Source organism: Nicrophorus vespilloides, unplaced genomic scaffold (assembly GCF_001412225.1).
Source record: "Nicrophorus vespilloides isolate i.1.1-1 unplaced genomic scaffold, Nicve_v1.0, whole genome shotgun sequence".
Lineage (NCBI taxonomy): Eukaryota > Metazoa > Arthropoda > Insecta > Coleoptera > Silphidae > Nicrophorus > Nicrophorus vespilloides.
In genome coordinates this window covers 591,898-810,342 of record NW_017100101.1, presented here as the reverse complement: position 1 = coordinate 810,342, position 218,445 = coordinate 591,898, and the positions used below count along the sequence as shown (strand labels likewise).

Genomic DNA, 218,445 nt, shown 5'->3' with positions numbered 1-218,445 from the left:
CGGGGAACAAAAAGAAATCGAAAATAATAAGAATTTCGAAACAAAAACAAGAAAATAAAAACATCTCGAATTAATTTAATTGTTTGTTTTTTTTTTGCGAAAAGCGAAACAAAAATATCTCTAAATATATGTATAAAAAAAAGAGAGAGAAGGGAACAACACCTCGACGTTAAAACATCTGCCGTTTGCTAGGATACATCTACTTTTGTTTCCGGATCCTTCCGAAACGAAGCGTCGTCGCATAAAACAAAAGGAAACAAACGAAACGAGTGAAATCCGGCAACAGAACGTGAGTGTGTGAATGAGTGAAAGAAGTAGTGTTTAAAACGAAGAAGACAATGAGAAAATAAAAAGCCGTAGATGATTTTTTTTCGTTTCTTTTCCAACAACAAAAAAAAAACGCTTTTCTTTTTCAATAAAATCACATAAATACAACGTGTGCTCACTTGATTTCCTATCGTTTTATAATGTATATATATAAATTTTTTTTTTTCTTCGAACTTTTCGTTTTCTCAATTACCAAATAATATATAGTAGATAGCTATAATAAATTCCGTTTACGTTTCATCCGTTTTCGTTAAATCGTATCTGCTAAATTCTAATAATTAAAATAAAAAAACTCCATATTGTAACTCTACCTACAATAGTAATAATTATTAGCACAAATCGAATAGTTTTTAACGCATTATTCGTGTGTATTGCCAACAAAAAAATATAATAAAATAAAATAATATATATATATATAATATAATAATAATAATTCCTTTCACTTGCTTTTTTTCGGAATATACACAACAATGTAGTGTTTTTCTCTCGTTCGTCGATTCAGTGGCGGTCGAAAGAAGAGGAAAAAAAAGAAAAACGGAAAACGGCGTTGCGATGGTTTTGAGGCATTCACGCGCCGCTACTGCATACATTTTTTTGTTGTTCTTTCTTTTTGAGGTGAAAAATAATCCATACAATAACAACGAAATAATAGAACAAAAAAAAAACTGTAATCAAAGAATATACAGGGTGTCAAATAAGCGCAACGCATGGTTATGCGCCAACAGCATTAATTTTTGTTTTTGATTCTCTTTGAAAATCGAGGCGCGAATCGTGTTAAAAAATGAAACAATATATATCGGGATATATTAATAATATTGAAAGGGGGAGAGCGTAGTCAATGCGGGCATTGGAACGATCGGATTGGCTGATATCAGTTGATGGGCGTCCTTGTGGGTGGATCGAGAGGAAACATTTACGAGAGCATACAAATACATGTTAATTTAGAATAATGATGATTTACAAAAAAAAAAAATCGGAAATAGTCCTCCCGTCCTTATTACGCGCGCAATATAAACGTCAAAGAGCAGGAAAGGTGTCTGAGATAATCGAACTAAAAGAAGAAAAAACACACACACACAAGAGATCCACACCCGGGGTGATGATATTACTAATCGTTAAAAAGATATATATAGAGAATGAGAGACTGATAGAGAGATAGGTAATCGAATGATCGTGTAAAGGGGACTGATTTTTTTTCTCTTCAGAAATAAAATATATAGACTGGCATAATATGACATAATTCTGACACTCCTGGTTACACACTACGTTATATATATATTATATTTTTTTTGTCTCGTAATTGTATCATTTATCATATATCTCGTGTTGTTGCTGTCGCTTTTCCTTTTTTCCATTCTTTTTTTGTTGTTGTTTTTTGATGTTGTTGTTGTTGTATGTTGCTGTTGTATATGTTTATTATTATTTTCCGTGTTTCTTTTTTTGGACTACCTAAACTATGCTCGATGCCGCTGCCTGTTGGGCGGGTGCCGCTGGTGCCTCATTTCCGTCGGCGGTCGCCGCCCCCGATGTTCCCGCCCCATCCTGTGGACTATTCGACGCATCCTGTGATCCCCTCGGTATCAATATCGAATTCAAATTTGATTGAATGTTCAACTCTGCAAAACAAAAATAAAACATTAGCTTTACATCGAAACCATCTACATTTACTCAATTTTATATCATTAATTAATATTGATGACAATATACCAAATCACCGGAGCAACACTGAAAACGTCAAGGGTCACCGAAGAGATTTATAGCTACTGTCTTTATGCCACGTATCATATTTTTGGAACATCAAACTATTATCACTATCAAGGTCAGCAGTGAACAATGGAATAATCACAGTTTTGACATAATATTTGATGTATTCTTGGCAACTAACAACAATGATATTATATTGTAATCTGAAATACTCGGTCACTATTGACAATTGAACCTACTTTCAATAATATCACAATATTACAATTGAAATGAAATATCTTTTGAACAATGTATTTGAATAATTGAATTGTTCCATTCAAAATATTAGAATGCAATATGAGCAAATGTACTTAATAAAATTTAGAAATAATATCATTTTCTGAAAATAGACACTTCATTTAACATTTACAACAGCCGATCGTAATCGGAAATTCAAGTTCATACTTTTTTTTCTCTCTCTTCGACTATTTCAACAAAAGTCGATTTGCTCGTAAAAATAAACGGCGATTGGTCTGAAATATGCCGCACCTGTTAGAATCCAAAATCCATGGTTAAATACATCTTTGCGAGATTTATAAATAACGCGGCGAAATAAAAAAAAATAGGCAAGGAAAATGACGGATTGTTGTCTCGATCTGAACGGGAACGTCCATTTCGAAACGTTCATTTTAAAAATAAATGGAAGATTAATTCAGATTACTTCATCATCGCAACATCTAAATCCGTTCCGAATTCAAACATCAAACTAGATACGTTTTTAAACTTAAATACACATTTTATGATACATGGTAATTTCCTTGTGTATTATCATCTGCACAAGTTACTTGGCAAGAATCACTTATGATTATGTTTATTTGAAAATTCTGATTGATTCTTTATGCGGAAACGATTTTTGAAAAATTGATAGCTATTTAATAGGGATAAAAACTAATTGATGATAAACGAATTTGTCGACGGGTGATCAATCACGGTTTCTGCGTTGTTGCCGAAACGGTGGACCATAAAATCTGCCAGATATAAAATATGACCCATATTCGAAATTGATTTATAAATAACGGCCTTACGAGATGCGAATGCTAAAATAATTATGATCTCAGTTCGATAAAGAATTCAGCATGATGAAAATAATTATGAAAAAAAAGATCATTATACATTTTATCCAATATGCAAATGTAGTGAATTGATCTAATTAAAGAATTGAACATTTCATCACTATTGAATATTATGTATTTCTAATGCTGTTGAGGAAATGTAATTTGTGACCTAGTGAGAAGTTAGCTTATGATTACTATAACCTTGATAATAAACTTCCCGTTCAATTAAGATTCGCATACAATATATACTGAAATCAAAGTGCTGCGCAACCCTTGTTTTGAATGATAACCAAAGTTTCGGTGCTGCTATCAATCCCGTTAATTAGTTAGTAGCATAATAAACCATTCAAGATAAGTTTCAGGTGATTCGATATTTGAAGGGCGTGTCGATGCGCAAGAATCCAAACCTGCGTGAAACCATATCCAAAAAAGTTTTTGCATAAGTTGCGTTTCATTGGGTTAAATCCTGCATCCGGGTGAGACGGCGACGTATTCATCTTTTGCTGTATCTTTCTTACCATGTTCAGTGAAGTTGAAAAGCGGCGGCAGCTCATTGCCGTTGGGTAGACGGGTGTTCCTCTCGCGCAGCTCGCTGAAGAAGGAGTGGGCACATGCCTGCAACGGACTGATCCTGGATGACGGCGTGTACTCCAGGAGTCGTGCCACAAGGTCGATGGCCTCCGGCGGGGTGCGGGCCCTAAACACCTGCAGGACACGTTTCTACTTTCAGCAACAAAAAAGAAGAACAAAACCCAATCACAAAAGACACCACTCAATGAAACTTTTCTCTAACAAAAACAATAAAAAAAATCATCGGCAGCAACGGTTCGCCGCGAAATTGACAAAACGGAAAATATTTCCAAAAATTGTAACAGATATAACAAAAAAAAAATAGTAATCATCGGTACAGAACATAAAAATTGGGACTGTATTAAACAAAAACAGATCAAAATTTTCTCCAAAAAATAATAGAGAATAGAGCAGTAACGTAAAACAAAACAAAAATATTAAACGATATACATGTTCGTCAATTTCTCTCGTGTGTACAAAGGACATCGTTTCTCATCATCTCCAACGACATCTGGGAGACAACGAAGACGTAGCGCGCACAGAACACACAAAATGCGCGTTTTTTTTTCCTGGCGATGATCACGCTTTCTTCTTCTTCGCTTCGATTCAGTTTCGCTTTTAAATTCGTATGAAAGTGTAATGCTGCTAATGCTTGGTTAATCTGGGGGACAAGGACAAGATGAACGAATCAAAGAACACTAAATGTCGCTTCTGCTGCTGCAGTTGTTAGTAAATAGATACAGCTCACGGAGTATGTACAAAAATGCGTTGCTTTTATGTGGTTAAAAAAATAACAATGCGTTCTCTCGCTCGTAAGTAAACTTTCGCACACCAAAAACAAAACGGATCGATTTTCCACCATCAAAAAAATATTTTTTTTTGTACGCAACACAAGAAAAAACAACGGCCATCCTCGACGCACTTACGCGTATCTTTTGATGCTCGGTGGTGCATTTTGGGAGCGACATTCGTTCCAGCAATGACTGCAAAACAGAGGTCCATGTCAATATCGTACAAATCGAATCGCACAAACACACACAGATGGCAAAAACCCACAACAAACTCCTGAAGTTAATAAATGTAATCATCAACAATCAAATATAAGAAAAACCAACGAAACAGTTGTTAGTGGTTTAAACACGCGAAACAATCGAAAAAGAAAACTTCCTTTCAACTGAATATATGATCTTCACACAATTAATCGAAAATTTAGAGTCATCAATATATTTTTTTCTTTCAATTCGATTAAAACATTCTTTCAAATAAACCAAAAACGATATTTATTCTAACAATCGAAGTGGTTTATTGCTCTTGTAAGCATGCAGATATTTGCGAAACAAGGCATGAATACTTTGTATGTAGCCACAATTAATAAACCAAAGTCTGATATATCAGCTACATTGAAATTAACCCTTTCATCTTTAACAAAGCAGTAAGCTTAGAAACACTAAGCAATGAACCTTCGATGCGTATTATTATTGCGAGCAGAAATGTTCGATGAGCAAAATGAATAACCTTAATTTGAATTTGCGCAAAAATGGGGAGATGAACTGTGGAGCATCAGCAGCTTAGCATAATTTGCAGTCCGAGCGCAATTATTTCCACGAAGCGAAGAGATACACCTTTGTACACAATTTTTAAATCGCCAAGTCCCCCAATCATCTATTCATTGCAATTTGCGCAAAATTCACGCAGTCGTAATGCCGTGACCTCATCCTCATCCATTCAGCAGACCAACCAAACGTGGGTGGGCCAAAGTTGAAAATTGCTCAATTGATGATGATGATCATCATCATAATCGTTTGCTCGCTACGCTCTTGAATCTTTTAATTGCTTTTGTTTAAAAATAGTCCAAAAAAAAAAATAATATTATAACATTCTATGTAACACGTCGTACATAGAAACATCGAGAGAAAAAACATAAATACAATACGTCTTTTTCAGTGGTGCGATTGAAAACTGAGAGAAAAATTTGGGCACGCAAATTAACACCGCACGGCCTGTTTCACCGATGGTTGATTTACTTTTTTAATACAGCCTGAATAAAATACGTGTATTGCTCTGCTTAACTTTTGGCTGTGGCGCGCTGAAGCAGCTTGGCGTTAAGCGAGGCATTACCGTATGTACCACACGACCCGGGTCCGGTGTAAGCGGTGAACTGGTGCCGTTCGATGTTAAATGCGTGAAAAGTAAAATAGGTAAGAGATAGAGACAGATGAAAATAATAAATTTGAAATGAAACGAAAAAAAAAATAAAAAAAATAATGCAAGAATATGGTCTGACCTGCTGCCAGGGATGTGATTTGATCTGTGGAAATTTGAATTCGGTGTAGTTTGGATTCATTTCGCGGATCTGCTCCCTGGTTGGTGTGCCGAGTACCTTGATGATTTCGACTAGCTGGTCGACACCTGAGTCGCCTGGGAAGATCGGCTGACCGAGGAGGAGCTCGGCTAGAACGCATCCAGCGCTCCAGACGTCGATCTTAGTGGTGTAGTCGATGGCCCCGAATATCAGCTCTGGGGCTCTGTAGTATCTGCTGCAGATGTACGAGACGTTCGGCTCACCTTTGACCAGGTGCTTGGCGCTTCCGAAGTCGCACAGCTTCAACACGCCGGTGTCCGGGTCCAGAAGAAGGTTCTGCGGCTTGATGTCCCTGTGGCATATGCCTAACGAATGGATGTACGCCAACGAACGGAACAACTGGTACATGTACAACTGGAACATCATCATAAATCATCGTAGTCAGAAGAACAAGCAGAAAAAACGGAAATCAACAGCATAATGTCACCGCATATCGTAAGCTACTACCCGTCACGTACCTTTATAAAGCTGATGGGAATTGTCTGTTTTGATTTACTGTAATATCTTGCCACTTTGTACACCGTTTCCGGTATGTATTCCAATACCAAATTCAGGTATACTTCGTCTTTCTAAAAAAAAAGAGAATAAAAGAACATTATAAAACCAATTAAAATCATACACACTAAAAACTAAATTTTACAAGAAAATCATCTCCGAAACACAAATCCTTTCCATCCACTCTTAACAAAAAATATTTGTATACTTTTTTCGTTCTCAATATTAAATCCATACATAAGTACTTTTTAACTAAAAGAATTAAAAAATAGAATCAGATGAAAAGGATCTTATATAATTTCGGTGATTCTCCTAATTGCTTCTTTCGCAAAATTCCAGGCTTCTATCACCCAAAAATATATAAATATAAAAAATATATAGACTTCCACTAATTAGCGAAAGCGATGCCTGCAGTAGTAATTAAGTAGTAATAGTACAAGTAAACCTAAAATAAACGAAAACCAAACCAAACGAGAACCCAAAGGACTACAACCTCTGAGTTACCTACAAGAGATACAAACCAAATAAAACATAAAAGTAAAATGAACGTAAAGAAGAGAAGAGAAAAAAAGAGAAAAGTATTGTCAGAAAGAATAAAAAACAAAAAATAAAGTGCTTGCATGTTAATCCACAAGAGGGGTGGGATGTGGCCCGTGTCACCTATATATAAATATAACCGATTCATAATTTTCTCCCTTTTTTTACATTCTCTGAGGGATCTAGTTTAGTGCAAAAATTCGTTTCGACTTGTCTATTTCTATTATTCACCGATCGCTCCGAATCGAAATTTTAATATTACGAGCGGATTTCTACGTTACCAGCGTTAACAAATAAAAACAGAACATAAAATAAAGTTATAAAACCAAATTTAATTTAATTAAAAAATACAACAAAACCAAACTATATCGCTTATTGTTACTGCATGTAATAGTTGTGTGTTGGGATCGATACATGTGTGTGTGTATTCAGTTATGTAAGAATGAGAAGAATCTAAAATAAAATTATATATAAAAGGAACGAAAGTGATGAATTCGATAGAGCAAGTAAGAAAAAACGGCGGGGTTTTCGGGAGGTTTGGTAACATAATATTTATTTTGTTTTTTTTTGTTGTTGGCAAAAATCGGGACACAACCATACCTGCGAACTTTGACTCATCAAAATGCTCAAATTGCACGGAATCACCGCCCTCTAAACACACAAACACTTTCGGTGTAACAAAACACCGCTCGGAACAGAAAACAATACTCAAAAAGTAAAGTAGTTATATAAAATGAAAAAAAATCATACTACATATTTCTTTTTAATGATATGAAAAGAGAAAAAACTACTAATCAAAAATAAAACGTCATCCTACAAAACCAAATAATACTTTGTTCTAGAATTAAGAAGAAAGAAGAAAAAAAACAAAGAAGTGATTCGGAGGGACGTAACAACAAAAATTCGTAAGGTAGAAAAAAAAAATAGAACTTATTCGACTCACCTTATCACCACTAGAATAAAAGAAATATTTTAGTTTGACTATGTTACAATGTTCGAGCCTCCTCATGATTTGTAACTCGCGATTCTGAAAAGAAAAAACAAAATAACAATTAGTTTCAACTACACATTATCAACTGATAATTATTAATAGGCTAACCACTTCAATTAATAATACTAATAAATCTATTACATACATAGTATATATTAAGTAACTCCTCAAATACTCGTATCAATATAAGTACATTGTCTAGTACGCTTAGTGAGTATAGGACTTAATAGATGGCGTTGCAGTCAAAGTATGTTTCTTGCATTAAATATATTTTGTACATTACATTTACTATGACCAAAATTTTAAAAATTTATACAAACAACTAAATTTATAAGATTGTAAACATGGTAATAAAATAAATGCACTATGATATTATTTGATACAAGAAACATTAACCATCTGCTAATATTAATTCTGAACTGTTTATTCAAATTAATGTTATTTAATAAGAAAGTAATACCAACAGTCGCTACTAATAACATCAAACAATATTGAACTACATCACATGACGTTTGTATACAAAAATGTTTTTTTAATGCTAATTTAAAATAATATGAACTTGAAAGTCGCTAAATTTCACTGTTAATTATTAATATGCACAATGATTTTTGGAATGAAAACGAAAATAATTAAAGATTGTCATAAAATTATATATGTTGCCGATAGATGTCTTTCCAACCTTATGCATTTTAAGGTAACCTTATCAACAGTGAAGTATGTTTTGAAGTATCTTTACAAAATGGACATCTTATAAATAATTCATGATCATCAATGTATGATCTTTGGAAGTAGCGTATTTTTGTGGTTTGTTGTATAGAATGATATAAGAAAAAAAGTATTTACCTTAAATCTCTTATCTTGAAGTACTTTCTTGATCGCGACCATTTCGCCATTGTCGCAGAGCTTCGCCTGGTAGACGACGCCGAAGCTGCCATTTCCTATCACTTTGGTGTCGGTGTAGGAGACTTCCTGAGGCCTGTCCGGTCCCTGGCCCGGTGTCGCCACCACCGTAGTCACTTTGCCCCCGTCTTTACCTGAATAACCACCAGTAAACAGAAATAGACTCGGTTAAACATATGATATAAACCAAAAAGATAGCAAAATAGTATAAAAATAAATTAATTAAATAGGGTAGAAGGATCATTTGGAATCACACGGAAATATTGTGCATAATTTCACTATAATTAATAATTTACTAAAATTGCGAGTTTTATTACAACATCCAACAATCATTAAACTGCAATAAACGCTTTCCTGAAAATCTCTTTGTTCATTCAGTAGATGAGAATTTTTCAGTATATGAGAATACTTTTTTTTTAATTATTGATAATATATGCAATAAATTTATTATGAATGTCCCGGCCGACACCTAATTTGGCCAAAGCTTCGGATAAATATGTTAATTATTATCGGAGAGAAGTAAACTGCGTTCTTTCCTTAATAGAAATACTCTCTAGATTAATTACCTCCAGCGTCGGGCGACTCCTTAAGAGGAGCGGAGGTAGAAGTAAAAAAAAAACAAAGAACTGCGGTATTGCAATTTCAAGGTGAAGGAGAAATGAAGTGTCCCGAGGAAAATCGATGGTCTCTAATGAAATATCCATTAGAAACAGCGCGAACGAGAGAGTAATTTAATATTGAAAACTTTGAAATTAGCAGAAATTAGCATCGATTATGCAACACTTTTACTATCGAATGCTTTAATGAGCACCAAAAATAGAGGAAAGCTGTCGATATTATTTTTTTTTTGTTTCTTTTCCGATACACTTAACCTGTCACTTGCTTTTCCTCGGTGAGCACGATGTCGTTACTGCGCGGTCCCGGAAACGGCGGCGCGCTGTGCTTCTGCATCGTTTCCGGTTTCGGGGCTCGCACTGCTGAGTCTGGATGATTCAGGTTGCACGGAAGAAATCGACGAAAATACGTGACATTTCCAGACGGACGGACACGACGCACAGACAGCTCCTGTGTCTGACACTAATGGCACGTCGAAAATTGAAAGGGACAAAATTTACTGTTATTATCATCATTTGTTGTTGTTACGGGAGGGTTTAAAACAAAAAACGACCATCCCATCCTTGAGTTTGTTTATGTTGTTCTTCCATGAATCGCAGAACGAAACTATGAAGACGAGGTGTAAAACTGTGTATAGTTAAGTCGGTGTTTAATAAAGATCAGGACCGTCCATTAATCCGCAAAGACATGGAATATTTCGTGCAACATTTTAGTTTTGTTTGCATATTTTCATTTCACCGAAATTACAAACCGAAATGTTACAAATCAATTGATAATACATAGATAACTTGCATATGGTACAAAAATCCAACATGATATAAGTTTTTATCAACAAAGTATTTGTGATTATTGATTCTATATAAATTAATGTGATTATTGATTGATGTAAGTCAACTAAAAACTAAGCAAACCTAGACAATAACAGAAATCAGAAATGAAATTAATAATTTTAGATTTCTTTATTATGTATTCAGATGTTTATTTACTATTATCATGAATGATTAAATAAAAGTTGTCATTAATCGGTAATAGAAGAATGGTAATTTATGTAACTGAAAACACTTTGAACTTGATAATTATAGATTTTGTTTATATGATTTGTGTAATATGTGGGGAAAAGTTTACTATAACTTATTACCAAAAAGTTGCGGGCATCTTAAACGAGTCGTATGAAGAACTTACTGAAAGATCTGCGAATCCGCCTCCAGTAACCCAAAAACTTGGAGCCTTTGGACACGTTCTCGGTCGAACCGCCGCCAGCGTCCCTTTTACTTTTGCCACAGCCGTGATCATCGTCGTTGTTATTATTATTATTATTATTGTGATGTCGATGATGGTTGAGCACATCGCCGAAGGATTTTGATCGCGGTTTGTCCGGTTTATAGGCGACATCCAGCGCGGACATCGAACGCGTATGCGGACGATCTGAGGAGGCGGCGCCGGCTACGTCGAGCGTCCCGACGCCGACGATCGCATTGTTCTTCGCGTTGAACTTCGGCGCCATCTGAGCAGATGCTCGTCGAGTGAGCTGCGCTCTCAAAGAAAACGTCTGCCGCCCCGCAACATCATAATCACAACATCACGTGAATTATTAACACTTTCGTGGATGCAAATGAGCAGAGAGGATCGCATTACGCAAGGCGATCCTCCTCCTTTCATACCGTTTTTATTATTATTTTTTTTTTCAAAAAAAAAACAGAAGTAACAGTATTGTGTCTCCCCGTAAGGTCACCACCGCATGCTACGACGACAACTCATTATTTTGTCTCATCCTCGACAACCGGACACAACATATTTCAGTTCTTCAATCGAAATCAGAACTCGAATGGTTTGCACATCTGCTTCAATTTAGAGCTCTCATGTTTACCGATTCTATTACATCCTTTGCATTAGCTATTAAGACTAGCGTTCAGATTACAAAGTCCAGAAATTTGCAAATTAACCATCATAAATAAAACATTCAAATATTCAATTTCACACCAAACTTTGAAATAATTATCTAAAATTATTTACGAAAAAAAATTAACAAAAACGTTAAAACTAAATATTGAAAATTTTCCACCAAAAAATATTAAAATAAATATATTAAACTCTTGTTTCATTTATTCAGTTTAATTAATTTGGTATTCATTTTTCTTAAATAAATAAAATCATAAGTTTCAATACTGCAAATTCAATAATTATAAATTATATATTAAAACTGAATAGAGAATTGCAACTCTATTTATATATATTTTTAATATATAAAACTAAATTGCATTGAAAAACGCAGAAAGTTGAGAGAGCCCAAGAAGAGGCATTGCGCGCATTTCATCCTTTTTAATCTTACAAAGAGCAGTTGGACGCGGGCCTGACCCGAAGTCCTAAATCTTCCGAGATTAAATTGGCCGAATGCGAGGAGAAGCCGTCATCAAAAACCCGTTGCCAAGTGGAAAAAGGAAACGAACGACGAAAGCAAAACAATGCAGTTCCACGAACAATCGAGACACATAAATTATTGCCAAACGCGGAAAGACGGATCCCTTCCTTCTTTTATTTATTTATTTCTCTCTCATCTGATATCGATTTTGTTAAAGACTTATGTGTATACTTAAAATTTGATAGGGCAGTAGAAGATGTATATTTTAAATCAGATATTGATTCAGTTAACGAAGTTGTATGATTTAATCCCACGGATTAGAAATTTAGGAAGTTCTGACCCTTCAAAGGGTTAATTAAAATCTATTACTTATAATTGTAATACGTTTTTAGTTCAGTACAATTGATTTAAAGTATCATATTTTGCCTAATTATAAATTAGATCAAAATCTCTTAATAAGAATAAACTGACAGAAGAAAATAATCCTTATAGGTCGTTTGAAAGTTATTTCAAAGTTATTGGATGATCACGTTAACAATTAGCAATCTCTTCAATTAATATGCAGATTGTTACAAATTACGACGTATTCGAGCGGTTTTTTTTTTAAATGGGAAATCTGGAGCATTATTGCCACTTTCGATCCAATCCATTCTAATCTTCGTGCATGAATCAATTAATGATCGAGAATATTGAATTCCATCCGCCGTTGGAATGAGATTTGTGGTATGCACGGGATGATGGATTCCCGAAATCTAAATTTAACATCATCGTGTCCACGAGGTAACTAATTTTAGTTTGGCGACTACAGTTTCGGAAAAGTTGAGAGAACCTCGCAATCGATTTCTGATTATCGTACGACACACGTCGTTGTGCACTATGTATATTATAATCATCCAACAATGGGTAAATTATTGAAAAAGAATAATCACAAAGAACGTATTTTTGTTGCAAAGTCCATTATTTTCGACGCTGCACAATTATTTCCTAATCAATAATAATGTCCGTTCTCGTCACTGTCTATATACTAAAGCGCTAGGTGCATCCAGCCAGGATATGACAAATACCTGTAATTGGATATATAAAAAAACCGAAGCGCCGCATAGTAAAAAGAGAGAACTTGAAACCTGAAAATATAATGTAAACCATGACATCCATTTGAAGCTTATTTATAAGAAAGAAGAAAACATCAAAAAAAAACTTGAAACCCAAGATAAGTTGAAGCACTAAATATTTTATATTATCGAAATAAGTACGAAGAAGAAAAGACATAATCAAAAATGCATAGAAATAGTACAAAACGTGAAACCCAAACTAAAAGTTGAAAAAAAAAACTTTAAACAAATTATTGTTAAATATTGATCAATCTTCAAACAGATTAAACTAAATCAAATATGGAAAAGACTAAATGCAATAATGTTAACTTATGAAATAATAAAAGTAACATAATATATAAAAACATTTTGATGTTGAAAACTGAAGTTTAGTTGAAAAATAAATTGAGATTTAATGGAAATCGATCGACATATTCTGACACGTGTTATTTGGATACTAAATAAAAATACAATTAATTGAAAAACGCAATGACGATGAGTACAAAATACCACGTAAAGACGAACATAAGTATATAAACGAGACCATAACTAGAGTGCTCTAAAAATAAGCTCGAGGAAATAATAATAAAAAAAACAATTTCAAACTTATTCAACTTTGGCTAATGGAAACTCGAAATAAAGAAAGAAATAGAATAACACGGTTGTATGGCGATAATAAAGAGAAACACATACAATGGGAATGATCAATAAACTACGTGTTTGCTTATTAAAAATTGAATCAAGTTGCGTGTGCTTACGTAACCTGTTTTTCTTATAGTTAAAAAAAAGGCGTAATTTCTCCATTCTGAAAAATCTAGATTTGATGAGATATGGAATGGAATTATAGTCAAATATGTTCAATGATTAACAGGACAGAGACGTATATTCCGACTAAGTGGCAATAATTGCAAAGGCAAATACCGCACACAATACACGAATGTAAGTTTAGAAAGATAACTCCCAAAAAAAACTATAAATTTTGCATTAATCATCGCACTCTATATATAAATGATATAGAGAGAATCATCAAATTTGATTTAAAAACTAGTGAAAAACTTGATTAATCATTTAAATACTATTGGTTTTAAATTAGTAAATGTTGTGAGTAATATAACAATTGCGTCCAAATGCGACTGAATCACAAACATGTTTCTCGTTTTACCCTTATCTAAAAAAATACACACTAATTTATGTAATCCGTTATTTAAACTACTTCAACTCTATTTAGACGCTGCTGTAAGTCTTGAAATAATCTCGTATCTCTTGTTATTATTATTGCTACACAATAATTAAATCGCATACCAAATTCATCTTAGACAAAGTAGCTGCTTATCTGCTTTAGACTTTATACAAGTTGTTTTTGTATTGAAAGTATCACATTGCACACATTATTACAATTAAAATTACATTTATATGTTTAAATTATTAAAGCGAATCTCTTGTTTCTCAAAACATTACAGAAGACTAATATCAAAGTAAACAAAGATTTTTTTAACACAAAGTTAAATTTCCATTATAAGTACAAGAAGTGGGCATTGTCAGCTTTCTACATTATTACTTACTTACTCAACAACTATCAAATTAGTATTTTAATTAAATTAATTGTATTTTGAACTAAAAGTTAAAAAAAAAATAAACGATGTTCGTTGTTATCGTTACTGCAATTAACGAAACGAGACTTTTATAAATAGATATCGATTATGTAATGAGAACTGTTAATTGCATATATACTTTATAACAGAACCTATCTTCGCTAAAAAAAAATCTATTTTCATATATAATGTATACAACATAAATGGAAAATAAACGAGTCTATTGTGATCAATTAAAACAATGGAAACTTCAAGGTTATTTGCATTTTTAATGAATGCATTTCCATTTAATTCATCAACATAATTGGGTAGAAAATAATAATTACAAAATGTTCAATCACGCATTTTAAAAGATTAATCAATTTTAACACTTATAATTTTTAAGGCTCAAATCGTGTTTAAAAATGCCTTCAATACTTCAAAATGCAGTTTAAAATTATTTTTTAACGCCACAATTGTTATAATTCGTGTCATAAAAAGAGGTAAATAAAAAAAACTATTGCAAATGTCAAAGTTTAACTTCAAGGTAACACACTTATTGTTATTGATTTGTTATTGAAATTAGTAGAATAACTTAATAATCTTCTAATGCATACATATCACATATTATACTGTGTTGTTAAAGTTATGTAATGATTAAAAACAAACCAATTTTATATCCAATGTCGGTCAAATTTTAATTATTTCAGAAACTTACACTAATTCCCTATTTATCAAAAAAAAAACTTTCAAAGTAATAGAAAATACAGGAATTATAACCAATAATAAGAAATAGTTATATTATTTGGAATGATTTCAATAAGAATTGATTAAAAAAATTAAATATTGAAATTAATTGTCGTAATTTCGAAATAACATCGGATTCGTATTTGAATGAATTTTAGCCTATGTTAAGACCCAAAAAAGAACAAATGAACTAAGTGTTCGAGTGCAAATAATGCAAGGAATTTAATAGAATCGCTTTTCTCATATATTTTTGTACGTTCTAAATCCAACAGAACTTTATTTACCGTTTGCATTATGCGTAAAGTAAATGTTTGTCATGGACAAACAGAGGGTTCATTTTCGCCTCCTTTAAAAGAAAATTCAAATTGGCCGAACAACAACGAGATGAATACAAAAATAAGCGAAATCACAATGATGACGCACCAAAACACACACAAAAGGAAACTGTACGAAAACAACAGCGAATTTTACTCCTTAATTTGTATATTGAATAAAGAAACTTGATAATTGATAAAGGCCACGATGATGGTGGACGATGTAAGCAGAGGCGAAGTCGCGCACCGACTGATTAGATGAGAGAAACTTCGAGTACAGAGCATACGCAGGTGTGGGATCGCGACCATAGGCGGAACAAAAATACAATGAGAATCGATCTCGAAGGATGAAAAGAAATTTTCAAGGATAACACCGCGGAGATGCGACGGATAATGCCAAGGGAATAGATGCAATTGAACAACTGGAAGTATCATTCTAGTACATTTCCACCATATTATTTTAAGTTATGTTTTTGTTGTTGTATTGTTTGGATACTAAAATGAAGCCGCATATGTAAATCGCGTTCGATCTATTATTTTTACCCTCGTCAAACCATTCATTTCAAATATCGATCGACCATATTATTCCGCATGAATTAATCAGCATCAACGTCACGCTAAATATTTGTTGTTTGTTTTTCACTTTACAATCTACTTAATTACACTTTTAATCATGAATCAATTCAATATTTGAGTTTTCAATAACTAAAACAGAAATTCCAATCGTGAATTTGGCTAATGTTACGTACTGCAAAATAAGAAAACATCTTAATCCCAACACATATTTCATCCGCACAATAACACATCATAAAATATGTCAAAGTGAATTACGAGCTAAACACTGCGGCCGATAAATTACGCAAGAATGTTCAGTTGTTTCTTTTCACGATTCGGTTATGAAATATGAGCTTTGTTATTATTTATTTCGTATTGTTCAATTTAAATAATGCACGAAACAAACTAAGATTGGTCACAAACAAAGTGACATTGCCATAGCGATAATGTCAATAACTGTGTACAGTAGCAATTGCCATTATATTTATTTTCTTTTACAAAAACGAGACCCGTTTCAGCTTTACTTAAACGTAATTATGAGCTTTTAAAAACCGATAAGCATGGATAAATTACCAAAAAAAAACCTCTTAACTCTTAAGTGCTTTACGCATTTAACGAATTAGATACGCCTATTTTTTCAGAGTATAATTAAGCAATTTTCATTTAAAATTATTGAATTCGATAAATTTATAAGTCAATAAGTTCATATTTGTTGCGAACTTCCGATAGATAGAATGCGTTCGCTTTAGCGGAAATATCATGAATCAAAACCATTTTATCGATGCGGTGACCTCAAGAGAAAATCGTTAAATTCTTTCTGAATCGATGCACACGCTTGTATTACGCAAGTGAAACAAGCAACAACAAAAAATGTATTTAACAAACAAATTCTTGATATGTTCAATGCAAACCATAGTCCAATATCAATTACAACCGAATCGGAATACAAAATCGATTAAAACCTAATAAAAAAAAAACGGTATATACATGAATGAGGAAGGCAAATTTACGTGGAAACTGGTCGAAGTGAATTCAACAATATGGAAAGGAGTTGTTCTAAAGTTATTCGGGAGCAGAGTTCGAAACATGCCTCGGTTGCGGAAAGTTAAACAAAATTCGATGAAAACATCCCAGTTAGTGTTGTGTTATATGTTTAAAACTTGAGAGATAAGTTGACTAAACCTCAATTACCGTAATTTATACTTTGAAAATGCACATGAAAGAGCGTTTTCACGCTCTTATGATTTAAAACAATATTTACAATAATCTAAATGCAACGTGCATATTTTTAATTTAAAAAATAATAAATTTGATGTCTTTACCTACTTAATATAATAAATGATTACTATTAAAAAAATCTGCGATTATATTGTATTTACGTATTCACTATTAAGATTATTAATGTCCAGATAAAATCCTCACATTATCAGAATTACGTCATGCATATATTTCTTTTGCATTATTTTCATAAACTATCAAAAAGCAAGCGTTGCATTTTCATTCGAATAATGTTATTTTTTCTCGTTCACGCTTCGCCAAATCCAGCGAACTTATCATAGCATTAATTCCAACAAAACTTACTTTTTCCATACGTGAAAGTTTTTTTTCCTATTCCGTTCTTCCCCAATTGTTATTCATTAAAACATATTAAATGATTAATATTGATTGCGGGTTTCCAAAAGGAAAAGCTGCTGCTGCTGCTCCTCCGAACGTAACGACGGAGCGCTCTCGATCACCTTAACCTTCAAACCCAATCATACGCAGTAAAAAGCCGTCATTTTTGTTTAAGTGCACTAGAATCAATACTAATTACATTTACACCTAATTGCAGCAATTTTTATTAATAATCCGTATGGATTTTGATGGTCAAATAAAAAGGAAACTCGTCGTATTTTTGTAATATTATTTTCTAGTGCACACTCCGTAATTACAGCTATAATGACATGCAAAGGTGACGTCAGGTGACCCAAACTTGTTGTTAATTGGTCGGATTTACCGTTGGCAGATCTTGGTGATCCAAATCAAAACATGCTGAGCTCAAACCAAGTAGTTCAAATCTCCCGCGTAAATCGATGATGACTATTGGATGTAATGTCTTAATAATTGATCATTGTTTTGATAGGAATTTACTTTTTTTGCAATGATTGCAAGTCGTAAATACCAGTTTCATTATTTATATATACAATGATAAAAATAAAATTTTAATGCAGGTTTCATTAAAGCGAATTAAAATTTAAACGAAATCTCTAATATTTATATGGGCAACTCTTTGTAGAATTTTTTTTAAGTACTTACTTTAGGCTTTCACTGAAACAGTATGTGTGTCATGATTTAAATAGCACGAAGAGAAGGCAAACGTAATTAACTAATGCTCTTAGAAAAAAAAATAAGTGCAGAAGGAAAAAGCAAATAATAAATGACTTTATGACTTATTTCGAGTGGTAACAAAAATTTAAGAGCATTTGCAAATATAATACAATCATTTCTGCTTGACTTCGGATTCGGTGCTATATTTAGGTTAAAAGCTAAAAGCAGATATGAACAAGAAAAGCATGGCGAATATTTAACTGTGTGCAGAGAGCCGAAACAAAGGGAGCTTTGATGATAAAGCCCGGTAAATCCAATAGATCGTATAATGGCTAAATCCCATTTTACTCCACTTTTGTTTCACAGCCTATACAAAAATCAATATCAAATCTGATTATAAATACTTTTGAAGAAGAAATAAGTTTTCTAAATAGAATTAAGAATACAGCAATTTGTATCAATAAAACTAAATCAATTAAAATAATTTTATTTAATTGATTTAGTTTTATCACGTAATGTTAAAAACCACTGAAACGTGGAGAAAGACGGAAAAACTGAAAAGTTGTGATAGTAACACAGAAATTTAGTAATGCGTCATTCGGAGTAACAATGCAAGTGGCCATAGATTTGTACACATTGTGCATTAGTTAGTCAATAGAAGTAAAGCAATGAAAGGACACGTTTCCCCCATCTTCTACATTAACGCTCCAAATACACCACTAATAAAAACGCAAGGAGTACAGGCACAGGAACGCATTCCGTCTAATGCAATTATCCCAATTAAGTGGCGCGGTTTCAGCTTCAACGACGTAAACTGGATGCTAATTGCATTCGAAACGCATGCCTGCGCAAATACACGTACGTACATTGTGTTGCGGATAATTATGAGACAAACGCAACAATTCCAGTAATTTTCCGTCGATTTCTATCCATACGCTTTTCCGAACTTCATTACTATTATTTTAGTTGTATTTTCTTCCAAAACATTTTTTTATTAAGACTCTTTGATGCCTCGCAAGTTGATCCATATTAAACAAAATTAAATAAATTCAAACAAATTTTCTTTATTCAGCTTCGCGTTTAATCTTCGCTCTTTTTTGCGTGCGATAAATGAATGTTAAATGTTTCGTTTTCGTCGCCGTTGGATGTAACACGAAGAGACGTAAAATTATCGAACGAGTCCCGTTACGGAGCCTCAATTAAATTCGCCGTTTCGTATTCAAAGCAAAAACAAACAAAACGAAAACAAATAAGTGTAAACGTGGCAGTCACGAGATGTATACATGCTACAACAATAGGCAACAACAATAACAGCAATTACGAGGCGGTACTTAGAACTTCAAGAATAATATCCAAATAAATAAATGGAACGCAGTAATAGAATTATGTTATTATCCCTCGCGCTCATCTTCAATTATATAAATATTTCGTATAGATTTGGCTATGATGCGCTGCCTTTCCTGTTGCCAAAAAAAGGTAGTCATTGGATTTTTCTTAAAGAGGATTTCGCTCTAAAAATGTTACATTTTATGCGTTCTAACATTCCCACGGTTAAATATAGAAATGAAAATTATAGCTTGTAATCAAGATACACTAATTTTCTTAAAATTACTTGTAATTGTGCAAAAATAGATTATAGAGATTTCGATCGAATAAACGCTGCTAAAATTAATTATATGCATTCCATCTTCCACTAAATCTAACGATTGTCATGAAGTTAGTGTACGAAATGTTCAAATACTAATCATATTTACAAAAAAAATATACTGGCAAGCAAGAACCACATTATTTTAGAAGATTTAATGGTAATTTTAAAGAAACCACCCATATGTTATAGATTTTGAATGTTTTTTAGCAAAGTTTGGAAAGTTCGGAGGAGGTATTCACCGATACGTATACATGTAAAATGGATGAATGAAGAGGTTCGTGCTGTTGAGCTTCAATTTCTTGCGATAAGGACGTTCGATTCTGATGAATTGGTTAGTTATCGTTAAAACAGGAAGTGAATTACGTAATTGATTTATGTTGCATTTAGATCATTCTTAACTGGGATGCAACAAAAATACGTACACTGCTCAGTTAGATGGATCGAACGATGGGTTCGTTGGTCATTGATGGGCGGCGCGTCGGAGGCGGTTGTCAAACGGTTCAATGACAATTATTGAGCAAGTCGGTGGCTCAAGTGAACTCGTTCGAATGATTAATGGATGTTTTGAGAACGGTTGCCACACTGTGTGTAACCACTGTGCGTGACCTTGGCAAGGATTTTCGATTATATATACATGCATATATACACAGAGATACATGATGCTCACTTATATACTCACTCACAAACACATCAGCTGCAAGCGAAGGCAATGTGCGAGTGCACTTTGCGGGAATTACATAACCGGGTTCCACGGAACCCGGGATTATTTTTGACCGTCGAAATCGAACGCGTGGGGAGATAGAGAGAGAGAGGAGGGACCTCCACGCCTTCTCAGCTGATCCCGTATTTTTAGGATGCTCCTTACTTTTTTTTTCTATTCGGAAAAATCATACGTACACCGACCACTACTACGTACCGAAAAATAACCCCAACGGACGTCATTGTGCAATTAGCGAAACAGCTGGACGATTTGACATTTATTCAAAAATTCGGACCAGAAAAGCCAACGAGATGAGAACGCATACTTCAAACGAATACCGGATAAATTGCGTAGAAAGAAAACGATACATTATAATGAAATAATATATTATCATAAATTAATATTTGAGAAAGAAATAGTGAAAATTTCTATGAATAATAATTCGATGAACCCAAGTTAATAATATTTAATAATTTATGTTTTCAATCAAATTGATAACTAATATTAACATCATTAAATCATTAACACAATGCCAATTTCCAATTGTCCTTAATCATAAAGATATTTTTATAAAAACAAACATTTTTTTGACATATCGGTGAAAAAAAAACATACTTTATATCAATTCTACAACTTATCTAAATCATTTGTTTTGTGATTAATAAAACTCAAAGGTTTAATAAATGTCATGCAGTTTAATTTGACATTATTGGCTTTAATCATAAATAAATACTGGAATATTGATATTTATAATTATTAATAATATAAATTTTATATGTAAATGCACTCAGCGAATGATGTCATTAATCATTCCATTTTTCATAAATTAGTCATCGATATCCAACATACACACAAAAGTCTGTATTAATAATTAATTTGCATGGACTGTAGACCACAGGGTTTTTTACACGTGATTCTCAAGTAGTTAATTTTGAATTTGACATTATTTTATCGATCTCAAGAATCTGTGATCGAGAAGGACAAGGAATAAACAAGAGACGATTAATGAACAATTGACTTTTCGATGGTTGCGCAACGGCACTGTTATCCGGGTGCTTGTAAATTAACATTCAGCAAAATTATATAACAGCCGCCGCCGCCTCGAATGCAACGGTGGCGGCGGGTCGTCGGGTCGAACGAAGAGTGGGCCCTTCTCCTACACCACCGCCGCGTGATTGCCAGAGATATTCGGATCGATATTTCCAACGACGGGCTTACGCAACGTCATCGCATCCGACGGATCGGATCAATATTTCCCCAACTATTTTTACGATTATTTTTTTTTTGTGTTTTCACAAATTTACTTATTTCACGCGATTCACGTTTAACTCAATTAGTTGTTCGACCGAAAAACGACAAACTTCGGATGACCCAAATGTCGATCCAAAACGTATTAAACAGGGCTGCACTGGAGAAGTGAACTAATTTCGAGATAGAAATCGGAGATGACTGTGCAAAAAAGACGTAAACAAGAGCAAAACGAAATAGCATCTCCCCATTTCTCATTGGCCTCCTTCTTCATGTTTCGCTCCGGCCCCGAGAGATATATCTAAAGTATTACGCGATAACACGAAATTAATGTAATATTATCAGTGTCAACGTCGCAGTCTTTTTTTTTTTTATCGCGGATGGAAGTTCGAAGGAAGCGCTCCATGAATATTAAATCCGTGTCTGTTCTATAAAAAGAAAACAAAGATCGTGTGCGTGCGTCCTCATGGAGTGAAACTGTACCTACCAGCTTCGCACCAACAACCTTCGTCGCTTCAAGAACCAAAAAAAAAACTGCGTTTTGGACTGCCATCTACCTATCTTCTTTCGCTCTGTAAATGGATGACGTTCATACGCTCGTAAACTTGTAACAAGTCTTAATAACTTAATAACTCAACGGACATTATAACAAGTTATAGCCACAACCTGTCCGCACTTTATACCCTGAATTAATCAACACGCACTGTAGACTCTAGCTTTAAATTAATCGTAATCCTGACAATTCGTTGTCACCTAGTTAACTTTCAAATTAAGTCATTTCTTATTATAACTTATCAACTCAATAGAACTTTAAAATAATAAATGCGTATACATCATTTTTGTCCAATGTTTACTTGCACGGAGAAAACTCCAAACCCGAAACTTTCACCACTTTCTACCTGCGTCTAAATCTCGTGTGCTTTATAACTACAACGCATACAAATATATTGCTAGCACTATCAGAACGTCGCATAAAATTAAATTAATTACGTAATCCCTGCGCAATTTCGGTTTACATTATCTGGATGTGACTAAAGCAATTTCGGGATCTAATCAGCGAAGTGCACTCCCCTGCGAACTGAACACAAGAGCCGAGCGGATGGTTTATCGCATTGCACAAGACCTTGAACATCTTCTGGGTTGAAATGCTGGAAAACTCTTCTGATTCAAATCAGCTGTTACGTAAACTGTAAACCTTGAATCTTCTTTTTCTTGATGCAACGAGCGAAGGAAACGTGATAAATTGATTCACGTGAAAAACGCAATTCTTATACGGTATTCCCATCTCCATTTAATTGTTCGTTAAAAATATTCAATCACCGAGGTTTACGGTTATTTCCATCGGTTTAGCTATGCACGACAAAATAAAAAGTTAAAACCGTGCGCGGAGGTAATGTTACAAATCCGGAAGACCTTGAAACGAAAAGTGTCATATGTCGGTGTAGCAGCAAAACGAATAATGTGTAGTTTACCTATCGAAAATCCACGGAATGAATATACGATTTTGTTGCAGACGTTAAAACACATGAGAAAATCATCAGCAAACTGTTATTTGAAATTTCTGATGAACGTAATTGCAGGATTCAATTACGATATAATTTTAGTTTCACAGAAGTATATTAAAAAGCAAGTGAAATATGTTTCGACTCAATTTTCTATTTTCTGATACGTAACACTTTTGTTTTCTTTTGAGTACCTATTTGTGAAAACAAAAGTGTCATGTATAGAAATCATGAACAGAAATGAGAATTATAATGAAAAAAATAAGTACAATTTCAATAAAGAATGGATATTAAAAGAACCATCGCTTAAAATTATTAGTGCTTAAACACTTTGCCAGCTCATGTGTAATTTATAAATAAATATACGTACAGTAATGCACAAGTCAATTTGCATATTATGGGAATTAGTGTACTTTCTCTAACGCATGAATGATTAGGATCGATACATAAGTTTTTTTTTTAATATATTCATAATCCCAAATTGGAGATACAATTAAGTAAGCACATTTATAAATATGAAAATGTTTGTAAGTGAAAATATGTCTTTGTTAAATTATAAAACTATGTAAACAGAGAAGCTGTTTGAGAATTGAACTAAAGGTCAATGGAAAATTATATTACGCTGTATTTAAGAAGTTGTTAAATTAATTTAAACCGACTCTTTACGGTTAAAACTTTAAATATCCAAAATAATGGTTATTTTTTAAATGCGCATGGTATATGAATACTTTGATTAAAAACGTTAAATTGCTAACGACTTAAGAGTTTGGCTTTTATTACTAAAAATGAAGATTTAGTTTTAAATAAATGTTGAATATCAAATTCCCACATTATAAAGTTATTCAATTATTTTAAATCAAATTTGATATGCAGAGTAAATGAACTTTCTATCGTATTATTTATTATAACGGTTACATTGATAACGTCAAAACGGTTATTCTTTGTGAATTCGATTAAAGGTTGGGGGAAATCATAATTTCGCCTGCATTCTTTTAAGGCGCAGTTTCCTTTATGCTGCAAAAACGATATTAATTGTAAATGGTCGAAAGGGAATTTCAGCTGTAAATAATAAAACGTAATCGCGGTGACCCGCTGCTGCTCCACCATGTGAAACACGAACAGTTTAGAGTGGTTGCCCCGTCGTCGTCGGGGGTATTGATTATGTGTGCTGCGATCATTACGAAATCGGTATCTCTTTTTCCAGAACGAGCAAACAAAATGAAGGAGCGAGCGCACGACGATGATTGGTCTATTTTATTTCATACATTTTTTTGGTCATTCTTTTTAATCATCATTATCAATGCGGAATGTCGTCCGCAACTAAAAATATGTACATAACGAATTTTGGTCGAGGGGCACAAAGCAATGACCTAGTGAGGTGAAAGAAGTGGGCGGGGATGCAGATAGTGACGGAGCACTTGCGTGCGTGTGCGAGGGAAAGAGACGGATGGATGAAGGGAAGGGAGAGAGGAGGTTATGGCGATGATGCGATGGGTTCGATGATGATGTCGAGCATGAGGAATGATGGGTTACGGTGATGATGATGGGGAGGATTTAATGGGTTGGTTGGTTTCGATGGGTGCGAGGGAATGCGGCATGATTTAACGGGATGGCCGTGTGCGTGTGCAATTGTTTCGGGCTCGAATTTGTGGGCGGCCATGTTTGAAGTGGCGAGCTCCGTCAGTTAGGTTGGATGTGTGCGTGCATGTATGTATGTATGCAGGCGTGTATATATATATATATATATGCGTATATGTATGTGTGTCTGTGTTAAAAGGCTAAGGAACGAAGGGGGGCACGGGGTCTAGGATTGGATTGGCTTCTTCGTCGAAGGGGGAACCCGGGGGTCTTGCTTGGCGTTGAAACTTACTGCTGATTTTGATGCCTCCGAGTGGCGGATTCAACGGCTGCTTATTGCCCTCCGCGAAGGACGTCGTTCTCGGCCTTCCGCTCATCTCACTCCACCACACACACACTCAATATCTTCCACCAAAAATCCCACACTCGGTGTGTCGACACACACGAAAAACGCGATGTATATTCTCTCTATTCGTCGTCGGAGAGAGGATGCTAACTGCTACCAGCTAGCTAACTATGCCTAACTCCGGGCGTCTTACACACAGAATATATATTATATAGCGGCTCGCTATATTATCTATCTATCCTATACGCCGTCCGTGTACTACGTATACGTATATATATATAATGTATCTATTATATATATCTCTCTCTCTATTTGCTATGTAGTATTGTTGTATGGCTCTCTAAGTATGTAGTACGTGGGTACTGCTGCACTTCTCTCGGGTGTTGTGGGAGCAGCTTCGCAGGGTTCTGCGTGCGGCGGCGACAACCACGAAGACGACGTTGATGATGATGGTCTCCCTTTTTCTCAATCACATTTCTTTCCTTCGAAATACCCTACACACTACCTACTTCCTACCCAGCAACGGATGATGATGATCGTGTGATGGATGGATTGGCTGTGTCGCACTCTTGTCCTCCTTTTTGCCACACGCACTATATCTCCTCCTGCAGCAGCTCACTCACGCACACTGAATCTAGCAATAGAGAGTATTATGATGATGTATTGCACCGCCACCGACAGATATCTCTCGCCTTTCTTCTTTCCTTCGCTCACTTCGATCTCCGGAATCTGCAATAGAATCTTCCTCCTTCGTCCTTCTTTCCTTCCACCGCGGCAGCAGGGTAGACTCTCGCGTTCACTCGCTTTTTGTTTGCTGCTGCTGTTCTCGATGATGTGCTGATGAATATCGTGCGGACGCTCACGCGATCTGTTTGGTACACCTCATTATTTGCCACCCGGGTCGACTGTTTTACACCATTTTTATCCGTTCCGCAAATCGCAAACGGGTCTCACCTCACCATTAATTTCAGATGCTCAGACATTGACCCGTTCGTGAAATATCGTGACCAATCACGGCGCGCTTCGCTCTGCCGGCCCGACCCGAACTAATCCCTGGACACCACTCGATACCGGTCGCGCACCCCATCTACCGTCGCATCGCGCAAACCATCCGCACCCATCGAGCACCTTTCCCGCTCAAATTCAAACGTCTCTTCTTTTTATTCCAAACACAAAATCAATAAAAAATTTGATTATGTTTCTATTATTTCACATTTATATCATTTCTTATTTGTTTTTTAATTAATTCATTAAAATAAAACAATTTCATGTGAGAAAATTAATTATTTCTCCAAAAAGTAATTTATATAAAGTATACTATAACAATATATGTTTTAAATACATAAATATTAGAAATTATTAATAATTAGCATTAAATTTTAGTAGTAGTAATAATACAATAAAATATTAACGAAATGTTTATTTTTCTAAAAATAAATAATGATTCTAAAACTATAACTACATTTAATTGGCTCATAACATTTTCTTTAATGCTACTGAAATGTATAAGTATGCGCACAATAAGTATTTATTTGTTATTGATAATTTTAATGTTCCCTCCAACTTTAATTTCGGTTTATTTTTGTTTATTTTGAATAATATCTATATCTTAAATCAACTTGCAAACATATTTATATTGTATATCTTGTTGTTATCTTCGATTGTATGGACTACTCGAAGGTCACAATTCCTTCTTTTCGGTTCAGTTCCTTTTATAACAATTTCCATTGTCACCATCATATTTATATTTGTATAATTGAAAAACAGTAAACTAAATCTGCAAATATGTATCGAGAAAATATTTGAGTTTCGGTAATGCAAGAAGATATGGAATTTAAAAATATTTATAAATCTTTTCCATACAAAATTGTATTTAAATTAGTGAATGACTACAAAATCAGACGTTTTGGCGCCCGCAATTGACATTGTGCTAATGATGGACAAATATTGTGAGAATGCTGAACATTTTTCCAGCGTTCCTAAATACATAGTATATACGTGATGCAAATACTGTAACCATTAAATTATCAGCGTTAGTCATTTACCAAAGAACAAGCGATGAATATTACTATTTAGTCAAATATTAAAGTTTATACGTTGCTATGGTTATAAGAAAAGTACGGTAAAAGAGCTCGTGACGAGAATTTTTTAATCTTTTGTTTTGGTTACAATACTGATAGTCATAAATGGAGAGTAGTGTTTTGATCCGTATGAAATTTCTAAAAAAAACTTTATTTATATAATCTCTATATTATATATAACATTCAATTTAATAAAGAAAATGGGTTTTAAAGTGCATTCAAAAGACGCTTTTTAAATTGCATAACAAGTTGATTGAATTCAAGTCAGGTCACTTATGTTCACGAAGTTCCCCCGAAAAAAAAGCTTAAGCGCATACGACAATATTGACTGAAATTTCGAGCAAAATTCCGTAGCTAATGTACGTAGATAAATAATGAGTTATCGAAAAAAAAAAAAGGAGGACGAAACAATACTACAATCAATGCTATCTCTATCTCTAACCGTTCCAAACTTGAATATTCCTGACGCTCCAGATTGATCAAGATTACAAGGTACGAAAGAGAATAAAAAAATGTGTAAAGTTTTCTTTAATTTGTCACGGAAAACGTTGCAGAATGAAATGAAGAAGTAGAAAAAAAAAACGCATCGCGTCATAAATTTTAATCCAATTTCGACTTTCACTTGTCGCGCGCGCTCTTTGCGCAACTGCACTTTTCATTGTTTAAAGTCTGCATTGTGCAATGTAGATTTGCAACCCTCTACTTTTGTTTTTAAATTTATTATGCAGGTTACTTACCGTGGTGATGCAGTTTGCTGTGCTTATCCGAGTTTCCAAAGACCATCTCATAAACATGAAAGAGTTTTCACTTTTTCACAAAATAATAAAAACAACACACTAAAATTGTTTAAAAACAAATAAAAATTGCGTTCTTTGAGTTTAAAACTTTCGTAGAAATACACAACAAACAATATACACTCACAAAACAAAAATGAAAACTACCCACACACAAATATGCACGGACAGATAGAAAAATCACGCTTTTCAACTCGATCACATCTCACGAGCGACTAAAGTTTGTTCGTGATAAAGGCCAGACCCGATGCGGTTCAATTTTATTTAGTTTATTCTGGCTATTTGTTTAATGCTATGTCCTGAGATAAGACAACAAAACGAGATTTAATATATATATTTAAAAAAAACATGAATCAGTCAACGATATGTACGATTCTCTTTATAGTCGCGCACTAATCCAGTGCATGATTCAATTACACACACAATACATCAAGTTTTTGGCGTGTAAAAATAGAACATTAACGGTACAACGATCATAGCAATGCAAATGATCAAGCTGATATCATGTAATAAATTGCTTTCTTTTTTATTTTTTTCGAAAATTAGGAGACGTCTGCAAGAAAAAAATTGTATTTGTAGATGGCAGACTTTATTTATTAAAAATTATTATCTGCGAAGGCTTAAGCGATTATGGTAAGTAATTAAATGGAATTATCGTCGAGAGAGGGAAATTCAAATAGTCGAGTATGCAACTGGAAGCGCGCGCGCTTAACGTCAGCGATCACGCGCTTTGACGATGTTGCATTTTCCTATCCTCATAAATTATCATCTGATCGTTTTCGTCCCATGAGGAATGCCCAAATCGTTTTAAAAACAATCGCCATCCAGATAAGCGCAAGCCGTTATCTAATTTCCCGTCATTTTATTAGATAGCAGCTCGCTAAGGTCTTCCGATTTGCAAAAGAAATATGGCATCCGTGTAAGATGAATTGTTTTTGATTAAAGAGCACACGACTGCTGGCAACAACATTAAAAATTGGAAAATCATCAGAGAAACAGTGAAAATCGAGATGGCTGGAAGACGTCAAATTGAAGGTGAATATTACAGCTGCGGTGCTGTGCAGAGTCCAGAGATTTCCTCTTCCATTCAACGGAGGAGTATAATTCCCACTGGGAGGAAGAGTTACAGGGATTACAGTGATTATGTGGAGATGGCTGATGTCCTGATTGCACACAACAGTACTCAACTTTTGCATCAATTGTTTATTTTATTTAACCTACCCATTCAAGTTTAACAATCAACTGTCACCTAACTCTAATATTATGTTTTCTCTTTTAGATGTATTTGAGAACAAGTTCAGTACAAGACATTCCCTTATTTACCTGGGAGCTATCTTCTGCACATCGCTGTGCATTCTTTTTGCAATTTACAGTAGTTTTCCTAAATTAACAGAGTAAGTAATTTGTATACATAATGATATATTACAAAAATTTTAAATGCATCTATATAGGCAAAGAGTGAACAAAGTTTAATTGCTTAATATTGATAAAAATGCACTTATATATTTTGTCTGCATCCATCTGCAGATAATCAAATTACATTTCATACAACAATTTATATATAAGTGAGTTTAAATAATCTGATTTTAGAGATGAGAAGACACACATCAAAATTCCTTGGAACTTGGATGATGCAAAGATGTTGGGGACAGTTTTGAATAAGTACAAAGAAGACCATTTTTATCAAGTATTTTCCGGCGTTTGCATCACCTACATATTGTATCCTTAATTCATAATATTTAATGCAAATCTATTGGAGAAAACCTGTGTTTTCCTTAATGTTACTACATAGCCTACAGACGTTTGCAATTCCAGGTTCGTTATTTCTATCAGTATTATCGGGATTCTTGTTCCCGTTCTTCATAGCTTTGGTGCTGGTTTGCACGTGTTCGGCGTTGGGAGCTAGCCTTTGTTTCATGATATCCCAATTCGTTGGCAGAAAGCTGATCCAAAAATACTTTCCAGAGAAGGCTAACGCCTGGGCAGTGACAGTGAATAAACACAAAGACAATCTGCTGAACTATGTGATATTCCTGCGAGTCACGCCATTCTTGCCAAATTGGTTCATCAATTTAACAGCGCCTGTGATAGGTGTACCACTCGTGCCATTCGCATTGGGCACCTTCATCGGAGTGGCTCCGCCGTCGTTTATAGCCCTCCAAGCCGGACAAACTCTGCACAACATGTCCGCTTCAGATAGCGCCATGAGTTGGACCTCTATCAGCTTATTGATGCTTTTCGGCGTTCTTTCTCTGATTCCAATCTTGTTCAAAGACAAACTGAAAAAGAAATTCGATTAGCGCGTAAGCGAAATTGTTGTTTATAGTCAGACCTGGTCATTGGAAAGGTTATTTAAAAATTACATTTAAAGTGCGCGGTTTAAGTTATTACTATTTATTTTTTAATTAAAATAAGTTATACACATTTGAATATTATTCAACAATACGAAGTTATGTAGGAGACGGAAACGTTTGTCGAGTTCTGAATCGGCAAGCTGATCGGTCTCCAATACCACCAATTGTACCACACTGAAATATTAATTCGTTAAATTAAATTTGAATGAAAATAATAAATAAATTTCATAATTTTCGACTTACGTGTGTAGTTTTCTTTGAGAATCACAGAAATGCTGCGGCACTTGTGTCCGCATTCTTTGGTAGGTTTTAGGACAACGGTTCGCTCACCAGAACCCTGCGTTACAGACACATAACTGCACTCGAAATTCGGTAGAGTAAAGCCCTCCGATTTGGGTCCATCGATCATCACGTACCTTTCGATACTCTGTCCAGACCATTCGGAAATCATGCGAGGTCTGGGAAAGAGACTTCGAATGATCTGCGCTGGAAGCATGCGATTTATCCTCCAGCTGATGTGCGTATCTGATGATTCAGTCATTTCCAGTTCTAGTAAATTTTCTACGTAGCTTATGTTCTTGTTGGATTTTACGTGGCCCGCATGCTGATCAATTACCATCTTGTTACTATAGTACAAACTTTGAATATCTTTAAAATAAACTGGTCCTTGATTCGACTGAAATGAATACAATTATAGTATATATTATCTTTTTTAGAAAAATAATATTACATTTGTAATAAATGGTGAACCAGAATCAAATATACTTTGGTTTTCCAATTCAGTTGCATTTATAACAGAATAAACGTTTTCACAGGGCCAACATTCCATGTTGTTCACATAGAAGTAAGGGTTTTCCAACAAGCAACTCTCATCATACAACTCTGAAAGTCAATAAATTATTAGATTACATTACATGAAAAATCTAAAATTAAGAAAAATAAAACACACCTGTTAATGAAGAAAAATGTTTAATTATTGGCATGGAGAGAAACCTTACAAATTTCAGGCCAGGATAAATCAATCCCTGAACATTCCTCAAAACAATACTCGAGGTAGGTTGGTGGACTTGCATCAAAACATAAGATCCAACCAGCAAGAATAAAAAAAGAAATATGTATATTTTCAACCAACTTCTATAGCCCTTGGGTGGAGGATCCAGAAGTGCAAAGCACTCTTCAAAGATCTTGTTCATCTCTTTATCAGTCAAATCCTTCTTGTACGATTCCTTCAGCTGCTTCACTTGCTCCACGTAAAATTGCAACAGTTCTTTCTCGTTCATTTTCGTTTCCATCATTTAAATCAATAAATAAATAAAATCTTAATGTTAAAACATTGCATTATTTATGTTTTGATTGACCATTATTGACAAATTCTTCATACCAACCAAATAAAAAGAAAACATTTAATTAGTTCAAATATATCAATAAATATTTAATATAAATAATTCTGACACAATGAAATTTAATGTATTTGATATGTATTTTAATTTTAATTATGCAGATGATAATTATATAGGCATATTAAACTAGAATTTCTTTAATTTCTTGTTGTTGGTATGCGTAGGCATATAACCTAACCTCGCTTTAAACCCATATGCAGTTATGCCCATATGTAGTTTAGACATAACTTGACATAACCTATCTGTTTGTTGATACATGAGGATTTATTATTTATTTAATTAACCATGGTGCATGTCAGTAAGTATTTCTATATTTTATAAATATTTTTAGTTATTAATTTAATTCTTGTGTTTTTAGGCGCGGCTCAGCGGAAAGAGCAATTTAAAGCCAAGCTACGGCTGGAACAGAAAGAGACCAAAGTTAAGTTGCAGGAGAAGAGAGCACGTCTAATTGTTAAGAACATCTCTTTCAAGTCGACAGAGGAGAATCTTAAAAAGCATTTTGAACAGTATGGAGAAGTAAGTGAGGTCAACATCCTGAAGAAAGCTGATGGTAAAATGGTTGGATGCTGTTTCATACAATATGATACAGTGCAGAATGCTCATAAAGCACAGTTTCATACAAATGATAAACCATTTTTGGGCAGACCTGTTAAAGTAGACTTTGCCATGTCAAAGGATTTTTATGAGAACCACAAGAGGAAAATGAACAGAAAAGAGTTTAACAGGGAGTTTGAAAAAAAACATTTCAACAGTGGTAAAGACAATATGGATAGTGTTGCTGAAGATAATAAGGATAATATTGAAATCAAGGAGGAAGAGATGGATGAGGAACCTTGTCAGATCAGTGATGATGAACAAATGGATGATGATGAAAAAGAGGTTGATGAGGATGAAGACGACGATGATGATGAAGACGTTGACGACGATGATGACGATGAAGACAATGATGATGATGAAGCCGACGATGATGATGAAGACGACGATGATGATGATGAAAACGACGATGATGATGATGAAGACAACGATAATGATGATGAAGATATGAAGTCTAAAAAAATTAAAGATGAAAAGAAGCCAAAAATAAAAGTAGAATCAAATGATGTCACAGAGGGTAAAACAGTTTTCATTAAGAATTTGCCTTTTGAAGCTACAAATGAGAACTTGAAGGAATGTATGTCACAATATGGGCCAACTGTCTATGCTGTTATATGCATGGACCCAAAGACGCAACATCCAAAAGGAACGGGATTCGTCAAATTTGATGTAAGTTTCATTTGAATTAATTTAATTTTAACTGTTTATTTTCTGTTTGCTTTTAGAAAAAGGAAGATGCGACGAAATGCTTGCAGGCGGGTACAGAACTGCAATTATTGGGAACGATTCTGGACACGCATCCTGCGTTGAGCAGGAACGATATCCTAGATAAGAAGAACAATAAGAAGGATGTGAAGGACACGAGGAATTTGTATTTGGTTAAGGAAGGAGGTTTGTGCTTTATTCATCTCTGAGAAATATTGGTTAATTGATGTTGGATTTTGCAGTTATCATGGCCGGAACGAAGGCTGCTCAAGGAGTATCAAACAGCGATATGCAGAGGAGGATAAAATTGGAGCAGTTCAAGACGCAGATGCTGAAGAAGTTGACTATGTACGTGTCGCCGAACAGGATAATTGTTTATAATTTACCAACGAACTGGGACGACACGAAGTTGCGTGCACTAATGAAAAAGCACGCCGGGGAAAAGGCTGTGATCAAAGAAGCGCGCGTAATGCGCGATAAGAAGACACTCGACGAGAAAGGTGCAGGCATTTCGAAAGAGTACGGTTTCGTGACTTTCACCACGCACGAGCACGCTCTGAATGCTCTCAGATCCATCAACAACAACCCGAGCATATTCACGTCCAACAAGAGACCAATCGTATGTTTCTCTATAGAGAATAAAGTGATGCTCCAGATTAAGGAAAAGCGTACTAACAAATCGAAGAAGACGAACCCACTCTCCAAGGAGTTCGATCCGAGCGTGAAAAAGAAGGTGGAGATCGTTCAGGGTGGAGACTTTGCTGGTATGACCGCAACGCAGGGCAGCAAGAAGTGGCTCAGCGGAAGGGCCATGCAAGGGCAGGCCAAGATGCACCACGAGAACGTCAAGGTTGCAAAGAAGAATCAGAAAATCGACATGATCAAAAAGACGGCGCGCGCGAGTCGCGTGAACAAAGGTATGGTCCAGAAACCCAAATTCGTGAAGGACGATAAAGTCTCAAAAATGGTAAACAGGTATAAGAAATCGTTCCATGGATCCAAATCCAATAAAGGCAAAGAGGTGAAAAAGAAATGGTATGAGTAATAAAGCGACGATACATAAACACACAAACAATTTTTTCATTTTCATTTAACTCTATCAAACGTATTAACTAATACTTAAGTTAATATAAGAGCAAACTTTTCTATTCCAATAAATATTATCAATTGAAGTAATATCTATTTTATAGTATATTAATTAATTAATATTACGGATTGTACAATAATTTTATTCATCATAATTGTAACATTCTAAATTGATGCTTGTTTACTGGAAAGAATATAAAGTAATAATAATACATTTTTTTTGGCGTAACAAATATTTACAAAACATAAATAATAATAATACAAGCAATTAATCGTTGCGTTTGGTAACTTTGAATTTCAAATCTCCGTCGGGCGCATACATGAACGTAACTTTGTACTCCAGCGGATCGTGGTGAAACTCCAACTTGTAAGATCGAATTAGCTGAAATTGCAATTGTTTATAATATTTCACCACTGAAAAACTTGCATTAAAACTCACTTTGGCCAGGAGAATTTGTATCTCTAAATCGGCGAAACGTCTGCCCAAGCACATCCTCGCTCCGTATCCGTAGGGCAACGAGGCGAACGGATGCAGCTTCTGCTCATTCTCTTTCCTCTTCATCCATCTCTCCGGATTGAAAACGTCTGCCTTGGAAACGTACTCTTCCATGCTTCCGGTAATCAGAGTCGGAAATACAACTTGAACCTGCACAAAGTGAAAGTTAAGTGAACGTGTACACTATGCATAATGCGTTCCTCATCAACTTACTCCTTTCGGTATATGATAACCCTGAATCACCGTGTCATTCTGTAACGTTCTTCCGTTCCCTATAACAGTTGAATAAACCCTGCAAAATATGTAGCTCTTTAGAAGTATAAATGATTCAAAGCGTAATTAATATATATATTTAAATCTCAACAAAAATATTATTTTCATTGTTTCCATAAAAATGTATGACCTTATTGCAAATTTTATAGCACCTGGAAACGGGTCACTAGATATTACAGCTGTTACCTTGGTAACAGTATTATTCAAATGATTCGAAATATCATTTACCTGAACACTTCTTTAACGAAGCACTTTAAGTAGACCATCTCATCCAAGTGCGCGGCGGTCAATTTGACATTTGGATCCGGTAAAACCCGTTTGAGCTCTTCGTACAGCTTCTGCTGCTCCTCCGGCCTCGTTGCTAATTGATACAGGATGGAACAAACGGCCATGGAAATCTGAGGGAATGATTTTTGTAAATGAATGCAGGCGATGCAAATGAAAAGCAGTTGAATTAATTACTGTGTCTATGCCAACGAGGATTAAATCTAAAGCTAAAATTGCGGCCGTCTTCGGATTCGGCTCACTCTTCAGGATTCTTTCGATCAGTGACAAATCCTTCTCGCACGTCGTGTTCTTCGTTTTCAGTCTATCCAAGGCTTCGTTGATATATTTCATACAAATCCTAAAGCAATTACATCTTTAATTAAAAAAAAAACAATTTCTTCAAGAGATCAATTGCAGTACTCGACGAAGTAGTCCATGTTCTTTACGTATTTAGTCCAGATCGTCGTTGGGAAGTACCTCCAGAATGGGAATTTCAATTCGAGGATGGCGATGTTCCTGAGTGCAAACTTTGCCGCGTTAATGATCTTCAGGGGTTCTGAATCGCTACGCAGATTCGGATCCAAGCAGCCAAGCCTCACGTCCAGCGATACTCTTCCGATGCCTTCGTAAAAAAAAGAACATTGCAGAAGACAGCAATTAGCTTAAGCACTCAACTCGATTTCACTCGCTTTAATTATAGCGAATCGGCGTTGCGAAGAAGAGAAAATAAAAGGTAATTACATTCCAGCGACCACTTGTGTATTTCGTTGTCGAAGTCATCGGGCATTTCCTCGTTTCTATCGCGCATCTCCATCATTCTGAAAAAAATAATCATTATCCAATTAAAACTGAAGAATCTTGAAATCTATCTAATGAATATGAAATCCGTTTATTTTATAGATGTGAGACTCAATCAAATACTTTACCTCTGGATGAAGAACTCGGTGACTTCTTCGATTGGCTCGATGTACTTCTTCACGGTCTGCAACTGCAGCAGCGGTTTCTGCACTTTGGTACGGAATTCCCTCCAAGGTTCACCGTGCCTAATGTAAACAAGAGGTAAACCACTTTTATGACTAATTACGCGAGATGAAATTGTAAACAACGGCTTGCGCTTAAACCGGTATACGCTACTATTACTACACGATTTACGCGCGACGCTATTATTCTCTTTCATAAGTTAATTCATTAAAATATCGTAAAAATTGAATACCTGGTAAACTTTTTTTTATTTCGAATGTAATAATGCCAAATTTTAGATTTCGACGCATTGCGTTATGAATTTAATTGCTGTTTAATTGCTAATGAGGTGTGCAATCCGTGGAAAGGAAAAAAAATATAATATACATTTTGAATTAAGAAACAAAATTGTGTCAGAATAATTATCGAATTACATACAACATATTGTCTGCGTTTTGCTCATTGAAATTTTATAGTTCTCCTTGTTGATAATACTAGAAAATGATGCATTATTTAATTTTCTACTTGAATCCATACTAATAACTAATTTAAATTACCATTAAAAATTATATGGAATGAACTTTAATAGTTTTAAATAATCTATAATAACAACAAATTATTATTAAATAAATATTACTTCATCAAATTACACACTAACAAATGAAAAATCATGAATGGAAAGTAAGTTTTAAATAATCAACAATTATTTAATTTACGTTATTTACAGTTTACTTTTAATCTAAATTTATGTTTTTATACATATTGCTTTGAATTAAGAATTTCAATTAAATTCAATTAGAGTTATTCTATGTTATGATTATGAATATATTTATGTATATTTAAACAATAGATACTTAAAGATATTGACAAAATTATCTGTATTCAATAATTAATTAACATTGTTTGACTGATCGAAAAATGTTTCAAGGTAATTGCAGCTTTTTGTGTATCTATGAACTATAAATTGTTCATAAAACATTTTAACTTCTCTTTGTGCAGTGTTTGCGAAGGACGTATACATATTTATAAGATGTATACTCACACTCCGACGACGCCAGGTAAATCACCGAAAAAGTCTTTCCTGACTTCGCCCTTGTACTTGACCAGACACGGCATTGAGGGCCTGAAGGGCGTCGGTCCCTCCTGCCTGTAAACCTTCTCGATTTCATCCGCATCGTAGACGAAGAGCAGATCCGGCCGGCCCACGAGCCCGCTCAATTTCACGATCTTCCCGTATTCCTGATAGAAAATACCTGAAAGCTTTGCCACGTCGGATACCTGATACTGCCCGATAATCGGAAGCAATCTCCAGGTATTCCCTAAGATCGGAATGGGTTTGGGTCCGGGCACTTCGGAGTATGGTTTCGCCTCGGTGATGCTTTCCGCGAAGGCGATCTGCGACCTGTGGCGGTACTGCAGTTGCCGAAGAACGGCCCTGTTGGGCATTCTGACGCACGAAAACGCTACCATTGTAATATCGCTCTGCACATAACGAAGAAGAGCAGCGGAACACGCGGGCTTGATTTAGTTGCACGATCCGTTCGACGTACGAGACTTAACTGTAGAATAATCGAAGCCCCAATTTCACCTGCTCATTTGAAGGCTAGCCACATCATTCTTTCACCTCACCATTTCATCCAGCTCAAATAAACGATATAACTAACTGCTTTATACAAAAAGTCGTATACACTAAACGACCAATTATTACACTTAAAATATAATTAGCACCGACAATTACAAGCAATTGAGAACTGCAATCTCCTCACTATACAAGATAATTTTTAAATTACGAAATTAAAAAAAAAATCAAATATCGTAAAACCTGTTTGATTTTATAAACAAAATTTCTTTCTCATTACTATTAATAAAATAAAGTTTATATCTAGAATTAAAAATTAATAATAATTACAATTGTTTACTATAATGTTTGCATCTAAAACAATGTATGGAATTTGGGTTTGTTTGAAGAGAATAATTCAATTGCAGCGAGAGTAAATATATACATAGAATGCATCTGCAGGTTGGAAATGGTTATTGGCAATGAACATATTTGCATAGGTAATATTTGCACTTGGCTCCTATTGACTCGTTCAATGTCGCAGATATAAAACATTCTAATTACACGGACAAACGAAATTCGTTTCAATTTTTGATGTAAACTATTATGCAACCATTTTGATGATCTTCAAATTATTATACATTCCTCAATTACAATTATTCTCTCGAATTACAGACGAATTGCGTTATTTTTTTTATATATATATACATTCTTCTTCGTTCGCGCAATTTCGTAACGTTTATGTTATGATAGGTAAAATCAAGCACACACCCAGCTTCAAGGATATCCTACGAAAAATGAGGATAAATCTATGTGTTTAGCAATACACATTATGGTTATGTTAATTTCGTTTTCAATATTCTAATTGCCGCTTTTAAAGAAAGAAAAAGTTTCGTAATTTTTCAATTTATGAATAACTTTAATGAAAAACAACTTACGTTTTGTGCAGTACTTACTGGTACTTACATGTGTTAAATTGAATGTCATTCTAGTAAAATAAAACATTAATTAATAGGCTAATAATTTTAATTAAATTATTTATATATATATGTATATATTAATCAAATCTAAAATTAGTAGGTTCCATGATTTTGTGCCTTTAAAAAAATCATTTTATTTATGCTTTTTATTACGTATTCATATTTTTATATTTCAAGTATCTCTTCATGTCGGTGGCAATCGCAAGCCCGACAACCGAAATCCCGATGTTGGAAATCCCAACGTTCAAAATCCCGAGTGTATAGATTGATTTCGATATAGTCGGGATTTCGAACGTCAATAGACGGTCTTTCGGTTGTCCGGCTTGCGATATAGATATTATAATTTGGCACATTTAATTATCATTGATAATATTATAATTATATTGCAATTTTGCAGAAATGAAATTGTAAAGTATTATTTTCATTCAGTTTTAGATAAATAGTAGTAATACGGTTTCTACAAACACTTTCTCTTCAAATTCGCGCGTGTTTAATGTAGATATATTTTACGTGTATTATAATTGAATTTATTAAAACTTTTTCTCATTGCTTCTCAGTTTATGTTTAATTAACTTTATTAAACTAATGATTAAATTGATTGTTAAAGCAGGTCGAAAAAGAATTGCTTTTGTAACAGAGGCAACCAATTACACAAAACTTTTCTTAAAGTTCCATTTGAATATACATTTTAGATTGGCGCTGCTGCAAATTCAAATAAAAAACATAATATTTTTGTCATTTTTTATTATTTTTTTTTTCTATAATACTTTCAGTTAATAAGGTACAATCTACAATAAACATTTAAAGAATACTTTGGTTGATTTTTCATTGATTATGTAATTACGATTACTGTACAATAACTACAAGACGACATCAAATGATCATGTTTGTTAACTTCTTCATCTTTGTTAACGGTTTTAGTTGGAGTACTCTTTTTTCTTGCAGCACGGTAAGAACTGCAGGAAACCGAACATGAATTCGGTTGTGAGCAGAAGAAACATGATCCCGCAAACGATTAATTCGATCTTCAAGACAGGACTCTGCAGGATGAAGATGTAGAGTAGACCAGTTATCGAGACGGATGTGAATAGTATTGCTAGGAAATCGGCCGCTCCTAAAACAGGCCGTAAATTGCATATGGTGAGATTCAGTTTTAATTATCCCATCTTAATACGAGGTATTAAAGTCTGTTATAAACGAACTAATTTTGGAACGCTGATCAATCAGAGATGATGTGTGTAAAAATTCTTGTTGTTTCGTGCAAATATTTGTGCGCGAAAAATGTAAATATTATTTTTGGTATGTTTAATTTAATTTTATATATTCACCTTTTTTCTTCTGCCTGACTTTCTGGAAACTGAGAAGCTTCAGGAGCTCTGCAAAGAGGATGCCACCAACAACACCTCCATCTATGTTGATGTTGGGTGTCGGCAGTGGGCTGTTGAACTTTGCAAAGAAGATGAGCAGTTCGCTTCCGGCGAAGACACCAAAGTAGTAGATGTTTAGGTACAGGAGTACCTCAAACATCAATGGAGCATCCATTTTTATTGCTCACCCGAGTTATGCCACTCATATCCGTATATATTTTAATATATTTATAGTTTATAGTTTTCTTGGCTCATTAATATTGGTGTATTTTTAGGAGACTGTAATTAGAGGAATGCTCCTTTTTGCTGCTTTGGGGGGAGAAATACATTTCATAATCCCTAAATATCGACTGGGTATAAATATAAATTCTGATTTATTAATACACACTTGAATGCATTGGTCATAAACATAAATAAATCACATGCATGGTTTAGTGTTGTGGATACAGAGTGGAGCAGAGCACTTTCTCATTTGTACTCTATCTTCTTGCAGCATGGCAGGCACTGCAAGAGCCCAAAGGCCAGCTCATTGGAAAACAGCACCAGAGTTATTGAGCAAATGATGTATTCCATCTTGATCACATTCTCCTGCTTTAGCAGGATGTACAGGATGCAGCTTAATGAGAGGCAAGTTAGTAACACAGCTACAACTACAGCAAGAACTAAAAGAAGATATCATTTATAAAAAGACAATTAAACCCAGGCCCCCATCCCAGCAAACCTTTTCGCTGTTCCCTGAACTTTTTGTAAAACAGCAGTTTCATCAGGTCTCCAAATATCAGGATTATTACCACTGAGGCATCAACCACAATCCATTGGGGTGTTACATAATTGCTGCTGTAGAACTTTGCTAGGGTCATCAGCGGATGCCCCAATGCAAACAATGGAAAGTAGAAACCATTTATATACATTAGCACATCAAACATCAGCAGGGCATCCATAATATCTCTTCAGAAATATCTTTAAATAATATTCAACTTCTTGTAGTATCACATAAGTGTTCTGCTTCTTTTTTCTCTATTTATTTATATTTAGTTTCTGGATTTATTTTTAGTCGCGTCGCTACTACTCAGATGTCCGTCGAGTTGCGTATTCTCAAGGAGTTCTTCAATACCAAAGAACTAAGAAATTTGAAAATGTTGTTTACATAATATTTATCTAAACAACAAAAGAAAATAAATATTTATATCTTAGTTTATACATAAACTCAGATTACGCCTTTCCATCGCATATATTCTATAATTTTCATTTGCGCATCTTAAAACTAAAGAATATAATCCTACCAAGCTTAAAATTTAGATATATAACGTTACTTAAGAATTCAATAATTTTTTAACGTTAAGTAAATTGCGATTTTATTACTTAGAAGTATGTTGGGTTGTAGAAGTTGCGAATTTTAAAATTCAATTAATCGTTCAAATTGTTATTACTAATAGAATCTAACCTCTTTGAATTTCTAAAGCCTATCGCTCAATTCTAGATAGTGTTATTGCCTTAATCCAATAGGATCAAATCTTTTGAAATTTTATTTGCGTAACTTGTTGCGCGCGCGAATTATCTTCAAAAATTGCAGTAAATGCAGTTGGTATGCTAAACAAATGACATGCAGAAACAAATGCGAAGTTGATGAACAAGATCTCTCATTGTTCTAAAGAGTTCTGTAGAATATAGTCAGTAATTCCATAGTTTTAGCAATGTTTCCTCCTGAGGTTGTTGAGAATATCCTGTTGCACTGTGATGGTAAGACGCTGATGAATGCACAGCATGTGGATTCTGCTTGGAAAGGTTGTGTTGCTTACATATCAAAGGTAAATAGTAGAGCCCCCCTCAGATAATATAAATTTCTGTTGCTGTAATATTGTTTTATCTTTTAGGAAACTGATATATGGAAGAGATGCTGCCACAATGATATACCTAAGTATCAGTTAATGCAGATTCTGACAAAGCATGAGAAGAAGGTGACTGTGAAGATGTGGCGGATGATATTCTATAACTGGTACTATTGGCAGAACATCAGTGACAATATTGATTTTGAAGTAGAGTTTTTTGTTATTACAAGAACACTTTGTTTGAATGTGTTTGGTAATTCATATTTAGGCAACTGGCTAAGATATTTATATAAACCTATTTGTTGTAGGTGAGTACATTTCTGTTGGTTTTGAAAATGGCTTTGTGCATATCTACAAAGCAGATGATATGCTGCGAAGCTTCAAGAGCTTCCGACTTATGCATTTACCAGTTTCCTCCACAGCCATCATTGGAGGTAATAATGCAATTTATATTGTGCAAAGTTTCTGTAAATTTAAAATAGCCAATGTTTATTTTTAGAGGATGATAATTCGGAGCCATGCCAATTGCTTTTGAATTACAACACTGCCCTGTTTGTAACAGATTTCAATAGGAAAACATATCAACCTGGTGTTCTGGATAATTGCTACAAATTTGGGTAGGTAAAGGTATATTCTATATTTATAAATACAAATCCGAAATTCGACGCATTTCGATTTGTTTAAGTATCTAATTCCGGTATTCAATTTATTATTCAGTCATTACCAGAAGTATGTCTGTTGTGTAACAGAGTATGGGAAAGTTACTATAGCCTCCATCAAAACAGACCATATCCACGAGAAGCTGAACTTTTTTCCACTTACTCAAGTCCGTATTTATTCGCCTGCCATAGTCACCGACTGTTTCCTAACAGAATATATGTGCACAATTCTGGTAAACAACAAGATCCAGATCATTAAATACTCGCAGAACTCAGTGCAATCGAGCGTGATCGCAGTTGACCAAGCCACGCTCAAGTTCTCCTGTATGGACGATGCCAATTGGCAAAGAGTGAGATGCACGACGAAATTTGTTTCTAGTCAAGTTCTTATCAACTTAGCCAAAAGTGACTATCAACATTCTGCATGTGCTTTGCTCATTTTTAAATCGCAAACATTCAGTTTCAGATACAAGTATTTTAAGTGAAATGTTCGAATTGTATATAATCGATTCGACCAGCGAGTACAAAAAGAAAATCTTTAATTCCTGGGAAATTTTTAGGGATAGCATCTCGTGTATGTTCCTGTACGGAAACACATTTCTCGTTGGCACTAACTGCGGAGATGTAAGTTTTCTAATCAATGTACACATCAGATTATCTATGTTCATTCTAGTTGTATTTCTATGAAATAAGCGATTGGAAGTTGTTCAATCTGGCGAAGTACAGTCATGTTGAGCACGTTTCCAAGATGTATCCAATATTATCAATCGACGTCTGCGATAGCCTAAATAAAAGAACGTATTATTGCTTGACCATCGGAGGAATTTACCGTGTGATCTGCTATTGCATTCCCCAGATCAAAGAAGATCACAGTACCTGGTGAATGACCATTTACCATCTGTAAACAATATCAAAGATTTGTGTGATCCTTTCCCTTTAAGAAGAAGATAGAAGTAAGAAAAATTAAAATTATTTATATTTATATTTTAATTTCAGTAAATTAAAACAAAAACTACACATATATATACACACATGCGTATGAGTGGACTTGTCAATTACAAAGATACACCCAACACACCATCATATATCTGTAATCAATTTCTTTTATTATCATGAATTTACAGCTCTTTCTTTAAGTTAAGTTGCTTGGCTTGCGCTCTCTTAATGAGATTCGTGTTGGTCCGTGCCAGGGCCACTCTTTTGAACCGCTCCTCGATCATATCCATTTTAGATTTTTCCTTCACGACCAACAAACCTGCAGCAATCAAAAATAATAAGAAACTAGCATTAACTCCGATTCATTAAATCTCTTACTCTTTCCATCCTGCTGATCTTTCACGTGCATGCAGCTGAAGTTGTTCAACGATTCATCCGCATCAACGATATCGGCAAAAAGATTCGCCTGACTACTCAAAGTCTTGTAAAGATCATCATTCGATTTGACCATTTTCGTCTCATCCCAGTAGATCTTAAAACTATCTTTCAAGCAGAAATCCTCGAACCTCAAGTTCCCAAACGAGGAGTTATCGTAATTGTCAAAAGTGCAGCGTTGCTTGGGTCGCGGAATACTGTAGAAATGTTTATCCAGATTTTTACTCGAGTTCGACTGCAACGCATCGCTTTCCAATTGCAAAATCCGCGTGGATTGGATTGGAAGCGCTTCTAAAATCTTCCTTACCCTTCGATTCTCCGATTCGCCGAAATCAAACTTATTGCACATAATTGGAATTCCGTTGCCATCTAATATCTTTAAATCGTTCAGACTCTTGCACGTGATCACGCATTTCCAATCACGTTGGAACAAATTCGTTGTATTGGATTCTGCGTCTCTAACAATATTCAATTCTGCACAATCCTTTTGTATTGCTTTTGAATTCTCGTGTTTCGCTAAGCAATCTTTCTCGTTGACTTCTTTATTTGCTACATTCAGCTCCTGCGAGTTGCGTTCACTTTGTATAGCCTTTTCCATGAATTTATGAATTTCCGAGTCGCTTACTTCTTTGATCAGCAACTCTTGGTTTTCGCTGAAATCAATTTTCTCCTCTGATTTAACATTAGTCACAAGCGGAAAGTACGGATCCTTTTGTTTAGCCTCGTCAATCGTAGTATCCTTGGTGTTATTTTCTTCTGTATTTAGAACGACGCTAGTTTCTGGTTTATATGCTGTAATGCCATTTTCGGTTTCAACAGTATTTGAATTAAGAGTCTCTTTTACTATCGTATAGTTTTCTTCTTTTCTTTCAATCGACTCCAAGATAGGCGAGTAAGTCCAATGCTTCGTGTTTTTTTCAATAGGAGATTTTTTCGTTTGCAAAATCTTGTAATGTTTCCTTCTTTCCTCCAAAGTTTCCAAATTTTTATAATCGTTTATAATATTATTAATTTTATTTAGCTCGGACATACCGCGTGATCCTTTGTGGATAACGTTAACATAGTCTTTTTCCTCTTTGCTCTTTGTATTGCGAATCCTTCTGTCATCCTCGTTGCGATAATTAGAAGATACTTTAATGTTTTTTCTCCTATCCTGTTCTTGCTTAATCAACTTGTACACATTCGACTGTTCTATTCTGTTATTAGGAACTTGCTTCATTTCAGAGGTGGATAGGTATTTTTGCCCGCAGCTGGACATCCCGACTAAAGGTGCGTGCTCATTTATTACGTTTCCACTTAAATCTACAATCTTATTTTTTGAATTACTATTCTGCAATGGTTTTCGATTATCGTTCTTCCTGATGATCTTGACGACTTTCAGATTTTGCTCCAACTCGTCGAACATGCGCTTGTTGATCTCGATCACTTTGCCTGTGTGCTTGATCTCTTCTTGCTTGATTTTGATTCTGCATTCTATGGGGAGTGGGATCAATTCCGACTCCAGTTCTTCGGTTTCGTACTCTTCATCTGGTTCGGTCAGCAGCTTCGAGACCATCTCACGCTTGATTTTGTCGCATTCCTTCTGGCTCATATGCAATACGTGATTGGCGTTTATTATGTTGTACTTGACCTTCTTCAGCTGGATTCGCGCATCGGTCAATGTGAAACATCTCAAATTGTTGTTGAGCAGACTGGAAGCGCATCGCACATCTTCTCGGATCTGATCCAATTTCTTTCTGAAGGTCTCGTCTCCGACAGACTCCTCCAACATCTGAAAACGACCGTAGTTCTCCAGCAGATTGATCCTCTCCTTCTCGACAGCTCCCATTTTCGCCGTCAAATTCATCATCTCTGTTTTATTCATGCTAATTAAATTCTCCTTGGCGCGCTCAGCAGCAACCTCCAGTTTCTTAAATTTGGCGCACAGTTGCTTCTCGAATTGGACGAACTGTTTGGAATTCACCCACAGGATTTTTGTTGCCTCTTTTACTTGCTTATGCATATCATCCAGTTCTACGAAGAAATTTGATGATGACGGTATGGCATTGAAATCATCCGACTTCCGCAGGGGCCTTAATTTAGTTGCAGCACTGTGAATTTCTTCGATATTCGAAGACTTTTCCTCCTCTTTCCTTAAGTAGCTCTCGAACTCCTCCTTGTGCTTATCACCTATAAAGGTCAGGTAAGCCTGCGGATCGAGTCCAACATCCTCGTAGTTGCTGCTGTATAGATCGAGGACGTTGTCGTGGTGCCCGATAACGCGCCACAAATTGTCGTATCGCACAGTCATCTGGTCGTTCAAGACGATGGATTTGCGGTAGACGCCGCGTATGGAGTTCGCCGTTATTTTGGACAGACATTTTCCGGATATGATCAGGCACCTCAGGATGAGATCCATCGTCTTCTGCGTGAAAGGATTGGAGTTCGAAGAGGGAAATTTTAACAGGAATCTGACAAACTCAAAACATCATTTTCTGCACTAGTTCACTTGATTGTCAAGCTAATTAATATATTTATTGATACAAAATAATAATACCAAAAAAACAAAAAATACGAAAATACAAAATAATTACAATGCTTTTAAATACATACTCGCAACAGAAACAAATAAGAGAGAAATAATCACAAAATAAGATCACTAAATTCGCCGATAATATATCAAAAACCATTAACGTTTGCTGATGATAATCTTGTTCTTCTGCCTTGTTACAACCGTTTGTGGAGTGCTGCTGCTGTTCACTTGACTGGGATGCTTGGAATGGTTACCACCGTAACTCGTTATAACACCCCCGTTGTTCGTCTTCGAGCCACCGGGAAACCTCCAAATAACACCACTGCTTGTAGCCCCTTCGCTCGCCAAATGCTTTAAAATTATATGAATGTTCTCTTCATATTGCTGTTGCAAAGACACGACGCGTCGTTCGTACTCCAGACGCACCTGCTGCAGTGTGTGACTCAAGGTCTGCACACGTCCACTTAGATCCTCAATCTGGAAGTCCATGTCGACGACCTGCAGTTCCAATTTTTTGCTGCTACTTCTTAAATCCACAACCTTGTCAAAATATTTATGCAATAGAGTCCTCATCTCGTTTTCGTTCAGTTTCATCAGCCTTTCTAACAGCATCTTATCGGCATGTTCCTGCGGAGTCGCTAATGCTTTCTCGTGTCCGCACATTAACTCGTTCTTGTATTCTATAATGAAATCGATAGCCTCGATAGCCTCCTCATACTGGAACATCTTTCTCTCCTCAAACTCATTATTTAAGGTGCTCAGATGCGAATTGGTATCGATTTTACAGCGTTGCTCCAGAAGTAATTCCCGGGTTCGCCTCAAATTCCTGATCTCATGTCTCAATGCCTCCAACTCATCATCGGGCGTTAACAACGGCCCTCTAATCTCCAGCCAATTCTCTTGCACCACCAACGACTTCTCCACCTTCGGTTCCTCCGACACCGACTTCTCATTCTTCAACTCGTTTTCAAGCACGATCTTACGCTTTTCCTCCTTCCTTTTCAACTTCTTCAATTTCTCCAACTGTTTTTTGCTCGTATGTAAACTGCTCTCCAGCTCCATGACCCTTCTGCTTCCATCTTCTGTTATGTTCTTAATAGAATCTATATCTTTGATCTTCTGATGAATTTCCGCTATTGCAGCTTTACTGTTTTGCAAGTCCAAGTCATTTTCTGCGTTCAGCAACTTACTCTGGGCCTCCTCGAAATTAGATTTAAGCTGGTACCTCTTCATTTCCATCTTATCACGTGCCGTCGACTTCGTCGTCTTGTGTTTCAACAGTTGCTGCATCAACTTCTCCTTCATCGTAATCGTGTTTTCAAGCTCAGCGATTTGTTTCTGATAACCTTGCAGATCTGTACACATCTTTCTCAGCTTCCTCTGTTTGGATCTATAGCTCATTTGGCTTTGTGGCTTAATATCACAAATTTCCGTATCCCTGGATACCTTTTGTACGCTCAGCGATGGTGATGACAACGAGTGTATACTGTTCCTTCTTCCTCTGGCCCCTCTATCATGAAATTCACTGTTTGAACTATTAATACTCTCTTTGTTGGTATTCGAAAGCACATTACTTCCATTTGATTTGGTTACCAGGTTCTCAGTATTTAACCTAAACGTTGCCATGTAATTATTCAACCTATTCAAAATTTCTTCATTTTCTTCATCCCCATTTTCGCTCTCGGACGTATCACAGGATTCCTCGATTTCTTCTTCGATCCTCTCTAAGGACCGTCGCGGCTCGGATGTCTCGCTCAAACATTCCTCGCACTCCTGTTTCAAAGTCAACCACAAAGAAACTTGTTCCATGTCATTCTGAGATAAAGCGTTATTAGCCACTAGTTTCTGGAATAACTCTTCGGCATTAGCGACAAGTTTAAACAATTGATTTGCAGCAAACTGAAGTCCAAACACGTCGAAATTCTCCTGCGCCGTTTCATTTGTAGTATAAGAATTTACAGTCACGATATTTTTAATAAGTTGCGTCCTCAAAGAGAATTGCATTGTGTAGAAAGTTTCAGACAAATCCCTCAGCAATGGTGAAATGCAACTGATTAAAATTGTTTTTGCTCTTCCACCAAATGAATCTTTTAATAATGTTGTCAAAACTGATTGATTATAAGGAATCTGATTATTAAATGGTTCTGTCAAAGCCATAATACATCTTTGCAGTGACAATAAGCCAGAATCTGAAGGGATACTCTGAGTCACTCCATTACCATCCATGATGATCACTTTGTCACTCCCAGCCAGATCTGCAAAACTTGCTGTTGAAATACGGTGTTGGATGTTGTTATCTGCTAACCACTGCTGCTCCAGAGTTATGGTGAATAATGTGTGTGCAAACCTTGGAGCCAAGTTGGACATGCCCAGCTGTATCAATTGGAATGCATCACTAATTGACTTTACCTCAACACTGCCAGCTCCAAGTAAATCCTGCACAGATTCCCCACAAATCTGGGACCAAGTAATGTGCACATTGCAATTCCTAACTCTGTCCTCAGTTATTTTAATGAATAGTTCACGCAGAAACCTGGGAATGATTCCATACTCACTTTCACTTAAAGCACAGTTCACACCAGGCCCAAGTAATGTGTAGGTCTTGCCCATTCCCGATTGACCAGTTGTAACAACTGATACATCGCAGCCCTCTTGCAGGTCATTGAGGAGAGGTGACACCACTGTATTGAATAAAGCACTCTGCGGGCATTCGAAGGGTAATGCATAAGTCACTGGATATGGATGAGAATTGCCCAATTGCACTGTGTTATTGTATGTGTTTGATTGAACACACATAACATCCCCATTTGTGCATGGTATTGGACACACTCGAACAGCAGTCTCAATGTTGTATTCCATTATGATGGCACCGAAACCGCACGGAACTTAACAGTTAAAATCAATGCTTTTGGTAATTCATCTAATTTTAATATTATTGCGTTAGTAAACAATGGTTACACACACCAAACATTTAAGCAAAACACTACCAACATAATGTAAACAAGAACCTCCGTTAATGATTAGCATGAAGTTAGCTGTACAAAATGTAATTTCGCAAAGTCGGCCATCCAATTATTAATTTACTAACTTTGTACGTAGGCAACTTCATTATTTATATTAATATTCATCAATCGGAATTGAAAACTAACGAACTGATTTGACAACATACAGATAACAGAATTTGTAAATAAAAAAAGTCTACGCTGAAACAGCAAAAAGCAGAATTTTAAGTTAAATTATTATAGTTCATTGATATGGCAGACCTGCAACCCACAAACGTCAAGTAAAAGAAGTGCAAAAAAATTGTATGGAGCCGTGTCGAGTAATTAATATTTTCATATATAAGCGACTTTAATAAATGTGGAAGAAATGCCCAAGTTTAAGTACTTTTTGGTGATTTTCTTATTGCAACAATGTCTATTCGACGCCGAGGCACTGCCGGACGAAGGGAAATGGGATTTCAATTTGACTGTGGTAATTAAACAAATAGTTACTTGTTTATATATTTGCATTACTCGCATATTACGCGTTTTTCAGCAACAAAACTATTTGATCCTCTCCAAGAGCCTGTACCAGGGAGCACATGTTTTTATTAGAGGTATATATATATTTATATATAGTTGGCATATTAGTAGAACTAATATGGTGCAATATGCAATTTATTGATTTTAATTTACAGCAAATTGTGAGACTATCACTGAGGACCCAACAAATATTACAGTCACCTGGGTTGTGGTGCATTCAGTCTGTTGGGATTATAGTGATGCTAGCAACAAAGTCCAAGATGTATTGTTGCAAACAAATATATACATACAATCAGACTAATTTAGTTATAATATTATTATTTTTAGAATTTGCAAAAAAGCACTGCATCAAGCAATATGACCAATGGGCATCCATCATCAGAGAAAACTTACAAATGTTGGGATCACATCTCAATTGAGAAGGATATAGAGGTGGCAAAGAATATTCGTATTGGAAAACCCATTCCTGTCTTCATAACACCAAAGGACGGTATTTATGTACTTGGTATAAAGGTTGCAGGAGAGAATTACAATTTAGATGTGCACATTGAGATGAAGAATAGGTATGGTTATTTGTCAGCGGCAGATTGGCCTTTGCTGCCGTTCTATGGGTTCATGTGCATAATCTACGTAATGTTCGGTCTAATGTGGCTGGTCATGTCTTTCCTGCAATGGCGCGATCTTCTTCGAGTGCAGTTCTGGATCGGGGGAGTCATACTGCTGGGCATGTTGGAGAAAGCTACTTTCTACGCCGAGTACCAAAGTATTAACCACACAGGTAGCAGAGTGCAGGGTGCCATGCTCTTTGCCGAATGGGTTTCCTGTGGGAAACGCACATTGGCTAGGATGTTAGTGGTAATTGTGAGTCTGGGATTCGGTATAGTCAAGCCTAGGTTAGGAGCTGCTCTACACCGTGTGGTTGGTGTTGGTATGTTGTATTTCTTCTTGGCTGCAAGCGAGTCTTATCTTAGAGTAACACGGCCTAAGAACGATCAGAATAAGGACGTGTTGGTGGCCTCTGTCCCTCTGGCAGTGCTAGATTCGGCGATCTGCTGGTGGATTTTCAGCGCCTTGGTGAATACGATGCGCACTCTACGTCTTCGCAGAAACGAAGTCAAGCTAACACTGTACAAGCACTTCACGAATACCTTGATCTTCTCAGTCGCAGCTTCGGTTATATTCATGCTGTATTCAATCAAGACCCACAGGATCGTCGCCTGCCTGAAAGTCTGGAAGGATCTGTGGTTGGAGGAGGCCTATTGGCATATACTGTTCTCATCACTGCTGCTGGTAATTATCATCTTGTGGAGGCCAACAAACAACAACCAGAGATACGCTTTCGTGCCGCTGTTGGAGACTGGCGATGATGAGGAGGAGGAGCATCTTGTGAACGACGCCTACGGGGTTAAGGTGCGTATCCATAAGAACAGCGTTGCACCTAAGCAAAAGACCATAGAGGAGGAAATCAAGTGGCTGGAGGAGAACGTTAACATTAACACGCCGTTGCAAATACTGGACTCAGACGATGAACTTGTCAACACCAGGTTCGAAGTATCCAAAATGCAGTGACGTGGCAAGTACCTATATAATTAACTAATCCAAATACGCCATAATTTAATTCTGTTCTGTGCATACCAAAATAGTACTTATGTAACTGAATAGGGTATAAACGAGAAAATGTGATTTTTTTCTCCTCTTGTCACTAAATTATTTTAAGCGTTTTTAATTATATTTAATTGTCTTTCTCAGTGTGTTTTCGTATTAGGCGCAAATGTCCTACCTAGAATATACTTTATTTTTTCTTCTGTTGTAAATAATATATTTAATTGTACGTATTTTATTTGTTACACAACTTTTAATCCACAAATATATTACAAATTATTTAATTACACTCCATATCTAAGCCAACTTCGTAGGCTTCACGAACGTACGCTTCCTCTTCATCTTCTTCCTCGTTACCTCCAGTTTATGAAGTTGCGACTGAATTTCGGCAAATATTTCGTTCTGTTCCTCCTCCGGGATGGTTCCCCTGCAATAACAAAAGTTTGTGTTTAAAGATTTGTATATATGGAATTCTCATTTACAAAAGTGATCTCATTGAAATGTTTTGGACTTACATGTATTGCTTCATCAGGTCGTATTTTTCGTAAGGTTTCGCCAGTTCAGCGGCGCGTTTGAAAAACTTCTCAGGCAAATCTATCTTTTCGACGCCTTTTAAATTCTTTCGCTCCCACCTTTCCAGCCATGGCCTAGGTTTCAGCTGGACTTTGATTGGATTTACGGGTACGGGCGTTCCCTCTGCCAAAATTTCAGCTTCCATATTCGAATCAAAAGTACTAAACTCTGATAAAGAATCCCTCAAATACAGCAGCTCATCATCCAGTCTCTTCTCCAGCCTCAATACCTCGATTTTTTGAATAGTTGGATCGTAAAGCTCGTACATCACCTCAACGCCCTGATGATCGACAACATTCCTCAATATGAATGTTGATCTCAGTCCACAACCCTCCCTCTTAATACAAATACCAACAAATCTTAATGGCTTTCCTGGAGTGTGTTTGTCAGATACTGTCACTGCCATAATAGTACCTGAAAGTACATGTAATTAATTGTAAATACAGCTTTTATTCTCTGAATACAAATTGAGTAACATACCAACATAGAATTCAGGAATATCAATCAATGTTCTCCTTGCAATCATGTCACTTCTTTCAAGCTTCTCCCTAATTGAATTCCTGAATTCAATCTTGGGATCAGGCAGAAATTCAGGATAGATGTGTCTGAATTCAGCATAACTTTTCCTCCCATCCTTCGGTTTATTATTGCTAGAGTTCACTTCTTCTGTAGGCTTCAATGCTTGACTTGATGTTGAATGTCTCAGAACTGCAATTTTCTCAATTAAAGAAATCCAGAATATAAACAAATTAGATCATACTCACAATTCCGTGTATTCGAAGCTATGCTATTTGATTTCTTCGATATAAAAGACAACATTTTTAACTTAACTTAATCAACTTATTTCATGAGAAAAAGCTAGGTTAATAAAATCAGTCTTGCCAATGAACTGGGTTTATTTGAACTACAATTTTAAAAGCATGACATCGAATAAATGAATAGTATTTCTTTGAAATAATTTATATTTATTATTAATAAGGTAAGTATCTATAAATGAAATTATCTTTAGTAATGTTATAGTTTCAAGGTCAACGACCTTGAAGCTGACACATGTCAGTTAAAGGTAGTTCAAAAGTGCTTGCATACACAACACAGTATGTGTGAAAACCTGTTTACAATGTAATTTATTAATATATTAGAAATGTGCAATCCGTCCATGCTGGTAACGAATACGAGGAGCAATGTTGTCCCTGCACAGTGAGATTCGCTTCTGGAGCCTACAGGATGACATCAACATAAGACCTTCAGATTATGGCGCCTTCAAGTAACTTTAACTTTTTAACTTCACTTTAGTATAGTTAATTAAATTTGTTCTGCTTTAAGGTACAATATAAGGAAAGACCCTTCTGTTTTGATTTACCAGAATGTGAAGCACACTTATGCTGAGCAGAGGGGCTTGAAGTATGTCATCATCAATAAGAGGCCCCATAAGCTGAGAGATAAAATTAAGGATCTTGAGGAGGCTTTAGTGCAAAATAAGATTATATTTCAGACATGGCAAGAAGATACATTGAAGCTGCTTCTATCAAGGGGATTGATAGTTACAATTAAGACACATTCCACTGACATAGCTTCAATTACTTTTGATAGGAATCTGTTGAACAGGATTCAGAATGAGATTATTTCTGATGGGATAATAGTGGGTAATCAAGTGGTATGCATTTGCAAGGATGGGAAGGTTTATGGTCAAGGTGGATTATGGAAAGAATGGGTGCTGGAGAGTGGATCCAGACGGAATTTGAGCATGCATGGCGAGTTTTTGGCAGTTTGGGGCAAGATTGGTACTGAGCATCCTCAGCCCTGGAGTCCAATGGCAAAAGACCATCAGAGAGCAAATCTGCATTTGTATTGGATTGGCGCCAGAGGTCCAGATCTCGTAGCGTATAGAAAAACCGATGGGGAACCAATCAAAATTATTGTGAGCAAAGTTTGCAATAAGAATATAATCGTAGTCGAGCAGAAGGTTTCGCAAAGAGGTGCCGTTTCTATTGAAGTGTGCACCTTTGAATTGATTGGGACAAGTCTGAAGAGGATCTGCGTTACTTCTGTTCCTTTGCAGACGCAAGTTAGTTGCGTTAGTTTGAGTGGAAAGGAGAATTATTTAATTTTGGGTTGCATCGATGGGTCTTTGGCGTTGTTGGATCGGAATCGAGGGTCGAGCAGGATCATCAAAGCCGCGTTCATACCGACAAACGTAGCTTGGCACAAGTCCGAGGCTTTAGCCACCATAGCCAACGAGAGAGGACAACTTCAATACTATGATACCGCCTTGAACTGCATCCCAACACAGACAATAAGTGAAGATCCATGCGCATCGAACGTGTTTGATATCTCCAGCTACTTTACTACTCAGAACAGTGTGGAGATGCTATTTTGGGGATCTAGGAATATGCTGGTGGCGTTAGAGCAAGGACCTCTTATTGTTGTAAGTCATAACAAGATGAATTTCTTGAACCTCATACAGATCTATTTGAACGAGAACAATATCGATAAAGCAATACGTTTGCTGCTGAGCAAAAATTTCAACGAGGAGGCTTTTGGAGCTTTGCAGAGAATTGTCGCGCATCTGTTGAGGAAGCCTTTGAATGAAACCACGGCAAAGCAGCTGCAGGACGCTTTGGGCAGTTACCATTGTCCTCCGGTACCATTAAATGCCGATGCAAGACATCACTTTGGACCACAAGTAAGTCGTTGTCTACAAACTATTATTATTATTTCATCTCGTATTATTATATATAATTAGGTGAAATCAATGACGAGGCGATTCTTCCATCAATTGGTTAGATCGAAAATGTTCGAGACAGCTTTCTTATTGGCCGTCGATTTGGGATATCATGACTTGTTCATGGACCTTCACTATATAGCCGTTAGAACAGGAGAAACGGAGATGGCAGCCGCCGCAAGAGCACAAGCTTCCGCACTTTTGAGTCACTGCTCGAGTGAAGGTAATTTAATGATTGTATAATTAAATGTAATAAATTAACATTCGATTGTTTTAGATTCAAATTGCTCAAGATCTTCATGCTCGCAGTGTTCGGACTCATGTAGCGAGACCAGCGAAGAGTCTGAGAATAATGATGAGAACAGACACATGTCTCAGGAGAATTATCTGAGCACGAATTTTAACAATCCCATACCGAAGACTTACCGTCCGGCCAGCTATGTGCCGCCAATACCGAACGTAGATTTACCTAAAATAAGGTTGATGAACAAACAAAGTATGCCTCCTCCCCCGACGATACAAGTTCCGCCACTTCCATTGACGCCTGCCCTGTTACCGTACGGCGAGCACTCCACCTTGGGCATTCCGTACACGCCTCGACTAATCAATCCCTATATCCAACATAAATTCACGCCCATCAAACCACCGATGGTGCCACCGCCGCCGATAAAGCCAGCAATGGTGCCACCGCCGCCCATAAAGCCACCAATGGTACCTCCACCGCTTATGAAACAATCGATGGTGCCCCCACCGACTATAAAACCGCCCATGGCTCCGCCTCCACTTCGACCGCCTCCTCCGCTACCCGTGACTCCTCCCATCAATGTATCGACGACTGCTCAGAATCCAAAGAAGCCACAAGCTAAGGTGAAATTCTCGGATACCGTCACTGCCTTCATTGTACCGGAAGTAAAGAGGCCGGTGCGGGTGCCGCCTCCAGCACACGTCATGAATCCACAGAAAGAACTGGCCGATAGTCTCCCACTCTGCCATCCCAACGAGGATTATCTCAAAGACTTTACCCCAATACAACGGGAGAGCAGCGAAAGCCCCCCCATGCAACAGCCCAAAATCAAGGTGGTCCACTTCGGCGTGGTTTGACGGATTTCAACTGTAAACTTGCAATACTCCATTTTTTAACATGAGACAGATTTATTTACACAGATTTAATTTTTTTAATTATTTTTTATATATATTTATTTTTTAAATACAGTATTTTTGCATACTTATCGCACTTTTCTTGGCCCTCCCATTTCATCCAATTCTTGTTTTAATTCGAGTAACTCCTTGTCAGGGATGTATCGCACCTCTTCATGGTAATCTTCATGATTTACTACAGCAATTGAAACACCCATTGGAGTGGATGCTTCTAAAGCTCTTAATAAAATTGGTAACTGCAAATACCATTTAATTCAAATACTATTTTATATAATAGAGCACAAACATATATGATTACTAAAAATATATACTTGGGAAAAATAGTTGTATAACTATAAATTACCTTTAAACTGCTAACATCTGTAATTTGTACTGAACGCTCATAAGTTTTCAAGCTATATTGAGAATTAATGACTTCACTGTTTTCTTTGTAAGTGGTGATCTGCATATCTTGGGCTGGGACGGCCCAGGCGTCCTCTACATCAATGTCCATATTCTTGGCCATGTTATGAACAAGCTTCTGATAGTTCTCCAAGATCGCATAATCGTGACCCCTCATCTGTATATTGATGGTGTCGTATAAAGGCACTTTGGATTTCAGTAACTGAAAACCATTTTACTAAAATTGCAGATCTATTGAGGTTACGTTTATGTAACTTACATGCAAATAATCTGGTTCGTATATGTTGTTCGTCGTAGATGAAAGCCGACAAAAGGGCCTTACTTTTGAAATTATATGTCTCAACTTAATTAAACTATTCATTTTGATTTGCAAAAATCTTTGGATTTAACTTGTAGGTTATGGTAATAATAATTGTCAACAATGAATTTATAAGAAAAATATATACAACCAAGTGAACTTTAAAGAATTCAAAATTAAAATTATTTATTGTGATCAAATAAATGAATAGATTAATTACTTATATGAGAGGCATATGTGTATCTTTGATATTGGTATGAGTTTCAAATTAAAATTTATTATTTTTAATTAATAAGTTGTGTATTTTAAGGATTGTTTACTAATCATAAAGTTTAAATGTTTATTTCATAAATTAATTTCGGTTGGGAAATTGTTTCATTTGTGACGTTTATGTGGTGTATGTTTTATTTGAATTATAGAATCTAGGTGGTCTGTGGAAGAAAAAAAAAACGATAAACAGTATTTTCGGAATTGTAAATTTTCAGTCAAATTTACCTGAGGAAGAACAGCGGAATGGCTGCGTTGTCGGAGGCGACGTGCAAAGAGTTGGAGGATCTTTTTGAGAACCTGAAGAAGACGTCGCAGAAGCCGGAGGTGCTGAAACATGATGCGGGCGACAAGACGCAGCAGAATCTGTTGCAAGAGATGTTTGTTAGTCTGCAGACGCGCCTGGACGAGATCTTCGCAACGGTGAAGGAGACGGAGGGACAGACAAAGGTGCTGGCCATGAAGTCATCACTGTTCTACGAGAACGCAAAAATTAAGCTCACGGTAGACGATTTCGCCGCAAGCAAAGAGAACTTAGACAAGGCACTTGAAATCATCAAGGACTACATCACTGATCCATTCATGGTGTATCTGCATTTGCGTATCATCAACCATCTGGCATTTACTTTGTCCAAGTTGGGAGATTACGAAAAGGCCAAAGAGCTTTTGGAAGAAATAACAACGTTGGAAGCAAAACCGGATGTAATCATCTATAGGTATCTTCAAAATGGATATAGCTTTTTGATCTATTATTAAAAATTGTTAATTTGCAGCACCGAAGAACTATTTGCTGTGGGACCTCTGAAAAATAGCGAGGCTAAAGTTAAAATGCACAGCATTAACATGAATAATTTACAAATGCTCAGTTGGATTTATAGCAAGATGGGACTGGAAAAGGAGTCCGCATATGTGCAGCATCGCATCCTCGAATTGGAACTGGATTATGAGGAGTGCGATCCGGTGGATTGGGCAATGCGATGTACCCGTGTCGCTTCCTTGTACTTAGTTAAAATGCTATTCGTTCCCGCTAGGTATACAACAAAATATGGCAAATCTGAAACATTCCAATATTAACAATACGATTAAGGTATTACTTATCAGCGGCTGGATCGGCTTTGGATCGCGTCGAAGCAGCGCTCATTGATCATCCGGAATTGGGGAAGGCGCAAGCGGAATTGGCAAGAGGTTGGATCTACTATGGTCTAAGATTGTTCGATACCAGCAAATCCCGAGACATCACGAAACTATGCAACAAGATCTTCGACGACGTTCCAACAACTTCTTCTACCGAAGGTAACGACAAATATCCTAAATGTGTTAGGCATTTACTTAATTGTACAGAGGTAGCCCACGAGGTCAAGTTGGATGACGAGGAAGACGCGCTGGATGATAATCTGAAATTTCCGAATTCCGAAGTAAAGATAGCGAAGGTTCCTGCAAAGTTCGTCAACAATACTGTGGAAGCTCACATCTTGTTCCAACACACGCAGATGTGGCTGAAGAGAGCCAGGGTCTACTACACCCTTAGAGATTACCCTTTTATTTACGTGAATTGCGTGCTGGATCTGAGCGAGTTGTACAGGTTTTTGGCGTTCTACGAGCCGGATTTGGATTCGCAATATAACGTGCAGAAGCGTAGAGCTGATGCTCTCGAAACTCTCAGCACAATTTTGAAAGAGGTGAGGCCGCAGTGCTACATCGCTGTCAGCGTCGAGTTGCTCAGAGAGTTGGCCGAGGTGCAGATCGAGCTGATGGGAATCAATTTGAAGAGGATGTACAAAATGCACGGTAATTGGACGTGAAAATTAGCGAGAGTGATTTTGGTAATTTTTATTGGTTTTGAAGATGTTAGCGAGAACCAGGAGTCTCTAAGGCGTCGCATGGAGGGCGTTTACGATATTCAGAGCAAGTTGGAGAAGATTGGCAATATGTTTGGGCATGGAAATTTGGAGGAGACGGAAATGGGCGCTGCGGGAGCGTCGGAGGTGAGCGAGGTGGGAAAGAACGGCGACGAGCCTGGCAATCAAGTAGACGCGTGTTAGGATTATGTTCGAACAGTTGTCAAATTTGATTTGTATGTTTTTATTGTGTGACAACCGACAGTAGTTGCGAACGAGCAGCGAACAAAGTACGAATAAAAAGAAACACATTTTCGCTTCGTTTAGACAAAAAATATAAATTGCAAGGGAATGTTTCTTGTTCCTTTGATCGCCACAATTCTAGTATTAGTGAGAGTCACCCAAGCCTATGTGTTTCCCATATGTCAGGAAACTGGTATGTATAGATTAAGTCTAGTGGAACGAGCAACTTTGTTTTTTTGATTTTAGGGAAAGCTTTAAACGCGGTTCTTTCCTCACTGCGATCTTTGGTAAGTTGAGCCCAGTTACGAAGTTAAGGCAAGTTGATAAACAAGAGTATTCTGCAGATTCCAAATTGTATGAAACTGTTGACCACCAGACCTAAGCCACTTCCGGAACCTACCTATTGGCAGAAAATAGTAAGTTTTAAAAAATGTTCTATATATTAATACGATAAAAAATATTTCAGGGAAAATTGGTGGGATACGAGAAAGTCATAGTCGAAGATTCCAACATTGAACCTTGCTTTTGCAACAATGGTGTCGTCGTTCTAGTCGCCTTGATATTGATGTGTCTATATGTAATTCGAACAAAGAGTTTCATTAATACACGCAGTTATTTATATTTTTAAATTGCAGATTCTTTTTATAAAAAAGTACTTTGTTACTGTGAAGGACCCAAGGCCGCAGTTCATTCCTTTTATGTCTAACGAGGAGGATGGCTTCGACACGGAGGTGGCTTATGAGCAGTCAATCAGAGCCAGACCAACGATGAGTTGCACGAGATGTGGATGTCTCAGCTACGATCGGGGAGATGCTTAGGTCGATTCGTCAAAATAGATGTCAAGGCAATCACGTTTGTACACTATATATATTATTTATTTATTGCCTATTTTACGAATAAATAGCAGAATATATTCCTTAAGGCAAGAAGTAAACTCGTGCTGTCTATGAAGACGTTATTATTTATTCTCGAGGTACGATGCCCTCGTAGCCACAGTTCGAATGGTTCCTTTGATTCAAAGTGTATTCCTGTATGGAAAAAATAGATAAATATTTGTTGATTGAAGTGTATCTACGTGTATATGTACATGTTTATTCTTGATGATGCATTTTGTGTAATGGCGTTTTGTGAAGTTGTTCATAGTGGCTATGTAGCAGGGTAGTGTTAGGTTGTACTGAATCTCTCTGGGGAATTCGTTCACGTTTTTGAAGTGGCTTTCGTACGGACAGCAAGTACCATTCACGACGACCATCATTAGATTCGTGCCTCTAATGTGTTGAGCGATGTAAGCGCTGCAAGAGAAATTATTACAGTTATTTCGATGGACTGAATTTATTGATTAAGTTTTATAGAACCAGCTGCATTCAAGTCTGCTCTTGGTTGGTGTTAGCCTGGAATGATCCTTCCACAGTGAATTATATAACTTTAATTCGATATCGCATGGCGTCGGTATGGTTTTCTGCAGCTGTCGACGCAAATACTCGATGGTCTTGCACTTTATGGGTGTACGACATTTGATGTCTTTGCGAATATCCTGAAATAATAGTTACATATTAACTATATATTCAGTTTTTGACTTTCAGTGTTACCTCAGCTGTGGGCCCGTAGAATTCTTCGATTGAGTAATAGTTTGGATAACAAGTGCCTTGGTAGTCGAAGACTGTTACGTCCTTGTAAACGCCATCCCTCACAAGATAATCTGTGAGGATTGAGTCTACGTCTGCAATTAACTTTCCTACATTGTTGGTGTCGTTATCCAAGACTACGTAACCGTCGTTATCCAGGACGTAACACCTCCAATTGTCATCGCCGCAGCGCATCTTGCAGAATTTACTATTGCACTGAAATAGCATGCGATTAGAGTCGAAAAAAATGTGCAGTAAAATATTTTTATACTTGTAAACTATTCATGAGATTGTTTAAGGTTTTGTGAAGTATCTGCAAACCAACTGCAGCGACCGGAGCCTTCTTGTTGTGCTTCTCTTGGTACACAACGTTGCTCACGGTGATTAAAGTTGAATTTTCATCGAAGTCTATAAAACAATAAATTATAAGTGACCCAAAAATAAAAAAAATTTGTATTTTTACTATCTGGATCGAGAGGAACCGAGAATAGAAACATATCTGGACGATCGTAGTTCAATTCCGCAGCTCTTCTATAATAAACCTCATCTGGTGCTTTATTGTTAGTATTCGCAAAATGACTGAAAACAGGTGATTTAATAAAAGCAATTAATTTTGAAAATTGAAGAACACACGTCTCATCTTCTTCGATATTCATCAAATTTTTCCATCTGGTCAACCCAGCGTGCGTTGCCATGAATGTTAGGACCACTCCACTATGAAATTTAGATCTGCGAAATTATGAGTATTAGCAACAATTGATTGCAAGAGATGTTGATGAGAAATACCTTCGTTTAACTGAAATGTCTTCCTCGTTGAACCATTCCGTCACGTTGACGTCCTTGAGGAGTGCTTCTATTAAACTCGTATCGCCTAAAATAATTGAAAGTTATTTACCTCTAGTAAATTAGTTTCTTAGTTTTACAATTTTTAGGTATCTTTTTACGCTCGAGGAAATACAGCAGTTCCTGTTCAGGATTTTTGTGAGCCCTGTGAGTTTTGCATGTGTATAGCCATTTGGGATGGACCCTCCAGTTCTTGTTGGATGACAGCATCTTTAAAATCATCTTCACCGATGGATCAGATTTGGGATGTCTGATGACCAAAAAACCATAACGATCTGGCAAGGCGATGACCAAACTGAATGGACCGATTTTCGTGTAGAAATAATGTCGGCTGCTTAATATAACTCGTTTCTAACAAAAAAATAATTAAATTGAAATCTTGAAGGCACATCATTTCTCTTGGATAAAAAATTACCATGTCGTCGACGGGAGTGCGGACCCTCAATTCTCGACGTCCTTTCTTTTGCAGCACCACGTTCTCTCTTAGCTGAAAATAATTATTATTTATTATATTTTTGGATTTTATCAGGAACGTTATTACCTCGATGATGGCGTCGTCGAAAATGCGCGGTTTGACTGTGGCGTCGGAAATTTCTACTTCTGTGAAGTCGACACGGTTGAATGTGGGTTTCAAGATTCGATCTTTAAACTGGAATATAGATGGTAATATTTTTATGTATATTTTGTAGTGAGTTTACCTCTCGTCTGTGGTCCGGATGATGAAGGACGTAACCGTTATTCGTGATGATGAACGCGTAACCATTAACGCCGATCTGAAAAAAAAAATGAATGTGTTACTTGTTAATTGAGAACGAATATGTTTGGATGAACTTACTCTGTGCGGTTCGGTGAGCTGCTTAATGTAATCCAGAGGTACATCTACTCCAGCAACACCAAGCAATGTAGTTTTATTTGCTCTTTTATCGTAAACAGGTAGGGATACCGAAGTTAGGTACTTGTATTCGCGCACTTTGCGGTACTTCTCATAGGGCTGAAAAATAGAAAAGCTCTTAATCCGTTGTGAATAATTGAAGTGGAAGAGTAGGTAAGTGTGTGGTTTGTGTGCTCACATGTTCTATTTCCAATGTAAAGTGTCTTTGTGTCGGTTCGAATATTTTTCTCTTCTCCTTAATTTGCTGCTTTTCGTACTTGATGAAAATGTCTCTTTGTCTATTACCTTCGTTTCTCTTCCACAGCCAATTCGAGAGTCTCCTATCGACGAGATGGACGTACAGAGCGCTCCAAGCGGGCTCCATCTCTTCGTCCGCGTTCATATTAATCGGCCTCGACATTACCTCTAAGTATTTTAGAACTCTCTCGCGAACCTCCTCGATCACAGTAATATTCACGTAATAGCCTACAATGAAAGCCGTTACATCTACAGAACGTCGGGTGAAAATAGAGCGCGCGCGTCTGAAAAATGATCAAAGAAAAACCTGAAATGTTTACCCATATTTTCGCAGGCGATCCACTTCATCCGTTGCGCGTCGTTCTCATCGGTTCCCAAAAGATAGGTGAAGAACCTGATGGGTCTATACTTTTCATCTGACGGAATGTGATTGTAGATGTTGAAGAGGACGTCTTTGTACTCGTAATCCAGACCCTCGGTGATCAGCATTATCGCCTGATTGCAAACTATAGCTCCTCGTCGAGCTTCCCTGTATTTCCAAAGAATAGGAAACGCTTTCTCCAAACCGTGCGTTATGTCCCCGTAGAATTCATCTTTGATGACCAGGAGTTGTTCGCGAAGCAAACGCAAGTTCTCCTCGTTGGCCTGAAATTAATAATCGTCATCATCGCCTCTTTACAGAGAAGCAAATTTAGAGAACCTGAACCAAAGTATCGTTGAAGCAATCTACAAGCGATTCTGTTCTGTTCGTAAACGTGTAGATGTTTACGTAATCATTATCCGTGAGTGTATCGAGGATGGCGTTGACGATTTGCGTGGAAATTACTCGTTTATTGCCTTTCATGGAGCCGGATCTGTCCAGCAGAATGATTATGTCTTTAGCTGAAGAGATTCCCTCGATGTACCAGGACCTAATTCGGAAATCGTACGTTTGATCGTATTCCTCTTCAGACCATTTCATTGCTATCGACGAAATTATGCGAAAAGAAGTTAATTGAAAATTAAATAATATTACCGAAATGCGCGCACCTGGATAGAAGCGCATGAACCCATCCGGACTTCCGAAGAACTGCCAAGTCAACGTCGGATCCCTATTATAATTGCATTTGAAAGTCAAATCTAAACCCTCTGACCAACGGATTCCGTTGAGAACTTTCCTCTCTACAAAACAAAAGAATCTATAAAAGTGATTGATGAAAATTGTTTCTACCTCTTGAGTAGACTCCAGGTGAGACGCGAACAATGCTGTAGTTCAAGTTGACTTTGGTATCGAATTGCGGATTGTAGGCGACGTTCATTCTACTGTAATATTTTTTCGGTCGATGAAGGAACATGATGTTGGAGCACCTCTCGCGATTTGTGCTCTCGTACACCTGCTTCTCCATTTTCGGTTTGTAGTTGAAGCTCTCATAGCCATTTACATCTGCTTGGAATTCTTCATCGGCGTGGAAATCTTTGCTAAAGCAGAGTCCGCTCGGGTTAGGAGGAATTCCGCACTCCCACATCTTTTCGCTCTGTGAAATATAGAACCCAATCTATCATCGTCTATAAAATTAAAACAAACTTAACAACAGACCTCATGGATATCCGAGCTGCGATCTTCAACGGGATTTTCGACGTCGACGTCGTTGGCATCGTAAAAATCGTATAGAGAATACATGTTGACATCAGGTTTCCTGTGGAAGGCCAACAGTTCCGCATGATGTTTTATGGCCTGAACAAAAACAAACGAGAATGTAAATATCCTTTGACATCGTCTGCAGGGCTTACTTTGACCGCTTCCACTTTTTCATTCATCATGTCTCGTAAATTCTGCGAGACATTCTCGATAATCAAATCCCAGTTTTCCTCGACAACATCCACGTGAGAAAAACTCTACAAGAAAAAAAAATTAAACAATATCACGGAATTAAAAAAATAAATAAACTCTTTAAATATAGATTACATTTTTCACTTGATTTTTTCTCGTCAACTGCATGAGCACTTGCAGCTCATTTCCGAAATTCTCCACCCAATTCGTTACCCTGCAACAAAAGAAAAACAAAAATTATTTTGAATATAATATTATTTATCTAAACTAATTTCAAGTTATATAATCAACATGTTTATGATATGGAAGTTTACGAGTTGGAGAAAACACATTTGGTTCTTTTTTTGGAAGATGAAAAATCAATAGGGTCGAGACGACTTGGCGCCAAGCGCTCAGCATCCCGCAGTCACTAATTTAATCGAAATCGTGCTGTTTTGTCTACAAATCTCAAGAGTATCTATAAAAAAAAACTTGTTAACAAAATCACGTATGCAAAAAATTAAATATTTGAGAAATTGTTGTAAAACTTAATTACTATATATTTTATCAATTTAATGATATACATAAATGGAAACAATGAGGAAAATATTTAACTATTATTTATAACATTGGCTTTGATTTGTTCGCGCTTTGTTCTTAATTTGATTTTCAATTAAGAAATTGATTGATGATGTTCGTTTTTAATCATTTCTTTTCATTATTTTTTTTCTAAAGGAATACGAATATAAACTATTATTAATAATTAAAATGGAATAATACAAATAATATTTGAAATGATTGTTACTTACGTATCTGTAATTTCGTTGATTTCCAAACGCGTAGTCTGTTCGTGCGAAAACGAACATATTATTAAAAAAAGGAAAAGTTTTAACATTTTGCTTCTTTTTCTTTCGGTTTATTGCATTTAATTTAATGTATGTTAAATTTATATCCGCCCAATGAGTGTTTGCGCATTGAAGTTCGAGGATTTTGCCAAGTATTTTCAATAATGTGTTGTGTTTTTTCTTATTTCTTTGCAATCTGAATGGGATGAAGGAAAGCTTCGAACTAGTTGGGAGAGATCTGTAGGATCATTTCAAACGGAGGATGATCGCATACACAAACATACGCAAGTGCAATGGAGGAAGGCTGTTTCCTTCCTGCGCGCCAACGCCAACTTCCTATTCCTATAGTTTCTGCTATACTACTATTCAATTGATACTAACCCCGTCTTTAAATAAACGCGTTCGTCGCGTGTAAATTTAGATTAAGTGTTGCAATGACACGATTAACGCCCTTTTTCAGATTACCTGGCAAATTAAAATACGAGTAAGTACACTGTTCACATTAACTCTTTCTTCTTTTATAAGGTAAATCATCATATTGCTTGCAAAGAATTTACAAGAAAAAATGAATAACATTGAATTAATTATAATAAATCAATAAAAGCAATATGAAAATGAATATATTCCATAGTAAAAAGTAATTTTCACATCATTCAGTTTATTTAGAACCTTTTCCATTCTACAATTCATCTGTTACAGGTAAAACTAGAGTTTGCTTTGAATAGAGTTTTCTTCGTAAATACCCTGTAGTTGCGGTTCCTCTACAATTTCACCAGCAGGTTTCTCCTATGCTTCAATTTTCATGAAAGAACTTGATTCGTAAGTTCTCAAGAAACTCGTTTTCATAAATTTTATAAATATTATTTTTTAAATAACAGGAAAAGTAACAATCATCAGTAAAATATCATCGTTTATCAAATCTGTTAATTACATTTTGATAAATTTTGTCAAACGCTTGTTTTCGAAGACGTGCTTTCTTTTTAAATTTATTATTAATTTGGATTTATTTATTTTATCTTTATTGGCACTGATAATATTATTGTCTGTGCTAATGTTTTTATCCGTTTTAGTTAGGTATGTTTAAGGATCAGGTCTTTAATTCGGCATAGACATTCACCACACAGTGCGAACTAAGCAGAGCTAAGTTACATACTTCCACTCTCGGTAGAGGGGAAGAAACAGAAGAAGTAATTTGGATTAGAATATATAATCTATGTATCTATATGTACATATTTTTTTATAGTTTATTTCCAAAATAAGTCAAAGTTTGTAAGGAATCTTGGGTATCTAAAATTGGGACATTTAAAGTTTGTCATATTTTGTCAATTTTATTTTAGATAAGTGCGTTTCGTAATTTTTTATTGAATGAAATAGAATATCTCAAAGTGAAATGCATAATTCGATTATTTACAAAAGTGCTTATCGCGCGTAAAGATAAAGTAGCTATTATTCAGAGAAAGTGCTTAAGCTGTATTTGGGGTCGAGTTATTGGCTGAACGTAAGCAGTCCGAATAAACACGAGTAGTAAGTGCATTCAGTCAGACAAAGGTCCGCATCAGTCCGACCTCCGTTCCTCCATCCGTTTAGTGCAGTCAAATGGTGCTCGTAGGAATCCTCTGACCTTGTGTTGAATTTAATGGGACGATAAATATAAAAAGAAGAGTATCCATACACAAACTCGCGCATCGAGCGGACAGGGAATTATCTCCGAAGAAACAAGTATAAATTGGATCGGGATCCGACGATCCGGTCTTTCAACATCTAGTCACTAAACACAAAACAATCGCTCGCAATGGTCCTCTCCGAGATAGTCAAACTAATGAAAGTCGCCGATTGCGTCTGCTTCGATGTGGACTCAACAGTAATCAAGGAGGAATCCATCGACGAGTTGGCAAAAGCTTGCGGCAAAGAGAGCGAAATTGCCGAACTGTGAGTTCAAAAGTTAAATTTAAAGCTCGCTCAATTTAATTAATTTCTTCGATTTTCACCGTAGCACCAAGCAGGCGATGGGCGGAAAAATGCCCTTCGAGGAGGCGATCAGCCGACGTTTGCACATCATGAAACCCAGCTTAGAAATATTGAATGACTTCATCGAAAATAATCCTCCAAATTTAACGCCCGGAATTAAGTTAGTATTGAAGCAGTTATTGTGCTCAAACTTTATCTAAACTAATTTGTCGTGTTTCAGGGAAGTCGTCGATTATTTCCACGCAAATAATATTCCAGTTTATCTTATTTCTGGGGGATTCAAGTCGATAATAGGGCCGGTCGCTGCGAAACTTAACATTCCTTACACGAACATTTACGCCAATCGCCTGAAGTTCTACCACAATGGTAATTACACCGGATGACCTAGTTGGCATTGATTATTAACGCTTTATTTTAGGAGAATTTGCTGGATACGAGGAATCCTCGCCGACCGCCAAAACTGGCGGGAAGGGTTTCATTATCCATGACTTGAAACTGACGAAGAATTACAAGCACGTCGTACTTGTCGGTGATGGAGCTACTGATTTAGAAGCCTGTCCACCAGCTGACGTCTTTGTTGGTAATTAATGAATATGTTTACATTTTATATGACAAACTAATTACTGCAACAAGATTTAATGAAAGTTTTGTTCATTTAAATCAGTTATTAATTGTATTAAAAATGATAATTAGATATCAGAAAATGCAGTTGTCAAATAATAAATTTTGAATTTAAATATATATAACTGCAATTATGACATGCATCTTGAGGTCTGTCACTTATATTGAAACTGCAATTTCATTATAAATTGACAAACTTAAAAAAAAATATTTACAATTATGATTTATAAATATGATTTTTCAGGATTCGGAGGTAACGTTATTAGAGAGAATGTTCGCAACAAGTGCAACTGGTATTGCACGAGTTTCGTGGATCTCGCGGAAGCTCTTACTAAATAGAATTTTATCTCTACCATGTATTTTAACAATAAAAAACGTTAAAGATTATTTTATCTAAAAGAAATATACGTGTTTGTCATTATCGTTTTTGGTCAATCAGTTTTATTTCATTCTTGCATCTAAGATTTATTTACACCTTCTAGTTTATTTCTATTTAACCTAAAATTGAGGAACAAACATTGATAAATTGGAAATCTAATTAAAAATTAATTTATGTTAATAGATTTATTGGTGGAAAGTAAATAATTTGAATCGTCTAAAATACGAATTTCTCCCGCGCTAATACTACTTTTGACAGATCATCTGGGAAACTGTCAATGTCAAAGTCGATGACAGTTATTATGTTATGGATGTTGGTTTGAAATAAATGGAATTATTGTTTTGGTTGCTGACATTCACTGTGACAATGGCTTGGCGTTCGCATGGAAAGACGAACATCGAGCTGGTGAGAAACCTGAGATGTATGATTACTTTTTATAGCGGAATTTCTTCTGTCAAATTAATAATAAATCTTCTTCAGCCAATGGTATTATTAAGAGTGATACAGTTGAGCAAGCAATGATGCAAGTTGACAGAGGTCACTACTCTGTGAGGAATCCTTATATAGATGCTCCACAAGGTATAGGGTATGGGGTGACGATAAGTGCACCCCATATGCATGCACATGCTTTGGAGCTGTTAAAAGAAAAGCTGGTTCCTGGTGAAAAGGCTTTGGATGTGGGCTCTGGGTCTGGTTATTTGACTGCTTGCATGGCCTACATGCTTGGTGAAAATGGGACTGCAGTTGGTATAGATCACATCCCTGAGCTGATTCAGATGGCCACTGAGAACATTCAGAAGGGAAATCAAGAACTCTTGCAGTCTGGTAGGGTGCAGCTGAAGTTGGGTGATGGTAGACTCGGTTTCTCTGATTTGGGTCCTTACAATGCTATACATGTGGGGGCAGCTGCTCCAACACTACCACAGCCATTGATTGACCAATTAAAGGTAAAAATCATTAAATTTAAAGTGATTGCTTAATTTAAATCATTGATTGATTTTAGGTAGGTGGCAGGTTGATTGTACCAGTAGGTCCAGCTGGTGGAGATCAGCAGCTGGAGCAAATTGACAAGATGCCTGATGGCACCATATCCAGAAAAGCTCTGATGGGCGTGATTTACGTTCCGCTCACGGACAAATCCAGCCAATGGCCGCGCAGCTATTGACGCTATTTAATCTTTATGAAAGTGATGTGCACGCTGGTAATAATCTTCTTTATTTTAATAATTTTAAAGAAATTATACTGAACGTCCCTTGCTAGGCTTTCTATTATATACACACACACAATTTATCTGAGATGACTGGTATATTTAAGTCTGTATATATTATATATAACTAAATTATTCTACAATTATAAATATGAAAAGAGCGTATGCACATATATTTTTTTAAGTTTTTGTTTGAATTATATTGTAGGTTACGTTTTTCCTTTTTCTGTACATATTTAGGTAAATATATATATCCATTAAAAAAATACAATATTATCTCAATTATTTGCAACTGACCTAGTCATTAAGATTTGATTCAATTATATTTTTAGTTGAGCACGTATTTGCGTCGCAAATCAGATTTAAAAATAGTTTGATTGCGGGTGGAGTTGTTTGCCAACAGTTTTTTAAGGTGAGTAAAAGGCAAAGAATTTGCGGTGTATCTAATCCTGTTGTTTAAATTAGAAAAATAAAACAATTAGTAATTAATGACTATACGAAAATTAGATTAAAAATTCAATTTTATTTATTGAACATGAATAGTTTGAGTGTTTGTTATTAATAAAATGAACAGTAACTACTATTTTAATACTAGTTGCTTAAAGCTAAGATCTAGGAAAGACGATACAAAAGTACGAAAGTGGATGCGGTGGATACTGTATCAGTTCTTCTGTTCCTCGAGTTTCACTGTAGGCTTTCCGGTCTGAGTGATGGGAATCACTTTATGCTCGATGGAAGTCGTTTCTTGACGCGGAGCGCTTATGGATAACACTCCATCGGAAGAAAGTTGCGAAACGACACCCTCGATGTTGCAGCCTTGTGGAACGATGTACTTCCTCACGAAATGCCTTGAGATGAATCCGTGTTCGTCCTGCTGCTCCTCATGCTTTCCCTCGATCGTAATCTCGTTGTTTCCGGTCACTTTCACCGTGATCTCTTCCGGCTTGAACTGCTTTACGTCTAGATTCACCTGGAACATATCCTTCTCCAAACTGATGGTCGATCCATTATCGATGTTGGCAGCAGTCGTCCTCCACGGTCTGAAGTATCCGGGAAAACGCATCATCGTCCTGAACTCTTCGGGGATGGCCGTCTGATATAGGTCGTCTATTTGCAATGGTACTCCAAAGTGTTGATCCAGGATGCGTGATGAACGTGAGCAGTTGATACGATCACCGAAGAAAAATGGTAACAAAGACATATTTTCGCTTACTACGAATTACGTTTGCTATTTTTTTTCTAGTTGTTCGCAGTGCCAAGATTAGCGCTCGAATGGTTGCGAATGGCAATTGTAACGAGGCTTTTATACTGTTTCAGAATTGTTCGAGAATTATCTGGAATCCTTCTTGAATTCTAGAAAAAAATTGTATATTCTAGAAAATTCTGGAAATGTTGCGCGATTCTGTACACTCAAACAGAGTCGCGAATTTCCAGAATTTTCTAGAATATACAAATATTTTTGTAAACTACACTTAAACAAAAATCTTTAATATATCCAGAATTTTCTATTCAGTATATAATTTTTTTTTTTTAGATTGCGATAAATTATCAAAAAATAACAAAATGCCCGGTGCGTCAAATCTAGTTCAGGGGCATTTTGTAAAAGACATAATTAAAATTATAGTTTAAAGAAAATGAAATAAAAACATATTTATACTTCATATTATAACAATAAGAGATCAAATAGATTTCTTAAAATAAGCATTTGATGATATTTATTAATGAAACAAAAATATTTTGAATAGTAATATTCATTTATTATGATTAAGTTGGTTACATTTTAGTGTAGAAATTATTCTTTTACTAATTACATAGTACTAAGTTCTAGTAAAAGCGATACAAAAGTATGAAAGTGGATGCGTGTGAAATGATTCAGTTCTTCTGGTCGTCTGGTTTGATGGCCGGTTTTCCGGTCTGAGTGATGGGAATCTCTTTGTGATCGGTGGTGGGTGTATCCTCTCTGGGAGCGCTGATGGATAACACTCCATCCGAAGAGAGATGCGAAACGACGCCTTCAATGTTGCAGCCCTGCGGAACGACATACTTCCTCACGAAATGCCTGGAAATGAATCCGTGTTCATCCTGCTGCTCCTCGTGCTTCCCCTCGACAGTGATCTCATTCTTCCCGGTGACTTTGACGGTGATCTCCTCCGGCTTGAACTGCTGCACGTCGAGATTCACCTGGTATTTGTCCTTCTCCCAGCTAACGGTGGATCCGGAATCATCTCCGGCCGCAGCGGATTTCCACGGTCTGTAGTATCCAGGATGTAGCATCATCGTTCTGAACTCCTCGGGGATGGTCATCGGGCTGAAGAGGTCCTCTAGTTGCAGCGGAACACCGAAATGCTGGTTCAAAATACGTGAGGGACGCATCGAGTTGTAGCGATCGCCGAAGAAAATTGGCAGAAGAGACATTTTTTATTGATGCTACGAAGTTTTTTGATGCAGTTTACGTTGCAAAGCTTGGAGATCGAATGAATGGCGAGCGTCGCTTGCAGCGCGGTTTTTATACCAGAGCCGCGTTGCCGTACGAGAATCATCTAGATTCCTTCTAGAATTACAGCCTCGTAGCAATTCTACTGCAAAATGGGATTATTGTTCATGATAGTAGATGTTCGGCATTATCCGGACATTTTCATATTATTTCCATAAGATTCTATGTATTTACCTGCGCATTTTCGAATTGGATATCATCAATCGATAAATCTGCCAGCGTCAAAAGGACATCCGGGCTGATTGGTTTGTTCTTCATTTTATTTTATTTATATTGTATTCAAAATCGATAGCCAGCGGAGTGCATAACAAAATGAACTGTTGCTGGTAGCAACCGGTAACATAGCAACAAACATCGATCATTAAGTGCACGGACCGTGACCACCTCCACATCCCGGTATTTACGATTAAAAAATTTACAGATGATGCAAATCCTCGCATCCTGATTATATAGTATCAATAAACTTTTAAATTAAGTATGATTTTTAATATAATTTGGTTTCAATACAGCTGCAAAGATTATGATTGTAAATTATTAGTTTTGAGCGGCTGAATTAAAAAACATATTATTACATATTGTATAGGGTGTAGAGAATTATAAAAAATGTCTGGCGTTTTTTGTTGCAAAATCTTTAATTAGGTCATGAAAATTAAAAAGTTGGAAAGGATTTATGCAATGAATTGAAATAATTGAAGATATAATTAAATAATATATTTATTGTATTACTAAACCATGTAATCTAATTAAACTACTCTAATTCCAATTAAATAATATCTTAGACAATTGAAAGAAACGTTTACAGTTCAACGGCTGTTGAATCAGCGTGAGCGAAGAAAATCTTTTTCATATCTTCTTCTCGAGGATATCAATGGCCGGTTTTCCGGTCTGAGTGATAGTGATCTCTTTGTTGATGCTGTCTGGTGACTTGTCCTTTGGTGCGGTGATGGACAAGACACCATCAGAGGAGAGCTGCGAAATGACTTCTTCGATATTGCATTCCTGCGGAACGATGTACTTCCTCACGAAATGCCTGGAGATGAATCCGTGTTCGTCCTGCAGCTCATCGTGTTTTCCCTCCACAGTAATCTCACTCTTCCCTGTGATTTTGACAGAAATCTCTTCTGGCTTAAATTGTTGCACATCCAGATTCACCTGAAACTTATCTTTGTCCATGTTAATCGAGGATTCGTCGTCGACGTCGGTCGCAGAATGCCGATAATTTCCGGACCGTTGCATCATAGCTCGCCACTCTGCAGGCGAGGTAAACGGCGCGAAATAATCCTCCTCCTCCTGAAGGGAGAATCCGAACTGTTGGTTCAACAGGCGCGCTGAATTGTACGGGTTGGGCAGAATCAACGGTAGGAAGGACATCTTCGGTCTGCAGCTTTCGGAATATTAACAGCTTCGAATGGAAGCGAGCTGCAGCAGCAGCGCGGCTTTTATACGGAAGCCGCGTTGCCGTCACGAATCTTCTAGAATCCTCTTACATCTTTCGCAAAGAAATTGAAACAAACAAGAGTGTAGTAGAAATATTGAAAACAAAATCCTGTAATATATATGGAATGACGCAAATTGTTTCTGGAACATTTATCGATGAAACGCGAATGAAGAAGAGTTTGTTGCGGAAAATCAATAACCTGTGGAATATGTGACAAAACAAACTGTTGCCCGTGACCACTGGTAACATAGCAACCAGCGTAGGAGCAGTTCCGGGAATTCTGTATCGCATTGCCTGGATGCTCCAATAAGTTGGACCAATTTATGAAATTGTAATTGATTGAAATTGTTGGGAACATTAGGAATTATAATAACTTTCACGTAATATATATTTTTATTTACATTCATCAACTTAAGAACAATCAGGTCTCTAATAAATTATTTGTATTACATTTGGCTAGGAGTGTTTCAAAGCGTTACAAAAAAAGGCTGCGGTTTAATTGACAATTAATACATGTACATGGGGGAGATGAAGTGCAGATCAACGCGCAACGTCTTTATTTGTCCTTGATGGCCAACTTTCCGAATTTGAATATGGGTGCCTGATTGTACTCTTCTTCCCGTGGTATGACGATGGACAGCATTCCGTCGGAGGAAAGCTCAGATAGGATGCCTTCGATGTTGTACCCTTGTGGCACGAAGTACTTTCGAACGAAATGCCTGAAGACGAGACCGTGCCTATCCTTCCTCTGTTCGTGCTTCGCTTCGACGGTGATAACGTTGTTACCGGTCGCCTTCACCGTAATCTCATCCGGCATGAACTGTTGCACGTCCAGGTTTACCAGGAACTTATAAACGTCCATGATGACCGTCGATCCTCTGTCGCCGGTTGAGGCAAGCGTCTTCCAAAGCCTAAAGAATCTCCTACGTCCCAGCATCCTCCAGAACTCCTCCGGTGCAGCAATAGGGATAAAACTGTCGGTCACGTCCAGAGTTACCCCGAAGTGTTGGTCTAGGATACGAGATGATCTCGGCCATCCTCTGCATACTACAGGCGGCAAAGACATCTTCGCTTGCCAGAATGCTTGCGCCGCTGACATATTCACTGATCAAATGAATTGAGAACTGCAATTGCAGCGCAGTCTGTATGCTGCGGCCGTGTTGCCGTTTCTTTCCGGAATCTCTACACCCCTATCTCGCAATCGCACTGAAATAAATGTATTAAAACAAAAAGTATGTTCAATCCTTTCAAGTGGAAAAGCTACTCTGAATGTTTTTCTACGTGATGTTTGTTTTTTTTGTTTCTTCTATCCTAATTCTTCAGAGAAAATCAATAACCTGTGGAATGCAGGACAAAAAAAAGCTGTTACCAGTAACAACAGGTAACTAAGCAACCAGTGGCTATTCAAACTGTCACGATGGCTGGATATATATTCAAATTGCTGTGATTTTCGAACAATATTTTTATTATAAATTTTAAAAGGTCCTCATTTGGACAGACCTGGGTATCATTACACGAAAAACAAATAAATTGACTATATCAAAACTCTGTAGTCACAATTACTCATTTTGAAAAAATATATCTTCTAGGAAATGCCAAGTATGGTCGTTCACTTGGACATTAATTAAAATCTTATTAAACAGTTTCACAACTTTAAAAAGGTCGCTATTATTTTAAATTAATATGTTTATGTTGTTCACACAATCAGAAGTAAACGCATTACAGCTACTTCGAATTGATGTAAATATATTTAATATTAATAGGAGCCGCCTCAAGATATTTTGATTGCCCTGAAACGTTACCACGACTTTAGATAACGTCCTCTTCGAAACAGTCCAACCAAGTTTCTTATAGGATGTTGCTGACTTTTAAAGTGATGCGACAATGAATTTTATTGGTCCTGGAAAACGTCCATCCGTCATTTTAAAACTTCAAACACGATAGCAATCAACTGGAAATCCACCAACATCACTTGCGACGACGAATGGTTAAGTTATCTCTACAAATGTCACGAGAGCATCAGGTGAGGTAAAATTAAACGAACAAACAAGTTCATCAAGTACACCATTAGAGGTGAGCAATAAATTTAATATTTTATTTTTAATAAAAAAAGGAAAATACTTATCTGCGTCAAATTAGTTTATACATATTAAAAATCTATTATAATCTGTTTTAATTTTCATTTTGAAATGACATACTTATTATGTTTTTTCCTCCTTCTCTTTGTTATATCTTTCTAACTCCTTGAGGAAAAGCGATTTTGCTTTCATCACATTGGGCCTATCACCCCGACACTTTGGGCAATACCAACGTCCCTTTGGCTTAGTTGTAAGAGTAACACATGAAAAATGGAACCATTCAATTGGACACAGGTCATTATCGCACATGATCATCTCGCCATAGGAAATTTGGTCGCACAAACAGTAGGTAGGCTCGTCAGGATCTATTGTCGTCTCCTCCTCCCTTGGAGGCGTCTCTTCACGTTGCACTTGATTTGACTTTGTCTTCTTTTTACCCTTTTTGCTACCAGCTTCTAAACGAAACAGAAATGACAATACGTTGTTGCAGATGATGTTTAAGAATATCTTACTGTTGTTGGTCTTCTTATTGCTGGTGCTGGTATTCGCGGCGTTCGATGTCGACACCTGGCTTCGGAGTACGTGTTCCGCGACTGCATTATCGCTTTGATTTGAGTCCAAACCGGTGAAGGTGTCGTGCCTTGAACGTCGCGATCTTTTCGTTGTCCTTTCGCTAGAAGGGACGACAGGCGTTGTCGTCGCATTGTTTATGGTCGTTTGTGGTTCTTTGCTTTCACTCACTGAATTATCATCTTTTCCAATATCTGAAAAAAAAGATTTTTTTTATGAACATAAAAAATTCAATTGAATTTACTACAAAAAATGTTCTATTTAGCTTAAAAAATAAATTTCTTTTCATATTATTTAGTTCCTTAATTAGCCTGTTTTCAAACAGTCCAGCATAATGCCATAATCAATTAACAGCACAATGCAATATGTTATTGTAAATAGTAAACTGACCTAAACTTCTGTGATTCTGTTCTAGCATTCTCATTTTGGACTCAATGGTGCCGTGGATGGTCTGCACAAGGCTCATCTTCTCATCTCCAATCTCCTGGGCAGCGATCAGAGCTTGCTGCATCTTGAAGTAGGCCCTAGAAACGCGAGCATTGTTTTCAAGCCCTGTACTATCCAGCAAGTCCTTCTGAAATTGGGCAAATCGAACGTGCGCTGTTCGTAAAAAAAAACAAGAATTTCTGATTAGTAATCGCTGTATGCGTACAATGGATGATCGTAACGCGTACCTATGAAGTTAACGTCCAGTTCTCGCATCCTGGATATCAATCTTTGCAGGTCGTTGGGGAGGTTTTCCACACAATCTAAGTAGTTATCCACGTATGTGGCCGAGAACGCGGCTTCCGTGCTCGTCTGGTTCAACATATTATCTTCAATTATCACTCCCTGTCCCTTATACTTTTCCTCTTTGTACGTTTCCAATTGGACTAGCTACAGTTAAGGACGAAAATGTTCACATATTTTTTTTAACACAAATTTCAAACTTCACACGCCATATTACAAATGGTAAATGATAAAATTGGATATAACTGAATGATTAAAGAAGGCACTGTAGTTGCCAACTTCAGACGATCGTACATAACCATACAAACAATTTTCGAATTCGAAAACATACATTTCTGTATTATTAATAAAAAGTAATTGCAAATATTCAAAATTTAAATGTACAATCATAATTAATATATTTAAAAATCATTTAATTCATAAAGACTAATTATCGAAGGATTTTTCTTAAGACAGATCAACGACTTTCAGTGTATATAGTGTTGCATATAATGCAACTTTTTTATAAATAGCTCGTGAAATGGCACAAGCTAAATTAGTTTGGAGGTGCAGATGAAGATAAATACACCAACATCTAACAATACGAGGAATATACAAATATTGAAATAATTAATTAATTACAGATTAATAATTAATTACATTTAATTGAATTGAAGAACTAAAAGTCAGTTAATTTTTAAAAGATTTAAAGAAATTTAACATGATTTTGGTGATATTTTTGAATGCGTATTATATTTCTATTATTTATGTATAATAATATTTTGTTGGGATTTGTGAGTCGGATTTTATAATGAGATTATCGCAGTTTGCGTTGATCCAAAGACAACAGTAACCAATAGCCGTAGGTCCATTATCTGGGACCGGGATACATAAACAATCTGTTTTCGGCATTGAAACACGTAACGTCGGCCAAGAAGGGGATTTGCGACGACGGACTTACATCGTCGCGTATAATTCGTGGAACTGCAGCACAGAACAAATTTGCTCTAGAATTTCAGTTTTCAATGAATATTCAATAATAGTTCTGACACTAAACAGTGCTTGAGATTAAAATATTATCGGTGTTTCGAATGATCGAAGTTTAATCAAATAGACCTTGAAAAGGAATAAAAGAAAATATCTGAAAAACTATACGAATCCATGGATTGAAATAAATTGAAAAAAAAAAGCACTGTATTTCTTCTTTTTATTTCACGACACACTTGAGTTTACAGTTAAAATATCGCGGGACATTTAAATTAATAAACTTCGTAGTTTTTAAGTCACACAAATAATATTGATGGAATTTAATTGTAATTTTAAATATATTAAAAAAAAACTAATTGTAACTAGTTTTAAATAACTTTAATTAATTAATAATATAATTTATATATATATATATAAATTAGGTTAAAAATGTGCTTATTTTCACTGCGGAACCACTGGGAAATAAAAAGCACTTCTGTGTATTATTATATGTGTATTTATATGATTAAAAAACATTATGTTAAACTGATTGTTGGCACAGTTCTACCTTACTTCTTTGTGTAAGGTAGAACTGAAAAAAAATGTATTTTATATAATTTAAAAAAAAAGTCAACTAATACAACTGTATTTTATTATATCGCTAAAACAAATGCAGTATATATTAAATGAATGATAATAACATTATAATAATACATTACATACCTACCATAATTTATTTTAGAGCATTTATACACAAAAACTGGCATGTACTGGCATAAAATTTATACTTATTGGTCACCACTCAGATGCATTCTGAAGCAAAATCGTTGAAGACTACAGTTTATCAAAGCCAAGCACTCATAGAACGTGACCAAAGTTATGGTTCTTGTCTACACATACTGGATCACATGACAATATTTAATCTTTATGTGGTCTCATGGTCCCACTGACACAAAAATGCTTAAGATAGATTCGTTTATTCTCGTTTTATTGGTCAATATCTTCAAAATATCATTTTTGACTAGAAAATGAATGTGTTGCCATATTAATTTTATTTTCGAGACAAATTTATAGTAATTTATTTCTCTCACAAAATACACTTTTTATTATATAATTATTGAATTTTAAAAAAATATGATGCAAGGATGCATTTTTTGTAGATTATTATTGGAAATTTGTTAGAAGAACGAGAGAATCTTTATAAATTGCATGAGATATTAGTAGAATTTTTTTGTAGTGTCAAAAATATGTGTGGATACGCCGGGCACTCAGAACGGCTATTGTTGCTTTGTCGAAAGTCGTCGTCCCGACTTGTGTGTGTGTGTCCGTCAGTTGTATGGACTTCCATCCATAATCACATAATGTGAGAGTCCGTGAGCAACAATGCAGTTGCCTGTATCGTGTGGCCGTATTAGAGCCATCAAATCCTTTGGCCTTAATCCATATTTATCGTTTTTACGCGTTTAACATCCCCGCAGAAATGCATCCCTCACTGAAGTGTATATCCAGCACGCGCCAATACAGAATATCCACCCAACCCCATTCTTATACTCTTCCTCCTTACAAAAGAACAACACCAAAACCTACACAACCCTCTTTGACCATAAACCGTAATTTAATAAGTTAATCGCTAATTAGGATGCATTAAAGAACGGTGCTGCAGTCGCCGGTCGAGCAACGCGACCCCCGGGAATAAGTAAATAATAATTTTGGCGGAGAGACGTTTTAGGTCGCTCATTACATGATAATTTGCAGTTATCGTTTTCTCGATAATTATTGGTCATGAATTATCGTCCGGCTAACTTTAAGTCCACTAAATAAAAGCGCATTTGCCGACGCCTCCACAACCCCACAATCCTACAAGATTTATACGATTTATCCTCCATCCGTTCATTATAAGATTATCTTCGCGAAATTCGAGAACACGTTGTTAAGGAGTTTCAATTAACTGCAATATTTACTACGTATTCCATTGTCAACATTATTTTTAATTTTTATAAATATTAAAAGCCAATATTTGTTTAAACTATACTAAATCTTTGAATGTAACCATTACAAAATTTGACACGCAATACCTCGCACAGTGCGGATTCACTATACTTCGGTTTTTTTTGTATATTTTTTTTTTCTTCTATGAACAGTCCAGAATCATTTTGTGCTATTTATTTTTTATGCGGTTATAAAGACTTCGATTAGTGCGCTTTCAACAAATGCAAGGGTATTTTAAACCAGCGATTCTTAACCGAGGGGACTCGAAGGGACGCAAAAATAATATTAGATTTTTTATGCATAATCCGTTCCAAACTTTCCGGATTTTGATAAAATTTTCTCCATATAAATTAATGTAATATAGGATACGAAAAATGACTCGCAAAATTGAACGCATATTTTGCACATTTTTCTTACAATTTATTTGCTCGTTAAGCGAAGTGCTCGTTAAGCGAGGTTCCACTGTAGTTTCTATAAGTCTAGGTTTATGATTTCTACACTATATACATTCATTTGCATATTTTCCACGAAATATTTTAATTACAGACAATCTGATAAAGCATTGTTTGTTCATTGCATTTCGCATTTGTGCGACATATTGCCATGAGATATTTCTAAACGATAAAAAATTAAATTTGGCCTTAATTTCGACAACAAAAACATGGATTGCAAAAATTTCTTACTTGGCAGACATCTACTACATTCTAAACTAACTAAATTTATCTATGCAAGAAAATCAATACAACTTGTTTTCCATGCGAGACAAATTACAGTTGATGAAAATGAAACTACGTAAATGGATTCGAAGAATAGAATCGAATGTTTCGAAACGTTTCTAAATTATTCTGAAATGATTGCAGATAATTGCGAATTTGATAAAGAACATACAAATGATTTAATTCAATGTCATCTTCAAAAATTAATTGAAAACATTGATAAATATTTTTCTTATTATTATAATAACTGGGATAATATAAATTTATCACCAACCCACGATGACAGTCTGCTTGAATTGACAATAGATTTAAGTTTGAATTCACTTTTGAAGAAAGCAAGCTTAGTACAATTTTTGATACATATTCGGAAGGAAATCCGCACCTGTTTCATTCCTTTGCTATAACATAATCTATGCGAAATGGAATTTCCACAATGGTTAATATTAAAACAAAACTACGTAATTAACACAGAATAGACTCTTGGATGCGAATAGCTTTGTGTAACGGTGCAATTGAAGTGCGAATAGACAAATTAGTGAAGTGAATTCAACAACAAAAGTCTCATTAATGTGGCACATCGTAATTTTAAAATAAAAATTACCGATTATATAAAATAATATTATACATTTCGTTTTTCGGATTTATTTTTTCATTATTATTCTTAGTAAATGAAAATATTTTAAAATTTTAATGAGGCCGCGAATATATTTTAGGATTTTAAAGGGGTCGCGACTACTAAAAGGTTAAGAACCACTGTTTTAAACATTGAGAGTCTAAAATATTATTAAATATTATCGGAAAGTAATATAATATTATTGATATTAAATGTTATTAATGCTTTTGTGTTTAAAACTTAGTTCACTATTAGAATTATATAATTAGTAAATTAAAATAATATTGACTAAACTGGCAAATAGCCCTTTTTTGCAGTTTATTTTAATGTAATTTTTGTTGTTATATTATTGTATTGCGTTCATATTTAGAATATAGAAAAAATATTTATTCAAATACAAATTTTATTAAGAAATAATCAATATTAATGAAATTTTGTGTATCATATACTTATCATATTTGTGAACATTCTAACTCACAATATGTATATAAAATTTACATTTTTTACTTTACTAAGAATAAATCATGAAATACTAGATGTTTTACCAAAAATTATAAATTGATAACATATTCTATTAATTCATGCATCGTATACAAAAATCTTAACCAGTAAGTACTACGGATATGACAGATTGACCCACCTGATATTTGTTTTCATTTGTATTCTATTGTAATTTAATTGTGGATGTTGACAATATAGCTTTTCCAGTATTCTAGTGCAGCGGTCCCCAACCTTTTTGATTTCACGGACCACTAAACTCAAACTATTGAATCTCGTGGACCACTACAAGGACTTAAAAAAATAAGATAAATATGAAATAGTATTTTCAATGGACTTTTTATTTTTATAAAAACCCAACTTAATAATGCAAAAATTGCAAAAAAATGGATTCAGAATATAATAAAAACATAAATAACCTCTCGTCCATGGAAAGTCGCATATGTTCCTTGGGCGGCACGGTACAATTTGATCCGCGGACCGGGGTTTGGGGACCACTGTTCTAGTGCACTTATTTTATTACATAGTGTATTTTGAGTCAAAACGATAGGTTTATAACAAATACGTTTTTGGAATAGCATCAATATTTGCATTTCAAAGTGATATCCAGTATGCACCACAGTGGATGATTAAAAAAACTGATATCATAACTATAAATAACTATAACTTTCCCGAAATTTTAGAATTTTGTTAGCAATTAACATGCAGGTTAAAATGCCTGTTGAAACACAACCTAATGAACGAATTTTCAAATCCAAAAGAAAGAGTTGTTTTTTTTTTGTCCAAACTAGAGCAAGAGTTTTCTTGTTAACAGTAACGTTTTATGACATATGCGAGAGACCAATTTGTTCTACTAGCTAAAAAAAATAGCACAGATTGTTTTGAGCAATAAAATCAGATTTAAATGACGTTAAATTATAAGAATTAATCTGGGTTTGTTATAAAATTTAATAATTTGTTATATTTTTTTGTATTTAATAAATTTTTGCCCATAGGTTAAATTATATAATATTAATAAAAATAACATTCATAAATGTAAAATAAATATAATTAGTCTTAATATATATATAATATCTGAACAAATTCATGTTAAAATTTGTAAATTAAAAATTCTAATTCACACTTGATTTTTTTTAAAAAAACATTTTCTACAATTTGGTTTTTAAATACATTTCAATACTAAATAAAGTGGCGGAAAATATTATAAATACAGTTGAAACTCGTATAACGAGCATTTCGCTTGAAGAGCAAAATAAATTGTAAGAAAAATGACTCCAAAATGTAACGCATTATCTTATATTACATTAGTTTATATGGGGAAAATTGTTTCACTATACAAGTAAAAATTCGTAATATTTGGAACGGATTATGCTCGTTAAGCGAGGTTCCACTGTATTGCCATATATGTTAACGAAAACGCGATAAGTGCGTCGAGATGAATAAACTGCGGTTGCAAACCTTAAACAAATCCTTAAAGGACACGAAAAGAGTGCATTTTACAAATTTGCATAATCGATAAGAAAGTAATGGCAATTAGAAATATGGTCGAACCTGGATTAAAGAACATAACGAGCATTTCGCTTAACGAGCAAAATAAACTGTAAGAAAAAAATAACTCGCTTAACGTGCGATGTTTCGCATAACGAGCGACGAGGAGAAGATAAGTCCCGGATTATGCATCATTTGCTACTTTGCTACATCATTTTCAAAACTTGTGTACACATATTATGTGTATTTTTGATTATATTAACCATTTTCATTCTTTTTATCATCTTTGTTTATAACCGACTATACATTGCAAATATAATTTGTGTTTGCTGGAAAAGCACAACAAACAAATCATCATTATAATATGTACGCTTTTTTAAATAAACAAAAATATTAAATGTATAAAGAGAACCCGGTTCGATATAAGTATTATAAACAAAACGTAAACTATCTTCAACGTATGTAATTTGTCAAAGAATTCTTGGTGTTAGTAGTCATTCTAGTTGCATCTTAGTCTTGTTTTTGATCACACATATTTCCAAACTTGTGTTAGGAGGTCTCCGAATAAAAATAAACATAGATATGACAAGCAAAATCATTAAAAAACGAAATATACTTTTTTCTTCTGGCATGGAACGCATTATCCTATTTTACATTAGTTTATATGAGAAAATTTGTTTCACTATATTAGTAAAAATCTGAAAATTTTTGAACGGATTATGGTCGCTAAGTGAGGTTCCACTGTATTATATATAAGGATATGAAACGCATTATCTACGTAATGATAAATCAACTGCAGCTGCCAATCACTTGTAAACATGCGAAAAAGAGTGACAAAATGAATTATTTTTAAGTACTTCATTAGGTTACAATTTAGTAGAGAAATTGTATTTTATTCATTAGAATGCTAGAGCATTTTTTTGTCCGGAAACCGAATTATTCGAGATTCTACTGCATTTACAAATAATAATTAAAAATGATCTTGAAAAATTAAATAAATGTCTATAGAATGTCTTAATTAATACTGATATTCTTATAAGAAAGTAATTCATAAATTTTAGGATGTAAAAGATTTGTTTTAAACAATTTTTAAAAAAATTTTTGAGGATAAACGTGAGAGTTTTAAAATGAAAAGGTTTAATTAATCCGATTCGATGGTTCTGTTCGCACGGCGATTCGATTTTTATAATAATGCCAAGAAGCATTTAATTATGCATAGAAAAATAAAAGTGCGCTGTAAATTATTAATGTAAGAAGGAGAGTGTGGGAAGAAGAATGGGATCGAGAAGAGATGGTGGTGGTGCTGATGATGATCATGAAGAAGAGCACCAGAAGGGTGTTTTGTGCGAATTTCGAGGGTCGCGAGTGCTCGACCAATGGCGGGCCTTGCATCCCCACCGCTTGGCAATCCGTAGGCGCCTCGGAAAGGATAAAATGTGATCCTGTGACAACAAAACGTCCAAGCTTGTGCTAAACACCAGTCACCAAACACTCAAGACGACTCAAAGCATCATACACACGCCGTTACCACTGAAGATCATCTTCAGCGTAGGACTCCAACGTAAAACGAAAACAAAAGAGAAGCGAACTGTAAGTATTAAAGCAAAGCCTAACGTTGATTAACAAAGTTCCGCGAGTTTTTTTTTTAATTCAATATTTCCGTACGAAACTAATTATTTATTAGATTGTTTACGCTTCGTGCAATTTCCACGATAATAAAAAGCGGTTTCCAGTGTAAACAGACTTACCTCTCCAGTCTCAGTTCATTTTTTCTTGCACCCGATTATTACAACACAATTTTTCATATCAACTTCAAAAGCATTTAATGAATTCGGGAAAGACACAAAGAACTAATATATTCATTTCATTAGTTCATCTTCCTATATTTCAATTTGCTAGCTTATGCAAAGAAGTAGATATAAAGCAATTTCGTTTATCAAATTTTAATTAAATTACCATGAATTTTATTTTGCTTTCCTTAATTCTATTAGTAATTAAATGCATCAAACAAAAAATATCATACTAAACCATAAATATTTAACGTTAATTTATACTTTTTTTGTAGTGTAAATAATTAATTAATAATTTAGTTTATTTAAAAATAATTTTGAATTTTGTATGACAAAAATTGCATAAAATAACAAATCCAAGTTTTTTTTTTTAAATGGAATTTTCTAGTTTCAAACTAATTATTTTGTTTTTGTTATAGTATATAGTTATAGAGACTGAATTAAAACGAGAAATTTTATATTATGCAATAAAACGTTTAAATATTACATGATATTATATTTAATTATGAACTTAATATCGAAACAAAAATGTTTGAATTTTCATTGTAAATCTTTAAATGTTTAACAAAAACATGAAAATTTATTAAATTATATTGTATTTATAATATTTCAGTAATTAAATAACAAAAATCAAATTTTCTATTAAAAAATTAGTAAAAAAAACTTTTTTATTTTATCAATATTCTGAATCGATGTGTAGAATTTTCCAAATCATGTCCTCAAAATGTAGTACATTTAAGTATTAATTAATCTTTAAATAATAATGTAAAAAATTACAATTTTGACAAGTTATTATTAACATAATTTTCATTTATTATGTATTAAATTGTGTTAACAAACGTGCTATGCAAATCTAGTGAAAATGCAGTAAAATACTCTAGTAGTAATATTTTATATAAGAAAAAGTAATAAAAAAATAGAAACATTTTTTGTTAGTTTCAAGCTAAATTAAACAAAAAAAAGAAAATCAAAAAATTTTGTGATATAAAATGAAATGTTGATGATCGAAATATTTTATAACAATCAAAATTATAATTTAAAATATAAATTGAGTTGAAAATCATGTTAACAGCAATTACGTAGTTATGGAAACAAAAAAGCGCTGCGGTTATTAGCGCTATTGCGTTTAATGCAATATTTGAGTGATCATTCGGTGGAAAGAGGATGTTGGTGGGGGGTGAAGAGGAGGATGAGAATTGTTAACCCGGCGCATCCACCCGTCGAATATTTTGCAAATAACCTAGTCCTGCTGATAATTAAACTATTCGATATTTGTTTATTTCGCGACTTTAATTAAATTAGTTTCAATATTTATTGGCTTGTGTTTCTGAGTCGGCACAGTTTCAACGCCGCCCACAAACTAAACACACGCGAAATTCACAACTGTGTATGATATATACAGTGGATCCTCGCTTAACAAGCAAAATTAATTGTAAAAAAAATTACTTGCTTAACGAGCGACGTTTTGCATAACGAGTGACGATGAGAATTCACTGTAAGAGAATTTCACTATACGAGTAAAAATCCGGAACGGATTAAACTCCACTGTATTTATATTTGTTTGCACAGAAAAACGCTTTCCTGGTTACAAATACGTCCATTATTTACTGTCAGTGCGAATTCAAATATTTCATATTGAAAGAGACACTGTTTTGCAAACTATCAATTAATTATATTTGATATTGGATTAAAGCGCGTACATTGTAGTCCAATGAACGGTTTAATTGAATTGATTTTTATTATTTTGTTTCGCTCAAAATTTAAATGAAAATCTGCTACTCTTTTTATACAACAGTTATTTTGTAAAATATATATAGAAAATAAAAGAACAAGGAGAAACTTTGTTTCAAAATTACAATTACATTCTTAAACTCGTAATAATCCAATTGAATTTCATTATATTAATGTTATTTTTCAAGAAACTTTTAATAGTTTTATATAATAAAAAGAAAAACCATCAAATCTCAAAGCTTTTTTTTTTAAATTTGTAATAAGCAAAGATAATTGTTGGATATTTATTCGAAAGGCTGATAAAAACAGCAGGATGCATTAGATTTATAACGACAAGAATGCATATCAGAAATTACAGGGAATTGCCTATGCGGAGCGACGGTCCCAGTGTAATTTCATTGATAAATGAAATGCAGTGCCAGATATTCCACGTTAACGTCGCATCTCCACATTTAACAACGTTATTCACATAGAGAAATACACTATTTACTTAGATTAGTGTAATAAATGGAGTTGAAAATGTCATCATCAATCACAACTAATATTCATTCAGTTTTTAACAATATTGAAAAAAATTATGGAAATCTTATTGGAACTTGAAACGAGAATTAGTTTTAGATTGTCCACTTTACGATTTTTACTTTATATTGAAGACAAAATGGAATTAAGTAGTATAAGAAAGAATAATTTTCATTTTTCTGTAATTATAATCCATTTTTGAAGGAATAATCATTGATTTGTGTGAAACTAAAATTGTTTTAGGATAAAATATCATTTGTACAGCTGTATCTAATATAGTGCGGGTAATCGGTTTCGCACTGTTTGAAACCGGACTAATAGCAAAAACACAAATAGCACAAAAGGAGATTTTTTTTTGTGAATTATTTTTTTAGAATTTATTTTAATTTTACTCAATTAAAATTGAATTAGGGAATCAGCACTAATCGAAGCCGCACTATGCGAGATATTACTGTATTATATGAGAATTAAGTGTTATTTTCAAAATTTTCTTTTCATTAAAATATTTATCAAAAAATATGATAAACACTTGATTTATATAAAATTGTGGATGGCCAAGAAAGGACAGCACAATAGACAAATTTATATATAGATGGTGCACACTAAATTTTCCAAGATCTCTAAATCAACAACACGTGCGTACGATCCACTCGGAACTCGAGTATTTCAAGTTCTTCAAGAGATTCAAACTATATACATGAATACAGCTGACTTACGAACTAGTTACATTCCAAATGGTTGTTCGTAAGTCGGGGGAATGTTAAATATTTAAAATTATAATTATCTTACCACACTTTATCATGGTTTTCACTATATATGTTAAATTCGGTATTACTGACTGCATAAATTTGAAAAAATAGAAACAAAAAAATAAACAAATTACTTACACATACTTTTCAATGTAGACATCACAATTATTTAATAAAAAACGACAAAAAGAAACAAATGCAACAAAACAGATAGTACATCTTCCAAAAATATTATATTTTATTAAAGAAATTATCAATTTTTGTTTGGACAGTTAATTATTTTTATCACTATATATCTCCTTGTAACAAGTTAGAGTGTTTAGAACTTTGTTCATAAGTCCGGGAGTTCGTAAGTCGGGGAATACCTGTATATCTAAAGATAGCAAAGCAAATTGTGTTATTTTCAATTGATAAAAAACCACTATTTATTAAAAACAAACTAATTGAATCTACAAGAAAGTAGTCATAAAATACGTTTAAACAAATGTATTTTCATTAAATGCAGTGTTCTAAATGTTTTATATATTTTTATAAATAATAGATAAAACTAACGAAATTTCTCGTTGATACAGGAAATATTATTTCACTTTATAACAAATTAATATTCACATATTATAAGCTAAAATTTATATACAGTACTGCGAGGTATCATTGTGCGTTTTCGATCAAGATTTAATATAGTTAGGTTTGAAAATATCTTTACAAAGTAATTTTGATTGAGCAAAATAAAAATTAGTACATAACATTATTTGTTTATACACAAATCGAACTGGGAAATAATGATTTACTTTTTACGTTCGATCGTACGTGACAAATCATTAAATTTAGTTAATATTGTAAATAATGTATTTTTCATTTAAGCTGAAATTTGAATATTTATTAAAACATTTATGAAACTAATAAAATTTATTAATAAATTCAAACACAATTGAAAGAATGTTATTTCATTGTTTGTAATTAAAATGTATATAACATTGGAAAAAAACAAAATTAATTAAATATAAACCAATAGAAATTCATTTTGTACCTGATTAAAAAAATAATTGAGTAAAATAGAAAATAATTGATGTCAATATAACGAGTTAATGCAATTGATGCTAATATTTACATAAAGAGGATGAAATTACAAAATAAAAATGTATATGTAAAAGCGAAATAGAAATGCGTTTTGTTTTCATTTCACGTTCGTTGCCTGCTATGATCTAAGCGAGTGTATGTGCGTTGTTATGATTATATATTTTTTTGTGTGTGTGATGCTAGTTTTTAATTTACTTAAAACGCCGTTGAACTTCCAACTTACATACGAAAATATGAAAATACGAGAGTGAAAAAGGAGGACATTCGTTGCGAATGTAAATGACGTAATAGGCGAGTATATGTGTGCATGCGTTTCTTTTGCTACTATTTACGAGCGGCGGCCGTTCATATATAATTCATGAAAAACGCCTTCCGAATTAGCGAAACTTTTTTAATATTCAAATCCGCGCTTGCAATTATATACGAAAAGTAAAAAAAAAAGAAGAAAATGATGGTGTATACACGCCGCTGCGATGCAGAAAGTTTTAATTCTTTGGGAAAAAGGTATAATGTACAATGGTCTGCAATCGGAGCAAAGAACAAATGCAATTTGTCGCTGTTGAAGAAACCGGAGGGCGAGATATTTACTCCCACCGTCTGACTCTATATTTGGTTCGGTTTGTGTTTGTTTGCACGAAAAGGATTTAGCAATTACTTTAGCGAAAAGTAATACGCCTTCGATGACCCTTAATTGATTAAGAACTTCTCTGTCGCCGGGTGGAAATACTCGTGTTGTGTGGTGCGTGGTGAAGTTAAAAGTAGCTTCGAAGATCACCAGTCCAGTGCAGACCGCATCGGTTTTAATATAACGATTCGTTGTTATTTTGTTGGATGTAGGGTTAACAGGCGATCATTAGTTACGTCATGGTGACGACGTTGCCTTATCGCAAATTAAATTTATTCATATTCGTCGACCATCGTTTTCGCTACGAAACGAATACGGCTGTAATCCTTTTCGCAATTAATATGTAGCATCTAGGGGATGACGGTGGAACGTGAATTAGTAAACTGAGAAAAGGGATGGGGTGAGAGGGAACATCTCAGGAGGCGTTGGACACGTCCGCCGTATATCAATTACATCCGGCTGCTGGCGGCGAGGTGTGTGTCGTCGGATGCATTTTTCATAACGCGCTCCGACACAACAAGGATTAAGAGGACACAATAAATTTACTCCTTTATCCGTCTTCGCAAAACCCTACTATCCTCCACCCATACAACTTTCCAGATTATTTATTCTATTTGCACGACATGCGAGACAATACTAACTAGTCGTGGCTTTCAAGATTTGTTCGGTCCATCATCTTCAGACGGCAGAGCGATCTTTCAGATTTCTCGGTCAACAGTCAAACATTTCAGCGAGAATCGTAAAAGAGAATGATAATCTAGCAACAAGTGAGATATAACGTATCTTATCAACATTAAAAACTGATTTCAAACAGCGACATTTTCTATATTAATCTACATTAAGCTAAAACGTAAAATTTCTAAAAGCAAATGTAAAACTTATTTTTGAAATAGATTTAGTATAGCATTTAGTAGTTACAATTGCATAGAAAGAAAACTTTTAACTGATTAACAAATTAACAATTTTTATTTATTTTTCTTATTTCTCTATTTTATACATTACTAAAAGTAGTCATAATACATTAATTTAAATATTATATATCATGATCTAATTTGTGTAAATGTTTTTGCTTCTATACTACAAAATTTGCATCTTGATACAGCAATAGCTCGCAGAGTGCGGCTCTGCACTGATAGATTCACTAAGTGGTTTGGAAATTTCAAATCATACTAAATTTTAATTGCATTTTAAAAAATTGCAATTCAATTAGTCCGGTTGGCAAAAATAAGATAGCAAATCTTAATGCTTCTTGTAAATATTCTTTTTAATTGCTCTTAATTAATAAGTCTAATCTACACTTCCTTATTTTTATAAAGAATCGTTAAAAAAATATTGCAATAATTAAAATTAATTTGTTTTTTTGTTTAATAAAAATCAAAGTTCAATTAATTCATGAAATATTTATGAAAGTAATTATTTTGAATCATATTTAGTATGAATTAAATTTCGAACACAAAAAATAGTTTTTGCAACCAGACTATTGCTGCATATTGGCAGAACCAATTACCCGTACTATGCGAGGTTTTACAGTATACAATTTTATATATAGGAGGTTTACAATTTAATATAAAGTAAATTTAAAATAATTTACAAGAAAACAATAAAAAGTCTAATAATAATAAGCTTAGAATTCGTTGCAAACGTGAATTGAGTTTAACATTTAATAACATATATAAGTATTATTTGCTCAGACCATAATTCATTCTTTCGCAATTATGATTTCGAATAATTTTCTTGGTTGTTGTTTCGTTAGACAGCAAATGGAATATTTCCATTGACGGTGGATGCGCCGGGTAAATTCTTCGCTTCGTACACTTTTTTTGTTAGTAATCTAGCTCGGCCTTTTAGCAAAACGGCTTTTTTCTCGGATTTAATTAAACGAAATTTAATATTTTCTAAACTTTTGACGCTCGAAACAACTACAAAAAAATATATGTAATAATATTAAAGAATCCTACTCACTCGTGGGACGTACGCAGGCAGCGTTCTTTCAAGTTTCGTTTCGTTCTATTGTTTTATTTTTAAAACAACACCTAAGAATTTTTGTATTATAATTTTAATTACGTCAATTTTGTTACATCACTCTAATGTTTCTTTATGTAATTTCACATATAACTACTGAAATACACTGGAACCTCGCTTAACGAGTTTAATCCGTTCCAAAATTTCCGGATTTTTAGTCGTATAGTGAAACATATTCAAAATTACACATAATATGTGTACACAAGTTTTAAAAATGATGTAGAAGACGCGCATTCCGGGACTTTTATTCTCATCGTCACTCGTTTAGTGAGTAATTTTTCTTACAATTCATTTTGCTTGTTAAACGAAATGCTCGTTATGCGAGGTTCCACTGTATATTCACAAAATTGGCTGTATAAATATTATATAATTATGTATATTGTGAACTGCATTACATTTCAAAACTGTGTAAATATAAATAACACAATATTATCATCAAAAACATATTTTACGGCAATTTGAAAATTGAAAAACTAAATCGAAATTATGATTAATTTGAACATTTTTATTTCAGGTTTTAAATTTTTTTATTCTTGTGCGATAAATTTTGTAACAGTCCTTTATACAAAGTCTTATTTTACACTCGGGAGACCATACATGGCAAATTCTTTGTCATTGTTTGTCTACTTTTAGTAGATGGAATATTAACTGATGAATGCTGCTGCATGTAGCTGCATGATCATGTTTTTGTAAAACTTGTCTCACGACATCATTAATAATATTTCAATGCGGTAAAAAATAATTATTTTTATAAGAAATTTTATAAGAAAATTGCAGGTAGATAACACTAAATGAAATATTACTACTATATACCTACTTTCAGAAATAAAATAAAATGTGGATAAAATAAATGCAGTTTGGTAAAATAAATTGCTCGATATAATAAATACGTAAATCCACTTATAAAACACGTTATAAAAGATAATAAAATATTCATAAAATATATTATCATAATTAAGCTCCTAGATACAAATCTTATAATAATATATATAGAATGCTTATTAGGCGACAACCGTATCTCAGCATAATTCATCAAATCGCTTCATTCAAAAGTTTTGTGTCGTCGTCTATTGACGGTTAAATATAATAAATAGAAGTGTCACGAAAGAAGCGTTATCATATAGATAACATATGTTTTGAATAAGTTATGTTAGAAAACATATGATTATTTTTCACTGAAGATCCTATAAATTTATATTGGAATTAAACTTTTTTTTGCAAAAGATCATAAATTATTTTTTTGTGGGCATGGATTGGTGTCTGGAATGATGCAAGAACTATAATTATAATCGAAACTATTGGAGTAAAAATCTTTATTGTAAATGCTGTAAATCATGTTTTGATCATTTTCTGTTCTCCTAAATCTAAAAATATGCTGTAAATTTTGAAATTACGTAAGAAATTGTACGAATGATTGAAATAGAATTTGATGTTTGTGTGTGTGAAACGGTGGAAGAGGAACAGGAAAAGCCATCTGGTAATGCTCTTCGATAGTTGCTGGGCGTCGGGGTGGGCGAAATTAATAATCGTAATAAAAAAAAAAATCTGCGGCGCGGAAAAAGGAGGCGGCTATAAAAACAGAAGAGGGGCGATGAGGATCCGCTCTTTCCTTGGGGGGTTGGTTCGTTGGTGTGCCGCAAAACTTTCCTCGCATTTTCAGCGCAAAAGTAAATTGACATTATCTCCTTCTCTCTGCCCGTACGATTTTTTTTTATTACTATTTCCATATTTTCTCTCTCTCACCTTCTGCATCGCATTGTGTCTGTATCCTCGTTTTTGAAGGAGGATAAACGTAAAGCAGAATTAGTCACTTGACGGAAATATGTGAGTGCGGATTCGCACAGACAGTTTGTGGAGGATGAACGAGTTTTGTACGAAAACTGTTGCAACTTCCTCGGTCGGTCGGTCTGTCGCTCGAACTTGGACAAATTAGATTTTACGTCCTCCGTTTACGTGCGTGGGAATCCAATCCCGTTTCACCGACTATTAGCTACTCCATTTGCCGAAGCCGGGAACTTTTTAAATGTTTATCAAATATAAACTCGGATGAACGGTGCTCCGCTTTTGCTTTGTTTCGCGATTTCGTGACCGAATTGGATTACCTTTAATCTGCGACAACTCACCGTTAACTCACCTCACCGTTTTCATCTCTTTTCTATTTTTTCGTATTTTTTTTTTCATCGTCGAAAAGTGCGAAACAAACATAAACCTATAAATCGTTGCATTGGTTTTCGTTTTACTGAAGAAATAAACTTTGAAAATCCCGCAATATATTTCACGTTTTACTTTCTGAAATTATCCTCACTCACAATTATCGACTTGTGTAAATCTCGTTTATTTCAAATACTTTGAAAATTCACCAATACTTTTTTTCATTCAACTTTCCAAATTGTGATCATTTACGATTATCGATTTGCATAAATCTCGTTCATATGAAATACACGAATACGTTGGAAATTTGTCAATACTTTATTGATTCAACTTTCCAAATTATGCTCATTTACAATTTGCACAAATCTCGTTCATTTCAAATATACGAACAATATTTTTTTCATTTAATTTTTTTAATTATGATCACTTACGATTTGCACAAATATCATTCATTGTAAATATACGAATAATTTGAAAATTTGTTAATTTTTGTTTTGTTTAACTTTCTAAAATTATTATTATTTACGATTATCCATTTGCACAAATCTTGTATTATTGTTTCACTTTTTTTATTATCATCAATTATCGGCTAGTATAAATCTAATTTTGTAGTTTACATAAAATGTAAGACAATAAATTGAAATTCTGGTAAATATTTGCAATATAATTAAGTTGAATTTATCTATAAATATTTACGATTAACCATTTGCACAAATCTTGTATTATTATTTAACTTTTTTTTTATTAACATCACTTCTCGGCTTGTATAAATCTAATTTTGTAGTTTACATGAAATGTAAGTCAATAAATTGAAATCCTGGTAAATATTTGCAATATAATTAAGTTGAATTTATCTATAAATATTTATTTCAAAATACCTCTTCAATGTGTTTGATTGGTTCGATTCGATCGAAACGTTTTCACTTAATTAAATTATTCAATTAATATTAACTGTGTTGATTTGATAATTGCTTTTTACCCAGTAAGCAACAACAAATATTCAATATTTCCAATTTTATATCCAAATTATTTCCATTTTCTTTTATTAATCCATACTCCAGTTTGAAAATTTCAAAACAAATTAAATTTTAATTATGCATTATTAATAGTGCATTATTTAGAAAGTTCTATTTGTTTTTGGAATTTGAAAATTTCTTTGGCTTTATTATACAGAATAATATGCTTTTAAAAACACTTAATCGAACACGATGATTCTAATTGATTGATTAATAATTCACGGATTCATTTTACGGGCTCTCATTTTTTTCTTAATAATTTAGCATGTTTTCGCAACAAGCGCCTGCATAATACAATCATAATACATTGATTTCAAAGTTGTTTTTCATTACATAGAAAAATAATCATTATATTCATTTAGCAATGATTTTCATTAAACCCATTTGAACATAAAAATATTTTTTTTTTATAAATGTTATATTTAAATGAATTTGAATTGTTGCAATAAATTATTGATGAGTTTCGCATTTAATCGTTGTTCAGTTTGTAAGTATGTTGGCTGGCTATTGCGGTTAATAATGTTTGTTTACATTTTGATCCGACGGATTCGAATTAATGCGTTATTAATTATTGCCGAAATATTGAAATGAAAATGAGCCGATTTTCATCAAACATCCAAAAGCAATTTTATTTTTGTCATTTACGTTGCGCGAAGTTTAATTATAATTAGAATTTTTTTTTAATATTTACGATCTTTCACAAGAAGGACAATAAGTAAATTTGTTGCTGGTATAATTATCACATAGAACAGTATTTGCTGACAATACAACAGTATTTAGCTAATATTCAGAACGCTGTATTTATTTAATTTAAAATTTGATTTTATTGAACCACAAGCAATTGGAAAACAATTAAATTTTTCGAATTCAAAATTCAAATTTTTGATATGGCCGCCTCTAGCTATAGAACTATAGCTCTGAGTGGGTCTATATCGCAAGCCCGACAACCGAAAGACCGTCTATTAAAATCCCAGCTGTAAAATCTCGACGCTTGAAATCCCGACTATGTCAAAATCCCGACTACCATAATCCCGACAATCAAAATCCCGAATATATTGAAATCCCGACTACCATAAAAATGTTATTGTAAAAATTTATAATAATAAAAGACACTGTCGGGATTTTGATTGTCTTATGGTAGTCGGGATTTCGAACGTCGGAATTTTGAAGCAGCCGAGATTTCGAACGTCGGGATTTCGATAGACGGGATTTCGGTTGTCGGGCTTGCGATTGCCACCGCTATGAGTAGGTCGACAAGCGAGTCACACGCTGTACGAATGTAAACCTGCGGAAACTTCCTCCATTCAAGAAGAAGGGATTTCTTGAGCACATTAACACTATGATATTTTTTAGTTCTGACATTGGCCCGTACCGAGAAGTCGATTTGCATCAAGTCACCGTGTAGACCACTGTGTGGTCGAAATGAAGTGTGGAACGTTGTCTCTCAGCCATTGTTGGTTTCGAGTGTTTTGTGTTATGGTGCAGAATCTTCATGAAAGGTACACTCTTTCTGATTGAAATGTTTGGTTGTCCACTGCATTAACCTTGTCGCCACGGTCAAAAAACACCAACGGAGAGCGACTATCGACCGTCACAGCTTCCCAAACTACCACAAACTGTGGTACTTGACTTCTTGTGGCTATTCGAATGTCTAAATTTTCGTATGACTTCTAAGTAAATTCGAAATTTGGGAATTTTTTCTCATCAGACAAGACGATATTTGGCAAATGGCCGCGTTCGTGCAAGCGCAACAGCTCCTTCGCACTATAGAGCCTAGTTTTTTTTAACATCGGTGAGATCTTGTTCTTTTTGGAACTTATAAGACTTCACTTTGAGTTTGTTTTTGAGTATTCCTTACAAGGATAGTTTAGATATGTTAATAATTTGTGGTCTAGCGATAGCACTGATTTTCTTCTAATCAGCCAATAAAGTTTGCTGTTTCTTTATCCCTATGTGTTTCTTCCAAGTTAGTCTTCTATCCAGCTGCATATCAAGTTATTTTACATGATCCTCCAGTCTTAAACTTTGTTATTTAGATTTACCGGAGGAGATGTTTCCTTATTCTTTATAAAATAGACAAGAGTCGATTTCGTTTCGTTGACATTGAGCCAGTCTTCAGTTTGATTGCAATTTGTGATGCAACTTCTGGTTAACTATCAGTGCTGTATTATCTGCGAATGAAGCAACAGTTTTTTAATTTGTTGTTCGGAGATTCTATGCGAAAAATCAGATAGAAAATAGGGAGCTTCTATGGCATAGAATAATAAAATAAAAAAGATTATATTTCTGCATAAAAAAGTGGTTAAAACTTTATTGATTTCTGAAAAGGATTAATTTACATAAAAGTGAATTAATGCATTCAGTGCCTAAAGCCGAGATGAATTTTAATTTCGTTGTCTCTTTGCTTCCCATTTTTTTTTATACATATATATTTATTTTTGCCTCGGCAGAGAATTTGACGCCGTTGTAATTATTTTCGTTGGCTTTTCATTCGCATATAAAAATCTCGTGTTTAGTGTACTTTTTTGTTGTTTGTTTTTTTTTCACTCTTCTAAATTTATTTCTTTACTTTCTCTCCGCCAGTTTTCTAACGTAATTGCAGCGTCTGAGTGCGCTAAGAAAAAAAGTTGGAGTGGTGTTGTTATGTAAGAAGGCTAAGTCTTCTGAGGTGTCGGACATGCGATCCTGATAAATGTCTGCAGCAGGAAGGAGCGACGCTCAAAATTGACCTTAGAACTGAAAACCGTCTCGCGGCAGCAAGAGGAGGATACATAATTACATCCAGTCTTAAATGTTAACAACGTGTCCCAAGACGTTTAAAACAATAAACATTTTTTTCTTGGCAAAATTGCGCGTTGCGCATGATTAATATCTTGGAGTTTTGGCTGTGTTAAGAAAGTGATAAATAATACGCGTATTCTCATCATTTAATATTAAGGTACCTATTATGTTTTTTAATCTCGTAAATTTGAACTGAATTCGAATCGGATTTTTTGAGGCAAATGAACTAATATGGAAAAATGTAAAGATTAATAATGATGCCACGGATGGAAAGTTCAAGAGCGAATAACGAATATTCAAGATCATTTTTGTATTTGTAAAAATATTTCGCAAATCTTATAAATTTATTAAATTTTAGTTTTTTTTAATCGTTTTTATTTAATTTGTTAGAAGTATTTAAGTTGTTTTTATTTGTTTGGTAAATAGTCGAATTATGATTTTCTTTTGTACTTGAATGGCGGATGGAGAGGTTAGCGTTTAATTAAATTGTTCATAATTCATTAAATTTTAAGTGCGAACGCGAAATAGAGTTTGAATGATGTTATTGTAATAATTCGTGCGCTCGCTTGGGATTCCTTGCTGAGCGATCATTAATATTTTCCACCATTTAAACGTGCCAAAATCAAAAGCGGCGAGGAATTTCCAATTACTGCACTTCCGCGACGAGATTTAATTAGTAAATTTACACACTTAACGCTGTGTTTTTTTCTTTCTTATTATATCTTCACAAAATCTAAATTTCTTTGTGGTTTTTGTTCCCGTTCGGTTTGCAGATAATGTCTACGATGCTGAACTTGCTGTTCTTGCTGGCCGCTCTCGAGCCGATCTGGGCCTATGCCTCGCCTGAGGAAGGTTATTTACTGCCGCAAACATCCGGAGAAGACGATGACCTCTACCTCTATGTGGACACTAGGTCGGAGTCGGAACAGAGGTCGAGCGAGCCGAGCAGGAGGAGCACCCTTTACAAGAACTTTGCGCGCTTGGGACGCGGCGATCTTCCCGCCAATTACGAAATGGAAGAAGGATACGACAGGCCGACTCGCGTTCTCGGTGACAAATCCGATCAGTTCATCCGCTTCGGACGTGGAAACAGCGACTTCTTACGCTTCGGCAGGGACAAAGGACACTTCTTGAGGTTCGGCAGGAGCGGCTCCACCGTCAAGTCCGTGAGGAACAAGCGCTCCGCAAACTTCGAGAAGCGTCCGGAAAGGAACAGCAACTTCCTCCGTTTCGGCCGCAACGACAACTTCATGAGGTTCGGCCGAGATCCGGAGGTCGTCTACAACCAGAAGCACAACCAAGTGTTGCAAATGTTGATGGACCTCTTGAGAAAGCAGAAGGAACAACAGAAGCAGCAACAACAACAACAAGACGAAGATATTCAAGCTTAAACTGGTTTCTCGAAAACAATTTGTAATATAAAAGTAAATGTATGGTAATGTTCTGATTTTTATTTATGATTAAACTCTTGGTGGCTGGAACGTATTAATATTATATCTACAAACATAAGTATAAATATATATATATTAGAGAACTTTATTTCCTCGATATTTTATAATGTATATTCTGTGTTAAATAAATATCAACTGAATAAGTGAAAGACTCAAAACTTTAAACCTAAAATACAATTATAAACTCAACTTTGCATCTAAATCCATCCGGTTCTCACTTTCCCCGACAACTTGGATTTCCCACCAGTTGACGGCCTTTCATTTTCAATAGTTAAAACCGCCTTTACCTCCTTCTCCACTTTACTCTTATCATCTTTTGATGTTCCAGCTTTATCTTCCTTTGGTTTCACCTTTTTATCATCATTGTCTTTCTTCTTATCATCTTTACTCGCATCCTTTGCTGCCTCTTCACTTTTATCGTCAATTTTCTCACCCTTCGACTTACCATCTTTCTCCTTCGTTTCATCCACCTTACTTTTTTCTCCACTAGCTACTTTCTCTTCCTTCGGTTTTTCCTCTTTCGGTTTTTCCTCTTTTGGATTCTCCTCTTTCGGTTTTTCATCTTTAGGTTTCACGTCCATTGATTCTTTAGAATCTTCGGTTTTCTGCTTATCATCGGTCTTCTTATCATTATTTTCCTGCGCGCTTTTAGATTCCTGCAAAGCAAAACAAAAGGTAAGATTCATCATTAAAAAAGAACTACTACTTTTTGAATGATCAAAAGTTGTGATCAAGATCTTAAAAATAGAGTGGTCGATATTTCAAAGTATATAAATACAACGGGGAAACAGATATTTGATGCTGGATGAAAAACGGAAGTAAGTGCATTGACCTCAATCCAGAAGTAGATTTAATTCTATTTTTAACTTCATAATTGTTTCAACGTGTTGCTATTGCATATATTTTCATTATTTTCCACTGAAACTTTTAATTTATAAAATTAATAAAAATTTAACATTTGAATAATTATACAAAATATTGTATTTCAAATTTGATTGAAAGAAAAATAACCTAATAAATTTTGTCGATAAGTTACAATTAGCTTCATGTGAATCTTACAAAGAAAAGCTAAGTAAAGTTACGAAAATATAAACTTTCTCAAATAAATTTTGAAATAAAAAAAAAACAATGAAATTGATAACAAATAAACAATCGTTGTTTTCGCAGCAAGAATTATTGTTGTGTTAGAAGGATGTGGATGAAGAAAGCCTTGAACCGATTCGATTCGTCTATTTATTTTTATTCTAATTCTAAGTTAACAATTTTGCGGGCCGCATCGGATGTGCTGCGCGCAAATTGTGTCCGCGCGTGTAAACAAATCGCGTCGACAAATAAATAAAAATCTACAGGGTGATTCCGACGATGAAAGCGATTCGAAGGATGAGAAGGAAGAACGTCGAAATCGACGACGTGCGTTTAACTGTTTACATCGTAAAGAACGGAGCGCAAAGGAAGGCGAATAAAATAAATAAATTGATGAAAAAAAATGGAAGAGTAGGTAAATTGGAGCACTTTTGGTGTAACGAAGATCAAAAGATAGAGAGAGATGAAAATAAAGATCTGAGAAGGTGATAAAGATTCTTAGAGGTGATCTTAGGAATTTATTACTCTAACACTTAACTTAAGTATACTTAAATATATTCGCATTTCTTTTTAATTATATTACAATTAGATCTAGTGACTTTTCTAATAAGTATATCTTTTAATCACTTGAATATAATTGAAATGATATTTTTCGTTACGTAATAAATTTATAGGTTAAGTTTTATAAGGTTATGTTTCTATATGTATATTTAACTATTTGTATATTACATTCTTTATTCAATGTAGCCAAGTTACGCAATAATTTAAATCATGTTTTTCTGAGTTCGAGCTAACAAAAGAAATTTTTGGCGTATCTTTAGTACGTAACTTTATTTCACTTTATATAAAATAACATTTTTTAACGTTTTTCACCAAATAGGAAATAATAAATTCGAACATTGCTCAACAAAATTTCAAATAGCAAAATGTCATTTCCCATTGATTATACATCGATACTAATAGAAAACTGGTTACGTGTTTTAAAGCGTACAAAAACTACATTTGGATGTGTGTGTGTTCGAAAAAAAGCTTCCTCCATCAAATAATGTTGCTTAAATATTTCAGCAACCTTAATGGGAACACTCCAACCTTTCAACAACAAAAAATATGCACCAATTTTCGTTCGCAAATGAGAATTTTTCCGCAATCAACTTTTTTTGTAGCGCATTTATTAATATTAATGTTTGAAAAAATAATTGCGGAAAAATAAAATTGAACAGGTCAGTGTAATGATGCTACATTTGGAAAATAATATAGAATTTTATAAATTTTCCAAAATATAAAATTTAGATGGTTTTTCCTCTTTAATATTATTGGTTTTTTTTAGGTAAATAGTTTGTGATTCGCTTTATTAGACTTAAATATTAATATATTGAAAATATTTAACAAAATTTGTCTCTTCTTTTATTTTTTTATTATTGTATTTTATTGTTGCAATAAATACTATTATTTATTCAAATAAAACAAGAATTTTCTACTGAAAATATAGTAATGTAAGAAAACTTCAATTTAAAATCCGGATTTTTTAAATCATGAACTTGAAATTTACATGTTTCTTTACCATTAAGAAAATAGAACAATTAATAGTGTTTTCTTTTTGCCAGTGTTAATGATATTTTTTCTGTAGTGCAGTGCGGAAGTTCAGCTGAACGTTGTAGGGATCGAGGATTGGGATGCGTCGAAACACCGTGTATGTAATATAAATATCAAACATAAACACATCTCACCGCAGACTTGAATGCCGTGTCACCACTTCCAGTTATTTTAGTTTCCACTCCGTCGGCGCCTTTCGCATCACTTTTCTTGTCGGTCTCCTCCACGGTGCCGCTGCTACTATCCACGGAATCTGTCGAACATCAAAGCGATTTAACATCAACCCCAACAGCATCAAGATCAAGAAAAGAAAGTTGCATGTGCATATGCAATACATCGGCAAGAGGTAAGCGATTTTTTATTCTCTATTTTTTTATTTCACTGATTCGTAATAGTTTACAAACGATTCGAGAACTCCTTAATTAATTGCCGGATAACAATGAGTGCATCCTCCTCAGAATATACGTATGTATTTTATAGTAATCACGAAACGTCGCTTCCAATTTAACTTTGACGAACGAACATCGTTCAAACTTTAAATTACGACTTACGTTTGAACTTTACGGAAGGTTTCGGCGGTGCCGGCTTCTTGACGCTCTTCCCCGGCATCGCGACGCCCTCGGCTTTGGCGGTGTCATCCTCTTCGGTATAATCCTGCTGGATTTTCTTGGTCATGAACTTCGCGTACGCAGTTCTAGCGCCTCTCGGAACCTCGGACAGCTTCGGATTGTACTCTGCAAAGGTCGCGTAAATAAAAAAAAACTGAAGCGAAAACTAAACTAATATTTATTTACCCAAGAGCTTATTTTGATCGATACCCGATCTCGAAGAAACGTTACTCAAGATGTGCTTCCGCAAACTTTGTCGTCCTATACGCGCGTCATCCGCACTCTTCGTCGTTCCAATTTGATCCTTGATGGTGCCCTTCCTTACCATAGAGTTCCAATCCTTTTTGTTCGACTTATTTTTCGATCCTCTACCAATGACCTTAGCCAAATGCCCGAAGATATCTTTCGGTTCTTTGGAAGCGCTCATCGCCTCGCTCACCGCTTGCTCAACTATACCGATGTGGAAATCCTTCAGCAATCGTCGCTCCATCACTTTACCTTTCTTCCCGGACACTGAAACACGCAAAAAATTTAACTTCTTAAGTTTTTAAATTAATCTCAGAATTACATTCTGTTTCCGAAGACAAATTTGGTGTCTGCATTCCGTTCAACTTGAATATGTCCAACAAATCGTAACGCATCTTCGATATGTCCTGCCTGATCTCCAAAACATCGTCCTCGGTGATTCCGAAATCGTCGCGTTTCCTTTGCTCCGCCATCACGAATCTTCTCACTAACATCCTGGTCATCTTCTCGTGAATCAAGCGTTCCTTCTCTTTGGTCCTCCTCTGCAAATTTTCAATGAAAATAAAAACGCATTTATTTATTACTTGAATTATTTACCTTAAACGACTTCGTTCTACCATCTTTATTCCTGCACATTAACAGATTCTTTGGTCTTGGGAATATGTTAAATGGAGGTGGTAGAGTGTCTCCGTCGTCGAAATAGCTGATCCACAGTTTGGACCTTGCAAATTTCCATTCGGAATCGGATCTTTCCTAAAAAAAAAATTGATATTTTCACATTTGAACCGATTATTTTGTTCAATTAATAGTTAGTTTGTTTTGAAATTTTCAAATCGTACTATAGTGAAATTGCACTGATCGAAACCGCACTCTGCAAGGTATTGCTATATTCTGTTGAAAGCAGACTGTATAGTCTACAACTGTATTGTAGAAATGTTGTACGTAATTTTAGTTTTATTAACTTACTGAAATAATTTGGTAAGAGTTGGACATCATAGCGATGAGCATATTGAGTAGAACAATTACGTTGATGACGGAATACGATCCGAACATTAGCAAAGCCCAGAATCTCGTGAAGCCCTTGATGCCTGTTAACTCGAAAGACACGAGATCTACCAAACCGAAGCTAGCCCAGAAAAGGGACTGAGATGTTTCAAATAGACTATAAAAATAATTAGTAATTAGTGATTGAAAAGTTAATGAATAAATATCTTATTAACTTTGCATATCTACGCCAAATGCTGCATGCCATATCATTGTTATCGAAATCAGGTAAACCGCTAGGCAGATGATAGCATTTGCTCTTCTCCAATTCGGCGTAATACCAGAGCAATTGGTTTAGACCTGAAAACGAATTTATGTTATAAAGGAAATGACAAATGATTTGATGCCACGAACCGCAACCAAAAGCAAATAACACTAAGGTGTAGATAAAGAAAAATTTGACGATGTCGATGATCATGCGACCTAATGAGATTTGCAACGGTCCCAAGTGCGGGTTCACGCTGAAGATGTGGACAAGCTTGAGGAAACTATAAAGATAAACTGTTGGATTGCCAAATGGAATTGATTATTTTGTGAATCACCTGAAAATCATTCCGGCTGCAAAAGCTCCTTCGGAGAGCAGCATCGGATCGAAAGATTCCCACTGTTCTCGAGGATACCATGGATCTCGTCCTTGACTCGCTTCGCGCTTACATTCAACAGATAAATTACGATTAAATAGCGTATGAAGTGGGAATTATTTTCTTAGTTTTATAAATATAACAGAGAGAGATAATTTAAACAAATTAGATTGAATTTCCGGAATTTTGTTATTTACCCAGACCGTGTAGATGGACGACATCCTCAGAGCTAGCCATGTCATGTAGAAGGTTAGCGTAATGAAGTCCACGATGTTCCACAGATCGGATAGGTAATCTGAAAAGCTTTCTGTCCACAACGTCCTTATCTCCGCCCATATTAAACCTGCAGAGAAATATCGTCAATTTTTGCAGAAATTCGTTAATTTCCGGACGCACTTATCATATAAAGGATTACGCCGCATTCAGCAATTCCTGGCCCGGCGCCGCGCTCCTTTCTCCTCCATTCAGCTACCATCTCTTGCATCCACTCGTTCCCGAACATCTGGATCGCTAGGACTTCCACTCGCTGAGAGGCGGCTCCCAGCAGCACTGTGCGAAGGAAATCAAAATACATTTTTTGTGGTTTGAAGATGCTCCAATATTTGTACTTAAGAAGTAGGCGTACGAAGTGCTGTGACATATGAATTTGACGAAGGGTTTCTTCAGGAAGAGTCCCATCTCCGATTCCGGTTTCATCATGTAGATCGTGCAGTAGATTGGAAACATCGCTCCAAGATGAGCTACTTGGACCAATTGGCCGACGAGGCTTTTCCTACGGAATCCTGGTAGCCCCTCGTACCAAATTGCTGCCAAAAGTTGCTGCACGCTCGGATGAGCTACAAACTACAACTAAGATTTATTATTTTGTTATTACAATTGTTTCTTAAAATTATTTTCATTTATCCTTAACAATTTTTAAACGAAATTATTATCAAAAACTTCAAAATTTATTAGTTTTGTTTATGAAAAATTGAATAATATAAAAAAAAAATCGCCTAGCAAAAGTCAGAAGTTTGAAATGTTTAAGTTTATTAATGGAAAGAAGGAGCCTTATTTATTATTCCTTTTTGAACAGAACGCCAAGAAGCGTAACGTCATAATAAACAGCGATGAAAGTATCCGCATCATGGGACTTAATTTACTGTAACGTATCAATTTTGATAAATCAGCACTGTGGCTTTCTCATTTTATAATTTTTAATGAATAGAAGTCGTAACAGCAGAAATCGGTTTTCACCGAAATAGATGCGGCGAGCGGGAACTGCAAACACTCATAAAACATTGATGAGATGCTCCGAGTTCTAAAATAATTACGGGCGTTTCTTTAATTAAAGGTAAGCGCAATCAGAGATCCCTGTTTGTTTTGCATATTTATTTATTTTTTTATATAAATTAACGTTCTTTGAGAAAAACAACGGCGATAAAAGCGGAACCGCACCGGAACTGGTTTATCAAATGCACACACTTCCTTGCGGTATCCTTAGGAAAACAGCCGAATGATTTCAATCACGTACAGCCATGGATCATCCATTAATTATTGATTAAGAGTTCCGTACTTGGAGGACAATAGCCTAGTTTGTACCGATGTTGTTCAAACGAAATCGAGCATCAAAGTGTGTCGCCTTGCAATTGAAAGAACCACGTAAGTGTAGAACTCTCTTCGATTTTAAATGAAATGTTTACAAAACAAAAAATATGAGTAAAGTGCAATTTTTCGCGATTCCGGTGACGTTTTTTATTTTCGGGAGGTGTTGTGCTCGCCTGTGTGGACGGAGGTATTGGATGCAAAAACAGATTATTATAAATGTAGGATGGATCCATTAAATCGCGAACACTAATTACAACGGATTTTCATTTAATTCGAGCGGATATCCGCGAGCGAAATCAATACGAACAAAAAAAATACATTTCACACAACAACAGAGCAAATTTTCGAACGAAAAATAAATACAGGTGTTAAATAAATTCGGTTCTGCGCCGAATTCGAGTTACGACGGACCGGACGACTTCACATATCTAAAATTATTCGCTTTATTTACGATCAGTATAAACATTTTTGCGAACAGCGTAATCCTAAATGGAATTCACAGAATAGAGGGAATACATTGAAAAAGTTCTACTTGTTGCCCACTCAGCTTCCAAAATCGTTTGTAATTCTCATCTATTTAATATTTCAGATAATAATTTGGAAGGTATATATTACTTTGTAATTATTATATTCAAAAATTATTTGTTTATAGAACTATTTTTGTCACCATTTTCGGTTCTTTTCAACATCTACAATATAATTTCTGTATTATTTAACCTTGCAACGTTTAACCTTTTAACGTTGTAACTTTTTACTACAACATATTTGTTTCTAGTTGTACTGCCAATTAATTGCAAAAAGTTTTTCATCACTTTCTCGCTATGCGCACATGTTGAAAAAAAATTAAGTATAGATGGGTTTAATTAAATTTCAGTCAAATGTGATATCTGCCATTTGATTGTAAACATTTGGATATTTAATTTTCATCTTCTTTTATTTACATAGTGTAAAATTTAATGCAATTCTCAAATATACGCATTTTGCAATTATTTCAAATTTAAAGTGATTCATTCAAATAATATTCATGAATACTAAAGTTAGGAATTTTGGAATTAGTAGTGAACTAAAATTAGATATTAATATGAGCAAGCGTAAAGTTTGAAGACATTTCTGGAAATTTCATAGCAGTTTCATAGTATTTCTTATTTTTATATTTCATTCAGAAACATCTAAATCAAAAGAATTAAATTTTAAAGGAGGTAGCACAATTGAACATTGTAGTATAACTATTATGAACTTTGTAAACTTTTTTAGTAGCTTCCAATATGTGAATGTTTATGAAAACTAGAAAATGATGAGTCTATAAACTGCAAACATTCATTAGAATTTCATAATTTAAACATTTTGTTTAAATTAAATTATTCAAATCCGATTTCTATTTTTTTGCAATTCTGTAAAAAATACAATAATTTTCGACTCGAGAAAAATACGGAGATTTTCCCTTATTATTCCGTTGCTATGAATAATTCTGCAATAAGTTTTTAATCGGTAACTGGAAATAACTGTTTGTTACTATGTAATGATAACAGTAAGAATTTTTATTTATTGTTGCTACTAGAATATCACCTACCATTTTTTGTTTATACTTGATGGCCAGCTTGAGTCGTTCCAAACTCTGGTGCTCACCCGGTTCCCAGACGTCACCCTCTGGATCGTAGTTCAGCAAGATCTCGAGCTCGCTCGAGGTCCTGACGTGGTCCAGAAGGGTGGTGGCGAATCCCTGCACGAAGGTCCTCATCTCCTGAACAAAAAGAAAATATACATAGTAAAACTCCTGTTTCATGCATCTTTGCGTTTGTCTCTCACGTTGTAATCGGCTCTGAATTCCGTTTCCATGCGGCTCAGTTTCCGCAGCTCCCACGACAACTCAAAGGCCGTCAGTACGGGATCTTTGGAGGAGAGCGCTATTAAGGAGGATGCTGACAGAGCACGGTAAGCGTTGATCCTTGCCCTCGAATGTCGCAAAGAGTCCAACGAATTCGACTCGACGCACTCATCGCAACCGCATCTTCAAGAAACATTCAATTAACGTTTGGTTCAATTCCAACATACAAATAAATCTTCTTGAAGCAATTTTATAATTCCATACGAAAGATGCTTCTGTATTCAATTCCATTCGGAAATAGAATATCCTTGAGATGAGTAAATGATGTGCAAGATGAATGATTACTATCAAGAAAACTTTTAACATCAAAACACAAAATTCGAATAAACAGCTTTTAGTCTAGTAACATTTTATTTTATTGAAAATGGAATATTTTAAATTACTTTAAAGTCCATATTGCAATATAAATATTATTAAAATATCATCAAAGAGACAAGTCTGGTTTCAAATCAATAGTTTTAGATTAAATTAATAAAATTGTCATGGCAACGTAAATTATTTCAATTTTCCCACATTTTATTGTTTGTTTTATTGAAATATAAATTGTAATCTAAAATGTTTTTAAACTTCAATGCAAAATTTAAGTTAATTTTATTGAAAAGTCAATAAAATTAAATTATAGATAACGAGTAGTTAAAATTGGCTCAGCAACTAGATTTACCTAAATTTTACTGCATGTTTTCTTAAAAATAGATAAATCGTAGAATTAACGAGCTACAATCACGTAAAATCGACTTAGTGTTGATGCCTCAGATTCCACAATCCTGATCGCATCGAAATAATCAGATCAGTTACGAAACAGCAGTAGCATTCGTGTATTTGTTAAGAGGCTTCCTTACTAATTGGCTTTTAAACACCTTCTGTGCATTTAGTAAACGTTTATCCCGTTAGGAAATTTTTCGTTATTTTTGTAAAGGAAAGACAAATAATTTATTGTAAAATATGAGTGGGTATTGCTTAGATTTCTGGAAAGGAGATATAAATTGCATAGAAACAATATACAAGTCTATATAGTATAGATTTTGCTTGGTTTCGTGCATCGAGAATTTCCATGAATTAATTGATTGTTGTGTGCGATTTATGTTTTAATATTACGTACGTGATGCGTTTGAACATAACAAATTAAATTATGTTAAATTTAATTATATACGGTCCTTTGTATTTTAATGTACAATAAATTTTGTATAATAAACAAACTATGTATTGATGATCTGCACCAGAACGGTAAACTTTAATTCCATTGAGTATTATGATGAAAGTATTTCAGGTTAATAAGGAGTTTTTTTTTTGATGGCAAGAAATTTATTAACGTGAAATATTTTTTAATATCAACCTTTGCAACGAACTCACTTGACATCATGCGGCATGGGTAGCGATGCACCTCTGTCCAGTAGAATTTTAATAATTTCGTAATTGTTTTTATGCGATGCAAGAATCAATGGTGTTATATCAGAGGTGAAGGTCGAAGATGCTCTGTCTACGGACTCCCAACTCTATAAATTTAAAACATTGATATGAGTGATTGTTTCATATGATTATAAATAAAAAAATTAAGAGACGAAGTGTCCTTTTTTTATTGCGAAATTAATTTATTCAGAATAAAATTTATCCGAAATACCGAACTAAAGTTAATCCGCTCGAAAGCGCTGTTACCACGAACTTGTGGCATCGTCGGAAAGTACGTAATCTTGGATCTCCACATCCTTCAAACTATTTTATTCGGCGCTTTTCCATTGAACGCTTATAATTTATTTTATAAAAGAAATTTTACGATTCATCACTTAATAATTTCAATACCTTTTAAATTGTCAATTAACATCAATTTTTTTTTTAATGTAAACAAATGAGAAACTTACGTAAGGTTGTCCAACAACATGATGTTCCTCTTCGTATTGAAGCAAAAACTCGACGGCTTCAATGTACTCCTCTTTGATAGCTTGAAGCAGCGCATCCTACATTTGATGATCAATATTAATTTCGCACAGAAAACATCATCAAACATTTACCTTGACTTGAATTTTTTCATCGACGAGCAATTTGATCAGCTCCATATTCTCATTCTCGATTGCCGCCGTCAGCGCGGATCTGTTCAAAGGATCCACGCAATTTATGTCCAGCTCTTCAGGATTGTTAGCATATTGTCTGATCAATCTGAAAATAACCATGCATTTTGTTATGTCAAAGTTGATTTCATCTTAAAAAACAATGTATCTATCACATATTTGCAACTTTAAATGTTAATGAGGTTTGATTGTTTTCTATTTAACCCTTTGTCGTTTGATGGTACTTATAAGCATCGGCATATTTATGTCACTATTTAAATGGTAAACAGACATTGTGAAACAGACTTAAATATTTGTTGGTACTTTAATATAATCTTTATATTGTATACAAAATGATTTGTTTTACAATTGAAAACACCAATTGACTATAATCCTACATTCAAGTAATACTTACTACTTCTGTATAGGTTATTTTGTATATTGTAACAAAAAGAAAAATTGTATAATTGAATATTATGAAGTATGTTTATAAAATAATATTGTTACTAAATATACATATGAAAATTGATTCGTTTTTGAAATCTAAATCACTATAATTCACTTATTATACGATTTAAGTTTAAAATTGACTTACTTTAGCAAAAGTACCATATATTTTTTTCATTGTTGAAATTATTGTTGAAATTCTATAACAATTTATAAACAACTTAATGTTAATGTGTTTTAAAATAAATACAAATTTTAATTGTTTTTAGGAAATTTTAATTGTCTTCTGATTAGCAATAATTTTCAGATGACAGATGTCAAAATTTGTTTTGATATATTGTTGATTCAAAGTAAACTTCATTTAAGGACTCTGACATTGTCGTTGACATGTGTCAAAGCTTATTGTTGATGCTACTATTCGTATACCTTTTGACCGTTGCACAGTCGCCTCTTTCCGCGTGTAGTAGATACGTCTTCTCGATGGGCCCGAGCGGTTTCTCCGTCAAATCATTGATGTCGAAGTTGGCCATCGGAGTTGTTGGCTCGTTCATGGTCTCCGACGCGATCAGATTCTGCTGCGATTCTCCCGACTTCATAGTCGCCAAGGAAATCCTTCGCGTGCTTTCGGTCGCCTAGTAACCAACAAATGATTACCGTTAATGTTGCTATGATTTTTTGTTTTTGTTATATGTCCCAGATAGATGGGTAGTAACATCTCTTCGCGAACTGTTGTCGCCGTGTGTGGCTCGGAACGCACGTAATCCCATCAGAATGATTTACTGTAATCTAATTAGCATGCACACAAAGCAACCTTATATAGATAGAAGCGGTGCCGCGAATCCCCTGCTGTCCTACTTCACCGCCGCCCGAAGCGGGGTATTCGATTAAAGTATATTGGTCAAGGGATTTTCATGTGAAGACCGCCACATCACATCATTCCATTATCAATAACCTAATGACAACCATTTTTCAAAAAAAAAAACTTACTTTAATTTAAGATCAACAATCATAACTCTATGGCAAATTCCCAAAAATATTTCAAATATTAATAAAATAACTCAATCAAAAGCAGTATTTCTCAACCTTTTTGCCGCCAAAACGATAATTTTTGTTTGTAATTCTACCGCGACTCCATTATTTATAATAGATGACAGAGAACATTATATATTTACAAATAAAAAAATCTCTTTGTGTTGTTCGCACGTCTCAAGGTTACGCAGATTCTTGGCACAGAGTTTGAAGACTATGACTTTAAGATTGCTAGGCTAGACTGTGACATATAAATATACTTTTTGCTACTCATTGTTAATTAACATTAACCAAAGTAACCTGTCATCCTCTAGGGTTTTGTTTATAACAAAGCTTCTCCATACTAATTTGTTTCATGTTTCGCTTCATGTTTTAAAATATTTTATTTTATCAAAGTACTTTACTTTCTTTATTCAATTAATTAATGATTGAATAAAGAAAATAAAGTACTTTGATCTTTCAAATTTTTATTATTTCAGTTATTATTGTTAGTAATATTTAAAAAAAAAGATTTATTAATGATTTAAAATAAATTTGAAACAGTCTAAGAGACTAAGTAGTTCCATGTATGCAATTGATTCGCTGCAACAGATGATTCATCGTGACGTAGACAAGGCGCGTTTTCCTAAACACATATGCATTAAAATATTTAAACAAGTCAAAAATGTATGAAAAATTCTTAAATGTATTTATTTTGCGTTAAAGACGTTCCACTGCATATTAAAGATAACAAAAATAATAAAAGAAACTTACTAAATTACAACATAGTATTTTAATTATTGTTAATTTACACTAAGTTCAAATAGTTATCATAATTAAAGAAACTAAATATGGATTTAAATGTTTAATAATTATATATTTTGGCCCTAATTCTTGGTGCTCAGAGATACAATAATAATTGGGATATGTGCGGAAGCCTTTTGCAATGTTCTTTTAAATAATTAAGAATGGAAATATAGTAAAATTTATTGTTACACAATAACATTACGATAGAAACCCCAAGAGATGAATGTGGATAAAAAAAATGCATTTAAATGTTTGGTAATTAGAGAGGAATGGTAATAGGAATATCGCGAATTACGTGCGTTGTCCAGACGAACCTAATCCAATTAATTAAGGTGTCACCTATAGACGGAACTCACACACATGGACATACATGCGTTGTCCATCGATTTTTGAAAACCTATCCGACCGTCCTTCCACTACCAATATAGTAGTAATAAATGAAATTGTCGTATAATTAACGATGATTGCCGTTATCTCAATTAACAGGAAAGCCGTTTCGCATACGCGTTTTTGTCTCATCCGCGAATGCTCACACACATACAAAAACACCATCATCGTGGTGATCCTCGAAACCGCGAAAACCACGAACAAATCCAATTTGATAATTAGATTTTGTCCGTCGTCATCATTCCTTCCAAATTTCGGCTACGAGATTATTATTCTTTTTTTTTCCTAAGCAATATTTTTGTGGGTTTGGTTTCATCTTTACACTGTTTGTCCTTTGGTTCGCAGGTGTCCGATCCTTTAGCGATGGACGACGTCGACAACGATTCGCTCCATGTCAAAGTAAGTTTCAATCTTCTCGGCTTCGTTTCATCATCACAATAATAATTTCATATAAATTAAAAGCTTGCATTGTCTCGGTCTCAATGGAATAAAGCTGCAGCGCATTTAAATATTAATGAAATGCTCGTAATAACAACGCCCATCGCAAATAGTTAATTAAATTTTCAAATACTGGAAGAAATACACACTTTAACGGGCACACACACGAAAAAAAAAACAATCATCATTTAATTATTAAAAATGAAAATACCTCATTTTCACGATCATCTTTCAATTGAGAATAAATAAATTCAATATTGTCGCTATAATTGCTAATTGATTTCATTTGCAAGATTTATTCAACTATAATACATTAATATAATTTACGTGGAAAGTATTGTTTAGTTTAGGAGTTCCCAACCTTTTTTTCTACATCTTTTTGTATATTGTAATGCACAAAAATCAATTTGCTTTTGGTTTCGGCGATTCAGAAACATAACTTTTTTTTTGTTAAACATTTTTACAACTTCCTTTGACTTATGTACGCAGGTATCGAATCGTATCGCAAATCGAATCGGCGTAAAATGAACCATTATTTTCAGTGAGGTAACTATAGGGTTTAGTTCTATATAAGTGTAAAATCAGCAATTAATAAGCGTTATTTCGCAGCGGCGCAAAACGACGTTTACCTGTACTTATATACTCATGTTTGAAAATTAATTTTAGATTCAAAATTCTCCTTTAATCAATAGAAGAAATCAATATCTGTAGCTTTCAAATGATTTTATAATCCAAGACAAGAAAATGCAGATGTCTAAATCTTTGTAACAATCATTGATATCTTCTTTCAACTGTTTCAAGTGGTCCATGTTCAAAATATCCATATCATTTCCATATAAAGCTTTAGTTTAATTTTATATAGATTCAATATTGACATTACTCTATAATTTCCGATTAACATGTTAAGATTATTTGCAAGACTTATTCAATAACTTAAATTAATGAAATTTATTTGTCAATTATCATTTAATTCATTTTTATACATATTTATCATTAATTCTACACAATAATTTCCAAGTAATTTCTTAAGTTCATTTTTAAGATTTAATCAACCACTTAAATTAATGTAATTTACTTAGCAATTATCGGTTTTTTTCAATTTTATATTAATTTAATACTGACGATACTCAATAATTCTTGAGATTGTTTACAAGACTTATTCAATCAGCTAAGTTAATTCAATTTACTTTCAAGTATCATTTAGTTCAATGTTATACAGATTTAAAATTAACGCTACACAAAATTTTCCAAGTAAATTATTAAGATTTAGTTAACCACTTAAATTAATACAATTTACTCGACAAGTATGAATTTCTTCACTTTTATATCAATTCAATACTGACCCTACGCAATAATTCTCACTTTACTTGTCAAGTATCATTTAGTTTAATTCTACACAACATTTTCCAAGTAACTCTTAAATTAAAGTAATTTACTTGTCACGTATCATTTAGTTTTAATTTATACAAATTTAACATTAACGCTACACAATAAATTCTAAGAAACTCATTTAGTTCATTTTTAAGAAATAATTAACAACTTAAATTAATGAAATGTACTTGGCAAGTATCAATTTCTTCATTTTATATTGATTTAATACTGACGATACGCGATAATTGTCAATTAATTTATTGAAATTACTTACAAAACTTATCCAAATACTTAAATTAATGCAATTTACTTGTCAAGTATTATGTAGTTCAATTTTATATAGATTCAACATCGAAGTTACGCGACAATTGTCGAGTAACTTATTAAATTAATATTAAAAAGTACCTTGTATAATTACAATTTTCTTGGCAAGTAGTGCAAGTAGCATTTATAATGTTATGTTGAATATGAATTCTTCTGTTTACGTATTCGTACAAAAATGTAGTTAGTGAGAAAAAGTTCTCGGAGACCAATTGCAAATAATAATAATAACGCGATGGGAATACGGTTATTCTCATTTTTATTCGGATTTAACTTAATTTGAAGTTGAGAGACAAACGGAATGTAAATTGCACGACTTTGCTCGAATGTCTCATGCATAATGCCCCAAGGGTCGAATAAGTAAATGGGAGGTACAAAAATATAAGTGAAATGCGTATTTAACATTCGCTAAGAAAAGAACAATAAATAACAACAATTAGGTTTCTTTAAATTATTCAAAAAAAAAGTAAGTAATTTCTTATTTTAATAAATGTATTGAATTTAATCGTAAATATAACGTAAGAAAAAGGATGAAACTTGAAGATATTCCTAATCACATTTGATATTCTCCTTTAAATCAATGAGTTTAGAATCTTTTCTGCATCGTATTGGCTTCACGCAATTAAGTAGAATTACCTAAGCAATGTGAAACCAGATTTTTTTAGGTCATTGATTTTCATCATAATCAGATTAAGTTTTATTTCTTGATATTTTTATTTCCTTTTAAAAATTTCTTCTGCGATTAGTAATAAATAACCTTAATAACCTAAGTAAACTTAATTGATTTGATTTGTCTTTTGGTAAGTTACGTTAAGGTAATTAAACTTAAATTAATGAAACTTAATATTAATTGAAATTAATTGAAATAACTATTTTTTTTTGTTAGGTAGACGTGATCTCTACGAATAATCAATGCAAAATGCCGATTCTGCCAAAATCTTTATCGCTGGAAGAAAAGAAATATCTTTTGGCTGTGGAACGTGGAGATTTAGCTAATGTTAAGAGGTATTTCCAAGAATCGTGTTGAAGTTTTATTTTTATTGAAATTAATAATAAATTGGGAGCAGGATGTTGCAGTTAGCTCAGAGGTACAACGTCTTTAACGTAAACTGCATGGACAGCTTAGGAAGGACGGCTCTGACCTTGGCAATCGACGGTGAAAATCTTGAAATGGTAGAGCTTTTGGTCATCATGGGCATAGAGACCAAAGATGCTCTCCTTCATGCCATTAACGTGGAATTCGTAGAAGCTGTGGAACTGCTCTTGGAGCACGAGGAGATCATCCACGAAGAAAACGAGCCTTACGTAAGGATTCACTCCAAATTTAGACTGAATGAAGTTAATTGTGGTGTTTTGATTTTTTTTAGAGTTGGCAAAAAGTTGATGTAAACATAGCGACTTTTACGCCGGATATAACGCCTTTGGTTCTTGCTGCTCATAGAAATAATTACGAGATCCTGAAGATTCTCTTGGATAGAGGAGCGAATCTTCCCATGCCCCACGATATAAAGTGAGTTATTTTTTGATTATCATTAAAAAAAGCATTGTTCATGTTTAAGAAATTTAGGTGTGGATGCGACGATTGCATTAAAAATACTAAAGAGGATTCGTTGAGGCATTCGCTTTCGAGGATGAACGAGTACAAGGCTTTAGCCAGTCCATCTCTGATCGCCCTATCCTCGACAGATCCGATCCTCACGTCCTTTCAACTTTCTTGGGAACTGAAAAATCTTGCCTTTGCCGAACCAGTGAGTAATCGATATGTTATGAAGTGTTAATTATTAAATTCTGTTTTAAGGAATGCAAATCGGAGTACATGGAACTCCGAATGCAGTGTCAGCAGTTCGCCGTCGATTTACTGCAACAATCTCGTAGTTCGAGCGAATTGGCAATCATTCTGAATCACGATCCGTATGATTTGAATCAAAAAGATGGAGATGAGATGCAACTTACGAGGCTTAAATTGGCCATCGAGTTTAAGCAAAAGAAGGTTTGATTTGGTTATTATTTAATTAATTAATTTGTCAATTTATTGTTTTCTATTTAGTTTGTCGCTCATTCGAATATTCAACAACTGGTAACGGCAATCTGGTATGAAGGTCTTCCAGGTTTTCGGAGAAGATCAACTTTGGCTCGAATCTTGATCATCTGCAAAGTTGCTTTACTGTTTCCTTATTACTGCCTCATGTACATCGTTGCTCCAAGAACTGCCAGTGGTAGGATGATGAGGAAACCGTTCATGAAGTTCCTAATTCACGCCTCGTCTTACCTATTCTTTCTATGTGAGTCAACTTATCAACTTTTTGACTTCTGAAAATATGTTACTTTTTTTTGCAGTTGTTCTTATATTAGTGTCGCAAAGAGCTGAAGAACATATGCTGGAATATTTCAAATTAAAACAACCAGAAGAATTCCGGCCACAGCGCGGAAACCCGCCCAGCATACTTGAATACATCCTGATCATCTTCGTGCTTGGTATTTTTTTTTTCTACCAAATTATTCATTGATTGAAACTCTTATTTAGGCTTCATCTGCGAGGAAATCAACGAAATCTACGTCAAAGGTATCCGCGCGTATCATAGGAATCTGTGGAACGTTATAGATTGTGGGAGAAATATCCTTTACTTCCTGGTGTTTGCGCTACGTGTTGTTGCGTACGTTCAGCAAAGAGAAGAGATTTCTCGCGATCCTCAGATGGCGTACATCCGACGCGAGGATTGGCATGATTATGATTTACAGTTGATCGCCGAAGGATTATTTGCAGCTGCGAACATCCTCAGGTAATAAATCAGAAACGACGTCAAATAAAAGAGTAAATAACGAAGCGGACATTAATAAAACAAAGAGTTATCCCCACGTTTCCGTGATTTGCAGCGCCCTCAAATTGGTGCATTTGTTCTCCATAAATCCGCATTTGGGACCGCTGCAGATTTCGCTGGGCAGAATGATTATCGACATCGTTAAATTCTTCTTCATCTATACTTTAGTCTTGTTCTCATTTGCTTGCGGTATGTAAACTTTTTATACATTTCCATTATCCTCAATAAATCTGTTTATTTTATAGGTTTGAATCAACTGCTTTGGTATTTCTCCGATTTGGAGCATAAGAAGTGCTATAACGGTGGTACTCAACCCGACTTGGAGAAAAACGCAGAGGCCTGTTCCAAATGGAGAAGATTTGCAAAGTATTTCTTCATTTTAACAACGATTTAAACTATACGATTTTTTTTACAGCGTATTTGAAACATCCCAGTCACTCTTTTGGGCAAGTTTCGGTATGATCGATATTGAGAATTTTGAGTTAACTGGGATCAAAAGTTACACTAGATTCTGGGGTCTCCTTATGTTCGGTTCTTATTCAGTAATCAACATAATAGTTTTATTGAATCTACTAATTGCAATGATGTCCAATTCGTATGCTATCATTGACGTAAGACATGATTAATTTGAGTTTTTATAAATTCACACACAATTTGAAATTTAGTGCCACTCGGACACGGAATGGAAGTTTGCGAGGACGAAGCTCCTGATGAATTATTTCGATCAAACACAAACGCTTCCACCTCCGTTCAATATCCTTCCTACTCCCAAATTCTTCTTGAAGTTATGCGGATTACATCAAAGGAGCAAAATGAGGAAATCTCAAAGAGTAGGTTTATTAAATTTATAAATAATCCTATGATTATGTTTTAAACTTTAGAGCCAAAAGCAAGAAAAGGATCGCGACTATAGATATACTTTGGTGATGAGAGCGTTGGTGTGGCGATACGTGACATCGATGCATAGGAAATGCGAAGAAAACGCCGTCACCGAAGATGATATTAATGAGGTGAAGAACGACATCTCGGCGTTCCGCTACGAAATGCTCGAGATTCTCAACAGAAACGGAATGGATGTATCTTCTGCTGAGAAGAAAGAGAAAGGTTCGAATTTATTTAAAAAAAAAGATCTTTTTTAAATGTATTTTATTGCAGTTATTGCTGGTAAAAAGATGAAGATCTGGGAGAGAAGACTAATGAAAGATTTCAAAGTTGTCCCTGTGAATACTAAAGAGCGTATAGTCAGCGAAGACGGCGGTACTCTGAGCGGCAACGAAGACTCCTTGACGAGGTATAACACGCCGTGTGTTTTTTGGATTCAAGCTTGTTTTATTCATAAGTCGCTTCCTTCCGCAGATTTAGGCGAGTTGCAAAGTTAGCTTTAATTAATTCCAACTTGAATAAGTGGAAGCACGTTGTGAAAGATGCTTATGTAGCGTAAGTAGGAGTGGCGTTGGCGATTTTGTTTTTTAACCGGAAACGGAAACCAGTTCGCAGATCGGACGCTGCAACAGTAAACAGGATTCGAAGAAGCAACGGAACCTGCAGCAGGCTATGAATGAAGCTAAGAGGATTGCCGAATCGGAGGAGGAGCCCATAGATACCCCGAATATCAAGTTACCAGATGTCACCGGGGATAACCTTCTGGGGTTGATAGGAAGTGGTTAGAAGTAAACTTGGAATTAGATTACAAAAATTAATTATTATTTGCGCAGAGAATGATCAGCATCTAACGCCGCGCGTTATCGTACACAATGAATTAAATGGAAACGAGGTGGAAGGTGAGAATGCCATCAGACTGCTGGAGGATAGCGAGAACGGAAACACGGCAGGATGGATTTAGCTAATTGATTTAAGCCCAACACTTCAACCTGCAATTAATAAGCTGACAGTTAAAGTGAAGTGGGCGTTAATGCTGTACTTAACTATTACTGAAACACTGGACCAGTGGCATTGCCAATAGATATGTAACTAAATGAATTCCTTACAATTTTAAATAAATAAAATAATCTAATATCGTATATTTTTTATTTGCATATAAGATTAACGAATCTTATCTCTATTTAATTATAAAATTATTTATAAACAATACAAATTTCAAAGTTCAATTGTTTCCTGAACCGCATAAGACGCTTTCGAGTTTAGCTCCTTCTGTTTCCGGATTGGCTATGGAGAAGATGAATTCGGGCATTCCGTTGCAAGCTGCTCCGTAGTTACCATCCTTGTCCGAGACTATTACAGCACCAAAAAAGCTTGGATACTTATCAACGATCCTCTTGATGGCAATTTGAGCTGCTTCGGTCGGAGACTTTCCAATTTTCAAGAGTTCCACGGCGAGGAAACTGGGTAGAAACCTCATCATGATGTCACCATCTCCTGTTGCCGCAGCTGCTCCGGCGGTGTTATCTGCGTAAGCTCCAGCTCCGGGTATCGGCGAATCACCGACACGTCTAAAATAAAACGATGTTAACTTTATGCTTAACATCGACTAAATCTTGATGATTACCCAGGGACCTTGTACTTCAAACCGTTCGTCGAAGTACCAGCAGCGACGTTACCATCCTCATCAATAACAATCATTCCAATGGTATCGTGATTTTTCTTGGATATTCCTAGGCGATGTTTGCTGAAGACGTTGAAACTGTTGATGCTGTTTTCTGATTCTGGCGTGTAGGGTCCACAACTTTCATTTGGATTCGGATCTACATTCTTAAAATAAATGTTTCGTAACCATCTTTTATTATCGAATTTAGTAAAACAAAAGAAACCTTCCAATGGTTCGGTTGGCAATTATTCGATTTCCAATCATCCCACATCGCCTGCGATTTGTTAGTGGATAGAGATTCAATTTTGAATCCCATCTTTTTGGCAAATTTCGTTGCCTGGCTACCAACCAACAACGAATGTTTTGTGTTCCTGAGTACATGCTTAGCAACAGATATAGCCTGCTTGACGTTCCTCAGAGCGCCGACTGCTCCCATATCCATTGTAGTCCTGAAACAATGGCAAGATTTAGAATAACAGATTGTAATTCAATAGTAAACAAAATATACCCATCAAATATAAGTGCGTCCAAAGTGGTTTCTCCGTTCTCATCCGGACTACCACCGAAGCCCACGGTTCCATCGCACTGCAAGCTCTCGCACTTCGAACATCCCGCCTCCAAAGAGTCCACCGCGTCGTGACCTTTGCTCACAAAATCCCAAGCTGCAACACAAACAAATTCATAAATTATCGACAAATACTTAATTGTGTATATTTAAAATAATAATTATAATTCTTCATTCATCAATTATTTTACCTTCTTGAGCGGCTTCCTTGAAATGCCAGGTATTTATAACGAACGGTGTTTTCGCAGCAGCCAGAATCGGCAACAGCAGAAGGATAGCTTTAACGGAAACCAACATCTTCACTCGACAATAGTACCATTGCTTCTATTCCTACGAGGAACCAATTTATATGTTATCACTATGCAGCATTGTCAGCTGATAAATGCATTTGAAGGATCGTTAAACGAAAATATTATTTACTGATAATATAAATATAAAAATGCACTCTTGATATTGTACTAACAATATATACAAAATAATATTTTGTTATCTTCAATGAGCAATATAGAAATAGGGAATTACATATTTTTTTAAATTATTTATTTAATATAATTATGACCAAAGGACTATCGACCGAGGTCCCTCCGCCCTTTGTGAATTATTTTATATTATTAACAATTTTTTTCATAAATCTATATTCTGTAATTATATTATCATCATAGTTAAATCTATATATGTATGAACTACTTTAATACGCATATACGTGTAAAGTCACTTATTATAAACTTGAATTTATTATAAACGTGACAACATTGCATAATGATTTGTTTATCTCATTTAATACACAAAAGATCTGTATTGCATTTGCATTCCACTGAATTAAACTAATAACGTCTTTATTTATATAGAATGCAAGAAATAATTGGAATTTGTGTATATCTGTTAGTAAACTATATTTTTGTAAATTTGTTAGTTAATTGTTTATTTATTCAGGAATTAAATTCTTAAAATATTCCTTTTCACTAGATTCTGCAATATTTTATTTATAGTAATGACATCATGTGCATCAAAAATATGTTGCAAACTGATATATTATTCTATATAATGTTTGGATCAATATTTATTGTTCTAGGATGAGTTGTGCTAAAAATAGTAATTAAAGCGCAATGTGTGTTGAATACTCAGTGATGCCAACTATTTTTCTTTATCTTATCTTTGTTTACGTTAAGATGACAAACGAATGTCAGTATGTAATTAGTGATGTGTACTTAAGCATACAAATGTAATCATTTGCAGAAGAAATGTCGTCTAATTACTACGAGATACTTGGCTGCTCAGAGACTTCTTCGTACAGTGAACTGAAAGAAAGCTACAGGAGATTGGTGAGACATGCTCATCCAGATAAGAAGTCTGACTGTGATGCGAATTTCTTAGATATCGACAGGGCATGGAAGACTTTGAGAGATGAGACGTCGAGAAAGGAGTACGATGCATCCTTGAAACAGGACCAATATATGGAGCAGCAGGTCATCCACATGGAAATAAGTTCGACTAACCTAACTTTCGACGATAGCTCGAAAGCGCACCAGATTTGCCGATGCGGTGAAACGTTTGTGATTAATAAGGAGGATGTTATGGATTCTGATTGTCTGATTGAGTGCGAAGTTTGCTCGAATTGTATATTGATAAGGAAGTATTAATTAAATGATTGCTTATGCAACCAAACATCGATGTTTCTTTTATTTTGCGGGGTGGGCACCTCTGGAGATTTTTGACAACCTGGTGCGCACCGTGTGAGTAGTGTTTGTATGTGTCACCGGACGGACAGGAAAAGAGAGTATGTCCTGAGATCATCGCTTTGCAGCAAGGTGAAGACCAAATATTGTAAATATCTATATATAATCTGTTAACGCCACTTCGCCTCCGGAATTTCGATCGATTTAACCTCTATTTGTCGTTTCGCTTCGTGATAACAACGTTCCACGTGACATGAAATTACTCCGAAATGGTTACGAAGATCTGAGTAACAGTGAGTAGAATGTACCTTTGACGCATCCATGTACCATGTAAACACATTACTTGTTGTTATCGTTGTTGGGATATTTTTAAACTTTTCATTACATCCTTTACTTGAGTATGTCATCAATTTGTTTGCTATCATGTCAATGTAAACATTGATGCATTAGCAGCCAAACATCTATTTTTAGGAGAAACAGAAGCCACCAAAGTTCATATTTTAAATTGCAACACCTTGGTAAGCCAAATTCAAGGTTTTCAAATTGGCACTGTCTTTTATGTATTTTATAAACAATTCATAATTTGATTATGAATTTATGATATACTTAAACTAGATTACCTTAAATAAATGTTTACTTTAGCAAGTATTAAGAGCATTAATAAAAAGTCTACACGCCTTGAAGTCGTCAAAACAAATGCATGGTGTAAATTAAGTTGCCTATGTTACCAACTAAGAAATTTCGCGCTACATTTGGTTTGTATTTTATTCCAAAATTATTATTGTAGAATATTTTTAGTGATATTAATTATAATAATATATATTAATTATGATGAAAAAATTGCATCAAACTGTTAAATGAAAAATATTGTTTAATATTTAATAATTATATAGCTTAAATAAAGGGTTCAGTAAATTGTAAACTTCCGCCCAAAGATTACAATTATTTAATGACAAATTCATACTTTATCAAACTACGTCAATTCCATTTAGCGACAATTTAAAACAATGCAATCAATTTAACAGCGCATTCTTTTCAATTTACACATGGTTGACGAAGATACTCATTTTATGTGTGTTTCAATTAGCATCGATTCATTTGATTTTAAACACCTTAACTCAAATCGACATTGAAATGTTTTGATTCAGGTAAGTTTTCACTTAATATATGTTTTCGAAATGCATTGACATAAATATTAGTTTGCGGTTTCCATTGAAACTCGCGCAAAACAAAACATTGATAAACAACTCTATTTTTATTATCGGCAGCAAATACCGCTGATTCCTCAAACAAACAGCATTGATATAATATTATTGTTTCATTCAATTGTAATACCGATCGACTGAAAGCAATGACTAATAGTATGACCATTGGTTATCGTTATTCTTTTATAAAAAAGAGGAAAGTTATAGCTTTCTCGATTGTTTATTTGTAATTTTGTTTTCCGCATATTCCAATGGATGAACATTCATAAGTCACCGCTTTTTACTTTCGTTATTGGCGTTTGCCTTTGCCGCAAACCGCGTTCGTTGTTGTTCCGCTATTTTTTTTTTATTCTTGTCCCAATCGCGAATAATAAGGGTTGGATAGATGTGCTGCGAAACTTGATATAACAATACATCCATGGTAACTGGGGCGTAGAGAAATTTGTTTGTTTGACATTTAAAGGACGCGTCGTTACCACGGAAACTGGAATATAGGGTGAATTAAAAAAAAATACACACAAGAGGTAGTTATAAATTGGATATTGCTTGGATTTTCGTGCACCATCTAAATTTGTCTTTGATTATTTTGCAATTATATTATTTATTTACGTTATGTACGAAAATATACGAATGGAAATGTTTAAGAATGACGTTAATGAAATTGTGACGGTTGACGATAAGAACGGTTGGAACGTGTGCTTTTTATGATAATTGCACATTTATCATAAAACCAAATAAATCTTATACGATTACTTTAAAATATGTTGTAACTGAAAGTGTTATTTTTGTAGTCAATTAACGTATTAATTGGTAAGTTAAATAAATCAATTGTGGCTCATACTGGAGATACAGTTCCGCGAGGTAGTGTACTTGTACCGATGGTGTTTTTATGTTTGGATTAAAGGTTTTATAAATAGATTTTTGAGTTTGAATTGTAGTTTCAAATATTTGTGATACGTGGGTTGTGATATGTATTATCTGCTATAGTATTAAATTGGGATGCATTACCTGTATATTCCCTCTTCATAATGAGCGTGATTTGCGGAAACTGGTGTGGCGCTAATGATGATTGTAATTCCGATGCGATGCCATTTCGCCACGTGTGCGTGCGTCTTGCGATGGAATTGGAAGACTGCGAATAATTGGGTCTCGGCCGGGGCCGGTCCATGCCGCCCCCTTTTAATACAATTTCTCATCTATTCATTTATTTATTTTTTTTTTGTTGCCAGTCTTATTTAGTTCCGTCCGCAGCTCGACGCCTCGAGTTAATGGCTCGTGTCACCGATTCATTTATATAGCGATGACATTTAAGGGTGCGCTTCGTAGGCGCCCAACCACCCTTCCGCGGATGGGCGTAAAGCGCGGCCTTCTCTTTTCCTTTTCGCGTATGTGGGCCAGCATGCGGAATTACCCCGGCCGCGCCCATCGGCGGGCGTCCCGTTTCCTCATCGCATGGAGGAATACATAAAAGACGTTCTTTATTTCAATCGGGGGCCCCACGCTGCTCTATTATGGCTCCATAAAGGCGGGCGGGGTGGGGGTCATTTAATTAAGCGAAACGGTATCGCCGGACTCAACCTTACCCGAAATGATAAATATTATATATATATATATATCTATAAACACACATACACATATTAAGGTTCGTTCCACCCTCGGACCTTGTGATCCAATTATTAATCTCCAAATAGGTAAACAATGGACTGCCCATAATATAAATACAACCAATTTTCAATAAGGCAGGAACCGAGGGTGGACGATGATGATTAGTTGAAATGCTGGCTTTCTTTATTTCCGAGCGCATTTCCATCTACAGGGCGTGCTCAATTCTACACCATTTCACACGAAATAACACATCATTAAACTTGATTTACCTTATTGCAACCATAAACTTAAACAAGTACAAATTGAAACTTTATAGTACATAAGTCACATTAAGAATAAACTTGATCAAATTGAAACTTTATAATGCTCCAGTATTTTTCAACCTTTTTAACTCGCAATACACTTAAACCAACAATTAAACTTTTGTGGATTATTTAAATTAAAATGATGTTTTCATATAAACACGTAGTATGATTGGATTTATATCGAAAATAATATAATTAATGATCTTTAATTCAAGACTGCTTTAGACTCTTGACCATTGATTCTTAAAGTGGGGGTCGCAGAAAAATTGATGACAGACCGGACGATATGTTTTCTTACGTTTTTCTACACATACCTATTCTTCGGAGGTCCTTCAAATTTTTTTAATACCAAAAAGTTTGAGAAACACTGCTCTAGACCAATGATTTCCAATCGATGTACCGCGAAAAAAATTAAAGATCATTCATAATCAAATTATTTTTATAAAGTACCAAATCACTCATCAAAATTAATTTAAGTGTGCCACTGAAGTTACACTGTAGTTTCAAGTGTGCTGTGAAATAAAAACAGGTATATGTAAATTTAAAATTTATTATCATTGACAATAATTTTAATAATTTTATTAGCATCGGTAAGATAAATTAAACAAATTATCACTGAATCAAATACAAATAGGAAAAAAATACGCATTTACTCACATTGAACAATCCAAAATATCGAATCTATTAAACTTCTCATTTCATTGAGACATAAATCTAAAAATTAACGTATATATATGAATTACACGATCATCGAATTATAATTGATAATTGTATTATGAAAATTCGATTAGTGATTTATATAGTATTTATATATTATCAGCTATCAATATTGTTTATGTTTTAAGGTGTAATATTTATTATAGATATTACACTCCGATATCAATTTTTTTTCTTGTAATCCTCGTTTTTTATATATTGCTTTTATCTCGCTGAAAATGTTAATATCAGTTCGTGCTGCGCGCTCTATTTGTGATTATTACATATTTTAGATTACTTCTTTGAACGTTTTTTATTACAATTTTATACTCCCAACAATTTATTTATTAAAAAAAAAACTAATTTATTAGTGTCGTGGAATAATGCAAAATTAATGTAAGTAGTTACGTAATTATCAAAATATTAGTAGGTGCGTAGTGATAGAATAATATGAAATAAATTACACTTAGTAATCGTTCTTTCTCTCAATAAAGTTTCACAACATTTCGGAATATAAACTATAAGGTAATAAACATTACAGTATACGTAATTTTTCCATAAAATTTGACTGAACACGTTTTTTTTTATTACGTCATCTGAATTCTGTGGAATTAGTCTTATCGTCTGGCGATAAATGTCAAATTACTGTTATAAAACTTAATGAAATAGTTTACACCAAAATGATTCACCATTTTAGCATGAATAATTTAATGCTCAGTGTTGTCTTTGCAAGTTATGATTATTTTGCTAAGAAGTTTTGGTTTTAATACCACAATTATATTGCTTTCGAGATTTTGTATGTAAATAACGTTGTGATCGGAATTTTAGTGATAAATATGAAAATTTATATATTGAAAATAAGTAATTTAATTTAACCTCGAAATCTAAATCATCAGGTAACTGTTTGTTATGAAAAGTGAATTGGACAATTATAATTTTAGAATCGATATCGATTCTAAACATAAATTCTAGAATCTTACGTTCATTTCTATTTGTATAGGAAATGATTGTATGTATGCTGCATTAGTTTCCAAAGTTATTATCTCTTTCCATGCGCGAACTATTGAACTTATATAATAAATATGTGAAATTGGGTAATACCTAAAAATAAATGAATCGGAACTATTAATGAAAAAAAAACAGTTTTCAACGAAAAGTTTTCGTATGTCCCAAATTAACCTAGCTTATAATAATACAAGTTTAATATTTATGTTTTGACAATTATTAGAGAAATATCAAAATTTTGTGCAAGTGTATAATAAATATTAATCTAAAGTTAATTTGGAAAAATCATTTCGTTAGCCCCTAAACGATAATTCGGGTAAGATCTAAAACTAATTTGTTTTCCTAAGAATTAGGTTTACAAACTTAATTTAAACTAAAATAATTTCATCATCAACCTAATAATTCCAGATAATCTAATTTAATATTTTCGATTTGCCAATTATTTTTTTTTGTTAGTACTAATAGAAGTACTAAATTGCGAGTTGTATGTAATCTAGGTAATGTAGTAGATAGGATAATTAATAGGTCTCAATTTGCATGCTACGACGTTTTCCTAGCCCCCGCCTCCCAAATGGTGTTAGCTTTGCCGAAGACAAAGAGGCGGAGGCGGCTGTGAATATCTGATGTCGCTTCCGGTTGCTTTTAATACGACGCGCGCGCGAATCTTCGTTTCCGGGTCGGGCCCGTCACTTCTCATTAGGTCATTTCGCAATCCTCCACCCCTTTCACCACCTGCCGACCCGCGGCGTGTGTCGCGCGCGCCTATCGAACCCACCCCCTCGTCGCACGCGCCAAATGTCATCGGCTGCAGCTGACTGCGATCCCGGCTGACGGTGCCCGTCCGCTTACTCCTTTTTCCCGAGTCGCGGCAGTCCGACGACGACCAAACCAGTCAGTGGCGGTCCGCCCCCGCTCTACAAGACGAACAACAAAACTCGCCACGATCAAAACAAAGATTTCCCTAAGCTCAAACAAAAAGTTGTGGAGAGAAAGAGAGGGACCCCTTTCAAAAGTAAATTCAACTTTCCGGTTAACTTTATCGCACAAATCATCACCATGGTTATCCTATTTTCAAATTCAATTTGCACCAAATTACCAATCCAGAAAAAGTTTGTTCACATTTTGATTTTTTTTTTCGTTATTACTATTCTTTTATTTTGTTTGTTTTTTTTTGTATGTTTCTCGAAAAAAAATAATAGTCCGGTCTTGCGTGGTTTACATGTGCGTCTTCGTCCTCCTCTGTAGAGAATCTGTAGGGAGGTTTTAGGTCCGGATGCCCCATCAGACCATCGAGTTGGGTCCAGTGCCGCCTCCCGATCCGACCAATGGTGCCCTTGATAACCACCAAATACCATCACCAGGTGACACAAACAAAGCATTCTTCTTTAAAAAAAAATCTGCCTTGCTCTCCTCCTTCTCTGTTATTATTCTTCTTGTGCAAACGTACTAATTCCTTTGATTCGCACAACACGATCCCAAAAATCATCCCACCTGTACATACAAGTCAGTGAGAAAAACAACAACGAATCGCTTAATTTTCGCTTTACTGTCACCATCTCTGTTGTTATATATTTCTTAATCAACATTTTTGGTAATTGGGTGGGCATACAGCAGTCTTTCACGCTTAACCAATGAGCTTAATTTACGTTTGTGATTTGCATATTCCGGGCGTTTTTTTTGTACATAATATTTATATATAAAAATAATTTTTGATAACCACAAAGTTGAGAATATTTTTTCAATTTATGTAAATATAAACACACTGAAATATAATGTTATAGCTAAGCTATAGGTAAGAAAAATTGATTAAACCTAATAATTTAATTCATTAATATTGTAAAAGTAACTTAGTACATTTATACCAAAGAAAAGAGAAAACAATTACTATTATTTATTGTATAGTGTATTGTTTGTATTTTGAGTGTGTTGTTATTGGACATTCATGCACAATGCACGTTAAACGCACTTGAATGTATCATAATTGAGACCATTATCTATTCCCTTTAGGCAAAAAGCGAGTATTCATAATAAACTAAATGAGTTTAAAAAAAAAATAAGACTTTTCATGTTAGTAAATTGTTTATAAAATTGATAATTACTTATTGTTTGCACTACATCATTAATTTTAATGATCTGTCGAAACAATAATAAGCATAAATGCAATGTTTCATTTTGTTTTATAAATCTTATTTTCACTCATTTTTTTTACGCATTAAATCAACAATTTTAATTAACTGTTGCGATTTTAGTAAAAATATATTTGTATAAGTTTTATATTAAAAAAATAACCTTTTCGAAAGTTAAGCAATGTGTGATTGGATCGGTGATATTTAAAAAAAATAACAAATAAAAACGCAGACTGTTTCGTGCGTAGATTGCTTTGTTTCACACAACATACATGGAAATCGAAATAACGTTGTTGGTAAAGAAACATTTGATTTGATGTATGTTTGATTATTATTATATGGAACTCATTGTTTATTGTTTGTAAAACGTATGGAAACTAATTAGAGATTGTCGATAAATAAACAAGAAAAAGCTTATTGCTTTACACGAGAATACTAATTGCGTTGTCGTCATTTCGCGGAGTGGATTCCATGATTATTTCAATATCGATCGTTATTTATTCGTGTCGGTTTGATCGACCAGCAGAGCGATTTCTATACTTTATTTTTACTGTTTTTTTTTGTAAATTCAATTATGAATTTGTTATTATTTTCGGTCGATTTCAATGCGATTATCATAATAAAACATTCTCTTTCCTCAAGTACAGTTATTTTCGAGCAATTACCCAATCACCAACAGTTTAAAACTTACTGAAACCACGAGTGAATAGCTGTAATCTCGACATCAAGTAGGTTAATGTCATTAACGTATCGACCTCGAGGATCGGTCCTGGGCCTCGTTTTTGCTCCTTTATGAATAAGGGGGTAATTTTTAAGTGGGATTCGATTGATGATGATTCGCGTTTCACTCCCCCATCGACACAAGCTTTAAATTGTTGTGTCATCGATTGTGTGCAGCCCTCTTTCGTGTTTACGTTGAATGAGAAAACGAATTGAAAACACACACACTCATTCTGACCGCAGCTGAGCTCAGTTTTCTGCATTATTTAGGGAATATTAAAATACGCGTAGGCGAATCGTTCGAGGTTGTTATTAACCTAGGCATTTCGACTCTTTTTTTTTGTCTTTATTATTAATGGTTCGGTTAATATTGATATTATTCGTCGTTGTTATCATCATCGTACGTGTTGTCGACGCGTGCATGTAATTAGCTCGTTTCCCTTGAAATATTGTCTTTAAATAAAAGTGATACGGACGAATCAATAAGGAAATTTGACTTTATTTTTGGACCGCGCAGTTTATATTTGCTCAAGTTACGAGCGAAACGCATTCCAACCATTAATGTTACATCTCTTTAGTATTTACCCCATTCGAACCAATTACGTTTTACAAATTGCATTGAAATTCTAATCTTCGATTTTGCAAACACTTGTTAATATCCAGTAGAACACAATAATTGAAACGTAAATTAAACTGCTGTAAATTACAAAAATTAAATAAAGACACTTAATTACTGTAAATAAAACGTGCGCAATATTCGCGTTCGATTCGTTGCATGAGACTTGGAGTGCATCCAAGATTTGGATTATTCAAGATATGTAGATTTTGCAGGCAATATTTAAACTCGAGGCTAATTTTATTTTCAATTCTTGTTTCCAAGAAACACTTATTTATTGACTTTTTCACATACTATTTTTTTTGTTGCTTAACAATATCACAAGAGGAATATTTATTACATATATTAATAGGCATTACGGGACTTCCGAAATATCCAATGTAAATAATGTATATATTTCGGAAATTCCTGTGTAATTTAGAAATAATTTGATATTGGTCTCTTATTTTTGGTAACTTTATTTATAACAATTGATACATAAATGTGTAATGAATCACAGTTTATCAATATTATTTAGGTTGCATTATTTACTCAATGTAGACCTCAACTATAGTTTCCAATTTGTTTTAATGATTGCTTAAATTGATCGATTTCATATTAACCAAAGGCCTAAAAGTTAGATTAACACATTGTCGACCGGCAATTTTACGCAGAAGCTATTACATGTCATGGGCTGTTGTTTCCTAATTGAATGTGGCAGTGAAACAATATAAATAAACTTCAATAAAATTTATTTGTACATGATGAATTTTGAAATGAAACTTTGGACATATCTAAATCAAAAATATCATTATCAAAAAGTAAATCCGTTGCTTTACTAAGTTACACATGAAATAATTGAATAATACTCCTAGGTTGGTATAATATCATTTTCAATCCACTCTTCTTAAAAATTTCTGTAAGATTTCCGTTACAAGGGCAGTCCCAGAAGTATCCTACCTCTCGTTTAAAAAGACGTTTAAAACTACTATGATCAAAAGAATAAAGCTTAAGTTTGAAGATGCTACGTTGTTTAGTATTTATGTGATAGCCATCAATAGTAAACGCTGTCAGTGAATTTGTAAACATGGAAAAAATTAGTCATCATTATGCGATACAATACTTTCATTTAAAACAGAGGTTCCCAAACTTTTTTGTGTCGTAGACCCCTTGCCATGTTTTTCGGTTTTGGGTAGACCCCCTACTTACATGATATTGATTTTTTGTAAATTTATTATTTATACTGGGACATCTTTATAATTATTAAGATCTTTGCTCTGAGACTGCGCGTATGATTGTAACAAGATGATACTGGTATATCATTATGTGCAGGTTTTTACAAGTTCAAAATGTTTGGCGACCACAAAGCGAATGCCTACATCCTACAACTTACACAATTTTATAAACATATATAATACATTTTTTACTTCATTGGTATTTTTATAAATAATGTATATGTCTTTATATTATAAGGTAGTATAATGTAAGTAAATAGGTATTATCAGTATGTTGAGATCCACTATCGTGGAGCCCCATTTTCATTTCATGGACCCCCATGAATTTTTTTTTCGCTAACGTAGACCCCTTGTAGGTTGTCATAGACCCCTGGGGGTCGATATAGACCACTTTGGGAATCACTGATTTAAAAGATCTCAGTTCAACCAATATCAAAGCCGAGCTAGATTCTACTCTCGGGGAGTTTGTTCCTTCGCTTACAACAAAAAATATTGGGTGGCAGACTTTAACGAGGTAGTACGAGATGTCAAGACAAACATCGCAGTGCGCGAACAGAAAAGGTAAAGAACATCCACAAAATAGTATTGGATGGCCGTCGACTGAAAGTGTGCTATACATTGCACATTGACTGAAAACTTAGAGATGAGGAAGCTGTGCAAGATGGGTGCCGCGTTTGGTAACAATCAAGACAATGCACCAGTTCGTACATCCGTTATCGCGATGGCCAAAATCAATGAATTAATGTTCGAATTGCTTCCTCGCGCAGATTTAGCCCACTCGGATTATTTTCTCTTTCTAAACTTAAAAAAATTGCTTGATGGTAAAAGATTTTCCAACAAAATCTATAGTTGCTGGCTATTTTGTAGAGCTTGAAAGCTGTTACACATCGCTGAGAAAAGTGTATAGAGCTAAAAGAAGACAATATTGAGATATAAAGATATTTTTAGATCGAGACTAACCTCGTATGTTACAATACAATTTATTTAAAAATCACGCAGATAATCAGATAATTTATTGAAAATGTCATCAAATTGTAATAAAAACATAAACACGATGGTCAAAGCTTTTGCAATATTCTATAATGCCCTGGGTTTCATAAATTGAATAGTTAATACAAGTGCAAACAAGAGTTAACTCGTAAACGGCCAACAACGTTTGGGAATTAAAACACGAATCGTGTCCGGTCAACAACGTGTCAAGTTTTGATTTATGGAAATAATTTTTTGAAAATCTGATGTGTGTGTTTGCGTTCATCGCGGAAATTCCTTTCCCTATTTTTGTTTAATCTCGTCGGATCGATGCTGAATATTAGATGAGATTAGTTTTCGGGCGAAGTGTGCCTGTGCAATATCAAAGTTTATATGGAAAAATGAGGTGATCGAATCCACTCAATAATTCAGTATACGATGCAGTTAGACAGACACGATATTGAGGGGTTCCGTCCTTAGAGCGCCGTGACGCTAATACGAAATGAATTCACTGCCACTACCCCTTCCGCGTTTACATCTTTTTAAATTAAAGTCAGGGTTAAAGTTGAGAACCTCCGAGCGTCTGACTATTGACTGGACAATAACTCAAATCTATAAATTTTTCAAACTCAATTAATAATTTTATTGATTTGTTTTCGTCAAACGTCATTGAACATCGTTAATCTAAAACAGCGGTCATCAACCTTTTCAACCTCATGAACCACAAAACTAAACATTTTGAACCCCGCAGACCACTACCATGATTTATACACTTTTGAGTACAGGTATCCCCCAACTTACGAACAAAAATTCCGTTCCAAAGGGTTGTTCGTAAGGCGAATTTGTTCGATGTAGACATCACAATTATTTAATAAAATATGACAAAAGAAACAAATGCAACAAAACAGATAGTACATCTTCCAAAAATATTATATTTTATTAAAGAAATTATCAATTTTTGTATGGACAGTTAATTTTTGTTATCACTATATATCTCAATATAACAAGTTAGAGCTTTTAGAATTTTGTTTGTAAGACCGGGAGTTCGTAAGTCGGGGGATACCTGTATTACCATGTAAAATCTGCTGATATTTCTTAGATAGATAATCCATATACTTTTTCTATTGATACTTAGACTTATCGAAATTTAATACACTAAAATCTATGATTGAATTATAAATATTTAGTTAATTATCTCTAATCGATTTACATTAATTACAGTTATTTAGAATTTTACGAATTTTGTAATAATCTATAATTGCAACTTGTTGAAAGGTAACAGTTAGGTAAACTTATATTTCACATCCAAATAACTTATTTTGTTAGATTATTTTAAAATGGATATAATGTTGGAATTATAAATAATTTGAATTAATCTATATTGGAAAATACTTGTTGACAGTTGTCAATTAAATTTGGGTACTTATATCAATTTATCACTTACAAACAATTTGAATCAATTCTTTGTTTTATACGAAATCAAGATCAAGACGTATTGTTTCTTGATTCAGGTTCTTCTTGAACATGGTGTATTGGTGTAAGTCTAAAAATATCCCTCCATGCGAACAACAAAGGCAGAGGGGAGACAAACAAAGGCGATTTGTAGGCTTTCCTTTTCCACATACACTCCAAAAAGAAAAGCAGGAATTTGTTTGAAAAATAAATTTAGCAAAAAAAAAAATATGTACAACCGTCGTCTCCTATTTGCTACACCTGTATGCATGCTGTGCAAGACGCGCATGAACCGTCGGATTTCATTGATTTTCCGACGGGCTTTTCCTCGACCCTCCGCCACATCAGAGGCACAACAATGCCAACAGATTGTATACGTTTGAAAATTCCGGGGAAGCGTAGCGAAGAACCGTCCGGACCTCCGGAGTCGAGTCGAACTCTACGATGGTCATCAAGTATCAAGTGTACAACTGAGTACTAATTTGCAGTGTGCGTCGTCTCTTCGTCACCAACCCCCCTCAGAACTCCCACAGACCCCCCCGGGACCGGCCAGCACCAACACCCAACACGTTATATCCCTTCGCCGGACTGTGATGGACGATGAATTTTTATAATAACTTGTATCAAGTTTTGCGTGCAAGGCTTTCCGTCACTGGGCGTAAGTCAAACCATAAAAAAAAGCATATACACCTTTTTTTTATTATTATTACGTTGTTTATTCTTTTCTCTCTATTTTTCTCTTCCCGTTAGTACCACATCCATCCAATGGTTTTACTTGTTTCTAACATAAGCTCCACCTTCTTTTATCGTAGTTTCCACCTTTCTTTTTAAAAAATTAATGCTGTTGGTTGATGTAATTACTTCTTGGTGTCTAATTAATAATGTCGTGTGTTTGTGTGTAAGTATTTTTTTCTTCTTTCTCTCTTTTTTACTAACTTAACTTATTTTCTTAATTAAAATGCGTGCTGGAAACGAACATACGATACGTGCGACACACATACATAATGTTATTGCATAATTCATAATAATTCTACGTACGTTTGTAGTAACACTTAGATGTAGATGATTTTCTTTTATTTTGTTTCATTTACTTTTTACACATTTTCTTCGTGTGCGTTAATCCTGTTACGTTTCATATATTTTTTCATATAATCTAAATCGTTGTTTCTAAAAATACCAGCATTTACACTAACAACAAAAAAAATAAAACGTAATTAGTTTTCCATATTTTGCTCAGCTCAGCCCGTGGCCAATCAGATTAAAGCAACGTCTGATTTACAATTCTCTGAATACATTCGCCGTATTTTTTTGCGTGGCTCATGTAGTTTGTAATAATATAGGGAAATATATATAAGTGAAATGAATGTTGACCACTACTCCGGTTACATTTCAAATCGAATAATTATTCGGCGAGTAAATAAAAAATAAGCACAATATTGATTTACGCCAACCCAACGATTTTATTTCACACAGCTGTTAACCAACTAGTCATTAAGATTTTACTTTATTTTTTGTTTATTTGTATTTAGATTCAATTAAAACTTGCTTCAATTTTCTTAAGTGTTCAGCTGTTACATGTCCTATTTCGCTTTAGTTAATAGATGTTTCAGTTTTAGTGCATATTTTAGTTTAGTACCTTGACTTGATGACACTTTGAGTATCTTTAATTATTTATCCTTTTGTATGTAACAAGGTCCTATACACATATAATTAATTAAATGGAAATCAATGTTAATGATAATATAATAATCAGATTAATTTGGTATCAAGGTTAGTTAAGACGCGCATCATCTATAATTGATAGCAACTATCCATTTTAACAATTCTTGTTACTTGTCGTTATTTCTTAATTTTAATCATTTGTTAAAGTAATATGTAATTGATATTGTTAAATTATATTGACTAAAGTAGTGAAAGTAGTTTAGATATCATTGAACTCTAATGGTTATATTTGCGAATGTATCTAATGATGATCTAATGCAATTTTAATGAAATTTGTCAATATTTCCATTGATTTCAAAACAAACACATAATTTTCAAACATGCAGATTAACATATTTTACTAGTTAACATATTTAAGCTAATACGAATCGTTATTTATAAATTGTCCGCCACTGAAAATCAGAAGTAACAAAGAGAAACCTTTTCCTTGAGTTACTTGAAATTATCTACTTTTCATAAAGAACATAAAGTTTAGGTCAAAAGTATCTCGAGATGCGAAGCACTTTAGCTTTGATGTGCGGTTCTTTTGTGAAGAACTAGAATGAAGCGTAAAAGCGAAATCAGCGACCATATTGTGAATAGATGAGGAGTCGTTTGTAGATGACGCCGCTTGAGAGATACTTGCGATCTATAATAGAAAATACAGTCAATTAAGCAAGTTCAAAGTGAGATCGATTGATTTTATGCACTTATTCATCATTCGAATAAATCTTTTAACGTTCAGAATATCGATATTTTCGATGTTATTAATAATCGAAGATGCTGAGAAACAATGAAGGATAAACGTAAATTTAGCGTTTTAATTGTCCATTCAAGGTTGATGTTAAGTACCGATTCTGGACTTATCGATTGTTCGCAGTGAAGTTAAATTTTCGAACGATTATAAAAGGCCGCTTCTGCTTACATTTTCTTCCATAGAATGTGAATTGCTTAACACTATTGCGTCAGAATGAAAATAATTAGAATTACTTCCATTTTTCATTAAACCAAATTATTTTGTTTGTGTGTAGGGCTCATAACTCATAACTAATTATACTCCTTTTTTGGTACCTAGTAGATTTATTAATATTTAAATAACATGTAAATACAGCAAAACGTCCGACCGTTCCCATTTCGGAATAACGCTAGGGCGAGCGAAACAAAGAAACGCAACCTGATCGTGTACATATGAGTTTTTTTCGCTTTCTTTCTAATTAATTAAGAGAAGAGAAACGCTCGTAAAGCATGCTACCTTTTGCACCGCTTGTTATTTGCTGCTTTAGTTGCATTGGTCTGCTAAATAATTAGGTGCGGGCCTTCGGATGCGTGTCTCTATGAAGGATAGGAGACTTGATTTGCGTTCTGTATTCAAGGGCACCTGATCAATAATTCCCGCTAACGTTCTCGCTTTTAAAACTAATCAATGCATGATGATGCTTAGATATGCTCCCTTCTTACTGCTGATTTATAAACATAAAACAAACAAACTAATATGATTTGGCCGTCGTCGCCACCTGCATTGATCCGTAGATGAGGACGATGGTACTGGCTCTTCGCCGCTGGACCGCACTACGGAGCACAGGGATCCCACATCGGAGCCGAGAGTAGTTTTCATAAACCGAGTACAGCCGCCAATCACCAAGTTCGTTAACAATCGAATATCCACTGCGAAATATAGGTAAAATCGCATTATTTTTAAAACTCTTCCTATTTTTATACCTCCTTTATTTTTCAGCATTTTGAGATTTGCACCGTTGTTCCTCTTCGAGCAGTTCCGACGATGGGCCAACGTTTTCTTCTTGATGATAGCGCTCCTCCAGCAGATCCCAGATGTATCGCCGACTGGACGCTACACGACCCTGGTCCCTCTTATATTCATCCTTTCCGTTTCCGCAATCAAGGAAATTATAGAGGACATAGTAAGTTTAATTTACCTAAATAATAATTTTACATAATTCCCGCTAATAGAGAAGGATTCCTGGTTCTTAAATTATTATTTATTTGTTGGCAGAGAATTGTTATTAAAGATATAAGTTTTTTTAAATTTAGAAGCGGCACAGGGCTGACGATGAGACTAATCACCGAGAGGTGTACGTGCTGCGATCGGACGCGTGGAAAAAGGTTAAGTGGATGCACGTTGGCGTCGGAGACATCGTGAAAGTGTTGAACAATAACTTCTTCCCGGCGGATCTGGTGCTGATTTCCTCCAGGTAATGACACTGTTTCTTGTGATCGACGTTTCTCTAATTGCGAGTTGCATCTATTAAAGCGAACCGCAGGGAATGAGTTTCATCGAGACGGCGAACCTAGACGGCGAAACTAACTTGAAGATCAGACAAGCGCTGCCGTCGACTGCAACCCTCACCTCTATTCAGCCATTGACGAAGCTCATTGGATCTGTAGAATGCGAACCACCAAACAGACATCTTTACGAGTTTACCGGAGTTCTACACGAGCATGATCGAACGTATTGGTGTTCGGATGGTGTGATGATTTGTTACCTTGTGACATGGATTTTTGTTTCAGATCGTTTCCTCTCGGGCCCGACCAGATTCTTTTGAGAGGTGCCATGCTTCGGAACACCTCGTGGGTTTTCGGTATTGTTATCTACACCGGGCACGAGACTAAGCTTATGAGGAACTCCACCAAAGCTCCGTTGAAGAGGTCTAGCGTTGATAAACTTACGAACGTGCAGATCTTGTTACTTTTCGGTATTCTTCTGGTTATGTGTCTCATCTGCTCTATCTGCAATGAGATATGGTCAAATGCGCATGCATCCACTGATTGGTACATAGCCCTAGAAGGTTCGATCTTCATCAGTTTAGTGTTGAATAATTATTAACAATATTTGTTTCTCTTTACAGCAATCCCGCAGAACTTTGCGTACAACCTTCTCACCTTCGTAATCCTCTTCAACAATCTCATACCTATATCCCTGCAAGTCACGTTAGAAGTGGTCAGATTTATTCAGGTAATTCTCTCATAATTCATTGATCATGCAGAATAATATAAACACATTGGCTGTGTAAATTTGAAAAACGATAAACTTGTACGTTCTTTGTTTTTTAGGCGATTTTCATAAATATGGATCGTGAGATGTACTATCCAGAGACGGACACACCGGCGATGGCTCGCACTTCTAACTTGAATGAGGAGCTCGGCCAGGTCAAGTACATCTTCTCGGACAAAACTGGGACGCTGACGAGGAACGTGATGGAGTTCAAGAGGTGCGCCGTGGGCAACGAAGTTTACACCCTCTCAGAATCGCAGGACACAGAGTCTCTTCTCGTCAACGTAAGAATTAATAATTGCTTTGAATGTTGTATTCAAGATAGCCATTTGCAGCATATCCTGAACGATCACGCGAACGCGGATCTCCTGCGAGATCTTCTCATTCTGCTCTCCGTCTGCCACACTGTCATTCCCGAGAAGATGCCCGACGGTAGTATCGTATACCACGCCGCATCGCCTGGTGAGTACTGACTTTTCTTTCGAAAATTAAAAAACAGATATGTAATTGAGTTTTTTTTTAAGATGAGAGAGCTTTGGTTTACGGTGCCAGCAAGTTCGGCTACGTCTTTGAGAGCAGAACTCCGAGTTACGTGGAAATAAGCGCGTTCGGTATTATCGAGAGGTTCGAGATTTTGCACGTCTTGGAGTTTACGTCGACGAGAAAGAGGATGTCGGTGATCGTGCGTGATCCATCCGGCAATCTAAGGCTTCTCTGCAAAGGAGCCGATACGGTACAACACAATCTGATTAAATGTAATTGGTTTTAACACAATCACTTTTTTTTTACTTAAGATGATCTACGAGAGGTTGAATAATGATAGCAGTCAGCATAAGGAGGTGCTTCTGCAGCATCTCGAGCAATTTGCCACCGAGGGTCTGCGAACTCTCTGTTGTGCTGTCGCTGAGTTAGATGAGAGTGAATACGAGCGTTGGAGAGTTATCTACCATAACGCCGCTTGTTCCATGATTAATAGAGAGAGTAAGTTATTATAATCTGTTTATGGAATGTTTTCATTTGGAAATTATAGAAAATGTGGAGGCCGCTGAGGAGCTGCTGGAGAAGAACCTAAAGCTTATTGGAGCCACAGCCATCGAAGATAAACTGCAGGAGGGTGTACCGGAGGCCATTGCGACCCTCCTGAAGGCCGACATTAACGTGTGGGTCTTGACCGGAGACAAGCAAGAAACGGCGATCAATATCGGCTATTCCTGCCGTTTAATTGTTCAGGGAATGCCACTAATTATACTCAACGAGGATAGCTTAGATGTAAGTTGATTACTAACTGTTATTACGGAATCTATAAGGGAATTGATAAATGTGAATTGATTTTTTATATTTGATGCAGAGCGCGAGGGAAACGATACTACGGCATCACTCTGAGCTCGGGGATGATCTGGAGAAGCAGAACAACATTGCGCTGATCGTGGACGGGAAGACTCTCAAATACTCATTGAGCTGCGATCTGCGGACGGACTTTCTGAAGCTCTGCATCTCCTGTAAAGTGGTAATCTGCTGCAGGGTATCACCGTTGCAGAAAGCCGAGGTTGTCGAGTATATAACCAAGTACACGAAGACGGTAACTTTGGCAATCGGAGACGGTGCGAACGATGTTGCCATGATCCAGAAAGCGCACGTCGGCGTTGGTATTTCGGGCGTGGAGGGTCTGCAGGCTGCATGCGCCTCGGATTACAGTATAGCCCAGTTTCGGTTTCTGTTGCGATTACTACTCGTGCACGGCGCTTGGAACTACTCTAGGATGTGCAAGCTCATTCTGTATAGTTTCTACAAAAACATCTGTCTGTACGTAATCGAGCTGTGGTTCGCCTACTACTCGGGTTGGTCCGGACAGATCCTCTTTGAGCGATGGTCCATAGGTTTATATAATGTCATCTTCACTGCCATGCCGCCGCTTGCCATGGGGCTTTTCGACAAAGCCTGCAGCGCCGACATGATGATCCTCAATCCGAAACTGTATAAACCTTCGCAGAACGGGCAGCTGTTCAACGTCAAGGTGTTCTGGTTATGGGTCTGCAACGGCCTCTTCCATTCCGCCATCCTATTCTGGCTGCCACTTTTCATCTGTCAGAACGACATTATCTGGGCTTCTGGACAGGGAGGCGGTTACCTGGTCCTCGGCAACATCGTCTACACAGTACGTACTTTAATATCATTCTCATAAGCAATACATGGGCATTACAGCTGCATTGATTATAACAGGTAGTTGTGGTGACTGTGTGTATCAAGGCAGGAATCGTCACAAATTCGTGGGTGTGGCCCACCCATTGCGCCATTTGGGGTTCAATCGCTCTGTGGTTTGTTTTTATTATAGTTTATAGGTGAGTCTTATTATTATTAGTTGTATTAGCCAAATTACAAATAATTAAATCCCATTTTTTTCTCAGCAATTTTTGGCCCACCTTGCCTATAGGAAGTGTAATGGCGGGAATGTACATAGCCCTCTTCACATCAGCGATATTTTGGCTCTGTTTCATTCTAATCCCAATTATGGCGATCATCCCAGATTTTGCATTCAAAGTGTAAGTATCGTCCGATCAAAAAAAAAATATAAGTATGTACCCATAACCCACTAATTATATCCTACCGATGAGATCCTTCCAGCCTCTATCCCGATCATTTCTTCTACGGCTTCTGCACGTATCAAATCCGCAACAAGAAGAAATTCTTCATCCCACGTAAAAGTATTCCCCATATTCGTACACTTAAACCACAATTTTCACAGCAATTGATTGTGCGTCTCTGCTTCTTAGGATTTGGGGTACTGTGAGGAAATCGTTGACGGAGAAGGCGCGCGAGGAAGAGATCAAGAACCAAGATCCGACCGACCTGAGTCGGGATTCGAAAACATCGTAAGTTTTATTAAATTCTATATACAATTCTGTTTCGTTTGTTTTATAATTATTATTACGCGAAGCTCTTATAATTTCGGATCGTTTTCTTTTTCTCTCTCTTTCGATTTTATTTTGCACGCATTCTCTATATGTCTTTCTCGGTTCTCATATTGACGTTTTTTATGTTATAATTCAATTTCCATTATTGCTGATGTGTATCTTTATTTTATTTTTTATTTAATTGGTCTTGATTCGTCTCTGCATGCCTATTTAGATTCGCTCGCATTTTGTTGACTGGATAGTTATTAACAATTTCAATCGATCCATTCACTCTTAATACGCATCGCTTCGTGACTACAAAATTAATAACGATTTTGACTCTTCAAATTGACTTCATTATTTGTTTAGATTTACTAATTAATTACACATTCAGATATTCACGAAATGAAGCAATTGACTTTGCATTAACTGCTATCAATTATTAGATGTAATTGAAGAATGGATCATTTATATTATTATGGAAAATTATGATGTGATCTTGCATGGCTTTTGCACAGAATTTAGTGTTCGATGTAAACGAACGAAAAGATGAGCAGACTGAAACAGTCATGATCTGGTTAATACAACTACCAAACAATAGTGGACGAGTAGTCTCTCATCTCAGTCTCCTTGGTGTTCTTGTTATTGTTATTATTATTGTTGTTTTACTGTTTTCTTTTAAATTATTATCATTGATCTTTTGTTAGATCATTGTACGATCATAATTTACTTTTATTTTCAATTCCCCTCCTTTGATTTTTGTTTTGTTCGATTTAGTTATGGAAGCATAGTTGGTTTAAAATGGCGGCCGATAAATAACATCATTGCTCCTGCCGTGCACGCACACTACGCTTAAGTAAAGTCGACCTTTGCGACCTCAGGATCTGCCAAGAGCAATAAACGCTTTTGATCTTCGTTTGCGAGCGATTACGCAATTCCTAGATTTGTGATACCTGAAACTTAGATAGTATTAATGAAAAGATGGAATCGAAGTGCGCACAAGGAACAAGCACAATCATTATTAGGTTTTGAACGAGTCTAATAATAACAATAATAATATTAGGTTTATATTAATAATTTTTTTTTTCTATAAATATTTTATGAGCATTGTTGATGATATTCCACGTTTAGAGTTTAATCTGTTAGGGACCAATTTTTTACGGGTTAAGGTTTTTCTGCACATAATTTACTTTTTATATAAATATTTTATATATACATACATACAAATACTTTATATTTAATTGACTGTTGTTGATTATGTTACTAACATCACTAGTATTATTATCATCATCATCATCGTCGTTGACTTTTTTTTTGTTAGTTTTGTTATAACTTAGGAAAATATATTTTTTTATATAAATATGAAAAGACAAGAGAAAAGTTTATTATTTATTTCTTTTAGATTAATCGGTTATAAACGGTTTGCTGAAGGAATCAATATAAATTTATTCATCTTAGAGAAAAAATAACGTAAGACGTTGGAAAGAGAACAAGAAACGCATTTCTCTGGGTTCGCACTTATACAGAACATTTGTTTGCATTAGTCAAAGTAAAAAAAAGAACATCATGCATAATTATTTTTTTGGTATTATCAAATTAATTTAAAAATAAGTAATTGCTGTTAGCATTTTCACTTAAATGACTTGAAGTTCCAAATACAGAAAGTAGGAAATTGTGAAACAGACTAATTTTTATAAATGATAAAACATCAAGAATTATATAAGTGTTTGCGATGGCGATGCGAACTCACTGAAACGAACCAAATTCTGACGGATTTTTTTGTTTTATTTGCATTTTAATTTTGTAGTTTTTATTTTAATTTTAAATATATGATTATTTTTTTTCAAAAAAAAAAAAAAAGATACTATTTGTTTGATCAGTTTTTATTTTTGAGTTGTTTCGGGTAATTAATGTGTCTGTGTTTTTGCAAGACCGTTGCATGCGTTGGAGAGGTTCGCAATTTGTAAGTATAGTCTTTTAGCTGAGGCATACGTTTTCGCCCCCCTAATTCTTTGATTTATATATACACTAACTGTACTAATTTTGCATGGTCACCTTTATCTGTCTATGTGTGTGTATCTAATATCTAATTTTCGGAATTTGATTCGTAACTACTCGACACAATGCGTATAACCAAATTATTTATATGTCAATTATGACGTAAAGTTTAGATCTGACCTGACAATTTTGACGTTAGGTTTAAACCTGGTCCGTCAATTTTGAGGTATTAAAAATCGTACTCATTGTGTCGTATATTTGAAATTGCATTTTTTGACTTGAAATATATATATATATATCAAAAAGAGCGATTCAAATAGTTTTTCTTATCAAATTCGATTTTTTTTTGACATAATCATGTGATTAGTACTCATTAACAGGTGTAGAAAGTGGGCTTAAAGGCACGCGCGCATGCTTGGCCCTTTTCCTGTCCCCCTTTAGTCTCTTATTACTTCGTGCACCACACTTTTTCTGTTCTTACTTTTTAAAATTTTATTTTCTGTAAAGTTTTAATGTTTTTAAACAAATGAGGAAATGATCGTTTTCCGCTAATTATTTTCTGCTGTAACACTGCTAAAATAAAGAAATTCCAAACCTCCCCATATTAACAGTCAACAACTGGAATCGCCGTCGCGTTTATCTGAAACTGCACGCCTGTTGAAGAAGGTCCACAATGTGTTCTCAAGAAGGCCGCACACGCGAGTCGAAAACGTCGAGATGTCCCGTAAGTCTCTTCTACTTAGTGCTTAGAACACCGCCTGTGCCAGGTTTAGTACAAAAACACTCTTTTATTATTCTAAAAATATGCGCTCACTAAGTGGCTGAACATCTTCATGCAAATATTATTTATTTAATATAGTTTCATTAGTTACGCATTTCGTTTTGTTATATTATTATAATAATTATTATTAGATGTTGTTGATGTTCTACCATTTGGAAAGGCAAAGTGTAAATTAATATTTGTGGATAGGAGGTTACTGAACAATGTTTGTAAATAAAATGCATGCAATGAACATATTAGTATGTAGGCAATATAATATGTGTCTTAGTTCGGATGATCCTCACTAATAGTCGTGTGTTGTTGTTATCACAGATGGGTTTGCTTTTTCGCAAGAGGAGGGCGGTTCTGTGTCGCAGGCTGAAATGATCCGGGCTTACGATACCAATATCCCAAAACCCAAAGGAATATAAAACGTAGCCTAAACCAAAAAGAAACTACCCACAATCCGAAAAAAATGTAGTAAGTAGCAAGGAAGGAGCAAAAGAAACAGCATCTTTCATTATCGTTTGGCAGCTGTTTTTTGTTATTATTTTGTTAATTTGATATCATTTTACGCCACCGTCGATCCCGAACGGAATTACGCTGTTGATGTCGTTGCTGTTATCGGTTTCAACAATGTCAATTGTTATTTATTTCATATTGTTTATCGGTTGCTATGGTTTTCGCTTTTATTAATTACGGTTAGTGAATAAGAAATGCACCAACCATGGGTATTTGATGATTAGTGTAATTTTAGGTGAATTTGTTGTAACTATAAGATTAACAAGATATATAGATAACAAATAATATTCTTCTAAATATGTATCCGATGTGTCAAAGTAACTACAATCTATCTATATGAATATAAAAATATATATATATATATATATATATTCGAAGAAACATTATGTGTATATAAGAAATATATATATATTTGAAAAAAAAATATCTGTAGTCGGACTGTACGGTATACACACTATATACACGGTGCCTTGAATGTTTAAATGTTCACACTTTATGTGATAATAATTAATAAGTGTTTCCAAGACAACAACAAAAGAAAATACTAAATGAAGTAAGGATCATTATTAAATGAACTAATTTATTATTTATTGATTACCGATTGATTTCAAATGTTCGAAACAAAAGCGTGTACTCTTCTAAATGCAAGAAAGCGGAACGCGCTAAGAGAAAAAAAAACTAATCTACATATAAATATAACTAATATATATACTATGTCTATCTATCTATATATACTCTATTTGCTTACCGACAAAGTTAAGAATAATAAAGAAAAACTATTTCACTTTAGAATTATTTATATATCTAAAATATGTTGCGTGATATGGCAAGGCTTTCGAAGTCTGTGCACGTTTCGGGGTTACATGTAAGAAGAAAATCCCCCACAAGAAGAACGATACGAAAATCCCAGATTAGTAGGAAGGTCGCAGCAGTCTTCCGGGATCCGAAAACAGATCTGATGATCGAGGATTTCCTGAAAAAAATAAATGAAACTTGAAACAACATAAATATATTTTTTAGATGGATTGAAACGCGAAGAACGAAAGGATTAAAAAGAAACTGGTCAGGATCGCAAATGAGAACTTATTTTGTAACGACTTTATTTCGTATATATGAACAAAAATAAATATATATATATTATCTATGTAAATGAACAAAACTAGTTGGAATGTGAACGTAATTTCGGTACGATCCATCATTATTTTTCTTCTCCGTGTACTATACTCTACATACTAAAACTATATATATACTATTACTATATTATGTGAAATATGAAAAAGAAGGAAAACTATATGTGTGATAGATTATATAAGATGAGAATAAAACGATTGTAATATGTGCACCGTGACAGATTATATTATATCATGTACCTCATTATATTTATTGTATTGTGTGTATTAGTGATGGAGATTCGTTCGAACAGGAAGATTGTAATTTGCAAAAACCAAACAAACAAAAAATAACGAAATATTTTTATCGTTTTATTGTTGAAATACTGACAAACTAATAATAATATAAATAAATGTCTCGCTATTTAAACTAAACACATGCTGTTTTATTTTCATTCACGGTGTTCCAGTACAAAATTTGTGTTTAGGTAAGTTAAAAACAGTGTTTCTCAAACGTTGTAAATTCAAATAATAGATAAATTTCTAATATTTTGATAAGCATTTATTCCCAAGCCCTCTAATAGCACTTATTTCCAAGACTCTAATCTAAATGATGCAATAATGGCCTGAAATAAGTTTTGTTGTTTTATTTTTTATTATTTTAAATATCTTTAGTACAATAAATAAATATTTCTAAGTAGCTACTTAATGTGTCTTCAATCCTCGCAAAATTACCTTCATCTCCACCTGTACATGCTCGAGTATTTTGCGCCGTACTTTTCGGAAGTTTCCGGATCCTCGTTTTGTATGATTTCCTCATCGATAAGTAACTCAAAATCCTTCATTGCTTCTTTCGTAGGTATCTTGTTCCATCTTGTGCTAAAAATAAAATCATCAATAACATCAAGAAAACATTGTATTTCTTACTCGGGGAATCCGCTAGGTGGGACTATGATGGAGAATATGTTGTCCAACAGTTTATACTTCAAAATCCTATCGTTTGCAGTGGTAGAAGTCAGCGATGGAGAGGCGTTCACCTCGATCAGCCACGGTTTCAACTTATTATCAATGATGATGTCGTAACCGTAGCACTCGAAGCAATGCCTGTCGGATGCAATTACCGGTTGCACGGCCTTCAGCGAGTGAATTATCAACCAGCTGATCTGATCGAACAGCTTCTCCGTCACCTCTTTGCCTCTAGTGCTTTCCAAATGCAACCGCAAATTCTGAACGCTCAATTTACCGCCGTGTATCGAATTATATTCACCCTAAAAAACACAAAATCAATTATTCGATTCTTTTATGTGAAAACTAATCATACCCCATGTTTCTGCACTGAAACGTTCGTTAGATGAACGTACATGTTATCCAATTCAGCCACACTCGAATCGTACTTCACCGTGCAGAATCGACAAAAGCCGTGTTTGAATTGGTACGCCTTCAATGGACGGAACGAAGTTACGAGCACGTACAGCCTCATATCGAATTTCTTGCCACCAATCAAAAGCGGGTTATCAATATACCTGTTACATCAATAACAATAATCCAAAATAAAAGATAAAAATAGTAGTTATTTGCCTGGAAATCACGTAAGATTCTTTAGCGAGTTGTGGTTGGAAGATATGCTTGGTGTCTCTGGACCACTTCTTCAATTTGGACAGTTTGTTGATCAGGAAAATCCCGGAGCCCTGAGATCTTCCGCACGGTTTCATTATCCAAGTGCTCTGCGGCGACTTCCTATACTCCTCCACGAACATGTTGTAATCCGCAGGAAGCACAAACGTCACCGGTATAAAATCTAGATGCAAATACTTGGAATCACCCTTCTCGGCGATGACGTTGCCTTCCTTTTCCAACTCCCTGCGATACCTCTTAATATTCTTCACCAACAAATCTTTACGAGAAATCTCATAATGATTTGGAAAGTGATTTATTATCCTGAAAGAAAACAATAATTGTATACTATGTAATGATGCAACATAGATGCATGCATACTGAGCATCACTCATTCTGTAGCCACTGTCCACACTGAACAGACTCTTGCAGGTCAAGGTGCCTGCCCAATATATGTTCCAATCATCTTCAGGACCCACCTGCACCCAACCTCGTTTCTCGCAGTTCGTCACCACCACGCTCTTATCCAAATCAGTGCAAAAGGTTACCTTCATCTTGATAACACACTGGAATATTTGACCACAGCTCACAAGCACATTACACAAAGCCACAAAACATATGTTTGATCATTATGGCATTTAGTTACCATGGCAATACTTGCATAATAAGACAAATGGTAATTTATACATACATAATTTTATTATCAATATTAACAAATGTACAGTTATTCATTATTATATTATTCTTTAAAAGTAGTATCACTTGGTCGATTGTATATAAACATATTTATATAGAAACATTTACTTAGATGCGAGGATGCTTCAGTCTATGTTATTGGCCTCCGGAAGAGTAGCACATGGGGCTCAGGGCCATGCAGCATGTAATGAACCCAGTTGGGACTCTGTTGCACCCCAAGGTTCCTCCACTCAGTTTCAGTCATCAGATGGGGTCTTGGTACCATTTTCGCAAGGTCTGGCGGTAAAATTACGTGTCTGTACTCATATTTCGTGTCGGAGTACTTCTCAGAATACTGTATACTCTCGATGGGCATCTTCCTCACCCTATCCAATCCAATTAGATTACAAAAACAAACAACAACAATCACACCAAATTATTGTTTACAAAATATTCTAGGTTAAGCTGGGTTAAGCAACGGATTTTCTTCCTCGCTCTTCCGATACGCGGCGCCACGATCATAAATTTCTTCAGTCCATCAAAATATATGCAGGGTGATTTCCAAAGAAATAAAACCAATATTCATACATAGTTGATTTCGCTTAATCGGGACAACCGCTTATTAGGGACAAATCCTAAAGAACGAAAACAAAACAAAGGAAATAACAAATTTACTCCGATTTTTCGGGACAATATTCCGTTTAATCGGGACAATAAACGTGTGTCCCGTTACGCCTGGGATTCACACGTGAATATTGAGCGCTGCAGTGGAGGTTCTATTTGACATCATTGCTGTGTATAAGCGTATGGTCGAGTTAACGTAAATTCAGTCATTAAAGTGTAAATCTAGTATAAAGTTACTGATATATCCCTTACCAAGATGCCGAGAAAGGATTTGACACTTAAAAATAAAATTGCTATCCTAAATAAAATTAAAAACCATCCAAGTAACACTAGCCTTCGTCAGCTTGCTGAGATAATTAATGTGCCAAAATCTACAATATCGCGGCTCTTAAAAGATGAAAAACAACTGCACGACGAATGGATGTTACATGCAGAAAAACCGGGAACGTCTAAACGAAAACGGGAGGGTAAGGATCCAGATGTAGAGGAGGCGCTAGATCAATGGTTTTCGGTAGTTACTCAGCGAGGTGTGAATATCAGTGGTCCAATTTTGAAGGCAAAGGCAGAAGAATTCGCCAAAAAGTTGGACCACAATGATTTCAAAGCAACTTCTGGTTGGTTGTCTCGTTGGAAAACGAGACGCAACATCAAATTTAAATCAAAATCACAAGAACTTAATTGTCCTAGAGTTTCAACAATTGACAGTAATTTACCATGTTATGACAAGAATGGAGATTGGGAGGACGCAATTATCGAAGGCATTAAATCAAAAAATCATGAAAATCTTCCTGTTCCCATAACTAACCAAGAGGCAAAACAATGTATTGATAGATTACAGCGTTATTTTATGCAGGATGAAAACGAAGGGAGTCCTATATTAGCAATAAATATCTGCGCTGATTTTGTACAACTGCAATCTCGCAAATCCTTCCAGAAGACCTAATTTAATTTAAGTTTGAACAATACAATTTTTCTTTCAGAATTTATTATATATATATACATATTTATTGTTTCAGAATTGATACCATTTTCTATTATGGCTTGTTTTATTTTGTGCATTTTGTTAAATAAAATATTAAAAAAAACACCAATCCTGTAATTTTTGTACTAGTCCTGATTATGCGGAATCACCTGCATATGATGATTTCACAATATTAATTACCTATTTCTCATTGATGAAATTGAGTAATTTCAGCTAAATTCAATACTTAATAATACATATTAAGAAGCAAGAAAATCTATATTTTTGCTAATCAGTAACCTTCAAATTTGGTTTTTGTTTGAACTACCAAAAAAAACTTAAAATAAATGTATAAGGTATGAAATGAAGAACGTTAGAAAGTCGATAAAAAATGTATTTTATATATACGTAACATGTTTGCATATTTTCCTATAGAAGAAAAAAGTGTTCGAATTGCATTTGAAAAATAACGGAACATTCTCGTCGCCTAGATTGCTACCGTACAGAGCAAATTAAACGAAATGCAATAGAGGAAAAGAAAGAAACAGACAACGGAGAGATCCCAAATCCGAATCGGCGTCTTTCGGTGAAACAGAAACAAACGAAAAGTTGTCGAGTTACCGTAATCTTCCATTCGTTTGTTTCTATGTTACCAAGGCGATTCAGAGATACAAGATCATAACGATATAAACAAATATTATATTCGTGTATGCTTCTTTAACAAATAATTAAGTATTTTCATTAGTTGTGTGTTTCTCTTCCCTTCGAATTTGCAAATATACATATTGATTTTTTTTAATATTTATTCTTTTTTAAATTATTGTAGCTTACACACTAGGAGAATATAAAAATTAATATATAATTCTTCATCGATAAGCACCATCGTCAATTAAAAACAAACAAAAAAATAATGGTAAAAACTAAAACAAAAACATAACTTATTTACAAACAAATTGTAAAATTTGTCAATCGCAATGAAGTATTAAGAAATATCACAAAATAAATACATATTTAATAAATTGTTAATCAATGTTCTTATGCTTAAACGTCTTCTGGCAGTCTATAATAATCATAATGATGAGAATAAAAGTGTTAATAATCATCAATTTGTTGTTGTTGTTGTTATTGTTGTTTCAAACTGAAGAAATAAAGTATAATTATGTTTGTATATATATATGGTAGATATATAGTTTAGAATAGAGAATAGTATAATGTATAATATAGAAGGAAATGGTGAAGAAACGTGGGATAAAATTGGAAGAGTTTAAGAGTCTATTGCACTTTAGCATCGTTAGAATCACTGGGGACGCTGGACACCGACGTCGCTGTCGTCGCGGATGACGTTCCGACTTTGGGACTGACGGGCGCCTCCTGCGGTTGAGGCACCTCGTCCTCTTCTTCTTCGGGCGTCGCGACGTCGTCTTCGTCGTCGTCTGCAGACGTGGATGGTGTGACTAGGGCGGCCGCGGCGGCGGCGATACAGCTGACGCACAGATCCTGCCGCACGGGTAGCATATGTCTGTTCGATAGGCTGGGCGTCATCTCGTTGGGCGTCGAGGCGCGGCTGCTCGATGCGTCGTCGCCCTCCACCGAATTGTACGACTACAGCAATAACAACAAAGATTAACGAAAACACACAATAAAGCAACTGGTTGAATTATCTTCAAGCCTAGGTACCTGATGCTCAGTCAAAATACTTGAACGGATTTGAGGCAAAGGGCTTATGCCTCCGCCGCTCGCACTCCTCCTGGGACTGCTCTCGTTCGTCAAATCCATTCCCACGACTTCTTCAATGTCCATGTGCAGAATGCTCTCCTGACTACCAGTATACTGCGAAACAATTAAAAACCATCAACAAAAGGGTCAAAACATAATGACGGGTTGCATAAAAAACAAACACAATAAATTTTGTTACCTAAGTAATAAGGGATTACCATCAATTTTGTTTGAATAAATTAAATTTAAAAAAAATGTTAAAGAAAACATCTTGTACTTGTCAAGTAACACCTAAAGTAAAAAGTAATATTTGCGTGCAGGTTTTTCAAAAAAAAAAATTACACTCACGTTTAAGAATATTTTCTTTTATTGTGCGGAATTGATTCATTCGCAGGAAGTTTTGGTTAACCCAAGAAAATAAATGAGAGATTGCAACTTTAAACTATTTTCCCAGTTGAAACAATTGTGGTTATAAAAACTCAATATTTTAATTATAAATTGACTTGCCTGTTTACTTAATTCATAATCAAATATTGAGTTTTTATATAGACACTTACGTAAGTTTCAATATGTGAAAATATTAAGAATATATTCAAACATAAGCAGCATCTGTTAATCATTCATATTTTCCTGAAAAACAAAAGAAAATAAAAAGAAATAATAAAATAAAAGAGTACATGAAGGTCATCGTCGGCACAGACGCACTGTTGATAAGCAGAGAGTCTCATTGTTTTGTTGGTTATTACGACGGGAGACAGGACAGAGAGGAAAAAAAGCAAGAATTATGGTAGGAAGATGTGAAATGGGTAAAGAAAGGAAGCGAATGAAACGACACGGCAAACAAAGCAAAATGCTGCTAAGATTGAGGAGGGAAGGAACAAGAGCCGAGCGCCGGGAGATGTGGCCTTATCAATCAAGGCACGGCACATGCAATACACGCATTTCGCGTCTTTGTTTTTCATGTCATCAGCGTCTCGATTAGATCAAAACTTCTCCTCGAGGTTACGAATGTCCTTTCATCGGATTGCGATTCGCAAAAAAAGGAAATTATTTCGAAGAACATTTCCTACTTTTATTCAAGACGTCGGCTAATTACTAATATAGGAAGCACTTTCTTCGGTAGTTTCCAGTCAATACACATTTCCAGCACGTCCATTATTAAAATCACAACTCGTTAATAGAGACTTATTTTAAATTTAAATTTGTAATGTGTCATGAAAGAAGCGTTACTAATTTATTTTAAATAAAAACTTTTAAATATTTGTCTAAAACAATTATACCATTACACTATCCAAATACACGTCGTATATAAAAATTGATCAATTTGCTGTTTGAAAAGCGCGATTTTTAACAAATATTTCTTAATGCTTCTTTTATGACACCCGCGCTTATAAAATAATGAAATTTTCCTTACCACGAAGCCATAATGCTTGAGGATATCCATTTTGCACATGGGACACGTCCTTTGTTCCAGGAGCCACGGGTCTATGCAATTCTTGTGAAACTCGTGTCTGGAAGATTAAATTTCTTATTTACCTATACAAAACTTATGAATCATCAAAATAATTGCTTTTCACGTCCATCAACGTTTTGGTCGATATCCGAGATACGCGAAATGCTATATGCGTATACAATCAATGAATAAAACATAAATTTTATGAGCCAAGAATATTAGTTTAGTTTATTTTCTATTTTTACGATCCGGAAAAACGTATTTAGAATTATTATTAAAATGCAATAAAAAAAATTACTTTGCGTAAAACTTAATACGAATCGCAATTGTTTCATTAAAACAAACAAAATCGTTATCGCTTTGATTATGAATGTTTACAAAACAAAATATTATTAATGGTAATGCGATTAATTGATTAATTAAATCTACTTACGAGCACGGTAATATTCGTAGGACGTCGAGAATTTTGTAGGGTTCGATGCAGATTGCGCAGCACTCTCCATCTCCTTGTATCTCCTTATCGTCCGATTTGATAATCTTCGTTGGGATCTTGCTGAGCGCCTTTTTGGCCGCATTGCACAACCTCTTCTAAAGGATAAACGATGAATGAGAGAAACAGAGGGGATTAGCTAAGACCAGTTTTTCGCATTTTGTTGATCCAACAAAAGCGCAACGGCAGAGGAAAAGAGAGATGTATAGTAGAAATGCGTGCTTTAAACTTACCGATAATCTGTCTTTTGCGTGGATGTACCTGAACCGCTGCACGTAGTAAAACACCAGCCAGGCCAGAGATATTATCATAAGAACGATGAAGGTTATCGAGACGAATAACACTGATGTTCTGAAAAAAAAGGAAGCGGTTTTCACTTACTAAATTACTAAATACTAGCAGTTTCATTTCGGATTACGCTTATTACGTTTAAACGGGAATACATACAGTCGCACACGTTTCACTCGCGTTTCTAGCTGTTACATTTCAATCGTACGACTCAATCTTGTTCACAGTTTTACTTCCTTTCATGGGCAAATAACTATCATTACTATAATTTCTAAAGTCTCGCGATAATCTTACTCAATAATAAGGTATTTAATTACGAATTACTGCTTTCAGTAAAAATATATAATATCAATGATGAAGCAATTATTATGAAAGAGAAAAATATTAATAATCATTTATTTCATTTCAATATAAATACTTTTAGACTAGTTTAGTCTAAATTTTCAAGTAGGCGGATTCCACTGTTAAGTTAATGATTTTATCTTAACAACACGAATGTCTGGCATTAGAAAATAGTCATAGTCTATATAAAATACTCAAGTTTATACCTGTTTTTATATATAATAAACATCAACAATTTTAGATCAAAAGTAAATTTAATATATTTCATTATATTCTTGATTTAAAAAATATTCTATACGAAGAATTACATAAGTTAAAGTATAAATTATTGTAATTTTAAAACAATGTTTAGATTCTAATTTAATGCCATATTTTATCATCGGCAAATCTATTAATAGACATTTTCTATTTAATTCAAAACATTACAATTGGAAAATCCGTGCTTCAAATAAATTAATCGATCTGCAATATTTTAATGTGAAATATTCCGATTGGAAAATCGCGTCGCAATAAATAAAATTGGAGCCAGCGAAATTATGTCAATTACGAAGGCTATTTACATGATATTTGCATACGACAAAAACCGAGTCAATTTCATATAAATTGCGTTCGCTTTTGGTTTTATTAAATTTAAAAAAAAGTGCTTTAAACGTTATAAATTAAATAAAACATTACAATTTTGATTAGATATAAAACAATTAATTAATAATAATTTGAATATTACCAATTTTCTATAGCTTTAATTATGAATTTCAATAATTCAAACTTTTTTTGAGATAAAGTAGAACCTCGCTTAACGAGCACCTCTCATATACGAGCAAAATGAATTGTAAGAAAAATGAGTCGCTTAACGAGCGACGTTTCGCATAACGAGTGACGAAGAGAAGTCCCGCCTGCTGCAACATTTTTAAAACTTGTGTACACATATTATGTGTATTTTTTTAATATGTTTCACTATACGAGTAAAAATCCGGAAATTTTGGAACGGATTAAGTTGATAAAACAAAGTATTTAAAAAGCTTTATTGTATTGCATTCGATATTATTGATTGATAGCATTTCACATAATACATTACAATTGGAAAATCCGTCAATAAAATAAGCAAGTTTATCTGGAATATAATGAAATAAATTGATGTGTTTATAAACAGTAATAAATGTGATTATGATAAATATACTCGTAACTCGATAAAATAAAACTATTCAGAAAACGTTTAAACAATAACTTAAGTATTGAGTTATGGTGTTCAGCTTTGAGACTGCGCCAGCGATTCTAATATCCAAGTGATCCAGAGATTTCGGAACAAAGTACCAAAGTGTATTGTGAATGTGTCGTTATTCGTTCGTGACCGAATAGTAACCTTCAACGTGATCTAAATAACGAGTAGGTTACAGATATCTTCGCTAGATTTGACAAATCCTAACAAAATAAGCTACAAAATCACATCAACAAAGAACACTAAGTGATACCTTAGTTTTAATTTTCTTATAATAAGTTTTTTAAACTAGTTTAAATTGTGTAAGCTCTTAAGGGCTTATTTAAAAAAAAAGATAAACATATTTCTGTTTAAATTAAAGAATTAATGATACCAGACCAATAGCTTAATTTTTTTAAATCGCCAAAATAGAGAAAGTAAACAGAATAGTAAACACCATCTACTAAAACCTAGAAAGAAAAAAATACTACTCGTCTGCCTTTTTCGACAAATCGCAAGCATTCGATAAATTATGACATCTCGCTCTACAATACAAAATAAATAAAATTGTAACTGGAGAATAGAACGTTTTAGGTAAAAATAATCCAATATAATCAGGGATGCCACAGAGAAGACTAACAGTAACATTTATTGGCCAAGATCTACCCAAATCATCGAAAATAAAATATTTAGTTATATATCTCACCAGAAGGATAAAGTTTAGTAATCTCTACTAGTTATTAGTGAAAAGGTTGGAATTATTAGTTGAGAATAAATTACCAATATACAAAGAAATAATAAAACTACTTGCAATCAGCAAATCAAACATACAATTTTTCCAAATCGAAGTGCCTAAAAAAAATTTATCGGGGCACCGTGGTAGACAAATACATGGTGCCAAAAAAATAATGTCATAATTTGAATTGGCTGCCATTTTGTTATAAATGAAAACAAAGAGCTCTGTTTTCATCAAAAGTTTATTTGAAAGTGTAAAATTATTGACAGTTGATGAATAATTGCGCTCGTTTTACGGAATTTAGAATTGTTGCTCGCAAAACATCTGGCTCCAAATTGGCGATTTCTTCTTCAATGTTAGCTTTCAAGACTTGCAAGATTCATGGTTTGTTCTGATAATGCGAGATTTAAAAAAACCAAGTTTGCACGAGGCGCTCACCCAAACGCTTAATTGTTCCAGCACATGGAACACGACGACGAAATTCGCGTTGCGTTAAAACAACAGACTGAAAATTTGTCAAAAAGCAGTAACAATAAATCCACGTTCTTGAGGTGTGTATCGCTCCATGGCTTGTTGACAACTAATTCACTATATATCTACATCATAAATGTCAAAACATAGTGAAATTTGGCGCCATCTGCAAAAATGACAGCCAATTTAAATTATGACATTACTTTTGCGCCTCCTTGTACATGAAGATCTCTATATAGATCTGGTTGAAGAATAAGGAATTTTTATGATTCAAAGTCACTACAATGTTGATTGTGTACTGAAATGATATAAATAACGAAAAATCGATTTACTCTTCATTTTAGAATTAACTTTTATTGCATTACGAAATTTTCAATAAAATCTTATAAAAATAAAAGTTCAGAAATTTAATTAAATTTGGAGAAGTTTATTTACTATTCATAAAATTATGGAATTTCAAAGATTTTATGAAAATTAATATTAAAGCTAAACCGATTTTCATATTACTCTAAGGAATGCCAAATTCCTTTACGTCCATTTATCTATTAACTATTTCAAAATTGTTAGTCTTGAATAGTCGAATCATCTGATTTCTAACTCTTAATATTTCAATAATGTGTTTACTAATAATTATACTAAACTAAGGCTATAATTCCAATATTTATTACTTGTTTTATAAGGTTTTAATTACCTGTGATATCACTGCTTAAATTACGAGAAGGCTAAGGTGTGATGGTCGATAAAAAATCCCTTGACATTTCGTATTAGGACTACAAGATTTAGCGCCTTGGCATTGGCAACTTCTTCGTATATCCGCATCAGCGCGCAGAAGAAAAAAAGGTGAGTACACACCAGTCCTTGATCAAGAATTTTACTCGCAGCTCGAATATTGGAGAAATTATTGGAGCAGGAAATAAAAATAAGGCAAAATAAAATTATAACAAAAAAAAATTGAACTGTCGCACACGTATATTTCCCAAGCTCGTAACGATTTCGGGTAAAAAAAAAGTGGAGACTCGAAATGTGTGTGAGTGGAGAAACGGCGATTAAATGTTGCTGCTACGTTGTCCGACAGCGGCCCAGTTTATGCTAATGATTAAGAAATCAACCTTGGGCATAAAACATTAATTAAACGTAACAAACAGAAAAAAAATAACTTATAGAATTGGAAAGAAAATGGAAAAACATGCAAGTTGAAAGAAAATCGAAATTAAGTTAATTTGTTGTTTGTTTTTGAAGTAATCGTAATGCGTTTTGTTGGAAGTGTTTTTTTTTTTTTTCTTTTCTTTCTTTTAATTTATTTTTGTTTTCATTAAACTCCGGTCGCGTTTCCCGACGCAATTCCACGACACGTTTTCTACACGTCGCCGGGCGTTGGGCCGCATCGGAAATTCTATTCGTACTTTTCTGTGTATAAATACATGAGAGAACGGCTGATTTGTATTCGATCGATTTTTCGCCAAGTCAAACAAACAAACATCAACAATGCGGTGGAAATAAAAACAAAAAGGCGATGGCATCTCTACTTCTTCCTATCCTTCTTCCACGCAACGGAAGACGACCTTCGAAGAGACGTTGTCGTTTGTTTCCTCGTTGCCTTTCGTCTAGTCGCCAGAAGCGGTCTCTATATCCTATATCCCATTTAGGTGGTCTTTGGTCCGTTTCCGCAAGGCAATGAATTCATAATGCGCAACCACGACCGGACCCATAAACATGTAAAATATCTCTTCCTTCTTCTCTCAAAAAAAAAACTAACATAACACTAAATCAAATTAAAATATTCCATCGTGCTTTATTATATATTACTACAGCCATTGTGTTTCACTTTTTCATTTCATATTCATATTTATAAAGCAATCGATACAACATTTATGAAAAAAGTCTTCAGCAAAGCTAAATTACAGCTATTAAAAATATACTTTATGTCATTATCTCATATTACAGAGCAAATCCATTGATGGATCGCATTTAGTGAAATATTCCAATTGGAAAATCCGCATTAAACACATTAATCTGTGCTAAATATTGCATGGATTTTCCAAAATGAAAATTATAACGACTGGATTTGTATCAATTACGAAATGCAATTTATTTATTAATATCAAAGTAAAATTATTTCATATTAATTATGAATATAAATAGTTTAAAAACTTTTTTTCTTTCAAATTTACTTAGTTTAAATTATCTACATCAGTGATTCTCAAACTTTTTTGTCCGGACCCCCTTTTGGACGTACAAAGTTTCTTCGACCCCCCGAAGAATGGATATGTGTAGAAAAACAACCAGGATTGATCTGTCATTAATTTTTTTTGCGACCCCCCAAATATTTTACGCGACCCAGACTTTAAGAATCACTGGTCTACATTATTGATATTCAATTCGTAAACTTAATTATTACAATGTAACTTTTTTGAAGTTTTATACGTCACTTTTTACGTTACGTTACATTTGACAAGTAGGCCATTTTGATTGTTAATGTCGGCCATTTTATGTTAACGTATTTGAAGTTTCCATTAAGTATTACAAATTTAGATAGATTAAATTATTTGTATCATATTTTTATTTTTTATATCTAAATCAACTGACAGAAGGGCAATAGACCTTGCAGGTGTTGACTTTTTATTTATTTTGTAATTTATTATTTCAATAAATATAATTATTATTCAACTAACAAAAATATTAAATTTTAGATATTATATGTTAAATCAGTGTTTCACAAACTTTTTGATCAGCGTCCTCATTTTGCACTTAAAAAATGTAAAGGACAACCCAATGAATGGGATGTGTAGAAAAACGTAGAAAAGCATACCGTCTCGGTTGACTGATTATTTTAAACTTTTGTTATAAAATATGCGATATTTAAAAAAAAAATCTAATTTTAGTGAACAAAATAATCTGTAATTATCAAAAACCAGTTTATATTTTTTTTATGAGAAAATTATAGAAAAACGAACATGTAATGTAACCGTGAAAACTGTAAAAATAGAATAATGGTTCAACCTATGGGACATTTATGAAATAAAACTGTTACGTTAGCGAAAGGTCATTCACTCGTCCCGTTCACAAGCACAGAATATAATGGCCAATAATAATAATGATAACAAACAATCTTTTTCTAATAAATATATATAAACAAGTAATGATCCGTTATATGTTTTCTCGTGTACCGTGGAAAATAGGTGAAATACGTTACCTGTTTATTGTTGTTACCCTCAACGTGTGATCTGCGATTGTGATGTGTACCAGCACTTTTGAGTCGTTCTCTGCTAATCGCGCCAACTCCTCGCCTTTCCATTTGTACGTAAATATTGCACTGATATTTCCTTTAAAAAAAAAAGAAGAAAAAAAAACATTAAAACAATGACATTTTCCTTTTAAAATATATATACATTGGAACTTAGCATAACGAGCATTTCGCTTAACGAGTAAAATAAATTGTAAGAAAAATGACTCGCAAAATGGAAAATTATATGAGGAAATTTGTTCACTATACAAGTAAAAATCCGGAACGGATGATCGTTAAGAGAGGTTCCACTATATTATTAATATAATTTAAATGAAATTACATAATTTAAAGCATATATCCTGCTTTACATTTTCATTTTTGGTGTTATTGTATACTGAATATTCAATGTATCCAATATAATTAATTGGAAACTATGTTCACAATGAAAATTGTGCCATGAAAAGGAAGTACTAATCTTGATACTTGCATATCTTGGGTGTACTTAGCTCGAGTGGCATCATGTGTAATCTCAAGTATTTCGTGCGACAAAAACAAAATTGCATAAAAAATCCCCAAGTTATTAATAACAATTGCCTCGCTTACGTTAACGACTTTGACGTTTTAGCTGTCACTTTAAAATATGTACAACTCCTCCGTTTCAAATAATACAAATTATCTTTAATTGAATGAAAATAATGGCAATGAATGTCAATGTTTCGATTTCTTAACACGTTAAGATCGGCGCAAATCGGTTTGTCTGGTGCGAGAAAATTTTTCGTAGACACCTATGGACTGAGTGAAAAGTCAAATATCTTACGTCAATTACAAACTTAAACTTTTATTAATTTTATCTTAAGCTTTGTAATTGACGTAAGATATTTAAGGTTATATTCAGTCAAAATCAGTGACTACAAAACTATAATATATAATTTATGACCTACACGTGGTGGATTTTAGAAGCAGGTTACTATTTTTCACGTGAATTGAATGAAAAATAATGTTTACTGAAAAATATAATTTATTATAATTATTGTTGAAAATTAAATATTCATTATTTCGCAAGTCAACCGCAAAATTCCTCAATTGTGAATAATTTTTTGATAACAGTTAAGAAATTTTCAGATAAACATTTGTTTACTATTTTGGAAATATTTGTAATGTTAAAAATATGTAAATTGGATTCCCGTTGTATTTGACAATTTAAAAACAACTTTTTCAGTGTTTAATTTTAGAATTGCGTAAGTTCTATTAAAAAAAAATTATATAATTATGGATGAAATTTAATCCTGCTGGGAAAGACGTGTATAAATCAAAACTTACAATGTAAAGAAATCTTAGCTTGTTTTTTTATTAGCGAGGGAATGATTGAAAATATTGAATAATTGTCGGAACGAAGAATGGGTAAACGATTTACAGTCGTTACACGTAATTACGCCAATATAATTGCTGCGTATTATGTTTTGGTTCGGAGAGAACGCCTACGAAAACACGTTTAGTCTATGCACTTTTCCCCGATAGAAACGCCAGGTTTAGAGACTATCCAAACAGGTAATAGCACGGTAGAAACAACAACAGAAAAAATATATGTATATGACAGGAATCCTTGAAAATTAATCGTTTTTTTTTCAGCAGAACGAACGCAAACACATGCAACTATAACAGTTTAATATGAATAAACGATGCGATTTACCTAGATAGACATTCGTGGTTTTTTTTTATATAAAATGAAGACTTTTTATAACACAGTGGAACCTCGCTTAAAGAGTTTAATCCGTTACTAAATTTCCGGATTTCTGAAACATATTCAAAAATACACATATGTGTACACAAGTTTTAAAAATGATGTAGCAGACGCGCAATCCGGGACTTCTCTTCTCTTGGTCACTCGTTATGCGATACATCGTTCGTTAAGCGAGTCATTTTTCTTACAATTCATTTTGCTCGTCAAGCGAAATACTCGTTATGCGAGGTTCCACTGTATATTAAATGGATCTTCAAGTGATTTGATATTATTTATAACATTTTTGAATCACAAAAAAATATTATTTTTTCTATACATTACAGTTATTTTAGTCAAAGTATAATGGATTTGTATAATATATTGTAGAATTAAATAAATTATTTAAATTACTATTTTTTTTAAGACTAAGCTGTAATTATTATTCAGCTTTCATTGTGCGTGTATGTCGGTTTCGCGACGTCGGACTGATAAAGAGTGAAAGTGAAATTGTTTATATCTTTTTTTTACATCCAGATCGGATTTGGAAAATCTTTGCAACAGTTTGCGCCAACTCACACTGTGCAAGGACGGAAGAATTCGCGAACGCTTTTAATCTGCGAACAAATAAACGCGCACCGTTTCTGCTCGGATTGTTAAATAAACCGAACTTTCCACGAATCGAATTTCAAATTTCCAGATGGAATATGATACATTCCGCCCATCTACGTTTTATCACAGTATTTTGAGTCACACTCACTTCTCGCAAATGTGATGACTTATTTATCTCTGTTATTTACAATTTTCTTCTGAAAATACTGTATTCTTAAGTTTTCTATGCATAATGTCTAATAAAAGTGATTTTACTGTCATGTATTTTCTCCTTCCAGTTGGAAAATTGATTGCTTAGATAACTTAAAGTGAAATGTAATAGAAAGTCCATATGCAGTTAAAGCTTATCGATCTACATTTTCGGTCTGCCAAATGCGACAATAGGGATTTGAGCCAAATGTTCGGAAAATGTAGAATAATGAAATAACAATAACGCTCATCTCTACGCATTTTTGCAAACCAAAATAAGCTGGCAGCAACTGTCAATATCAAATTAACATATGTCAGATTTGTGATTGAAAGAGATACGGCAAAGGCAAGATGGCGTTCGCGAAAACAAAGGAACCGCACTATCGATTGACCGAAATGTGCGTCGTCCGATTTGCATACGTTTCGTGTACATGAAAATTATGAAAACATCGGATTTTCTACATATTTATATACAATTTTTTGTAATTGATTATTCTCTCCATTTCGTTCTTTCCCATTTTCAGTCTATGCCCATGCGATAAATAAAGAAACCAGAAATAAACAAATAAAAACTTTTTGATGATCGCGCACGAATGTAAACGATAAGTTTGGTCGCACAATTTCCCCAACCGACGTGGTTAATTAATTAACGAATTCCCCAAAACCGTAAGCAAGTAACTGAGATAGAAACGGGAAACGTTACGTAATTTCCAGCGGATTGCGGGCAATGGAAAAAATAGCACTTTAAATACGTTTCGGTTTTCTGAAGGAAAATAATCAAATTTTAAAATTCAATTCTAAACTGAAACATTCAAATTCTTATTGACTTTCAGACGTATAATACGTATAGACTTTTTAAATCAAAATTATAAGACGATTTATTAAAACGATCTCAAATTTATTTTATTACTGATTTCTTAAAACTGATTTTGACAAATTGTACACAAAAGTCAAATGAAAATTGACATAACCTAATCAGAAAAAAATGGCAAAAAAAACAATACATGACGGCTAACCTAATAAGTCATTACAATAATTACGTCAAATATTGGAATAAGATTTGTTTTCATAATTCCCTATCTATTCTTGTATGTTTTATTCAAATAGATACGACTTCCTATTGCATTTTTTGTTGTGGTAGGACTGTTGAAATTGTTCTTTAGTTTCTGAAATGTGTCAACCAAACGAATTGTTTTAAAGCTGTGTAGTGGTAGAAATGGAGCGAAGTCGTATAAATTGTAAAGGACGTGGTCGATATATCCGGTTGGAGGGCAGAAGCAAAATATAGTTGCACGTAGCAGGATAGAATGAAATTGTGGGAGTGTTTCCGTCACGATATCGCGCGACGTTATTTAATTTTAATCCGATCCGAAATCGATGGACTGTCCTCCGCAGTCGAGCAAAGTCCGAAAGGGATGCAATCTGCAGAGGGTGGCTCAGCGGTCATTTTGACTTAATGGAAAATTTTAATTTAACTCGCGCATTATAGTCGTCACGTGTTCTGCGACCACCGAACATTTGCTTTCTGATTAATTAAAAACGAAGAAGGAAAAAGACAAAAAATGAAAATAATGCGAGCTCACACATTTACAGTCATAGCACGCGATTCGGAGACGCGCGAAAACGTTCCACGGAAACTTCATCACCACCCCCTGATTTTATTATGTTCGCACGTGAAATTCAGGCTAAATTGCTAATTGAGTTACAGTTTAACACTGCTTTAATTATGCTCGGAGCACCGACCGAACCGGCTGAATTAATCGATGTAAATCACACTATATATTTTTTTTGTTAATCCGCTGCAAACACGCAAGTTTAAATAACTGATGCAACGCAGGGGTTCCCAAACCTTTTCGGTTTGCGACGCCCTTAATATATCAGAATTTCCCCGGCGCCCCAAGTCAAAACATTGCTTTATCTCAGTGCGAATTTTTCGCATAGTTTGGGAATCGGATTACCGGATTAATTATTCAACTTATTTCTATCCATCTCTTCGGTATATTCTATATTCAAAAAGAACAAAATACAAATCAGCTCGTAAATTCTGCTGAACGCCGTAAGAAGATTGTACATTTTAGTTATTTTGTTTTGGTCTGGCTGTAAGCAATATGTTTTTCTTTCTGTGCTCATCGATCATTGTGCATACGATGTAAATAACCCAACGTCATAAAATATAATCATAAATACATACACATCTATGTTTATTACCACTTCCTTATCCGATACATCGTCGCAGCACACGCATTTTACATTGCACATTACTCACGCTGTAACTCTCACTAAGACAATATTGTTTGTCCACTCGCACTCGATAATTTAAAACTGAAAATAATGTATATATTATACAACTTCATTGTTTACAGATCCATTACAATTTCATGACCATAAACATTTTTAATACGTTTTAATATTATCAGTGATAACTATACTAAAATACATATTGAGTATACTTGTCCAATTATATATTTATTATTGTTTGTTTATCCATTTACTCTTTTAATTGAAGTTTGTTATTCAAAGATATTTTCCTTTCGAGTATTTATTCTACTAGAACAAATAAACAATATAATTTCAAATTACAATCTTATTGAATTTTTATTCCAAATAGATTTATGCGAGATGTAATTTTAACTATCTCTTATCCATTTCGCGATTTTTGCAGAATAAAATTTAAATTAAATATTTAAGCAATTTCTTATATTTTTAGTGAATTTACGCATACTATTTAAAAGAAATATAACAAATAGGATTTAGATATTTATATAAATATAAGATGGAAATTCAACGAATTTTGTAGTTTTCTTTTTAATTTGTTTATTAAATATTTAATTTGAATCAATCAACAAATATTCTTGAAGAATTTGAGAACTTTTGAAACTCGTAATTATTTAAGTAAATCAATTTGTCTGTTCATTTGGCAAATTTTTAGAGATTTTCATTAAAGTTTTCAACGCTAACTTAGAGACGTCGAAACAGTGGAACCACACTTAACGAGCACCTCGCATAACGAGCATTTCGCATAACAAGTGACGATGAGAAGAGAAGTCCCGGATTTCGCGCCTTTTACATCACTTTAAAAACTACATATATTATGTGTATTTTTGAATATATTAACAATCTTCGATTTTCTTTGTCATCTTTGTTTAAAGCGGACTATACTTTGAAAATATAATTTGTGTTTGCTGTAAATGCAAAACACAAATGTATTGTATCTAACCATTATTATAATATATAAACACAATATGTTCGCTTTTTTATATAAACAAATATTAAAAGTATAAAGAGACTTCCACCAAATCCCCGAATTGATTCAAGGATTAGAAACAAATATATACTCGCTCAAATATGTGTATGAATCGTTAAGCGAGGTTCCATTGTATATACAATAATACGAAACGCTCGATCTGGAAACGTTTTACGTTTTGTTGATAATCAATGTGACAAGTTGAAGTAAACAATCGTTAATTACTGAATCGCTTCGGATGGTTAAAAATAGCGAATATTGCAGTTTGAGTAAATGGTCGGTCGGTTGTAGAGAAAGAGACCGTTTTTATTCTAAAGTTAAAGCAGCCTGGGAGAAGGGAAGAATTGGGTCGAAGGCGAATACAGAAAGAGACACGTAATAAACAAGCGGTTCAAAACATCGTCTCGGACGTTTTCTAAAATTTCCTCGGAAGCGGCGCGAGGTCAACGTTTGCATTTCCTCCACACTCTTCGAAATAGAATGGTCGAATGATATAAGCCAGACGAAGACGGGTTGTGATGATAATGATGATGATGCTGCTGCTGCCGCTGGTGGATTGGAGCAACCCAGGAAGACATTAATTCCAGAAGCCCGAAGCATTTTGTATATAATGTATACAAATCTGCGGAATTCTAATTTCGGAATAAAGCAAGTGTGTTTACTCGAGGCATCGCAATTTTACTATTCTTCAACTGATTCCGCAAATGTCTCGTAGATAAATTGTAACGCTAGTTTGAATAGCCTCAGTCTAATTTAGGGATTGTCATGAATTTTGTTTACGTTGCAATGGATGCTCATATTAAATACTTCAGTGAAGGAGGATGAGACAACGCAAAGTTTAATAGATTATAATTAAGATACACATACAATGGATTTATTAAAGAGTATGAACTAATCTATTTATATTACTCTTTATATACAAAGTTATAAACGCAACAATAATAACGCATATAATATTATTAAATATTTTAAAGTTAACTGTCAATTTTGACAGTTCAAAATGACATTTCATATAAGGTACATATATTAAAAAAAAGATGTCGTGACTGTAACACAAATTTGACGTTTTGTTGACATTTATAACAAATACATTTAAATAAATACATTAACACCACATTAGATTGAAAGTATCTAACAAAACAAAAACGAGGTTTTGCAAAAAAAAAAAGGAAAACTAAAGACCTTCATTTGATCGTTAATTAAATAGACACGAAAGTGCGATTAAACCAAAAACAATGACTTAAGACGCGTAAATAAACTTAGGTGGTCTCTGGCTGAATAAATGTTTGTTCTATTTATATGTTTTTTTTTTCTGCTTTGCTCATCTCCTCGTAAATATATGTGACACGCTTCGTGTTCGGATCCTCCTTAAACGGAACTCACCCGAAGCTTCCATTCAGCCGCCTGCACGCTCTAATTAACAACAGAAATTTCGTCAGAATTAGAATAGGAGACAAACATGGGATTACGCGAACAAATGGAGGGAGCTAGAGAAGAAAAAAGGAGAAGAAAAAGAAACGCAAGCAGCAGTAAATAAATAAACGTTCTCTAATTATTTTCTGTGTCATTGTCACGTGAACTGTATGGAACGCACGCCGGTTCTCGTAAACTCATACATTTTTCGCTTCATTTGCTATTTGATTTGAAAACACTTCGTTATTCCAATAATTCGATGTTTTTTTCCCTTCTTCAAGGTTCAAGTTCGAAATGCACTCAAAATGTATTTACCTTAAAGCCACTTTCTAAATTGTCACCTAATTTGTCAGTGTAATATCTGGTAGTTAACTTAGCATTATAAACTTGACAATAACAAAATTCTAACGTAAAATTGTTACTTTATTTTAACGAAATTGCTTTTTAAAACCTAGTAGTCTATTTTTTACTCCCTAGCAATGGTTCAAAACATCGCTGTATGTTTAAAATAAATCCAATAGACTTTTGTAAGATAATTTCAAAATTAATAATAACATATAATAAATTGGATAAGTAATAATGAAAATAAGAATTATAAATATGTTCTAATAATTACAAAAATTAATTCTACATATCTTTTTAATCCGACTTTTAGTAAATATTTTGTAATTAAATACTTGAAACTAGTATTTAATAATAATTTACTTAGGAAAAAATCTCATTAAATGCAAATAACTGATAATGTTATCTGAACTAAGAAATATCAAAGACAAACATATTTAGTTACAGTATTTGTTTATTTAATTGCGTTTCGTGGTGAGAAGAAAAAAAGGCCAAAAGTGATAAGTGAATGATGCACATTTCGTTGCTATTTATCTAGATTGCCGGAAGGAATGAAACCGTGTACAAGATAACGAAGTTGTTGCTCCACAGAACTCAAGATAAAACAAGACAAAAACAAAATGAGGAAAATCCATGTCTATAACATACTTCGATATTCAGTTGTTGTTGTTGTTAACTTGATGCAGCGTTATTTTTATATTTATGTTGTGTTTTCTTTTAATTCTCTATTTCTTTGTTTTTCTCGCAAACGCGATTTATATACGTGCACTGATAGCATAGCAAAGATGTAGCCAAAGTGAAACGACGAAACGAAGTGCGTATCATACATATATATAAATATAACTTTTTGTTTTTGTATGGCGAGAGAACGGCAGGTTTCTGAAAGTGAGAACAGAAGGAGGGACTCTTGAGTGTTGCAAGAGAAAGAGCACGTGCGTCCCATGCGGGGAAAATGTGATGAAAACTGGTTGAATTCTTTGTTCGATTGTTGCCGATGAACTTTTAAACTGGCGACGATTCCAAGTGAAGAATCGCATCAATTATCAACAAATAATGAGCCTTTTTTATATTCAAAAAATAGTTTATTTTGTTGCAGTGTACACATAATTATTGTATACAGCATGTAATATAATAAACAGTTGTTTATGTTTTCGCTCGGGCGTAACGAATCGTTTTGTTTAACGGTAACTATGTTACTTTGAAAAACATCCATCTTTAGAATCCGTTCTTTGGAAGCGAAAATGGAACACAACGGATTGGACCGAAAAATTCGGTCGGTTCTTAATCCATCCGTTCGTGTCTGAAAATTAGGTTTCTCTCCAGCGGCAGTGACTCACGCTTTATCGAACAGATGTTCGTTACCAGACGAATAGAACGATTGGAACGTTTTTAATTTTTCATCCATGCACAATACTTGTCACTCATAACGTAAACAAATACATTTCAAGTAAAAATAAATTGACAAAAATTCGCTTAAATGTTCATTGTCAATTATTTCCAATTAGAAATATCAATTTAATGCACTAATTGCGAAATGTAATTGTGTTTATATGTATGTAGAAAGAAACAAAAAAAAATGCGTTTCATTTGCAAGTTAATTGGTTTTGTTACTATAGCAACAAATTGGATTGTCCACTCCAAATTAAATATTGATTTGGCGGTTGCCCAGCAACGTATTTAATAGTGGTCAATTAAAATAACTCGATTGCAACAATAATTTGCAAATAATTGCATTTCCGAAGTTGCGATTATATATTTGTTAGCTTCAATTTCGAACTATTGCAATTAAACTGAGCCATTTCAATGATATGGCAAGCGCAGGTACAACATTTCTCCATTTAACTAATTAAAAATATTAAAAACATAAACCAACTTCTCATAAACCTAATATATTTCTTTAAATGTAACTTAAGCATTTTATTTTTTTTTAATAAAATTGTTATTACTTACAGAAAATTTGTTCAAACACAAATAAAATCGAAAAGTTAATTTACGTTTCCGCACAACCCAACTAATTTGGTAAGAGTATTTTACAAAATCCTCGCTTTGACACAAGTTGACAGCTGGCTTTTCGCGACCCAACCTATTTGAAGTTGCAGTGCGACCCAATGGTTAAATGTATTTTACCAATTCCTAGCTTTGACAGAAGTTGACAGCTACCATTTTTTTCTACATCTGGGAACATGTATGTTGAGTTGTTGATGCCAATAAAAACATGTTTTGAGGTGTGAAATTTTAAGTCATTTGAGATGTTTGGTCAGAAGTTGAACATCGTCGGTTTATTATGACTATGGTGGTCATCCGGGTTATAATCAACTACTACACGCGAGAGTGGATTTTCATGCGGTAAATGACCTCGACAATGTATGACATATTGGCCTCCCGATGCAGTTGTTTATTGCTTATATACCAGGGATCATTGATAGATGATTTTAAAACCTTATTTTAAACTATCTGTAACTTTTGGATGTCCGAGTGAGCTGCATGGCTCCAAGCAGGTGATGCTTATAGCATTCCTGATCTGATGATAGCCTTGTAGAGAATCAGCTTTGTCCTGATATTTAGATGACTCCTGCTGTTTGTGAGGGGATAGAGCATCTGTTGCATAAGCTTTGTTCTTTGCCTAAAAACTTGACAGATGACGTCCACGTAATTGCCTCATCAAAGATTGAGAGCTCATCAACTGGTGTGGGCACGCTTCCTCGTGAATTGCTCGGCAACACTCTTCTCGCGGTTTACATCCATCCTCCAGAGTCTGAACAATTCTTCTGACAGCTACCATTTTGTGACCCAACATATTTTTAGTTGCACTGCAACCCAACGACTAACAGTATTTCACCAATTCCTCGTATTGATGTAAGATGACAGCTGCCATTTCGCGACCCAACTTATTTGTTTGTAGTTGCACTGCGACCCAATGACTAAGGGTGTTTCACCAATTCCACCCATTGATACAACTTGACAACTGCTATTTCGCAACTCAACCTATTTGTTTATAGTTACACTGCGACCTAATGACTAAGAGTGTTTCACCAATTCCTCGCTTTGACACAAGTTAACAGCTACTATATCGCGAACCCAACCTATTTGTAGTTGCACTGCGACGCAATGGTTAAGTGTATTTTACCAATCCTCGCTTTGACAGCTACTATTTCGCGATCCAACCTATTTGTAGTTACACTGCGACCCAATGACTAAGAGTGTTTCACCAATTCCTCGCATTGATATAAGGTGACAGTTCTCAGGTCGCGACACATTAAAAATATTGAAAAAGATTGTTCTCCAGAATAAATTTTTAATATCTTGTAGAATCATCAGAAAATAAACGAGAATATTAAAATACAATTTGCTTTTATAAACGTATTTTTTTTGTGTAATTGAAAGAGCTCGCTTCTGTATAAAATTTAAATTATACGTTTGAAAGAAAATTCAATAATCTCTTGTAAATGCGTTCATTTTCTTTTCATTTCTTTCATCACAAGTTAAATGGAAAAAGGCGAAAAAAATGAGTTAGGAAATATAATTAGTTTCTTTAATGTGTATCAAGCAATCTGAGAATGTTCTAATTAGATTAAATAAATTATAATTCACGTAATTATATTATAATTAAAACATTTTTTTGTTTAGATGAAACGAGAATTAATTGGAACATGTAATTCTCGTTTCATTCAAAATATAATCGTTGATTGCCATTTAATTGAATGAAATTGATTACGTGCTCGCATCAATTTAATTATAAACAATTCATATATTTCATCTATATTCAGTATAATTTAATGTGTATTATTTTTTGTATTGATTTTGATGATATAAATAAGTTTATGTTGATGCGAATAAATTGGCCGTCGACCCTTATTTCTTGTCCTTGGTAAATATATAAAATGAGACTAATTCGTCAACAGCGTTAAAATTTGCATCGTTCATTTCATCGTTCGTAGTCATATCTTTATAGAAATTTAAGGAAAGTTTTACAAGATCTATAAAAGAAACTTGTAATCAAAAGTTTCGAGAACGGGAATCCCGAGATGCGCAAATCGCGTGCAAATTCGATAATAAATGTAACGTTTATCCAATTGATTCATGCCCCGGGGTTTTCACCAGACGATTGTTTATTGGCAGAATGAGAATTTTGATTTATTGATAATAATTATGACCTGAAGGGTAAACAAAAAATTTATTCAAAATCGCGTATTTTCGTAGATTCGAAATTACCAATCGATAATTCATTGTAATTGTATGTTTGCTAATGAATACATCAACTTCACGACGTTTCTCGGAATTATTTCCAATAATACAAATAAAAATCTAAGTAAAATATTATTTAACATTCATTTTCCAGATAAACGCTTTTATAAATTATCTTCAAGATGATGATGGTAGTAATTTTATACTATTATTTTAATAGAAAAATGAATCTTTGCGCAAGTTTCGTAAACTTCTGTAATATTAATTTCTGGAGGAATATTATGAACTGGGTCAAAAAAATAATGGTAAATTATTTCGTGCAAAAATAGGTTTGGTTACACAACTGTCAAATGAAACATGATATAACAAAAAAAAAAGAATGGCGCAAAAAGAAAATGGTAACGTTTCTTTTATGACATCTTAGAAAAACTACAATTTATTTAATTATAATCGAAATTTTGCATCTTTTAAATTGAAACGTACTTATCGTACTTTTACATTCAATTTTCCAGATAAACGCTTTGAAAATAAACATTTAAATGATGATTGCATTAATTTTATACCATTATTATTTTAATAGAAAAATATAAAATTATTAAATATTTTTGCGCAAGTTTTGTGAACTTCTCTAACATTAATTTGTGGATGAACATCAAGAACTGGGTCAATTATTACTCCTAGTTTCCTACAAAAAAAAACATGAATAATGAAATAAAATAAGCAAATGTCCTTCGTTTGCATGCAAATTTCACAAACTTTTTATTAAAAAATCCACTCCTAGCTAATTCATATTTCCTAGATAAACTAGGTGAATTACCATTCGTATTTCTCCTAAAAAAGCAGCAGTATCAATAATAGATGACTTTTCTCCTTGGAAATACTGTAAAGTTTATAAACTTTTCTTGTTAAGTTTATCTCAATTTTCTGAAAACAAGATCAATAATTGAATGAAATTTTTAGAAAATCTTTTTTTGCTCGTGCAACTTAAAATTTAATATTTATTTTCTTAGAAATAACATCATTAATTGGCGCCACAATTAAAGCGTGACGACAAAAACGCGCAGTCATGTATTGTATGTATTTTTAAAATACATCCAAAACCAAACTCTTCGAATCTAAAGCACTACACCATTGTTTTTCAACGTGGACCCATTCGAAAATGGACATGACTATAGTTTAAGCGTATGGCATATTTTGTTTATGTTACATAAGGGTATAAGGATTTTAGAAAGGCTTTGGTGAGGAATTGTACAAAAAAGGTTAGGAACCACTGCACTACAGTGAATGTCGTGTGTGCATCTGACGGGGTTGTTTTACTGTTTAATTGAATGCAATTATTTTCAAGTTTTATATCAGATATTCCACGAACTTTTGAATCTTCACAAATATTTAATTAAATATAATATAATGTTACTAACTAACTTCAGTTGCAAAATTAAACACATTCAAGAACTTTTTTTTTTAAATAGTTAATAAATTAACCAATTCTTAAGATTTTGATTATGGCATATTATGGCATTCTCACAAATTTATATTTTCCTTTTCATTCTTTAATAATTATATCAATACGCTAAATTAAGCGTTTCTACAAAAAAAAAGTACAAGCAATTAAGACGAGTTCCGCTATTTCTTTAATTTACTGAATACACGAGCCATAATTTAAGAAATCCTTACCCATTGTGATGTATGCGATTCTGGGAAAATTCGAATTCCGATTCGCGCAAAGTGCACGTAATTAACGTTAAATAGAGAACTAGTGTGCAAAAACTTTTATACGCTGAACACTAATTAAGCATTTGCATGGCCGGTAAAAACCAAAAAAATAAATAGTAACTCGTTTCTTGTTCGTGATTTTAACGAAGTTACGAACAATTATTTTGCTGAGATCATTCAACCAGATCCAAAGGTTTAAAAATAGCGAAAAAAAACTGCAGCACCTCCGCGACGAGTTCAAATCAGAACAAAGACTCGAGCAAACTCTTACGAGTAACGCCGATACTCTGGCTCCATCCGTTTAATTTAATAAACAAACGTAATCCGATTAAAGGCATTTGCAGAAATGGACTACTGAAGCGTATTTCTATATGAACTTGGAGTAGCTGTAAACAAGTTACCTACAAATAGACGTGAAGTCTAAGAGAAAGAGAGAGAAGAAAGGAGGATTTAAAGAAAGAAAAACAATAACGCAACCGTAATAAAACAAATGCGTTTGTTTACGTTTACCGGATTGTTTTGTTTTCATAAAATATTTGCGGAGGACGTTGAATTAAAAATTGAGAAAACAAGGATGGAATTAACAGAGAAGTTAAACGAAATGGTCATTGGCACGATGCTCGATGTTTGCCAGTACGTACAAATGTTAACCGAAATATTTTGGATTAAACCGTTTTTGTACGGTGAAGTAGGATTTGCAAATATTTGTTTTTTTTAACTCTTTTTTTCTTTTGTTTGTAAGGCGACTGATGATATTTGTAATGGTCTGTGTAGGATAAAGGATGGAACAAAGAAATTTTATCCGGTGAATGTTATTTATAATTCGTGCACGGACGACGACTCACGAGAATGAAATCATTTTGGAAAAATTGAAGAATGCGTGTGTCACGCTCGCATTTCCGGTTTCTATAATGTTGGGTATAAAATAACGTGGACATATTTTTCAATACTATTTAGTAACGTATGAATTTTCTTATAATAAAGTAAATGAAAATTTCTAATTTTGAATCATAAGAATATGAAAATTAATTAATTAAATGAAGGAATTACAGGTTTTTAATCAATTCGCACTACGGAAATTAATAGAAAAAATAGAAAATTTGGAAATAACTTTCCAAAATATATATACTTATCACAGCGATGTTAAGGTTTCAATGATATAATTAGATACTACACACTGCACATCTGTGAAATGAAAAATCATATACAGTGGAACCTCGCTTAACGAGCACCTCGCCTAACGAGCATTTCGCTTAATAAGCAAAATGAATTGTAAGAAAAATGACTCACTAAACGAGCGACGTTTCGCATAACGAGTGAGGATGAGAAGTCCCGGATTGCACGCCTGCTACATCATTTTTAAAACTTGTTTACACATATTATGTATATTTTTGAATAATGTTTTACTATACGAGTAAAAATCCGGAAATATTGGAACGAATTAAACTCGTTAAGCGAGGTTCTATTATAATTTTAATCGAACAAAACAACAAATGTTAAGAAAATAAAATAATAACGCTTCTTTTATGACACCGTTACAACAAACTATTATTATATCATAATGAAATAGGTTAGGTTACACAACTGACAAATGAAATAACCTTAACAAGGAAAAAGTAATAAATGTAGCGGCAAAACAAAATGTTCACGCATATTCTATGACATCTATAATTTATTAGATTAAAACAAAATACATAACTATTAATTACTTTTTTAATTTTTTTTTATATAGATTCATTTTAACAAGTCAAATAAATACATTTTTTAGCTAATAAATTCACTTCGAATAATTTTAGTGTGATTACTTAACTAAATTATATAAGACGATTCAATTAATTCTCCTAAACTACGAATTAATGTTTTGCTCGTTCATGGACGTGCTTGTGACCTAACGTAACCTTTCCAATCTTTAAAAAAAAAACGCAATTACTCAACCAAATGCAATAAATCCATAATGGAATTTTGATGTAAATTTCTATAAATTAAAAAAAATGACAATGATTACAATTCAATTAAACGCGTCGTATCTTTCCAATTTCCCATGTGTCACTCGCCCAGTTGTAGTTGACCGTGACAGAGTTTCTTTGTGCACGGATTTCTTCGATGAATGAAAACCGAAAATAATGCACCGTTTGTTACTTGTATATATACTTTTTTTTTGTCCTTTCCGTCGCATTGTTTTGCAACAACATTTTATTCATTAATACGGGTCGCGCTTTAATGCGAACGCGACTTTTCCAACGTTTTTCCCAACAACCGAAGAACGGCGATTTGCTGAACCGCACGCTCGGTTTCGTTGTTGTTTCATTAGATTTTTTGTTTGTTTGTTGTTGTCGTTCGTTTCTTCTGCATGCATTAATTCAGCTCCGTTACGTAAAGATGAGAAACTGGTGAACCGAGGACGGAAAAAAGGAGCATGAAATAAGAATTTACATATCGCCGGCAAATTACTTTCTACTCTCGATTCACGCCTCCCATTAGCATAGGCGGCGCCGTTACATAACTCCCTCAATTGTTTGCTTTCGGATGTTTCCAACTGCATCATAGTTAAATTTTCTTGAATCCACAGTGTTTTCATCTTCAAATTTAGAATAATTTACAAACGCTTCCTCAGCCTAAGCGTTGCAAAATGGCAACTGTCACCTTGCGTCGTTAGAAACAATTGGGTCGAAGTAAAATTACAAACAATTATGTTGGGTTGAGAAACGCTGATGTACATTGAAATATGTCTAAATGTCATCAGACTTTCCTCTCTAATGAACTAAAAAGTGTTAACCTAATTTTATGAAACTATTATGTAATTCTGCAGGAAATAAAAACAATATAGGTTAAAACATGTTAAGTGTATGAAGGTTATTTCATAAAAAATACGTATTGTGTGTAATATCAACTTTATGTGTATACTAGCAATTGCTTTCATTTAGTTTATATCGATGTATAAGTTTTATTTTATTCTATTTGTTAATAAACAAAATTAAAATTGACATTTCTAAATTTCGAAGTATTTTGTTTCAAAATTAGTTATTGTTTTGTTTCTCGTTTCATTTAGATGCAACTAACATAAATTCTTATACTTATATTAGGTATTTTGTTACAAAAATAATTCTTGTTTTGTTTCAACTCATGTTTTTTGTAATTTTAATAATTAAAACTTGTTTCAATTTCGAATGTTTCTGACTATTATGAAAAAAAAAACAATTTCAAATTTGATACTTACTACATAGTGATTTTGGTTTCTTAAAAAAAATACATTAAGCTACTTTTAGAAAATTGTGAAAAAAAATAAAGATAGTAACTTTAATTTCTTTGTAAATTTAATCAATTATCAATTAATTTTCATTTCTTGAAAGAAGAAATGTTTTTTGGATAATTTTGTAATAAAATTTTAAACTCAAAATTTTTTGTAAAATCAAAATTTAATTCCAATGAAATATACTGAGCTAATTTATAGAAATTTATATTTTTGCAATAATTGGAAATTAAGAGTGAAATTGCAAAGAATTTTATTGTAAAGTTAGTATTAAGCAATGAAAATATTTGGATTTGTGTTATATGAATTAAAGAAATAGTTAGAAGTGCAATAAGTACAAATCAATTAAACTAGCAGACAAAGCGTCACATTCAAATAAAAATCCGAAAATCAGTAATCAGATCTGTAATGAGTGTAGAATTTCATTTGTTTCAATACACGCAAGTACAAGCAAAGTAACAATTGTGCAGTATATTTCGAGGTGAAATTATCGCTTCGAAACGTTCATTGTGTTCAGCTGTTTGTAGACCGGTGCTGACCTTCGGAGATCAAGCATAGCCGAACGAACAACGTAAGAAGAGAGCAGCAGCAGAAAGAAATAAGAAGCAGCAGCAGCGGTGATACGAAAATTCCAGTTTGCGAAACGTTTGGAGCGATTCTCAATCTAAGATTAACAATTGATCCGCGAGACGAGAATACGGGAAAACATCTCACATCTCTATCTCTATGCATATTTCGTTCTTTTCTTCTTCTGGTACGAAAAGTGTTCGTGATCTATTTTAATTGGCGATCATTAGAAAGAAAGGAACGACACATCTTCTCTCGGCAATTTAAAGTACATTTAAAGTAGGTCGAGCGATGCTAATAACAAATAAATAATAGAGCGATGCATCTCGCTCGAACCGCTCCATTTTCAACGCTCCAAACTTTTTCACCGGCTCGCTTTCGACGAGGAGCGGAAAAATACTCGAAAAACATCTCTACAAAATTGATATAATATCAAGATTGTCGGAGCCGTGTGCGAACGATGCGAAATACGAAAGTGTAGACTAGTTAAACTCAATCACTCCTCAGGTCAAATAAATAGTTCCCAGTATGCACGATTACATAACTGTAAGTTAATTCAAGCTTCGTGATAAATCATTGAACTAATTTTCAAACAGAAACAACATATTCCAAATCACAGTTATACCTTACTACATCAATCAGTGCGGATTCACTAGAGTACGTTTTGAATATTTCAAAACAAACTAAACTTTACTTGAGCTAAATGAAAATTAATTATTAAAAAACTAAGACACAAAATTATTCTTTTTCTTTACATTAATGATCTTCTTTTTCCTTTATATACTTTTTGTGCAAATTTAAACAGTGCGGGATATTCCTATAAAATTTCATTATTAAAATTAACAAAAATTGGAAATAATAGAAATCGGAATAACATTAAATTGCGATCCATTGACAGCATTTACAAATTTGGAATGTCACGTTTGCGGTATTTCTTGTTGTTTTTATATATGTATGTGTGTTAATTTGATGAAAATTTCAATGTTACGTGACGAAATTCGAAGGAGACACAAAGACCGGATTAATGAATTCTATTTAGAATGTAATGAGATGGCAATTTGGACGTTTAGCTGATTGCCACTTGTAAGTACGTACGGGCAAATTACTGGTTTCGAACGTAACAAAACGAACCCACACACACACACAAATGTCAACGACAAAATAAAACGTAAAAGACAAAGACTTAAAACGACGAGACGTGTTTCTTTCGTCATGTTTATAATCTTTTCGCGCTTGCCAATTATTGCATTTGTAAATTTGCATCTTTTCTTAAACTGCCGGGTAAAAGTCCGTAAAATCTCGTGATTGAAGCATTTAAAGTTTTTTTTCTTCGTTTTATAAAATGACAAATAATATTATTTGAATTTAAGTATGTCTTTGCGTTTTTTTGTGAATCTATTATAATAGTAATTTAGATATTAAAATATATCTAAATGTGATCAGTTTTAAGTAAAAACATGTGTTAAGCTAATTATTTGAAACATAATCGTTTGAGCAGCCTGTACATATGCACACTGATAGAAAACATTACAATGGTGCCAAAATATTACAATGGAATTGGTTAGATTTCATATACCGTATAAAAAAGGACCGCTCAAAAACAGATTCTACTGTATGTTTGGTCACGCGGCAAATAGGTTGAGAAACCTGTTAAGTGTATAAATATATCCGTTTTAATTAAAAATTTACATGATTTTTTTTTTCAAAGGTTTGATTTTTGAAGATTGTCTTGGACCAGACTCATTATCAACAAACATTTAGTTGTCCTAAACAAAACTGACCTACGTTAAACTAAACAAATTTTTCCTGGTATAACAAACTATCTGTTTTTTTGTAAGTTTTTTTTTTAAATGTTAATTTTCTCAATATAATGACTTATGAAAAATATTCATAATTAAATTTGCTTACATAATCAAAGCATTTACATATTTTGATGAAGAAAATATGAAATAGGTAACAATAATGAACTGTTTTAATATATTTTTGTATTTTTTTTCTCTTATGAATTACCTTATTTATCATAAACTATTTAGTTATAGCTTATTCAGAATGCTAATTTAATTTATTAATTATGAATATATATATTATCTATAATTATCAAGATAAATATATTTCAAAATGTAAATGTTTTGCTTATATTATATTTTTTAAACAAACAAACGGTGGAATTTAATAAACATTTTCGTGATAAAATATCTACAACTTATTTGAATATTATTACGACTTCCTTCCATGTCTTTTGAATAACATTATTGTTTTCTCGTAATGATTTTTATATTTATATTAAAGTATGCAAGATAGACTTTCTATATATGAGTGAAGTAAAAAAATTTGAGCGTTTTTCGTTGGATGGCTCTAATGAGCCATAATCTCACGATGTATACGTTGAATCTTGTCATTCTATACTACGACATAACGCTTTAAAAAAAAAATTTGGTTAGTTAATCCAAAATTCGGTATATTCTTCAGTACCACTACGACCAAGGGGAAAAGCGGAGCAGGCGGCCAAAAAAATGTGTTGTTTACAATATCAAATGCAAAAACAAAGTTTTGGTTCCAATGCTTTCGTTCTGGTAATATGGACGTCGAAGATGAGACACGCTTTGGCTAATCATCGAAAATGTTGATAAAAACATGGAAATCGTCGAGTCGGGCCGCCATGCGAGCACTTATTCCATTGCCTAGGAACTGAAGATTAGCCAGAAAACTGTTTGGACCATTTGCATAAGGCTGGTCTCAAGAAGAAGCTCGATGTATTGAACAAAACGCTCAGAACTTTTTACTTCACCCAATATTTGAATTTTAATTTTTCACAGATTCTTTTTTGATCTAGGGAAACAGCATATACATTTTTTGGAAATTTCATATAATAATGAAATATTCCATAGATAATCATTAATTCATAACAAATATATTGTTATGTTATGTGGTTGTCATGGAGAACTAGATGATTTTATTTGACATAATTGACAGATTTCCATTGTGAAGAAGAGTTTGTGAGTTTTCATGGTGAAAATAAGAGTGACTTACTGCCATTGTCTGTGGATAGTTTCATCTTGTCCAGATTGCCAGAGTCGCGATCGTTGTAGACGATGACACCGGCAGCGTTGCTCCTATACGCATTCTCGACTTTGACTTCGAAGTTGCACTGTCCGCGTTTGATGAGCGCAATCCAGGGTTCACCGGGAGGCGGCAGACGTCCGTCGCGACGACTGCTCGCAAAGGGCCCCTGGCATCCCATGTGGTCGTCGGGATCGTCGACGGCCGTCACGTGGACAACCATCCCGAAGGCCGGCCCGATGTATCCGCCCCCGTATCGACCGACGGCAGTCTTATCCCACACCCAGCCCTTCTCGCTGCCGCGCGACACATTTATGAAGGCCCTGGTGAACGGATCCGATCTATCTTCCGAAAGGGATCCAAACGGGAACGTCTTCGTCCATTCCTCCTGACTTCCAAGCGAAAGCACGAAGACGTTGCACAGTGTCAGTAGGGCAAGGCTCGAATGGGAAGGCGAGTCCAGAAGGGCTGAAGGTATCTGCTGGTACCACATCATTAGCGATCTGCAAAAAAAATCAGAATTTTAGTAGAGCCTGCATCCAGAAATGAAAGTCCACTAATAATACAGAGAGAACAATATAAAAAAAGCAAAACAAACAAACAAAAATGAATCAACGCTCTACTACTACGAACACTTCCGCGCGGATACGAAACGCGCCTACGGGAAACTTCCTTCCAAAAATCGAGGTTACAAAACTTGAAACTCACCGCACCTACATTTCACTTGAATTATGTATTTGATGTCGAAACATCTTTACTTATTTACAATCTATTCCATTTAAATAACATATTAACATATTAAATTCAATATAACATTCACACTTAATCCAAGAGATCAAATTCAAGCATTGATATCTAATTTTATAATTATGATTTCGTAAAAAAAAAAATTCTGTAGAAAACTTTGTATGATTTCCGAATTTTGAAACATTTAAAAACTTATTTAGAACCAACTTTGCTCAAAGGTTTTTATCTCAATCTTTATATTATTTCAATATTTCAATTTCTTAAATTCAACAAATAAAAACTTTCATATTGTTTCAATAACTGGAATAAAAGTAAACAGTAAGTAAAATAATTATGAAACAATTTTATTCAATACTTTTCGTGACAAAATGAAACAGAATTTATGTACAGTCTACAATATTTTTTCCTTAAACATTTTCATTTATAAATTCAATAATTGGATGCTTATATCAGTGCCATTTTTCTATTAGGCACTTTAGGCTCACGAAGTAAAATGTTGGGTTTAAGAGTCAGGAATTTAGTTCTTAAGTAAGATTAAGCCTGTTATCTAGGGCTCACAACAACCTTAATGCCTGCCTTATACATTATTAATTTTTGTTCAAATTATAATACTGTATTGTTATTAATAACTTTTGCAGTACGTAATAATAACATCTGAATCTTCGTATTTATAAATGTAGATTAATGAAAATGTTTCTGAAGCTATTATTTTATTCTTAAAGATGAAGGTACCAATTTAGAACAGTATCTTCTTTAATGAGAGTTACCTGTAAATATTAAGACACTCTATTGATTAATTTAATACTTGAAAATGTATGATGAGATAAAACTTAATCAATATAATCAAAGGACATAATTTAACATTGTTCCAAAATTACGAAAGCATCTATACATTATTACTCTCTAAATGCAAAAGCCTCGCAGATGATGCTATATAACAAACGGCGCACCGGGGCCTACTTGAACCATAATTGACAGTAAATTGATCAAACTTGAGCACAGATTAAAATTAGTATTGTAGCAAGAGAAACAACAAAATTACATCCATGACATAATCATCAATTTCTTGTAATTTTCCCTAATGGAAATCATTTACACTTACACAATCATTATTTGAAACCTGTTTCAAAGTTGAATAAAGGTACCTTTTCGATCTAATAATATTTTGATTGACGCGCTCCAGGTCTATAAAATATTCAAATCCAATAATAACCTATGGCGAACGACACGTTTGTGGGGTGACGCAGTATCAAGAAGCAAAAGCAATTTCAGACACGTCCAGATCGCCTACTTTTATGGCCACTTTGCACTAAACTTATTTCCGATCGATCTAAAGAAAATTTACAGAAATCGAGTCATAAAGGGCAATATTTCGTCTTAAATTATTTATGAGGAATTTTCACAACAAGAACAATGTTTTCTTTTGTAGTTGATTTAGTAGTCTGTCGACGAACACTACGGCTATATAGACTCGAGACGGAAAACAAACTTTTTTTTATTACGAATTCATATTAGGTGCAACGGATGATTGGGAATTACAGACTCGTTCTCGGGGAAAATTAATTGAGCCACAGTCAACATATAAATTAGTTGCCATTTGTGATGCATCTATATTTAGATTTTCGAAGGATTTTCATCATTCGTTTGTTTAGTCGCCTATCAATACCTTTTTCAGAAAAAGAAAAACCTGAAAGTTATCAAAATGCAAATTTTAACAATACAAAAATTAAAAAATAAATAAAATATCGAAAATTTAAAAAAATACCGTAAATTTCAACAAAAATGTTAATGTTTAATATTTTGTTAATGAATTTACACCCTATAGGTTTCTGAGCAAGTAGAAGTGCTTTCTGGAGATATAATATAGAAAACGAATAAAACTTTTAAAAATACAAACGTGCACAACAAAATAGCGATAAGCAAATATATCTGTCTATATTTTTCGGGCAGAACCCACGCTCTGTCTCGATTAATGAAAATAATAATAACAAAATCCAAACGGGCCGAACAAACAATTGTTCAATGCCAACGCGATAAAGATGCGCGTACGAAATTGTATACATCCCATATATTTCTTCTTTTTTTTTGAGGCCATTACAATTGCAAGATTAATTCACGACCGAGCTGTGTGATACTCATGCTGCTCCTCAATTTGTAGAGAGATCATCGTATTTATTGCTTTACTTTAAATACGAGATAGCAAATGCAGCCGTTGCGTAACAACTAATACGTTGCGTATTGAGTCGTAAATAACAGAAGTATTATTGTATTTGTATAGTCTAGTTTTATTTGCAAAATAGGTTAACAAGTAAATAGCTGTCAATGTCGGTAGTTGCTAAACTTTCGTAAGTTGTCAAATTAATTAATTAAATAGTTGTCAATATTTTTATATTATTCACTGAAACGTCAAATTGTCAATTTATTAAATTAACTCTTTAACTACTGAAATATATTCACAAAATTTACCCGAAAAAAATAAATGATTTTTTTATATATATTTACGAAGTTGTAACATATTTTAGTTTTTTTAACCTCGAAGAGTATTTGAGCATAAATGGCAAATTCTTTTCTTGTCTACTTTCAGTAGATGGAATAAAATTCAGTAGATTGTCCATGAAATTTACTGCAGCTAAATGATCAATAGTTTCCATACTTTGTCTTTCCGGTCTATCTGCAGAGTTCCATATTTTTATAAAAATTGTCTCGCAACATTTCTAAAAATAATCTACTTCAATCAATATTTTGATATTCCTGTATTAATTGCTAAGGTTACTCAATAAAACGTCAAATAAATATGTACAGTTTAACCTAACTTTTTTTTTGAGATTTATATTATCAGTTTAATAATCGACAGTAAGAAATGAAAAATGGGAACACATGAAAGGAATTTACTCAAATTAGGTTTAAATTCATATGCTTACAAATAAATTATAGGATAATTCTACATACAGTGCAATCTCGCTTAACGAGCAAAATAAATTGTAAGAAAAATGACTCCAAAATGGAATGCATTATCGTATACTCGCTTAACGTGCATAATCCGTTCTAAAACAATCGGAATCTTACTCGTATAATGAAACATATTCAAATATACACATAATAAGTGTACACAAGTTTTAAAAATGATATAGCAGGCGCGCAATCAGGAACTTCTCTTCTCATCGTCACTCGTTATGCGAAAATTTACACGTTAAGCGAGTCATTTTTCTTACAATTCATTTTGCCCATTAAGCGAAATGCTCGTTAAGCGAGGTTCCACTGTATTAAATTAGTTTATATGGGGAAAATTGTTTCACTATAGAGTAATAATCAGGAAATTTTGGAACGGATTATGCTCGTTAAGCGAGATTCTACTGTATTTGATATTCGTCCAGTAATTTAACTTTAGCAGATAAAAAGTAAAATTAATATAGAGATTTTACATTTCAGTTAGTATTAACAATTTGAAAAAAGAAAAGTAGTTATCACAATTATGACGAATTAGTATTAATAACGAAATACAGATATTTTTTTATAGATTGACCATGGATTGGAAATCAAAATCTCAGAAACCGTTTCCGGTCAGGCGTTTTTTTTAGTATAGGAAGCGGCGCTCTCGATCTCTCGCCCAACCAATCAAGGTAATAGAAACGCGATAAACAAAAGCATTATCTTTCCGTGCATTATTACGGACACTCCGTACTTTTCCAAAGTGAACCGGTCAAAAGGAAGATGGAAAGAAAGAGAGGCGAATACTTTTTCGCCTCATCCATCCGTCCGCCCAACTAATTACATTTTTATGTGCGTCCTCCAAATTCGAAAAAGCCAATAAAATCTAATCACGTCCATCGAAACAATAGCGCAAAAATAAAAAAAAAACAGTGAACGAACAAAATAGCAACAGGAATATAACGGCTGACGATCGTTGTTCGCTAGTGTATCTTATCTGCCGCGGGTAATAGGATTCCAAATCAAAGATCATTCTAGAGTGCTGATAAGCTAAATTTATTCAACTTTTTGCTAAATTTTCAAACAGATAGATTTCGAAAGATATTCAAACTGAATTCTAATCAAATACAGTGGAACCTCGCTTAACGAGCAAAATGTAAGAAAAATGACTCGCTTAACGAGCGACGATGAGAAGGAAGTCCCTGATTGTGCGCTTTCTAAATCATTTTTAAAACTTGTGTACACATACGAGTAAAAATTCGGAAATTTTGGAGCGGATTAAACCTTAACGAGTTTATGAGGTTCAACTGTATACAGTTTTTGTTACCACAATGAAATGAATCATATTTCTGAAAATTTACATTTCGTTGCGAACAGGGCAACGCTCTCTCAAAAGCTAATTGCTATTTCGTCTGGTCATCATTTTATTTTTACTACTTCTTAAAATTAACGCTTTTTGAACATCGTCACCGCAGACAAAAGTTATTAGCAAGATAACGTTCTGTAAAAATGGAATACAAAAATGTCGCTTTCGAAATTACGGATGAATATATCTTTGAGTTTTGGGATGCTCGAAAACGAGGTCTATCGTTTTGGCCAGAAGCCACGCGCATCCGAGAATATGAAAATGAGATGTTAACTGAAAGGCAATAAGACCAATTAGACACGTATTAATAGAAATTTCGAGTAGTAAAAAGTTTCGAAAATAAGTTTGGATATCAATATTTTGCTACTGGATAATGTTAAATTTAATCTGCGCGATAACCGGTGTAAAAAGTACACCAATTTTCTAAGAAATGATACCACATCTATATTTTCCCCATCTATGACACTTAACGTAACATATTTGACCAAAGTGTTTACCTAATTCCTGTGCAATATTGTGTTGTTGTTTTAGTGCAAGTTTGATCTTGTTCTGTAGTGTTGGTGTAATAGCTGATACCTCTACTCACGCTTATTAGAGGGGCAATGACGACGATTCTGATTCAAAAATTATTATATTAATGTATTACAAATAATTATGAATCTCATAAAGAAGCATTAGTTAACTTGAAAAAGATTTATCTTGTAGTAATACACTCATTTATACACTTTGTCTGGCAGTAATACATGTGGTAAATAAAATACACCGCGCGAGTAGTAGTTTTTCGAATTAAATAACGTAGTGCATTTTTCGAAATAAATAACGAAACTTTTTACATATATATTTCTTTAATTATATAAGATTATACACATAGTTTTATAATTTAATCTAATTTGCAATTATCATTAATTTATCATATATTTAAAATTCTAATTCTACAAAAAAACTTTAAGCAAAATCTATATTAAATATTGAAATCTTAAGCAAACGTATACATTTTGTTTTATATGAATTGCAATAAATCAAACTCAATGTATTGTAAATGATATTTCTATGTTCATTACGGATTCATTATCGCTAATCGCAAAATTGTCTACATTCATATTTACAACAAAATCATGTATAATTACAACTGAATTCAAGCGATACGACATTACTGATAAAACAAAGGGGAGTGGGAAAAAAAACTTGCGATTCCATCCAAAATAAGATTCATTAGACAGACGACGAAACAACAGGAAAACAAAATGAGATAGATCTAATTTCGATAGGACTGAAAATAACTCCTATAATTAGATGGACAGTTTTGTAACGGGGAAAAACAAAAGCAATAGATGTTTTTTGTTTTGTTTAATTGAGCAGACATTACTACGTATTTATTTACTCACTGTATCTGTTTATGTATTATCTATAGATCGGCGTATTTCATGTTTCGCAGCTTACGACAATTAAGCAACGTTTGTTACTGATAATACTTGGATAGATAGGAATATTTCAAAAACTTTAGCAGACATTTTGCATTAAGTAAACCATTTAACGAAATACAGAAATAACTAATATTATATTTTACGCAAATTCGCAATTACAGAAAATAACAAAAAAATATACTATCAAACTTATAATATATTTACCAAATCAGTAGATTAATAATTAGTTTCCAAATATTATTATCTTTATATAGATTTTATAATACAATGGAACCCCGCTTAACGAGCATTTTGATTAACGAGTAAAATTAATTGTAAGAAAAATGACTCGCTTAACAAGCGACGTTTCGCATAACGATTGACGATGAGAATAGAAGTCCCGGATTTCGCGTCTGATACATCATTTTTAAAATTTGTGTACACATATTATGTGTATTTTTGAGTATGTTTCACTATACGAGTATTTCACTATGAGTAAAAATCAGAAAATTTTCGAACGGATTAAACCTAAGCGAGATTCCACTGTAATTGTGTTTTATTACATCTATGTTTATTTACTAAGAGAATATTGTTAATCAGGTTAGTTTTGTAAATAGATAACCTAACTATATACTAAATTCTTTAATTTAAGAAAAAAATAGATGAATGCAAAGTAAATAATGTAATATAAAATTTTTAGTATTGGATTGGAATAAAATTTGAACTATTTGAATAATGCATAGTATCTAATTTTGAATTCTGAAATATCAATATCCGATTGTAGTTTGACGCGTTTGAATCCGTCAAACCATATCCACTTGCAAATATGATCGTCGACGTTTACTTGAATTTTCGGATGACGTTTGCAAGTAACTGACATTGGAATTTAATCAATTATCATCAATTGTTCGTTAATGTGACGTCTTCGATGATCGTACAAAGTATGAAAAGTCACACGCGCCCGAAGGACCTTCGTGCGTTTGCTCCAAAAGACGAGGCTATATTTATATTATATGATGTGCGCGGATCAACGATTTTTATTTTACTTTTTGTTGTTTGTTGATACGTTTTTCAAAATGAATTCGATTTTGATTTCTGGTTAACCTTGATTCCTGCATAAGTGATACGATAATCGATAATGAAAGGAGTGAGAAGGAAGAAAAAAAAAGTTGATACTTGGAATATTGAAAGTGTGCGTGAGAAAGTGAGAAAGAGCAAAAGATGAAGGGGACATGCTGGAACTCAAGGAGCCACGTAACGTGCACGCACCATGAATCGAGACTAAATTATGTAAATCTTTATTTCCGTGATCCGGTTTTACATATTCAATACGTTTCTACGAGATCGAAGTAATCCAATAATGGGTTTACCGAGGTTCTTGTTCTTCGATCTTGTTATTCCATAACTGAATTGACGTGATGTAGTATTCCTTTTCTGTTTAATCGAGTTTTGTAATAGTAGCTAATCATCCAAATAGGATAATCTCTTTATACATTTTCTTTTAATTTACAGACGATTTATCACAATAACAAATCAATTTAATCGATCATTCATTCGATTGAATAAACGATATTTTCATTGAAAACAAAAAAAATGTATGTGTGCATGTGTGTATGTTGAAGTCAACTGCCAAATAAACGTCAATTGTGTTTGCTTGAAAAGTTTGTCAATGTTCTGTGTAAAACTTCTCGTATTTTAATTTATTTCATGTAAGCAATATATATGTAATGTTATGAAAATTTATATGTTTCTTGTAATTGCGATGAAAGCATTAATTATAATTTGCAGTGAAACAATTCATGTGTAGGTGCTTAACCTCAAAACGTCAAATAAGATATTTTATGTTTATACTTGTGGCAGAATATGTTATTATTTCGTTAAAATTGAAAGTTCTGACGTTTGGACAGTTTTTGTATTTATATGTAAATGCAAAAATTATTGAAACAACACTAAATGTAATTTTAACGTTACTTTATTATTGTTTACAAAATGTTAACGAGTCAATTGGTGTAAAAAATAATTTAAAAAATATAGTTTATGTTTTGAACTAATGTAGTTCAAGTATAAGTTGAGAATCACACTTCATCCAAGTGTGGTGTGCTGATTTTTCATTTTACATTACATATTTATACATTTAATATTGATATGTGCAATTATTCGAAAATATTTATAAAATCTATAACAATTTGTTCGTTGAAATCTTTAATTACTATTATAAATTTCCAAAAAAAAAAAACTATTGCATCTTTTGGAATTTTATAAACCTATGGCAACAAAATTGATTAAATCAAAAAAGGTTCTATATTTTCTTTATTTACAAAGAAAATTACTATGAAAAATATCAATCTCGTTGAAGTTCGATCAGTTACATTTTGATTTCACTCTAAAATTAATTTGTTTATATTAAAATTGAATGCAGCTGTTGTTAAAAATATAATATTAACACAAAAAAATCTACTCTACATGGACTACTTGAAACAAAGAAGAAATGATCATTACAAAGATTTAGAATATTTAGATGAAAGGGGTCGATGTAGAAGGAAGGTTGGAAACCCCTGGTCTAGACAAAAATAAGCAGCAAATATAAAAGTCAATATTTGCATAATTCCATAAATACATCCATTGTGGAAAGATAAATATCTGCAGACACAGAGGACGCCGTTATTTCCGGCCTGCGAATTCGATCGTGGTGATCCTTTTTTTTGTGTATATATATATAACCGACGAAAGGCAAATAATAAATAGATGGAAGGTTTACAGAAAGAGGTAGTGAACCGTCCTTTTTTATGTTGTTGCCACCTCTGCAGAGCCGACCGTAACAGCAGGACATCCGCCAAACACACAAACTTGTATATATATATATAGAGATAAAAAAAAGGACGAAAATGAGAGGAACACGGGACGAAAAGAAACGCTTGAAATTCGTCGTCGCCATTACTTAATATTACCAATAAATATACTCGTTATTGCGGCCTGGCTTTCTCTTCCTCGTCGAGGAAATCTTACAATAATAATCATGATAATGAAAGGGGAAAAATGCGACGACGTCGAGCCACGTCCCGTTTACATTCATTCCAACGTGCATATTTCGTTGCAACATATTTCGTGCGCATCCAAGATTTTGCAACATTCATGTTTCTGTCCCAAAAAATATTCAGATACATCATTACTAATCAGAAAAACTTTGTTAAAAAAAAATCTGCTGACAATTTCTATAAATTGTTACGAAAGCAAAATTAATAAATAAATCTTCAAATTTGATCATTTTGCAGGATATTTGAAACATAGTGAATAGTACAAATATTCATCGATAGATGGCGTCACTATTTTTTTTTTGTCCAATTAGAGCTAAGACTCGAATTCGCATATTATTATTGTTACATTCACCTTTTAACCAACTTACTGCCCCCAGAAAATATCGCAATTCGCGTAATTAACGGCAATAATCGGATTATCATTTACAAATTAAATTTTAGACTTAAACTCATTCAAAGCGCTCATAAATGATATATTATTGTAACAGAAAATGTTCTAATTGATAGTTTCAAAATTTCTAGTAAATTAATATTGCCAATTCGATGCCTAATTCAAAGTTTTCTCATTTTCTCTCTCAATTCTCAAAATGTAACAAATTGTTTTATTATGAATCATTTAAATAATGTTTTCCTTGCTTCTAATTAGATGCATTTCTCGTTGCATATTTCGATGATTTACGATTAACTGTAATAGAATTGCCCAAGAGCCAAGTCAATATTGACCGTTGGAAAGAAAAATGTTGTTATCGACCTGTATCCATTTTTGTTTTGGCCTTTGAGGAGGACTTTGTTGTTTACACATCGGTTACGTCTTGGCACACTCTTCAAAATGACCTAAAGATTAGTGGACGAAATGCAATTCCGGCCAAGATCATGATTCTAATCAACAGACAGATTTCCCAATCGAATGCAACGCATTTATTTAGGTCAAGAAACTCGAAATCACACCAACCGCAAACCTGTATATTTTTTTTAATACAATCATTTACATTTAAAAAAAAGATAAAACATTTCTCATTTATTTATGGACCTTTAATAAGCAACTTTTGAATTAAATTAACTAAATTAAGACAACTTCGCAGAGTATTCTGAATACGTTTATTTGCTCGTCTACCAATTTATTATTTGTTTATTTTCCGTTTTATATCAATACATCCTAATTTATTTCCAACGCAAGATAAACAGTTAAGATTGAAACAGGCTATGGTAATATTGATTGTATACATTAAATGTTGTTTACTTTAATCGATTATTTAAATGGCAAATGTTGATATCTGGGAAATATTTAAAAATCGCAGTTGGATAACAGGCAATGTCAGAGACCTTCGAGTGCAAAACTGACCTCGCACAAGACACACCAACTGAAGATTTCGAAGCGATCAATTCTAGGGGTTCGATGTTTTAAATTACAGCACCAAAGAAGTGCTCTATTGAGGAACGTGCGAGACATCGCAATATTTATGTCATCGTTAAAACAAAACATAAATGATCGAAACATTCTGGTAGAAGTAATGCAGGTGATTTATTAAAAAAAATAAATCGTATATTTAAGCCTTGAAACGTAAGTTGAAACGACTTTTGACCTGAGATTGTTCATTCAAATGTTTCAGATGTACGTAAATATTGGTTGTCAAAACTTTGCGGGAGGGGGGTATGGAAATTACAAAAGATCATGGTTGTCTAGACGCAGTTGGCATTTGAGGAGGTGTGGAAACACTTGATGTTTAATTAGCTGTAAATAACTAACCTGGGATGCGAAATTCGATGTTGCGTTACGTCGTCTCGCTTGTCATTTGTTCCTGCTGGTTGTTGTCACCTGCGTTGGCGCGTGTGGATGGACGGTATTTTTGATGTGATTGGACGTGTATGTTATATATTATATACGTTAGGGCACTACTGAGAACACAGAGTGAGAACAGTACTTTTTGGAAGGAAGGGCTGGCTTTTTCACTGCCTTCCACTCGAATTGTCACCGACGAAAAGAAACCTGCTGAAACCCGCGAAGCGGCATTCACACTGAAAATCTGCCGTGCCTGCTGGACCGTGTTTACACCTTTAACTAAGGATGAGTGGATGGTCCGCACACACCAAAGGGCTTTTCCTGCGAAACCTGCTTATCACACACCTATATCTGCTGACAGCTATTACACCTTCTTTTGCTCGTATGTCCTGTGGTCACACTATTTTCTTTTTTATATATATATATATAAGAAGGGTAGCAAATACACAAGAGCTATCAAGCAAATAATAACTGTGTGGTCGAGCGGGCGCGCGCCGCAACTGCACTCCGCATACCTTGTCGTCGACGACTGCTGGCTGGTTGCCTGGACTGCTGCTTGATGGCCAGCTACGGAAGGTAAACGCGGATCGCAGTCAGCCAAGAAGCGATGTGCGCGCGCGTCTTCCCCGTGGATCATTCCTTCTCGCGCGTGCAGAGCGCGACCGCGCGCAACTACCAACATCGATAAACCAATATTCGCATTCAAATACTTATTACCTACGTACACTATATTCCAATGAACTGCTACAACCCTATCCTTTATAAATTATCCACGAAAATATTGAAAGTTTTACCAACATATTTTGAACGCAAGATTAATATTCGTTATATCCAGTGCCTAATCTACATATATTGAAAAACAAAAAATTCACAAATATTAGAAAGATTACAAACACTATAGTTATGATTCTTTCCTAGTTATTTTGTAAAACGTAATACTTTAACTTGCAATAATTGTGCTTTTTGTAGTATTCAAAATTGAATAATGTTTTCATTTACGCATTTATGTGACATCTAAAATTGAATACTACAGTTAAAGATAAAATTAATATTCAATGTCTTTATTACAAATAGAATAGGTTACATATTATTGGTTTTTTAGGTTGAATGCCCCTGTACGTCTCAGCTCTTTCGGCATTTTTGAGTTATACTAAAGATAAAATCATGAGTTTCCGAACGTATCCTTTTCTATAGTCATAGCTGGTAAGGCTTTCTGATAGTCGACCTAACTTAACTTTTGTCGATTGTCACAATTGTTGTCATTTTTCGGGTAAAAAATATCATCAACTTGTTTGTGTCAAATATATGAAAAATATTTGTTTGTAGCATTATAATTGGAAAGATGAAATTGATAAGTAAATTTGTTATGAATTTCAAAATAATGAAAATATCTATTGTATTATAGAAATTGATTCAAATGGAAGGCGCCAAAATTCCATGCCGTGCTAACTGGTGCGACAAGGTTATTGGTTGCGGTGACAACGTCCTTGCGAACGACCTTCCAATTGAAACGTCCTCTTCGAGATCGCAGCTACCCGATACCCAAAGATCTTAAATTTCTCGATGAATGTTACCAAATAATACATCCGATCTTTATCGTATCGAATCAACAATTTATTACCTTGGTGATGTAATTAAAACTGTTATATTATATTTTAATAATCAGAACAAATTATAGTTGAGAAACAACACGTTTTACATAGAAGGAGAAAACATTTTTACAAGATTTCTTGGCTTGAATTTTTTTATTTTTTTTTTAAATTTGTAACTCGAAGGAAATTAATAATAGTTTTTGTAAATATCGTATAATTCAATGAAAATTGCAAACATTTTTGTTTCAACAAAAAAAGAAAATACTACAAAACAATTATGCGTATAATAATGATTATTGTCCTAAACACCATTCGTACGCATTCCTGAACATCTTCTCCCACGGACTCTTACTGTAAATCTTCCATTCTTGAGGCTTGTAAGGCCATTGGAACAGCTGCTCGCACCTCTCCGGATGAGGCATCATCGCCAGGTGACGCCCATCCTTCGAGCAAACACCGGCCAAACCCTGGACGCTTCCATTCGGATTCATCGGATACTCTTCGGTGGGTCTACCATTATCGTCGACGTACCTCAGAGCAACGCATCCATCGTTCACTAAACCCTTATACACTTGATCATTCTTGAAGGCAAACCTGCCTTCGCCGTGAGCAACCCAAACACCCAGCACAGAATCCTGCATATCGCGTAGCATGATTGACTTGGATTTCGGAATCTCGACTGCCGACCATCTGCATTCGAAACGCTCGGATTTATTATGCTCCAGCATAATATCGGAATCTGTTCCAACCCAACCGATCAAAGCCATCAGCTGACAACCATTACAAACACCCAAAGAGAACGTGTCCTCTCTCTCCACGAATTTCCCGAACTCCTCCTGCAGTTTCCCGTTAAACTTTATGCTCGCCGCCCAGCCCTTCGCCGATCCCATCACATCTTCGCAATTTAATTAAGTTAATTCATGTACAATTTTTTTTAAATATATTATTTACCGGCATAGCTGAATCCGCCTGGGAAAATGACACCTCGGAATTTATCCAAGGTGACGGCGCCGCTCAGAAGATCCTGCATCGTGACGTCCCACACTCTGAAGCCGGCCCTGTGCAGAGCTGCAGCCATTTCCCTGTCACCGTTTGTTCCTTCCTCCCTAATCACGGCCACGTTGATTTCCTTCTTCTCCTCGATAACCTTATAGTAATCTGGGTCAAAGGATAGGCAATAGACGGGGCCTCTCCTCTTCTCCAGACCATCATATTCAGATTTGGCGCACTCCTTTATGCATTGCCTCATCTCCAATTGGTAACTCGTCTCCTCCCACATCTTCATCAAAGGCAAAACCGTGCTCTCGATGCACGCATTGTTCACAGTGATGGCCACCTTTGATTTAATACCGTATCCGACGCTCATTCCGATTTCGTAAACAGAAACATTGTGTTTCTGAGAAAAAAAAATAAACATTTAATCAAAATATTCACCCTGAAACAGTGATTTCACTTACTTGATACAATGTTAAGCAATGGCTGAGATCGTCCGGTAATACTTCGATTATCCAACCGAGTTCTTCGGCGAAAAGGATGTCGATGGCGCGTCCTTGCTTGTGACTGATGTTAACGTTGATACCGCTAATACCACCAAAACACATCTCCAAGAGTGTTGTGATTAAACCTCCGTCGCTGACGTCGTGTCCGGAAAGCACGGATCCATCTTTTATCAACTCCTGCGTTACTTTGAAAGCGTTTACAAGGTCTTCGGTTTTCTCGACATCGGGCGAATCGTCCCCCAGTTGCTTGTAGCATTGCGCCAAAGCCGATCCTCCCAATCGGTTATGACCATTCGAAAGGTCGACAAATAACAAGACGCCTTTAGTACCCATGCTGGGTGCCTTCAAGTCAGGTGTGACAACTTTACGGACATCCGGGCAAGGGGCATAAGTGGAAACTACCAATGTTCCGGGTGCTTTAACAGTGTCTTTCCCAACTCTTGCAGCCATCGAGAGAGAATCTTTTCCGCCATCGACGCCGATACCCAGTTCGGACATTATAGAAGTCATCGCAACGCAAGCGTCATATAAAGCAGCTCCTTCGCCTGGCAACTTTGCGGCCCACATCCAGTTTCCGCTGCATTTGACATCCTTCAAATCGCTTATAGCGGCAAAGACCAAGTTACTAAGAGATTCGGCTACAGTCATCCTGGCTCCAGCCTTATTATTCACCAATCCTTTGATTGGCTGTTCACCAATAGATGAAGCTATTCCTTCCTAAAGTAACAATTATTATTATAGATTTTGTAAACAATTTATTAATAGTGAATTAAAACTTACATAACCGAAATGAGATATTGCAGTAACAGCAACGTCCGCTAAAGGCGTATGAAGTGGACCGACGCATTGCTGTTGAGCGATCAACCCAGTAACACATCTATCAACTTTATTGGTAAGATATCTTTTGCTGCCAACAGAAGGCAATCGAAGCACCCTCTCCAAAGCCTTGTAAATGGAAATATCGTCAGGCAATACCAATGGTTTGCAAACCGTCGTTTTCCTATCCAATTTATACACTTTTCTAGGCATTTTACCTGTAAAAAGCACCAATGAAATTGAATGTTATCGAACAAATATTAATAGAATTACCTAAAACGTGGTCCAAATTTAAATTGAACGGCACATTCTTCTGCTCATCGTCCAGCGTGAGAACGACCCTTCCGGTATCGGTAACCTCTCCTACAAAGTTAACAGGGCACCTCTCCCTCTTGCAGATTTCCTTCAAAGTACCCATATCATCCTTCGAGCATAATAGAGCGTTGCTCTCTTGATACTCGGCTCCCCACAGTTCCAAAGAGTTAATTGTCGGATCGCCCAAATCGAAGCGATTCGCGTAGATGACACCTCCAACCGGCTCCACCAATTCCTTCAGAACGTTTCCATTTCCCCCGGCGCCTTGATCGTGAATGCTCAAAATCGGATTCGATTTTCCAGATTCCAAGCAGGCTTTGACCACGCGATTCAATTTGTTCTCCATTTCGGCGTCTCCACGCTGCACAGCGTTGAAATCTAATTCGACCTTATTGTCGCCCTGCACCTCCACCGAAGAAGCGGCTCCACCGCCGACTCCGATCCTGTACACCGGACCGCCGATCTTCACGATTTGGTTGCCCACCTCGGGTTTCAATTTGTTCGTCATGTCTGCTTCCATCATTCCTATTCCACCGCTGAACATTATTGGTTTTATCCACTCCTTGCGCTCCCCATCCGAATCCACCATGCCGAAAGATCTCACGAAACCAGCGATCATCGGTTCTCCGAATTTGTTTCCGTAATCCGAAGCGCCATTGCTAGCCTCCACGATGATCTCCAATGGCGACGCAAAGTTGCTAGGATACTTGAAACTACCGTCTTCCCAATCCAAAGAATAACCTAAGAAAGGACCCTTTTTAAATTTCATTTTGTATAATTGGCTTTCTTAAAAAAAATATATCATGAATGTTAAAGTCAACCCGATTTTCCGAAAATTTTTAGTTTGTATAGTTTATGCAATACCTTTTTTGAACAAAAATAGTTTATTTGAGCTATAATTAAATTGAATTTTAAGGAAATACCTGGAATGTTCAAGTTTCCAACAGAATATCCAGCCGTTCCGGCGATGCAGTACCCGCCTCGTCCAACCGATTGGACATCACGGAGACGACCTCCAGGTCCGGTAGTTGCCCCACTGAAGGGAGCCACACCCGTTGGAAAGTTATGCGTCTCAGCGGTAAATGTTAGATCTGTTTTTACCTCAGCAGTTTTAAAGTCGCAAACTTTCCCTGGCTTCGTCGGTCTCAAACTCCTGTGAACGAATCCCTTCATGGCGCTGTAAACAGTCAAAGCATAAATCTGCAAATGCATCCAAAACAATGTCGTAAGTATGTCATGAAATAAATAATTAACAAAACTTAAATGCATTCATTGATCCCAATCGACTGACCTGCTGTTGTCGCTAAACTTGATGACGTTGTTCTGATTGGTGTGATCCTGCGTCCTAATGACCATATCGATCAGAGATTCCTCGTACTCAATACCGTCCACGATCATCTTGCCCTTGAAGAACCAATGTCTGCTGTGCTCGCTGTTGGATTGCGCCAAATCAAAACACTCAACGCTGGTCGGGTTACGTTTCAGCACGTTCTTGAAGAGATCAGTGTAATAGTCCAGATCAGCGGAATCGAAAGCCAATCCCAACTCTTTATCGATGTCGATCAGAGCATCTCGCCCTTTTCCCAGCACATCTACATCTCTGATGTTCTCGAACTTCACCAATTTCTCATTGAAGCTTCTCTTCGGGATGTTTTCCGGTGTGTAGAGGCATTCGGTCATGCGATCAAAAAGCACAGCAGAAACATCAGCACTGATTTTTCCGGTAGATTCGATTTGGAAGCGACGCGACACTTCCAACCTTACGACATTCTTCAGACCCAACGAGTGGCAAATCGAAACGGCGTTCGTTGATTTGGACGTGGAAAAGTTCAATCTCGGACCGACTTCTACTGTCGCTTCTTTCAATTGACTCTCCCTGGTCACCTTTTGCGGCTCAAACGGATTTTGAAGAACCCACTTCAACTGCTCCAGATCTCCTTCGGTCAGAGTTCCGCTAGATGTTTCCACGTGGTAGCATAACTCGGTGACGATAGATTTGATACCCGCGTCTACGGCTTGAAGCCTCTTTAAGATTTCTTCGGCTTTGGCTTCCGTGTAGGCAGGGCTCCGGTAGAAGCGCACAATGGAAGGCTCCATGCTGCTGGAAACGAAGTCGTGCAGTTAGTGTCGCAAAAGCAGAGCGGAGACTGACGTTTCTTAATGGAAAACTTCAGGGGAAAGGTTAAGAAGTCATCGACGCGATAAAAGCCGATTGATAGGATTCAATTGAAGCAGATTACATTTACTACTTCAATTGTGGCCCGCGACAAACATAAATAAAAATCCATTCGTACTCAGATATCTCTGTTATTTTCTCTTTTTTATGAGGAAATACAGATTAAAATTTCGTGTACATTCGAAAGGTCATTCGAATTTCTTTACACATCAAATGTAAATTATTGCTATATCATAAACAATATTTTTTAAAGCTAAAAAATTATGCTATGAATTCAGTAATTCAAAATTGTTTAGTCATTACCAACCATTATAGTAATTACTTTAGGTAAATTGAGATTAGTAGTAAAAAAACTAATGATTTATTTATATTGATTGTATATTCGTTTTGTTTACAATTAAAAAATAAATTACAAATATCTTAAAACTAAATATTTAATAACGAGTAACAATATAAAATATGTATAATATTAATTTAAAGAATAAGCTTTTGTGTCTTTAAGATCTATAAGTCAATTTCGATTTGTAACCGCTGATCATCCATATATACCAGAGGCGGAAAAATACAATATTGGAACTAATATAAATACAAAAAAATAGTGTATGAAAACGGGTAAAGTGTCGTAAGTCGTGGAATTTATGAAACGTTGCATCTGTGAGAAGAGTTTGATGCCGCTCCTGATGTAGCTTCTGCCTGGTATTGTCTGGCAAGAGCCATGTCCATCTCCATTGTGGAACTAGCACTCTGCATGGATAATGCCAAAGCTCTTGCTAAAGCTTCATCCTCGCTCTAAAAAATATAAAATTAGGATATAGTTTCTGTCTTCAGTAACTTACAATGAATTTTGAGAACTTTTGATAATTACCATATTGCCTTGTATACCACTAAAATCGTTTCTTGGAGGATTATTAGTTTGACTAAAAAAAAATTATATTAATAAAATATTATCAAGTAATTCTAAATTCTATCATAAATTTGTTATGTTACAACAAATTGTAAGTTACAATCTAGATCATGGTTGACACTTACTGTATGACTTTCCCCTGGCATGCATGATCCGATGTATGCCTATGCTTCAAGCAATAATTTTTCCTGCAGTCATTGCAAATAACAGGAATGACTTCCTTGGTCTTGCAGCCTTTCTTCGAACATTTGTTAACAAAAATCTGGCGACGATTCTTGGCTGGATCAGATTGGCAATCATTGTCTATATGTGCCCCGACAACTGCATCAGGCTGCTGCCCCCTCACCACTGGAATGGGAATGTTACAGAGTGGACATACTGGCACCTGATTGTTTTTCAAGTAGGCTTTGGGGCAGCTGTGTGTTGTATAAGTGTAATGTTCTTCACTACAAACAAAAAAGTTAATAGAAAAAAAAATCTAATGATGCAATAACAAGATTCTTACCAAAATATATTATTGCATGCATCACAAGTTATTGGTAGAAAATCTAAAATAGAACGCAATTAATCATTAAACACATCACTTTATGTATATGTAATTCAAAACAATGCATTAGCAAAATGTAAACAAAGCGCCTTTGCAATAATCAAAGTAACATACTTTTTTGTTTGTAACACAATGTAAACACTTTACTTACCTAACCTCTTGCAACTAGATTCGTTGCACTGTTTTCCAATATGCGGGAGCTCCATTTCGTATTAATTTTGTAGAATTTGATGATTTACTTTTCAAACGCGTTAAAAAAAGTAAGGTGGAAAGAAAAACAAAAAATGGGACGTCTTTATCCAATGACAATCTGTTATGAATTGGCAGTTTTCTATACGCTCCCTAACAATTTATATGTCAAAACATGAGTCATGCGGATTCTCGTCGAATAGTTTCGAATTGTTTCTGCAAAAAGTTCCAGAATATTCTTAAATTTCAAGTATTTATAAGAAGATATGTTAAATACTAATAAATATTTAAAGAAAACTATGAAAAATAGATAATTTTGTGGTAATTAAATGAAAACGCAGTAAATTAACGCGTATTTGGTTGCATATTTTCATCATAATAGACTACTCACATGCATCCATTTTGTAAAATTTGAAATGACATTGACTGTAATCAGCACATTTCTACAAGATAATAATTCTAGTTTAATAAATCATAGAAGAATTTTTGTAATAATTTATCATAATTCATTTCACAGTACTCGAAATGAATTAACATTATGATTGAAAATAAACACTGTTTTTTCAGGTTTTCAATACATTCTATTTGATGAAATATGAATCTGGAATAAAAGTAAATATTGTCAAAAATGACAATAGTCATAATATGACTCCGGAATGCAAAGAGCAATACAAGAGTTGAAAAGATATTATAAATTATTTGCAAAATCATTCAAGTTAACTTGATTAAATTATTTATAACTAAATTTTGATTTGAAAATTAGGATTAGATTTTAGGCACTTTTATTATTTATTCATTAATCTATAGAGTATACAACCAATGTCCAAATTAAAGTTACATGACTATGATAAAAAACTGTATTAACGTAAATTTCAGAGATCTGACAACATTGTATTGAACTGTCTATCGCGCATTGTCGAGCACGCAGACATATGACATGTCAAAGTACTCACCGTGTATTATTTAATAAATAAATAAATTTACGTATAGGAAAACAAACTTGATCACTTAGAAACAACGTGCAATCATTTGTTGTGTGGTTTTTTTTTGTATGGTCAAGATCAAGTGGAGAAGAACTAAGAAAGAGAAAAACAAGGCAGCCGAAGGGTGTCGAGAAGTGAAACAATAGGGAGCCCCTCTCTACCATTTACATAAACTATGGAACATATAAAAACCACCAAGGTAAGAGAACCCATTTTTTGTGTACGTTTCGTTTTATTGCGACGAACCTGGAACATCGAGATTCTGTTTTGATTTTTTTATGGTGTTTACGTTTCATTGCATTGATAACAGTAAATCTCAAGTTCTGATAACACTAGTTTTTATATGAAAAAAATAATAAAAATATTAAAAAAAAATCCATTGTTTTTTTGCCTATTGAATGAAATAACTTTGAATTGAATTAAACTTTTCAATTCAGTTATTTCATTTTTTGATTTTTTTACAAAAAAAAAACACTTGATAGTTATAAATGAATATTGGTAATTTAAAATAATCACTAAATAGTTAGGGTTAATTATTTATTGCAACACAAACTTTTTTCTTAGATGCAAACATTTCAATTAGAACATTAAAACATCTTTGATAAATTGATAGACAAAATGTTAATGAACATATATTTTTATCTTTATGCAAATATTTTGTGTAAACAATATGCATAATGTTTTTTCATGAATTCATTAAAGTACGTAAAATGTATAAAATAAGGTAATAAGGTAATATTATTTTAACGACATCTCGTAGAAATTAATTAAACACACTTGTTTACAGAAGTAAAGTTTTGTTATTTTTAAAACTGATAAAATATAAAAAAATGTCGAAAATGGAGGTATAATCTTAAGTACTAAATCTCTCTTAGTTTGAACGCATTCCGTATTTTAGGAGTGGCGCTGATATTTCTGAATTGTTCGTTGTTTATTTAATAATTTCTCGAGTCAATGAAGTTACGTTACTGTTGCGTATTATTTTTGTGGTTTGATACTTATTCTACACTTATTTTCACAGATTTCGAAATTGTGTTTTATCTGTTGATACATACTCGAAGCAAATACGATTTGTAATTTGTATTTAATATTGATAAACATGTCAGTGCGATGAGCGTGAGCAGAAATTGCAACAAAATGTAACTTTGACAAATCGGAAAACAAGTTTTATTTGGTTAAAAGTTGAAATATGTTTATATCTAGTAGGTGTTATCCATTTTAACAATCGATTGTTTCGCCTGCCTGCTTATCCTTGTGATGGTGCAGTTTTGTTTTGTTATGTTTTTCATCTATATCTCCCCTCCGCTGTCACGGTTCTTGTTCTTCCTTCTCTTTTTCTATAAATAAGTGCAAAGTGGATGTGGGTGAATAGGCTATGACCTGCGCATTCCTGGGAGGGGGACGGGATTTGCGATGTTGGAGTACGTAGAGCCGACGATAAATGCAACACGAAAAATATTAACAAATTCGCCGTCGATGTACGTGAAATTCAAATCGTGGCTGCTGCAGCAACAGACCGCAGAGGCCGGTGGTAACACGGCTGAAACCATCTGCGGAACCCTCGTCAACTCCAAGGTAAATCCATCTGTACCATCCATACATCCATCCAACACAAAATCCATCAAACTTTATAAAGTACTCCTGAACGAAAAAAAGGTAAAATTCAGCACTAAAAGAGTGCAAAATCAAGATTTTTTTTTCGGTTAAAGATAACCTAAAACACACGCCCGAATTTGCTATTGATTCGGTTTTGCAGACGCGAAAACATTGACGAAGTCTCGGATGCTCTCACAGTATTGACTTTTTTTCCAACTTCAAAAGGATACACATGATTCAAAACGCTGTGCATACTATAAGAAACCCAATGGCCGAAAAACATATGGCGAAAACATTTGCATCCAACCAATAGAAATCCAGCAACTCTATAAAACCAATACGACGCTACGTTTTATTTATTTTGTTTTATTTTTTTGTAAATAAATCAGTTTCTGAACTTCCAAAATGGAAATATGCAACAAAAAATGAGGTCTAAAAAAATAGTATAGCCAAAACATCCATGGCGTTTCAACGCTTCCCATTGGTTCAAACAAATAAAATGGCTTAAACGACCAATCAAATTAAGCAAATTATTCAGATTCAGATTTTGCGCATTTTTAATTACTAAAAATATATTACAAGAATTGTTGATTGAATCTGTGTAATTGACGTCACGTTTGTATCCGTGAAACGCAATTTCAAGAAACAGCTCGTTTTAACGCTATTATTAAATCAATCAATAGATGTTATTTTGACCAAGTGTAAAATGAATGTTACAATAATATACGTGTGTTCAAACAATGGGTAAGTCTACTTTTGTAAACGTACAAATTGTATTATTGCGTGCACGAATTAACTCAATTCAGTAATATTTCGTGTCGTGTTAAAAAATAATATATGGATTATGAATTATTTACTGTACAATATAGAATTATCATGTCTTTTATATATTTACAAACGATGTAATTAATAGATGCGATTAATTATTAATAAATATGAATTATGGATGTTCTGCATGTAAATGTTATCATTTTTGTTATATTTATAAATAGATTGAAAGATTGTGCAAGAGCTTTCTAAAATTGCATCATGAAAGGAAACATTGGGGCGCTGCTAAACAATCGTTTCATTAATAACGTGTTATCTTGCTGGAAAAAAACGATAAACTTGTATTTTTAATACTCTTTGCTAGTGGAATGAATAAATGAACAATTGCATACAAATATAGCATTCGATAATGAATTGTGTATCTTTTTTGTTTTTCGACTTATCAAGGTTGCAGTGTAATGAACATTAAATATCTAAAATGTTAATTAATTATTTTTTTTTAAATTCAAAATTAACTTTTTTTTCGTTTTTCAGTTGGAAAATGTTCGTATGTTAGATCGTTACTCGAAAACACCATTGATTGGAACACTATTTCTTACAACATCACATCTCATCTTCGTCGATCCCGAAGACAAGAAGGAAACATGGGTAAATATGTTTTCGAGTTCTTATTTGGAGTTCTCTAAGCTATTGTTCTGGGTCCATTTCTTGAATTGAGTGTGTGTATTTCTTTCAACAGATCGCTATAATGCACATTGCGAATCTGGAAAAGCTTCCTTTGACCACAACAGGGTCACCGCTTTTGATCCGCTGCAAGAATTTCCTGTCGGTGACGTTCGTGATACCCCGAGAAAGGGATTGTCATGACATCTATCTGACGTTGCAGCTGTTCTCGCAGCCCAGCAACGTCGAAGATTTGTACTGCTTCACGTACAAAGCGATCCCCGCAAATATGTCGCAAAGCACCGGCTGGGACTTTTACGATCTGCAATCGGAATACAAGAGGATGGGCGTACCGAACGACCAATGGGGTTTGACCAACCTCAACAAGGATTACGAGGTACCATTTCCATGATAACTTGTGCTTTTCTCATATTTTTTGTTTGTTTGTAAGTTGTGTGATACTTATCCGCGCCATCTGCACGTGCCGCTCTCGGCCACGACGACGACTCTGATGGGTAGCTCAAGGTTTCGCTCGAAAGGACGTTTACCGGTGTTGTCGTATCTTCACCACAATAAAGCAAGCATTTCGAGGTGTAGTCAACCTTTGTCAGGCTTTAGCGCGAGATGCGTCGAGGATGAGAAGATGTTCAATCACGTGCTCAAAACCAATCCGAATTCCAGTTACATGTACGTGGTCGATACGAGACCAAAGGTAGATACGGAAATAAGTAAATGAAGCCGGAAGTCAATTCTAACTGATCAGTCTTGCAGATAAACGCGTTCGCCAATAAAGCGGCAGGAAAAGGGTACGAAAATGAGGCTTTCTACGAGAACATCAAGTTCCATTTCCTCGGTGTCGAGAATATACACGTCATGCGGAACAGCTTAGATAAAGTGATCGAAAGTGAGTAATTATTGCTTTACTGTTTAATTTGATCGATATAACTTATTTTACTTTTTGCAGCTTGTGAGCAGAAGAATCCAACGATTAATAGTTTCCTGAGCGGATTGGAGTCAAGCGGTTGGTTGAGGCACATAAAATCCATCCTCGACACGTCCTGGTTCATTGCTCAAGCCTTGGAGGAGGGAATCAGCGTCGTCGTGCATTGCTCCGATGGTTGGGACAGGACCGCTCAAGTTTGCTCTCTAGCCTCGATTCTGCTGGATCCGTACTACAGGACCATTACCGGATATCAAGTAAACTAGTTTTAAAACATGTAAAGAACCTAATTTGAACTCAGAAGTTTTCAAGGCTCTGATTGAAAAGGATTGGTTGGCTTTCGGGCACAAATTCTCCGAACGCTGCGGGCACGTTCAGAGCGACAGCAAGGAAGTATCTCCAATCTTCACGCAACTTCTGGACGCCACGTGGCAGCTGATGCAGCAGTTCCCATTAACATTCCAATTCAACGAGCGCTTTCTGCTCAATCTCCACGACCATGTACATTCGTGCCAGTACGGCACCTTCGTCGGAAACTGCGAGAAGGACAGGCTCGATCTCAGATTGAGCGAACGCACCTATTCCCTTTGGGGCAAAGTCGCACGCAACATCAACGAGTTCTTGAACCCTCTTTACTCTCCAGAAGAAACCACCGGACTTTTAACACCCAATCTGGTTCCGCAAAACATTAAATTCTGGAGAGGCATGTACTGCGGTTTCGAAAGCGGAGTGCATCCGCGAGAACCCATAGGAGATATTCTTCTGGACACGTGCGATCACACCTCTTCTCTCGAGGATCACATCAAATACTTGACCAAGGTAATTTCGATCATCAATAACTAATAATTTGCAATTAAAGAACATTCCAATTGCAGCGTATCTCTTCGGTGAAAGCTTTGCTTCTGAACGCGGATAAACGCAGCATCGAGAAGAAACCGGACAACACTAATTCCACGGACAATAAATTCCTTTATGAAAAAGCGAGTCTTCGGGAGCTCGAGTCGGCGGACCACGACCATCCACTGAAGTTAGGCTCTGAAGATAATCAGGGGAGCGATGCGAATGAGAAGGTCGGCGAAATCACCAAGGATCTCAATTCCGTGGCGCTCGACTGGAAGGCCGTACGTAGCGTCACTGAATGCTCGTGCTCGAAAGCCTTCGATCAGTTCACAAGAAAAGTATATAAATAAATTCATAAAAAAAACACAATATTAAATAATACTCAATTCTAGTATCATTGCCGGAAGTGCGGTGATATTTTCTGCATGAGATGCATTGACCAGCAGTGCGAACTTCCGGGCCACATGAGCCGGAAACCGATGCCGGTCTGTCGGCCCTGCTACGACAATTTGCAGACCGTCTCCTTCGATGGACCAGAATAAATGCTGTGCTATTGCGCTCTTTCATTTTTCGCACTTAATGTTACTTTTGGACTGACCGAATTTGGGGAAGAACTGTTATATATACGCTCGCTAATCAAAAAAAAAATAAGTAGAGTAAAGAGAATTATTTTTTAAGTTCAAACCTGTTGGTTTCTATTCTTAATAAGTTTAATAAAATGTTAAATAAAATGTCTTTTTATTTTCTTTTAATCCTAAATATAAATAAATCTGGCTTTTATTTAAAAAAACAAAATTTGTGAGTGATCGACAAAACATGTCATAAATTTTATTGTGTGTTGATGTAGCCGTAACAAATATTTAAAGAGAAAAGGTAATTATTGAAAATAAATTGCTTATTCTTAATAAATGTTAATTTTTAATTTACATATCCAAATACAATTATTATTTTTATTAGTTTATAGTGTTTACAATAGTTTATTTCCTTATCTACGACTTACTATTTCAGTAAAGAACAACAGACTATTATTGAAAGACTAATGTTTTGTAAATAATTTGCTTATTCCTTCCCGATAACTCTTTCATCTTGAAATATATTAACATTTTTAATATTGTAGGAATAGTTTTGAGATTACAGTCGTAATCTTACAAATGTTTATTATATCAAGTTACAATTATATATAGTGTCTTAACATTACTAGCGTGTATGTGTGTATAAATCTATTCAAAGCTGCCAATACATCACTTTTAATGAGATTGAAATATACAAACAATGGAAGTTTTTTCTTGCATCTCAAATAACGAATGGTTAGCAATAAATAGAAACTAAGGCAACGTAAACGACTAGTTATATAATGCACTCAGCTTTCTACTGACTATATTTTTTTTACTGATTTGACTCAGTATTTATTATCTGCAAGAATTAAAGTTACATCAATAATATTTATTTTTGCTAAAATAGTATAATTTATTTTAATCGTTGTATTATTGTAAATTTAAACAATAACTTTGATTTGCACTAATGATCAAATTATCAGGAATTAACAAGTAAAACTAATTAGTTTAATATTGTAATTGGTATTTTAAAGTTTTAAGGAAAATAATATATGAAGGATAATTTGCTAATTGAAAGTAAAATGCAAGAAGTAAATTAAATGGTAGTAATTAGTGTGATAAGTATTAATTTAAATGTTAGAATAAATTTTATGTGTTTCGTTATAGAACGTGCACTGCTACAAAAAGGGGTAATTGCAAGTAGTTTAACGCAATACTAAATTGAAATGTATTAAATGTCTCTGCTAAAGCAAGGCAAAGGAAATAAATTGGAGCATCAACCTTCTGAATGGCAATTGCTTACCATTATTTTTATTATTAACAACGGATAATTACGAAATTATTATCGTAATGTTAATGGCTAATGTAGATAATTATATGCTATGCTAAGATTGGACGCAGTTCGATGTGGATTAGAAGCTGAGACTCGGCTCATTCCTCCTTTCTTTCTATATTTTTTTTTTCTTTGCTTTGCCCAGCACCCAACGTTACCCACTGATCTATCTTAGCGCCCCGGGCAACACGGTATATATCCAAGCAGTATATATCTTTCACTCAACCTAGTTTCTTTCGTTGTAAATCGCGAAGGAAACATTCCTCGAACGGCGATTATTTGTAATTGCAATTGCGATGTTCTCTGCGTCCGCACGCATCTCGAGATTCAAATATAAGTATGGTTATCAATGAAAAGTTTTTCCCCTTCGATTACTTAAGCTTAATTAGTCAATGGATGAACGACGACTTACGTATCAGATGTACCGGTTTTCGTTGCGTGGTCTTCGGATGGACGAAATCCAATTGAACGGGTGTTAAGAAAATTGCAGATGTTAATAACGGCACGACACTCTGGGTAAACAAGATCGTTAACCATGCGGACGCGATCAACAAGTGCGCCTGCTTGTTGTCGTTTAATATTTTTTCTTTTCTTCTCGTAATCCTGCAACAATTTGATGATGGATGGGTTGCCTAATGGAGATAGGAACTTCCTTTTTTTTGTGGAAAAAAGGGGATTCTTTTTTCGTTCGCAAACTGCGAACATTTCAGGTCTCCGTTTCCTCTGGTCGCAATATCCTTAATGTGCGAATTTCCTCTCGAATGCATTCACGTGCTCACGTGCTCGTCTTGCGTAAATTTCCACGTATTGAATGAAATAACAATTTTTCATTTGCAATTTTGTAACCCCGTTTGTATTGCATAGTACACACATTCTTTTGTTGTAATGTTTCAATGTTGAATCGTTTTTTAATTGTACGTTTTCACAGAGTCTAAGATTATCTTGACAATTCGTTTAGTTCTATTCGATTGTTTTAATAACCGCATCCAGCTAAATCTATAGCAACAAAAATGCGCCCACAAGAAAATTCATTATTTTTAGAATATTTCTCGTTTTTTAAATTTATATTTTTAGTTGATTCTTTTCCAAACGATTCATAAATGTATCTGTAAGCTAATATGCATAGACATACACTTTTTTGACAAAGGTAAACAAATTAAATTGTATACTTATTGTACAGTGAAGATATTCATGGAATAAAATATTGTAGGTCAGGATTTGCGATTCGCTAATGGAGAAAATGATTGATTAAGCTTTTGTTGATTGTCTTTTGTTTCTAGTTTCTATAGGAATGGAATTTCCGTGGAAATGGATGGCATGATATAAAAAGTTAAAGGTCTGATGCGGAAGATCGCAACGGAGTACACCCATACTATAACGAGCACACATAAAATGTGGTTTGCATGTTCAAGAAAACGCGGTTGAGCTACTCGTAAATCAGACATTAATCGATATGCCGTGATGATATGACATGGGACATGGAAATGCTATTATCGCATGCACGAGGACCAAAACGGCAGTTGCTGCAAAATGACTACCGCCGCTGGTGATGCCCTTTACGAGCTCCTGGAAGATCTCAAAGTATGCCTACATTTGCTTCAATCAAACAAATAGTTTCATCTTTGTTGTTGTTGTTGTTTCAGTTCACTGATTACAAATTGGCAGCGTGCATCAATCGTCTGCATCGGTACCTGAATGAGAACGATCTCACGATTATCAAAAGAAGCGATCAGGTAGGTGACGAACGCAAAAGTTTAGAAGATTTGATTGACAAACTTGATTCAATTATTGAAGTCGAGAGAGACATTTCTGAAATGCCGCACGTTTTCTATTTCGAAAAAAAAAACATATTTCCAATACACATTAAGATGATATAATTCGGTTATTCAATCGATACATTATTCATATTATACTAAACGTGCACGTATCTTGTGAACATTTTTTGCACTCCTCAATACATTGAATATATAATTTACATTTTTTTTAAAATTAGATTTAAGATGTTGTTCTTGGCACTTTTGTGGATTTTTCTTCTTTATTAGATACAATATAAAAAGTTTTCTTAATTAACTATTGCCAAATAGAATTCGAATGGTATTAAAATAAATTCAAGTTATTCAAATTATTCAAATTATTGAAATTATTTAAGTTATTTAAATCGGGAATAAGATCTAAACGCTGATCTATATCGTGATGGTGACCAATTTCATCTAATCGGTGGTAGATCGGAATGTGATGGTGATGACCATGATGATGATGACCGTGATGGTGATGATCGTAATGGTGCGGCGATAAGTGATGATGATGGTGACCATGACAACTGTGATGATGATCATAACCATGATGGTGATGATGTTCGCAATCGTGGTGATGATGGTGACCGTGGTGATGGTCGATGTGGTGATGATGGTGACCGTGGTGATGATCGTCATGGTGATGATGGTGTCCGTGGTGATGGTCATCATGATGATAATGGTGACCGTGGTGATGATCGTCGTGGTGATGATGACAACCGTGATGATGGTGACCATGGTGGTGACCATGGTGATGGTGGTGATGACAGTCAGTTGTTATGGATCTGGCGAGTTCGTTGAAGTCCGGGGCGTAGCGCAAAATGCCACCCAGTGCATTTTCGAGGTATCCACCTAAAAGGCCATTCTTTCGCTTTCCGCCCCCGTGTTTCGTGAATGTCGCATGTGTCGCACATGTCGAAATCATCAAAATCACAAGACATTTCTGAAATGAAACCAAAAAAAAATGTAGATTATGTAGTAATTGTTATTTGTTGTTTTACTTACTACAACGTTCATTGCTGACAAAACACGATGACTGCAGAAATAAAACCATTTGCGGATGTTTTTATACGATGGCTCAACGTAAATTACCAGGCGCTTCCCGATTTAATAACAAACATTAGATTCGTATTTTCATACTCCATTTCCTTATTTTCGAATGAAATTTCTAAACGCGATATGTATAAAATATGAAATACAAAGACGCACTCATCGTCACGAGTTACGCCTATAAAAATTTCTGTTTGTTTTCTATGTATTATTTCTATCACGGTAAGTATAGACGTATTTTATTAGCTTCATATTCATTCTTTTCCAAAATTCTGAAATATTAATTTATAAACATAAATACAAATTGACATAGCCTCCACAGAAAGATATATTAGTAAATCAAATAAGTAAGGTGTGTTTTATGACATACGATATTATAAAATTGAAATATTACTACTCTAAGATTATTATGTGAAAATTGACATAAATTAAAGGAAAATATTGAAAATATAGTAACGCTAAAAATACTATATCATGCTAACATAAAGTTTGATTGTCATATGGATAAAAAGTGATCAGGTGGGATGGAAAAAGCGTATACAGTGGAACCTCGCTTAACGAGCAAAATAAATTGTAAAAAAAATTACTCGCAAAATGGAACGCATTATCGTATATTACATTAGTTTATGTGGTGAAAATTGTTTCACTATACGAGTAAAAATCCGAAAATTTTCGAATAGATTATGCTAGTTAAGCGAGGTTCCAGTGTACTAATTATAGACATTCATAGATAAATGATAATTGATCTTATTCACATGAATCATAACTAATTGGACTAGATCAAAATGCTAACTACTAAATTAACTTAATTGAGGTGCAATTTTTAATAGATTTGAGCCTGATCTGCGTATGCGAAAGCCTATGGAAAATTCCAAGTATTTTTCAGAGAAGTTGCTAAAGAAGTAAAACAGTTGCCATTCGCTTTACATTTTTACAAAAACAAACTGAAGGCGTTCGCTCTAAATAATAGTGATCAGGCGGGATGAAAACGAAAGAAACAAAAACAAAAAAGTAAAATGAAAACGCACTGGTCTGAGAACAGCACATGAGTTGATTCGGCTTTTGATGTTGCAAGAGTGTGGTGCTCTGGTTTTCATCTCACTCCAATTGGCAATTTGTCTCGTTTAGATCTCATAAGATTAATTGAATCGGCGTGGTAATGTCAAGAGTTGAGGAACTTTGCATGCGCTGGATCCATTCCAACGACCGATAATTGCATGGCATTATCGATTATTGTCATTACGAATGTGTGTGTGTGTGTATATTTTAGTTGTCTGCAACGAGCGCAACGCATATAATATTTGTTTCCTGCCGCGCCTCATGTTGCAACAAGAAGTTGTACGACGATGACGACGACCGAGATGCAAGCATTTTTAATTGCTCTCATTAAAACTAAATAAGGCGAAAACGGCCCAACCGAATTTCTTTTTGTATCCAATCGACCAATGTCACTTGCGCAATTTTGATTTTCAATTGCAATTTATTTTCTTTTATTTTTGGTAATCATATTCGGATTCAAAGAGGACGAAAATCCTTCGTTTCCGATTCGAAAGGCAATAAATGCATTTCAATATTTATTTAGAAAGCGTTATGAAATCTGGCTCAGGAGTGTCCGGCCTGATCTCATTTTCCTTCTATACTTTTTCGTTTTGTTTTGTTTTTGGTTTGTTTGAATCGCATTTGGGCGAAACATATACCATCGATTTCAGTCTTCAGCATTTTCCAACCAGAATGACCATATCGAGGAATCATAACATTCGAATACAGAAATCACGCAAATTTCACAATTTCTTCGTTTCTAGACGACTCGAGACCATTGCATATAGTTGATACAAGATTAGTATTTCCTAAACATTCAAACATTCCATAGAAATTTTAATGGAATATAGATTTACAAATATAATCAACATAGTTTTAATTATTTTAATTAATCAGGATTAACTAATTACAATTAATTATCAAATACATTATATATTGGTCGAAAAGATCAGTTATCCTCTATAAAGTGTTTTTATTCTATATGTAATAAGTACCTATTTCTCGTACATCTTATAGTACCTCACCTCAAATTTAAAGACGATTTATTGAAAAAAATATTTTAATGTGTCCTTCGGACTATAAGACGCAGCTAAAATTTGAGTCCATTTTTCTAAGTGCAAACGGAATGTTTTCTTGTCTTTACTTGCAGTTTAAATTGTTCCTTTTGTTTTTTCTATTTTCGAACCATTTTCTCTGTTGATGATGGACCAAATTTCTTTCTGCTACTCTATATCTATATTGTTTTGCATAATTGATCACATTTAGTTTATACCTCACGTTATATGAAAGTACTTTTTGTTACACGCTCATTTTTTCTAATTTTAGAATATTTTTTTTAAAGATTTATAAAAGTAATTCAAATGAATCGTACAAAAGCCTTATACTACATTCAGTGGCGTGTCATATTTTTGGACTATAACACGTATCTCAAATTTAGATACGATTTCAATATTTTAATGTTATCTTCGGACCATAAGACGCATACAAACATTGAGTACATTTTTTCTATGTAAAAGATGCGTCTTATAGTCAGAGAAATAGGTACATATAATAATATAAATAAATAAAAAAAAGTTTAGTTAAGTCCGTGTCGTAAAAATATGGCTGTTCCTCTAGGACTAGTTTTAGGTCCATACTAATTTAAATAATAAATATTATAATTTGATTTATATATAGCAATAATTATATATAGGTAATGCTGAATAATGAAACAAATCATGTAAGATGTTTTTATGTTTCAAGAAGTGCTTTTATAACGTTACCTATATAAAAATTAATATTCGTTAGAGGTTTCTTCTGTAATGTGTTTTATTTATTACCTGTAAACATAAAAATAGAATTAATAAAACTTTAATGCAATATTAAAGTTACATACATTCGTTTTGAAATAATTATTTAAAATTAAAAAAAAATATTTAAAAATGATGATATTGAAATAAATTTAATCAATATTTAATGTGAATAGTTTCATTTTACGAACCTGATTTGTAAGTATCGATATTTGTAAAACGAATCTTAACTGTAAACAATTCTTCTTTCGTTTTTCAATCGATGGTCATAATTATGTATTCTATTGTTATTCAATGTATTATTTGGTCCTGATTCGAGAATAGCGAAAAAAATTAACGACTGTCTTCCATTATTATCGTTTTTTCTTCTTCTGTTTTGTCAAAAAAAGGAAACTCTGCCTGAATAAATAAAATTGCTACCATTTAATTTTGATCGTTTTTGATTTTTTTTTTTCATTTTTCGTGCCTCCTCGATATTAGCATATCGTCGTCGTCCGACGGTGATTGTGTCGTTACTGGATTGCATGAAATCCGCTTCTTTGTTGCGTACACATATGCACATATGCGAAATGCATTTAAGTGCGAGAGGGAAATATGTATGTGGAAAATAAAAAAAAATCGGTGCCTTAATCCTATCCTACCTCCTCTCTTAATATGTCAAGATTTACTATATAAAGTCTTCACGCACAGCCTCTTGCATCGACAGATACAAATCCCAAACATAACAACAACAACAACATATTGTTTACATACAACAACAAAAACAACAACCATGAAACTCACAGTAAGTAATATTTGATAAACTAAGCCATTTGGGAAAGTGGGCTATCCAATTTATTTAATTTTTCTTATTTGTTATTATTACTGTTTTGAGTGCAAAACGTTGCAAAACATATTACATCTAATTGATTTAATGTCGAAGAAAAAAGTTAGCAATAGTTGAGCAAAGAAATTTGCACAATTTATGAATTAAGAAATTTATCATATTGCAACTCAGCTTTGTCAAGTACAAGTTTCCTAACAAATTATATTTATTTAATATATCGAATTTTATATTCTTCAATAAATATTGAACAATTTGAAAATATAAACAATCAAAATATAATATCAAACTTTAATATTTTTGTCTTCTTGGAAAAGAATATACAAATTTTGTTATGTCAAATATTTAGACTCTAAATTAATTATTTTATTTTCACAAAAAATGTTTGCTTCTAGTCTTGAATGACAATTTTTGCTAAAATGCATTCAAAGTACAAACACTATTTTTTTTTGAAAAATATAAAATCGTCCAGAAACACCTTCCAAGCATTTGACTTTTTAACTTTTTATTTTATAATTTCTATTCTATAGAGTTATTAATTTGTAATTTATTGATGCAATAAATATAATTATTATATCATAAAATAATAAAATTTCAATATAGTGAAAAAAATCATTTAAGAATTAGTAAATCATTTTTAATATTTATGAATTAGTTTTACTAAAGATGACAAAAATACTAATAATGTAACTTTTTTGGTGATTAATTTGATTTATAAATATATGTGAATGAAAATTAAATTTATTATACTATACTTATTATGTGATATTAGAGATGGATTGTGCGCAATCTGATATTAATTGTTGTGTGATATTAAAGTAGTGAGTATTTTCTATTAATCCAGGTTTAGGTATTGAATTTTTAAGATTGTGGAATATGGAGTGGTGGATGATTAAATTATTTGTTTTAGATTTTCCTGTTGGCCATCTTCGGTTGCGTTTTGGCTGAGGAGAAGAAACAAGAGAAAAGAGGTTTGCTGGGTTTGGGATACGGAGGTCTGGGACACGGTGGAATTGGAATTGCTGAACCGATCCACGTTTCTGCGCCGATCAGCATCGGTTACGGAGGAGGAATCGGCCATGGTTACGGAGGAGGAATCGGGCACGGTCTCGGAGGATTAGATTTAGGATTAGGACATGGATTAGGGCACGGATTAGGTTTGGGATACGGAGGAATAGGCCTTGCAGGACCTGTAATTAAAACAGTCGCTCCAGCTCCGATCTACACGAAGGCAATCGCAGCTCCGATCATAACCAAGAGTATCGTCTCAGCTCCGATTGCCTACGACGTCGGTTACGGAGGAGGACACTTAGGAGGAGGAGGCATTGGATACGGCGGCATCGGCTATGGAAAATACCTCCACTGAAGACTACGGCGATGACGAAGATGATGATGAACAGCAACATTTGTACATAGAGAGACTTACAGTATTTTTGACTTCGATCTATTTGAAATAAAGAAAATTTGAAATCGATAAAAAAAAAGACGGCGTTTCTTTCTGTCCACTTTCTATTCTAATATTATTAAAAAGTGCATCGGAAAGGCGAAACTTGGCCGGGAATGCAGTCAGCGTTTCATTTACCAGCGACAATTTGGTGCAGGAGGCCTTTGCCACTTGCTACAATTGTACATATTTCCATTTTTGATTTGGTATTCCCTTTTTCATGTGTTAATGAATGCAAATGTATGCGCGACGCGACATCTCGTATGTTTTATTTTATTTTTTACGTGACAAAATTTATCGGCCGTTTAACTGCGGCACCGGGAGACAGTGAAAGTGTTGCTGGAACTAATTTAATGGAATATTAGTAAAAACCGACAGCGGGAGGAAGAAGTAAAAAATATATTATGTTCGTCGTAATTCTATTAATAAGAACGCGAACGAAGTTGGGGAAACGGAGGAAGGGATAGAAAAAAACTTTCTTCGCTTCTGTGTAATTGCAGCGGCTTCGGTTTAGTACGTGCCTTTTTTCGATCCGTAATGAATAGAAATTCTGTTCAGAACTGCGGACCAATCCGCATGGAAAACTTTGTTGTCGTTTACAAATGATAATAACAATAAATATGCGAGAGGATTTTAATATACAGGATAAATGGTAAACTCCGAACGAACAAATCTGAAGAAAAATCATTTTGCGCAATTAAAACATTCAATCTCAATGAGCAGATCTCTTCTCTTCGTCTCCTTGACGGTGACGTTGAACACGTTATTTTTCAGCTTTCATCCGTAGACCACTACAGAATTTTGAATTTTTGGTAGTATTGTTGAACACGACTGACTGTTCTAATTGTTGGTAGCACCGTAGACCACGATAGACTTTTGTAATTTTTAGTAGATAATATCAGTTTCTTGTAACTTTTGGTAGCACCGCAAACCACGATAGATGATTTTAATTTTCAATAACCGTAGACCACGACAGACTTTTTGTAATTTTCAATAACACTACCACGGACCACGGACAAACTTTTGTTAACTTTTTGTAGCACCGTAGATCAGTTTTCTGACATCACGGACTACTAAATTCTAAATTTTGAATCTCGTGGACCATTAATATGTTTTTTATTTCATAAAAATAAGATTCTAAATATGAAATGGTACTTGCTCTAAGCCGGTGATGGAGAATCATTAGGGAGATATGTATTAAAATTCGGAAAAAAAAAACTTAACCCGAAGAATGGGTATATGTAAAAACATACCGTCCCGTCTGTCATCAATTTTCCGACCTGGGAGTCGCAATCCACACTTTGAGAATCAGTGACATAGATCAGAGGTTTTGGGTAGGGGGGTCTACTTACCTGATATTGATTTTTTGTAAATTTATTATTTATATTGGGACATCTTTATAATTATTAAGATCTTTGCTCTGAAACTGCGCGTATGCTTTTAACAAGATGATACTGGTATATCATTATGTGCAAGTTTTTACAGTGTATTTTGAGATCCACTATCTTGGACCCCCATTTTTATTTCATGGACCCCCAATTTTTTGTTTCGCTGACGTAGACCCCTTGCAGATTGTCATAGACCCCTGGGGGTCGATATAGACCACTTTGGAAATCACTGACATAGATGATGCCGGGGGAGCTTGACTTCCAATATTTTTTATATGTGATAAACATTCTAATATTTTATGGTGTGTCAACCAAAATATATCACCGTGTCACCACCGTGTCAAAGGTTCGCTTCACTTGGCCTTTTATAAACATGGAACGTTGCAAAATTGCAAAAATATAGAACTCGAATATAATACACATGAAAATTTCAACTATATTCAAATTACTCTGTGGACCACCGGTTGGCTCTAGACTAGCGTAGACGTTTCAATTTTCCGTACCACCGTAGACCACTACAAACTTTTTCAATTTTCGATAGCACCGTAAAATATTTCAGACAAGCGGTAGTACTAGACTTGTATAGTCATTTAGCATATATTTATAATGATATCATTTACCAAAAACAGCATTTGAATTAGCAAAGTTCACGATGCAATCAAACAGAGTCCAAAACAGAGTCAAACGAATTATCTTTCTGGTCGCATCGCGTTCAAATGCAAATGAAAAAAAAGAAGTAATGCGTTAAGAATCAAACGGAGGCGACTTAAATATTAAGTAGATTCGTTCGAAGTCGCGCACTTTCTTCGCCGATAAAATATATAGTATGTACGGCGCCTATTGTTTACCTTAAATATTAATTAGAAACAACCGGGCCTTATTAATAATCAACCCTCGTGGCCGAGCATCGACCGCTATATAAAACCGAAAAGAAAGCGTCAGGGACCGTTTGTTAGTGTCCGGAAGTCTAGCATGTCACTAGTCCATCATCATCCAACGACGACGATCTAAGAACCTAGAAATACGAATTTTATAGAAGATACACGCAGATAATGAGGTTCCTCGCATTGGTGAGTATTGCCGTCAGAAGAATGTCGATCGTTTACTGAAACTCGTTTCTGTTCCACAGATCTGTTTGTTGAGTGTAGTGTTAACAGTGGTGTTGTGCGACGGTACTTTAGATGAAAACAAAGAGCAGGACGAGCTAAGTCCGCTGATCGACCAGGATGATAGAGAGAAGGAACACGATAAGAGGACCATCCTTGGTTTGCATCAAAAAGGACTTCACGGATGGGCGAAACACGTGAGGGTGCGCGGAAATCACAAGTATGTGGTTGGATTCGGACCGGTGGATTTGAAGTACGTTCCTGTGGTAAAACCCATCCTCCTAAAGTCCTACAACAACAGGTTTAGGTTCAGACCGAAACCTCAGTGGAAACCCAGACCCATTCTGCCTAGTAAACCGGTTTTGCAGAGCGGATGGACTCCGATACTGACTCCTGCACATGTACCAGCACCACCGCACGTCGACGTTCTTCCATGGCAATCGGAAGGTTGGACGAAACCCGGAATTCAACAACCACCGAAACCTGAAATCAAACCCGTTGTCCATGTGGATCAAGTGCATCACGGAGATCATCTGCACCATCACGGAGATCATCTGCACCATCACACCGATCATCTTCATCTGACTCCAGTAAATGTAGTTAAACCGGTCGTCCTGAAGCCTGTAATCCCGAATCACGTACACGA

At 34.4% G+C, this 218,445-nt stretch overlaps 36 protein-coding genes and 1 pseudogene across 65 annotated transcripts; 15 read left to right on the top strand and 22 right to left on the bottom strand.

The window, feature by feature from the left end:
• Positions 1–1,215: 1,215 nt before the first annotated feature.
• Positions 1,216–28,544, bottom strand: LOC108568051 (protein kinase shaggy). Of its 12 annotated transcripts, none has more exons than XM_017928920.1 (9): positions 28,380–28,544; positions 8,924–9,114; positions 8,033–8,116; positions 7,690–7,740; positions 6,516–6,626; positions 5,980–6,411; positions 4,622–4,678; positions 3,644–3,845; positions 1,216–1,943 (listed from the first exon to the last, which is right to left on the bottom strand). In XM_017928920.1, the coding sequence occupies exons 1-9, from the start codon at positions 28,423–28,425 to the stop codon at positions 1,777–1,779; spliced, it is 1,341 nt and encodes a 446-aa protein (XP_017784409.1). In that variant the 5' UTR covers positions 28,426–28,544; the 3' UTR covers positions 1,216–1,776. The 12 variants fall into 12 exon arrangements, with proteins under 12 accessions (XP_017784409.1, XP_017784408.1, XP_017784407.1 ...); XM_017928919.1 differs by lacking the exon at positions 28,380–28,544 and adding an exon at positions 25,508–26,590; XM_017928918.1 differs by lacking the exon at positions 28,380–28,544 and adding an exon at positions 25,508–26,589 and having other exon boundaries at positions 8,924–9,126.
• A 623-nt stretch (positions 28,545–29,167) lies between these two features.
• On the top strand, positions 29,168–30,756 carry LOC108568036 (transmembrane protein 41B). Its single transcript, XM_017928885.1, has 4 exons — positions 29,168–29,471; positions 29,716–29,830; positions 30,027–30,155; positions 30,229–30,756. Exons 1-4 carry the CDS (start codon positions 29,447–29,449, stop codon positions 30,734–30,736), a joined length of 777 nt encoding a protein of 258 aa, XP_017784374.1. The 5' UTR covers positions 29,168–29,446; the 3' UTR covers positions 30,737–30,756.
• A 58-nt stretch (positions 30,757–30,814) lies between these two features.
• On the bottom strand, positions 30,815–32,161 carry LOC108568035. Its single transcript, XM_017928884.1, has 4 exons — positions 31,740–32,161; positions 31,521–31,672; positions 31,034–31,466; positions 30,815–30,964 (listed from the first exon to the last, which is right to left on the bottom strand). Exons 1-4 carry the CDS (start codon positions 32,083–32,085, stop codon positions 30,873–30,875), a joined length of 1,023 nt encoding a protein of 340 aa, XP_017784373.1. The 5' UTR covers positions 32,086–32,161; the 3' UTR covers positions 30,815–30,872.
• A 224-nt stretch (positions 32,162–32,385) lies between these two features.
• LOC108568034 (RNA-binding protein 28-like) lies at positions 32,386–34,617 on the top strand. The gene is made up of 4 exons (XM_017928882.1): positions 32,386–32,488; positions 32,549–33,456; positions 33,513–33,678; positions 33,735–34,617. The coding sequence occupies exons 1-4, from the start codon at positions 32,476–32,478 to the stop codon at positions 34,535–34,537; spliced, it is 1,890 nt and encodes a 629-aa protein (XP_017784371.1). The 5' UTR covers positions 32,386–32,475; the 3' UTR covers positions 34,538–34,617.
• A 92-nt stretch (positions 34,618–34,709) lies between these two features.
• LOC108568027 (probable cytochrome P450 301a1, mitochondrial) lies at positions 34,710–38,330 on the bottom strand. Of its 2 annotated transcripts, XM_017928875.1 has the most exons (9): positions 37,617–38,330; positions 36,541–36,657; positions 36,356–36,432; positions 36,035–36,236; positions 35,810–35,972; positions 35,576–35,745; positions 35,288–35,366; positions 35,018–35,224; positions 34,710–34,960 (listed from the first exon to the last, which is right to left on the bottom strand). In XM_017928875.1, the coding sequence occupies exons 1-9, from the start codon at positions 38,042–38,044 to the stop codon at positions 34,847–34,849; spliced, it is 1,557 nt and encodes a 518-aa protein (XP_017784364.1). In that variant the 5' UTR covers positions 38,045–38,330; the 3' UTR covers positions 34,710–34,846. The 2 variants fall into 2 exon arrangements, with proteins under 2 accessions (XP_017784364.1, XP_017784363.1); XM_017928874.1 differs by having other exon boundaries at positions 34,710–35,224.
• A 1,589-nt stretch (positions 38,331–39,919) lies between these two features.
• LOC108568033 lies at positions 39,920–40,673 on the bottom strand. Its single transcript, XM_017928881.1, has 2 exons — positions 40,441–40,673; positions 39,920–40,226 (listed from the first exon to the last, which is right to left on the bottom strand). The coding sequence occupies exons 1-2, from the start codon at positions 40,652–40,654 to the stop codon at positions 40,030–40,032; spliced, it is 411 nt and encodes a 136-aa protein (XP_017784370.1). The 5' UTR covers positions 40,655–40,673; the 3' UTR covers positions 39,920–40,029.
• Positions 40,674–40,924: 251 nt separating this feature from the next.
• LOC108568032 lies at positions 40,925–41,430 on the bottom strand. Its single transcript, XM_017928880.1, has 2 exons — positions 41,201–41,430; positions 40,925–41,141 (listed from the first exon to the last, which is right to left on the bottom strand). Exons 1-2 carry the CDS (start codon positions 41,418–41,420, stop codon positions 40,948–40,950), a joined length of 414 nt encoding a protein of 137 aa, XP_017784369.1. The 5' UTR covers positions 41,421–41,430; the 3' UTR covers positions 40,925–40,947.
• Positions 41,431–41,853: 423 nt separating this feature from the next.
• On the top strand, positions 41,854–43,753 carry LOC108568029. The gene is made up of 8 exons (XM_017928878.1): positions 41,854–42,287; positions 42,354–42,561; positions 42,617–42,742; positions 42,808–42,925; positions 43,026–43,372; positions 43,428–43,439; positions 43,528–43,591; positions 43,641–43,753. Exons 1-8 carry the CDS (start codon positions 42,174–42,176, stop codon positions 43,657–43,659), a joined length of 1,008 nt encoding a protein of 335 aa, XP_017784367.1. The 5' UTR covers positions 41,854–42,173; the 3' UTR covers positions 43,660–43,753.
• A 151-nt stretch (positions 43,754–43,904) lies between these two features.
• On the top strand, positions 43,905–52,209 carry LOC108568028 (transmembrane protein 87A). Of its 2 annotated transcripts, none has more exons than XM_017928877.1 (5): positions 43,905–43,920; positions 50,096–50,324; positions 50,388–50,448; positions 50,530–50,636; positions 50,702–52,209. In XM_017928877.1, the coding sequence occupies exons 2-5, from the start codon at positions 50,220–50,222 to the stop codon at positions 51,941–51,943; spliced, it is 1,515 nt and encodes a 504-aa protein (XP_017784366.1). In that variant the 5' UTR covers positions 43,905–43,920; positions 50,096–50,219; the 3' UTR covers positions 51,944–52,209. The 2 variants fall into 2 exon arrangements, with proteins under 2 accessions (XP_017784366.1, XP_017784365.1); XM_017928876.1 differs by lacking the exon at positions 43,905–43,920 and adding an exon at positions 49,709–49,761.
• Positions 44,086–46,783, bottom strand: LOC108567977. The gene is made up of 2 exons (XM_017928802.1): positions 44,282–46,783; positions 44,086–44,222 (listed from the first exon to the last, which is right to left on the bottom strand). Exons 1-2 carry the CDS (start codon positions 46,734–46,736, stop codon positions 44,086–44,088), a joined length of 2,592 nt encoding a protein of 863 aa, XP_017784291.1. The 5' UTR covers positions 46,737–46,783.
• LOC108568026 (kinesin-like protein costa) lies at positions 46,910–50,146 on the bottom strand. The gene has a single exon (XM_017928873.1). It carries the CDS (start codon positions 49,707–49,709, stop codon positions 47,007–47,009), a length of 2,703 nt encoding a protein of 900 aa, XP_017784362.1. The 5' UTR covers positions 49,710–50,146; the 3' UTR covers positions 46,910–47,006.
• On the bottom strand, positions 52,196–53,435 carry LOC108568030 (39S ribosomal protein L19, mitochondrial). Its single transcript, XM_017928879.1, has 4 exons — positions 53,314–53,435; positions 53,030–53,257; positions 52,492–52,963; positions 52,196–52,403 (listed from the first exon to the last, which is right to left on the bottom strand). Exons 1-4 carry the CDS (start codon positions 53,366–53,368, stop codon positions 52,274–52,276), a joined length of 885 nt encoding a protein of 294 aa, XP_017784368.1. The 5' UTR covers positions 53,369–53,435; the 3' UTR covers positions 52,196–52,273.
• Positions 53,436–53,621: 186 nt separating this feature from the next.
• Positions 53,622–56,453, top strand: LOC108568024 (WD repeat-containing and planar cell polarity effector protein fritz). Its single transcript, XM_017928870.1, has 4 exons — positions 53,622–53,813; positions 53,873–55,232; positions 55,293–55,494; positions 55,549–56,453. Exons 1-4 carry the CDS (start codon positions 53,731–53,733, stop codon positions 56,370–56,372), a joined length of 2,469 nt encoding a protein of 822 aa, XP_017784359.1. The 5' UTR covers positions 53,622–53,730; the 3' UTR covers positions 56,373–56,453.
• Positions 56,454–56,468: 15 nt separating this feature from the next.
• On the bottom strand, positions 56,469–57,248 carry LOC108568025. Its single transcript, XM_017928872.1, has 3 exons — positions 57,091–57,248; positions 56,773–57,033; positions 56,469–56,665 (listed from the first exon to the last, which is right to left on the bottom strand). The coding sequence occupies exons 1-3, from the start codon at positions 57,190–57,192 to the stop codon at positions 56,498–56,500; spliced, it is 531 nt and encodes a 176-aa protein (XP_017784361.1). The 5' UTR covers positions 57,193–57,248; the 3' UTR covers positions 56,469–56,497.
• A 364-nt stretch (positions 57,249–57,612) lies between these two features.
• LOC108568022 (KIF1-binding protein homolog) lies at positions 57,613–59,444 on the top strand. Of its 2 annotated transcripts, none has more exons than XM_017928868.1 (5): positions 57,613–58,112; positions 58,170–58,427; positions 58,484–58,689; positions 58,744–59,184; positions 59,242–59,444. In XM_017928868.1, the coding sequence occupies exons 1-5, from the start codon at positions 57,643–57,645 to the stop codon at positions 59,436–59,438; spliced, it is 1,572 nt and encodes a 523-aa protein (XP_017784357.1). In that variant the 5' UTR covers positions 57,613–57,642; the 3' UTR covers positions 59,439–59,444. The 2 variants fall into 2 exon arrangements, with proteins under 2 accessions (XP_017784357.1, XP_017784356.1); XM_017928867.1 differs by having other exon boundaries at positions 58,738–59,184.
• Positions 59,445–59,451: 7 nt separating this feature from the next.
• On the top strand, positions 59,452–60,305 carry LOC108568023. The gene is made up of 5 exons (XM_017928869.1): positions 59,452–59,670; positions 59,724–59,764; positions 59,822–59,893; positions 59,944–60,054; positions 60,113–60,305. The coding sequence occupies exons 1-5, from the start codon at positions 59,586–59,588 to the stop codon at positions 60,293–60,295; spliced, it is 492 nt and encodes a 163-aa protein (XP_017784358.1). The 5' UTR covers positions 59,452–59,585; the 3' UTR covers positions 60,296–60,305.
• A 119-nt stretch (positions 60,306–60,424) lies between these two features.
• LOC108568021 (voltage-dependent calcium channel subunit alpha-2/delta-3-like) lies at positions 60,425–65,927 on the bottom strand. The gene is made up of 22 exons (XM_017928866.1): positions 65,673–65,927; positions 65,020–65,098; positions 64,845–64,949; positions 64,651–64,788; positions 64,285–64,588; positions 64,104–64,235; positions 63,775–64,037; positions 63,395–63,719; positions 63,016–63,302; positions 62,781–62,936; positions 62,644–62,718; positions 62,487–62,594; positions 62,361–62,432; positions 62,026–62,296; positions 61,889–61,973; positions 61,736–61,831; positions 61,566–61,681; positions 61,374–61,510; positions 61,067–61,318; positions 60,833–61,011; positions 60,565–60,769; positions 60,425–60,505 (listed from the first exon to the last, which is right to left on the bottom strand). Exons 1-22 carry the CDS (start codon positions 65,756–65,758, stop codon positions 60,440–60,442), a joined length of 3,537 nt encoding a protein of 1,178 aa, XP_017784355.1. The 5' UTR covers positions 65,759–65,927; the 3' UTR covers positions 60,425–60,439.
• Positions 65,928–67,255: 1,328 nt separating this feature from the next.
• On the top strand, positions 67,256–68,700 carry LOC108568011 (phosphoserine phosphatase). The gene is made up of 5 exons (XM_017928852.1): positions 67,256–67,637; positions 67,702–67,836; positions 67,897–68,042; positions 68,095–68,256; positions 68,542–68,700. Exons 1-5 carry the CDS (start codon positions 67,501–67,503, stop codon positions 68,634–68,636), a joined length of 675 nt encoding a protein of 224 aa, XP_017784341.1. The 5' UTR covers positions 67,256–67,500; the 3' UTR covers positions 68,637–68,700.
• Positions 68,701–68,938: 238 nt separating this feature from the next.
• On the top strand, positions 68,939–69,944 carry LOC108568099 (protein-L-isoaspartate(D-aspartate) O-methyltransferase). Its single transcript, XM_017929018.1, has 3 exons — positions 68,939–69,097; positions 69,157–69,623; positions 69,680–69,944. The coding sequence occupies exons 1-3, from the start codon at positions 69,004–69,006 to the stop codon at positions 69,839–69,841; spliced, it is 723 nt and encodes a 240-aa protein (XP_017784507.1). The 5' UTR covers positions 68,939–69,003; the 3' UTR covers positions 69,842–69,944.
• A 471-nt stretch (positions 69,945–70,415) lies between these two features.
• LOC108568098 (protein lethal(2)essential for life-like) lies at positions 70,416–71,181 on the bottom strand. The gene has a single exon (XM_017929017.1). It carries the CDS (start codon positions 71,082–71,084, stop codon positions 70,545–70,547), a length of 540 nt encoding a protein of 179 aa, XP_017784506.1. The 5' UTR covers positions 71,085–71,181; the 3' UTR covers positions 70,416–70,544.
• A 437-nt stretch (positions 71,182–71,618) lies between these two features.
• Positions 71,619–72,624, bottom strand: LOC108568008 (protein lethal(2)essential for life-like). The gene has a single exon (XM_017928850.1). The coding sequence runs from the start codon at positions 72,296–72,298 to the stop codon at positions 71,756–71,758; it is 543 nt and encodes a 180-aa protein (XP_017784339.1). The 5' UTR covers positions 72,299–72,624; the 3' UTR covers positions 71,619–71,755.
• Positions 72,625–73,138: 514 nt separating this feature from the next.
• On the bottom strand, positions 73,139–73,886 carry LOC108568013 (protein lethal(2)essential for life-like). The gene has a single exon (XM_017928854.1). It carries the CDS (start codon positions 73,746–73,748, stop codon positions 73,221–73,223), a length of 528 nt encoding a protein of 175 aa, XP_017784343.1. The 5' UTR covers positions 73,749–73,886; the 3' UTR covers positions 73,139–73,220.
• Positions 73,887–74,192: 306 nt separating this feature from the next.
• Positions 74,193–75,197, bottom strand: LOC108568104 (protein lethal(2)essential for life-like). Its single transcript, XM_017929030.1, has one exon. It carries the CDS (start codon positions 74,912–74,914, stop codon positions 74,372–74,374), a length of 543 nt encoding a protein of 180 aa, XP_017784519.1. The 5' UTR covers positions 74,915–75,197; the 3' UTR covers positions 74,193–74,371.
• A 60-nt stretch (positions 75,198–75,257) lies between these two features.
• LOC108568102 (inhibitor of growth protein 1) lies at positions 75,258–77,448 on the bottom strand. Of its 2 annotated transcripts, none has more exons than XM_017929028.1 (5): positions 77,138–77,448; positions 76,854–77,063; positions 76,406–76,657; positions 76,014–76,345; positions 75,258–75,814 (listed from the first exon to the last, which is right to left on the bottom strand). In XM_017929028.1, exons 1-4 carry the CDS (start codon positions 77,271–77,273, stop codon positions 76,017–76,019), a joined length of 927 nt encoding a protein of 308 aa, XP_017784517.1. In that variant the 5' UTR covers positions 77,274–77,448; the 3' UTR covers positions 75,258–75,814; positions 76,014–76,016. The 2 variants fall into 2 exon arrangements, with proteins under 2 accessions (XP_017784517.1, XP_017784516.1); XM_017929027.1 differs by having other exon boundaries at positions 76,014–76,348; positions 77,138–77,447.
• Positions 77,449–84,909: 7,461 nt separating this feature from the next.
• Positions 84,910–99,368, top strand: LOC108568016 (FMRFamide-related peptides). Its single transcript, XM_017928858.1, has 2 exons — positions 84,910–85,031; positions 98,676–99,368. Exon 2 carries the CDS (start codon positions 98,679–98,681, stop codon positions 99,291–99,293), a length of 615 nt encoding a protein of 204 aa, XP_017784347.1. The 5' UTR covers positions 84,910–85,031; positions 98,676–98,678; the 3' UTR covers positions 99,294–99,368.
• Positions 99,369–99,450: 82 nt separating this feature from the next.
• Positions 99,451–111,227, bottom strand: LOC108568078 (transient receptor potential protein-like). The gene is made up of 19 exons (XM_017928984.1): positions 110,896–111,227; positions 109,987–110,131; positions 109,837–109,932; positions 109,331–109,473; positions 107,902–108,103; positions 107,666–107,836; positions 105,117–105,351; positions 104,905–105,057; positions 104,706–104,851; positions 104,470–104,576; positions 104,282–104,415; positions 104,104–104,227; positions 103,850–104,045; positions 103,481–103,636; positions 103,206–103,425; positions 102,824–103,150; positions 102,581–102,763; positions 102,164–102,282; positions 99,451–100,009 (listed from the first exon to the last, which is right to left on the bottom strand). The coding sequence occupies exons 1-19, from the start codon at positions 111,063–111,065 to the stop codon at positions 99,551–99,553; spliced, it is 3,486 nt and encodes a 1,161-aa protein (XP_017784473.1). The 5' UTR covers positions 111,066–111,227; the 3' UTR covers positions 99,451–99,550.
• On the top strand, positions 102,290–119,621 carry LOC108568079 (transient-receptor-potential-like protein). Of its 3 annotated transcripts, none has more exons than XM_017928985.1 (19): positions 102,290–102,375; positions 113,017–113,070; positions 115,688–115,806; positions 115,869–116,106; positions 116,169–116,311; positions 116,369–116,549; positions 116,600–116,791; positions 116,849–117,083; positions 117,139–117,276; positions 117,326–117,581; positions 117,676–117,809; positions 117,866–117,986; positions 118,036–118,231; positions 118,286–118,450; positions 118,502–118,724; positions 118,776–118,911; positions 118,977–119,057; positions 119,111–119,283; positions 119,336–119,621. In XM_017928985.1, the coding sequence occupies exons 2-19, from the start codon at positions 113,035–113,037 to the stop codon at positions 119,461–119,463; spliced, it is 2,895 nt and encodes a 964-aa protein (XP_017784474.1). In that variant the 5' UTR covers positions 102,290–102,375; positions 113,017–113,034; the 3' UTR covers positions 119,464–119,621. The 3 variants fall into 3 exon arrangements, with proteins under 3 accessions (XP_017784474.1, XP_017784477.1, XP_017784475.1); XM_017928986.1 differs by lacking the exon at positions 102,290–102,375 and adding an exon at positions 105,778–106,149; XM_017928988.1 differs by lacking the exon at positions 118,977–119,057.
• Positions 119,622–119,667: 46 nt separating this feature from the next.
• Positions 119,668–124,763, bottom strand: LOC108568058 (N(4)-(Beta-N-acetylglucosaminyl)-L-asparaginase). Its single transcript, XM_017928947.1, has 6 exons — positions 124,620–124,763; positions 120,922–121,060; positions 120,674–120,827; positions 120,389–120,614; positions 120,127–120,329; positions 119,668–120,070 (listed from the first exon to the last, which is right to left on the bottom strand). The coding sequence occupies exons 2-6, from the start codon at positions 121,025–121,027 to the stop codon at positions 119,725–119,727; spliced, it is 1,035 nt and encodes a 344-aa protein (XP_017784436.1). The 5' UTR covers positions 121,028–121,060; positions 124,620–124,763; the 3' UTR covers positions 119,668–119,724.
• Positions 122,399–146,611, top strand: LOC108568056 (probable phospholipid-transporting ATPase IA). Of its 11 annotated transcripts, none has more exons than XR_001891280.1 (19): positions 122,399–122,538; positions 128,422–128,583; positions 137,551–137,698; positions 137,756–137,939; positions 138,070–138,230; positions 138,290–138,487; positions 138,547–138,824; positions 138,885–138,991; positions 139,090–139,492; positions 139,555–139,763; positions 139,825–140,011; positions 140,061–140,299; positions 140,379–141,185; positions 141,251–141,369; positions 141,436–141,570; positions 141,802–141,900; positions 143,853–143,884; positions 144,531–144,643; positions 145,013–145,103. XR_001891280.1 is itself a non-coding variant. In XM_017928943.1 (19 exons), the coding sequence occupies exons 2-19, from the start codon at positions 128,496–128,498 to the stop codon at positions 145,108–145,110; spliced, it is 3,522 nt and encodes a 1,173-aa protein (XP_017784432.1). In that variant the 5' UTR covers positions 122,401–122,538; positions 128,422–128,495; the 3' UTR covers positions 145,111–146,611. The 11 variants fall into 11 exon arrangements, 10 of the variants coding, with proteins under 10 accessions (XP_017784435.1, XP_017784425.1, XP_017784434.1 ...); XM_017928943.1 differs by lacking the exon at positions 143,853–143,884 and having other exon boundaries at positions 122,401–122,538; positions 139,090–139,314; positions 139,366–139,492; positions 145,013–146,611; XM_017928936.1 differs by lacking the exon at positions 143,853–143,884 and having other exon boundaries at positions 122,400–122,538; positions 145,013–146,611.
• Positions 146,612–146,755: 144 nt separating this feature from the next.
• Positions 146,756–148,634, bottom strand: LOC108568074 (probable tubulin polyglutamylase TTLL1). Of its 2 annotated transcripts, XM_017928982.1 has the most exons (6): positions 148,306–148,634; positions 147,889–148,248; positions 147,632–147,833; positions 147,238–147,578; positions 147,046–147,189; positions 146,756–146,936 (listed from the first exon to the last, which is right to left on the bottom strand). In XM_017928982.1, the coding sequence occupies exons 1-5, from the start codon at positions 148,476–148,478 to the stop codon at positions 147,048–147,050; spliced, it is 1,218 nt and encodes a 405-aa protein (XP_017784471.1). In that variant the 5' UTR covers positions 148,479–148,634; the 3' UTR covers positions 146,756–146,936; positions 147,046–147,047. The 2 variants fall into 2 exon arrangements, with proteins under 2 accessions (XP_017784471.1, XP_017784470.1); XM_017928981.1 differs by lacking the exon at positions 146,756–146,936 and having other exon boundaries at positions 146,952–147,189; positions 148,306–148,633.
• Positions 148,635–148,637: 3 nt separating this feature from the next.
• Positions 148,638–149,094, bottom strand: LOC108568077 (annotated as a pseudogene).
• An 88-nt stretch (positions 149,095–149,182) lies between these two features.
• Positions 149,183–150,256, top strand: LOC108568075 (tigger transposable element-derived protein 4-like). The gene has a single exon (XM_017928983.1). It carries the CDS (start codon positions 149,480–149,482, stop codon positions 150,164–150,166), a length of 687 nt encoding a protein of 228 aa, XP_017784472.1. The 5' UTR covers positions 149,183–149,479; the 3' UTR covers positions 150,167–150,256.
• A 930-nt stretch (positions 150,257–151,186) lies between these two features.
• LOC108568073 (protein goliath-like) lies at positions 151,187–192,246 on the bottom strand. The gene is made up of 8 exons (XM_017928980.1): positions 191,620–192,246; positions 180,364–180,896; positions 160,069–160,198; positions 154,077–154,194; positions 153,787–153,941; positions 153,315–153,411; positions 151,862–152,014; positions 151,187–151,786 (listed from the first exon to the last, which is right to left on the bottom strand). The coding sequence occupies exons 2-8, from the start codon at positions 180,887–180,889 to the stop codon at positions 151,457–151,459; spliced, it is 1,509 nt and encodes a 502-aa protein (XP_017784469.1). The 5' UTR covers positions 180,890–180,896; positions 191,620–192,246; the 3' UTR covers positions 151,187–151,456.
• Positions 192,247–193,477: 1,231 nt separating this feature from the next.
• LOC108568060 (phosphoribosylformylglycinamidine synthase) lies at positions 193,478–207,931 on the bottom strand. The gene is made up of 8 exons (XM_017928953.1): positions 207,780–207,931; positions 197,166–197,972; positions 196,798–197,051; positions 195,833–196,615; positions 195,524–195,777; positions 194,702–195,460; positions 194,196–194,640; positions 193,478–194,139 (listed from the first exon to the last, which is right to left on the bottom strand). Exons 1-8 carry the CDS (start codon positions 207,902–207,904, stop codon positions 193,538–193,540), a joined length of 4,029 nt encoding a protein of 1,342 aa, XP_017784442.1. The 5' UTR covers positions 207,905–207,931; the 3' UTR covers positions 193,478–193,537.
• Positions 198,497–199,844, bottom strand: LOC108568062 (AN1-type zinc finger protein 2A-like). The gene is made up of 5 exons (XM_017928956.1): positions 199,653–199,844; positions 199,460–199,502; positions 199,080–199,400; positions 198,916–198,967; positions 198,497–198,839 (listed from the first exon to the last, which is right to left on the bottom strand). Exons 1-5 carry the CDS (start codon positions 199,705–199,707, stop codon positions 198,687–198,689), a joined length of 624 nt encoding a protein of 207 aa, XP_017784445.1. The 5' UTR covers positions 199,708–199,844; the 3' UTR covers positions 198,497–198,686.
• LOC108568061 (myotubularin-related protein 6) lies at positions 200,602–206,207 on the top strand. Of its 2 annotated transcripts, none has more exons than XM_017928955.1 (9): positions 200,602–200,872; positions 203,572–203,685; positions 203,777–204,097; positions 204,152–204,412; positions 204,472–204,604; positions 204,665–204,897; positions 204,953–205,459; positions 205,516–205,818; positions 205,873–206,207. In XM_017928955.1, the coding sequence occupies exons 1-9, from the start codon at positions 200,849–200,851 to the stop codon at positions 206,020–206,022; spliced, it is 2,046 nt and encodes a 681-aa protein (XP_017784444.1). In that variant the 5' UTR covers positions 200,602–200,848; the 3' UTR covers positions 206,023–206,207. The 2 variants fall into 2 exon arrangements, with proteins under 2 accessions (XP_017784444.1, XP_017784443.1); XM_017928954.1 differs by lacking the exon at positions 200,602–200,872 and adding an exon at positions 201,887–202,248.
• A 5,871-nt stretch (positions 207,932–213,802) lies between the features above and the next one.
• On the top strand, positions 213,803–215,253 carry LOC108568020 (shematrin-like protein 2). The gene is made up of 2 exons (XM_017928865.1): positions 213,803–213,822; positions 214,772–215,253. Exons 1-2 carry the CDS (start codon positions 213,811–213,813, stop codon positions 215,225–215,227), a joined length of 468 nt encoding a protein of 155 aa, XP_017784354.1. The 5' UTR covers positions 213,803–213,810; the 3' UTR covers positions 215,228–215,253.
• Positions 215,254–218,445: the final 3,192 nt, after the last annotated feature.

Coding starts and splice junctions, on each gene's coding strand:
- LOC108568051 (XM_017928910.1), bottom strand. CDS start 11,099: ATGGCGCCGAAGTTCAACGCGAAGAACAATGCGATCGTCGGCGTCGGG. Junction 4,679..5,979: donor AATCACATCCCTGGCAGCAG/GTCAGACCATAT, acceptor TCTGTTTTGCAG/TCATTGCTGGAACGAATGTC. Junction 3,846..4,621: donor CCGAGCATCAAAAGATACGC/GTAAGTGCGTCG, acceptor TGCTGAAAGTAG/AAACGTGTCCTGCAGGTGTT.
- LOC108568036 (XM_017928885.1), top strand. CDS start 29,447: ATGGCTGGAAGACGTCAAATTGAAG. Junction 29,472..29,715: donor TGGAAGACGTCAAATTGAAG/GTGAATATTACA, acceptor TTTCTCTTTTAG/ATGTATTTGAGAACAAGTTC. Junction 29,831..30,026: donor AGTTTTCCTAAATTAACAGA/GTAAGTAATTTG, acceptor ATCTGATTTTAG/AGATGAGAAGACACACATCA.
- LOC108568035 (XM_017928884.1), bottom strand. CDS start 32,085: ATGATGGAAACGAAAATGAACGAGAAAGAACTGTTGCAATTTTACGTG. Junction 31,467..31,520: donor GTTCACCATTTATTACAAAT/GTAATATTATTT, acceptor TATTCATTTCAG/TCGAATCAAGGACCAGTTTA. Junction 30,965..31,033: donor TCTCAAAGAAAACTACACAC/GTAAGTCGAAAA, acceptor TTAATATTTCAG/TGTGGTACAATTGGTGGTAT.
- LOC108568034 (XM_017928882.1), top strand. Junction 33,457..33,512: donor CGGGATTCGTCAAATTTGAT/GTAAGTTTCATT, acceptor GTTTGCTTTTAG/AAAAAGGAAGATGCGACGAA. Junction 33,679..33,734: donor GTATTTGGTTAAGGAAGGAG/GTTTGTGCTTTA, acceptor TGGATTTTGCAG/TTATCATGGCCGGAACGAAG.
- LOC108568027 (XM_017928874.1), bottom strand. CDS start 38,044: ATGGTAGCGTTTTCGTGCGTCAGAATGCCCAACAGGGCCGTTCTTCGG. Junction 36,433..36,540: donor ACCGAGTTCTTCATCCAGAG/GTAAAGTATTTG, acceptor TATTTTTTTCAG/AATGATGGAGATGCGCGATA. Junction 35,746..35,809: donor TCCTCGTTGGCATAGACACA/GTAATTAATTCA, acceptor TCATTCCCTCAG/ATTTCCATGGCCGTTTGTTC.
- LOC108568033 (XM_017928881.1), bottom strand. CDS start 40,654: ATGGATGCTCCATTGATGTTTGAGGTACTCCTGTACCTAAACATCTAC. Junction 40,227..40,440: donor AGTCAGGCAGAAGAAAAAAG/GTGAATATATAA, acceptor GGCCTGTTTTAG/GAGCGGCCGATTTCCTAGCA.
- LOC108568032 (XM_017928880.1), bottom strand. CDS start 41,420: ATGGATGCCCTGCTGATGTTTGATGTGCTAATGTATATAAATGGTTTC. Junction 41,142..41,200: donor GTTCAGGGAACAGCGAAAAG/GTTTGCTGGGAT, acceptor ATCTTCTTTTAG/TTCTTGCTGTAGTTGTAGCT.
- LOC108568029 (XM_017928878.1), top strand. CDS start 42,174: ATGTTTCCTCCTGAGGTTGTTGAGAATATCCTGTTGCACTGTGATGGT. Junction 42,562..42,616: donor ACTTTGTTTGAATGTGTTTG/GTAATTCATATT, acceptor TATTTGTTGTAG/GTGAGTACATTTCTGTTGGT. Junction 42,743..42,807: donor CTCCACAGCCATCATTGGAG/GTAATAATGCAA, acceptor GTTTATTTTTAG/AGGATGATAATTCGGAGCCA.
- LOC108567977 (XM_017928802.1), bottom strand. CDS start 46,736: ATGGATCTCATCCTGAGGTGCCTGATCATATCCGGAAAATGTCTGTCC. Junction 44,223..44,281: donor AGATCAGCAGGATGGAAAGA/GTAAGAGATTTA, acceptor TGATTGCTGCAG/GTTTGTTGGTCGTGAAGGAA.
- LOC108568026 (XM_017928873.1), bottom strand. CDS start 49,709: ATGGAATACAACATTGAGACTGCTGTTCGAGTGTGTCCAATACCATGC.
- LOC108568028 (XM_017928877.1), top strand. CDS start 50,220: ATGCCCAAGTTTAAGTACTTTTTGGTGATTTTCTTATTGCAACAATGT. Junction 50,325..50,387: donor GGGATTTCAATTTGACTGTG/GTAATTAAACAA, acceptor CGCGTTTTTCAG/CAACAAAACTATTTGATCCT. Junction 50,637..50,701: donor CTAGCAACAAAGTCCAAGAT/GTATTGTTGCAA, acceptor TATTATTTTTAG/AATTTGCAAAAAAGCACTGC.
- LOC108568030 (XM_017928879.1), bottom strand. CDS start 53,368: ATGTTGTCTTTTATATCGAAGAAATCAAATAGCATAGCTTCGAATACA. Junction 53,258..53,313: donor AGCTTCGAATACACGGAATT/GTGAGTATGATC, acceptor AGAAAATTGCAG/TTCTGAGACATTCAACATCA. Junction 52,404..52,491: donor GACCTGATGAAGCAATACAT/GTAAGTCCAAAA, acceptor TTGTTATTGCAG/GGGAACCATCCCGGAGGAGG.
- LOC108568024 (XM_017928870.1), top strand. CDS start 53,731: ATGTTGTCCCTGCACAGTGAGATTCGCTTCTGGAGCCTACAGGATGAC. Junction 53,814..53,872: donor TCAGATTATGGCGCCTTCAA/GTAACTTTAACT, acceptor TTCTGCTTTAAG/GTACAATATAAGGAAAGACC. Junction 55,495..55,548: donor GAGTCACTGCTCGAGTGAAG/GTAATTTAATGA, acceptor CGATTGTTTTAG/ATTCAAATTGCTCAAGATCT.
- LOC108568025 (XM_017928872.1), bottom strand. CDS start 57,192: ATGAATAGTTTAATTAAGTTGAGACATATAATTTCAAAAGTAAGGCCC. Junction 57,034..57,090: donor ACGAACCAGATTATTTGCAT/GTAAGTTACATA, acceptor AATGGTTTTCAG/TTACTGAAATCCAAAGTGCC. Junction 56,666..56,772: donor CAGATGTTAGCAGTTTAAAG/GTAATTTATAGT, acceptor TGGTATTTGCAG/TTACCAATTTTATTAAGAGC.
- LOC108568022 (XM_017928867.1), top strand. CDS start 57,643: ATGGCTGCGTTGTCGGAGGCGACGTGCAAAGAGTTGGAGGATCTTTTT. Junction 58,113..58,169: donor CCGGATGTAATCATCTATAG/GTATCTTCAAAA, acceptor GTTAATTTGCAG/CACCGAAGAACTATTTGCTG. Junction 58,690..58,737: donor AACAACTTCTTCTACCGAAG/GTAACGACAAAT, acceptor TTAATTGTACAG/AGGTAGCCCACGAGGTCAAG.
- LOC108568023 (XM_017928869.1), top strand. CDS start 59,586: ATGTTTCTTGTTCCTTTGATCGCCACAATTCTAGTATTAGTGAGAGTC. Junction 59,671..59,723: donor TCCCATATGTCAGGAAACTG/GTATGTATAGAT, acceptor TTTTGATTTTAG/GGAAAGCTTTAAACGCGGTT. Junction 59,894..59,943: donor CTACCTATTGGCAGAAAATA/GTAAGTTTTAAA, acceptor AAAATATTTCAG/GGAAAATTGGTGGGATACGA.
- LOC108568021 (XM_017928866.1), bottom strand. CDS start 65,758: ATGTTAAAACTTTTCCTTTTTTTAATAATATGTTCGTTTTCGCACGAA. Junction 63,720..63,774: donor TCAACGATACTTTGGTTCAG/GTTCTCTAAATT, acceptor TATTAATTTCAG/GCCAACGAGGAGAACTTGCG. Junction 61,682..61,735: donor AATATCGAAGAAGATGAGAC/GTGTGTTCTTCA, acceptor ACCTGTTTTCAG/TCATTTTGCGAATACTAACA.
- LOC108568011 (XM_017928852.1), top strand. CDS start 67,501: ATGGTCCTCTCCGAGATAGTCAAACTAATGAAAGTCGCCGATTGCGTC. Junction 67,638..67,701: donor GAGAGCGAAATTGCCGAACT/GTGAGTTCAAAA, acceptor TTTTCACCGTAG/CACCAAGCAGGCGATGGGCG. Junction 67,837..67,896: donor AATTTAACGCCCGGAATTAA/GTTAGTATTGAA, acceptor GTCGTGTTTCAG/GGAAGTCGTCGATTATTTCC.
- LOC108568099 (XM_017929018.1), top strand. CDS start 69,004: ATGGAATTATTGTTTTGGTTGCTGACATTCACTGTGACAATGGCTTGG. Junction 69,098..69,156: donor GCTGGTGAGAAACCTGAGAT/GTATGATTACTT, acceptor AATCTTCTTCAG/CCAATGGTATTATTAAGAGT. Junction 69,624..69,679: donor CATTGATTGACCAATTAAAG/GTAAAAATCATT, acceptor GATTGATTTTAG/GTAGGTGGCAGGTTGATTGT.
- LOC108568098 (XM_017929017.1), bottom strand. CDS start 71,084: ATGTCTTTGTTACCATTTTTCTTCGGTGATCGTATCAACTGCTCACGT.
- LOC108568008 (XM_017928850.1), bottom strand. CDS start 72,298: ATGTCTCTTCTGCCAATTTTCTTCGGCGATCGCTACAACTCGATGCGT.
- LOC108568013 (XM_017928854.1), bottom strand. CDS start 73,748: ATGTCCTTCCTACCGTTGATTCTGCCCAACCCGTACAATTCAGCGCGC.
- LOC108568104 (XM_017929030.1), bottom strand. CDS start 74,914: ATGTCAGCGGCGCAAGCATTCTGGCAAGCGAAGATGTCTTTGCCGCCT.
- LOC108568102 (XM_017929027.1), bottom strand. CDS start 77,273: ATGTTGAACCAGACGAGCACGGAAGCCGCGTTCTCGGCCACATACGTG. Junction 77,064..77,137: donor ACTGGACGTTAACTTCATAG/GTACGCGTTACG, acceptor TTTTACGAACAG/CGCACGTTCGATTTGCCCAA. Junction 76,658..76,853: donor ACAGAATCACAGAAGTTTAG/GTCAGTTTACTA, acceptor CTTTTTTTTCAG/ATATTGGAAAAGATGATAAT.
- LOC108568016 (XM_017928858.1), top strand. CDS start 98,679: ATGTCTACGATGCTGAACTTGCTGTTCTTGCTGGCCGCTCTCGAGCCG.
- LOC108568078 (XM_017928984.1), bottom strand. CDS start 111,065: ATGAAGTCGGGAGAATCGCAGCAGAATCTGATCGCGTCGGAGACCATG. Junction 107,837..107,901: donor AATTCAGAGCCGATTACAAC/GTGAGAGACAAA, acceptor CTTTTTGTTCAG/GAGATGAGGACCTTCGTGCA. Junction 100,010..102,163: donor ACACGGCATTCAAGTCTGCG/GTGAGATGTGTT, acceptor TTTGCTTTGCAG/GAATCTAAAAGCGCGCAGGA.
- LOC108568079 (XM_017928985.1), top strand. CDS start 113,035: ATGGACGACGTCGACAACGATTCGCTCCATGTCAAA. Junction 117,084..117,138: donor GTCTTACCTATTCTTTCTAT/GTGAGTCAACTT, acceptor TTTTTTTTGCAG/TTGTTCTTATATTAGTGTCG. Junction 117,277..117,325: donor CCTGATCATCTTCGTGCTTG/GTATTTTTTTTT, acceptor ACTCTTATTTAG/GCTTCATCTGCGAGGAAATC.
- LOC108568058 (XM_017928947.1), bottom strand. CDS start 121,027: ATGTTGGTTTCCGTTAAAGCTATCCTTCTGCTGTTGCCGATTCTGGCT. Junction 120,828..120,921: donor CAAGGAAGCCGCTCAAGAAG/GTAAAATAATTG, acceptor TTTGTGTTGCAG/CTTGGGATTTTGTGAGCAAA. Junction 120,615..120,673: donor GACGCACTTATATTTGATGG/GTATATTTTGTT, acceptor CCATTGTTTCAG/GACTACAATGGATATGGGAG.
- LOC108568056 (XM_017928936.1), top strand. CDS start 128,496: ATGCCCCATCAGACCATCGAGTTGGGTCCAGTGCCGCCTCCCGATCCG. Junction 137,699..137,755: donor ATATCCACTGCGAAATATAG/GTAAAATCGCAT, acceptor TTTATTTTTCAG/CATTTTGAGATTTGCACCGT. Junction 141,186..141,250: donor TCGGCAACATCGTCTACACA/GTACGTACTTTA, acceptor TGATTATAACAG/GTAGTTGTGGTGACTGTGTG.
- LOC108568074 (XM_017928982.1), bottom strand. CDS start 148,478: ATGAAGGTAACCTTTTGCACTGATTTGGATAAGAGCGTGGTGGTGACG. Junction 147,579..147,631: donor TTTCAGTGCAGAAACATGGG/GTATGATTAGTT, acceptor TGTGTTTTTTAG/GGTGAATATAATTCGATACA. Junction 147,190..147,237: donor CCACCTAGCGGATTCCCCGA/GTAAGAAATACA, acceptor TTTTATTTTTAG/CACAAGATGGAACAAGATAC.
- LOC108568075 (XM_017928983.1), top strand. CDS start 149,480: ATGCCGAGAAAGGATTTGACACTTAAAAATAAAATTGCTATCCTAAAT.
- LOC108568073 (XM_017928980.1), bottom strand. CDS start 180,889: ATGATGTGGTACCAGCAGATACCTTCAGCCCTTCTGGACTCGCCTTCC. Junction 160,199..180,363: donor ACTATCCACAGACAATGGCA/GTAAGTCACTCT, acceptor TTTTTTTTAAAG/GAAATATCAGTGCAATATTT. Junction 153,942..154,076: donor ACGCAAAAGACAGATTATCG/GTAAGTTTAAAG, acceptor TTTATCCTTTAG/AAGAGGTTGTGCAATGCGGC.
- LOC108568062 (XM_017928956.1), bottom strand. CDS start 199,707: ATGGAGCTCCCGCATATTGGAAAACAGTGCAACGAATCTAGTTGCAAG. Junction 198,968..199,079: donor TGCCAGGGGAAAGTCATACA/GTAAGTGTCAAC, acceptor ATTTTTTTTTAG/TCAAACTAATAATCCTCCAA. Junction 198,840..198,915: donor GTGGTATACAAGGCAATATG/GTAATTATCAAA, acceptor TATATTTTTTAG/AGCGAGGATGAAGCTTTAGC.
- LOC108568061 (XM_017928954.1), top strand. CDS start 202,087: ATGTTGGAGTACGTAGAGCCGACGATAAATGCAACACGAAAAATATTA. Junction 203,686..203,776: donor AAGACAAGAAGGAAACATGG/GTAAATATGTTT, acceptor TTCTTTCAACAG/ATCGCTATAATGCACATTGC. Junction 204,898..204,952: donor GGACCATTACCGGATATCAA/GTAAACTAGTTT, acceptor GAAGTTTTCAAG/GCTCTGATTGAAAAGGATTG.
- LOC108568060 (XM_017928953.1), bottom strand. CDS start 207,904: ATGGTTAACGATCTTGTTTACCCAGAGTGTCGTGCCGTTATTAACATC. Junction 197,973..207,779: donor AAAACCGGTACATCTGATAC/GTAAGTCGTCGT, acceptor CGTTTCCAGCAG/CATGGAGCCTTCCATTGTGC. Junction 195,461..195,523: donor CAATATCTCATTTCGGTTAT/GTAAGTTTTAAT, acceptor TTGTTACTTTAG/GAAGGAATAGCTTCATCTAT.